General features: G+C 51.6%; 4 protein-coding genes and 1 long non-coding RNA gene across 8 annotated transcripts in view; 2 read left to right on the top strand and 3 right to left on the bottom strand.

The window, feature by feature from the left end:
* Positions 1–570: 570 nt before the first annotated feature.
* LOC116948162 (immunoglobulin superfamily member 11-like) lies at positions 571–72727 on the bottom strand. The gene is made up of 9 exons (XM_032964584.2): positions 70840–72727; positions 14468–14634; positions 12071–12281; positions 9350–9505; positions 9057–9179; positions 7578–7722; positions 5874–6255; positions 3268–3378; positions 571–2466 (listed from the first exon to the last, which is right to left on the bottom strand). The coding sequence occupies exons 1-9, from the start codon at positions 70898–70900 to the stop codon at positions 2329–2331; spliced, it is 1494 nt and encodes a 497-aa protein (XP_032820475.1). The 5' UTR covers positions 70901–72727; the 3' UTR covers positions 571–2328.
* A 2686-nt stretch (positions 72728–75413) lies between these two features.
* Positions 75414–96193, top strand: SPA17 (sperm autoantigenic protein 17). 2 transcript variants are annotated; one of them, XM_032964583.2, is made up of 5 exons: positions 75414–75456; positions 76681–76841; positions 90323–90393; positions 91769–91875; positions 93753–96193. In XM_032964583.2, the coding sequence occupies exons 2-5, from the start codon at positions 76688–76690 to the stop codon at positions 95392–95394; spliced, it is 1974 nt and encodes a 657-aa protein (XP_032820474.1). In that variant the 5' UTR covers positions 75414–75456; positions 76681–76687; the 3' UTR covers positions 95395–96193. The 2 variants fall into 2 exon arrangements, with proteins under 2 accessions (XP_032820474.1, XP_075927393.1); XM_076071278.1 differs by having other exon boundaries at positions 75428–76386.
* A 21-nt stretch (positions 96194–96214) lies between these two features.
* LOC142929633 (uncharacterized) lies at positions 96215–103782 on the bottom strand. Its single transcript, XR_012945823.1, has 3 exons — positions 103634–103782; positions 100270–100338; positions 96215–99128 (listed from the first exon to the last, which is right to left on the bottom strand). It is a non-coding gene; the product is annotated as an uncharacterized LOC142929633 (long non-coding RNA).
* Positions 103783–116900: 13118 nt separating this feature from the next.
* Positions 116901–125678, top strand: LOC116948160 (uncharacterized). Its single transcript, XM_032964582.2, has 3 exons — positions 116901–117131; positions 123532–124219; positions 125571–125678. The coding sequence occupies exons 1-3, from the start codon at positions 117102–117104 to the stop codon at positions 125636–125638; spliced, it is 786 nt and encodes a 261-aa protein (XP_032820473.1). The 5' UTR covers positions 116901–117101; the 3' UTR covers positions 125639–125678.
* A 24134-nt stretch (positions 125679–149812) lies between these two features.
* LOC116948158 (opioid-binding protein/cell adhesion molecule homolog) overlaps positions 149813–218748 on the bottom strand; it is a 370266-nt gene continuing 301330 nt past the window's right edge. For 2 of the 3 annotated variants that reach the window (XM_032964580.2, XM_032964578.2), the window contains exons 5-8: positions 177452–177583; positions 176832–176952; positions 174706–174857; positions 149813–162209 (exon numbers count right to left, since the gene is read on the bottom strand). In XM_032964580.2, coding sequence (XP_032820471.1) covers positions 162088–162209; positions 174706–174857; positions 176832–176952; positions 177452–177583 — 527 coding nt within the window. In that variant the 3' untranslated portion in view covers positions 149813–162087. The remainder of the gene's footprint in view (positions 162210–174705; positions 174858–176831; positions 176953–177451; positions 177584–218748) is intronic. The other variant, XM_032964579.2, reaches the window with a different exon arrangement.

The raw sequence follows: 218748 nt of genomic DNA, 5'->3' as shown, positions 1-218748 counted from the left end.
CGCCAGCTCGATTCAAAAGCTGCGCCGCGCCCCGAAATGTTTCTTGTGTGTCCGCAGGGGGTGAGTGGGGTTGTATCGGGGGGGGGGGTCCCCCGCCCCCCGTAGGCTGATGGTGACAACAGGAACGCCGTTCCGTTGTTGTTGTTGTTGTGTTGTTGTTTTTGTTGCTTTGTAATCGTCCCAGCGCGTGGAGCCAGGCGAGAAGGCGACGACGACGCTGCCATCTGCGGCGTGCCAGTTGGGGGTGCCGGCGGAGAGGCGGTGGTTGTCAGGGGTGGTGGGTGGTTGGGTGGGTTGGGGTGGGGTTGGGTAGGTTGGGTGGGTAAGGTGGGTTGGGTGGGGTGGGTGGGGTGGGGTGGGTGGGTGGGGTTGGGTAGGTTGGGTGGGGTGGGTGGGTGGGTTGGGTGGGGTGGGGTTGGTGGGGTGGGTGGGTTGAGTGGGGTATGGTGGGGGTGGGGTGGATAGGGTGGGTGGGGTGGGGTTGGGGTGGGTGGGTTGGGTGAGTGGGGTGATTTGGGTGGGGTGGGGTGGGTGGGGTAGGTTGGGTGGGGTTGGGGTTGGTGACGTGGGGTTGAAAGGGGTGGGGTGGGGTTGGGTAGGTGGTGGGGGTGGGTGGTGGAGGTGGGTGGTGTGGGTGGTTGACTCATCCCACCACCACCACCACCTTCGTCGTCATCATCATCCCGCTCGGGGTGTGTGGAGGGGTCGGTAAAACGAGTAAACGCTTCGTGGGCATTTGACAGCGGTTGATGTACGGGGGCAGAGTGCCCCCCCCCCCCCACGATAGAAATGTTGAATTTCCACCATCGGCTACGGGAGGAGGCGCCTCCCGCTTTGTCCTCAACGCGAGAGCCACTGGTAAACAAAAACACCGCCGTCCGTCCTTCTTCTTCTTATTGTTGTTGTTTCCGGCCGGTCCAACATTTAATCTGCTGCATTGCGTGCCTGTAAGCCTCTTACGCTGCTAAAAAAAAGAAACAACACGTATCTGGGAATGTCACGGGGCCATCTGACCACAGGTGCCCACCCACCCACCACCTCGCCCACCCCGGCGAAAGTTGCTCATTTTAAAGGAACACGCGTGGGCACGGTGCCACGTGGCCCCACGTGCATCACTATTCCGCGGGCGGGCGGGCGGGCGGGCGAGAGGCTTAGAGCGACATCAGGGCTACCAGGCACTCATCCACGCCGCCCAGATGGAAGCATGGGGCTTACCGAGAGCCGTGTGGTGAGCCGAATCATGGTGGTGGTTGGGGGGGGGGGAGAGCTGTAGAGGGTGGGGGGGGGGATGTTTGGGCTCAGCGAGTGACGCGGGAACACCGGCACGCACACCGGCACGCACTGCCCCTCTGCAGCACGCCTCGTGTTTCCACGCGGCGCTGGGAGCAAAACCGCAGTAACGGAGAGAGACGGCCGGAGCGGGCCGGAGCGGGCCGGAGCGGGACGGAGCGGGCCTACTCCTCGTCCGTTACCCAGTCTCCGGCGCGCGCACGATCGGCGGGCCCCCCATCGCCTGGCGTCCCACCAACCCCCGCCCGGCCGCTGCTCCCTTGCGGCACGTGGGCAAAGGAGGCTTCTGCCGGGACCGGCTCCGACGTCGCCCCTCGGTTGGCCCGCGCCACCGCCGGCCCCGTCGGTCGTGCCCGCCGGGCCTTCGTCGATGGGGCCAACCGACGGCAAGAGGGGCGCGCTGGTTCCCGGCGCGGTGCCGACGATTCCCCCCCCCCCCCCCAAACAAAAAATTACCCAGCGCTTCCCTTTTCGCGAGGCATCTTCGCGGTGGTCCTTTCGGCGAATGGCGCAAAATGCACCGGCGGTGTCCTTGTTGCCGCCGCCGTTCAGATCCGATCGGCGTGAACGTCACCTTGTCCTCGGGCGCCGCGGCGGCGATTCGGGGTCGCGGTCGCCAGCGGCCGATCGTCGTCGCGGCAAGAAACGGGGTGGTGGTGGTGGTGGTGGTGTTGGGGGGAGATTCTCAGCGACCGCATCCCTCCGCCGGCGTTTTGTCCGCGTCCCTTCACCGACGGCGGCCGTGTCGTCGACGGGCGGACCAGAAGAAATCTCCCCCGGCGAATCCTCGAGTTGCGCGCGGTGAAGGCGGCGGTTTTTGGGAGAGGGGATGGGGGTTGGCGGAACAGGAGGAGTAGGCCGACGGCAGGGACTAGTCGGCACGGGGGAGGGAGGGAGGGAGGGATGGAGTGGGGGGGGGGATCGGCGGGTGGAGGTCACGGGTGGAGGGGTCACGAAGGTGGTCAGCAGAAGATGCACAGCAGCCGGTGGCTAGGAGATGTCAGTGGCAGTGGTAGCCGGTGGCTGGCCGGGCCGGCTCTAGACCAGGGATCCCGCCCGGCTCTGCGCTGGCACCATGATGGGAACTCCTCCCATGCGGACGAGGTTGCCCGGTGACACCGCGCGGGCCGGCACGGGCGACACTCCCACGCCGAAGTCCATCGGCCCCGGCGAAGTCTGAGAAACCAATAAGACAAAGAATGTCGATGGGAGTCTTTTTTTTGCCGGCGTCAAAATTTTACGAGAGAGAGAGGAAAAATATTTGGAACCAGGATTTTTATTACCTCATTCTGGTAATAAAACAGGAGGTCTTGAAATGTTCCAAACACCAAATAGACAAACCTACTGCAAGGCATCGAGTCTGCATCAACCACACGAACTTGTGGCAAAAAAAAAACATGCAAGCAAACACGCTCTGATAATAATTCACGCATTGTCTTTGAAATCGATTGGCCTACAGCAGAGACAGCCTTCTTTATGGGCTCGTCTCACGAGTGCTTAGACCAGCGAGCGTCAAAAGGCGAACAGTACAAAGGCAATGCAATTATCAAAGTATTAATAGCTCGGGTTGAGCAGTTATATCTATGGAACCTTTATGACAGAAAGGGTAAAGCATCTTCTTATATTTTTTTATCTTAAAGACAGAGATCCCCCCCCCCATATATAGCCTTAATAGTCTGTCTGGGCAAGTGCTGTTCACGAGCGCCTATATAGGGTGTGGGTGGCCAGCACCACGCCTGTGCCACCTTTGTCTCTCCACAGTGGCGATGTTTTCACACCGCACCAGGTACTCATTTGAGGCCGAGCCGACCTAGGGGAGGCCCGGGACCGGTTCAGATAATCGTCACCGGCGATGGTGTGCCATGAGCGGGAATCGAACTCTGGTAGCCGGGGGCGAGTGGCGCGGCGCGCTAACCGCTGCGCCACCGCTCCCCCCAGCGCACATTGACACGCGAACCAAGGGCTGAGCCCCAGTACCATCGGGATTGGAGATGGGGTGGGTCCGTTGCTTGGCGACAGCGGAGACGTCTGATTGGCCAGGGGCTCGAACGGGACCCCCGCCTCGTCGCAGCGGCTTGGCTGTGGATTCTGCGGGGGGGACCACGTGGGGGGTTGGGTGGGTGGTGGCGTTGGGGGGGTGGTGGGGGGGTGGTGGGGGGGTTGGGTGGGTGGTGGCGGTGGGGGGGTGGTGGTGGTGGAGGGGTGGTGGGTGGTGGTGGTGGGGGGTGGTGGTGGTGGTGGGGGGGTGGTGGTGGTGGGGGGGTGGTGGGTGGTGTTGGTGGGGGGGTGGTGGGTGGTGGTGGTGGGGGGGGTGGTGGTGGTGGGGGGGTGGTGGTGGGGGGGGGTGAAGGGTGGTGGTGGTGGTGGGGGGGTGGTGGGGGGGGAACGACACCCGGCCACGTGAAAACCACGGCGACACGCGGGGCGAGGCGGAGACGAGACACGGAGACGAGACACGGAGACGAGACACGATGCAGGCCCTCGGCAAGCGCCCTGCACTTGCCGAGGCCCTGGGTTCGAGCCCTGGCTCGAGGCGTCGCGGGCTGTTGATTCAACACGGCCCTGAATGAGGCGCTGAGCTGGCACCAGCGAGAGGCCCGAGGTTCAAGCCCTGGGGTCTTGGGGTTTTCTCTCCCTGTGCGTCAGGTGCACACTGCCTGTCACGCTCATTGCGGCTTTTTTGGCAGTGTGCCAGTGTGTGCCGGTGTGTGCCACTGCCCGTGTGTGTGGAGAGCGGTAGAGTTGCGGTGAGAGCGCGCCGCGCTACGAGCCCGGCGACCCGAGTTCGATCCGCCGGTGACGATTAATCCGAACCGGTCCTGGGCCTCCCCGAGGTCGACTCAGCCACAAATTGAGTAGCTGGCGCGGTGTGTAAACATCACAACTGGGGAGACAAAGGCGGTCTTCATAGAGTGCTCGCTCACAGCACTTGCCCCGACAGTCTGTTAAGGCTACACGGGGGATCTTTGTCTTGCCGGTGCTTGCAACCATACGCCAGTGCACACCGACGTACGCCAGCGCGTGTGTCAGTGTGCGTGTGTCAGTGTGCGTGTGTCAGTGTGCGTGTGCGAGTGTGCGTGTGCCAGTGTGTGTGTGTCAGTGTGTGTGTGTCAGTGTGCGTGTGCCAGTGTGCGTGTGTCAGTGTGCGTGTGTCAGTGTGCGTGTGCCAGTGTGCGTGTGTCAGTGTGCGTGTGCCAGTGTGTGTGTGCCAGTGTGCGTGTGTCAGTGTGCGTGTGCCAGTGTGTGTGTGTGTCAGTGTGTGTGTGTCAGTGTGCGTGTGTCAGTGTGTGTGTGTCAGTGTGTGTGTGTCAGTGTGCGTGTGCCAGTGTGCGTGTGTCAGTGTGTGTGTGTCAGTGTGCGTGTGTCAGTGTGCGTGTGTCAGCGCGCGTGTCAGTGTGCGTGTGTCAGTGTGCGTGTGTCAGTGTGCGTGTGTCAGTGTGTGTGTGCCAGTGTGTGTGTGTGCCAGTGTGTGTGTGCCAGTGTGCGTGTGTCAGTGTGCGTGTGTCAGTGTGCGTGTGTCAGTGTGCGTGTGTCAGTGTGCGTGTGTCAGTGTGCGTGTGTCAGTGTGCGTGTGTCAGTGTGCGTGTGCCAGTGTGCGTGTGTCAGTGTGCGTGTGTCAGTGTGCGTGTGTCAGTGTGCGTGTGTCAGTGTGCGTGTGCCAGTGTGCGTGTGTCAGTGTGCGTGTGCCAGTGTGCGTGTGTCAGTGTGTGTGTGTCAGTGTGCGTGTGTCAGTGTGCGTGTGCCAGTGTGCGTGTGCCAGTGTGCGTGTGTCAGTGTGCGTGTGCCAGTGTGCGTGTGTCAGTGTGTGTGTGTCAGTGTGCGTGTGTCAGTGTGCGTGTGCCAGTGTGCGTGTGTCAGTGTGCGTGTGTCAGTGTGCGTGTGCCAGTGTGCGTGTGTCAGTGTGCGTGTGCCAGTGTGCGTGTGTCAGTGTGCGTGTGTCAGTGTGCGTGTGTCAGTGTGCGTGTGCCAGTGTGCGTGTGTCAGTGTGCGTGTGCCAGTGTGCGTGTGTCAGTGTGTGTGTGTCAGTGTGCGTGTGTCAGTGTGCGTGTGCCAGTGTGCGTGTGCCAGTGTGCGTGTGTCAGTGTGCGTGTGCCAGTGTGCGTGTGTCAGTGTGCGTGTGCCAGTGTGCGTGTGTCAGTGTGCGTGTGCCAGTGTGCGTGTGTCAGTGTGCGTGTGTCAGTGTGCGTGTGCCAGTGTGCGTGTGTCAGTGTGCGTGTGTCAGTGTGCGTGTGTCAGTGTGCGTGTGTCAGTGTGCGTGTGTCAGTGTGGTGGGGAGCGATAGTGTAGCGGTTAGCGCTACGCTGCGCTATGAACCTGGCGACCCGGGTTCGATTCCCGCTCACGGCCAACACCAGTGACGATTATCGGAACCGGTCCCGGGCCTCCCCTAGGTCGACTTAGCCTCAAATGAGTACCTGGTGCGGTGTGTGTAGTAAACATTGCCACTAGGGAGACAAAGGCGGTCGGGCGTGGTGCTGGCCACCCACCCCCTCGTGTACCGTTCCGGCCTTCATAGGTGCTCGCTATACGGGGGATCTTTGTGTGTCAGTGTGTGCGTGTGTGTCAGCGCGCGTGCCCGTCACCTGGCCGTACGCGTTCTGGCGACCGCTGCCCGGCGCCGGGTTGACGAGCGAGGCGGTCACCACGGAGGGGGCTCCGGCGTCCACCACGGCGAACGCCGGCGCGCGGCCGTGCCCGTTGGCGCCGGCGACGTGCGACGCATTGTGCTGGTGGTGCGCGTGGTGAGGTTGGTGAAGGTGGTGAGGGTGGTGGTGGTGAGGGTGGTGGTGTCTGTCGGAGCCGCCGGCCCTGTGCGTCGTGGGGCCGTGGGCGGCCGCCCCGTTGGCCGGGTGTTTGTACGGGGGCCCCGGCGCCGAGCTCAGACTGCTGAGGCCCGAGCCGGGCCTGGGGGTGCTGCCCGTTTTGCTGCCCGACGCGGCGTACTGCGGGGGAGGCGCGTCCATCCTGGGGGGGGGGGGGCAACAACGAGGTCGGCGACGATGATGATGATGATGATGGCAGAGGCAGCAGCGTCATTGTCACAGCACGTGGCGGTGGCGGTGATCATCGGCCGTTGGGCGCTCGTCGATGATGATTCTGATGATGATCACAACCAAAGCAACGATAATCACGTGACAATGATGCTGCTGATGATGATTGCACACTTGTCAACCCCTTATCAGTGCCCTACCTTATTACAGACCAATTCAGAGCTTATTGGTCACCCCATGCCCTTATAAATCTCAAAGTTTATCCTACAAAGTCCCATCACGATGGAGAAACACAAAAAAATATTTTTAAAAATGTGCTCGTATTGAAACGGCTGTATGCTGTATGGACATGAAAACAAACTCAATTTTCCTTTACAAGAATACCGAGTAAACCGTATTCTTGATTGTGCAGATGACGATGATGATTGTGCTTCCTTTTGCTGATGACAATGATGCTACTACTGCTGCTACTGCTACTTTGAGCGATGATGTATGTATGTTGAACTTCTTTCGAACTGTAGATAGCCAACCATGCTAATCGGAGGTGTGGGGTAAGGGCAACAAACTAAACACAAAAAGCAGTTCTGAAAAAAAATACTTAATTTAGATTTTAAAGTGCATAGCTCCATGGTGGTGGTAGCGGTGGTGGTGGCTATGGCAATGGTGGAGGTTGTGGCAGAATTGGCGGTAGTGGTGGTTAGTGGTGGTAGCGTTGGTCGCGGTGGCAGTAGCGGTGGTGGCGGTAGTGATGGCGGTAGCGGTGGTGGCGGTAGCAGTTGCTGTGACGGTGATGGCGGTAGCGGTGGTGGCGGTAGTGGTGGCGATGGCTGTGGCGGTGATGGCAGTAGCGGTGGCGATGGCTGTGGCAGTGGTGGCAGTAGCTGTGGCGGTGATGGCAGTAGCGGCGGCGATGGCTTTGGCGGTGATGGCAGTAGCTGTGGCGGTGATGGCAGTAGCGGTGGAGATGGCTTTGTCGGTGATGGCAGTAGCGGTGGCGATGGCTTTGTCGGTGATAGCAGTAGCGGTGGCGATGGCTTTGGCGGTGATGGCAGTAGCTGTGGCAGTGGTGGCAGTAGCGGTGGCGATGGCTGTGGCGGCGATGGCGGCAGTGGTGGCGATGGCTGTGGCGGTGGTGGCAGTAGCGGTGGCGATGGCTGTGGCGGTGACGGCAGTAACGGTGGCTTTGGCAGTGGTGGCAGTAGCGGTGGCGATGGCTGTGGTGGTGATGGCAGTAGCGGTGGCGATGGCTGTGGCGGCGATGGCGGCAGTGGTGGCGATAGCGACGACGTGACCGACCGGATGTCGTTGGGCAGCTCGTCCTCCTTGCCGGTCGCTTTACGTCTCCGCGCCCACGCGTAGCCCAGCAGCAGCAGCACGAGCGCCACTCCGAGCAGGGAGCCCACCAGCACCCCAGCCACGAGACCCACGTTCACGCTCGGCGCTGCAGGGGAAGGGTGGGCACGAGAGGAGGGGAGCGGATTGTCACGCCGCCATTGTTTGATTTATCTCGGAGGTTCGTCGTCACGGTCCGAGCGCTGCGACCCCCCCCCCCCCAGGCCCACGCCAACGTCAAAGCGCCGTGATCTCTCTCCCCGCTCCTCATGAGGACGCTGGTGGATTACGCGCGACCGTCCAGTTCGTTGAACTTCTGTCACAACCATAGGTGGTGCGGGGAAAGAACAGCACAGTGATGCAGCGGGAGAGTGAGGTCACACGGTAATGTGATTGGTGGTGTGCTGAGATGTTTGGTGGAGTGGTGTCGTGAGATCAGTGGCGTTGCGGTGAGATGCTTGATGGAGTGGAGTGGTGAGATTATTAATGGAGTGGAGTGGTGAGATGATTGAGGGAGTGGAGTGGTGAGATGATTGATGGAGTGGAGTGGTGAGATGATTGATGGAATGGAGTGGTGAGATGATTGATGGAGTGGAGTGGTGAGATGATTGATGGAGAGGAGTGGTGAGATGATTGATGGAGTGGAGTGGTGAGATGATTGATGGAGTGGAGGGGTGAGATGATTGATGGAGATGAGTGGTGAGATGATTGATGGAGGAGTGGTGAGATAATTGATGGAGGAGTGGTGAGATGATTGATAGAGTGGTGAGATAATTGATGGAGTGGAGTGGTCAGATGTTTGATGGAGATGAGTGGTGAGATGATTGATGGAGATGAGTGGTGAGATGATTGATAGAGTGGTGAGATGATTGATGGAGTGGAGTGGTGAGATGATTGATAGAGTGGAGTTGTGAGATGATTGAGGGAGTGGAGTGGTGAGATGATTGATGGAGTGGTGAGATGATTGATGGAGTGGTGAGATAATTGATGGAGGAGTGGTGAGATGATTAATGGAGAGGAGTGGTGAGGTGATTGATGGAGTGGTGAGATGATTGAGGGAGAGGAGTGGTGAGATAATTGATGGAGGAGTGGTGAGATGATTAATGGAGAGGAGTGGTGAGGTGATTGATGGAGTGGTGAGATGATTGATAGAGCGGTGAGATGATTGATGGAGAGGAGTGGTGAGATCATTGATGGAGTGGAGTATTGAGATGATTGGAGTGGTGAGATGATTGATGGAGTGGTGAGATGATTGATGGAGAGGAGTGGTGAGATGATTGATGGAGAGGAGTGGTGAGATGATTGATGGAGGAGTGGTGAGATGATTGATGGAGAGGAGTGGTGAGATGATTGATGGAGAGGAGTGGTGAGATGATTAATGGAGAGGAGTGATGGGAGGAGCGTTGGGATGACTGACGGTGCGGTGAGCATGCGGGCACGCACGGATCCTGAGTGCTAGCGTGATGGTGCAGTTGCTGCTGCCCACGGAGTTGCGCGCCGTGCACGAGTAGACGCCCTCTGAGTCGGCGCTCACGTTCGTCAGGGTGAGCGTGCCCTCCTTCCGGCCTGCACGCGTACAAGATGACAAAGGTCCCCAGCGTAGCCTTTTAACAGACCGTCGGGGCGAGCGCTGTTAGCGTCCAGCACCTGTGAAGGCCCAGAAGGGCGCACGATGGCAGTGACGCGGCCTCGTGCCGGTCCCAGAGAAGCCTGCGCGAGAGGCGGCGAGCTCCTACCCAGCGCGGCGTTCGCCGGCAGCTTCCTGGCGGCCTCGAGGCGGGTCCACAGGTAGGAGGGCGCGGGGTTGCCCTCGGAGGAGCTGCAGGTGAGCGTGATGTTGGTCCCCACCGTGGGGTCGCCCTCCATGATGCACCTGGGCGTCGCGGGAGGAACTGTGTGGGGCGGCAGGAGCGAGCGGAGGGAGGCTTTAGGGGCCACCTCGTTACAGTGATCCGTGATGACGTTTTTTTCGGGGAGGTTAGATCGCGTGAAGTATAACTGTGTCGTTAAACCCGCCGCCAGCCCGACGCAGGTAACCAGTAAGGTTTGGGCCCTTGAATAAAACGTGCCGATTAGTCACCGGTTGAGCACATGGCCTGTGTGTTGGAGAGTGAACTCACAATGTTCACATTTCGAGATCCGTGACGTTTTGCCGGCATTTAAGACAACCAGCCTCATCAGGCGGCAGCCAGAAACGTTATGGCGATCATCTCGCCGCTGAAACGCCGGCATTTATTTAACTTGGTGAGAACTCCCCCCCACCCGCTACACCTCCCCCCCCCCCGTTACTTTTGTTCATCTTCCCCCATCCCCGTACAATAAAACCTATGTTGCCGCTCGCAGTCATCTACCTGATTGGGAGCAGTGAGCCCAATTATTCTCGCCTTTCATAAAACCCAGGAGCACTGAATTAGGACCTCGCTCAGTCCGCAAAATTTCTGTATCCCCTCACTCTCACCCCAACTCCCTCCCTGGTTATGGTCCGTGCCTTGTACCGGACTCTTGTCGCATTGAACAAAAATAAGAAATTAAGCGAGAACTCAAGAAGCCGGGAGAGAAATCCATTGGCAACCGGTGACCTGCGTGGTGCGCCTGTGTGCGGGGAGCGGCGGCGCAGCGGTTAGCGCGCCCCGAGGTCGCCTTCTGCTCGTGAACCAACATCACAACTAGCCCTGCGCCTCGCCTAGGTCGACTCAGCCTAAAGTAATGTACCTGGTGCGTAAGAGGGGGAACTTTACGAGACAAAGGCGGGCGGGCGGGTGCGGTGTTGGCCAAAACCACCTCCTCGTGTGCCGTTCCGGCCTTCATAGCTGCCACTCGCTAGCAGCACTTGCCCCTACATTCTGTTAAATGCTAAACGGGGGATCGATGCCTTTTCCTGCTGTTACGGGCCTCAAGTGCTCGCTAACAGCACTCTCCCCAACAACAGCCCCGTTGAAGGCTACACGGGCGATCTTTGCATTCGTGCGTAAGAGTGACGTCGCCACTTGGGGCGCTAATAACGTCACATGGCACCGCCCACAAACATCAGCATGTGGCTTCCCAGAGGGCTCGTTTAAAGGGTTACAATAACGCACTTTGAAACCTACGTTGGAAACTCATTTCTTTAGAACTCTTTTTGTGTGCGTGTGTGTGTCTAGTTTGTCGTTCTTTTCCCCGCACCTCCGATTAGCACAGTTTGCTACGTGTGGTGTCAAGGTAGACTCCGACTTAGGAACCTTCCGACTTACGAACGTCCGCGCTAACGAACGCACTTCATGCTCTAACCGTCCGACTCGCGAACGCGATCTCGCAACTTGCGGTCCGAACCGCGGGACTGTTAACAGTGTCGCATGCAAATGTGCAACATTAAAAAAAAATATTTACGAGTTTAACAATGCATTTTATATAAACTGTAACACATTTTATAACACTGACCGGATGACCATTTAAACATAGTAGAATTACTGCGTTCCGACTTGCGAACCGGCCCCAGGAACTGAATACGTTCGTAAGTCGTGGACTGCCCTACATACGCACAACAATGGAGGGGGGTACGGGGCGGATCTTCTATCTTTGTGACGCAGCGTCACGTGTGGTGGGGGCGTGGCCCCGGCTGAACGTCTCTTTGGCTGACCCCCCTTAGCGGCTCTTTGGCTGCTGTGTATCCGTCTGTGTCTGTGTGTGTGCGTTCGTGTACAAGTAGCTTTGCGCGCGTGCGATGCGGCTCTTGAAGTATAAAAGAATAACAACCCATGGCTCTTCTTCTTTGGTGGCGAGCTGTGAACTGCCTCGCCTGGTATACAGGAGGTCGTGGGTTCCATCCCGACCCTGACGACGCCTGCTGTATACGCGAAGATTGTGTCTGTCTCTCTCTCTCTCTCCCTGATTTCCCCCCTCCACATTTATAATGAACATCAGGCGTGTCGAGAGTCTTCGTGCTGCTGCTGCTGTACACTTCCACGTGCTCAGCTGTTTGACGTGCTAAGCTGTTTCACGTGCTAAGCTGATGTTTGCGATAGCCAGTTCGCTTCTGTAAGAGCTGCACATCTCAAAGTGGGCCTTATGTGGTGAAATAGAAACAGTCGTCATTAATCAGTGGGGGGGGGGGGGGGGGGAGAGAAGTGGGGTTTGGGGGCGAGGTGGGGGGGGGAGAGATGTGGGGTTGGGGGAGAGAGATGGGGGGGGAGAGAAGTGGGGTTGGGGGCGAGGTGGGGGGGGAGAGATGTGGGGTTGGGGGTTGGGGGAGAGAGATGGGGGGGGAGAGAAGTGGGGTTGGGGGCGAGGTGGGGGGGGGGAAGAGGCGGGGTTGGGGGGGAGAGGTGGGAGGAGAGATGTGGGGCTGGGGGGAGAGAGGTGGGGGGGGAGAGGTGGGGGGGGAAGAGGTGGGGGGGGGGAAGAGGCGGGGTTGGGGGGCAGAGGCGGGGTTGGGGGGAGAGAGGTGGGGGCCAGTTTGGGTGCCGCGCGCCGCCCCGCACCCAGCACTGTGAGGGTGACGACGCCGACCCCCCCGGGGGGGTCTGCGATCAGGTTGACGGAGCAGGTGTAGGCGCCCGCGTCGCTCTCGCGCGCGCGCTCCACGCGCACCGACACCGCCGATCCGGGCATCGGCGAGGTGAAGTCGGCGCGACCCGCGAAGCTCGCAGAGCCGTTCACCACCTGGCCAGCCATGAAGCCCAGCACCTGCTCCTGTGTGGGGGGAGGTGGTGGGGAGGTGTTGGTAGGTGGGGGGGGGACGAACAAATGATTAATGTACTCGATGTTCGATGTTCTCGGAGTGGACGTCAGCCCACGTAGCCACATAGGCGTGCTACAGCCTCCTACAGGCTCCTCCTCCTACAGCCTCCTCCTCCTACAGCCTCCTACAGGCTCCTCCTCCTACAGCCTCCTCCTCCTACAGCCTCCTCCTCCTACAGCCTCCTACAGGCTCCTCCTCCTACAGCCTCCTCCTCCTACAGGCTCCTCCTCCTACAGCCTCCTACAGCCTTTTACAGGCCCCTCCTACTACAGCCTCCTCTTCCTCCTACAGCCTCCTACAGGCTCCTCCTCCTACAGCCTCCTCCTCCTACAGGCTCCTCCTCCTACAGCCTCCTCCTCCTACAGCCTCCTACAGGCTCCTCTTCCTACAGGCTCCTCCTCCTACAGCCTCCTCCTCCTGCAGCCTCCTAGAGGCTCCTCCTCCCACAGCCTCCTCCTCCTACAGGCTCCTACAGCCTCCTCCTCCTACAGCCTCCTAGAGGCTCCTCCTCCTACAGCATCCTCCTCCTACAGCCTCCTCCTCCTACAGCCTCCTAGAGGCTCCTCCTCCTACAGCCTCCTACAGGCTCCTCCTCCGCCAGCCTCCTCCTCCTACAGCCCATACAGGCTCCTCCTCCTACAGCCGGTGGAGCGGCATAGTATCCGTTAGCGCTACGCTGCGCTACGGACTCGGCTATCTCAGAGTTCGATTCCCCGCTCACGGCCAACACCAAGTGAACCGGTCCTGGGTCGACTCAGCCTCAAATGAGTACCTGGTGCGGTGTGTAAAAAACATCGCCACTAGGGAGACAAAGGCGGTCGGGCGTGGTGCTGACCACCCACCCTCTAGTGTGCCATTGCGGCCGTCATAGGTGTCGCTCGCTAACAGCACTTGCCCCAACAGTCTGTGCAGGCTATACGGGGGATCTTTGTCTTTGGGGTGGGTAGTGTCGACACGGGTCTTTGGCGGGGTTCGTTACGCAGTGTGCGTGTGTGGTGAGCGCGACGCGGCACTCACCACGTACACACGCACACACACGTACACACACACACGCGCACACCCACACACCCACACGTGCACACACACACACACACCCACACGCGCACACACACACACCCACACTTGCACACACACAAACCCACACACCCACACGCGCACACACACACACCCACACTTGCACACACACAAACCCACACCCCACACGTGCACACACACGTGCACACCCACACATCCACACGCGCACACACCCACACGTGCACAACACAGACACACACACCCACACGTGCACACCCACACGTGCACACGCGCACACACGTGCACACCCACACACCCACACTTGCACACACACAAACCCACACACCCACACGTGCACACACACGTGCACACCCACACGCGCACACACCCACACGTGCACACACACCCACACACACCCACACGTGCACACACGCATACCCACACGCACACACCCACACGTGCACACGCGCACACACGTGCACACCCACACACCCACACGTGCACACACACACACCCACACACGCACACACCCACACGCACACACCCACACGTGCACGCACACACACAAAGGCAACGATCCCCCGTTTAGCATTGAACAGACTGTAGGGGCAAGTGCTGTTAGCGAGTAGCAGCTATGAAGGCCGGAACGGCACACGAGGGGGTGGGTGGCCAGGACCACGCCCAGCCGCCTTTGTTTCCCCAGTGGCGATGTTTACTACAAACCGGACCAGGTACTCGTTTGAGGCTGAGTCGACCGAGGGGAATCCCAGGATCGGTTCAAATAATGGTCACTGGTGTTGGTCGCCAGGTTCATAGCGCAGCGCGCCAACCACTGCACTACCGCTCCGCACGCACACACCCACACGCACACACCCACACACACCCACACGTGCACACACGCACACACCCACCCACTCACACCCACACGCGCACACGTACACACACGCACACACATACACCCACACGTGCACACACACACCCACACGTGCACACCCACACGTGCACACACGCACACACCCACCCACTCACACCCACACGCGCACACGTACACACACGCACACACATACACCCACACGTGCACACACACACCCACACGTGCACACCCACACGTGCACAGACGCACCCCTGCCCCGCGCTCCGTGTTGGCGATCCACAGCACGACGAGGTTGTTGAGCGTGGGCGCGTTGGAGCTGACGGAGCACGGCAACTCGGCCGCCTGACCCCTCGCCACCGTCACCTCCGCCGGGTTCACGGTCACCACGACCCCGCGCGCTCCCCCGATGCACGCGCCTGAGAGTGGAGCACACAACGCATTCAGCATCGTCAGCTGCACCATAGTCTATCAATCAGTGATTATTAATGTTGTTTTCAGCAGCATCATCATCACCACCAGCATCATCACCACCAGCATCATCATCATCATCACCACTAGCATCATCATCTATCAATCGGTCATTATTTATCTTGTCATCAGCATCATCATCACCACGAGCATCTTCATCATCAATCCCGCAGTGAATGTATTTTGTGTAACCAGGGAAGTAAACTGCCACTCTTTAGACGCATGTAGGATGGCCAATAAGAGGTGACATTAAAAGTGTTGTTCGGAAAAATGTAAGGAACCAGAGAGCGAGGAGGACCTAACAGACAGTGGCTTGACGCCGACATAATAAGAGATCGGTGCCAGAAAGATGTTGGCCACTACTTGAAAATATTGGCACAATACAGAGGAAAGTGGAAACAAGTGATAAAACGTGCAGTGGACACCTATCTGCCCATGGATCGTGATGATGACGGCGAAGATGATCCAGGGTGAGAACTCTCAAGAGACCAGAATGAGTCTCAGTTGCGAGGGTGACCTGGGACATTAGCCTGCCAGAAGAGGGAGATTGCTGCTGCTGCGTACTGCTGCTACAAGCGAGTCGTTTTGCGCGGTCACAATTTGACAAATGTGGACCCTGACGGCAGGAAAGGAGCACCTCCACTCCTGCGAACGACGTGAAGAGATCGGTAACGTCTTGGCGCGCAATTTTTGTTACATTTTTCCACGGCTGTTAGAACGGCGGTATTAACCAGGGCGGCCGCTGGGTCGTGTCTGTGGCCAGTAGGTGGGCGATGGCTTCATGATGATGATGGTGGTGGTGTTTAATGATACTTATTAATGATGATCATCATGGTGATCAACATTTACGAACGTTTGTTGATAATGACGTTGTTGTTATTTCGATGATGATGATGATGGCGACAGTGGAGATGCGTTCATCCAGCAGTGGATAGGCAATGGAATGTCACAATTGACTCTTGCTATCAATATTGATTGATGGCGATCACGATGATGTGTAGATTAACGATTGATAATGATGGTGATCATGGATAATGATGATGATGGCCTTACGATTAGAATACCATCATCTTCGTGGTGTCGTAACGGTAATTTCTATATATTTTTAAAGCGATGTTTACATTTCAATATACTTTGCACTCGTATTCGTGTTTTTGTATTGTTTGTTGTTTTGTAACGTTCTGACCCCGTGGTCCCTACTGGACATCTGTGAAAAAGAGCTTGATGGCTCATCGGATTCCACCAGTCTAAATACATTTTATGATTCTGATGGAAGACGGTACAGGAAGACGTGTAATAAAATCTGCGTTTGTGTTATTGCCAACATTGGTGGGGTGGGGGGTGTGTGAGCATTTGAATGTGTTTGTTTTCATTGTGTTACGAAAGCTGAATATGGGCACAGATTTAGCCGAGTCTCGACAGTTAATCAGACACATCGCCTCCAAAATATTTAACGTAACCAACAAAAAATGTGGACTGCCCACACTTTGGTGGGGAGGTCATCAATTGTAATCTTTTTTTTAGACGTTTCTGAACCGAGGGCTACGGACGTAGCGTTTAAGGGCTTCTCAGTGCTGGTATAAACACGGATTTAAAAATTAAACTAAACAACAAATTAACGAATGTTTAGTTTCGGTTCCAGGAAAATATTCAGTAGCACGTTGTTAATGGTTTTGAGTGTTTAAATCGGGGTTATGAAGGTTTTGTCTCGGGAGACTTTCGAAGGTGGCTGAATCTGAATGCAACATCACATTTTAAACTAACTCAATATTTTTTTTTACCTTTAACCTTCACCTATATCTGTGCCCATATGTTATGTTGTAACCAAACGTTTGACTTTGCATTTTGGTAGCTAAACCAGGGGTCGGCAACCGAAACAACAAGAAGATATACATATCTATTTTAAGATATCGGTACACAAAATAAACCCTCAATACTTCAAGAGCCACAATGCCACCGCAGTGGTGAGTACGAGACGGTGGTGGCTCCTGAATAAAACAACGTGCACACGAAGCTGCGGTTCCTGAGAGAGCCGACCGCTGAGCTAGACGGACTAAAGTTTGTCTCTGGAGGTGTTGATGGGAGCAGGACCCAGATAAGAAAAATGTGAATTTACAAAAGTGTTATGTTGGCCTTTTTTTTGTTTTAACAAATGTGACTGTAGGGCGGCGTTCTTCGTCGCAAGGCCACGCGGGCCACAAAACACAAATGGTGACAACACCCCCCATCATCATCATCACCATCATCATCACCATCATCATCACCATCATCATCACCATCATTATCACCATCATCATCATCATCACCATCATCGTCACCATCATCGTCACCGTGCTGCTGCTGTCAAACTTAGCGATGGTTTAAAAATGTGTGGCGGCCTTAACGCCACATTGCTACCACCACAACCACCACCATCATCACCACCACCACCATCACCACCACCACCACCACCATCACCACCACCATCACCACCACCATCACCACCACCACCACCATCATCACCACCACCACCATCACCACCATCATTATCACCATCATCACCATCATCATCACCACCACCACCATCACCACCACCACCATCGTCCCCACCGCCGTCATCATCACCGTCCTGCTGCTGTCAATCCCAACGATGGTTTATGATGCCTTATTGGCCAAAGTGCCCCCCCCCCCACCACCCATCTGAAAATTGCTGATTACGGATCTAAAGTCGCCAGCTACGTGGCGCGCTGGAGATTGTTTTTGCACGATAGTACGGTCTTCGTTATCGTCTAATTGCTATTGTTGTTACTATTCAAGGATATAACACGGGCAGAGGCCATTACCGGCAACTTTTACATGAACTCACACGCATTAATAATCATAATAAAACACACACACACACAAACCAAATTACCGTACATGAATGCATACATAAATAAACACACATGCATGAATACACAGTATATTAAATGTATGTACAAAGTCAAGGACAAAGATGTCCCATATAGCTTTAAGGAAGGTTGGAGCAAGTGCTGTTCGCGAGCACCTATGAAGGCCGGCACGGTACACGAGGGGGTGGGTGGCCAACACCACGCCCGGCCGCTTTGTCTCCCTAGTGGCGATGTTTACACACCGTAGCATGTACTCATTTGGGGATGAGTCGACGTAGGGGAGGCCCAGAACCGGTTCAAATGATCGTCACCGGCGTTGGCCGTGAGTGGGACTTGAACTGTTCGCAGCGCAGCGCAGCTAACCGCTACACCACCGCTCCCCATTCACACACACACACAGGGGTGTTCGTGCGCACACACACACACACACTTTCACCCCGCGTGTCCGTGAGAGGTGATGACAGGATATTCCGCTAAGCCCCCTGTCTCGCTCATGGTTTAACTCGTTAATCCACGCTCCTCTCTCTCTCTCTCTGCGCTCGCCATTGTGCGCCCTTCTCTCTGAACGTAACCTCCGCTGTTTTTCGTTTTGCCGTTGTCACATTAATAACGTCACCGCGACGCGATCATTGTTCAGCAGACTGAAACAACGTCGTGCATAAGCGCATTCGCACGCGCGCGCACGAAGACAAAGACCCCCCGTATAGCCTTAACAGACTGTAGGGGCAAGTGTTGTTAGCGAGCACTCTATGAATGCCGGAACGGCACACGAGGGGGTGGGTGGCCAGCACCACTCCCGACCGCCTCTGTCTCCCCAGTGGCGATGTTTACAAACCGCACCAGGTACTCATTTTAGGCTGAGTCGACCTAGGGGAGGTCAGGAACCGGTTCAGATAATCGTCATTGGTGTTGGCCGTGAGCGGGAATCGAACCCGTGTCGTCAGAGTTGTAGCGCAGCGTAGCGTTAACGCACACGCGTGAGCACACGCACACGTCTCTGGCATGCAGACGGATGGTACACACGCACAAAGACAAAGCTTCCCCCGTATGGCCCACGAGGACTGTCGGGACAAGTGCTGTTAGCGTGCACCAATGTCCGCAAGGCACGCATGCGGGTAATGTGGTCGGAACCGCGCCCGAAGCCGTCCGTGTTTCCCCGGTGCCGATGTGCGTGCGTTCACGCGTTGTGTTGCCGTGGCTCTAACACCGAGTTACGAACCCCGAAAACCCAGAAAACCTGGGTTAGATTCCCCCAGACACAGACAACATCAGTGGCAAGTCTGAACCTATTCTGGGCTTCCACTAGGTCCATTCAGCCTTAAATGAGCACCGGTATGGTGCTCGCTACGATAATCTTTGGTGTGTGCGGTCAGCCTTAATAAGTGCTCGCTGACTTGCACTGACCCACACAACCTTCATGACTAAATGGTGGCCTCTGTCTTTGATTTGAAGTTTAATTGTTAGTGACCTCCTCTGGCAGCTTCTGTTTGGCCGGATTGAGGGGGCTAATCGGGCGCGGGTCACGGGCTAGAGAAGAGATAGATGGTCTGACGGGTGAGTTAGTGAGCGTGTGGGCGAGTGAGTGGGTGAGTGATGGGGAAGGTACGGGCTAGAGAAGAGATGGTATAATGGGTGAGTGAGTGAGTGGCCGATAAAGTGGCTGAGTGAGTGACATGGGCTAGAGAAGAGATGGGCTGATGGGTGAGTTAGTGAGTGAGTGAGTGGTACGGGTTAGAGAAGAGATGGGCTGATGGGTGAGTTAGTGAGTGAGTGGTACGGGCTGGATAGAGACATGGGCTGATGGGTGAGTTAGTGAGTGAGTGAGTGGTACGGGCTAGAGAAGAGATGGGCTGATGGGTGAGTTAGTGAGTGAGTGAGTGCGACGGGCTAGAGAGGAGATGGGCTGATGCGGCACGGGAGGATATGGAGCTGAGTGGACTTGCCGAAGATCGGCACCAGCAATGTAGACAGAGTGCGGCTTCTGTGGAGGAGGCTCGTGAAGGCCACCGCTGCTACTGGGCAGTTGGTGGCAGTCGCCCTCCAACAGCAGCGGGGAGGCCAGAGGGAGCGACGCTCAACAGCAACGTGCAGAGCGCCCGGCGGATACAATGCAGAGTGGTGACAGCACAGGCGACGCATCTGATCATCTCTTTCGTCTGCAAGTCCGTAACATGTACAGGCATGTCCCGTGACCGGCCTGCTGCTGCCAGTGGGTCTACTCCGTTCGAAGCGCACCTAGCCTGGCACACGCGCCGTGGTGGTGTTCTTGTTTTTTATGGTGGCGGTTGTTGTTGTGGTGCGTCGAGGTAGACGCCATCGGCAGTGGTCACGCTCATGATTATTGTGATGAATCAGAGTGCGAGTGGCTAATCGTGCTAATAGGCAACGGGCCCGAACGGGTTGGGATGTCCCTCATCGCTCGTGGCTCCCAGAGTCTCCGTGACCTCCCGAATCTATTTTGACCCCTCCGCTATCACCCCCCCCCCTCAACTCCATCATTCCCCCCCCCCCAAATCCATCACCCACCCCCCCCCAACCATCTCCATCACCCCCCAACTCCATCACCCCCAACTCCATCACCCCCCCCCCCCAAATCCATCACCCACCCCCCCAACCATCTCCATCACCCCCCAACTCCATCTCCATCACCCCCCCCCTCATCTCCATCACCCCCCCCAACTCCATCACCCCCCAACTCCATCACATCTCCATCGCCCTCCAACGCCATATAGAAACACACGAGTGTCTCTATATAAATAAATAGTTATATATTTATTTATATATTTATGTGTATATGCATCTTTCCCACTGTACGTAGCCAACCGTGCTGTGTGAGTGTGGGGGGAGTGAGAGCGACTCGAGTTCGATTCCCGCTCACGGCCAACACCCAGTGACGATTATCTGAACCGGTCCTGGGCCGCTCCTAGATCGACTCGGCCTCAAATGAGTACCTGGTGCGGTGTAGTAAACATCGCCACCGGTGAGACAAAGGCGTTCGGGCGTGGTGCTGCCCACCCTCCACCTCCTCGTGTGCCGTACGGCCCATCACAGGTGCTCCCTGAACCGCACCTGTCCCACAACATCCTGCTAAAGCCATACGGGAGATCTTTGTCCTTTCCACGTACGAGAGTGTTTCTCTTTCCCATAAATGCGTGTTGGGGAGTGGTAGCGGAGCGGTTATCGCGCTGCGCTACGAACCCGGCGATCCGAGTTCGATCCTCCGCCCAATGTCAGCGGCGAATATTTGAACCGGTTACCACCACCGGCTAACAACGAGGTCGACTAAGCCTTGATGTGAGTAGCTGTTGCGTTGTGTAAAATCAGCATCGGGGGGTGACACTACTACTATACACGACACTATACACTACTATACACTACACTATACACTACTCTATACACTACACTATACACTACTCTATACACTCCTTACACTACACTACTATAAACTACACTTTACACTACATTTTACACTACACTATACACTACTATGCACTACACTATACACTACCATACACTACACTATATACTACACTATACACTACACTTTACATTACCATACACGACACTACTATACACTACCATACACTACACTATATACTACACTATACAATACACTATATACTACACTATACACTACTATACACTACAATATACACGACTATACACGACACTTTACACTACCATACACTACACTATATACTACACTATACACTACACTATATACTACACTATACACTACCATACACTACACTATACACTACACTATACACTACACTATATACTACACTATACACTACTATACACGACACTATACACGACTATACATGACACTATACACTACCATATACTACACTATACACTACCATACACTACACTATACACCACACTATACACTACACTATACACTACACAATACACTACACTATACACTACACTATACACTACACTACTATACACTACACTATACACTACCATACACTACACTATACACTACACTACTATACACTACACTATACACTACACTATACACTACACTATACACTACACTATACACTACACTATACACTACCATACACTACACTATACACTACACTACCATACACTACACTACACTATACACTACCATACACTGCACTATACACTACACTATACACTACACTATACACTACACTATACACTACACTATACACTACACTATACACTACGCCAGTGGTTCTTCTTAACCTGGGGCGCACGCACACTCTGGGCGTGCGAGATGCCCCTATTTGGGGGTGCGAGACACGTCCAAATTTCTTTTTTAGAAGGTAAATCATCGAAACATCAAAGTACAACTACTTATATTGTTGGTTCTTTCGGTAAAGCCACGTTGAAGGGAACCAATAAAATAAAATTTAAATATATTTTATTATTTTATTGTTTCTCTTCAACGTGACTTTACCGAAAGAACCAAGAATATGAATCACTGCAGTCACGAAAGCTTTAAATCAAAATTTACAACTGCTTTGTTTCATGAAGTCCCACGTATTTATTAACATTATGAAAGTTTTTTTTTAAAAACACCCCACAACATTAACAATTGAAAACCAAACGGGTGCAATGCTGCGGGTGACGTTTAAGGAGCCGATAGCCGCAACGCCCCATCGCTGTGCCCATTTTAGGTGACTGGGCAACATTGCCCAATGCCCACCCACCCACCGTCTCCCCCCCCCCGTCTCCCCCTCCCCATTGCCACCTCCCCTCCACCCCCCACCCCTCCCACCTCTTCACCACCCTCCCCCTCTCCCAGGGCGTGGGAATTGAATCGTTCCACAATTCCCCCGAGCGGGGCCAAAGAGGTAGGGGGCTGGGGGGGGGGGAAATTTTTTGTTTTGTTTTTGTTTAAGTATTTTTTTTTACATTTCATTTTACGCTCTAAACTCGGTCTCCAATAGTTAATTATTAAACACATTATGTGGGGGAGGGGGGGGGGTTGCGTGGTGGCATTTAAAGTCAAATGAAATGCACGAATGTCAATGAGTGAGTGCATAAAAGGGCTTTTCATGAGTGCTTACCAACTCGTATACTGTACCTAGATTCACGAGTCTGTGTACATCCACACGCACCACCACCACCACCACCATCATAATCACGAGCCACGATCTATCCACTGTTGGACGAAGCCGTCCTCAAGCACTCCCCGTATCTCAAGGTCCCGCGATGCAACAATCCACGCATTCGCGTGCCAGACGTCTGACTTAATTCCTCATCCTCACGAAACACCACCGCTGTCAATCGCCAAGGTTCAGTCCGTCTGAGACCATCCCTCTCCCTGCCACAATGGCATCGCACCCGCCCTACCAGTCGACGTGGTCCGGGCACCCCGGTAGGGATGACCCCGACCCACCCAGGTAGACTGCCCCCTGCGACTCGACCGGGCAGCAACGTCCCAACTGGGGCAAAGGATCCGGGGCAGGCACAGGAGGGGACGCTGGGGGCGGCGGGGACTGCGTCGCTCGGCTGGCCTGGGTACACCTGGGAATTACCCAGGTAGCGCGAGAGGCTGTGTATAGTAGTGTAGTGTATAGTGTAGTGTGTAGTGTAATGTATAGTGTAGTGTGTAGTGTATAGTAGTGTAGTGTATAGTGTAGTGTATAGTAGTGTAGTGTATAGTAGTGTGTAGTGTAGTGTATAGTGTTGTGTAGTGTATAGTAGTGTATAGTGTAGTGTATAGTAGTGTAGTGTATAGTAGTGTTTAGTGTAGTGTATAGTGTTGTGTATAGTGTAGTGTATAGTAGTGTATAGTGACGTGTATAGTGTAATGTATAGTGTAGTGTATAGTAGTGTATAGTGTAGTGTATGGTAGTGTATAGTGTCGTGTATAGTAGTGTATAGTGTAGTGTATAGTGTAATGTATAGTGTAGTGTATAGTAGTGTATAGTGTAGTGTATAGTGTAGTGTATAGTAGTGTAGTGTATAGTAGTGTTTAGTGTAGTGTATAGTGTTGTGTATAGTGTAGTGTATAGTAGTGTATAGTGACGTGTATAGTGTAATGTATAGTGTAGTGTATAGTAGTGTATAGTGTAGTGTATAGTGTAGTGTATAGTGTAGTGTATAGTAGTGTAGTGTATAGTGAAGTGTATAGTGTAATGTATAGTGTAGTGTATAGTGTAGTGTACAGTGAAGTGTATAGTGTAATGTATAGTGTAGTGTATAGTAGTGTATAGTGTAGTGTATAGTGTAGTAGTATATAGTGTGTAGTAGTGTATAGTGTAGTGTATAGTAGTGGAGTAGTGTATAGTGTAGTGTATAGTAGTGTAGTAGTGTATAGTGTAGTGTATAGTAGTGGAGTAGTGTATAGTGTAGTGTGTAGTGCAGTGTATAGTGTTGTGTAGTGTATAGTAGTGTTTAGTGTAGTGTATAGTAGTGTAGTGTATAGTAGTGTATAGTGTAGTGTATAGTGTTGTGTAGTGTATAGTAGTGTATAGTGTAGTGTAGTATATAGTAGTGTATAGTGTAGTGTATAGTGTTGTGTAGTGTATAGTAGTGTATAGTAGTGTAGTGTATAGTAGTGTATAGTAGTGTATAGTGTAATGTATAGTGTTGTGTAGTGTTGTGTATAGTGTAGTGTAAAGTGTGTGTAGTGTATAGTAGTGTATAGTGTATAGTAGTGTATAATGTAGTGTATAGCAGTGTTTAGTGTATAGTGTAGTGTATAGTATAGTGTAGTGTATTTTAGTGTATAGTGTAGTGTATAGTATAGTGTATAGTAGTGTATAGTGTAGTGTATAGTAGTGTATAGTGTTGTGTAGTGTATAGTGTAGTATATAGTGTAGTGTATAGTGTAGTGTATAGTCGTGTATAGTGCAGTGTATAGTAGTGTATAGTGTAGTGTATAGTTTAGTGTATAGTTTAGTGTATAGTCGTGTATAGTGTAGTGTATAGTAGTGTATAGTGTAGTGTATAGTAGTGTATAGTATAGTGTATAGTAGTGTATAGTGTAGTGTATAATAGTGTATAGTGTAGTGTATAGTCGTGTATAGTGTAGTGTATAGTAGTGTATAGTGTAGTGCATAGTGGTGTATAGTGTAGTGTATAGTTTGGTGTATAGTAGTGTATAGTAGTGTATAGTTTAGTGTATAGTAGTGTATAGTGTAGTGTATAGTAGTGTATAGTGTAGTGCATAGTAGGGCATAGTGTAGTGTATAGTGTAGTGCAGTGGCTCTTAACCTTTAATGCAGCCCTGCATCCCTTGGTTCTCTATCGTAAAACAAATGTACAACGCTAATAAATACGTAGGGTTTAATGAAACAAAGTAGTTGTTGAACTTACGTGCATCTCGCATCTCGCATGCCCAAGGGGTGCGGGCACCTAAGTCTAAGAACCACTGATTTTCAGCATGTGTGCATTAGATTTGGTAATCTCACATGGAGACCATCGAGTTAGATAGAGACCCATAGAGTTACACAGAGAGCCCTAGAGTTACACAGAGACCCACATAAGTTACACAGAGACCCATAGAATTGCATAGAAAACCATAGAGTTACACAGAGAGCCATGTAATTACACAGAGACCCACAGAGTTACACAGAGACCCATATAATTACACAGAGACCCATAGACTGACATAGAGACCCACAGAGTTACACAGAGACCCACAGAGACCCATATAATTACACAGAGACCCATAGACTGACATAGAGACCCACAGAGTTACACAGAGACCCACAGAGACCCATATAATTACACAGAGACCCATAGACTGACATAGAGACCCATAGACCGCAGTCCAAGAGTGTCAGCCATGGTGGCAGCTACAGCAGGGACATTCCAAGGCTTGAGTGCATGGTGGGAATCAGATAAATGCTGAGTCTCAAGACTCATTGAGTCTCAGCCCTGCATCGCCATAGAATTTGTGACCCGGTCGCTTCTCTAAAAATAAAGCTAATAGCTCAGTGGGCTCCACCTGGTAAGATAAAAAAAAAATTATGTTATTGGTATATTAAATTTTTAAAGTGAATATTTTTTAGTTACCATTCCTGTACTTTGCACTCCTATCCCCGTGTGTTGGCATTGTTTTCTTGTTTTACCATTCTGACCCGCCCCTAACTGGACATCTGTAACCAAAAAAAAGAGCTTTATAGCTCATCGGATTCCTCCTCCAGTACGAATAAAGACCCCGAGTGTTGCGCATTTGTCTCTTCTTGGGCGGCGTATTAAGCCGCACACATTGCCAAGGCCAATGCGAACTTTAAACGCCTTCAATCACCGCCTCTCTCACCCCCACCCCGCAACGAGTCTCTCTCGTCTCGTTTGCGGTCCGTTCGATGTTGCGTTGTTTCACGTTTTACCACTGCGAGATGTCCTGAACGTATTTCGCGGTTTGTTATTTGTGGATCTTTGACACAGCCTCCGATTAGCGCGGTTGGCCACGCACCGTGCTAAAGAAGTTCAACATACACACTGCCTGTAGACTAACACTACTCATAGACTAACACTACTCATAGACTAACACTGCCTGTAGACTAACACTGCCTGTAGACTAACACTACTCATAGACTAACACTACTCATAGACTAACACTACTCACAGACTCAACACTACTCATAGACAATACTACCCATAGACTCAACACTGCCCACAGACTCAACACTGCCCATAGACTCAACACTGCCCATAGACTCAACACTGCCCATAGACTCAAAACTGCCCATAGACTCAACACTGCCCATAAACTCAACACTGCCCATAGACTCAACACTGCCCACAGACTCAACACTGCCCATAGACTCAGCACTGACCACAGACTCAACACTGCCCATAGCCTCAACACTGCCCATAGACTCAACACTGCCCATAGACAACACTGCCCATAGACTCAACACTACCCATAGACAACACTGCCCATAGACAACACTGCCCACAGACTCAACACTGCCCATAGACTCAACACTGCCCATAGACTCAACACTGCCCATAAACTCAACACTGCCCATAGACTCAAAATTGGCCATCGACTCAACACTGCCCACAGACTCAACACTGCTCATAGACTCAACACTGCCTGTATACTCAACACTACTCACAGACTCAACACTACTCATAGACAATACTACCCATAGACTCAACACTGCCCATAGACTCAACACTGCCCACAGACTCAACACTGCCCATAGACTCAACACTGCCCACAGACTCAACACTGCCCATAGACTCAACACTGCCCATAAACTCAACACTGCCCATATACTCAACACTGCCCATAGACTCAACACTGCCCATAGACTCAACACTACTCATAGACTCAACACTACCCATAGACTCAAAACTGCCCATAGACTCAACACTGCCCAGAGACTCAACACTGCCCATAGACTCAACACTGCCCATAGACTCAACACTGCCCATAGATTCAACACTGCACATCCGATTAGCACGGTTGGCTATGTACCGTGCGAAAGAAATTCAACATACTTAATGCAACAGTCGGGGCTATCTTTCGCTGCACTTTCGAACTATCTTGCAATCCAAGGACCTCCCTTGAAAAAAACGGACTTGATCCATAACGCCACCTGTTTTACGCGAGTCTACGTGTCTCTGTTTAAAAATCCACGGGTCTCTATCTGATTGTATGTGGGTCAGTGAAGCCCAATGGGTCTCCAAGTCCATGTATATCTCCGTGTAAGTTTATGGTGGCTCTGTGTGAGTCTCTGCGTGTCTACGTGTCTGTTCGACATACGTCTAAGTCTATGGGTCTCCGCACATTATCTGTGGCTCGATATGAGTCTGTGTAAGTCTATGGATCTCTGTAACCTATGATTATCTCTGTTAAGTTCTCATCTACTGTTAATCTCTAAGTCCGTGGGGCTCTATGCGAGTGTACGACTGTCAGTCTGTGAGTCTCAATACAAGTCCATGCATCTCTGTGTAAGTCTATGGGTCTCTATACCTTTCTGGTGCTCTATATGAGTCTGTGTAGGTCTATGGATCTCTGTAACCTATGGTTCTCTGTGTTAAGCCTTCATCTACTGAGGATCTCTAAGTCTGTGGGTCTCTATGCGTGTCTGTGTATTGGCCTGTGTAAGACTGTCATTCTGCGAATCTCAATACAAGTCCATGCATCTCTCTGTAAGTCTATGGGTCTCTATACGTTGCTGATGCTCTATATGAGTCTGTGCAGGCCTATGGCTCTCTCCGTAAGTCTATTAAGCTTATTTGTAACGTCAAGATCCTTGACAACCCCCCCCCCCCCCGCTATTTTAAACGTGGAAAACGATAACAATAATAACAACAACAACAATTAAGACGGGAATTAAAATTGAAGACTTCTCATTGCATGGCCAAACATCCCCATTTGCAATGGGTGGGCAGTGTGTGTGGGGGTGTAATCGTTTAAAGAGAGGCTATCGGTAGGAGAAACAAAGAATAATTATTCTAGTTTAATGCATTTTACGAAAACGATTGTAATCGTGATTCCCAAGCGCAGAGCGAACTCCGTTCCCTTTCCTTCCCCACTCCCTCCTGAGCGCACAATGGGCCGGACGACGGCGCAGCGGAGCGGAACCACACAGCGCTCCTGCGTGAGTTCACAGCGCTCCTGCGTGAGTTCACAGCGCTCCTGCGTGAGTTCACAGCGCTCCTGCGTGAGTTCACAGCGCTCCTGCGTGAGTTCACAGCGCTCCTGCGTGAGTTCATAGCGCTCCTGCGTGAGTTCACAGCGCTCCTGCGTGAGTTCACAGCGCTCCTGCGTGAGTTCATAGCGCTCCTGCGTGAGTTCACAGCGCTCCTGCGTGAGTTCACAGCGCTCCTGCGTGAGTTCACAGCGCGCCTGCGTGAGTTCACAGCGCTCCTGCGTGAGTTCATAGCGCTCCTGCGTGAGTTCACAGCGCGCCTGCGTGAGTTCACAGCGCTCCTGCGTGAGTTCAAATCCGACCCAGGGCTGATGATGATGATGATGGTTGATGCTCGTAATGATGATGACAACAAACCATCAACTCCGTCGCCATATTCACCGTACTTATGATGATGATCATCATCATACCCATCATCATCAGCATCATACCCATCATCATAATCATCATACCCATCATCATCATACCCATCATCATACCCATCATCATACCCATCATCATCATACCCATCATCATACCCATCATCATACCCATCATCATCATCATACCTCGCTGATCTCGCCAAGGAGTATAAGCCATCATCACGCGACATTCCGGTGTCATCCTCGCAGCGGCAGCTTTTGTCTCAGCCATCGAACAAAGACGGCAGTCACCGCATCGCGCGCCTCTCAGATGGCGCTTCTGTGGCCGTCCGGAACGCTCTCCCTTCCGATATTAGGGAGCCACTGGAGCTGTGCACTTTTAAATCACCATCGTCTAGATTGACAAACGCTTTTTTCACGTTTAGTTTGTTGGCGTTCCCCCCCGCGCACTTCCGATTAGCGCGTTTGGCTACGTACGGGGCGAAAGAAGTTTAATATGATACATACAAACATACCTACAAGGTTACTGGTAAAAGGTACGGATGCTAGGATGGAAGTCCACAAGACGGACAAGTGGAGGGGGGGGAGGGCACGGCTCAGTGGGGAGAGAGGAGGAGGAGCAGTAGCGCAGGAAGGGGTGGAGGAGGCGGTGGAGAAGGGATGACCGTGCCAAGATTTCGGGGATGAGGAGGGGGTTGTGGTGATGCTGAGATGGTGATGATGATGATGATTGGGTGATGATGATGATGAGAGGGTGATGATGATTATGATGAGCATGAGATGGTGATGATGATTATGAGAGGGTGATGATGATGATGATGAGAGGGTGATGATGATGATAGGATGATGATGATGATGATGATGATTGGGTGATGATGATGAGAGGGTGATGATGAAAGGGGGATGATAGTGAGAGGGCGATGATGATGATCATGAGAGGGTGGTGATGATGATGATGATAGGGTGATGATGATGCTGATTACGGAGAGGGGAGGAGTGAGGAGGTGTGAAGAGAGAGAGTTGCGCAGAGGAGCAGCGTCTGTTTCCACAGGGGGCGGGGAAAGTGGGGAGAGGGGGCGACACAGAAGTCACGTGATTTATGGGAGGCCTCAGCTGATTTAGATATGTATATGGGCACGAAGATGATGTAAATTGTTAGGATGTTCTAGACCAGGGGTCGGTCACCACAATAAACGAGCAGAGCGATTTCTTTTTTTGATTATTATTATTATTACAAAAACTCAATATTTCAAGATCCACAATGCACTGCATTGGTGAATACTGAGCACACGTGACGTTGCCAAATAGTCCATTAACAGCCACCACATGCGGATCCGACCCCTGATCTAGAAGGATTAAAGAGCTGCGCACATTTGGCACAAATACTGCCGAGGCTTTGCTGATATTACTAAAAAAACAAAACAAAAACATGAAAGTTCCGAGATTGATTGGTTCCACTCGGGGCAGGCTAACCATAAAGTTCTTCACCGGGTTCGTAGCGCAGCGCGTTAACCACCACACTACCGCTCCCCACAATCACGCAACGTCGTTCGCCACGGCGCCCGCGCCAGGCTAGGTGCACTTTGAGGCCACGTGAAGTGTCGAAGGCTCCCTGGCCGGAGGTCACGGAACAGATCCAGGTGCCATCGGTTGACTGACTGAGATGACTGGCAGATGGTCGAGCTGTGACCATCAAACGCATCGTCAGCAGCATGGCCATGGCCTCAACTCGACCTGTACCTCCCCGAGATCAAGTCAGCATAGAATTCCACGTGACAGTCACGTGTTTGGCTATTGTAATGGTAAAAATAAAAATCAGCAATTTCGAAATCGTTTGCATGACATAATCTGGCTGTCATTAGCGTTTAAGTCGCCTCATTCATTCATAGCAGCAGTACTCTCTGGTCTAACAATACATCCGTATTGGCCGATTATTATTATTTATATCATTATTGCATATATACCCTGCGATCATATTATGGAGAGCTCATTTATACATGTGTGCATATGAGCAGTGGCACGCGAGCAGTGAGAAGCGAGCAGTGGCACATGAACAGTGACGCGTGAACAGTGGCACGCGGGCAGTGACACGCGAGCAGTGACGCGTGAACAGTGGCACGTGAGCAGTGGCACATGAACAGTGACACGCGAGCAGTGGCACATGAACAGTGACACATGAACAGTGACACGTGAGTAGTGACACATGAACAGTGACACGTGAACAGTGGCACGTGAGCAGTGGCACATGAACAGTGGCACGTGAGCAGTGGCACATGAACAGTGGCACGTGAGCAGTGGCACATGAACAGTGGCACGTGAGCAGTGGCACATGAACAGTGGCACGTGAGTAGTGGCACATGAACAGTGGCACATGAGTAGTGGCACGTGAACAGTGACACGTGAGCAGTGACACATGAACAGTGGCACATGAACAGTGGCACGTGAGTAGTGGCACATGAACAGTGGCACATGAGTAGTGGCACGTGAACAGTGACACGTGAGCAGTGACACATGAACAGTGGCACATGAACAGTGACACGTGAGCAGTGGCACGCGAACAGTGACACGCGAACAGTGACACGTGAGCAGTGACACGTGAACAGTGACACGTGAGTAGTGACACGTGAGCAGTGACACGTGAGTAGTGGCACATGAACAGTGACACGTGAGTAGTGACACATGAACAGTGGCACATGAACAGTGACACGTGAGCAGTGACACGTGAGCAGTGGCACATGAACAGTGACACGTGAGCAGTGACACGTGAACAGTGACACGTGAGCAGTGACACGTGAACAGTGACACGTGAGCAGTGACACATGAACAGTGGCACGTGAGCAGTGACACGTGAGTAGTGACACGTGAACAGTGACACGTGAGCAGTGGCACATGAACAGTGACACGTGAGCAGTGACACGTGAGTAGTGACACATGAACAGTGACACGTGAGTAGTGACACGTGAGTAGTGACACGTGAACAGTGACACGTGAGCAGTGGCACATGAACAGTGACACGTGAGCAGTGACACGTGAGTAGTGACACATGAACAGTGACACGTGAGTAGTGACACATGAACAGTGGCACGTGAGCAGTGACACGTGAGCAGTGACACGTGAGCAGTGACACGTGAGTAGTGACACATGAACAGTGACACGTGAGTAGTGACACATGAACAGTGACACATGAACAGTGACACGTGAGTAGTGACACATGAACAGTGGCACGTGAGCAGTGACACGTGAGCAGTGACACGTGAGCAGTGGCACATGAACAGTGACACGTGAGTAGTGACACATGAACAGTGGCACATGAACAGTGACACGTGAGCAGTGACACATGAGTAGTGACACGTGAACAGCGGCACGTGAGCAGTGGCACGCATCGACCCTGCGCGCCATCCCACGCCACCTCCCCGACTTGCAAATCCCCCCTCCACCCCTCCACCCTCCCCTCCACCCCTCCACTCTCCCCTCCACCCTTCACCATCCCCCCCCTCCACCCTCACCCTCCACCCTCCCCCCTCCACCATCCCCACCCCCCCACAACGATGGGGGTGATATTAATTTGTCCGAGTTGCAATGCTTAGCCGCTCACGCATGCACGCACACATTTGCAGCCCGTGACTTGGGCAGACGCAAAGACAAAGATCCCCCGTATAGCCTCAAACAGCGTGTTTGGGGCAAGTGCTGTGAAGCGAGTTCACACACCGCACCAGTTACAGCGCATTACTCATGTGAGGCTGAGTCGACCTAGGGGAGGCCCGGGACGGGTTCAGATGACCGTCACCGTGGTGTTGTTGGTGGCCGTGAGCGGGAATCGAACTCGGCTCTTGCTGGGTCCATAGCGCAGTGCGCTAACCGCTGCACTACCGCTCTCCAGACACACACACACATAGCGTCCTTCATCTGCCACGTGTGGTTGAACGCGTCTCATTATATGTACGATATTATCTCTCGGATGTGTGTGTGTATAGCGTGTGCGTTTGTGTCTAACTTCTGTGTGAGCGTACTTGTTTTCTGACTTCACGTGTGCTTGTGCATATGCATGTTTTATGGCGAGCGGTAGTTTAGCGGTTAGCGCACTGCTGCTATGGACCCGCGACCCAGGTTCAATTCCCGCTCACGGCCAAAACTAGTGGGAATTTTCTAAACCGGTCCTGGGCCTCCCCTAGGTCGACTCGGCCTCAAAACGAGTACCTGGTGCGGTGTGTAAACATCGCCACTGGGGAGACAAAGGCGGTCGGGCGTGGTGCTGGCCACCCACCCCCTCGTGCGCCGTGCCGGCCTTCATAGGAGCTCGCAAACAGCACTTGCCCCAAAAGTCTGTTAAGGCTATACGGGAGATATTTGTCTTTGTGTGTGATCGTGTGCTTGTGTGTAAACCTGCAATATCTGTATATGTTTGTGTGTTTCTGCTTTTGTGTAATTGCGTGTCTTTGTGTGTCTATGTGTTTGTGTGCTAGCGTTCCTCGCTCTCTATGCTCACTAACAGCAGTTGCACCCTCAGCCTGTGCGGTTATCCATGGATCTTCGTCTGTTTTTCGCGTGCGTGTGTGTGACTGTGTGTGTGTATGGGTTATCTGTGTATGTCCGTGTCTATATATATCACAATCACTAAGCTCAGGCAGACATCCCACGCAGAACACAGGGCTTGGCTGTGTCGCTAACAAGATAAAAAAAGGCCTTTCGTGAGTTACTTGGGGAGAGTTTGTATTTGTGATAATTATGATTTTTACATCCCTCGATCGACTGCCGGATGAAAGGCCCTCTCCGTGGTGAGTCCGCACTAGAGCCTAGGGGGGTTCACGAAGGGGTATAGGGTCCCCTGGGGGTCCACGGAGGGGTTCAACGCTGCGCGTGCCAGGAACGTCAACCGCGCTTTGTGACGTCCACCGCGCACGCGCAGAGGTGACGGCCGAAATTCAAACACCGCGTGATCAACTGATGTCCGTAATTGTGCACCGAATGTAAATCAGCGAATAAAAACAGAATTAAATACAAATGCCATCAAATGAAGTTAATTAATAATTAACAGACCTCCTTTTATTTTTTTATCAAATATTTAGGTTTAAAAAAGGAGTATTATAACTATTTTTTTTAATGCTATGTATTGTCCAACAGCCTTCAGGCATTCCAGGGCCCTGCTACTCAACAGCGTGTGGTGGTACATGTATGTATAATAATAACTATTATTATTTAACAATAACATATCACACACGATGGTTGTGGGGGGGGAGGGGTGGTTATTTTCAACACAATGGTGGCTCATTTAGGATTTGTCTGATGGGTTGGGACGCACGAGAGGGCGCTCAAGGGCCTGCCCTGTGCCTTCTGTTCGAGACAAACAGCGGAGTGACAGCAAAAGGAGGGACATGTGCCCGAGAGGACATCCATTACCATTGATTATTCTTATTATTATTATAATTGACGGCCAACGAAGGGAAATGTGCATAAGAGGACATCCATTAGAGAGAGTTTATTATTATAATAATTATTTTTATAATTATTGACAGCCAAAAAAAAAGGGAAATGTGCCATAGAGGATATCCATTAGAGAGATTAGTATTATTTTAATAATTATTATTATTTTAATAATTATTCCACTTAACTTTAAGTTGTTGTTTATGCCTTTTGTTTTCACGCAATGTTTTTACGTAAAATTAACTTCTATTTTTAGAGGGGTTTGTCTTGATAGCTAATTGCTATGGGTTCATAATTTAGCTCTTAATGTAATTATCCACGTAGTTATTATACAGCGTTGTAAAATTACAACTTCCGTGAATGACGCAATATACAACTGAATTATTATTCTAAATTCTTAAAATGATGTATTATAATAATTGTAACAAAGGACAGCCTCAAGAATATTTTTTCAGGAGAATCCTGCCAAGTTTCCGCAGTATGGGAGAGATGTGAAACTCTAAACTAAAACTATTTGTAGTTTTTTGTTTGTTATACCAGGTCAGGCCCACTGCGCTACATAGCACTGCTTCAGTAAGCGACTTGGCCAAATGATAACTCAACGACGTGGCTCACCATCACGTGCACATTTATCGCAGCCAAATGCTCTAATCGCGTGATGTTGATTCTGAATGTGGAAGGAAAAACCCCGAGGACACGGAGAAAAATCCACGCGGCCACGGGGAGAGAGGCACACGCAAACTCCAAATATACAGCAGCAGCAGCAGGCGTCAGGGTCGGGATTGAACCCACGTCCTCCTATATACCAGGCGAAGGAGTTAACATATCCTGACCACCGTGGTGATGATGAGAGAGACACACGCAAACTCCAAATATACAGCAGCGGGTGTTGTGGTCGGGATCGAACCCACAACCTCCTGCATACCAGGCGAGGTAGTTAACACCTCGCCTGGTATGCAGGAGGTTGTGGTAGTTAACACCTCGCCACCGTGTTGATGCTGCTGCTGCTGCTCTGCCCCTGAGATATTCGGTCGAGGCTCATTGCCTGCACGGGTGATGGTGGCTTTTTCCGCTTGTGCAGCCATCCCAAAGCTTTGGAAACGCTTTGCCTTTGCGCGGACACGAATTACACCATGATGATTATTATTCATCTTCCATCATCATCATCATCGTCCTCGCCGTCGTCATCAGCTGCTGCCTCGTGTGCCACCTTTTTTTTGTGTTATCCCGTGGAACGCGGATGCCAGGGGCGGTATCGGGAGATAGATTCCGGTTTAGCTCGTGTCACCGATTTTTTTCTCTTCCTAACACCACAACCCCCCAAGCCTCCCCGTCCTCTCGTCCCTTCCCTACCCCCGGCTCGTTTCCTCTCATCGCCCTAACATGCGCTCGTTTATGAAATCGAATTCGCCGGCAAGTCGATGGGCACCGGCAGGGGGGTTTTGGGGTTTGGTGGATGAGTGGATGAGGTATTGGGTGTTTCGCTTTGTTCCAGAGGTCACGACCCATCATCAGAGACGATGACTCTAATGCAGTCGGAAATTAGGTGCGCCTCGCCGAATGTCTCTCCCCCCCCCCCCCCCCACACATTTTCTCCCAGTGCGGATGTGGATCATTAGAATCAGATAATTTATTTAGACCGGAGGAATCCGATGAGCTATGAAACTCTTTTTTACAGATGTCCAGTAGGGCGGGGGGGGGGGGGGAGTACGTTACAACATCAATCACTACAAACACACGATGGGAGTGTAAAGTACAGAAAATTCAACAAATAACCCACAAACATACAAATTAAACTAAACCTTCCCCATCCTACCATTCAAAGCCCACGGTTGGCCCGGTTGTTTACGAGTTTGTCACTGTGCTGTCAGAAATTGTACCAGAGCTTCACGTGCACAAGACAAAAAACTAAATTCGATAAAGGTGTGCAAAAAAAATAACCCTCTGTAGAGTCTTTACCAGACTCTTCGTGGGCAAGTGCTGTTAGTGAGGAGCACACCTGAAGGCCGGCACGGCTGCCTTTGTCTCCCCGCAGTGCTAAAGTTTACAGACCGCATCGAGGTACGGTACTGATTTAAGGCTGAGCCGACGTAGGCGAGGGAGGCACCAAAAAAACAGGTCCAGATATTCTGGCACCGATGGTGGCCGTGAGCGGGATTCGAACTCGTAGTGCAGCGCGCTAATCGCTACACTACCGCTCCCCACACATGCAAAAGATCCCCCCTATAGCCTGGACAGACTGTTGGGGAAAGGGCTGTTAGCGAGCACCTATTAAGGCCGGCACGGCACACGAGGGGGTGGGTGGCCAGCACCACGCCCGGCCGCCTTTGTCTCCCCAGTGGCGATGTTTACACACCGCACCAGGTACTCATTTGAGGCTGAGTCGACCTAGAGGAGGCCCAGGACCGGTTAAGATAATCGTCGCTGATGTTGGCCGTGAGCGGAAATCGAACCCGGGTCGCAAGGTTCGAAGTACAGCGCGCTAAACGCTACACTACCGCCCCCCACGCATGCATACACTGACACACACACGCATACACTGACACACACACGCATGCACTGACACACACACGCATACATTGACACACACACGCATGCACTGACACACACACACGCATACACTGACACACACACGCACACTGACACACACACGCATACACTGACACACATGCACACGCCTAAACACGGCGTCATACATGATCTCAGCTGGCCACCGAGAGCGCCCCGCACATGTGACACACACTACTACACACCCCACACTCTCTCACACTATATTTATACACACACACAACACGTACACACGCGCACACATGCACACGAAGTTCTCACGCTATATATACACACATACGACATGCATACACGCATATTTTTTTCTCATGCTATATATATAAAAAAGACACAGACAACGATCTCTCGTATAGCCTTAACAGACCGTTGGGGCAAGTGCAGTTAGCGAGCACTCTATGAAGGCCGTCACGGCACACGAGGGGGTGGGTGGCCAGCACCACGCCCGTCCGCCTTTGTCTCCCCAGTGGCGATGTTTACACACACCGCACCAGGTACTCATTCCGAGGCTGAGTCGACCTAAGGGAAGCCCAGGACCGGTTCAGATAATCGTAACCGATGTTGGCCGTGAGCGGGAATCGAACTCAGGTGGCCGGGTTCGTAAGCTCAGCGTGCTAACCGTTCCACCACCGCTCCCCACTATGCACAAACATAAACCCACCGCGGTGGCGAGTTGTGAACTAGCTTCCCCGGCGTGCAGAATGTCGTGGGTTTGATCCCCACCCTGACGCCTGATGTAAATTTGGAGTTTGCGGTGTCTCTCGCCCCGTGGCCGCGTGGATTTTTCTCCAGTGCCTCCGGTTTCTTTCCCCTCCACATTTCGAATCAACGTGACGCGTTTAGAGAGCACGTGGCTGCCGTGAATGTCCACTCCAATGGGCTGTCATTTGTGGCCAGGTCGCTTCTGAAAAACAGCGGTATTGCTTCGTGGGCCTTACCTGATGAAATAAAATAAAAGAGACATATATTGTTGAAACAGTATACAAGTCCCCTTACCGAACACACCCTACACACACACACACTACGCGTACTACACACACACATGTCCCATGGCCCTGGGCACGCGGCACCAGCTGGCATGATCGGGCACTCACGCCTGTCCGCACACATCCCCGTCACCGCACCAAATTGGCACCAGCTCATCAGAGTTAGCGAGCGCCTATTGAGGCCGATCACCGTCAAGGACTGCGATAGCAACGGCGATCGCTATAACGCCGTGAGCATCGGCCTGGGTTCAATTCCTATGGGCCATCGGCGTGAATTTTATTTGCAACTGGGTTTTGACTCTCCCCTAGGTCGACTCAGCCTAAAAATGAGTTCCTATTGAAGCGTCGGCCACACCAGCAGCCACCCCCCGGTCGGAATAGGCGCTCGCGCACGCGGTTGTGCGCACACGTGCACGACGAACAATAGCCTCTGGTTACTGTAACGAACAATTGTCGGAAATAACTTCCTCCAACTGACATCAGCATTCATTCAGCCGCACGGCAGCACACCCACCCACACTCCCATCCACCCACCCACTAACTGACCCAGCCACCCATCTACCCACCAACTCACCCTCCCATCTACCTACCCACCTACAAACTCACCCATCCTCCCATCCAACCGCCCACTAACTAACTATCCCATACACCCACCAACTGACCCACCCTCCCATCCACCCACAAACTCACCCACCCACCCACCCACCAACTCACCCACCCACCAACTCACCCACCCTCCCATCCACCCACCAACCCACCCACCCACCAACTCACCCACCCTCCCATCCACCCACGAACTCACCTACCCTCCTATTCACCCGCAGGCTTACTCTTCATCTCATCCATTCACCCATCCATCCATCCACTTTGCGCCTTCATCACATCCACCAGCCATTCAATCCACCCACTCACCATCTCATCAACTCACTAAATCACAATTCCACCCATCCACCACCCGATCTCTACCTTCACCACCATCACATCCACTCACGATTTCATCTCGACACTAACCCAGTCACCATCTCATCCATCAACCAACTCATGCCATCCACACATTCAACAAATCAGCCCATCCACAATCATGCAATCCATCACTCACCTTCTCACCCTCTCAGCTTCTCATTCATCTATCAACTTACCATATAATCCACCCACTATCGTACCCATCTGCCGTCCACCTACCACTGATTATCCAATCCACACATTCATCATCCAACAATCTCATCATGCCATCCACCCCATATATTCACATTGTCATCCACCGACCATTTATTTCACCTACTAACCCACCTGCATGCCTATCCACCTACCCACGCATCCATTAGCCATCATTTATCATCATTTAAGTCTCATCATTTAATCCACCCACCTATTCACCATCTCACAAAACTAACCATGATACCCGTCCACCTATTCACCATCTCACCATCACATCCACCCACCTATTCACCATCTCACCCACTAACCATAATACCCGTCCACCTATTCACCATCTCACCATCACATCCACCCACCTATTCACCATCTCACCCACTAACCATGATACCCGTCCACCTATTCACCATCTCACCATCACATCCACCCACCTATTCACCATCTCACCCACTAACCATGATACCCGTCCACCTATTCACCATCTCACCATCACATCCACCCACCTATTCACCATCTCACCCACTCATTCCCCCCCCCCACCCCTTGGCGTGCCCACCTCCTCATCCCCTCTTCTCTTTCACTGCCCAGCCCGGATGCGGCTGCTCGCTGAACAAACAAAACGGAAGGACCCCTCCCCCGGACCCCCTCCTCCCCCGGACACCCCCCTCCCCCGGACCCCCTCTCTCCATCGTTTCCTCTGGACGTGACGCTGGTTGACCGGCCACCACGCGCGCGAATCCCACGGTTCGATTCCCCACGTGGAGCGGCCCTGTGATAGAACTTGTCACAGCGGCTCATCAGGCTGCTGTCACCAGGGCCCGATTCACGCTACGAGCGGGGTCTCAAGCTAATCATCGGAGGGGAAGGGCCCCTGTGTGTATCACATTTTAGTCGTTCGTTTCTCAGGTCGCTTGTCCTGGTGGGGGTCGCGGAGGATGAATGTTGAGTAGCGGCGACCTGTATTTTGTATGTTGTACAAAATATATATGTGGACTCAAGGTTTACATTCATAAAACATAAGTCACTCACCACACGGCACATTCACGTCTTCAAACAAACACGCGTTTTGTTTTTAAATTTCTAGTTTTAGCTGCTATGGCAGAGTCACCAGTGCAGTAACCGTAATTCGAAGACAAAACGTTAACAACACTAAGTGGCGGTGACGTCACCGCGGCGCTTGTGCCAGGCTAGCTGCACTTCGAGGCCACGTGAAAGTGTTGAAGACTCGCTCGCTAGCAGGAGTCCACGGGGGCAGACCCAGGCCCCACGGAGTTGAGTGACTGAGTTGACTGGCAGACGCACCACCTGTGCCCCCCACTGTGCCAACTTGCTGTAATTTATCTGCCCGGCGCTCCGCTCGTTGTTGTGAGCGTCGCTCCTCCGCCCTCCGTTGTTGTTGGAGGGCGACTGCCTCCAACTGCCCAGTAGCGTCCTTCACGAGCCTCCTCCACAGAGGCCGATCTTGACACCGCTGGTACCGGTCTCTGGCAAGTCCACTCAGTCCCCATTTCCTCCTGTACCACATCAGTCCAGCTCTTATCTCGCCAGTGCAAATCCTAGCCTACAAAGACGAACATCTCCCGTATAGCTTGAAAAGACCGTAGGAGCAAGTGCTTGTTATCGAGCACCTATGAAGGCTGGCACGGCACACGAGGGGGTGGGTGGCCAGCCCCACGCCCGGCCGCCTTTGTCTCCCAAGTGGCGATGTTTACACACACCGCACCAGGTACTCATTCTGAGGCTGAGTCGACCTAAGGGAAGCCCAGGACCGGTTCAGATAATCGTCACCGATGTTGTCCGTGAGCGGGAATCGTGGTGCAGCGGTTAGCAGTGCGCTAACCGCTGCACCACCACTCGCCCGCAAGCACACAAATGCACACCGACACACAACACGACACACACACACGCGCGCGCACGCACGCGTAACAACATAGATTCCCGCGATCGTCTTGATTACACCCTTGGGACGACTGCTGTTAGCGAGCACCAATTGAGGCACAGGGAAAGAGACACAGATGCCCCCATAGAGCCGTGCGGAATTGCGGTAAGACGGGGGGACGCGATTCACCCTCGAGACCCACGGGTCGACGAACCTGCGGTTCCGGAAACGCACGCGGTGCGGCTGCTTTTTTAAGGAACCGCGGCGCTTGAAATATAGAGGGGATTTTTTTTTTGTTTTTACCGAGTTCGGAACAAAAAAAGTTGATCATCTTGTTATTTCGGTTGACGACCCCTGACCATGGGAGTCCAGTTTACCACGGGAGTCCAGTTTACCATGGGAGTCCAGTTGACCATGGGAGGCCAGTTTACCATGGGAGTCCAGTTTACCGTGGGAGTTCAGTTTACCGTGGTAGTTCAGTTTACCATGGGAGTTCAGTTTACCATTGGAGTCCAGTTTACCATGGGAGTCCAGTTTACCGTGGGAGTCCAGTTTACCATGGAAGTCCAGTTTACCGTGGTAGTCCAGTTTACCGTGGGAGTCCAGTTTACCACCGAAGTCCAGTTTACCGTGGGAGTCCAGTTTACCATGGGAGTCCAGTTTACCACGGAAGTCCAGTTTACCATGGGAGTCCAGTTTACCATGGGAGTCCAGTTTACCATGGAAGTCCAATTTACCGTGGGAGTCCAGTTTACCGTGGGAATCCAGTTTACCACGGAAGTCCAGTTTACCATGGAAGTCCAGTTTACCGTGTAAGTCCAGTTTACCATGGGAGTCCAGTTTACCATGGGAGTCCACATTTCTATGAGCAGGAGAGAAGGCCTCGATGTGTCGAGGGGCCACCGTCTCCTACTCGCCGCAGAGCGAATTGCGGCTTTCGAAATATTTAGATTTTGTTTTCCAAATTCGAAAACATTTTTGTTGTTGTTGTTGTTGTCTCTTCTGGTTGTTTTTGGTTGACGACCCCCGGGGATCGACGGCCAGACGGGGCCATGGGCTCGAGGTGCAAGCAGAGGCGATGGCGATTTCTCAATGGGAGTCAAAGAGCGGCGAGCGATTTGGTCCGCTTGCTGTCGTCTGCCTAATTACATCGGCACATAGCAGCAGCAGGAGCAGCAGCAGCAGAGCTGGATATAGCCCGAGCTTGGGGAGCATGTGTGAAGTGCGTGATGTGTGTGTGTGTGAGGAGTGGAGTGTGTGTGTGATGAGCATGTGTGTTGTGAGTGTGTGTGTGGTGTGTGTGATGAGTGTGTGTGAGGAGTGTATGTGTGGTGAGTGTGTGTGTATGTATGGTGAGTGTGTGTGTGTCTCTGTGTGTGTATGTGTATGTGGGGAGCGATAGTGTAGCGGTTAGCGCGCTGCGCTATGAACCTGGCGACCAGGTTTCGATTCCCGCTCACGGCCAACACCAGTGACGATTATCTGAACCGGTCCCGGGCCTCCCCTAGGTCGACTCAGCCTCAAATGAGTACCTGGTGCGGTGTGTAAACATTGCCACTAGGGAGACAAAGGCGGTCGGGCGTGGTGCTGGCCACCCACCCCCTCGTGTACCGTTCCGGCCTTCATAGGTGCTCGCTAACAGCACTTGCCCCTACAGTCTGTTAAGGCTATATGGGGGATATTTATCTTTGTGTGTGTGTGTGAGGAGAGTGTGTGTGTGTGGTAGCAGTGGTTATTAACAAGAGCATGTGTGTTTGCACGTTTTGCGACAAGTATGTGTGGTTAATACCGCCTTGATGCCTTGCAAGATGTAGCTAGTTGGTGTTTGGACGTATTAACACCTGTTTTATTGCTAGAAAACGCCTATTTTTATTTATTCATCATTTCGATGCCGACTTAGAGGGCCCATAGAGAGTGGTTAGGGGGCTGCACTGCGAACACGGCGACCCGAGTTTGATTCCTACAGCCTTAAATGGGTTTCTGGTTGCGCTGTGTAAACATCGCCGCTAGGGAGACAAAGACGGTCGGGCGTGGTGCTGGCCATCCACTCCCTCGTGCGCCGTGCCGGCCCCTCGTAGGGTGCTCGCTAACAGCACTTGCCTCAACAGCCTGTTAAAGGCTTTACGGGGAATCTTTGTCTTTGTGTGTGGGTGTATGGGTAGCGGTGGTCAGCGCGCCTCGCTACGAACCCAGCAAAACGCCAATTCGATGTCCGCTCACGGCCATCAACACCAGTGACGATTATCTGAACTGGACCTCCCCGAGGTCGACTCAGCCTCTCTGCGCCGATTTGAGTAATTCAGGCCGGCCTAATCACGACCAGATCGTGGGCTTAGCCAAAACTACGTTGAAAGATCTGGACACACGGCCCCATCGGTGAGACCTTCCCGACGGGCGAGGCTGCGTTTGCTCCAGCCCGCATGCCCAGCCACAGGCGCGCCCAAGCACATTCTAGGGGGCCGGATAGAGGGTGCTGAAACGAGCGTGGCACGGGCTAGAGAAGAGATGGAATGGAAGGGGACAGGAGTGCGTGGTGCTGAGTCGATTTCGCCGATGACCGGTAACCAGCGGTGCCAAGATCGGCCGCTGTGAGCGAGGCTCGTGATGGACGCTGCTGCTGGGCAGTTGGAGGCTGTCGCCCTCCCACAACAACGAGCGGAGCGCCGGGCCGCTAAAACGTGGCAGGTTGGCACAGTAGGGGGGCACAGGTGGTGCATCTGCCAGTCGTCTCAGTCAGTCAACCCACGGCACCCGGAGTCTTCACGTGACCACAATGCTGCACCTAGCCTGGCACAAGCGACGCGGTGACGTCATCGCCACTTGGTGGCGAACGGCGGCTTTTGTTGTTGTTGTTATTGTTGTTGTGTGGAGGGGGGGGGGGTGCACGTGTGGGGAGCGTTTGAGCAGTGATTAGCGCCCTCCGCATAAAATAAGAGTGGCGAATTTTTACATCACTCAGTCCCTCACTGCTCTCAAGCCCCTTCCAGGACATCAGTCGACTTTACAGCCAAAAAAAACTAAAGTTCACCCGTGTAGCCTTAACGGACTGTAGGGGCAAGTGCTGTTAGCGAGCACTCTGTTGAAGGCCGGCACGGCGGACGACGTGGTGGTGTGACCAGCAGCACCACGCTCGGCCGCCTTTGTCTCCCTCGTGGCGATCCTTCACACACTGCACCAGCTACTCATTTGAGGCTGAGTCGACCTAGGTGAGACCCAGGACCTGGTCGCCCGGGTTCGTAGCAGAGTGCGCTAAGGGGCCGTCCATAAATGACGTCACGCGATTTTGGACGGTTTTTTACCTCCCCCCCCCCGTCACACGGCGTCACAAAAAGTCAAACCCCCTCCCCCCTCGTCACACATCGTCACAAATGTCTGACCCCCTCACCCCCCCCCCCCCAGGTGCGTGACGTCATTTATGGACGACCCCTAACCGCGGCGCGCACCGCTCACCCAGTCTTGACGCCGGTCCCAAGCACCTAAATCTCTCTTTCATGGGCAGGAGACGGACACTGGGAAGGCGGCGTCTGGTCTCCTCATCCATTCTGCATGTACTCGACTGTAATTACAAGGACACATTTAGCTCACAAGCTCCCATAGCTTTGTTGACACTTGCATAGTGGCGCACGCGCGCGCCACTTTGCAAATGTGTTTGTTTGTTTATCTCTCTGTTGACATCCTCTCGCCGCTGCTGCTCGTGGTGGTGGTGGTGTGCGCTGATTGAGACGCAGTTCGTGGCGGAGAGGGGGGGATCGGATGAATGGGAAGGGTTGGGTGGGTGGCGGAGAGGAGGGTGAGTGGGGGGAGCAGGAGGATGAGAGAGTCTGTCACATCGTGTTGCGAGGCGGAGAGTTGGGGGGCGGGGGGTGGGAACGTTTGCGCACGATAAAGCTAAAAGCAAAGCTGAACCGTCTAGCCTTTAACGGACTGTTCGGTCAAGTGCTGTTAGCGAGCACCTATGAAGGTCAACACGGCGCACGAAGCGGTGGGTGGCCAAAAACCACGCCCGGCCGCCTTTGTCTCCCCAGTGGCGATGTTTACACACCGTACAAGGTATTCATTTGAGGCTGAGTCGACCTAGGGGAGGCCCATGACCGGTTCAGATAATCGTCACTGGGTGTTGGTCGTGAGCGGGAATCGAACTCGGCTCGCCGGGTTCGTAGCGTGGCGCTAACCGCTCCCCACACACGCATACAGACACACACGCATACAGACACACACACACACGCACACAGACACACACACGCACACGCCTAAGCACGGCGTCATACATGATCTCAGCTTGTAACACCACGACGCCAAATGGTATGCGCTCCTCGCTCTCGTAGAGAGACAGAGAGGACGACTCAGAGAGAGAGGACGACTCAGAGAGAGAGGACGACTCAGAGAGAGAGAGGACGACTCAGAGAGAGAGGACGACTCAGAAAGAGAGGACGACTCAGAGGTGCCAGGATGGGGGACCCACAGACGAGCGGAATGGCAGCCACGCAGCGAGCCGGGCGCCAAAATCTACCCCGAGCTCTGCGATCCTCTGTATATACGAAGGCGTTATCGGCCCAGTTAATAAGCGTGTACACGTGCCGGAGGAAACCCACGCATCCGAGGAGGGGGGCAGGCGGGGGCTGGCAATCCTCTATCCCACGCAGATGCAACAGATGGCGATGAGCGCACACCGAGCCCCGTGGTATCACGGCGACCACGACACCCACGGCGAAGGAGGAGCAGCTCCACCAACCCTTGCACTACTCCACAGCGCAACAAGACTGGCTGACGTGCGGCAGGGATGTCCTCTGGCCCCTTGCGCTCTTTGGCATATAGATTCTTTAGTATATAGATTTTTTTTAGCATGTATATGTTTTTGCATGTATATTTTTTAGCATGCATATTTTGACCACGTAGTCCGAGAAGCTGTCCACGGATTTGCCGGTGGCATTTACATCTGGTGAAGATTCAATGGGATACTAATCGGTACCCATGTGCAGATAAAAGGTACGGATTCCCGCCGGTCAACTATACTATTATATGTATGCTGATGGTCTGCTAATTGCTGCTCAACCGCAAGGAGTTGCAGGCCCTGTTGCTGAACCTGGAGCACTAACCGCTGCACCACCGCTCCCACCACACAAAGACAAATATTCACCGTATAGCCTGTTGGGGCAAGTGCTGTTAGCGAACACCTACGAAGGCCAGCACGGCGCACAAGGGGGTGGGTGGCCAGCACCACGCTCGACCACCTTTGCCTCCCTAGTGGCGATGTTTTTACATACCGCACCAGGTACTCATTTGAGGCTGAGTCGACCTAGGGGAGCCCCGGGACCGGTTCAGATAATCGTCAACGGTGTCGGCCGTGAGCGGGAATAGAACCCGGATCGCCAGGTTCATAGCGCAGCGCGCTAACCACTACACCACCGCTCCCCCATGTACATACACACACACCACCAGAGGTATACTCACTCAGTCTCAGGATCAACAACACAGCCTGTAAAGAAAACAAAGAGCTTCACGGCTTATCGGATTCCTCCGGTATAAATAAATATTCTGATTCAGTCAACAGTGGCTTACCCTCTCCCCCTCCCTTGCCACCGCGTGGAGGTGAATCTTGGGGACAGGGAGCAGAGAGGGGGGGAGGGGCCATTGGGAGGGAGGGGGCGTGGAGGGGGGGTAGATACGGGGGGGGTGGGGGGGTCTGTAGTTATTTTAGAGCCGTTGTCATAGTGACCATCTCTCCTTCTTCAATCGTACCATTCTTTTCATCTCCATCCCTGCCCCACTCTCTCCCTCCCTCCCTCTCTCCCCCTCCTGGTTTTTCTCCACGCCTGCCTCCCCCCCCTTTCTCTCTCTCTGCATCCGTCTCTCAACGTCTGCTTCTCTCCCTATCTCCGATTAGCACGGTTGGCTGCGTACGGTGCGAAAGAAGTCCAACGCACATGCGTACCTCGTGCGCCGTGCCGGCCTTCGTAGGTGCTACTCGCTAACAGCACTTGCCCCAACATGATATCAAGGCTACAAGGGGGGAATCTTTATCTTTATCTGTACCTCCTTCTCTCTTTGCCTCTTGTCTCTCGCGTACTTTCTGTCTCATTCTGTCCCTCTCCCTTTCTCCCCCCGCTCTGTCTTGCCTGCCCATCTCTCCCACTCTCTCTCTTCCTGCCCCTCTCTCCGCATCTCCCTCTCTCTCCTCGCCAGAGTTGCTCTTCTCCCTTGCCCGAGAGGATCCTCTCGCTATCCTACACACTCCGCACCGTTGTCAGCAGTCATTATCTATAGACTGCTAGACGAGAGACCACCCATGATGACACGTCGTTGGACGTGTGCCGGAGAGGCGCCACGTGTTTAAGCAAAACAATAAACAAATGTACTTGATTAATCAGCATTACTTTAATCGGTAGTGAGAATAATCCGTGCAATAATCATCATCGGCCATACTCTATCCACTGCTCGATAAAGGCTTCCCCATGTTGTTGCCATCAACATCATCTGAATGCCATCATCAGTAGTAAAATCATGGTAATGGTGGTGTTGTTAATGATGATGTTGGTGATGGCTGTGATGGTGTTGTTGGTGATGGTGGTGGCGATGGTGGTAGTTGGTGTTGGTAATGGTGCTGGTTGTGATGGTGATGATGGTAGGGGTGGTTGTGGGGATTGGTATTGTGATGGTGATGATGGTGATGATGATGGAAGTGGTGGTTGTAGGATTGGTAAGTGATGGTGACGATGGTGATGATGATGGTAGTGGTGGTGGTAGGATTGGTATTGTGATGGTGACGATGGTGATGATGATGGAAGTGGTGGTTGTAGGATTGGTATGTGATGGTGACGATGGTGATGATGATGGTAGTGGTGGTTGTAGGATTGGTATTGTGATGGTAACGATGTTGATAGTAATCGTGGTGTCGGAGTTGGTGATGGTGGTGATGAAAGTGGTGTTGTGGGTATTGGCATTGCAATGGTGATGGTAGCGGCGGTGTTGGAATTGGTGATGGTGGTGATGATGGTAGTGGGTGATGGAAACAGCATTCAGAATATTGCCGGCAGTGAATACAAATCCCTCGGCCCAGCGATTACGCTCATGGACGTTGTACCTCTCATGGCATACCGGAATAGTCTGTGCCGTGCCATGAACTGAGTGAACTCGGTGTGACATTGATGCCGCCTGTGTGTGACTGTGCATGCGTGCGTGAGTGGGCAGAGGAGCGGCGCTCACAACAACGAGTGGAGCATCCGGGGCAGATAAAACGCGGCGAGGTGGCGCAGTGGGGAGCACAGGTGGTGCATCTGCCAGTCATCTCAGTCAGTTGACCCACAACACCTGTGTCTGTCCCGTGACGTCCTGCACCTAGCCTGGCACATCAGTTGGCCAATAACACTATGGTCTGTCCCATGACCTTCTGTCAGCAAGCCTTCGACACTTCACGCGGCCTCAGTGCCCCTAGCTTGGCACAACAGTAAACCCATAGCACCTGGGTCTGTCCCGTGACCTGTCAGCGAGCCTTCGACACTTCACGTGGCCTCAAAGTGCACATAGCCTGACACAAACGTCGTGGTGATGTCACTATCACTTAGTGGTGAACGGCAGCTGCTGTTGTTGTTGTGTGCATGTGTTCGGAGGGAGTGGAGGCGCAGTGGTTAGCGCACTGCCCTATAGACCCGGCGACCTTGGTTCGCTTCCTAACCATGTCTAGCCCAACATTTCCAAGGTAAACTCAGCCTCAAACGAGTACCTTTGGTGTGGTGTGAAATAATCTCCACTGGGGAGACAAAGGCGGCCGGGTGCGGTGCTGGCCAGCTACAGTTCTAGCCTTTATAGGTGCTCGTTTAAAGCACTTGCCCCAAAAGTCGGTTAAGGCTATCCGAGGGATCTTTGCCTTCGTCGTGTGTATATGTATGGGGTGTATGCATATGGTTATGTGTTAGGGATGAGTATCATATTTTAAAGGCCAATTTCAGATATATATGTTTTAATATTTCTGGGATTGTAAATGTTATCATATTTAAATACATTTGCATGACATATGAATACAATTAATATTTTTTTCACTAAATCCAGTAATTTAAAATATGAATGATTGAATGTAACAATTTAAGTTCACGCTTTATAAGTTTGCATATTGTTGAATGTGCACAATTCTTTTGTATTTTACATACAATTTTAGCACACGTGACGAGATTTTGGTCAAAATCTCGTCACGTGACGGTAGCGTTTTTGGTGGGGGGTGAGGGTGCGACGGCTCTTCCTGTGACCTCACCCCCTGTGACGTCACTTTAACGACATCGCTTGTGACGTTATATTTTCGGATTGATCCGGACTCGGTGTCAAAGGTCTGAGTGGCAATTATTTTTGATAAATCCAAACAATTGGCGCACACGCTGAGTGTACGCGAGTACCTATACGTACAGTACTGTATATGTATAGCACAATAGCATAGCTCCAATTAGCATGGTTGGCTACGTACGGTGCGAAAGAAGTTCAACATACATACAGCCCTTGCCAAAAGCACTGCTTTAGTCCGCCCTATGTCGCCAATAAAAAGAACCAGGATTCCTCTCTCTGGTGTTTAATAATGCAACCCATTGCACAGAGGGCTTGTACGACAGCGTGTACACCAGTATCTGTCCATCACTACCGCTCTCACTGGCATTGTCTCTCCAATGGTCGGCAGACAACTGACGCTCACCGGATAGAGCCGCCATCCCATACCCCGCTTTAAATCTCATCTCACCTCGACACATTCGCCTGCATAACTCCCCCCCCCCACCACCACCCCCCCACACCTCCACCCGTCCAGTGGCAGCTGTCCTTGTGCGGTACAAAGGTGACTCAGCCATCTGTTTATTCTCTCTGTGCGGGGATAGAGCGTTGCACCGCCACACAAGGCGTGGGGTTTCTCCGGGTGCTCCGCTTTGCTCCCCACGTGAATGAAAAAAAGACCACGGCTCAATAATTGGGACTGAAATTGTTTTAAAACGCAAGAAAATACGCGAAGCAAATGTGACAGGACCCTGTTGCAAAAAGGCTCCTACGATTCAACGTGGCTTTCCTGGATATTCGATTTATAAAAGTAAAGACCGGCGAACTCACTGTTATTGGCTTCGCCAATTCCACTAGCGGGTGTCGTCGTCACAGAACGCGTGGCGAAAAGTTCAAACCCGCGCTGCTAATCATTGATGCCCTTAATGAATGGCAAACTGAATAAATAATCTGTGGTGGGTATGGTGGTGGTGGTGGTGGTGGGTGTGGATAACTTTTTGGTACGAACGAAATTAAATATTGCGGGCAGCTCTCCATGTGCCTCTTAGGGGTAAAATATGAATTAGTTTTGTGAGTCTGTCCGGGACTGTTGTTCCACTCAACCTTGAGTTGGAGGCAGTGGAGGAATGGACATTCGGAGCGGGTGGGGGGTTACAGGGCCCGGGGCAAACCAGAACCAAGTGTGCCCCCCGCACCTTCAAACTAAACAGGAATTGTTACATCTGACAAGCCCCCCCCCCAAATCGCGGGGCCCGTGTCACTCGCCCCTCGATTCGCCGTGTACCCGAGGTGACGGGCTCTGGTTGGAAGAACCCGCGCCGTTGCTGCAACCTGCCGAGGTTGGAACATGGCAACTGAGCCGGTGGATCGGTGGCATCGCAACAGGTAGCGGCGTGCGGCTCCTCCTTTAAAATGAGTCTCGAGGCTCGCCGAGTGTGACGCGTGCTTTGGGTCACGTTTCGTGAAGGTGGGAATCGAGCCAAAATGTGTGCGGGTGGCCCCCTTGAGCCCCTGGTGCGTGGAGTTTTCCACCTTTCCCCGTGGCGGGGATTCCTCTTTTTAAATATTGCGAAGACCGTGCAAATGAAGCGTGGAGAGATGAAAACTCCTGGGGTTACACCTGAGAGGCAGGGAGCGACGCACGTGGAGCAGAGGACAAACGTTAATCGGAGGGATCGTGCTGCACTCAAGGAAATAATCAGACATCGAATTAAATTGTGAGCGTGATTCGCAGCCACTCACGGAGGGAAATGGTCGAATCCCAAAGGATGATGATGATGACGACGATGTAAATCATGACGATAACACTCCAGCTACTGTTGATGATGATTCAGCTGCTGATGCTGAGGATGACGATGAGTAGAATTCTCAACATTCAAATACACCAAGCAGGAAGTGAAAGGGAGTGGTGGCGCAGTGGTTGGCTCACTGCACCATCACCCTGGCGCGACCTAGGTTAGATCCCCATGCTTACCTAAAACGTTATCTGATCCGGTGCTGGGGAGCCAACTTCACTAACCCACACTGACCAGCGTGGTGAAGTATGGTCAAACCAACTCCCGTGACTGACACGGCCTTCATCCAGCAGTGATGTTAATGGAGGGCTGTAAGCAATAGTTTATTATAAATATAAAAAACATGTTAATTATATTATTAATATTACAATGCAGGGTGTTTGCTAGTCACTATTGCTTTGCTTGTCTCTTGCATTTCATTATTGATACGAAACACTGCTGTTTATGTACACATTGTTGAAGGTACACGCGCGATGCAATTTTAAACTCTCTGCTTAATGTTTGATGCAAACTAAAATTATTTCGCTCCGATAGCCTCCGCCGCGCGCTCCTGAGACCTCACGCACGTGGACGCCACGGTGGCTATGAGATGTTAACTACCTCGTCTGGTATACAGGAGGGCGTGGGTTCGATCCCTACCCTGACGATGCCTGTATATTTGGAGTTTGCGTGTTTCTCTCCCCGTGGTCGTGTGGATTTTTTCTCCGACCACATTCGAAATCAACATCACGCGTTTAGGGTATTTGTCCGCTGTACATTTCCACTGTGATGATGATAAGCCACTTCGTAGAGCTATCGTTTTCGGCCAGGTCGCTTCTGAAAACGAGATGGAGAGGTCAGTGGGGCCTTGCCTGGTAAAATATAAAAAAATAGTTTTGTGTAGTTTATAGAAGCCTCGCTGAGTTTCTTACACGCAATCATCCCCCACCCTCCCTGCTCCTTTTTTTTGCTTCGCTCCGTAAATAATAATTTGGCGAAATTTCGATATTCTATGTATGACAGTGTTTTTCACTTATTTTATGAGGTGGTGGTGGGGGGTCACTTTGGCCGAATATATCGTTTATTGTTAAAGTTGAATCACAGTTCTCATGATCACTGTTGTTATATTGTTTTTTTATCGTTTCATTTTGGTGATTTCAAAAACGTATGGTTAAGCCATGTTTGTTCATTAAAGTACTGAGTTAGCCTGTTGTGGATTTACTCTCCAACACACCGGTGGGCTGAAGTAGTAACTATTTGGCGTTTTGTTTACGTGACAAATCCCTTACTAATTGGCCGTGTCGGGTGGTGGAGGGTGACGACACAACATTTATACTAACCCAAAACCCTTTATTATGGATAACATTGCTCGCGAAAGCCTACGTCTGTTTAATTTAGCCTCACGGAGCCAACAATCCCGATGTAGCAAAGGGGCTCCTCTTGAAAATCAGTCTCGAGACTACGGCGAAAGCATCGTCTTGGACGAACGAGTTGGGGAGGACAAACGATACGTGCGAGTGGATTGCGCGTACAGCATGCAAGAGCACGCGTCTGTCCTTGGATGTAACTGCACGCGATTAGCGACACGGAAGCCGGCCGGTCGGCCGGCAGCGATCAAAGGCCAAAAAAAAAATGCGTTTTTGGTTTTCGCAATATCTTCAGTTTTTTTTGTAATGTTTTATTTTCCTGCAACTGCGTAGCTCTTGTTCAGGAGTGACCTGGCTATCACACGTGATGAGCTTAAACGAAGTGGCTTCATCGTCACCGTCATCATCATCGTCGTCATCGTCACGTGGATTCATAGCAGCAGCAGCCAAAAAACACCCTCGCACGCGTGATGTTGATTCTAAATGTGTAGGGATGGGGGGGGGGCGTCCCAGATTTAGTGAGGCCGGTTTTGAACACAAAGTGAGTTCCCGAATCACACCAACAACGACCCAAACCTTAGCGCACAGATCCCTTCGCATGGGGTCACCTTAACGAGAGTTATAACAAGAACCACCACGGCCCGCTCTCATTGTAGAGCGATGGGCAGAGCGCGTGCATTCATCCGTGATAGGAACGCGCTAATACATGGCAATGACATCTCCTCTTTCTCTGGGGCTTCCTAATTTAATTTCCCTCCTCCTCTCTCCTCTCTCCTCATCTCACTCCCCACGATACTCTCTCTCCTCTCTCCTCATCTCACGCCCCACGATACTCTCTCTCCTCTCTCCCCCTCCATCCTCTCTCCTCTCCCCATCTCACTCCCCACGATACTCTCTCTCCCCTCTCTCTTTTTTTACGATCAGAGGAAACAAGAAGATGCTCGGTGTAGTCGGCACTTTGCTCCGTTCATCATTTAGGTTTTTTTTGGTCTTTTATGCTTTGCCCTATGTAAACCCCCCCCCTCCCCTTCAAATGAAAGACCCAACAATTTTTTTTCTTTTTTCTGCTCTCCTTTCCCCTTCCCTCTCTCTCTACCCCCCTCTCCGCCCCCCCCTCTCTCTCTACCCCCCTCTCCGCCTCTTCTCTCTCTCCCCCCCTCCGCCCACCCTCTCACTCTGCCCGCTCTCTTCCTACTCCATTTGGCTCTCTCTCGCCCACTCTCTTGCTCCCTTTTTTTATAACTACGACAAGTGCTGCATCTGCACGCAGCCCTTCCCACAGTCAAACGGCCTCCGACGGGTAGCTTAGATCTGCATGTAGAGCTCTCCGTCATCTGCCATCGAGCACACGGCCTCCTCCAGTGCCCACTGCTCCTTGAAGGCCGGCACGGCGTGGTTCATATGCGCATGGCGGAACTCCAGCCATACCCTGGCTCCGACCAGAGTGCGGAAGATACCCAGGCTGCTGGCTGGACGTTGCCCCTCCAGGGCCACCTTCCTCGCCCTGTACACGGCGAGCTTGGCGTAGCCGAAGAGCACGTTGACCAGCCCCTGAAGATGTTGGGATCCGTCGCCCTTCGGGTATCCAAAGATGAGGACCGTTGGGGAGAAGTGGAGGCTGAACCTTAGGAGGATGTTTCTCAGGACCTTGAACAGCGAGTCCAGGCTCTTGCACTCCACGTATTGTGCGCCACCGTCTCCACTTTACCGCAGAACCGACACTCCGGGGAAATGTCGGTGAAGCGCGCCAGGGAGACATTGGTGGTGACGGTGTCGTGGGCGATGCTCCAGCTGAGGTCGCCGATTCGCCTGTACGTCGGGCTGGAGAAGAGTTGCCTCCAGCGAGGCCTCTCCGGAGAGACGCAGGGCAGGGCTTTCCTCCAGGCATGGTCCTTGTGGCTCCTCAGGGTGTCCTGTTGGTGGAACCGGACCATGTAGGAGTAGAGCACCTTCCTCTTTACATTTGCGAAGGCCACCTACGGCAGGTCTTCCAGCCGGCACAGGTCGTGATCCGCCTTCATTTGTCGGCCTTGGCAATGCAGTGGCACGTCTGAGAGCTCCGGTGGAGGGGGACCAAGAGGGGCCTCGTCATCCCCAACACCGATGAGGGGCGTTCTCCCCGCTGCCGCTGAGAAGGCCCCCTTGGCTTCGGCCAGGATCCGGGCAGCCACCCAGAGCGACTGCAGCCCCCCTGTCTTTGCGGCCATGTCTACTGGTCCGAGCCACCGGCCCCGTGTTCCGGGCTCCACCAGATCTCCCATCCTGGTGAGCCGCGCGTTGGCGAGGCGCCTCTCCATGCCTGGGGTGGCGGTGGTGGTTGGCAGCTATGTCTGTGGGTTCCTGAGGATCGGTTCGAAGACCAGATCCTCGACCGATCGCGGTTGGTTCAGCCTCCTGACGGCGAGGAAGCTCCATGTCTGCAGGACGCTTCTGTAGAAGGGTGGCAGCTCTCCCAGTGGGAGGTCCTGCAGGTCCATGTAGAATAGTTGTTTGGAGCACTACAGACCCCCCAGCTGGTTCAGGAGGAAGGAGGCCGTGACGCTCCAGGCCGGTGCTGGGGCGGCGTGCAGGAACTTTTGCACAGCCTGCAGTCGAAAGGTGGTCAGCTGACTCCGCACACACACCAGCCCGTGACCGCCCTCGTCCAGTGGCAGGGCCAGGACCCCAGCCGCGACCCGGTGTCCTTCACCCGACCAGAAGAAGTCGAGGACTCGCTTCTGAAGTGCGTTGACGAGGCTCATGGGGGGGTGCAGGGAGAAAAGCCGGTGCCACAGCATGGACGTCACCAGCTGGTTCACCACCAACGTCTTTGTCCTGAAGGTGAGGAACTTGCACAGGCGACTCCAGGTGCCCAGCCGCTCCTTCACCTTCTCCTCCAGCTCGACCCAGTTCCTCGGCGGTGGTTCCTCCTCTGGTCCGAGGAACACCCCCAGGTGGTGCAGCGATGTTGTGCTCCAAATGATGGCTTTTGCCTTCTCGGGACACTCGGTCATGTCCCACGCTCCAACCAGCAGGCCGCTGCACTTTTGCCAGTTCATTTTTGATGAGGAGGCCCTCTCTCTCTCCTCTCCCCATCTCCCCATGCTGCTCTCTATCTCTCTACCCCCCCTCTCCCCTCTCCCCATCTCCCCACGCTATTCTCTCTCTCCCCTCTCTCCCTCTTCTTCTCATCTCACCCCCCATGCTACTCTCTCTCTCTCTCCCCCTCTACCCTCTATCTCTCCTCTCCCCATCTCACTCCCCATGCTACTCTCTCTCCATCTCACCCCCACCCAACCCCTGAACAACAGCGCCCTTCCCACGACCGCCCCTTCTGATGCCACGCGCGACTCCCCCACCCCACCCCAGAGCCGCCAGAGCCGCCGTCTCGCTCATGAATATTTCATGCGGGCGCGCGCCATGGACGGGCGGTGATTGGGGGGGGGGGGTGGCTAAGGGGTTGGGGGGCATGGGGGGGGGCGGAGGAGGTTGGGGGGACATTGGGGGAGGGGTGAGAGTGACTTGGGGGTAGATCACAGTCGTGTGACTGGACCGTTGTGAGTACACAGCATGGCATGTGCAATTCCACGCACGTGTTATAATTATCGCACGTGTGATTACAATGCATGCACCATGCACAGGTGACTCGCGATTGGTCATTTCTTTCTACAGCAGGGCCCTCCCAGCGACGTCTATCTGCGTGGCTTTCCCCGCTGGCTGTCCGCCTGTCTGTCTCTGTGTGTCGTTTGCAAGTCTTCATATTGGCTTAGGGGGCCGTCCATAAATGACGTCACGCGATTTTGGACGATTTTTGACCCCCCCCACCTCGTCACACAGCGTCACAAAAAATCAACCCCCCCCCCCTCAAATATGACGTCACAAAGCTTTGCCCCTCCCCAAATAAAACATGCTTCAAATCTCTTTAAACTATTGTCATTGTAGTGCATATTTAATGTGCCGCTGCACTCTGATGTAAGAGAAAACATTTATTTAAAAAAAGTCTATTTAATTTAGTAGAACGTGTTTGTCTATATTTATTTAAAGTTGCGCATTTGATGCGACGTCACATTTATCAAACCCCCCCTCGTCACACATCGTCAGAAATGTCTGACCCCCACCCCTATGTGCGTGACGTCATTTATGGACGGCCACTTAGTCGTCGCTCGCCCGTCGGCCTGTGTGTCGCTTCATCTGCGTGTCTGCCTCCGAGTGTGCAGATCTCCCTCGCTGTGAGCGGGTTCGGTTTGTGCGATTTCGCGAGCTGTAACAGGCGGCTATCCCCTTTCTCTGCCGATCTTCCGCTCTGACTATGCGGTTTGAATTCACTCTACACGCGGCTATGCGGTGGGACGTGGGACAACACTTTGTACTGTGTGTGTTCTGTGTGCTGTGTGTGTGTGCTGTGTGTGTACTGTGTGCACTGTGTGTGCTGTGTGTGTGTGTGCTGTGTGTGTGTACTGTGTGTGTACTCTGTGTGTGTACTGTGTGCGTACTGTGTGCACTGTGTGTGCTGTGTGTGTGCTGTGTGTGTGTTGTGTGTGTACTCTGTGTGTGTACTGTGTTGTGTGTGTGCTGTGTGTGTGTGCTGTGTGTGTGTACTGTGTGTGTGCTGTGTGTGTGTACTGTGTGCACTGTGTGTGCTGTGTGCTGTGTGTGTACTGTGTGTGTGTTGTGTGTGTACTCTGTGTGTGTACTGTGTGCGTACTGTGTGTGTGTACTGTGTGTGTACTGTGTGTTGTGTGTGTACTCTGTGTGTGTGTACTGTGTGCACTGTGTGTACTGTGTGTGTGTACTCTGTGTGTGTACTGTGTGCGTACTGTGTGTGTGTGTACTGTGTGTGTGTACTGTGTGTGTACTCTGTGTGTGTACTGTGTGTGTACTGTGTGCGTACTGTGTGCACTACTCGGCAGGCAGCTGTCTCCTCATGCGGTTTCGCTTTGTGCGCCCGTTTATTGAAACGCATCTACAACTACACCTACTACAACTACACCTACTACTACTACACCTACAACTACATCTACTACTACTACACCTACAACTACATCTACTACTACATCTACTACTACAACTACATCTACTACTACTACATCTATTACTACTACACCTACTACTACTACACCTACTACACCTACTACATCTACTACTACTACATCGACTACTACTACATCTATTACTACTACATCTATTACTACTACACCTACTACAACTACATCTACTACTACTACATCTACTACTACTACATCTATTACTGCTACACCTACTACTACTACACCTACTACTCCTACACCTACTACTACATCTACTACTACTACTACATCGACTACTACTACTACATCTACTACTACTACATCTATTACTACTACATCTATTACTACTACACCTACTACAACTACATCTACTACTACTACATCTACTACTACTACATCTATTACTACTACACCTACTACTACTACACCTACTACTCCTACACCTACTACTACATCTACTACTACTACTACATCGACTACTACTACTACATCTACTACTACATCTATTACTACTACATCTACTACTACTACTACATCTACTACTACATCTACTACTACTACATCTACTACTACTACATCTACTACTAAATCTACTACTACTACATCTACTACTACTACATCTACTACTACTACACCTACTACTACTACATCTACTACTACATCACCTACTACTACTACATCTACTACTACATCTACTACTACATCTACTACTACATCTACTACTACTACACCTACTACTACATCTACTACATCTACTACTACATCTACTACTACATCTACTACTACTACACCTACTACTACATCTACTACATCTACTACTACATCTACTACTACTACATCTACTACATCTACTACTACTATTACTACATCTACTACTACTACATCTACTACTACTACTACATCTACTACTACATCTACTACTACATCTACTACATCTACTACTACTACATCTACTACTACTACATCTACTACTACTACATCTACTACTACTACATCTACTATTACTACATCTACTACTACATCTACTACTACATCTACTACTACTACACCTACTACTCCTACACCTACTGCTACATCTACTACTACTACACCTACTACTCCTACACCTACTACTACATCTACTACTACTACACCTACTACTCCTACACCTACTACTACATCTACTACTACTACATCTACTACTACTACATCTACTATTACATCTACTACTACCACATCTACTACATCTACTACTACTACATCTACTACTACTACACCTACTACTACTACATCTACTACTACTGCTACATCTACCACTACTACTACATCTACTACTACGACATCTACTACTACTACATCTACTACTACATCTACTACAACATCTACTACTACTACTACATCTGCTACTACTACATCTACCACTACTACATCTACTACTACTACACCTACTACTACTACATCTACTACTACTACTACATCTACTACATCTACTACCACCACCGCATAGAGCGAGGGAGGAACCTGTATACGTGCAGCTGTCTATCTCTCTGGCTGTCAATAAACCAATCTCTCTCTCTCTGTCCATCAATGAATCGATATGCCAGTGTCTCCGTGGGTCGTCTCTGTGCACGCGCGCGTGTGCGTGTGTGGAGACACTCCACTGGGGGGGGGGGGGGGGGGTGGAGGAGGGGGGGAGGGGGGTTCTGAAAGCGGGAGACGTCGCGCATTGATAAAAATAGATTCTCCTTCGCCAAGGGAGGGGGGGGCGTGGGTGGAGCGTGGGGGGTGGTGGGCATGGAGGGTGGGGGGCATCGGGGAGGGGGAGCGTGGGGGGTTGGAGGCATGGTGGGAGGGGGAGCGTGGGGGGTGGTGGGCATGGAGGGTGGGGGGCATGGGGGGCGTGGGGGCGTGGGGGGAGGGGGGGGCGTGGGGGGAGGGGGGGAGTGGGGGAGGGGGGCATGCTAAGGGAAGGCGAAGAACGGGGAACAGGAGGAGGTGATGATGATGATGGTCATGGTGTTGGCTGCTTTGACGATGGTGATGATGATGTCCTAGGGGATGGTGGCTATTTGAAGACTCCTGCGCCAGAAATAAGACGGGCATGGGGAGAGAGAGCGGAGAGAGAGAGAGAGAAAGTGACTCTAAACTGCAAGCTAAGAGGCTCGTCGAGTTATTGTTATCCTTACCCCCCTCACCCCCGATTATCACGGCTGGCCTGCGCACGGTGCGAAAGAAGTTCAGCTTACATCCATACATGTACACAGAGTCGACACGCTACCGACACGCCCGCTGGGTTCCTGAAACTCCGCACGGAGGAGAATTTTTTCTCGAGTGCGACGATTCAAGGACAAATTTTAACAACAAAAATGCGTGCGAGATTGGTGGAGCGAAGTGATTCATAATAATTATCAACGTGAACTAACCGTTTAAAAATACATAACGGACACAAAACAAACAAACAGAACGTGGGCATAATACATTGGCGTCCTCGTGTTGAGAACACGCAATGATGACGACTTAGATAACGCAGGCCAACGTGGTCTAATTGACACAGCCGTCGCTCCGCGTCCATACATTCGGTTCGTATCGTGGAGTGCGTTTAAACAAAACCCAGCAGCCGCAACAGCCTTCTGGCACGGGAGTGCATCGTTTATAGCAGGCATCGATTTCAACTCTGCAACCGGCTTCGACATGGAGAGTTCTCATCAGCAGGGACGGGCGTGAGTTAATGAAATGCTGGTGAACGGCCAGATGGTGTTCTAGGTAAAGAGGCCCTCTCTTGCCTCAATGCGACTCTCTCACCTGGTGCGCTAAACAACTTGAACTTGGCCATTTCACAACAAAGACGAAGGGCAGATGCGAGTCGCAAAAAGACAAAGATCTCCCCTATAGTCTTAAACAGACTTTTGGGGCAAGTGCTGATAGCGAGCACCTATGATGACCGGCACTGTGGCACACGAGGGGGTGGGTGGCCAGCACTTTGCCCGACCGCCTTTGTCTCCCCAGTGACGATGTTTACACACCGCGCAGAAGGTACTCTTTTGATGCTGAGTCAAAATAAATCAAAGACCCCCCCGTGTAGCCTTAACAGACTTTTGGGGCAAGTGCTGTTAGCGAGTGACACCTATGCTGACCGGCACTGTGGCACACGAGGGGATGGGTGGCCAGCACCACGCCCGTACGGCCGCCGATGACAACGTGATATTGTTGAGTGCGTCAACAATCATCGGGCGCGTCCGGCGAGGACTAGAGTTTGGGAAATCCTGACACAGCAGGCGACGTTTCGGGCAACATTCCTTCCCGTCGCAGCACACAAAAACAACTTCCAATCGTACAATGTTTCGTATCGAAACGTCGTGATATATTTTTATATTTTATTATATTTTTCTACCTACGTGACTTTACCGAGAGAACCAAAGAGTATGGATTCCTGCAGCCACGAAAGCTTCAAATCAATAATTCTTTTCGCGCAGAGGTCTAATTATTTCGTACTAAAATAAATAAATATATACATCCGGAAATTGTGAACGCATCCCTGCAGTCTACATACGCGTGTGGAACGACGCCCCGTGTGTGTCCGCACGATTGGCGCGTGTGCACACGTGCCACGCGCTGCTCTTCACGCTCAGCTATGCGTGGCACGTGTGCAATGTAGTGAAAGTCAGGCACGCTAATGTCCTCCTCATCGCTCCTCCTCCACGTGCACGCGTGTGCACAAAGACAAAGGTAAAGACAAAGATTCCCCCGTGTGGCCTGTCAGACTGTAGGGGTAAGTGCTGTTAGCGAGGCCGGCACGGCACACGAGGGGGGGGGGGGGGGTGGGGGGGGTGGGTGGCCAACACCACGCCCGGCCGCCTTTGTCTCCCTAGTGGCGATGCTTACACATCGCACCAGGCACTCATTTGAGGCCGAGTCGACATAGGGGAGGCCCAGGACCGGTTCAGATAATCGTCACTGGGTGTTGGCCCTGCGCGGGAATCGCACCCGGGTGGCCAGGAACCGCTACACTACCGCTCCCCACTTACACACAATCACACACACATACACGCACGCGCGCATGCCCACACGCACACACACACGTTGCGCGCAAGCTCCCTCTTCAGTGGTGTTCTTTGCTCGCGACGGGTCCGCCAGCTGCCCCCGTATATGTCAGGATCAGAATATATATATGCACAGTGGAGGAATTCGATGAGCTATTAAGCTCTATCGCGCAGATGTCCAGCAGGGACGGGGGAAGAACAACAAACTAAACGCATGAAAGCAGTTCTAAAGAAATTCGTTTTCAAACTTGATCATTTAGAAGTTGCACTGCTCCAGCGGTTTCCTAATATATCGGAAATGAAGAACGTTCCAGACGGCCGCAGAAGCAGCGCATCTGAAAAGCGCCGCGCGACGCGGTGACCGCCGTCTTTGTTCGGCGGCTGAGCCAAAAGCCGCCGCCGCTGCTGCTGCTGCTGCTGCGTGGATGATGAGCACCGGGTGTCGTCTGATGATGGTTCACGGCTCCGTGACGAGATAAGCCTCCCCCTCTTCTCCGCCCTCCTCTTCATTTCCACAGACACCCCGCTCTTCCGTCAGCTCCTCCAGCAACCCGGCCCGCCTCTCATTGTTATCATCCCTTCCGCCCTTCCTGCTGCTGCGTCCTCATCCGTCAACCCGACGTCGACGAAGAACGCGCTCCCAACGCGCCCCCTTCTTCATCCTTCTGATCGTTCAAGATGTCTTCAATCAGACCTTCCTCTCCTCTGTCCGGCTGCTCACTGCAGGCATCCTCCTCCGTGCCCGCGTCTCCTCTGCGCCCACGTCTCCTAGCGTCGCCCCACTCCGTCCTCCCCCGGCGTCCCGCATTCCCGCTCCGCACCACCTTCTCGACTCTCTCTCGACTCTCTCTCTCTTCACCTTTAGCGTCTCACGACATCGTCCCTTTAACGCACGCGTGCGCGTTGCGACAGAATCCAAGCGAGTCCGACGTTGCGCGTCATCAGCATCTTTCTCATCTCTCATCTCATCTCCTCTAATCTCTCTCATCGCTCTCATCTCTCTCATCTCTCTCATCTCCCTCATCTCGCTCATCTCTCTCATCTCGCTCATCTCTCTCATCTCCACTCATCTCTCTCATCTCGCTCATCTCTCTCAACTCTCTCAACTCTCTCATCTCTCTTATCTCTCTCATCTCTCTCATCCCCTCTAATCTCTCTTATTTCTCTCATCTCCTCTCATTTCTCTCATCTCACTCATCTCTCTCATCTCCACACATCTCTCTCATCTCGCTCATCTCCTCTAATCTCTCTCATCTATCTCATCTCTCATCTCTCTAATCTCTCTCATCTCGCTCATCTCTCTCATCTCCTCTCATCTCTCTCATCTCTCTCATCTCTCTCATATCTCTCATCTCGCTCATCTCTCTCATATCTCTCATCTCTCTCATATCTCTCATCTCTCTCATCTCTCTCAACTCTCTCGTCTCTCATCTCTCTTATCTCGCTCATCTCTCTCATCTCTCTCATCTCGCTCATCTCTCTCATATCTCTGATCTCTCTCATCTCTCTCATCTCGCTCATCTCTCTCATCTCTCCCTCAACTCTCTCATCTCGCTCATCTCTCTCATCTCTCTCTCATCTCTCATCTCTCTCTCATCTCGCTCATCTCTCTCATCTCGCTCATCTCTCTCATCTCCCACATCTCTCTCATCTCTCCCTCAACTCTCTCATCTCTCTCTCATCTCTCATCTCGCTCATCTCTCTCATCTCTCTCTGATCTCTCTCAACTCTCTCATCTCTCTCTGAACTCTCTCATCTCTCTCTCATCTCTCTCATCTCTCATCTCGCTCATCTCTCTCATCTCTCTCATCTCTCATCTCGCTCATCTCTCTCATCTCTCTCTGATCTCTCTCAACTCTCTCATCTCTCTCTGAACGCTCTGATCTCTCTCTCATCTCTCTCATCTCGCTCATCTCTCTCATCTCTCTCATCTCTCATCTCTCTCTCATCTCTCTCATCTCTCTCAACTCTCTCATCTCTCTCATCTCTCTCATCTCGCTCATCTCCTCTCATCTCCTCTCATCTCTCTCATCTCGCTCATCTCTCCCATCTCTCTCATCTTTCATCTCCTCTCATCTCTCTCATCTCGCTCATCTCTCTCATCTCTCATCTCCTCTCATCTCTTTCATCTCTCTCAACTCTCTTATCTCGCTCATCTCTCTCATCTCTCTCATCTCTTTCTCTCATCTCGATCATCTCTCATCGCCTCTCATCTCTCTCATCTCTCTCAACTCTCTCATCTCTCTCACCATCTCTCTCATCTCTCTCATCGACCGTTGTTTGACGTCCGCGGTATGAGTTGGACGCGGGTGGCCTAGCAACGACATCGTCCGCCCAGCGGGTGCAGCGATCGGTCAGGTGGTGGGCTCCAGCGCTGTTGAGATGAAATCTCAGGGCTGGTTCTCAATAGGGTGGCCCACAACCCGTAGCTCTGGCGGGGTAGGGGGCAGGCACCCACTCCCCCCCCCTCCCCACGCTCGTCACGCGATAGGGCGGATGACATCAGACGTCATCGACGTGAATCGTCACGACTGATGTCACAATCGCTTCTTCGGATACAGATCCCTCCCCTCACCGCCCAAGTCCAGGTGGCTGCCTTGCTCCAGCTCTTGCGGTCTCAACTGGTTGAAGGAATGCACTCGACTTGACGTGCATATTGACAATCTCCCGCTAGGAGTGGTGGTGTGCGTGCCGACACCACCGCCAACACCAAACACAAAAGAGAAAAAAAGATCCCCCGTATAACCTCAACAGACTGTTGGGCAAGTGCTGTTCGCGAGCGCCTTATGAAGTCACCTCGAAGGGGCTGGCTGGCTGGCCAGCAAGACGCCCGGCCGTCTTTGTTTCCCTAGCGGCGATAATTCACACATTGCACCAGATATTCCTTTGAGGATGAGGCCCATGACTCGTTCAGATAATCGTCACTGGCGGTTGGTGCTGAGCAAGAATGGAACTCAAGGTTCTTGTATAGTCCTTGCTCACCTTGACACTACCGCTCTGCCCAGTCGACTGAGCCCCGAATGACTACCTGGTGCGGTGTGTAAAAAACATCGCCACTGGGGGAGACAAAGGCGGTCGGGCGTGGTGTCGGCCACCCACCCCCCTCGTGTGCCGTGCCGGCTTTCGTAGGTGCTCGCCAACAGCACTTGCCCCAACAGTCTGTTCAGGCTACGCGGGGGATCTTTGTCTTTTGTGTTGGGTGGTGGTGGAGAACACACACCTCCACTCATACTGGGAGATTTCCATACACAAACAAAGACAAAGATCCCCCGTGTAGCCTGAACAGGCTGTTGGGGCAAGTGCTGTTAGCGAGCACCTATAATGGCCGGAACGGCACACGCGCTGGGTGGGTGACCAGCACCACGCCCGACCGCCTTTGTCTCCCCAGTGGCGATGTTTTTCACACCGCACCAGGTACTCATTTGATGCTGAGTCGACCTAGGAGAGGCCCAGGACCGGTTCAGACAATCGCCACGGGTGTTGGCCGTGAGCGGGAATCGAACTCGGCTGGCCGGGTTCGTAGCGCAGCGTAGCGCTAACCGCTGCACCACCGCTCCATGCACACATCCACACGCACAGACAGACTCAGCTATACAAAGACACATCAGCAAAGCCAAGACACACACACTCTCAATGACATAGACACGCACACATGAGCTCACTTTAATGCTACCAGTCTAGGATGACCTTGGCTCAACAGAGCGGTTCTGCACGTAACCCCAAGGCCCTCGCAAGTATGGGTTCGAGTCCCATGCTCATTCACTGTCAGATGTTCGATCAAGAGCTGACGACTCCTGCGTCCTCGACACGGGCTCGCGGGTCAAAGATCAAACATCGCCTCGCGCCCGTGCACACGCGGACACGCCACAAAGACGAAGATGCCCCCGTGTAGCCTCAACAGACTGTTGGGGCAAGTGCTGTTAGCGAGTAGCACCTGTGAAGGCCGGGACGGCAAACGGGGGTGGCCAGCACCTCGTTGGCGATGTTTACACACCGCAACCGCGGACTCATTTGAGGCTGAGTCGACCTAGGGGAGGCCCAGGCCCGGTTCGGTTAATCGTCACTGGTGTTGGCTGTGAGTCGCCAAGTTCGTATCGCAGCGCGCTAACCACTACGCTACCGCTCCCCACACACATACACAGCACACACACACACGCACTCTCTCAACCACACTGTGGTCTATTTTTAGCCACGGATCGCGATGCGTCAGCAGAAAAAAAAGGGCTTCGATTGATAGAACGCTGCACAATCTGCAGGCATCGCACTCACCGGTGCACAGCAAGTGAAGCTCATCGCCAGACGCGACAGAGCCAACGACATTGTTATATCACAGGCTACCGGGTGGGAGGGCGTAGTGGTTAGCGCACTGCACAATGAATGAACCAGGCAAACCTGAGTTGGATTCCCGGCCACGGCTAACAGCGCTGGCGAGTGATGTATAGAAACATTATAAATAAACCGGCGCTCTCTCCCCCACCCCCCCGCTCTCTCTCTCTCTGTGTGCCACGTTTCACCACGGATACTCATGAAGGTGTAATCGTCGTAGAGGCAGCTGGAGCGGTGGGCGCAGCGGATCAGCGCGACACACGTTTGAAACCCGGCAAAGCCGCAATCGATTCCCAGCCAGGGCGGTTGCCATCAGTGGCGAGTTTGCTGCACGGAGCGGTTCCTGGACTCTCATGCACCGCGAACACTTTTTTGCCAAACCCGCATCGAGCAGCGTGAAGGTCGAGCTGCCCTCTCGACCGACTCGCCGTGCCGGTGGCCTTCATCCGGCAGTGGATTGACAGAGGGCTGTGCCTCGACTATCGCGCGATGTAGGATCTCGATAGGTCCGTTGTTGGTGTCAGCAGCGTGGGTTCTGTGGAGTTGTCGCGGGTGCCCATTCACGGATCTCCCGTGTGAAAGAGCCGGGCAACTGGCGAAACGGGATCATCATGAGCACACAAAGACAAAGATCCCCCGTATAGCCTTAACAGACTGTAGGGGCAAGTGCTGTAAGCGAGCACCTATGAAGGCCGGAACGGTACATGAGGGGGTGGGTGGCCAGCACCACGCCCGACCGCCTTTGTTTCCCCAGTGGCGATGTTTACACACCGCACCAGGTACTCATTTGAGGCTGAGTCGACCTAGGGGAGTCCCAGGAACGGTTCAGATAATCGTCACCGGTGTTGGCCGTGAGCGGGAATCGTACCTGGGTGGCCGGGTTCATAGCGCAGCGCGCTAACCACTACACCACCGCATATGAACAACAACAACCCCCATTCGCCACTAAGTGGCTGTGACGTCACCACGACGCTTGTGCCAGGTCATGTGCACCTTGAGGCCACGTGAAGTGTCGAACGCCCGCTGGCAGGAGGTCACGGGGCAGACCCAAGTGCCACGGGTCGACTGACTGAGATGACTGAGATGAGTGGCTGATGCACCACCTGTGCCCCCTACTGTGCCAACCTGCTGTGCTTTAGCCAACCCGGCGCTCCGCTCGTTGTTGTGAGCGTCGCTCCTCCACCCTCCGTTGTTGTTGGAGGGCGACTGCCTCCAACTGCCCAGTAGCATCCTTCATGAGCCTCCTCCACAGAGGCCGATCTTGACACCGCTGGTACCAGTCATCGGCAAGTCCACTCAGCTCCACGTCCTCCTGTACCACATCACTCCATCTCTTCTCTAGCCCGTGCCACGCCTGTTTAGCCCCCTAGATCCGGCCGAACAAAAGCTGTTTCGGCATGCGGTGGCTGGGCATGCGGGCTACATGACCCAGCCACCGGCTCATGCCTCCCGTAAATCACGTGACTTGTGCGTGGCCACTACCCCCTACAATTTCAGCCCCACCCTCTCCCCGCCCACTGTGAAAACAGACCCCGCTCTGCGCAGCAGCAGCATCGAGGCCCTCCCTGATGCAGCCTCTCCCCCTTGCTCCCTCTCATCTCACCTCACCCCCTTTGCTCCCGAATTTCCTTTCCTTTGCCATCCTTTTTTTTCCCTCCACGCTTTCTCATGACACTCTTTCCCACCGCCTATCTTCCCTCTCCCATTCTCCTGGCTCTTTACCCATCGCAGTAAGAACCCTCGGCTCGACTCCCAGCACCGGTGGTGTAGCCACGGGTACAGAGCCATTGCTGGTCAAAATGTGAACCTGCCGCGCGTGTAAGACACGCAGCCGCGTTAAGTTGCTGTACGTACAGACATCCTAGCACCCCAATCCAGCCAAGGTTGTACGTGAACACACGTACAAAGACAAAGATCCCCCGTATAGCCTTAACAGACTGTTGGTGCAAAGACAAAGATCCCCCGTATAGCCTGAACAGACTGTTGGTGCAAAGACAAAGATCCCCCGTATAGCCTTAACGGAGTGTTGGGGCAAGTGCTGTTAGCGAGTAGCACCCGCGAAGGCCGGCACGGCGCACGAGGGGGCGGTGGGTGGCCAGCAACCACGCCCGGCCGCCTTTGTCTCTCCAGTACACGTGAAAACGGCGCATTGCTTCACGGTGTCCACGCATCCGTTTCGACACTTGCCACGTAACGCGATCAGTTGTGTGTATACACACCTTGCACGTACACACAGTGCACGTATACACACATTGCACGTATACACACAGTGCACGTATACACACATTGCACGTATACACACATTGCCCGTATACACACCTTGCACGTATACACACAGTGCACGTATACACACAGTGCACGTACACACACCTTGCACGTATACACAGTGCACGTATACACATTGCACGTATACAGTGCACGTATACACACCTTGCACGTATACACAGTGCACGTATACACATTGCACGTATACAGTGCACGTATACACACCTTGCACGTATACACACATTGCACGTATATACAGTGCACGTACACACACCTTGCACGTATATACAGCGCACGTATACACAGTGCACGTATACACACATTGCACGATGCACTCGTTGATTTATCATTGTTATCATAGATGTACACCGTACGGTCTTCCTCGTAAGCACAACAATCCACGCACACACATCATCGTCTGAAGACGTTTAGCCAGCCACACGGACACATTCAGGCGCATTGTCTAACCACGCTCTGTTGACGCATCCGTGCACGTCGCCAATGGTGAAGTATGGTCAAACGTAACAACGAAGACCCGACACGGCAGGGCGAAGGCCATTATCCCAGCAGTTTGTGTTCTTGATAACAACACAAACTGTTTGTGTTGTTGATAACAACACATTTTGTGTTCTTGATAACAACACAAACAGTTGTTGACAACAACACAAACTGTAACGGGGAGTTCCGCGTGAACCCTCAAGGGACTCCGGTCGACTCAACCTCAAATGTGTACCTGGTGCGGTGTCTAAAACCATCGCCACTCGGGGAGACAAAGGCGGCCGGGCCGTGGCCTTCGTGGGTGTTTCTCGCTAACAGCACTCGTCCCAAAAACTCCGTTGAGGCTACACGGTGGGGGTCTTTGTCCCATGAGATTATGCACGCAGCCGTAAATACCCACAGCGTATAACTGCTGGGCAGACTTGGCTACATGTGGCACATTGTCTGTCAGTGTTAATGATCATTGTGATGGTGGTGGCGGTGATGATAATGATGTGTTTGGATTACGTTGTAAACTGCCGTCAACACAGTCACTCTCAAAGTTTTATGTGACTAAGACAAAGACAAAGATCCCCCGTATAGCCTGAGCATAATATTGGGGCAAGTGCTGTTAGCGAGCAGCAGCTATGAAGGCCGGAACGGCACACGAGGGGGTGGGTTGCCAGGACCGCGCCCGGCCGCCTTTGTCTCCCTAGTGGCGATGTTTACACACCGCACCAGGTACTTATTTGAGGCTGAGTCGACCTAGGTGTTGCCCAGGACTCGTTCAGATAATCGTCACTTGGTGTCGGTGGCCGTGAGCGGGAATCGAACTCGCCTCGCCGCACACAACGAACGCACACCAACACACACGTTCACGTACAGACACACGTACACTGTTACTCTCACAGCCACACACTCGCACGTACACATACTGACACACACACAAACACTTGTACAATCGGACACAAGCACCGGCAGAGACACAAGCAAACACACACACACGATCAGACGTCCACACGTTCACACAAGCAAGTACACTGGACACTAACGCATATATTCTCTATCACACGCACATACACACACACGCAGACACATGACGCACACACACACAAACGCACCGACACACACGCAATGACACACGCAAACGCAGTGACACACAACAACAACCGCCATTCGCCACTAAGTGGCGGTGACGTCACCACGACGCTTGTGCCAGGCCATGTGCACCTTGAGGCCACGTGAAGTGTCGAACGCCCGCTGGCAGGTCACGGGGCAGACCCAGGTGCCACGGGTCGACTGACTGAGATGACTGGCTGATGCACCACCTGTGCTCCCTACTGTGCCAACCTGCTGTGCTTTAGCCACCCGGTGCTCCGCTCGTTGTTGTGAGCGTCGCTCCTCCGCCCTCCGTTGTTGTTGGAGGGCGATTGTCTCCAACTGCCCAGAAGCGTCCTTCACGAGCCTCCTCCACAGAGGCCGATCTTGACACCGCTGGTACCAGTCATCGGCAAGTCCACTCAGCTCCACGTCCTCCTGTATCACATCACTCCATCTCTTCTCTAGCCCGTGCCGCGCCCGTTTAGCCCCCTCGATCCGGCCGAACAAAAGCTGTTTCGGCATGCGGTGGCTGGGCATGCGGGCTACATGACCCAGCCAACGCAGCCTTGCCTGCCGGAGGAGCTCACTGATGGGACCTTGCCCAGATCTTTCAAGGATTTGTGAGCTCCTCACACAATCCAGCCTGGTTAAACCCAGGATGGATCGTAGGAAGGCCAGCCTAAATGTTTCTAACCGGCGAAGATGTTCCATTAAGGGGGTCCACGTTTCGCAAGCGTAGAGAAGGGAGGGAATGACCGTGGCCGAGAACACCTGAAGCTTAGTGCGGAGCGACAGACCAGGTAGCTTCCACACAGCGTTACGCAACCGATTAAAAGATATTGCCGCTCGACTGATTCGGAGTGAGACCTCTGCTGTTAAACTGGAGCCGGTCATAAGCACACTGCCCAGGTATGGGAAACTCTCCACTCCCTCCACAACTGCCCCATCACCGATTGGGAGTTGTGGGGGTACAAAATACCCAGGCAGGTGCTTAGTTTTGGTGGGGCTGATGGTAAGGCCCCATCTCTTAGTGGCACGCTCCAGTCTCAGCAGCAGCGTCTCCAACTCCTCCTCTGAATGAGCAGCTATTACCAAATCATCAGCATACATAACGTGGTTGAGCAATAGGGAGGCATCCCTTGACCGCACCCGGGCATCGATCAGCCTCCCATTTTATCTGTACCGAATGAAGATTCCCCCGGTACAGCTATTGAAGGCTTCACGAACTACGTGGTCAAAATATATGTTAAATAATGTGGGAGCCAGAGGACATCCCTGTCGCACCCCAAGGTGTACAGGGAATGGCTCTGACTCCCGGCCACGTAGTTTTACCCGGCCCCGCTCACCATCATGAAGGTCCTTAATGATCGTGAGCAGGGGGTCAGGGACTCCAAAAGCACGAAGAACGACCCGGAGCCTAGGCCTACTGATGGTATCATAGGCCTTGACCTGGTCAATAAAGCAGAGATGTAGGTCTTGTTGGAATTCCCTACACCTCTGCTGTAGCAGTGACACCCACCCACTGACACACACACAGTGACACTTACAAATGCACTTACACCCACACATACTAAAACACACATGCACAAAAATGCACCAACACACAAATGCAATGACACATACAGACGCACTGATACACACAAATGCAATGACACACACAGACGCACTGACACACACAAATGCAATGACACACACACAGACGCACTGATACACACACACACGTACCTGCAATTGCAAGCAACAGCAGCAGCAGCTCCTCGCCAGACAGATGCATCTCTCTGTCCATCGCCTCTCGCAAAAAAAAATAAAGAAATCCACGGTTCGATCCCGGGCACCGGGTCACACCACCTGCGTCTCCTCCTCCTTGAACTTCCTCCGCCTCCGCCGCTTCACAACCTCCAGCAGCGTCAGCGCGTCGATCCGCTCCGACGTAACAGAAAAAAAATAATCCCCTCCTACAGCCCCGATCTGCTCGCGACCCTCACTACCCTCCACGACCTTCGAATCCTCGCGATTACGCGACAACCCACCGCCGCCACCACCACCACCAATAACGTATCAACTGCAGCGCAATCCCTCTCTCTCCTGCTGCTGCTGCATACGCGTGTCTCTGTACAACATGCTCTGTGTGTATTTGCTGTCACGTATAGGACAGGTCACGTGTGACAAATACGCAAAGGCTACTACGCACGTGCGCTGCTGCGTTCGAGCTGTCACACGGCCCGGCGTAGACGCTGCGTGTGTCGGTGTGTCGGTGCGTGTGTGTGTGTCTCTCGCTGTGTGTGTGTGTCTCTCGCTGTGTGTGTGTCTCTCTCCCTGTACGTGTATCTCTCCCGCTGTGCGTGTGTGTGTCTCTCTCCCTGTGCGTGTGTCTCTCTCGCTGTGCGTGTGTGTGTCTCTCGCTGTGCGTGTGTGTGTCTCTCGCTGAGCGTGTGTCTCGCTGTGCGTATGTGTCTCTCGCTGTGCGTGTGTGATGTCGTCCCGGGTACCCTCTGCGCTCTCTCTCTCTATCTCTCGTGTTACTGTGTGCGTGTGTGTGTTTGATTGCCTGCCGCTCTGCTGCGGCCGTCTAGCGAATTGAACTCGGAGGCAGCGGTGATGCTGATGAGAGGGAGAGAGGGGGAGAGAGAGAGCTGAGGAGGAGGGCGTGGAGAGGGAGGGAGGTGATGGGGGAGGGGAGGATGGATGTGTGTGTGTGCGGTGGTTGTGTGCGGTGTGTAAACATGGCCACTAGGGGAGACAAAGGCGGCCGGGCGTGGTGTTGGCCACCCCTCCCCCTTCGTGTGCCGTGCCGGCCTTTATAGGTGCTCGCTAACAGCACTTGTCCCTACAGTCTGTTAAGGCTATACGGGGGGTCTTTGGCCTTTGGTGGTTGTGTGCGGTGTGTAAACACGGCCACTAGGGGAGACAAAGGCGGCCGGGCGTGGTTGCTGGCCACCCCACCCCCTTCGTGTGCCGCTCTGGACTTCATAGGTGCTGCTCGCTACCAGCACTTTCCCCAAAGTATGTTGAGGCTATACGGGTGATCTTTGTCTTTGCGGTGGATGTGTGCAGTTGTGTAATCATCGCCACTGGGGAGACAAAGGCGGCCGGGCGTGGTGCTGGCCACCCTACTGCCTCCTGTGGCCTTGCGGACTTCATAGGTGCTACTCGCTAATAGCACTTGCCCCAAAACGTCTGTTTAGGCTAAAAGGGGGAATTTTCGTCTTGTTGTGCGTGTGTGTGAAGTTGGTTGTGAGTGTGTGTGTGTGCGTCGATGTGAGTGCACGTGTTTGTGGGGAGCGGTGGCGCAGTGGTGAGCGCGCTCGCGCTCCGAACCCGTTTCCACCCAAGTTCGATTCTCGCTCATGGTTCAACGCCAGTGACGCTCATCGAAGGTGCTCGCCGACAGAGCTTGCCTCAACAGTCCACCGCGGCTGTACGGGGCAGCTTTAGCTTTGTGCGCGCGTGCGGTCGCGCGCGTGGAGGAGATACCTGAGAATGACATCTGATACGCGAGCCCTGAGCATTTCCCACGAGGAATCTAGACGCACAATCTGCATGCGCGCGCGCGCGTGCGTGCACCCCATGCGCATATAACGTATAGGGGGGCAGGCCATAAATTACGTCACGCGATTTTGGACGATTTTTGACCTCCCCCTCCCACCTCGTCACACGGCGTCACAAAAAGTCAGACCCCCCCCCCCCAAAAAAAAATAAAACATACCTTCAAATCGCTTTAAACTATTGTCATTGTAGTGCGTATTTAATGTGGCGCTGCACTCTGATGTTGTAGGAGAAAACATTTATGATAAAGTCTATTTAATGAAGTTTGAACGTATTGTCTATATTTATTTAAAGTTGCGCATTTTGATGTGACGTCACATTTCTCAACCCCCCCCCCCCTCTCCCTCGTCACACATCGTCACAAATGTCTGACCCCCCCCCCTCCCCCCCAGGTGCGTGACGCCATTTATGGACGGCCCCTTAGTGTACGTACGTTGAACTTTTTCCGCACCGTACGTTGTCCAAACCGTGCCAACAATTCATAATGAAGGGTTTTTTTAGTGGGGGGGGGGGGGGGGGGGGTTGGATCACGTAAGTATAAATATTGTGTCGTGACGCTCCACCACCCGACACAAGCCAGTCAGGTCTGTCGCGTAAACGACGCGCCAATTGGTCGTTACTCTCTTGATCTGAAGCTTTCGTGACTGCACGAATCCATACTCTATGGTTCTACGTGCCTTTTTCTGAATGAACCAAACAGTATGGTAGTTACTACTTCAGCCCAACCGGTGTGTTGGACAGTAAAAAGCGGAACATTTACAATTTGAAAACGACGTCTCGCTGGTCATTACGTCCAGCATCATCGGGCCATTTGTCATAATTCACCGTGAAATTTGTCGCGAAATCCATGCGTGTTAAACGTGCTAACAGTATTAACATTAAGCAGCCCCCCCCCCCCCCCACCTCCTCCTCCTTAAACTCCTTCATTTTTACTCTCAAGGCCCTCCTCACCTCTGCTCCCTCGCCCATTCGCCTCTGCTCTTCCCTCCCCGGCACCCCCTCCACTCCATCCCGTCCCTCCCCTGTCGCCCTTTCGCGACCTCCACCCCCACCCCCCCCCCCCCCCCCACATAAAGCGCCCCGCCAATGGGATCCCGTTGTCACCGCTTCGTTTGGGCGACGTCGCAGTAAGAACGTGAACGCCAGATCGGTCGCTGGGGGCCGTGCGCAGGCCGGCCACCTCGTGGTCCCCGGTCGAATGCGTTGCGTCGAGCCCTCCACCACCCCGCCGGGCGCAGACGCAGAGCCTCGGCTGTACGACCGAGCCGCACGCGGTTGTGAGAATTGTTCTTCATCCGTTGAAGAAGAGCTTTATAGATCATCGGATTTCCGCCGGTATGAATGCGCTCTGATTACGCCGCGTGGCTATGCTGGGCGGTGGTGGGGGTGGGGGGGGTGGGGTGGTTACACGAGCGGTGGCGGAGTGGTTAGCGATGGGCGCTGCCCAAGCGATTCCCGCTCGCGGCCTAACAGCGGTGGCGATTATCTGAACCGGTCCTGGGCCTGCTCCCCTTGGCCGATTCAGCCTCGAATGAGTAAGTTAGCCCCGGTGCGGTGTGCAAACATTCCCAGATTGGGGAGACAAAGGCGGCCGGGCGTGGTTGTTGTCCACTCCCCCCCCCCCCCCACCCCCGTGTATGCCCTGCCGGCCTTCATAGAGCGCTACTAGCTATCAGCACTCGCCCGAAAAGTCTGCTCGGGCTATGTGGGGGAGCTTTAGCTTTGTCTTTGTGTCTGCGCTCCGACGCGGCTACAGCGCCCCCTCGCTGCCCCGTCGCTCGCATCGCGTCCCGCGTCTCTTCGCCGAGTTGAAGCTTTGCAAGTTTTCCAGTTTTGAAAAAAAAAAGTACACAAGTCCTATAGTCGTAGTAACAATAATAATACCAACAACAACGTACAAGGACTAACATGTTTAGAGCCATCAGAGACGCTGGGTATAATGTTATAGTGACGTCGGAGACGTTGGAGAGACGTTGAGGAGATATCAGAGACGGGGAGGGAGATAGAGATTTGGGGGAGATATCAGAGACGTGGGGGAGAGATCAGAGACTTGGGGGAGAGATCAGAGGCGTTGATGAGATATCAGAGACGGGGAGGGAGATATCAGATACTTGGGGGAGATATCAGAGACGTGGGGGAGATATCAGAGACGTGGGGGAGAGATCAGAGGCGTTGATGAGATATCAGAGACGGGGAGGGAGATATCAGAGACTTGGGGGAGAGATCAGAGACGGGGGAGGGAGATATCAGAGACGGGGAGGGAGATATCAGAGACGTGGGGAGAGATCGGAGACTTGGGGGAGATATCAGAGACGTGGGGGAGATATCAGAGACGTGGGGGAGAGATCAGAGGCGTTGATGAGATATCAGAGACGGGGAGGGAGATATCAGAGACTTGGGGGAGAGATCAGAGACGGGGGAGGGAGATATCAGAGACGGGGAGGGAGATATCACAGACGTGGGGAGAGATCGGAGACTTGGGGGAGATATCAGAGACGTGGGGGAGATATCAGAGACGTGGGGGAGAGATCAGAGACGGGGAGGGAGATATCAGAGACGTGGGGGAGATATCAGAGACGGGGAGGGAGATATCAGAGACGTGGGGGAGAGATCTGAGACTTGGGGGAGATATCAGAGACGTGGGGGAGATATCAGAGACGTGGGGGAGAGATCAGAAACTTGGGGGAGACGTGGGGGAGACGGGAGCGAGGGGGGGAGTCCGCTGTGCGGGTCGCGACCCCCGCGTTGCCATGGAGACGGAGACGCTAAACAACAGCGGCTCGGATAGCAGCAGCGGTAAGAGCAGCAGAGACACGGGGACACGGATACAGAGACACAGAGACAGAGACATAGAGACAGAGACACGGGGACACGGAGACAGAGACAAAGAGACAGAGACATAGAGACAGCGACACAGAGACAGAGACACAGAGACACAGGCACACGGAGACAGAGACATAGAGACAGAGACAGAGACACGGGGACACGGAGACAGAGACACAGAGACACAGGCACACGGAGACAGAGACATAGAGACAGACACACGGAGATATAGACAGCGACACGGGCACACGGAGACAGAGACACAGAGACAGAGACACAGGCACACAGAGACAGAGACACAGAGACAGAGTCACAGAGACACAGGCACACGGAGACAGAGACACAGGCACACGGAGACAGAGACATAGAGACAGAGACACGGAGACAGAGACACGGGGACACGGAGACAGAGACACGGAGACACAGGCACACGGAGACAGAGACATAGAGACAGCGACACGGGGACACGGAGACAGAGACATAGAGACAGAGACACGGAGACAGAAACATAGAGACAGAGACACGGGGACAGACACACAGAGACATAGAGACAGAGACACAGGCACACCGAGACAGAGACATAGAGACAGAGACACGGAGATAGAGACGGAGACACAGGCACACGGAGACAGAGACACGGAGACACGTAGACAGAGACACAGGCGCACGGAGACATAGAGACAGAGACACATAGACAGAGACACAGGCACACGGAGACAGAGACATAGAGACAGAGACACAGGCACACGGAGACAGAGACACAGGAAGACAGGAAACACAGAGACACAGGCACACGGAGACAGAGACATAGAGACACAGAGACACGGGGGCACAGGGAGACAGAGACAGCAGCAAGGACACGGGGACACGGAGAGACACAGAGACGCAGAGACAGGAGCAACGGTAAGAGCAGCAGAGACACGGGGAGACAAGGAGAGACACGTGTCTCCACGTGTCATCGCGTGCCTCCACGTGTCTCCCCGTGTCTCCGCGTGTCTCCCCATGTCTCCACGTGTCTTCCCGTGCCTCCACGTGTCTCCCCATGTCTCCTCATGTCTCCACGTGTCTCCCCATGTCTCCACGTGTCTTCCCGCGCCTCCACGTGTCTCCCCATGTCTCCTCATGTCTCCACGTGTCTCCCCATGTCTCCACGTGTCTCCCCGTGTCTCCCACGTGTCTCCTCCCCGCGTGCCGCAGGGCGACGATGGCGGCTCCCTTCTCCTCCACTCAGCTGCGCGTGCCGCGTGGCCTGGCGGGCCTCCTTGAGGGCCTCTGTACGGCGGTGTTGCGCGACCAGCCCCAGGACATCCTCCCGTACGCCGCTTCCTACTGCGACGCTCTCATAGCCACCCGCGAAGGTCTGTGGGGGGGGGGGGGGGGGGCTGCGGGGATAGGGAGTCGGGGGGGGGGGCAGTTGGAAATTGGTCTGGAGCAGAGGTCGACAACCACAATAAGAAGAGGAGCGATTTTTTTCTGGTTCGAATTCGCTCAAACAAAAACAACGCAACGTTCTTAGAGGCGCAATGCAACGTGTGGTATAATACGAGGCGGTGGTTACAATTTGTTTTTGTTACCTTTGCCTTTGTCGAGACACAAAAAGCGAGCCCGATACAGCGGGGCGGGGGGTGGGGGCTCCGGTGACCGACTATCGCAAAAATGATTGTACTTAGCATTGGCTGCATTTTGGGGCTGAGTCGACCTAGGGGAGGCCCAGGACCGATTCAGATAATCGCGGCTGGGTGTTGGCGGCCGTGAGCGGGAATCGAACTCGGGTCGTCGGATTTTGTAGCGCAGCGTAGCTCTAACCGCTGCGCCACCGCTCCTCACATCCAACTTTCCATCAGCTCCTTCTCGTTGCGGCGTTTCTCACGTGCTCTGACGTGGGAACCGCGTGACTGCCTACGTGTACGCAGACGGTCCTCGACTTACGAACATCCACACTTACGAACACCCGACTTACGAACATCGCCCACTTACGAAGACCCGACTTACGAACACCCGCACTTTACGAACCAGCTTGCATGAATTTTTTTTTTACATTGACTTGAAACGCGAACTCTCACTTGCAAATTGAATCGCGGCACTATTTTGTTCAGCTGAGCAATCCACCGCGAAATGTAAATGAGTCGGCCTCGTGCTGGGAGTTAGTGTTTATGTGTGGCCATTTAAATGCAGTCGATTACCGCGTACCGACTTATGAACCGTTCGATTTACGAACCGTTCGACTTAGAAACCGTTCGACTTACGAACGGATCTCAGGAACTAATTGCGTTCGTTATTCGAGGACTGCCTGTATGGGGAGGGAGGGGGCCAAAAGTATCGCCAATCTGCCCCCTGGCCAATCACGACCCGGCGTTGTTACCCACGCTGCTGTTACGCAATTCCAACACCATCGCCGCTGGGTGGCGCCAACAAGCGCACAAAGCCCCCTTGCCCTACAGCGCAGGGGCTCGGCAATCTGCGGCTCAGGAGCCGCACGCTGGCTCTTCGTCTGGCCACTAGTGGCTCCTTGGCTGCCGCATACCTGCGATGTTTGTGTGCGCGCGTATCGATTCGCGTGTGACGCGCCTCTCGCACTATTTTGGTGAAAGACAAAAAACGTAAAAAAAAACCACATAGCTCTACTTCATCTGCTTCATTGCCAAACGTTAAAGAACCCCTGCCCTGACGTTGCATAACCACAGCTGTTACAACCACGGCGATCTTACCACGCTCCAGCACTCGATCGTTCCCTCCCCACCTCCCCCCACTCCATTGTCACCACCCCCCCCCCACTTCCTCTCCACCCACCATGACGATCTTTACCACACTCCTGAACTAGATCGTTCCCTCCCCACCTTCCCCTGCCTCCTCTATCATCACCTCCCTCTTCCACCCACCATAGAACCTGCAAGTCAAGTGACGCAAGCACCTAGGGGGTGGAGGTTTAAGGGGGGGGGGGGTCTTCCTCTACCCTGGTGTCCCTACGGCAGTGTTCTTCACACCGATGAGACATCATCAGCGTGCGAGGGTCACCACACATTTGAAACCACTCGGGGGGGTGTGATAGCAGTAGCAGCACGACAATGAACCCGACAAGCTGACGTTTGATTCCCGGCCACCAGTGCCGGATGAAGCTAGTGCGGGGCCCGTAGCATATGTTATAAACGGGCCCAAAATAATAATAATAATAATAAAATATTAAAACACAAATTTTGTACTTGCATAGTAAAGTAATTGTATTTTTTTATTTGCTATACAGGCAGATGATACGACAAATCGCTAACCTTAAACACTCAGTCGTTCGCAAAAGTTGAAGGCGGTATAGTACTATAGTGATAGAGCAAGTGCAGAATCACTGAACCGGAATTGATAGCTTGAAAGCATTTACCGCGGGACCCTTGAAAGTGCGGGGCCCGTAGCTACATATGTAGTATAGTAGCTACTACATATGTAGTAGCTACTATACTACAATGTAGTAGCTACTACTACATATGTAGTAGCTACTACATATGTCGCTACTATATATGTAGTAGCTACTATATAAGTACACTACTAGTAGCTAGTAGCTACTACTACTACTTATATAGTAGTAGCTACTATATAAGTAGTATAAGTAGTAGCTACTAGTAGTAGCTACTAGTAGTAGCTACTACATATATACGACATACTACTACATATGTCGCTACTATATATGTAGTAGTAGCTACATGTGTAGCTACTTTTGCTACTAGGAGAATCCGGCCACGGTGAACAAGATTGAGCAAGGAGTGATGTCTACACCACTGCCCACCCTGGCCCGCACACCGATCAGCGTAGCGAAGGTCAAACAACCCGCCACGTCTCACGCGGCCTTCGTCAGAAGTGCCATTTATTTACTATTTAAGAATCTGTAGATATCACATTTGACACTTCCCAGTGTTTGTGAATTTTCCGTGGGTTCTGGCCTGGCTCAGACACTTAACCGAATGGCCTCGTGAATTATTTTTTAATGTTACCATGTAAGAGTCACTGAGCTATGTAGCTCTTTTTTCAAAAGCGACCTGGTCACAAACTGATTGCTCAACGAAGTGGCTTATGGCAAATCTGGCTGTCCGCCGGATGATGCTAGCTGTAATGACTGGCGAAACGTCGTACTCAGATTGTAAATGCTGTTGCTTGGCTCTCCAACGTACAGGTGTGCTGTACTAGTGACGAATTGGCCACGTTCCGTTTACGTGACAAACCTTACTAATTGGCTGTGTCGGGTGGTGGCGGGTTTAATGACACATTTATACATTTACGCTATTCTAACCCCAAAAAAACGATATTATGAAGTGGCTTGTCACGTGGAAATTTATGGCAGCAGCCACTAAACGCGTGATGTTGATTCAAAATGCGAAGGTAGAAACCGGTAGGATCCTGTGAAAAAAAAAAAACACCCGACCATGGCGAGAGAGACATCGCAAACTCCAAATATACAGGCATCAGCGTCTCGATCGAATCCACGATCGCCTGTACACCAGGCGAGATAGTTAACATCTCGACACCGTGGCACCTGCATTACATTTGGTCCGCAACTTCTAATGTCGCGTCTCCTCTGTGATTCGTTTTTGTTTTGCGCAGAGGCCACAAACATGAAACGCGCAATGACATCTGTAAAATAAAATTACATATATATTGTAATGCCTACATTAGCGACTCACGGCGGCCATGCTTGGACTTGTTATATGATGCTAATTTGACCCGTTTGAGATGAATCAACGCTTTAATGTGCGTTTTGACAAATCTCCGCTGGGATCCATGAGGTAAAGGGGCGATCGCCGGAAATTGTGAATTAACTTTTCCACGGATGTCCATCCCCCCACAGACCCCCCCCCCCACTCTCCCCCCACAGAGCCCCCCCCTCCCAGACTCCCCATTCTCATAGCGGGAGAGCGACGACGACTTAACAATGCGTAGTGACAGCGGAATGAACGGCCAGGTCTATCAGAATCAGAATCTATATTTACCTTGCTGCTGCAGGAGGAATCCGATGAGCTATGAAGCTCGTTGTTTTGTTTTAACAACACAGATGTCCAGTATGGGCGGGTCAGCGAGTTACGAACAACAAACAAATAGGAACATTAGTGGGACTCAGTCGAGGCATCCCTCGAATTACGAAAGTAATGGGTTCTTTAAAAAACACACACATACACTTCACAAAATCTATTAAATACAACTGAAACGACACGAACGGCCAAGTACCGGGCGCCACTTTAATCGAAGGCCCAATGACTATCTGGGTCGGGACTCGGTTCTTCATTGTGTTGCTCGACCCCTTCACTCGAAGGTCCAGTAACTCCCGGTGCTCTCCCCCTTTGATCCTCCTCAAGCGCCCTCTCTCCGACTTTCTCCTTTGGTCAAACATCATCATTCTTCCCTTACGGATCGACCATCTTCTTTCAAATCTCTTTAAAAGGCCTACATTGACGACCGATCCCCGTGGAGCCCTCTTTTGGGTCAATCGGAGAACCTCGTTCATTTTCAAACTCGACGTCGGGGTCATTTTCGGGTCACGACGCAACTAAATCATGGGGGGTGGGTGGGGGGGGGGTGTTTGGGACCGTCATTCCAACTCGACTCCCGACCTAAACAGATACACACCCGTATTCATTGTCACGACGCAAAAGCGATAGTTGAAAGGCGTAAACAATGAAACGATTGAAATGATCGTTCATTGCAAACAACAACAAAAGTCGCCGCAAGACGACTGGGGCGGCGGCGTGGAGGCGTTTCCCCGAGTGCGCTGCAGGGACACGGTGACGATGCCGCGAATGTGATGATGACTTCTCGCATGACGATCGATGGCGCGGCGCGCCTGGCCGTGGTTGAAGTTTGTTCGCATTCACGCGCGGATTCTCGATTTTGGTCGCGGCGAAAAGTGTCCAGGAGCGCGGCCTTTATACACACTACCGATGATGTCTTATCGGCCAAAGTGGACCCCCCCACCCTCTGGACAATGAGTGAAGAACATTGGCGTAGGGGGGGGGGGGGCACGGAGCTAGCGAGCTCTTTTTTCAAGGGCGACTCGTCCGGAAGGGAAGGGGGGCGGAGGGTGGTATTGGAGGGTGATATTGGAGGATGATATTGGAGGGTGATATTGGAGGATGATATTGGAGGGTGATATTGGAGGGTGATATTGGAGGGCGATATTGGAGGGCGATATTGGAGGATGATATTGGAGGGTGATATTGGAGGATGATATTGGAGGGTGATATTGGAGGGCGATATTGGAGGATGATATTGGAGGGCGATATTGGAGGGCGATATTGGAGGATGATATTGGAGGGTGATATTGGAGGATGATATTGGAGGGTGATATTGGAGGATGATATTGGAGGGTGATATTGGAGGGTGATATTGGAGGGTGATATTGGAGGGTGATATTGGAGGGTGATATTGGAGGGTGGTATTGGAGGGTGATATTGGAGGGTGATATTGGAGGGTGATATTGGAGGGTGGTATTGGAGGGTGGTATTGGAGGGTGGTATTGGAGGGTGATATTGGAGGGTGGTATTGGAGGGTGGTATTGGAGGGTGATATTGGAGGGTGATATTGGAGGGTGATATTGGAGGGTGATATTGGAGGGTGATATTGGAGGGTGATATTGGAGGGTGATATTGGAGGGTGGTATTGGAGGGTGATATTGGAGGGTGATATTGGAGGGTGATATTGGAGGGTGATATTGGAGGGTGATATTGGAGGGTGGTATTGGAGGGTGATATTGGAGGGTGATATTGGAGGGTGATATTGGAGGGTGGTATTGGAGGGTGATATTGGAGGGTGATATTGGAGGGTGATATTGGAGGGTGATATTGGAGGGTGATATTGGAGGGTGATATTGGAGGGTGGTATTGGAGGGTGATATTGGAGGGTGATATTGGAGGGTGATATTGGAGGGTGATATTGGAGGGTGATATTGGAGGGTGGTATTGGAGGGTGATATTGGAGGGTGATATTGGAGGGTGATATTGGAGGGTGATATTGGAGGGTGATATTGGAGGGTGATATTGGAGGGTGATATTGGAGGGTGATATTGGAGGGTGATATTGGAGGGTGATATTGGAGGGTGATATTGGAGGGTGATATTGGAGGGTGATATTGGAGGGTGATATTGGAGGGTGGTATTGGAGGGTGATATTGGAGGGTGATATTGGAGGGTGATATTGGAGGGTGGTATTGGAGGGTGATATTGGAGGATGATATTGGAGGGTGGTATTGGAGGGTGATATTGGAGGGTGATATTGGAGGGTGATATTGGAGGGTGATATTGGAGGGTGATATTGGAGGGTGGTATTGGAGGGTGATATTGGAGGGTGATATTGGAGGGTGATATTGGAGGGTGATATTGGAGGGTGATATTGGAGGGTGATATTGGAGGGTGATATTGGAGGGTGATATTGGAGGGTGATATTGGAGGGTGATATTGGAGGGTGATATTGGAGGGTGGTATTGGAGGGTGATATTGGAGGGTGATATTGGAGGGTGATATTGGAGGGTGGTATTGGAGGGTGGTATTGGAGGGTGATATTGGAGGGTGATATTGGAGGGTGATATTGGAGGGTGATATTGGAGGGTGATATTGGAGGGTGATATTGGAGCGTGATATTGGAGGGTGATATTGGAGGGTGATATTGGAGGGTGGTATTGGAGGGTGATATTGGAGGGTGATATTGGAGGGTGATATTGGAGGGTGATATTAGAGGGTGATATTGGAGGGTGATATTGGAGGGTGATATTGGAGGGTGATATTGGAGGGTGATATTGGAGGGTGATGTTGGAGGGTGGTATTGGAGGGTGATATTGGAGGGTGATATTAGAGGGTGATATTGGAGGGTGATATTGGAGGGTGATATTGGAGGGTGATATTGGAGGGTGATATTGGAGGGTGATGTTGGAGGGTGGTATTGGAGGGTGATATTGGAGGGTGATATTGGAGGGTGATATTGGAGGGTGATATTGGAGGGTGATATTGGAGGGTGGTATTGGAGGGTGATATTGGAGGGTGGTATTGGAGGGTGATATTGGTGGGTGGTATTGGAGGGTGATATTGGAGGGTGATATTGGAGGGTGATATTGGAGGGTGATATTGGAGGGTGATATTGGAGGGTGATATTGGAGGGTGATATTGGAGGGTGGTATTGGAGGGTGATATTGGAGGGTGGTATTGGAGGGTGATATTGGAGGGTGATATTGGAGGGTGATATTGGAGGGTGATATTGGAAGGTGATATTGGAGGGCGATATTGGAGGGCGATATTGGGGGGTGATATTGGAGGGTGATATTGGAGGGTGATATTGGAAGGTGATATTGGAGGGCGATATTGGAGGGCGATATTGGAGGGTGATATTGGAGGGTGATATTGGAGGGTGATATTGGAGGGTGACATTGGAGGGTGATATTGGAGGGTGATATTGGAGGGTGATATTGGAGGGTGATATTGGAGGGTGGTATTGGAGGGTGGTATTGGAGGGTGGTATTGGAGGGTGATATTGGAGGGTGATATTGGAGGGTGATATTGGAGGGTGATATTGGAGGGTGATATTGGAGGGTGATATTGGAGGGTGATATTGGAGTGTGATATTGGAGGGCGATATTGGAGGGTGATATTGGAGGGTGATATTGGAGGGTGATATTGGAGGGTGACATTGGAGGGTGATATTGGAGGGTGATATTGGAGGGTGGTATTGGAGGGTGATATTGGAGGGTGATATTGGAGGGTGATATTGGGGGGTGATTTTGGAGGGTGATATTGGAATGGGAGGGTCAAAAAAACACAAACCCAATCAATTCGGTGATTCAACAGAGTGGGGGGGGGGGGGGGGGGGTCGGTCTCTATTCTCACTTACGGAGAAGTAATTTGTAGAATTGCCACGTCACTCATTCAACAATATCATCTCATTAGCGTAAAGAAGCAGGAGCAGCGGCGGCGGCGGCGGAGACGCCCGATATATTTTTTTTCTCCCCTAACCCTCTCGTTGGGAAATTAGTATGCAAATTAGTATGCAAATGTATTACGAACTCCAGGTCCTAATGACATTATTGCGAAGCGATTTGTAGGATGGGGGGGGGGGTGGCGGGGGATCTGGAAAATCAATGCTCATTTCAGTGCGGGCAAATAATTAATAATTTTTTGGAGCACACGTTAATTAAGCCCAATTAGCGAGTGTCAATTCAACTTTAATGAGCGTGGTTCGAGCGCCCGACTTGCTCCTCCGTCCCGTCGCGAGAGGAGACGGCGGTTGCGGTGGTGGTGGCACCACGTTGCAGCGGGGAAGGAAAGGGGCGAACGCAGACGAATTCCTCGGGAAAGTGGCGATGTGGGTGGAGGGTTCATAGCACGGCTGGTATGATGGTAGCCAGCACGTGACGTGGGGAGGGAGAGATTGCTGGGGCTTCATAGCACGGCTGGTACGATGGTAGCCAGCACGTGACGTGGGGAGGGAGAGATTACAGGGGCGTCATAGCACGGTTGGTATGATGGTAGCCAGCACGTGACATGGGGAGGGAGAGATTACAGGGGCTTCATAGCACGGTTGGTATGATGGTAGCCAGCACGTGACGTGGGGAGGGAGAGATTACAGGGGCGTCATAGCACGGTTGGTATGATGGTAGCCAGCACGTGACATTGGGAGGGAGAGATTACAGGGGCTTCATACCACGGTTGGTATGATGGTAGCCAGCACCTGACATGGGGAGGGAGAGATACAGGGGCTTCATAGCATGGCTGGTATGATGGTAGCCAGCATGTTGCATGGGGAGGGAGAGATACAGGGGCTTCATAGCATGGCTGGTATGATGGTAGCCAGCACGTTGCATGGGGAGGGAGAGATACAGGGGCTTCATAGCACGGTTGGTATGATGGTAGCCAGCACGTGACGTGGGGAGGGAGAGATTACTGGGGCTTCATAGCACGGTTGGTATGATGGTAGCCAGCACGTGACGTGGGGAGGGAGAGATTACAGGGGCTTCATAGCACGGTTGGTATGATGGTAGCCAGCACGTGACATGGGGAGGGAGAGATTACTGGGGCTTCATTGCATGGCTGGTATGATGGTAGCCAGCACGTTGCATGGGGAGGGAGAGATTACTGGGGCTTCATAGCACGGTTGGTATGATGGTAGCCAGCACGTGACGTGGGGAGGGAGAGATTACAGGGGCTTCATAGCACGGCTGGTATGATGGTAGCCAGCACGTGACATGGGGAGGGAGAGATTACTGGGGCTTCATAGCACGGTTGGTATGATGGTAGCCAGCATGTTGCATGGGGAGGGAGAGATACAGGGGCTGCATAAACCAAAGCAGGGAAATGTAATGAACGTGACTAATAAACAACTAGAGCTATGTACAGTGAAAATCTAGCTGGAAAATGCAAAATAACCACATTATGCATGACACTCGCAATAGAAACTCCCGAAGGGCATTTAAAATGCAATTTCAAACATAGCATGAATTACAATTGCATTTCCTCTTTCAAATGAGCAATCTTTCAAAAAAATGGCAATTCTCAAACCTCCATGAACGGAATGGCTTTTTTTAATGGGCATTCACAAATGTGGGTGTAGCAGGCACAATGCAAGGAGTTGTGATGTTAGAGTTTATGTGAGAGTTGATTTTAGAGTTGATGTTGGAGTTGATGTCAGAGAAGATGTTAGATACAGTGAGAGAAAAAAGTATTTGATCCCCTGCTGATTTTGTACGTTTGCCCACTGACAAAGAAATGATCAGTCTATAATTTTAATGGTAGGTTTATTTGAACAGTGAGAGACAGAATAACAGCAAGAAAATCCAGAAAAAACGCATGCTAAAAATGCTATAAGTTGATTTGCATTTTAATGAGGGAAATTAGTATTTGACCCCCTCTCAATCAGAAAATTTCTGGCTCCCAGGTGTCTTTTATATAGGTAACGAGCTGAGATTAGGAGCACACGCTTAAAGGGAGTGCTCCTAATCTCAGCTTGTTACCTGTATAAAAGACACCTGTCCACAAAAGCAATCAATCAATCAATCAGATTCCAAACTCTCCACCATGGCCAAGACCAAAGAGCTCTCCAAGGATGTCAGGGACAAGATTGTAGACCTAGACAATGCTGGAATGGGCTACAAGACCATTGCCAAGCAGCTTGGTGAGAAGGTGACAAGTTAGTGCGATTATTCGCAAATGGAAAAAACACAAAAGAACTGTCAATCTCTGTCAATCTCCCTCGGCCTGGGGCTCCATGCAAGATCTCACCTCGTGGAGTTGCAATGATCATGAGAACGGTGAGGAATCAGCCCAGAACTACACGGGAGGATCTTGCCAATGATCTCAAGGCAGCTGGGACCATAGTCACCAAGAAAACAATTGGTAACACACTACGCCGTGAAGGACTGAAATCCTGCAGTGCCCGCAAGGTCCCCCTGCTCAAGAAAGCACATATACATGCCCGTCTGAAGTTTTCCAATGAACATCTGAATGATTCAGAGGACAACTGGGTGAAAGTGTTGTGGTCAGATGAGACCAAAATGGAGCTCTTTGGTATCAACTCAACTCGCCGTGTTTGGAGGAGGAGGAATACTGCCTATGACCCCGAGAACACCATCCTCACATGGAGGTGGAAACATTATGCTTTGGGGGTGTTTTTCTGCTAAGGGGACAGGACAACTTCACCGCATCAAAGGGACGATGGACAGAGCCATGTACCGTCAAATATTGGGTGAGAACCTCCTTCCCTCAGCCAGGGCATTGAAAATGGGTCGTGGATGGGTATTCCAGCATGACAATGACCCAAAACACATGGCCAAGGCAACAAAGGAGTGGCTCAAGAAGAAGCACATTAAGGTCCTGGAGTGGCCTAGCCAGTCTCCAGACCTTAATCCCATAGAAAATCTGTGGAGGAAGCTGAACGTTCGAGTTGCCAAACGTCAGCCTCGAAACCTTAATGACTTGGAGAAGATCTGCAAAGAGGAGTGGGACAAAATCCCTCCTGAGGTGTGTGCAAACCAGGTGGCCAACTACAAAAAACGTCTGACCTCTGTGATTGCCAACAAGGGTTTTGCCACTAAGTACTAAGTCATGTTTTGCAGAGGGGTCAAATACTTATTTCCCTCATTAAAATACAAATCAATTTATAACATTTTTGACATGCGTTTTTTCTGGATTTTGTTGTTATTCTGTCTCTCAGTGTTCAAATAAACCTATCATTAAAATTATAGACTGATCATTTCTTTGTCAGTGGGCAAACGTACAAAATCAGCAGGAGATCAAATACTTTTTTCCATCACTGTACGTCATGATAGCGGGTTACGTCTGCCTAGTGATTTCGCATGATGACAGGATTTGCTGAATGATTTCGACTCTCATTGTATCGGTCAGAGGGATAGACTTAATCATTCCAGAAATTAGATTGTTTCTTTTTAATCAGCTCCAGACATGCATTGGGGTGTCACGCGGAGGTCGTGGAAATCTCCTTCTTCTCTCCTCTCCAACCTTTAGAGTCTTTGCCCAATCTTCTGCACAGACCACCGCTTCTGCTGTCGCCATCGCCAAATCTTTCCGAGTGCATCGTGGGGTGCTGCAGGGCACCTCCGCAGGCAGAGGAGTGATCAGGAGGTTGACTGGCTGCGGTGGATCAGTGAGTGGCGGGGATTATCAATCAGCCCGGCAGAGCTACGGCGAATCCTGTGGAGTAGGGATTTGTTGTTGTTTGGTTTCCACCAAGGCAATCGCCCATTAATAAACCTCTCCCGTAAATGAAATGAGATCGATGGCCTCGGCCCGGTCACCAATAGGCGCACGCGCACAATGGGTATCAACACCCTCGGTTGGTGTGCAGGAGGTCGTGGCGTTCGATCCTGACGCCTGCTGCTGCTGTCTATTTGGAGTGTGGGTGTCTCTCTCTCTCTCTCTCCCCCCGTGGTCGCGTGGATTTTTCTCCGGGCCCTACCTGTTTCTACCTCCACATTTAGAATCAAATATTAAAGCGCGTTGAGAGTATTCTGCTGCTGTACATGTCCACGCGATGGTAAGCCTCTTACGTTGAGCTTTCAGTTGTGGCCAGGTCGCCTCTGAAAAATAGCTACGGAGCTCAGTGGGGAGGGGGGGGGGGTCTCACCTGGTAAATAATTTTTTTTTAAAAATGAAATCATGACAAAAACAAAACAAAATGCACTTAATGATCTCTCTTGAATAGCTCCGAGGGCTAGAGTTTGTGAAGGCAACGGGGTGTTGGAACCCGCGTCTTTCCGATTGCGGTCTGCTTGCTCCACGCACCCAGCCATCTGGCCTGGTTGATGGGAAATAACCAGCGTCTTTATTTAGACTGCAGGAGGCGTACTCAGGACGAGATATGAAGCTATTTTTTTTCACAGATGTCCAGCAGGAGCGGGCCAGCGAGTTACAACAACAAACAATGTGGAACAAATAAACAAAAACACGATTGGGTGCGCAACAAAAAGAGAAAATGTAAGCAAGTAATAAAAAAACAAGTTAAGATGTAGTACGTGCGAATTGCATGGGTACAAGCATTCCTGCAGATTTGTCAACACAAAATGCAAGCTTGGGGCAAGGCAGCAAAACAACAACAACAACAACAACAAAAACCCAGGGCCGTCCGTAGGTGGGGGTCTGAAAAAGCGTGGGGCCCAGGGCAGTCGCCTCGATTCGCCGTGTACCCTCGGGACGCCTCTACGGCCAGACGATATCAAGACAACGCAGAGTCACTCAATGAAATTGCGCATTCAAATCGAGAAAGGGTGGACGGATCCTATCGACAGTATCTGAATTACAGTCTGAGTTTGTACGTATGTGCGCTGGACTTCTTTTGGCACGGTACGTAGCTATTGGGTACGTAGCTATTGGGTTCGTAGCTATTGGGTACGTAGCTATTCGGGGGAGCGCGCTGGAAAGACATCAAATTAAACACAAGAAGCGCTTCTAAAGAAATGCGCCTTCAATCTAAGTTTAAAAGTCGACATACTGCGTCCAAGTGTAAACAAAAAATGTTTGTTCATGATTAATTACTGTAAGGAACCGCAGAGAGAGGAAGACCTCACAGAGAGTGGCTTGACGACATCGGAAGAGATTTGGTGCCAGAAAGATGTGGTCACTACGAGACCGTTGAAAGTGGAAACAAATGACGAAATGTGGCAGTGGACACCTACTGGCTATCTGCCCATGGAACGTCGTGGTGCTGATGGTGATGATGATGATGATTTTTACCAATGGTCATCCACGTATTTAACACATCTTGAAATGCGTTGTCTCAAACCACCGTGCAACTTGCCCTGAAGTGAACCCAGGCTGTATTCGCACGATTGTAATCCTTCTGGGGCCGTTCACTGCCACAGTGTCGAGACACAGCGGGCCGAGAGAGTTTCACAGCCAACATTTATTTCCCTTACGGCGTGGCTTCATTAACGAATGTTGGGTTGTAATTGATCACGTGAAACCCCCCCCGCCCCCACGAATAATTGACTTATTGATATTAATAATGAGCAAGCGAATGGATGGCTGTGTGGATGTGCGGGTGCGGAGAGTCGGTGAGTATTTAAGTGAGCTGGTGAGTGAGTGGATAAGTGAGTGAGCAGGTGAATGAGTGAGTGTGTGAGGAGGTAATTCAGTGGGTGAGTGATCTGGTGAGTGAGCGGGTGAGTGAGTAGGTAGGTGAGTCGGTGAGGGAGCGGGTGAGTAAGCGGGTGAGTGAGTAGGTAGGTGAGTCGGTGAGTGAGCGGGTGAGTGAGCAGGTGAGTGACTAGGTTAATGAATAGGTGCGTGAGCGAGTGAGTGAGCGGGTGAGTGAGTAGGTAGGTGAGTCGGTGAGTGAGCGGGTGAGTGAGCGGGTGAGCGTTTGTGCCACAGACACGGGCAGCGACCCCGTGGTGGTGAGTGCCCTGCTGGAGGATCGCTACTACAACAACCGCACCTTCGCGGTACGTACGCACAACAACAACACAACAGCAACGCGAGACGTAACAACACAACAATAGCACAACTTGAACACGACAACACAACAACATTATCACGGCCACCGCGTCGCGCGCTTTCAGATGCGCTGCTTCTGCGCCCGTCTGGAACGCTCTTCCTTTCCGATATTAGAAGCCACTGGAGCTGTGCACTTTGAAGTCGTCTCGATAAGGGGTCGCATGTGGCTCTTTAAGAACTGCTGCTTCGTGGCACGTTAGTTATCAAGGACCCACCACCATATCGCATTCATCACGCAGTGGCATTGCGGATCTTGAAGTATTGAGACGCTGTTGTTTATATATATTTTAAACCGAATTCGAAATAAAATGGCACTTAAATTTCGATTTAAAGCTTTCGTGACAGCAGGGATTCATCTTCTTGGTTCTTTCGGTAATAAAATAAAATGTATTTCAATTTTATTATGTTTATTTTTATTATTTTATTATTTCCCTTCTACGTGACTACCGAAATGGCGCTTCTTGTTATATCGGTTACCGACCCCTGATCTCGATTGAAAACTCATTTCGTTCGAGCTGCTTGTTGTTGTTGTTTACTTTGTTGTAGTCCCCCACTCCGCCCACACCTCTGATTAGCGCGGTTGGCTACGGACTTGTGCGAAAGATGTTCAACGCACGTATACACATACGATGATATAAAAAAAATAACACACACACAGAACGTGGCACCGTGACAAAACACAACGCGACAACACAATACAACGCGACAACACACCGCTTGCCGCTGACTCATTCGATCGGTTCGTAAGCCTAAAGCGGTCCACATGATGGGGATTGGAACCCCGAAAGGGATCCCGGCCGGGGTGGTACCTGCAGATGCCCTGGACTCGTATACAGTGCGCTGAGCCCACAAACCCCGCGCCGAGTTCAATTCCTGCTCACCCCCCCCCCCCCCAACACCAGCGACAGTTATCTCAACCGATCCTTGGGCATCCCCTAGGTAGACTCAGCATCAAATGAGTTCCCTGTTGCGGTGTGTGGCAAACATGGCCCCTTGGGAGACACAGGCGGCTGAGCGGGTGTGGTGGTGCTGGCCACCCACTCCCTCGCGTGCCACATGTGTATGTGTTACTGGCTAACAGCACTTGCCCCAGCAGTCTGTTAAGGCTACACGGGGGGGTCATTGATTTTTCGACTCAGCCTCAGAAGAGCACCTGCTGTGCGGTGCGTAAACACCGTCACTGGGGAGACAAAGGCGGTCGGGCGCGGTGCTGGCCACCCACCCCGCTCGTGTGCCGTGCAGGCCTTCATAGAGTGCTCGCTAACAGCACTTGCCCCAACAGTCTGTTTACGGGGAATCTTTTGCCTTTTGTCGTGTGCCCAGGCGGCTGAGAAGCGCTATGCAGGAGAGTTCTACACGAAGCGGTCTCCGCGGGGAGAGCCGCGAGTCGCCACACATTCGAGCGACGCGGACACGGCCGCCCGCAGCGAGTGAGTTGTCCCGTCCGGGGTTGGTTTGTGGTTCACCAGGGCGAGGACTCACCGTTGGGACTTCTTTGTGTGTCGGGAGACCCGTGTTTTTTTTTTCCCCCTCCACATTAAAATGAACATCACGCGTTCAGAGTAATCTGGCTGCTATGAATGTCCACGTGATGATCGGCCACTTGCTTAAGCTATCATTTTCGCTTCTGAAATATAAAAAGATTTGCACAGCTCAGCGAGTCTTACCTGGTAGAATGAACGAAAGCAAAGTTCAGTTTATAGTTTCAAAGAGCCGCATAGCTCATCGGATTTCTCCAATGGTGGCTGGTCCGAGGGGTGGGTGGTGGTGGCCGCAGGCAGGGCTGTAACGGTTGAATTTAAAGCAGATAGATCCGTGATGCCTGCACAGTCGATTTATGATAATAACACGCGGCGGCCGCGGCCACGGCTTGGGGGGATGATTGGTGGGGAAGGCGCAGGTTGCAAATAGCAACGCGAGGCGCACGGAAATTGAGCTCTGGGGCTTGTGGAACAATTCACTCGCGTGCCTTGTATTGCCTGTGCCGTGGGCTATATCGTTGTCCGTTCCCCGCACCTACGATTGGCACGGTTGGCTACGTACGGCGCGAAAGAAGTTTAACATGCACGCATGCACACTTCGATTAAAACGAATCTAAGCCTCGGGTTCCCGGGCTGACTACTGACTGGGCTCCTCCTCTCCGCCACCACCACCCCAACAATAACTCCGTTGTTTGTCGTGGCTGCTGCGGGGTTGTTACCACGGAAGCCAGCTGGGTAAGTGGCTACACGGGATTTCCCGTGCCGCAAATAAACACCGAGTTGAGTTGCAGCCGCGGAAGAAGACGCGCAATGGACATAGCGACACACCGAAGAGGTGGGAGCAACGAATCCAGAAGACTGACCACGGCTACGAGGAATTCGACCGTCAATGACAACGACGATGATGACGGAAGAGGACGACGATGACGACGCACGACGACGACAATGACGACACATGATGACGACGATGACGACGGACGATGACGACGATGACGACGGATGATGACGATGATGACGACGCACGATGACGACGATGACGACGATGACGACACACAATGATGACGATGACGCACAATGATGACGATGACGCACAATGATGACGATGACGACGGACGATGATGACGACGCATGATGACGACCATGACGACGGACAATGACGATGATGACGACACACAATGGTGACGATAACGACGCACAATGATGACGATGACAACGGACGATGATGACGGAAGATGACGACGATGACGACGCACGATGAAGACCATGACGACGATGACGACGGACAATGACGACGATGACGACTGACGATGACGACAATGACGACACACGATGATGACCATAACGACGGACGATGACGACGATGACGACGGACGATGACAGATGATGTCGACGATGACGACACACGATGATGATGACGACGTTGACGACGACGATGATGACGTCGCACGATGATGACGATGACGACGGACGATGACGACGACCCCCTCGATGTAAGACCGAAGCAGGAAGGGCATCTTCACAATTCAGGCTGTTGCCTGACGAAGCTGACTTGTTGTTGTAATCACGCAGTGAAACGTCACGGAACTCGAAATTCCAAACGTTTTTGGGTTTACTCTCCGACACACGGCTAGTGTGTGCTGAAAGCAATTAACTAATCTGTTCACGTGACAAACCTTACTGATTGGCTGCGTGCGTTCGAGCGGTGGCGGATTTAACGACGCATTCATATTTATCGAATCCCCTCCCCCCCCCCAAAAAAAAAAACGTTTGCCATGAACTCCTCCCGCGCGCGTCCGTCCGTCCGTCCGTCCGTTCTTCCGTTCCAGCTCTGACGACGACGTGAAGCTGGCGTCGTTGCCGTCGCCCCGCCCGCCGCCAGGCTGCGAGCCGCCCGACGCGCCGGGCGAGGCGACCACGGGGGAGGAGGGCGCAGACGACGGCGCCACCGTGGGCGGGCGAGCCGCCTCTCCGTGGGACGGCGCCGTCGCCACCGGCATCGCAGCGGCGGCTCGTGGCCTTGGGGAGCTGGAGCTGGAGGAGGAGGAGGAGGGGGAGGGGGAGAGGGAAGAGGAGTGCGGCGATGGAATCACGGCTTTTGACGAGATCATCGCTCAAAGCGTCCATGGTTACGCGGCTGCGATGGCGGACGGAGATTTGGGCGATGGTGGTGATGATGATGATGATGGTGGCGGTGGTAATGATGACGACGGCGGTGTCAGAGCGAAAGATGCTGGTGGCTTTGCGGAAGACGGGGGAGACTTCGAAGGATTCGTGGAGGAGGAGGAGGAGGAGGAGGGCGATGGAGGTCTGAGTTCACTTGAAGAGTCGAAGTTTCTGGCGGAGAGCGGGGGTGACGTGGCAAGCGGAGAGCGTGAGGGCGGCACCGGCGAGGGCATTGATGTTGAGAACAAGGGTGGCACCTTCATGCAGAGCATCGATGTTGCGGGAAGTATCGACGTGGATGAAGATGATGTCATCGCACGAAGCATCAATGTCGCGGCAAGCGTAGATGCGGGCGAAGATGATGTCATCGCACGAAGCGTCGATGTCGCGGCAAGCGTCGATGCGGGCGAAGATGATGTCATCGCACGAAGCGTCGATGTCGCGGCAAGCGTAGAAGCGGGCGAAGATGATGTCATCGCACGAAGCGTCGATGTCGCGGGAAGCGTCGACGTGGGCGAAGATGATGTCATCGCACGAAGCGTCGATGTCGCGGGAAGCGTCGACGTGGGCGAAGATGATGTCATCACACAAAGCATCGATGTCAGGAGAAGCATCAGTGCGCGTGAAGATGATGTCATCAAACAAAGTGTCGATGTCATGGGAAGCGCCGAAATGGATGAATACGATGTCATCACACAAAACATCGATGTCACGGGAAGCATCAGTGCACGTGAAGATGATGTCATCACACAAAGTGTCGATGTTCCGGAAAGCGTCAGCGTGGATGAAGGTGACGTCATCGCACGCAGCGTTGACGCTGCAGAAGAGCCGCGCGACATGGAGCGGGCAGCTGCGGATGGCGGCGGAGACGGAGACAGCGACGGAGACGCAGACGGAGACGCAGACGGCGGAGGAGACAAGGAAGAAGAGCGGCGACAGCGAACCCCCGTCGATGTCACCGCCGTGATTGCTTCGGCGCGGTCCGAGATCGGGGAGGCCCATGCCGCCGCCGCCCTTCCGGCGGAAGACATCGCGGCCACGTGGCGGGAGGCCGACGAAGGCCCCGTAAGCGGCGCGCGAGGCCACGGCGTCACCGGAGACGCCGGCGATGGTGACGACGACGACGACGACGCCGCCGCCGGAGCGAGCGATGGCATCGACGCCAGAGACGGGGGCGTGAGTCGCGAAGGCTCGCGGGAGTTTCACGAGGGTGGCGATGGCGGCCGTGGTGATGTTGACGGCGGTGTCGATGTTGCCGATCGTCAGGAGGCGGAAGAGCCCAGTGGCCACGTCTTTGAAGAATGAGGAGATTGGGAAGGATGGCAGGAAGAGCCGCAGATCGCGACCGGCAAGTTGAGGGCATTGCCTGACAGGGGATGGAGAGGTCGCTTTGAGTTTTCCTCTTTCCCGCGGCTCGCTAGTTCCGAGCGATACCTGAACTCTTCCCCAGGCCCTTTCCGGAGCCGGTGCACGTCCACAATTCAAGGAATGTCATGGAAAAACTTGATAATCCACACACATACGGTTATATATATTTAAAAGAATAACCCGAGTTCGTGTCATCGGAACACTTTGCAATCCACTTCAGCTCCTCGCTGAGGCTGAGGGTTATTCTGCTCTACAGGGTACCTTTCCATCGTATTGATCGTATCTTCTTCTCCACAGGTGATCCCATAATCAATATAACAATCCACCTCACATCCTTTGCTTTCTTCATGCGCTTAATCCGCCGAACTCTAAACCATCCTTGAAATACAACGCGATAATTGTTGGCAACTTCTCGACAATAGACACAATAATTGTTTGGCTAACTCTAAGAACACTTCTCAGTGACACGCCACTCACTGTGCAACGAGATTTCGTTCGATTATTGAGTTTTTCCCGAGACACACCCCCCACACTACCCCGCCCCTCAACTTTCAGAGGGAGCCTGTGACGTCACAAGTGGCCACGAGGGTAACCTTTTGAGGCGAGTCGGTTGATGGCCATTGTCACCAACAACGGTTGCAGTTTTCAATCGCGATGAATTAAAGACGCTCCCAGCGGGGCCGTCTGTAAATGACGTCACGCACCTAGGTGGTGGGGGGGTGGGGGGGTCAGACATTTGTGACGATGTGTGACGAGGGGTGGGGGGGGGGGTTGAGAAATGTGACGTCACATCAAAATGCGCAATTTTAAATAAATATAGACGACACGTTCTACTTAATTAAATAGACTTTTTAATGAATGTTTTCTCCTGCAACATCAGAGTGCAGCGCCACATTAAATACTACATTAACAAAAGTAGATAGCAATTTGAAGCACTTTTTAAGGGGGGGGGGGGTCAGAGCTCTGTGACGTCATGTTTGAAGGGGGGGTGTCTGACTTTTTGTGACGCTGTGTGACGATGGGGGGGAGGGGGGGCTCAAAAATCATCCAAAATCGCGTGACGTCATTTATGGACGGCCCCCCAAAAATATAATAAAAATAAAAAAAATCCGGGTGCAATCGTTGAATCTCCGCTTCTCCCGTCGGTAGATAAGCGGACCGACGAACTTCTAAACGAGTTCGCGAGACGGTGTGGTCACGTGCAGTGTGACGGACCGGGACCAAACAACAAAAAGCATCGGTCCTGGCGTTTGTAAGCACACACACCGCAGCCCAAAATTGCTGGGCTGTGGGAATGTTTTGTTTAGATCCTTTTGAATTGTCGTTGTGCGATGACCAACTGTGTGGCACTCGTAGCAGCTCGACGTTGCGACGTGACCACGTGTTCGCGTGATTCTTTTTGCCGTGCGGTCTCATCGGCCCAAAATTTGGGGCAGGGTCCAAAAAGCGAAAGGTTGAGGAAGGATCTTTGGGGCTGGCGAATATGGGGGGCTTAATGCCAACTGAGGGCGTGAATAAGCAATGCAGTGTACACATTAGAGGTAATAAAGTATTTTAATTAAAAATGTGTTTGAATATTTTTTACTCCGATTACGTTTGCAATTTCCCCACACAGACCAGCCCACCGGCCCTTGGAATGGACCGGCCTACCGGGGCATTTTCCCTATGGACTGCCGCCCTAAAGCTAGTGAGGGCCTAGTCACATGGCTAACACAAGGTCAGGTTCAATTTGGTTTTTTTGGTTATGTTTAACCAGGCGGCGAGAAGTCAAATGAGGCCAGGGTCCAGAGTCGAGATTTTGTTTGCAAGGGTGACCCTGGGGTGGTGGTGGGGGGGTCATCAAATACGACGCAAAATCAAAACAAAATATGAAAGCCGACGGCAAAGAAACGGGCAGCCAAATCCAGAGCAAAAAATAAAAACGACCGCCTCGCTTTTGACAAATTGTGAAATGTTGCACGGACATACATCAACATGAAAATAATAAAATTATAGATTCCGCGTCACGCACATCCCAGCGGTTGGTTGCCTTCCGGACCAATCGCCGTTCGTCGAACACACCTTTGCAACAAACTCTACTTTCTATAAGAATAGGTTTTACCCTTTCTGTCAATGAAACAGTTTGTGTTAAGATGTTAAAACACCAAACAGAAACCTTTAGCAAGGAATCGTGTCTGCATTAACCACATATACGTGTGGTGAACATGCAAACAAAACAACACCGTGCTCTGGTAGTATATGATGATGCATTGTCCTTGAAACTGATTGGGTCCATACCAGAGACAGCTTTCTTTAGAGCCTAGACTCACTAACAGTGTTAGACCAGAGGACAACGTCAAAAGGCGAACAGCACAAAGACAATGCCACTAAATTTCGATTTAAAGCTTTCGTGACTGCAAGGATTCATCTTCTTTGGTTCTTTCGGTAAAGTCACGTAGAATGAGAATAAAACAATAAATTAATAAAACACAATAAAATTCTCACGACGTTTCGGCCACAACACAAGTGGCCTTCTTCAAATGCCACTCTCAGCGCATTGAGAGTTCGAGGTGGTCCCATGCTGAAACTCCACTGTCGCCACCGTCGTGCCAAGTGGTCACGGTGGCTCTGCAGTGGCCAAGTTGCCGGCAACAGTTGCCCGTCGCACCGCCCTTGGCGCTCGCCCGTCGAGTCCGGCGCGATGCCGCGAAAACGAACGTTTGAGGCCTTGTTCGCGAGATTTTAAAACGAAATTCGAGAACTGCTAACTCTCTGGTGGTTCAGAAGTTCTACTGCTGAACCAGCGAGAGGACGGCCGCTTGCTTTGCGATCGAAACGTCGTGATTGATTTTATTTCTAACTACGTGACTTTACCGACAGAACCAAAGCGCATGGATTCCTGCAGTCACGAAAGCTTCAAATCAAGATTGAGATTCGAGAAGTCGCAATCGAAACGATGAATTATTGCGACCGTACGACGGAGAGAGCGAGGTGGCCTCTGCATTCGTTCGCGTGGACGGGACGACCTCGCCGAACGCTTTAATTGCGTTCCTGCAAAATGCCGTGTCGGGCAAAACCGCGTTCAACGAACAATAGACCTCGTGGGAAACATAGGGTTGCGTTCCTGGGGACAGAAATGATCACCCCCCCTCCTTCTTTGTCTAACGATGTCCCTCCCCTGTTGTCGTAATGAAGCAGCGTTCCTCATCGCAGGGCCCCGCGAGGCACTGGTGGCCTTTTGGTGCTGCCCCCCGACACAAAACACAAATGGTGACAGCCCCCCCCCCCCGCTACCATCATCGTGCTGCCGACAAACCCAACAATGGTTTCAAAATATGTGGCGGCATTCGCACTGAAGGACGTCTTATCTGCAAAAGCGGCTCGTACCCCTCCTCCCCGCACTCGGAAAAAAAGAGTGAAAACCACTGCAACAGTGTGTGTGTGAGTGTGCACCTACACTCTTCTTTTTTCAATTTCACCCCAACACCAGACCCACGTCTCCATCACTCTGCCCGCACCGCGGCACTCACGCCCAACGCTCGCCCCTGACACTGAATTCCCAGCGACGCCGTCGCTTGAGCGTCAATGTTTCGCCATCACGGCGTCCGTACGACGCTCACGTCCTCGACGAGTGGGCGGCTAAAGATGCGTGCGCGGACCCCGCTGTGCGTGAAGCGTGGTCGAGCCTGTGCCTTCACAAGACGTGCACGCAAAAGCAACGGGACACACGCGCACACACACACGCACACACACACGCACGCGCACACACACACACGCGCACACACACACACGCACACACACACGCACACACACACACACGCGCACACACACACGCGCGCACACACGCGGTAAAAGAGATCGTTCTCACATCTTCTTTGGTTATTTCGGTAAAGTCACGTAGAATGAGAATAAAATAATACATTGATAAAATAAAATAACACAATAATATTCTCACGACGTTTCGGCCACAACACAAGCGGCCTTCATCAGGTGAAGGGGACGAGATTGTCTGGAGGACTGTCGAGACTGTCTGGAGGACTGTCCTCCAGACAGTCTCGTCCCCTTCACCTGATGAAGGCCGCTTGTGTTGTGGCCGAAACGTCGTGAGAATATTATTGTGTTATTTTATTTTATCAATTTATTATTTTATTCTCATTCTACGTGACTTTACCGAAAGAACCAAAGAAGATGAATCCTTGCAGTCACGAAAGCTTTAAATCTAAATCGTTCTCACAGTCGAGCCGTTCACACCTTGCGACGTCATGCGGCACTCTGGCGACGTCACTTCTCGACGCGAATCTCAGCGGCGTCAATTCCGCGTGGAAAAGAGAACGCGTTAGGTAAATTGCGTGGAGCCTTAAAAACACGCGCTCGGTGAAAACCTCGTTTTGGAAAAGGGTTTTCCTGCATACAGATGCCCAATTGGACTCCGCGGTGGCTAGGAGATGTTAACTCCCTCGCCTGGTATACAGGAGGTCGTGGGCCCTGGCCATGACTACTGTATATTTGGCAGTTTGCGTATCCCTCTCTCTCTCTCTAATCATCATAACGATGGCTAGATGTTAACTCCCTCGCCTGGTATACAGGAGGTCGTGGGCCCTGGCCATGACTACTGTATATTTGGCAGTTTGCGTATCCCTCTCTCTAATCATCATAACGATGGCTAGATATTAACTCCCTCGCCTGGTATACAGGAGGTCGTGGGCCCTGGCCATGACTACTGTATATTTGGGAGTTTGCGTATCCCTCTCTCTCTCTTTCTAATCATCATAACGATGGCTAGATGTTAACTCCCTCGCCTGGTATACAGGAGGTCGTGAGTTCGATACCGACCTTGACGATGCCTGCTGTATATGGGGGAGTTTGCGTGTCTTTCGCTCTCCCCATGGTGGTCGCGTGGATCTGGTGACATACAAAAAAAGTAGTTTCACAGTTTAGTTTAGAGTCGCATATATAAATATGCGATCGAGTAACCCCTTCACTCTGTGCGACTCGACATCATCGATGCGCGCGCACGCACACAATGCACTTAGACGTGCGCCAACAGTCAGAAACACGTTGGTGACTCATGACGGATGATATCACCGAAAGCGGCCGAGGAAAGTGCTCCACTTTGCCCCTTCCCCCAGCCCTACCTCTAATACAGGGGATTAACATTCATCCCTGCGTTGTAGGCGGCCGTGGAGCGGTGGCGCAGTGGTTAGCGCAGTGGGTCGTATGTGCGTGTAATGCAATGGCTTCGGAGACACGAACTGTGGAGGGCTTCTTTATTATTTGTAGTTCACTGCACAGCCACGACTCGATGACACAGTCACAGTGCGAGAACAAGGTGCTGGCCGACTATATAGCGATGACGGCGGCGACGACTGACTATACAGCTGGCTGACTATACAGCTGGCTGACTATACAGCTGGCTGACTATACAGCTGGCTGACTATACAGCTGACTGACTATACAGCTGGCTGACTATACAGCTGGCTGACTATACAGCTGACTGACTACAGCTGGCTGACTATACAGCTGGCTGACTATACAGCTGACTCACTATACAGCTGGTTGACTATACAGCTGGTTGACTATACAGCTGACTGACTATACAGCTGGCTGACTATACAGCTGGCTGACTATACTGCTGGCGGACTATACAGCTGACTGACTATACAGCTGGCTGGCTATACAGCTATGAAGACGGCGGCGACGGCGGCGACGGCGATGACGATGGTGACGACGGTGACGACGGCGATGACCGTGACGGCAGCCAGGACCCCGGACCCCACGGCAGCAGCCCAGAACCCCGCTTCTCACTCCCTTTTAATCCTCCCAGCGTGGCTATGGCTCCGCCCCTGACCACGCCCCCTCTTCTCGAACTCTCTCACGGGTTCCTGAAGCTTCCAGATCGATGCCCTCTTTGACCCCTGGCCTGGTTATTCCTCCCCCTTGTGGTCGCTAGGCGTGTATATTGTTACTGTTGTTATCCTATACTGTTTACCGCTCATGGCCGCTAGTCGAAGCACTGTCTCTACATATGTACGCGTGTTGGACTTCTTTCGCACCATACGTAGCCGACCGCGCTCATCGGAAGTGGCGGGGGAAAGGGCGACAAAGCTGAAGACAACAAAATACCCGGCAAGCCGAGTTCGATTGCCGCTCACAGCCAGCGAACCAGGTGAGAACTCGTAGAGACCAGGGTGAGCCTCATTCTAAACTATTCAAAACTAGAAACATTTATTTTTATTTTACCACGTAAGACCCACCGAGCTATACAACGAAGTGGCTTATCGTCACGTGGAAATTCATAACAGCCGAATAGTCTAAACGCGTGATGTTGATTCTAAATATGGAAGGGGGAAAAAAACTGGAGGACTCGGAAAAAAATCTACACGACCACGGGGAGAGAGACATTCAAAACTCCAAATATACAGCAGGCGTCGTCAGGGTCGGGATGGAACCCACGACCTCTTGTATACCAGCCGAGGGAGTTAACATCTCACCAGGGAGAGAGAGAGAGAGACACGCAAACTCCAAATATACAGCAAGCGTCGTCAGGGTCGGGATCGAACCCACGACCTCCTGTATACTAGGCGAGGGAGTTAACATCTCACTGCGGAGAGAGAGAGACACGCAAACTCCAAATATACAGCGGGCGTCGTCAGGGTCGGGATCGAACCCACAACCTCCTGTATACCAGGCGAGGTAGTTAACATCTCACTACGGAGAGAGAGAGAGACACGCAAACTCCAAATATACAGCGGGCGTCGTCAGGGTCGGGATGGAACCCACAACCTCCTGTATACCAGGCGAGGTAGTTAACATCTCACTACGGAGAGAGAGCGACCACGGGGAGAGAGACATTCAAACTCCAAATATACAGCAGGCGTCGTCAGGGTCGGGATGGAACCCACGACCTCCTGTATACCAGCCGAGGGAGTTAACATCTCACCAGGGAGAGATGGAGAGAGACACGCAAACTCCAAATATACAGCAAGCGTCGTCAGGGTCGGGATCGAACCCACGACCTCCTGTATACTAGGCGAGGGAGTTAACATCTCACTGCGGAGAGAGAGAGACACGCAAACTCCAAATATACAGCGGGCGTCGTCAGGGTCGGGATCGAACCCACAACCTCCTGTATACCAGGCGAGGTAGTTAACATCTCACTACGGAGAGAGAGACACGCAAACTCCAAATATACAGCGGGCGTCGTCAGGGTCGGGATGGAACCCACGACCTCCTGTATACCAGGCGAGGTAGTCAACATCTCCTAGCCATTGCCGCGCGATCAACATCACCAAACCTAGGGGACGGCAGTTGAGAGGGAAAGATGACAGCAAAACGTGGAAATCGAAATTCTCGACATCGCAGGGGAAGAGAGGGAGGAGGAGGGGTAGGGGGGGGGCTTGGATGTGGGTGGACGGATCGTGCAGTGGTGTGAATCACGGCTCCTCGAGCTACGAGACACAGAGAGAGAGAGCAACGCAACTCAGCCACAAACTAGGGGAGACTAAAGGACATCCATCACGGACGGAAAATGAGGCAGCTATCCCCCCCCTCCACCGAGACGTCACCTCCATCACCTCTATAACCACCACCATCACACACCGCCACAATCAAACATCACGTTATCACACACCACAATTATCACACATCACCATCATCACACATCACCACCATCACCTTCGTCACATATCAACACCATCATCTCCATCACCACTATCAGATCACCACGGTGAAACATCACCAAAGCACATCACATACCACAATTATCACCCATCACCACCATCACACATTACAATCACGACCATCTCTATCACCATAATCACCATCACACATCACAACCATCACACAATATAATCACCACCACCCCCATCACCATAATCACCATTACACATCATCACCATCACCATAATCACCATTACACATCATCACCATCAAACATCATCACCATTACACATCACGTACCAAAAAATATATACTGCCGTCCACCCATCACCGCCACCATCACATCACCGCCACCATCACCACCCATCACCTCCACCATCACCACCCATCACCGCCACCACCGCCACCATCAGCCATCATCGCCACCATCACTACCCATCACCGCCACCATCAACCATCACCGCCACCATCACCCATCATCGCCACCATCACACCCATCACCGCCACCATCACCTACCACCGCCAAAATCACACCCACCATCGCCACCATCACCACCCATCACCGCCACCATCACCGCCACCATCGCCCGGCGGCGTCACTGAGCGCGCGAGCGGTGGAGGAGGAGGAGCCGCGGATTCGCCTCGCGGAGCGCGCGGCCGCCACTCCTCGTGCGCCGCGTCCGTGGGGAGCGGTGGCGCAGCGGTTAGCGCGCGCCGAGGATGTGATCCGTGCGACGACCCCCTCCACCCCCCTCACCCCCACCCCCTCGGGAGCGGTTCACCGACTGCACCGTGACACCGGGCCGCTCTCGGCTCGGCGACTGCCCCAGCGCAACCAGAATCGATGTCATCCGTAATAGAGGGAGGGGTTTATTTTTTTTTTTTGGGGGGGGGGAGGTGTTAGATCGCGTAATTATATGAATGTGTCGTTAAACCCGCCACCACACGACCGCAGCCGATTAGTGAGGGTTTGTCACGTAAACAGAACGTGGCCAATTCGTGACCGGAACAGCAGCACCGGTTGTGTGTTGGAGAGACAAGCCACAGCATTAACAATCTGAGTACGACGTTTCGCCAGTAATTACAACCGGCTTCATCAGGCGACGGCCAGATTTAACGACACATGTATATATTTACGCGATTTAACCCCCCCCCCCCCCCTCTATCATGGATGATATTGCTCGCGAAAGCCAACTGCGTGTTAAACATAATCGATTGACGCCGTCTGTCCCCTAGGTCAACTCGGCCTATAAACCAAACATGAGCGCTGTGGGAGATAACAAGGGAGCAGGCGTGGTGATGCTGCTGGCAACAGCACTCCCCTCGTGTGTCGATTCACCCATAATGCGTGCTCTCTAAGTCAATAAGCACTTGCCCTAACAATGTATGCGTCTGTACGGGGGACTTTTGTCTTATGTGCGTGTGTGGGGAGCGATAGTGTAGCGGTCAGCGCGCTGCGCTACAAACTTGGCGACCCGGGTTCGATTCCCGCTCACGGCCAACATCGGTGACGATTATCTGAACCGGTCCTGGGCCTCCCCCTAGGTCGATTCGGCCTCAAATGAGAACCTGGCGCCGTTATTGGGGAGACAAAGCCGGCCACACCACTCCCTCGAGCACTTATGAAGGCCGGCCAGCACCACTCCCGGCCGCCTTTGTCTCCCCACTGCCAAGGAACCGGTTCATAAAATCGTCACTGGTGTTGGTGGCCGTGAGCGTGAATCTAATTCGGGTCGCTGGGTTCGTAGCGCAGCTAAACGCTACGCCACAATTCATCACACAAAGACACACACGACGGCACTCATGCGTGCACAGACTCCTCTCCTCTGCCATTTCGGTAGATTACCACCACCGGCTATAGCACTTTACACACATACACACACAGTGACGGTGACGTCCCCACACACAGCCTGGCGCTATGTGCACGTTGAGGCCACGTGAAGTGTCGAACGCCCGCTGGCAGGAGGTCACGGGGCAGACCCAAGTGCCACGGGTCGACTGACTGAGATGACCGGCTGATGCACCACCTGTGCGCCCTACTTTGCCAACACAGGACACACACACAGGACACACACACACGGGACACACACACCGGAAACACACAGGACACACACACACGGGACACACACACACAGGACACACACACACGGGACACACACACACACCGGAAACACACAGGACACACAAACACCGGAAACACACAGGACACACACACACGGGACACACACACACACCGGAAACACACAGGACACACAAACACCGGAAACACACAGGACACACACACGGGACACACACACACGGGACACACACGCCGGAAACACACACAGTACACACACACCATAGGAAAGATAGACAAACACGCACACATAGACAGACACGCGACAGAAACGATAGACACGTACTAAAAAGACAGACATATACGCAGACGACACACGTGGCGAAGACGTCACCATGGGGCTTGTGCCAGGCTAAGTGCACTTTGACACCACGCGTCGCTCCTCTGCCCTCCGCTGTTGGATGGCAGAGAAGCGACCGCCCAGGAGCAGCGTCCTTCACGAGCCTCCTCCACAGAGGCCGATCTTGACACCGCTGGTGCCGGCCATCGGCAAGTCCACTCAGCTCCACATCCTCCTGTACCACATCACTCCATCTCTTCTCTAGTCCGTGCCACGCCCGTCTTAGCCCCCCTCTATCCGGCCAAATAGAAGCTTCTTGGACATGCGGTGGCTGGGGAATACAAAGACAAAAATCCCCCGTGTAGCCTTAACAGACTTTGAGGGCAAGTGCTGTTAGCGGGGGTGGGTGGCAAAGACAACGCGCGGACGCCTTTATCTCCCCAGTGGCGATGTTTACACATCGCACCAGGTACTCATTTGAGGACCGGTTCAGATAAACGTCACTGGGTGTTGGCCGTGAGCGGGAATCGAATCCGGGTCGCTAGGTTCGTAGCGCATCGCGCTAACCCCTACACTACCGCTCCCCCCTACAACAAAGATAAAAAAAATCCCCCATATAGCCTTAACAGACTGTAGGGGCAAGTGCTGTTAGCGAGCACCTATGAAGGCCGGAACGGTACACGAGGGGGTGGGTGGCCAGCACCACGCCCGACCGCCTTTGTCTCCCTAGTGGCGATGTTTACACACCGCATTTGAGGCTGAGTCGACCTAGGGGAGGCCCACGACCGGTTCAGATAATCATCACTGGTGTTGGCCGTGAGCGGGAATCTAACCCGTGTCGCCAGGTTCATAGCGCAGCGCGCTAACCGCCACACTACCGCTCCCCCAAACACACACTCACACACACAAAGACAAAGATCCCCCATATAGCCTGTAACAGACTGTAAGGGCAAGTGCTGTTAGCGAGCACCTATGAAGGCCGGAACGGTACACGAGGGGGTGGGTGGCCAGCACCACGCCCGACCGCCTTTGTCTCCCTAGTGGCGATGTTTACACACCGCACCAGGTACTCATTTGAGGCTGAGTCGACCTAGGGGAGGCCCGGGACCGGTTCAGATAATCGTCACTGGTCTTGGCCGTGAGCGGGAATCGAACCCGGGTCGCCAGGTTCATAGCGCAGCACGCTAACCGCTACACTACCGCTCCCCCAAACACACACTCACACACTCACACACACTCACACACTCACACACACACTCACACACACACTCACACACACACACTCACACACTCACACACACTTCGCTGTAAATTTCATTGCCTTTGATTCCCACGGGTGCAGCACTTAGCACACACGCATGCACACTACAAATTTACCCAGGCCCTTCCTGTTAGCGAGCACCTATTAAGGTTGGCTCAGCACAGGGGGTTTGTGTGTAGGACAGCGCCATGCCCGGCCACCTTTGTCTCCGCGGTGCCGACATTTCACACAAAGCGCACATTTTAGGCTGGGGTTGATCCAGGTTGAGGAGGCGCAGGGCTGGGTCGAATCTTTGGCGCTGACGTTGACCCCGAATTGAACTCGCCCGATTACGGTAACCACGACACCGCCGCTCCCCATACACACACACACAAAACCATATCCACTACAGTGACACTCACACAATATCCCCCGTCTAGCCTTGACAAGCTGTTGGGGCAAGTGCTGTTAGCGAGCACCTATGAAGGTAGGAGCGGTATAGGACAGGGTGGGTGGCCAGCACCACGCCCGACCGCCTTTGTCTCCTGCGTGGCGATGTTTATACTCCACACCCGGTAGCCATTTGAGGCTGAGTCGACCTAGGGGATGCCCAGGACTGGTTTACATCATCGTCACTGGGTGTTGGCCGTGAGTGGGAATCGAACTCGGGTCGCCAGCTTTGTAGCGCAGCGCGCAAACCGCTACACCACCGCTCCCCACACTGACACACACACCCACTGACACACACACCCACTGACACACACACTGACACACACACCCACTGACACACACACCCACTAACACACACCCACTGACACACACACTGACACACACACCCACTGACACACACACACCCACTGACACACACACACCCACTGACACACCCACTGACACACACACCCACTAACACACACACCCACTGACACACACACCCACTGACACACACACCCACTGACATACACACCCACTAACACACACACCCACTGACACACACCCACTAACACACACCCACTGACACACACACCCACTAACACACACCCACTGACACACACACCCACTAACACACACCCACTAACACACACCCACTGACACACACACCCACTAACACACACACCCACTGACACACACACCCACTAACACACACACCCACTGACACACATACGCACACACCCACTGACACAATTTACTAGCCCCGGGACGCGCGCTCAGCACTTTGCGATGCAATATAACCCCCCACTCCTCCCCCACTCCCCCCCCACTCCCCCCCCCACTCCTCTCCCCACTTCCATCCACACTTCCCCCCCCACACTCCCCACCCGTTGGCTCGCGACTCCCCGCGGCGCGTCTCAATCGCACCCGACAATTAGCGGCCGCGTCTCCCGCGGCGAGGGTCAGTGGCTGAGAGAGGAAGCACCACGCTACCCTCCACGGGGGGCGGGGGCGGGGGAAGGGGGGGGCGGGGGAGGGGTGGGGCCAGGGGGGGGGGGTCGGGAGGATCTGGGGGGCGGGGTGGGAGAGGGATCGATAGCGACCGCGCCCCAGACCCCCACGCTGGGCGACGCGCCCTTGTCGCTCGGCAATCGTGCACGTTGGTCAACGTGCAATGCAATGCGCATTGAACGTTGTTCAAATGTGCGACGTACATTGTACACGGGGCATGGTTGTGCGTTTGTGCATTGGCCATCGTATGCTGTGCGCTGCATTGTGCGTGTTGTGCAATGTGCAACACGTGGTTTACAATGCGCCCCGCGTTATGTACATTGTGCAGTGGACATTGTATATTGTACTAGGCGATGATGTACAAAGCACCCTGCGTTATGTACATTGTGCAGTGGATATTTGACATCGTCAAATCCATGATGTGCGATGCACCTCTGCCCCGTGTACAATGTACACCAGACGTTGCACAATGCCAAACCCACGCCGTAAAATGACCCCCTGCACGATGCACATCGCACAACGGACATGATCCTTATCCGATCATCGCCATTCCGCAGGATCTCAAACCGTTCACAACTCTGCTCGGGTGAGTGTCTGTTGTTGTTGTGTTTAGCTTACAAACCGATTTACGGAATATCTGCTTCTTCTTGTTGTTCCGACAATTGCAAATCCTTCTCAGTTGAAAGCATCCCATTCCTAAATGGGCGAGACCCCCCCCCCCCACCAACCCCTACACACAGAGAAAGGCCCAATAACGGAACAGCACATACACTCTAAATCTGCTGTGGCTCTTCTTTCAGCCTTCCATCACTCACGCGCTGCTGCATGAAACTCTCCTCACATCGTCATCATCGTCAACATCATCAAAGCATCATTGTCGACATCATACATCAATAGCCATCGTCAACAATGATCATCCATCAATAAATATATCATCACGATCATCGTTATCCATTCACCGATATGCATAATAATCAACACCGTAATCATAATAATCCATTCATCAACTCGATCACGAAACAGCGTTATAAGAGACAGCGCTATAAGAGGTCTGCCTGTATGTATAATTATCATTATTATCCATGCATAAATATCCATAAATAATACAAATAATCGTCATCCATTCAACATTTACTGTAATCAACTTCATTATACAACAATATCCGAATTTATGTCATTATCAGCAGCAGCAGCCATGGTCTGTCCACTGCTAGATGCAACCTCCCCACGCCGTCGCCATCCCTTCGCGATCAATTTCAGATGACCTCATCGCTCCATTTCCGGAGAATTTTCCATCAGCATCGTTCCTATAATTAGTCATCGTTGATTTCACTGCTTGCTGCTTATGCTGATGTCCAGCCTGCGGGAAGGAGTAGGGACTATTCGTCTAACCGCGGCTGAAATGAAAAGTAATCATCTAATGCCCACCACGCTGACATCATAATGACATCAGCCACGAGATGAGTTTCAAATCTATTCGAGGCATTTTCTCTCCGTGTGTGTGCGCGCGTCTCTCTCCGTCTCTCTCTGTCGATGTCTCTCTCGTCTCTCTCGTACGTTGTCTGTTCAAAGGCAGGTCCATGCGGCACGAGTTCTCTCTCAACGGCACGCGAATCCCATTCACCCTCTCTTCCATAGCCTCCGATGAGCGCGGTTGTGTACGTGCGGTCCGAATGAAGTTCAACATGCGTACGTACAGCACAGCAGCACGCTGGCACATCAGTGAGTGAATGCATAAATATATTTCCTTCCCTGCGTTTCACCCTCCGCATGCAACTCAACAACATATTGCACTTTACAGAACCCACGTTTTAATCTGGCAAGCGTCCGGACTGGTTGCCCAATTTTTAAGTTCTCTCTGAACGGATGCTGTTTGATATCAACGAGACCCCCTTTTTTGCCGGTGTCAAAAAAAAAAGATCGATGGAAACGTAATAGGCCTGTAAGCCTTTGTCGGCACTAACAGCACGGGAGGGCGTTCGGATGTTCAAACACCGAACAGACGCACAGCACCGTCAAGTCTATACGATCCGCGTGGTAAAACGTGCGCACGAAACGTGATTTGATAGCAATGTGCATGCGGTCTTTGAGAACTGATCGAAGCTACAGCAGAGACAAGCCTCCTCCTCCATCGCCTTGTCTCACCGCCAGTGTTAGACCAGGAGAACGGCGACAAAAAGTAAGCCTTTTGGCGTCTTCTGGTCCAACGCCAATGGAGACTAGGCTCTAAGAAAAGCCGTCTCGGGTGTGGACCAATCAAATTCAAGAAGAGTGCATATCATTATCAGAGTTATCTTTTTTGTTTGCATTTTGACTGCTTGTGTTGTGTTTATTGCAAACATGATGCCTTGAATAAAGGTGTCAGTTTTTGTGCCAGTTAAAAGGGTAAAACCTATTCCTGATGGTTTGATATTTGCATTTCCTATGCACTGTTCGCCTTTTGGTTTTGTTCGTTGGTCTAACACGGGAGGCGAGACGAATCCATGCAGGAGGATGTAGCTCTGCTTTAAATCCCAATAACTTGGGAGGAATTGATTTCTTCGACTATTTAAAAAAATAATTCACCAGGCAAGGTCCACTGAGCCGAAATGTAGCTCTTTTTCGGAAGCGATCTGGCCACAAATTATATGCTTAACAAAGTGGCTTATCACGTGGACATTTATACCAGCTGTCAAATACTCTAAACCCGTAATGTTGATTCTAAATGTGTGTGTGGGGGGGGGGGGGGGAACCAGAGAACCCGGAAAAAATCCACGAGGCTACGGGGAGAGAGAGACACTGCAAACTCCAAATATACAGCAGGCGTCTGGATCGGTATCGAACTCACGACCTCCTGTATACCAGTGGCTAATAATCAAGAAACACCGAAAGGGTGAACTTTGAAAAACGTAAATACAGACAAGAGCCCTTCGAGGAAAACAAAGATCATGTATCTGCATGGGATATTTGTGGCAAAGCTACAGGTGGGCAAGATTAAATGCAGTTTTGATTTAAAGCTTTCGTGACTGCAGTAATTCATATTCTTAGCTCTTTCGGTAAAGTCACGTTGAAGGGAAACAATAAAATAATAAAATATATATAAAACAATAAAAATTCTCACGACGTTTCGACCATAACACAAACGGTCGTCATCAGGTGTGTCGGTTTGCATTAATTTATTTATTTTCAAACGGTGTATTCATTTATTTATAAAAAAAACGTCAGCGCCACGCGCAGCGATTTGGCAGTTTATTTAGAAGGACTAGTCCATCTATGTTCTGAAAAGAGGAGGGGGGAGACGAAAAATTAATGTATGCTGTCTGAAAGCCACCGTAAGCGTGAACAATCAATTAAGACCTGAAATGGTTTATCAAATCCTTCCAATGATTGCTAATCCAGAATCCATCTTCTCGGTTGAAATTGTCTCTGTGCTTGTATATGTGGATAGCCTCATGAACGAATCTCTCATGGTAGCCAGATGGCTTACAAAGAACCTCTGTCTTAGAAAAGTCAATGTCATGTGAGCCTACTGAATTATAACAATGATCTGCCACGGCCGAGGTGTTGGTCCTACCGTGTTTAAGGTCTGCTTTGTGTTCACGAATGCGGTCCGAGACATGGCGTTTGGTTTCTCCAATGTAACTACTACCACAGAGGCAACTTAGTTTGTAGACACCAGGGTACTGTATGTCCGGAATCACATCCTTTACAGACCGAACCAGATCACGGATTTTATGTAATGTTTTGAAACGGACCTGGATCTTGTGTTTATTCAAGATTTTGGAGATCTTTTTTGTGATCCCCGCAATGTAGGGTAAAGTGATGGTTTTGAAAGGCTCCTCAAGAGGGTCCTTCTTCATGGTTTGAGTGATAGCTTTGCGGATTGTATAGTCAGAGTAACCATTAGCCTTAAGAGCTTGGTGTACGTGCTTGAGTTCACTGCCTATGTGTTCCTGGTCGGATATGCATTGGGCTCTATGGTACAGAGTCTTGACTAAACACTGAGGTACCCCCCCTGGTGAGACACTGTTTAACCAATACATACTTCACTTGGAATGGAACTTTCTACAAACAAACTGAGGGCACCCCAATGGGCTCCCCCCTATCTCCGGTTATAGCTAACATTTTCATGGAGAAATTTGAGACTGACGCCATCCAGACTGCCACTCTGCGCCCAACCTTATGGAAGAGGTACGTGGATGACACTTTTGTCATCTGGCCACATGGCCTGCCTGCTCTAGACCAATTTTTCGACCACATCAATTCCATACACCCAGCCATCAGATTTACCATGGAAGTCGAAATATATGGCAAGCTACCTTTTTTGGATGTCCTAATAAAAAAGAGACCTGATGGTTCAATGAGCCACTCTGTCTACAGGAAAGATACCCATACGGATGCTTATCTGAAACCGGATTCCCACCACCATCCATCACAAAAGAATTATCTCATCAAGACTCTGTACCATAGAGCCCAATGCATATCCGATCAGGAACACATAGGCAGTGAACTCAAGCACGTACACCAAGCTCTTAAGGCTAATGGTTACTCCGACTATACAATCCGCAAAGTTATCACTCAAACCATGAAGAAGGACCCTCTTGAGGAGCCTTTCAAAACCATCACTTTACCCTACATTGCGGGGATCACAAAAAAGATCTCCAAAATCTTGAATAAACACAAGATCCAGGTCCGTTTCAACACATTACATAAAATCCGTGATCTGGTTCCGTCTGCAAAAGATGTGATTCCGGACATACAGTACCCTGGTGTCTACAAACTAAGTTGCCTCTGTGGTAGTAGTTACATTGGAGAAACCAAACGCCATGTCTCGGACCGCTTTCGTGAACACAAAGCAGACCTTAAACACGGTAGGACCAACACCTCGGCCGTGGTAGATCACTGTTATAATTCAGTAGGCTCACATGACATTGACTTTTCCAAGACAGAGGTTCTTTGTAAGCCATCTGGCTACCATGAGAGATTCGTTCATGAGGCTATCCACATATACAAGCACAGAGACAATTTCAATCGAGAAGATGGATTCTGGCTTAGCAATCATTGGAAGGATTTGATAAACCATTTCAGGTCTTAATTGATTGTTCACGCTTACGGTGGCTTTCAGACAGCATACATTAATTTTCGTCTCCCCCCCTCCTCTTTTCAGAACATATATGGACTAGTCCTTCTCAATAAACTGTCAAATCGCTGCGCGTGGTGCTGACGTTTTTATAAATAAATAAATACACCGTTTGAAAATAAATAAATTAATGCAAACCGACACACCTGATGACGACCGCTTGTGTTTTGGTCGAAACGTCGTGAGAATTTTTATTGTTTTATATATACATTTTATTATTTTATTGTTTCACTTCAACGTGACTTTACCGAAAGAGCTAAGAATATTAAATGTAGTCTTTGTTTTTTTTCGGTAGGTGACTTGCAGTCACGAAAGCTTCAAATCTAGAATTAAGATTAAATATGTTAAATCATTGATCAACGTACGGTTTTTCATGACTGAGGATTCATAAATTTAGGTTTTTTTTGGGTGATAAAAGTGTCACGAAATGGGCTGCGTCGGTTGGAGGAGGGTTCACGACACACAGATTACGTTTCACGCGACCTAAGCCGAAGGAAACCGATTGTGAATTATGGAAAATAATGTTTACGCAATTTCCAGTTGGTTCCTTTTGGGTTCATGATCTGTCGTAAACCATCCTCGACCCGACCCAGGCATTGAATACACGTGACACGCGAATCAATGTCAACCGGTTGGTGGTCACAGCATTCATATAAAAAGACAAGGACAAAGATCCCCGTATAGCCTTAACATACTATTGGTGCAAGTGCTGTTAGCGAGTATCACCTATGACCAATGAAGGCCGGCACGGCACACGAGGCGGTGGTTGGCCAGCACCACTCCCGGCCGCAGTTGTCTCCCCAGTGGCGATGTTTACACACCGTACCAGGTACTCATTTGAGGCTGAGTCAACCTAGGGGAGGCCCAGGACCAGTTCAGATAATCGTCACCGGTGTTGGTGGCCGTGAACGGGAATCGAACCCGGGTTACCAGGTTAGTAGCGCAGCGCGCTAACCGCTACACTACCGCTCCCCAGACAACTGCACACACACACGCGTAAAAAAACAAAACATCATTTTTTGAAGTTGTTCACTTCATTTGGCTAATTCCAGCTTGGCTGACTTAAGATTCGTACCTGGGGGGGGGGGGGGGGGGGGGCTATACGAGGGGGGTAAGGTGGCGCCGTGGATGTGGCTACCGGGGTAGTTCTGCAACCACAGCTTATGAGGGGCCACGTCGTCTGACACAGTGTGATGCACCGCTCGCTCGCAGGCACGTCTTCATCTGATGTATGTGCGGTGTGTTGAACTTCTTTCGCACCGTACAAGGCCAACCGTGCTTATCTGAGGTGCGGGGGGAGTCCATCCTCCTGCCTCCTCCATCCTCCCATTACCACCCTCCTCCATCCTCCCGTCACCATCCTCCTCCCTCCTCCATCCTCCCATCACCATCCTATTCCCTCCTCCATCCTCCCATCACCACCCTCCTTCATCCTCCGTCAACCCATCACCACCATCCTCCATCCTCCATCTTCCCATCACCACCCTCCTCCATCCTCCATCCCCCATCACCATCCTCCTCCATCCACCCATCACCACCCTCCTTTCTCCTCCGTCCTCCCATCACCACCCTCCTCCCTCCTCCATCCACCCATCACAACCCTCCTCCATCCACCCATCACAAGCCTCCTTTCTCCTCCATTCTCCCATCACCATCCTCCTCCATCCACCCATCACCACCCCCCTCCATCCTCCATCCTCCCATCACCACCCTCCTCCATCCTCCACCCATCACCATCCTCCTCCCTCCTCTCTCCTCCATCCTCCCATCACCACCCTCCTCCCTCCATCCTCCCATCACCACGCTCCTCCATTCCCTCTGCACCATCCTCTTCCACCCTCCTCTTCCCCCCCCCGTCTCCCCAGCCCACCATCACGCACGCGCGTGCGTGGCGGCGCGCCGGGCGCATGCGCGCCGAGCGAGGAGCGTGGGGGCGGAGGTGGCTGTGGCTGGGATCGGGCTGGCGTCGTCTTTTATGACTGCTGCTACTGCCGCAAATTCTGTATTCACCAGGGCCTGCTGCTCCCCCAACCCCTTCCTCCTCCTCTCGACCTCCCCTCAACCTCTCGACCCCCCTCCCCTTCTCGAGCCTCTCCTCCTCTCGATCCCCCTCCCCGTCTCGATCCCCCTCCCCCTCTCGACCCCCTCCCCCTCTCGATCCCCCCTCCCCTTTTCGATCCCCCCTCCCCCTCTCGACCCCCTCCCCCTCTCGATCTCCTCCTCCTCTCGATCCCCCTCCCCCTCTCGATCCCCCTCCCCCTCTCGATCCCCTCCTCCTCTCGATCCCCTCCCCCTCTCGATCCCCCTCCCCCTCTCGATCCCCTCCTCCTCTCGATCCCCTCCCCCTCTCGATCCCCCTCCCCCTCTCGATCCCCCTCCCCCTCTCGACCCCCCTCTCGATCCCCTTCCCCCTTTCGACCCCCCTCCTCCTCTCGACCCCTCTCCCCCTCTCGATCCCCCCCCCTCTCGATCCCCTTCCCCCTCTCGATCCCCTCCCCCTCTCGATCCCCCTCCCCCTCTCGATCCCCCTCCCCCTCTCGACCCCCCTCCCCCTCTCGATCCCCCTCCCCCTCTCGATCCCCTCCCCCTCTCGATCCCCCTCCCCCTCTCGATCCCCCTCCCCCTCTCGACCCCCCTCTCGATCCCCTTCCCCCTTTCGACCCCCCTCCTCCTCTCGACCCCTCTCCCCCTCTCGATCCCCCCCCCCTCTCGATCCCCTCCCCCTCTCGATCCCCCTCCCCCTCTCGATCCCCCTCCCCCTCTCGACCCCCCTCCCCCTCTCGATCCCCCTCCCCCTCTAGATCCCCCTCCCCCTCTCGACCCCCCTCCCCCTCTCGATCCCCCTCCCCCTCTCGATCCCCCTCTAGATCCCCCTCCCCCTCTCGACCCCCCTCCCCCTCTCGATCCCCCCTCCTCCGCTTGATCCCTCCCCTCCCCTTCCTCTGCTCCCTTCTTTCGCTGTCCCCCGCCCCCTGCGCGCCTGTCTCTCTGTGTGCGTGTCGGTGGGGGAGCGGTGGCGCTATGGTTAACGCACAGCCCTACCACCATCGTCACCACCAGTGGCGATAATCTGAACCGGTCCCGTTCCTCCCCCCTAGGTTGACTCAGCCTCGAATGAGTGTGGAGTAAACGTCGCTGCTTAGGGAGACAAAGGCGGCCGGGCGCGGTGCTGGCCACCCACCCTTTTGCGTGCCGTGCCGGCCCTCTAATGCATGCGTGCGTGCATGTTGGCCTTCTTTCGCACCGTACGTGGCCAACGGCGCTAATCGGAGGTGCCTTCGTAGGCGCTCGCTTACGGCTTTTGCCCCAGCAGTCTGTTAAGGCTACGCGGGGTGGTGGTGGTGGAGTGGAGGATCTTTATCGGAGTAAGGTGGGCGGATTGAGTGGGGGCTATAGGCTCGACGGGGGGGGGGGGGGGGGCTGCGGGTTGGGGGTATCTTAATTTGATTTATTGATTTGCTTAACGTGTTCACCGCCAGTCCCCACCCCCCTTAACCCCACCCTCGTCCCACACCCCCACCCACCCTCCTCCACCACCACCCAATCCACGACCCCCAGCCCCACCACGGCCCCCCTTCCACCCCCCGCAAGATAAGAAAACCCAGGGCGTGGTGGCGGCAGAGAAATTAGTGAGCCAGAGAGAGAGAGGAGGAGGAGGAGGAGCAGGAGGAAGGACTGGGCCGACTGACCGACTGACTGGGCTGGATCATCCGAAGATAGAATATTTAACATTACAAGCACAATAAAATACGTTGCTGCTTTGCCATTGTAGAACAGACGACGAAAAACGCGCAACGACCGTGCAGTCGCGATGCTGTGTTGCATGAAACGAAACAAGCAGGTACCGTGCTGCTGATGCTTCTGCTACAGCTGCTGCTGCTGCTTCTGCTGCTGCTACAGCTGCTGCTACTGCTGCACTCATCATCACAGCGCGTCCTTCTCCATCGCTGTATTCCCGCACGCCGAGCGTACAGCGTTATGATCATCATCTGTGTTGCTGTTGTTGTGGAATATATATATAAACATACGTACAATAATTAACAAGCGTTTATATGACGGATGTATGATGATGATGATGGTGTTGATGTTGGTGCCGGTGGTGATGCTGGGAATGATGATGAAAGGTGCAACGCAATTATATCTTGACGGTATGAATAATGAATCATTATTAATATTCCGCCGGGATTTATATTTTGGCTGGAGTGGGGGCAAGAGAAAAAAAATTTGTTCGGCGATGTCGTTGGGATTGAAAAATATTATTATTTATACAAATATTAAAGACGTGTTCCGCGTGTTTCAATGCGAATCGTTAACAAACGATTGGCATTTGATGAGAAGAGCAACAAGAGAATAAAAAGAACACGACGAGAGACTGGCGATGTACGCGCCAATTACATTGCACGGTCACGCGCCGTGGAGCCGGGCATTGTGTGCCATCATCAGCGGGGGTCGTCCCCCTGGGTTCAACTGAACGGTGACCGCACACGTTGAATGTCGGGTTCGACTTGAGCCACGGGTGTATAGTGCAGGCAGACGGACAGCTTTTCCTGCTGCTGCTGCTGCTGTTGCTGATGATAGAGATGCTGATGCTGGTGATATTGCTACTGATGATGATCGTAATGATGCTGCGAATGTTGACAATGATGCTGCTGCTGATGATAATAATGATGATGCTAATGATGCTGCTGATGATGATAATGCTTCTGATGATGCTGCTGTTGCTGCTCAGGATAGAGATGCAGATGCTGGTGATATTGCTGCTGATGATGATCATCATGATGCTGCGAACGATGACAATGATGGTGCTGCTGATGATTATCAGGATACTGCTACTAATTATGATGCTGCTGCTAATGATGATAATGATTCTGATGATGCTGCTGTTGCTGTGGAAGCTTGGAGGAGTGGCGCGCGTGTGTGTGCGAGTTGAATTTCAAATCAATTGTCGGAATTTTTTCTCCCCCTCTCTCTCTCTTATCGTACGGCGAGCCTGGGTTGGTCAAATGACGGTTTGGGGGAAAGGATTGTAGGTGTGTCTGTGAGTGTCTGTACGTGTCTGTGTTTGTATGTCAGGTGTAGCGATATTGCAGAAGCAGGCGACCCGAGTGACGATTATCTGAACCGGTCCTGGGCCTCCCCTAGGTCGACTGAGACTCAAATGAGTAGTGTACGTGATGCAGTGTGTAAAAAAAAACATCAGCACAAAGGCAGCTGGGCGTGGTGCTGGCCACCCACCACCTCGTATGCCGTGCCGGCCCTCGTAGGTGCTCGCTAACAGCACTTGCCCCAACAGTCTGTTAAGGCTATACGGGGGACCTTTATCTTTGCCTTTGTTTAATTGGGTGTGTATGGGTGTATGTTTGTGGGTAACACTATGATATGTCTACGTATATTTCTGCGTGTGTCTGTGGGAGTGTGTGTACGTCTCTGTGAGTGTGTGCGCGCGTGGGGAGCGGTGTATCAGTGATTGGCGCATTGCGCCGTGAACACGGCCCAGCATAAGTTCGATTCCCGCCGACGGCCACCGTCAGCCGCGGGTGATATCTGAACCGGTCCCCTAGGTCGACTCAGCCTTAAACGCACACCCCTTGCAGGCGATGCGAGACTAAAGGCGGCCACACCAACCACGCCAAAGTGTGCCGCGCAGACGCTCCACAGTTGCTCGTTAACAACGGAAGGGCGGGCTACGGGAGAGGATTCGTGCGGTGGTGGTGGTGGTGGGCACCACGGTAGATTTCCACGCGAGAGGGGAGGGGCGCGGGGTGGGGGGCGGCGGGGGGAGGGGGTTCAGGGCGTGGCGCTTCGCCGGGCAGACGAGGATCAGCGCTCGGGCTGCCTCGGGGTTAGGTCTGGGTCTCCTCTGAATTAGGTCCGTGTCTGGGTTAGGTCTGGGTATGGGTTAGGTCTGGGATCGTTCTGGGCGAGGTGTGGGTCTGGGTCTGAGCTCGGTCTGGGTCAGAGTCCCGGTCTAGGTTGGGTCTCGGTCTGTGTTGGGGACTGGGTTAGGTCCGTGTCTAAGTTAGGGCCGTGTCTGGGTTAGGTATGTGTCTGAGTTAGGTCTGTGTCTGGGTTAGGTCTGTGTCTGGGTTAGGTCTGTGTCTGGGTTAGGTCTGTGTCTGGGTTAGGTCTGTGTCTGGGTTAGGTCTGTGTCTGGGTTAGGTCTGTGTCTGGGTTAGGTATGTGTCTGGGTTAGGAATGGGCTGGTCTGAGTCTGGGTTAGGTCTGTGTCTGGGTTAGGTATGTGTCTGGGTTAGGAATGGGCTGGTCTGTGTCTGGGTTAGGTCTGTGTCTGGGTTAGGTCTGTGTCTGGGTTAGGTATGTGTCTGGGTTAGGAATGGGCTGGTCTGTGTCTGGGTTAGGTCTGTGTCTGGGTTAGGTCTGTGTCTGGGTTAGGTCTGTGTCTGGGTTAGGTATGTGTCTGGGTTAGGTATGTGTCTGGGTTAGATATGGGATAGGTCTGCGTCTGGGTCTGGGCTCCGTCTGGGTTCGAATCTGGGTCTGGCTGTGTCTGGGTCTAGGCTTGGTCTGTGTTAGGGTCTGGGTTTTGTCAGGGTTTTGTTTAGGTTAGGATCTAGGTTATGTCTGTGTCTCGGTTAGGTAGGGGTCTTGGCTATGTCAGAGTCTGTGTTAGGTCTAGGTATAGATTATGTCTGGGTATGGGTTATGTCTGGATATGGGCGATGGCTGTGTCTGGGTCTAGGGTATGGATTCGTCAGGGTGTGTCTGCCACTAGCTCTAATCCGAGCTGTGTCGGGACGGGGCTCAATCAGAATGCAACGATCCGCCAGCTCCCTGGTGCCTTGATGATTTGGCACGACTCTCGTGAGAGTCGAATTTCCATTTGAGAATCAACATTTTTATATATTTTTTTTGGGGGGGGGGGGGGGTGGGGGGTCCTGATTTCACCGTGACGTTTGAGATGCGTGTCGTGTCTTTTTTTGTCATTCCTACAGTTTTATTTCTGTCATCCTTGAAAATGTAACATCATCATCATTACAATTGCATAACCATCATTATCAACCATTGTCAATCTACTGCTGTATGGAAGCCCTCCCATAAGGCAAGCATAAAAAACACACAAATAAAATACGCATTTCGTTTACAATGTAATATTCTATTCTCACGCACGTGACTCGATTATGTTGCATACCATGAGCATAATGATCGATTTTTAATCGATCTATCGATGAACGGGCACGTCGTAATGTCCTTCCTCACAGTCACAGCCCACGGTGCCCGATCCACACTAATCAGATCCCGTTCACAGTTGGTATTCTCTTTCGGGTTCAATATTGGTATGTCGTGTATAATGTAAAACAGATTATAACCATCCGCTACTCGACAGAGCCAATCAGGTTGTCACGCGATGGGCAAATACGCCGATTGATTCGGTTTATCAGCACACCTGGGGGAGGGAGGGAGGGAGGAGGGGAGGGGGAGGAGGAGGATGGAGGAGGTAGGGGGAGGGGGGAGGAGTCGATTTTGACAAATTTTGCTTCGCTTTTTAACTTGATTCGATTGGCTCAGTCGGGTGGTGGCGGGGTTATAGGAAGATTTTAAAAAAATACATATAATTACACCTCCACGTTTATTGGAACCCACAAAAAAACTAATTGCGAATCACATTGACCGTGAAAGCCTAACCCATGCAACTCATAAGATCGATGATACCGAACAGGTGAGCCTGAACAGGTGAGCCTGAACAGGCGAGATCCACGCCTGAACAGGCGAGCCTGAACAGGCGAGCCTGAACAGGCGAGCCTGAACAGGCGAGCCTGAACAGGCGAGCCTGAACAGGCGAGCCTGAACAGGCGAGCCTGAACAGGCGAGCCTGAACAGGCGAGCCTGAACAGGCGAGCCTGAACAGGCGAGCCTGAACAGGCGAGCCTGAACAGGCGAGCCTGAACAGGCGAGCCTGAACAGGCGAGCCTGAACAGGCGAGCCTGAACAGGCGAGCCTGAACAGCGAGCCTGAACAGGCGAGCCTGAACAGGCGAGCCTGAACAGGCGAGCCTGAACAGGTGAGCCTGAACAGGTGAGCCTGAACAGGTGAGCCTGAACAGGTGAGCCTGAACAGGCGAGCCTGAACAGGCGAGCCTGAACAGGCGAGCCTGAACAGGTGAGCCTGAACAGGTGAGCCTGAACAGGTGAGCCTGAACAGGTGAGCCTGAACAGGCGAGCCTGAACAGGTGAGCCTGAACAGGCGAGCCTGAACAGGCGAGCCTGAACAGGCGAGCCTGAACAGGTGAGCCTGAACAGGTGAGCCTGAACAGGTGAGCGAAGCTCGGGCGCTCGTCGTTAGTGAGAGGTCGGCTCTCCCCCACCCCCCCCCCCCCCCCGTTATATATCAGCTGTTCTGGCGCACCTGTTTAATATCAGCTGTTCAATGCAACCTGTTCAATATTATCTGTTCAGGTTCACCTGTTCAATATCACTCGTTCAACATAATTTGTTCTGGCTCACCTCTTCAGGCTACCGAGCAAGGGACACTGAACTCTGGCTCCACGCCTCTGATTTCTCGATCGAACAACTGCATCTAATTTGCGAAATATGCTCCCGATGGTCATCGTGTTATTCATCGTCATATTCATTATCACAGCATTATTATCATCATTATTATCACCATCATCTTCATTATAATCGCTTAACAGGGCCAGCTAGCGACAAAGACGTACCACTATAAATCCCAGCGTGGTGACATCCCTGGAAAACTGGACATTAGGACCCCACCCCCACCCCACCGCTATGAGCGCTGTCCATGGTACCTACAATACACAGAGCACGCTGACGGCATGGGGTGCATTCAGCACGTATTTGCGTACGAGATTGTTATCACCCGAGCGCTGGTGGTGGTTATGTTGCACGTGGCCTGTACTCCAGCGTTGTGAGAGCAGCAGAAAGGGTTGGTGGATCTCACGCACACACACACACAACAGCATGCGTTTATCTTCTTTGGTTCTTTCGGTAAAGTCACGAAGAATGAGAATAAAGTAATAAAATAAAACAATAAAATTCTCACGACGTTTCGGCCACAACACAAGCAGCCTTCTTCAGGTGAAAGTTTTGTTCTTTCACCTGAAGAAGGCTGCTTGTGTTGTGGCCGAAACGTCGTGAGAATAAAATTCTCACGACGTTTCGGCCACAACGTCGTGAGAATAAAATTCTCACGACGTTTCGGCCACAACACAAGCAGCCTTCTTCAGGTGAAAGTTTTGTTCTTTCACCTGAAGAAGGCTGCTTGTGTTGTGGCCGAAACGTCGTGAGAATTTGATTGTAATTTTATTTTATTATTTTATTCTCATTCTACGTGACTTTACCGAAAGAACCAAAGAAGATTAATGCTTGCAGTCACGAAAGCTTTAAATCGAAACATGCGTTTAGATTATTTTTGCTACTATCAATTTCCCCGTGCCACGCTTTCATTTTGTGGGCAGTTCCCTTCTGAAAATGAAGCTAATAGCCCAGTGGGACTTACCTGGTAAGAAAAAAAGAGTAGTTTAGTTGTATTTGTACATTTTGTTAAAGTGACTTGTTTACCTTTCCTACAATTTGCACTCCTATCGTGTCTGTTGTACTGTCTGTTGTTGTAACGTTCTGACCCCCGTGCCCCCTACTGTACATCGGTGAAAAAAGAGCTTCTTAGCTCATCGGATTCCTCCAGTATAAATATTCTGCTTCAAATGCCTGTGAGACTCCCTTCTCGTGGTGCGTTGAGGAGATGCCGTACCATGGGCTCACCAGGAGATGGTGGTACAGCAAAACAAATGTGGAGTACGACACAAGTTCCCATCTCTATGGGATCGCGTGTTTCCACCTCGCACGCGCGGGCTTTTTTTCCTCAATCTCCTCCCACGTGCGAGCGCATCACTTGGCCAACAAACTCCTTAATATGTAGAGGACCGCTAGAGCTTGGACAAATAGGGCAAGTGCCGGCCACGGTGGCGAGATGTTGACTCCCTCTCCGGGCCCTCCGTTGTTTTTTTTTTCCCCTCCACATTTAGAAACGTGTGTTTTCGAGTAATTTTGGCTGCTATAAATTTCCACGTGATGACGATAAGCCACCTCGTTGAGCCATCATCTTCGGCCAGGTCGCGTCTGAAAACAAAAAGAGCCTCTAGACCTCAGTGGTCCTTAACCCGGTGAAATACAACGCATGTCAACTTTCAATTGTCGGCGTTGACTCGCCGACGAAACGCCGACGTCGTCCGCCCATGCTCCCGACTCGGTCGCTGTGCGTCGCAGGCGGAGCCGGAAGACGGCGGCTCCAAGCCGGAGGAGGAGCAGACAGTGGCCAACGATGTCGCGGCGGCCATCTCCAACAAAGAGGTGAACTGCTCGGAGAAACCCGCGGTGGAGCGGCAGGGCGACGAGGAGGAGGAGGGCGACGAGGGGGAGACGACGACAGGAGAAGACGAGGAGAAGAAGAAGAAGGAAGAGGAGGAGGAGGAGCAGGTGGCGTCCGTCGAGAATGGGGTGGGCGACGGCGAGGATGAAGGCCACGCCGAGCCGGCGACGGCGCAGCGCGGGGGAGAGGCGCCGACGGGCGACGCGGGGACGCCGGGCGGGAAACACGGCGGCGGCGGCGGCGACGGAGAAACCGACGGAGACGGAGAAACGGCGTCCGAGGCGACGGAGAAACCAAGCGGTGGCGGTGGCAGCGGTGGGCAGGAGGCGGTGACGGAAACGAGGGGGGCGGGGTCCGGGGCGGCGTCGGAGGCGGAGCCGCGTGATGAGCCGGCCAATGGGGAGGCGGCGGTGGCCGAGGAGGCGGAGGCGTCCCCCTTAGGCGGGAAGGAAGCGAGCACCGAGGGGGAGGAAGGTGGCGCGGCGACCAATCAGGAGGAGGCGAAGGCGGGGGGGGAGGAGTCTTCCGCCAAAGCGAAGCAAGGCAATGATCACGTGGGGATCACTGCGGAGGATTCTGGGAAAGGTAGGGCCGCGAGTGGAGGTTTTGGTGGATCACCCGCAGATTGCAGAGCGCTTTGATGCCATTCAGGATGAATTGTCACGATTCCAGTCAATAATCGCCGATACGTTTGATTCGATGCTACCAAAAGGCACCGTCTCGATTATAGGGGTCCCACTGTGGGGAGATGTTAACTACCTCACTTGGTGTGCAGGAGGTTGTGGGTTCAATCCCGACCCTGGTGCCTGCTGTATATTTGGAGTTTGCGTGTCTCTCCCCGTTGTCGCGTGGATTTTTCTTCGGGTCCTCCAGTTTTTCCCTCAACGCATCGAATTAACATCACGTGTTTAGAGTAGTTGGCTGCTATACATTTGATGATAAGCCACTTCGTTGAGCTAACACTTGTGGCCAGGTCGTTTCTAACAAAGCGCTACATAGCTCAGTGGGCCTTACAATAACAAGAAAAAGTTTAGTTTGGTTTGAAGCACATTATTACATCAATCTCCTCTCAAGCACCGTGCCATAGCCCCTGCTTGCAGTATGGCCTAGGGGGACCCCCAGTGGAAAGCACCCCTGCGTAGCACGAGCCTGGCCAGTGGTCACGCAGCCTCCCAAAAGTAATCTGCGATGTGCACCCCCTCCCTCCTTACTTCCTACCTCAACCTCCCCTACCAACCCATCCCCCAACACCCCACCCCATCACCCCTTCCGCATCACCCCCATTAACCCGGCCCCATCACCCCTATCACCCCTCCTCCCCTATCGCCCCCTCTCCCATCACCCCTCCTCTTCCGTCATCCCTCCTCCCCCATCACCCCCCTCCCCCATCACCCTCCTCCCCCATCACCCCCTTCCCCATCACCCCCATCACCCCCCTCCCCCATCACCCCCTCCCTCATCACCCCCTTCCCCATCACCCCCCTCCCCCATCACCCCCTCCCTCATCACCCCCTTCCCCATCACCCCCTCCCCCATCACCCCCCTCCCCCATCACCCCCCTCCCCCATCACCCCCTCCCTCATCACCCCCTTCCCCATCACCCCCTCCCTCATCACCCCCCCTCATCACCCCCTCCCTCATCACCCCCTCCCCCATCACCCCCCTCCCCCATCACCCCCTCCCTCATCACCCCCCTCCCCCATCACCCCCTCCCCCATCACCCCCTCCCCCATCACCCCCTCCCTCATCACCCCCTCCCCATCACCCCCCTCCCCCATCACCCCCTCCCCCATCACCCCCTCCCTCATCACCCCCTCCCCCATCACCCCCTCCCCCATCACCCCCCTCCCCCGTCACCCCGTCACCCCCTCCCCCATCACCCCCCTCCCCCATCACCCCCTCCCTCATCACCCCCCTCCCCACATGTTCACAACAGGCGAAGTGAAGTCCGCACAAGGAGCCGCGTCAGCCAACGGGGAGTCACGTGTCGTCGAGGCGGTGTGAAGAGACCGGTGCCCGGTGCGGGGTTGGAGGGAGGGGATGGGGGGGGATAGGGGGGGGCCCTAGGGGGAGGGTTGAGCGATGGGCAGGGAGGCTGGGAAGTTGGGGAGTGTGGGGAGGGGATGGGGGATAACTCAAGCGAAACACCGATTGAGCTCACTTGAGCTCACCATTTTACAAACGTGAATTATTCGTCAGTCCAACAAAGGGTGGCTTTCACGCGGTTAAAATGCCGGATCATTTGGAGGTGTGTTGTTGTTGTTGTTTGTCTCTGTTCTCTTCGGTCCATTTCATCGGTCGTATGGGGTGGGGGGACGGATGCGGTGGGTTGAGACAGTGACCGGTGCAGCGATCGGCAACCAAAATAACAAGAAGGGAGAGATTATTTTTTTGGTTTTATTCCGCAAAACACTCACCATTTAAACAGCCGCGATGGTCGTGGTGACTACGAGACGGCCGTGGCCCTTAATACACAACGTGTCACGGAGCAGTTCCTTATAGAGCCGGCGCATGCGTGTTTGCCGACTCTTGCTCATAGAAAATTGGACTTCCAATGGTCAACTTGACTCCAAGGTTGCCAAAACCCTGGGCTCGGAGTATGTGTGAGCGAGGGAGTCAGGTCCGTCCGTAACCTGCAGGGAGATGTCTGACCCCAGCTCGGCCGTGACAAGAGCCCCCCCCCCCCCCCCCCCGGGGTCATTGACAAAAAAATGTTGTGCTGAACACACCTGATTATGGTTGCACAAAGACAAACAGACAACAGACAAAGATCCCCCGTGTAGCCTTTAACAGACCGTCCGCACAAGCGCTGTTGGCGAGTAGCAGCGCCTGTGAAGGTCAGCACGGCACACGAGTGAGGCGGGGTGGCCAGGGCCGACCGCCTTTGTCTCCCCAGTGGCGATGTTTACTACTACACACCGCACCGGGTACACATTTGAGTCTGAGTCGACCTGGGGGAGGCCCCAAGCAACGGTTCAGATAATTGTCGCTGGCGTTGGTTGGCCGTGAGCGGGAATCGAACTGGGGTCTCTGCCGGGTGCTGACCGCTGCACCGCCACTCACGACTAAATGGGCACACTCGCATTTACATCATCAGTCAATGAAGCTACTGAACATGAAACAAATACAATTAAAGAGTTCCACCAAGGAACAACGAAATTAATTAACTAAAATAACGCTGGCTGATGCTGCGAAACAGAAGTGAACCCACACCAGTTCCTGTGAGTCCTCTCACACAAAACAAAACAAAGATCCCCCGTATAGCCTTAACAGACTGTAGGGGCAAGTGCTGTTAGCGAGCACCTATAAAGGCCGGCACGGTACACGAGGGGGTGGGTTGCCAACACCACGCCCGACCGCCTTTGTCTCCCCAGTGGCGGTCTTTACGCACCAGGTATTCATTTTTAGGTTGAGCTGACCTAGGGGAGGCCCAGGACCGGGGCCGGTTCAGATAATCGTCATTGGTGTTGGCCGTGAGTGGGAATGGAACGCGGGTCACCAGGCTCGTAGCGCAGCGCGCTAACCACTACACTACCGCTCCTCACACACACCTACAAAGACAAAGATCCCTCGTATAGCCTTAACAGACTGTAGGGGCAAGTGTTGTTAGCGAGCACCTATGAAGGCCGACACACATATACACACCACACCCTCGCAGTATGTATTCACGCACTAAGCGGATCATGTTCAATTACCACGTAAGCCGTCGTCTCTGCACATTAAAAACAATAATAATGAAAAGAGTTAGTCTGACACAACTCGCTAGCCGACACGGCCTTCCTTCTGGAAGTGAACAAAGGCATCAGCATTGACTCAAGACAAAGCAAACCTCGGCATTGGCCGGTTTCGCCACGTGGCGTCTCATCGGCGGGTCGGGCTAAGCTTGGGTCAATGCTGATGAGCTGCCAGGGCTTTGTTCGTAAGCCGGGGCCATCTCTCTTTACGATTGGGGGGTGGGGGGGGGATGTGCAATTCGCCCCGAAATTCTAAGTGACTCACAGCTCACAATACAAACCATGAGCGTCGTTGTTCTAGACCAGAGGTGGGGAACCTTTTTTTCCGCCAAGGGACATTTGGATATTTATAACATCATTCGCGGGCCATACAAAATTATCAACTTAAAAATTAGCCTGTTATATTTGGTCAAACATTTTATTAACTCACCCCTAATTCGATGGGCCGGAACTGCTTCTCTTTGGTGAGGCGTGTGATGATGTTAGCTGGTATTGACGATGTTGCTACTCGCAATTGCTTTTCCAGGTTTGCTCCTAGATTTATTGAATTTCGAGTCCCGCCTGCGGATGACTTGGCAGGTCCACACCAAATGATTTCGCGGGCCTCATACGGCCCGCGGGCCGGACATTCCCCATCCCTGTAATGTAAAGGTTCTAAATAACACAAACAAAGGAGCAGGCGGAATGTCCCGGTCGATATTTATATTTGAAATCGACTCCCCTCCGTGCACGTGTGCAGAATCGCGTACGAGCACTGCGTGACCTTGTTAGCATGGGATGGTCGACTCGGCTTTGACTCGGGTCGAGTCGGGTCGAGTCGGGTCAGCTCGCGTCAAAGTTCTTCTGATGATGATGATGTTCTCATCATCGATACACGCGATAGGGTCAGGGAATTCCAGGCCGAGCCCCGGGAGAGCACGCGAGGTCATCGCCGGAGCAATTTAACCGCTCTCGCACAAACCCCGCGACTCGAAGTGGAAAAATAAAAACACCGAAAGAAGACGGGCTGGACGAATCTGGACGAATCTGGCTTCACGCGAGACGTCGCGCGCGCACGGATCGACGTTGCCGTCGATCCGTGCGTCCACGTTGCACGTCAACCGGCGTTCGTGTCACCCACCCCTCCCTCCCCGGCCCCTCCCCCAACCCCCCTCCACTGCAGCCACTAGTGGCCGCTACGGTAGGACGGCGTTTGTTTGAAATGGAATCCTCGCGGCGGCAAGGAGGAGGAGTTGGCGGAGGGCGTGAATTCGTGACACCGCCTTCCTCCTTGGGTCGCGATCGCGTTTTTTGTTTGTTTTACAACGTCATCGGAACGGGGATGGGGTATTGATGGTTTTGATGACGACGCTGAGTGGATTAGAATTTTAACGTTGCTTAAGAATTCCTAATTCTCGAGGGATTCTATCGAGACTTTACTCGGCGAGGTACTCAGTAGCACTGCTACGGTTTTGAGTAGTTTAATTTTTTTGGGAGGGATTGGGGAATGCGTTTATTGGTGCATGCTCGGGCCGCGGTAATGATTTGAGTGTTGGTCCAGGTGGGGGGGGTGGGTGGATGGGTGGGTGGGTGGATGGGTGGGTGGGTGAGTGGGTGGGTGGATGGGTGGGTGAATGGGTGGGTGGGTGGACGGGTGGGTGGGTGATCTGCATGTCCAGAGAAGTTGGAATTCACTGTCCAGAGAGGTTTAAACATGATAATTATTATTTTGGTCCGTACGGATCAGATGGGGGTGGGGGTGGGGGGCAGACAACACGCGTCTGTCTGTAGCTGCGGACAACGAAGGAAGAAAAGTGGCTCACGGTGATATAACGACACTGGTGGTGCAGAGATAACGAAGTTGGTGGTAATGAGATAACGAAGTTGGTGGTAATGAGATAACGCCACTGGTGGTAATAAGATAACGACACTGGTGGTAATGAGATAACGAAGTTGGTGGTGATGAGATCGCGAGTTGATTGGAATGGTTTAACGTGGCTAATGGTAATGAGATAACGAGATGGTATTGGGATAACGAGCATACAAAATATGAACTCAAACATTCCTGATCGCGTGACAGTTTGTAGCAAGTGTACGTTTTTAAACTGAGCAACCACCCACACACGCAAACACAAAGACAAAGATCCCCCGTATAGCCTTCAACAGACTCGGGGCAAGTGCTGTGAGCGAGTAGCACCTATGAAGGCCGGCACGGCACACCAGGGAGTGGGTGGCAAAAATCCGCCTTTGATCTCCCTCGTGGTGATATTTTTACACGGCGAACCATTTGAGGTTGAGTCGACCTAGGGGAGTCCCAGGATCGGTTCAGATAATCGTCACTGGGTGTTGGCCGTGAGCGGGAATCGACCTAGGGCCGCTGGGTTGGTAGCGCAGCGCGCTAATCGCTACACCACCGCTCCCTCGCACACGCTGACACACACACACTGCTAACAACACTGCATTACCGATAACAAGATTAAGACGAATAAATAGAACAACAGTAACCGTCGTTCGCCACTAAGTGGCGGTGACGTCGCCATGGCGCGTGTGCCAGGCTAGGTGCACCTTTCTGGCAGGAGGAGGTCACAGGACAGGCCCAGGTGCCATGGGTTCACTGCCGTGCCAGGCTGGGTGCAGGAGGAGGAGGTCACGGGACAGACCCAGGTGCCATGGGTTGACTGATATGGTTGGCAGATGCACCAACTGAGCTCCCTACTGTGCCAACTACAACGCAACATATCTCTGTGTTCAGTCCGAGTGCTTCATATGTTGTGAAGGACAGGATTGCCAACTCGCAGTATTTACCACAGTATCTAATTCTGTTTGTACAACAACAACAACAGAAAACACCACACACGGGGCTTAACTTCTTATCGCTGAATATTTCCCCTCGGGGTCGCTTTGGTAGAACTTGCAGAAAGTTGCAGGTGACTAGCAGCTCCAGTCGCCACGGCTCAAGCGAGATGTAATACTGTATGTGGTATGCCGGGTGGAGAATTTTTATTTTGTTTTCCAGATCGTTGACTCAAAATGTTTTCGGCAGCGGTGTGTTAAATGCAGACGTTTGAGATTCGATTTTCGTGTCCGCGCTGTCCGTTCATAACTTATTGCGTCCGTTCATTCGGCGGAGTGTCCATTTCTGGATTTCTGGAACACGTAGTGAAAATGCCAGTTCTGTTTTTATTGCTTACATAATCACTATCATCATCACAGTAATCACCATCATAACCATGATCACTAATCATGGTCAGCATCAGCAGCATCATCGTAATTATCATCATCAGTAACATGATCTTCGTCCTCAATACCAGCATCACCAGCATCGTCATCATCGTCACCAACATCATCAAGATCAATATCATCTTCTTTGGGTCGTTCGGTAAAGTCACGTAGATAGCTTCAAGTAAAATAACAAAAAAACTACGAAGCTTCGATGCCAACACAAGCGTTCTTCCTGATGACGACCGCTTGTGTTGCGATCGAACCGTCGTAGTTTTTTGTTTGTTATTTTCTTTGAATCTATCAACGTGACTTTACCGAAAGACCCAAAGAATATGAATTCCTGCAGTCACGAAAGCTTTAAGTCAAGATCAATATCATCAACACCATCATTATCGATGTAAAGCTTTCGTGACTGCAGGGATTCATATTCTTGGTTCTTTCGGTAAAGTCACCTCGTAGAAGGGAAACAATATTTTTATTATTTTATTGTTTCCCTTCTACGTGACTTTACCGGAAGAACCAAGAATACCATCATTATCATCATCAAAACCATCACCACCAGCATCACGATCATCATCACCATCATCCTTGCCATGATAATAGATCGTCACCAGAGGTACTTAGTCTGCTGCAGTGCGGGAAAGACAGCCAAAGTCAAATAACCAGTCCGGTAAATTGTGTCAACCCATCATTCCTGCGTGGCAGATAAAACGTTTACCACCGTGTGATTATCCAACGATGGCTGTCCCTGTGGAATGACATGCCACTGCCATAGGAATGTAGAATTTCCATCCACCGGCTGAGGGCTTCAGTGGAATCCCGAGAAAGTTTGAACGAAAGTGACTTCAGCCTTTTGTTTTTACGCAACCAAAATATCGCACGGTCATCTCTCGATTATCTGGGGGGTGATGGGGGGACAGGGGTGGGAGGGGGGGTCGGGTTGGGGAGGGGAGCGGGCGGGGGGGGGTGTCGCGAATAAAATAAATTAAACAAGCACACGGATAATGACAAAATATATGCAAATGAGACCATACACCAATTAACGTGGAACAAGAGTCACTCATCGTCTGCGGGTGAGGAGCAGATTATCGATGAGTCCGAATCCTCCCCACCCACCCCGCTATAATATTACCCCACGGGTAATCGATTCCATTGCATAACCTGATTTTTATTCACTCGTGACGTTGTTTATATGAACATAAAAACCGGCGCGTCCACGCATTGCGACATTCAGCGGCCCATTTCGGGGGTTGTTGGCGTCATTTGTTCGTGGCCAATGACGCAACCGTCCCGCGGTGGCCAGATGTTAACTCCCTCGCCTGGTATGCAGGATATCGTGCGTTCGATTACGACCCTGACGCCTGCTGCTGCTGTATATTTGGCGGTTCGCGTGTCTCTCTCCACGTGGTCGAGTGGATTTTATGCCCGGGTCCTCCGGTTTCTCGCCCCCCCCCCCCTCCACATTTAGAATCAACGTCACACGCGTTTAGGGGACTTGGCTGCTATAAATGTCCACACGACGACAAGCCACTTTGCTGAGCTATCATTTGTGGTGGCCAGGTCGCTTCTGAAACAGAGCTACACAGCTCAGTGGGGCCTTACCTGGTAAAATAAATAAAACATCGCTTCGTCTCGTGTCCATGGATGTTGTACAATCCGACATGTTATCACGTGCTCCTCGTTCCATTGTATTTACGCGCGCGCAAACACACACAGCACAGGTGTCTGCTGCTTTTGTATCGTCTCCTTCACAGGTTTTGCCAATGATCACAAACGCAGCGTGTATTTGCGTAGCGTCACGTGTGTGCCATCATCAATCCCGGGAGTTGTTGACAGTTTTTTTTTGGGGGGGGGGATTTTGGCGTGGTGCGTTCCCGGGGTTGTGCGCGCCGATTTGATAACGCAGCGCTGCGTGTCTTCACGACGCCAGTTTCGATACTACAACGCGATCGAGTGGACGGAGCGACGTGCGCGCGAGTAGGAATAAGAGCTCGCACGGCCTGCCTCGGCGTGGCATCGTCGCACAGCGCATCGGGATGCTGCTGGATGCTGCTTCTCGACGCTACCCACGGCACCTCTCTGTCTTTGCTCGGCCTGCGTTCGGCATCTCGCTTGTTATCGCCGACTGTGCTTCACCCCATAACGCCGTGTTCTCCAGGAACGCAGCAACCACCGCCGCTGCGGGAGAACAACCTGTATGACCGAAGCTAACGACAAAAGATAGATATACAATATTCTCTTCTCTTGTAGTGACCTATAAAGACACGGCCGGCGAGCGTGTGTTTATTTTTCACTTACCCGAGGGTCAAACTACGACTTCCAAATGTATTTGGCTGGCGACTACACGTGAACACAAACAGGCACACACACACGCGCGTATAGAGAATAAACGAGTCGACAAACATTGTATCTTATTCTTGGTTCTTTCGGTAAAGTCACGTAGAAGGGAAATAATAAAATAATACAAATAAAACAATTAAATTCTCACGACGTTTCGATTGCAACACAATAATTTCATTGTTTAATTTGTATTATTTTATTATTGCCCTTCTACGTGACTTTACTGAAAGAACCAAGAATATGAATCCCTGCAGTCACGAAAGCTTTAAATCGAGACATTGTATCGTTAACATATCCGTCTCTCTTCGCAACCCATCAAACCGCGCGGCCTTCTGGGAGCCGGGTACAATTCGGCAGCAAATTGATTCGGCACAAGCACAACTCCGGACCCGGTTTCGACTTTTCAGCGTCTCATCAGCAGAGTCAGGCTCTGATTGAATCGATTGCTGGTGAACTGCCCACGTGTTGCATAGGCAACGGGCAGGTGTCGGCATTCAGTGTTTCGTCCCCAGGCGATGACATTCTCGTCACGATACCTGGCGTCCCGTTAAACCCACAACCAAGGCCACTTGCGGTCACTGAGTGATGAAATCATGAAGAGGCATTAAACACATTTCTAGATTTGAAGTTTTCGTGACTGTAATGATCCACACTCTTTGGTTCTTTCGGTAAAGTCACGTAGGTAAAAATAAAAAAAATTAAAGTTAATAAAATCTCGACGTTTCGGGCGCAACACAAGCGTCCGTCATCAGGTGTGTACAACCACAGCAAGAAACAACTGCCGAAGTAGGCAAAAGAGCTGTTAATCAACTGCCGAAGTAGGCAAAAGAGTTGTTAATCAGCTCTTTTGCCTTCTTCGGCAGTTGATGAACAACTCTTTTGCCTACTTCGGCAGTTGATTAACAGCTCTTTTGCCTACTTCTGCAGTTGATTAACAACTCTTTTGCCTACTTCGGCAGTTGATTAGCAGCTCTTTTGCCTACTTCGGCAGTTGATTAACAACTCTTTTGCCTACTTCGGCAGTTGATTAGCAGCTCTTTTGCCTACTTCGGCAGTTGATTAACAACTCTTTTTGCCTACTTCGGCAGTTGATGAACAACTCTTTTGCCTACTTCGGCAGTTGATTAACAACTCTTTTGCCTACTTCGGCAGTTGATTAACAACTCTTTTGCCTACTTCGGCAGTTGATGAACAACTCTTTTGCCTACTTCGGCAGTTGATGAACAACTCTTTTGCCTACTTCGGCAGTTGATTAACATCTCTTTTGCCTACTTCTGCAGTTGATTAACAACTCTTTTGCCTACTTCGGTAGTTGATTAGCAGCTCTTTTGCCTACTTCGGCAGTTGATTAACAACTCTTTTTGCCTACTTCGGCAGTTGGTGAACAACTCTTTTGCTTACTTCGGCAGTTGATTAACAACTCTTTTGCCTACTTCGGCAGTTGATTAACAACTCTTTTGCCTATTTCGGCAGTTGATGAACAACTCTTTTGCCTACTTCGGCAGTTGATTAACAGCTCTTTTGCCTACTTCTGCAGTTGATTAACAACTCTTTTGCCTTCTTCGGCAGTTGATGAACAACTCTTTTGCCTACTTCGGCAGTTGATGAACAACTCTTTTGCCTACTTCGACAGTTGATTAACAGCTCTTTTGCCTACTTCGGCAGTTGATTAACAACTCTTTTGCCTACTTCGGCAGTTGATTAGCAGCTCTTTTGCCTACTTCGGCAGTTGATTAACAACTCTTTTGCCTACTTCGGCAGTTGATTAGCAGCTCTTTTGCCTACTTCGGCAGTTGATTAACAACTCTTTTTGCCTACTTCGGCAGTTGATTAACAACTCTTTTGCCTACTTCGGCAGTTGATTAACAACTCTTTTGCCTACTTCGGCAGTTGATTAACAACTCTTTTGCCTACTTCGGCAGTTGATTAACAACTCTTTTGCCTACTTCAGCAGTTGATTAGCAGCTCTTTTGCCTACTTCGGCAGTTGATTAACAACTCTTTTGTCTACTTCGGCAGTTGATTACCAACTCTTTTGCCTACTTCGGCAGTTGTTTCTTGCTGTGGTTGTACACACCTGATGACGGACGCTTGTGTTGCGCCCGAAACGTCGAGATTTGATTTACTTAATTTTATTTTTACCTACGTGACTTTGCCAAAAGTACCAAAGATGTAAGGGTATAAACAACAGTTCATCGTCGATTTATTTTCGGTATAGGTCGGAGAGGCTGTAAGCAAGCCTCCTCGTGTGCAATGAAGCCTCGGAGTTACAGAGAGACTCATACAGATCCATTGTTATATCCATAGAGTTAACGAGACCCATAGAGATTCATCGAGTTACATAGATGACCGTAGAGTTACAGATAGACTCATGAAGTTACGTAGAGACTCATAGACACTCAAAGAGTTACATAGAGAACCACAGTTACAGATAGACCCATATAGTTGCACAGAGACCCATAGAGTTACACAGAGACCCATAGGCCACACCCCAAGACCGTCGGCAGTGACGTCAACTGTCGTGACATCGCACGGTGGAGAGAACGTGCAAACTGACGAGGAGCGGCACCAACAACAAACCACACGAGACAACACGCCAGAACGTTCCTACAAGTGCACAGGCTGAACGCATCGCGTGGACATCCCAGCCTATAGACGGCGACGAGAGGAAATCAAAGGGAGCCATTTTACAATTTTAAATCGTTCTCCTAGGGTGGGGGACAGACGGAGGCACAGATAGCGATAGCTCGCACCGTCGTCTATAGATGATGATGGTGGTGGTGGGGATGATGATGGCGGTGGTGGTGATGATGATGATGGTGATGATGTTCGTGTGATTTCTAAAAAAAATAAGTTCGATTGCATGCAATGGTCGGTGATGTGATTTGCTTGATGTTTAACGAGCGCGCGAGTTTTGTTTATTTGAATGTTCGAATTCTCGAGTTCAAGGTGTATACTTCAGTATATATATAAAAAATCATACGTATATATAACATTTTTACGTTTTATTCACCGGTATAATTTTTATTTCGTTAACGCAACTATACGCATATATACACGAGTGCGTTTTGCCTGAAATTCCTGCAAGTGCTCTGTCCGTGAAACGTCGAGCGTTTGGTCGCGATTGTTGCGTGGCCGTGGCGATCGTCGTTCAGTGGTTTCAACATTGGGGCGATTTTAAGGGCGAATCGTTTCCAGCAACTGTCGCCAGCAACGCCTTTGGCCACGAGCGACTGCCGGCAACTCTGCAGTGGGAACTTGGCGCGGTGTCTCTCCGGTTCACGTTCTCCGGTTCAGCCCGCTGGCTCTCGGCACCGATTCACCCACGGGTGGTGGATTAATGGGTGAATGAATGGATGGGAGCCGCGGTGGCTAGGAGATGTTAATCTCGCCTGGTATACAGGAGGTCGCGGGCTCGATCCTGACCCTGACGATGCCTGTACATTTGGAGTTTGCGTCTCTCTCATCATCATCACGGTGGCTAGGAAATGTTAACAACCTGCCCTGGTATACAAGGAGGTCGTGGGTTCGATCCTGACCCAGATGGTTCCTGCTGTACATTTGAAGTTTGCGTCTCTCTCTCTCTCCCCGTTGTCGCGTGGATTTTTCTCCGGATCCTCTCCGGCTTTTACGTCCAAATTTAGAATCGTGCATTAAGAGTGATTGGCTGCTATACATTCCCACGCGATAAGCAACTTCGTTGAGCTATCATTTGTAGCTGGGTTGCTTCTGAAAAAGAGCTACGTCGCTCAGTGGGGCTTACCTGGTAAAATAAAAAAATGCAATACTTGAGAATATAATCTGTTGATGGTGATGCCAATCATCTGTTGACAGGGCCCGTGATGGCCCATCGTAGCACAACGTCACGTCACATTACACTACCGTATAACGCCACTCCATCACATTACATCACGTCCACACCACACCATCACGTAATCACGCAATCACACCACCCCATCAGGTCACAGCACACCACACCACGCACCATCACACCATTATCCACGCCATCGCACCGCATACTGCACATCACACCACCTTCACACCGTCACACCATCACACCACCACACCGTCACACCATCACACCACCACACCATCACATCACACCGTTACACCACCACACCACCACACCGTCACACCACCACACCGTCACACCACCACACCGTCACACCACACCATCACACCACACCGTCACACCACCACACCGTAACACCATCACACCGTCACACCACCACACCGTCACACCACACCATCACATCACACCACCACACCGTCACACTATCACACCATCACATCACACCGTCACACCGTCACACCACCATACCGTCACACCACCACACCGTCACACCACACCATCACACCACACCGTCACACCACCACACCGTCACACCACACCGTCACACAGTCACACCACCACACCGTCACACCACCACACCATCACACCACACCGTCACACCACCACACCGTCACACAGTCACACCACCACACCGTCACACCACCACACCATCACACCACACCGTCACACCACCACACCGTCACACAGTCACACCACCACACCACCACACCATCACATCACACCGTCACACCACCACACCGTCACACCATCACACCGTCACACCATCACGTCACACCGTCACACCGTCACACCACCACACCGTCACACCATCACACCGTCACACCATCACATCACACCGTCACACCACCACACCGTCACACCATCACACCGTCACACCATCACACCATCACACAGTCACACCACCACACCATCACATCACACCGTCACACCACCACACCGTCACACAGTCACACCACCACACCACCACACCATCACATCACACCGTCACACCACCACACCGTCACACCATCACACAGTCACACCAACACACCATAACACCATCACACCGTCACACCACCACACCATCACATCACACCATCACACCACACCATCACATCACACCCGTCACACCACCACACCGACACACCACCACGTCCATGTACGTGTGTCCCACTTACGCACGGCACATTCACCCCGACGACGCATCACGCGGACATCCCGACTACTACAACCGCGACATGCATCATCTCTTGAAACCATCGCCGCCTCTGCTGGCAGGACCCTCCTGGGAAGCGGCCACGAGACTCGGTGAGACTTTCTTTTTTGTTTTACCCCCCCCCCCCCAGTGAGTGGAAGTCGCCGTCCCACGCTTGCCCGCTAGGGGGCGATTCAATCGGATTTGTGCCCACAATTGAGCCAACCCGAGAGAGAGAGACAGAGATATATATATCCGTGGTACCTGTCATCAAGACGATGACGAAAAAAATGAGTAGACGTTTTAGCCTGCCCGGCAAATAAAACAGGCGGCGTTCAGATGTTCAAACACCAAAAAGACGCCCGTTGCAAGCAGGGGCGGAGCCAGGATTTTCAGATCGGGGTGACATTCAACAAATTTTAATTTCAAGAATGATTAGAGAGTCAGGCTGTTGAACTAGACGCCATCGGTTGGCGACACACTCTGACAATGCAGTTGCACGGAGTCCGCCAGACCGAGTGTCGTACACTGACACGCAGAATGTCACCCCTGTCACCCCCACCTGGCTCCGCGCCTGATTGCGAGGCATCGAGTCTGCATTGACCACGCGTGCTGAGGGTGCAGAACGTGCAAACACTTTGTGGCTCTGAACACCGGCGTTGAGACAGGGCTCTGTATAAAGAAGGCTGCTTGTCTCTCGTGCGGGACAATCGGTTTCAAAGACAATGCCACTCTTTCTTATCGGAGCGCGTCTGTTTGCATGTTTTTACCACGAGCTACACGCGCTGCGTACAGACATTTGATGCCTTGCGAATAGGCGCTTCTGTTTGGTGTTCGAACATCTTTGCACAACTCCTGCATTATTATTATTATTGTTGCCAGAAAGGGTATACACGCCTATTCCTATTGATGTTGGTTCATCAGAGAGAGAGACGTTCTTCACAGCGATGGCAAACCTACGGTAACATCCCAGCAACTATTGCCACGGTGACAGACTGTCAGCAACCGTAGCCATGGAACTGCCGCGGGTGGATCACGATGGCTAGAGGAGGGTCCTCCAAATTTAATTGAACGTACTGGCGGTACACCGGTGTAAAAAAAAAAAGGCTAAATGTTCGCAATGATGCTTTACTTTCTCGAGATTCGCAAACCCCGGTTCCGAAAATCTCACGGGGTGGTGGTGGGTTGGTGGTGGCCGGTGGTGATTGGCGGTGGGTTGTGGCGGTGGTAGGTGGTGGTGGTGGGTTGTGGTGGTGGCCGGTGGTAGGTGGTGGTGGTGGTGGGTTGTGGTAGTGGCGGTGGTTGGTGCTGGTGGTGCATCAAAATCAGTTTCTCGTGATGTCGAAGCAGTCGGATAACGGAATGTTGACGAGCGACTGAACAAGACGCATTCGCGGCCTGTCGCCGCACAGAGCAGCACCCAGCCCCCGATGTCGACGACTGGGCTGGCTCCGTGTTCCACCGGCAAAGAGTTGACTCCCTCGTGCCTTCCGCGCCGGGCGTGCTCAGCGACGTCGTCCCGGGAGTCATTTCTCGGCGGACGGGTTGGCATTGCAAAGACGACGACTCGTGGCGAGCGGTGTCACCACCACCACCACCGACACCACCACCACCACCGACACCACTACCACCACCACCGACACCGACACCACCACCACCACCGACACCACCACCGACACCACCACCACCACCACCACCGACACCACCACCGACACCACCACCACCGACACCACCACCACCGACACCACCACCACCGACACCGACACCACCACCACCACCGACACCGACACCACCACCACCGACACCACCACCACCACCACCGACACCACCACCACCGACACCACCACCACCGACACCACCACCACCACCACGCGTGCGTGCGTTCGTTCGGGGGAAAGCGGCCGCTGCCGAATTCCGGGTTGTCCCTTGGGGGCCGTCCATAAATGACGCCACGCACCTGTGGGGGGGGGGGGGGGGGGGTTTGAGAAATGTGACGTCACATCAAAATGCGCAACTTTATAAATAAATATAGACAACACGTTCTACTTAATTAAATAGACTTTTTTTTAATAAATGTTTTCTCCTACAACATCAGAGTGCAGCGCCACATTAAATACGCACTACAATGACAATAGTTTAAAGCGATTTGAAGCATGTTTTATTTTCAAAATGGAAATATGTTTTTTTTGGGGGGGGGGCAGAACTTTGTGACGTCATATTTGAGGGGGGGGGGTCTGACTTTTTGTGACGTCGTGTGACGAGGGGGGGGGGGGTTAAAAATCGTCCAAAATCGCGTGACGTCATTTATGGACGGCCCCTTGTGACGGAGAGAGCTTCGCATCTCACTGCAGGGGGCAACGGCGACATCGTGAGGCTGCTTGACGAGAGGATCACCGCGGTGCTGATTTGCCGCTGCACTGGTGGTGGGTACCGCCGATACGTCCATTAGGCGCTGCTGCTGCTGCTTACTGCAGCGTTAGCGGGGCTGCACAATAACAGATGACGAACACATCTCACACCACTGTCCTCACCCATACTGACCTTTAAAAGGAGCAAACACAAACATATATATAAATTGGAGGCGTTTCGAGGCAAATGGCCCTATGCCATAGCATGTAAATACATGCCTGTCAACCCCTCATTAGTGCCTACCTCATTACAAACCAATTCACAACTTATGAATCTCAACGTGCATCCTACAAAGTCCCATCACAAGGGAGAAACACAAACAAATAGATAAAAACACAAATATAAAATGTGCCCGTATTGAAAGGGCTGTAAGCCGTATGGACCTGAAAACTCAATTTCCCTGTACAAGAATACGGGCTAAAGCGTATGGATTGACAGGTACGTAGTAAATACAGGTCAGAGAGTGTCTCCAAATGTGTTATGTAGTGGACTATGAAGACGGCCCGCATCGCCTGCACTCTCTGGCGCCTCGAAGTTACGTGCCGTGAAGGTGGCCCATTGCCCGAAACGTCGTCTTTTTTGCGTACCTTTGGCTTTTTTTGGGCCGCTGTGTTCTCTCTCACTCATTCGCAAGTGGGTATCGCATAACTTCACCGTTATTGGCCACGCAAAGAAAATAAATCACACATCGCTGAATTAAATCAGCAGCCCTCGGCTGCGTGAGGTGCGAAGTTAGTTCACCACGCCGTACGTACAAAGCCACGTGGCCACATCACGTGGCGCAGACACGTGAGGCAGATCTGGCCTTGGCTCGTGGACTAAAGAAGGGCTTCCCAAACGACAGTCCCCGAAACTTCTCCACCACCAACTACCAACACGCTCCGGCTCTACGCCTTTACCAATTCACTCCTCCCCCATTAAAAAATAAACAAATAAACTCGTGCCCACACTGCACGCGCCCGATCATTGTTAAGCACGTTCCACGTGACGCGCTAAGCAACTAACGCGTCACGTGGAACACCTGTAAACACACGCACGTGTGCAACACGTGGACAAAGATAAAAGATCCCCCATATAGCTTTAACAGACTGTAGGGGCAAGTGCTGTTAGCGAGCACCTATGAAGGCCTGCACGGCACACGAGCGGGGTGGATGGCCGGCACCACGCCCGACCGCCTTAGTCTCCCCAGTGGCAATGTTTTTATCCACCGCACCAGGTACTCATTTGAGGCTGAGTCGACCTAGGGGAGGCCCAGGACCGGTTCAGATAATCGTCACTGGTTTTGGCCGTGAGCGGGAATCGAACCCGCGTCGCCAGGTTCATAGCGCAGCGCACTAACCGCTACACTACCGCTCCCCACGAGCAAAACGTGGACACACACACACGTACACTGAGATCTCAATCTCAATGGGAATCGGCTCTCTATTCACGCAGAAGTCTTCGTTGGTTGCTCGGCGCACCACGCGGAACTTGATTAACAATCATCGGGCGCGCGCAGTGTGGGGGGGGGGGGGGGGGACTGGAGTTTTGGAAGCTTACCGGATAGGTCTGCAACGATTCACCCAGTCGACTCATGGTGACGATTCAATTCAGGAATAATTTCTGTTCTGAAACATAGAATCGTATAATCTAACATAGACTGATGTTGTGTCTTTATATGTGCCATATACTAATTCGACGGCAAGGAACATGTTAACCCCCTTCGTGCCAATCCACTGCTGGATCAGGGCCTCCCCACGCCATACGGGTCGCTGGAGTTATATGACCATACTTCACCACGCTGGTCAGTGCGGGTGGATGAAGGCGGGGAGCCACAGACGCGGGACAATCGATTTTTTGTTGTTGTATCGATTGATCATCACCACGCCTGCACACGGTTGCCCGATAGCAGTGTTCTTCACTCATTTTCATAGTGGGGAGGGGGGGGGGTGGCACTTTGGCCAATAAGACATCGTCAGTAGTGTAAGGGCTGCCACACATTTTGAAACCATTGTTGAGTTTGACAGCAGCAGCCTGGTGGCCTTCAGTGTGGCACCACACCAGGGGCTTCCAGTGGCCCGCGGGCCTTGCGATGAGGAATACCGCCCTCTAGGGCGACAAAGGGGGCCAGGTGGGAATCTTAGAGCCTTTAAACAATGATATGCAATGCGATGAACAAGACGGACAACGCAAACGAGACGGACAATTAAAGCAATGGTAGGAAAGACGGGACTAGCGGAACAATCGAGCCGGGCAACACATCCCAGTGAACATGGAACGTCGGGGTCAACGTTGGGCAAATGTTGGATCGACGTTGGGCTAACGTTGCTCCAACGTTGCTCCAACGTTGGACTGACGTTGCTCCAACATTGCTCCAACGTTGGACCAACGTCGGGTCGTTTGTTGGGGAAGACAGATCTAGACAGACGGCATGAACGAGACGAGAACCAGCGAGAAATTACAAATGATACGAACAATTATTGATAATTATTTGTGTTGTGTGATTGAATTAAAGTCATGGCCATATAATTGTGGGCAAGGGTGAATCGTTACGTGAGACGAGCTATTGTTGCAATGGTTTGGAACATCGCCTTGCTTGCAATGCAATTCCTGGTGACTAAATATATATGTGTGTTCAGAGCAGCGTTACGTTCGAACAACGAATGGTTAAACTTAATTCATTTATGTTCGCGTCTTGTTTTAACGCCTTATTCGTCTGTTATGTTTCGTGGTGCGTATTCGTGCTGTGAAATGCTCTCGATGAGGCTGAGAATACAAACAAAACAGAATCAAATCTCACTCCACCGTGTCAAGGTCTCCAGTCTTTGCTGCACGTGTCCACATCCATGCCCTCATTTATTCTGAACCGCTTTTTTGTGTTTAGTCTGTCGTCTTTCCCCACCCCACCCCGCCCCTGTACCTCCGATTAGCACGGTTGGCTACGTACGGTGCGAAAGAAGTTCGACAAGGTTTACATACATATCGCATTTCTGGGAGGCTGGTGGAGCTGAGCAGCTCCTGGCCTGCCCTCTGCCCAGCACCGCCTACTTTTGTATAGCCACGCCCACTCCTTAACCAGCACTACTCATACATTTGTATAGCCACGCCCACTCCACAACCAGCACCGCCCACACGTTCACGTACCCCCCTTAACGATCACCCCTGCTAACAACTAATTGCTTAACGATGGGCATCCATAGAGCCCAAAGTGTAGTGTATAGTGCAGTGTATAGTAGTGTATAGTGTAGTGTATAGTAGTGTAATGTATAGTAGTATACAGTAGAAACCCCCTTAACAACCACCCCTGTTACGCCTTTTGGCGTCCTCTGGTCTAACAGCGTTTGAGACTAGGCTCAAAGAAAGCTGTCTCAGGTTCAAAGACAATACCATATATTTATCAGAGTATGTTTTTTGTTTGCATTCTGACCACAAGTATTGTGGTTAATGCAGTAACATGATTCCTTGTAAAAGGTTTCAGTTTGGTGTTTTAACATCTTGACGCCTATTTTGTTGCCAGACTAAATGGGAAAACTTATTCTCATATTTTGTTACTGGCAAAGGAGGTCCCATGATGTAACTAATTGCTTAATGACCGGCCTCCATAGAGCCTAAAGTATAGTGTATAGTGTAGTGTATAGTAGTGTATAGTAGTGTAAAGAAGAACACCTCTTAACGACCACACCTGTTTACAACTAATCGCTTTCCGATGGGCCTCCATAGAGCCTAACATATAGTGTAGTGTATAGTAGTACAGAGTAGTGTACAGTAATAACAACCGCCATTCGCCACTAAGTGGCGCCCCCCGGCAGGAGGTCAAGGGGCAGACCCAGTTGCTGGCCGATGCACCCCTACTGTGCCAACTTGCTCTGTTTTAGCCGCCTCTGTGGCAACTTGCTGTGTTTTAGCCGTCCAGTCTTCTGTTCGATGTTGTGAGCGTTGCTCCTCTGCCCTCCGTTGTTGCTGGAGGGCGACTGCCTCCAACTGCCCAGTAGCGTTCTTCATGAGCCTCCTCCACAGAGGCTGCTCTTGACACCGCTGGTACCAGTCATCGGCAAGTCCACTCAGCATCACTCCATCTCTTTTCTAGCCCGTGTCGCGCCCGTTTAGCCCCCTCTATCAGGCCAAATCAAAGCAGTTTAGTCATGCGGTGGCTGGGCATGCGGGCTACATGACCCAGCCTTGCCTGCTGGAGGAGCTCACCAATGGGACTTTGTCCAGATCTTTCAAGGATTTGTGAGCTCCTCACACAATTCAGCCTGGTTAAACCCAGGATGAATCGTAGACAAGCCAGCCTAAATGTTTCTAACCGGCGAAGATGCTCCATTAGGGAGGTCCACGTAGAGAAGGGAGGGCATGACTGTGGCCGAGCAGACCTGATGCTTTGTGTGGAGCGACAGACCAGGTCGCTTTCACACAGCGCTACGCAGCCAATGAAAAGATAATGCCGCTTGACTTATTCGGAGTGAGACCTCTGCTGTCAAACAGGAGCCGGTCATTAGCACACTGCCCAGGTATGGGAAACTCTCTACTCTCTCCTCAACTGCCCCATCACCAATTGACAATTGAAGCAATTGGCGGGACCCCGGGGTCCCATCACTGCCCCGGGGTGGGAAAAACCGCGTAGCGACACGAGTCTTGCCTTACCGACAACAAAACTAGCGTCAATCGATTGGCCTCTTCGAGAGCTACTCGGTGCACTAAGTTTCGTAAAAAGTTGAAAAATTACATAAACACGTTGAAGTCACTGCGGGGGCGGGCTTGCCTTGGCAAAGAAGCTGAGGATTGACGGCTGACCGGAGGGCGTTGTCGCCGCGCGTGACTGCGGCGGACGCCCCCCGGGGCTTGCGTTTGGCCGGTGGGGTGGTGCCCATCGTGTTGATCGCCGCCTGCTGCTGCTGCTGGCGCTTGTTGGGGCGAGTCTGGGCGGGCGGCGCATTGCTGTCGGGATCACGAGTGGGCGGACTGAAAAATAATAATTATTGACCTGATTTTTGCGGGACCCCGGGGTCCCGCCAAATGATTTAATTGTGGGGGTGGGGTGTCTGATGGTATAAAATACCCAGGCAGGTGCTTAGTTTTGGTGGGGCTGATGGTGAGGCCCCACTTCTTAGTGGCGCTCTTCAGATTCAGCAGCAGCGCCTCCAACTCCTCTGAGTGAGCAGCAATCACCAGATCATCGGCATACATATCATGGTTGACCAATAGGGAGCCATCCCTTGACTGCTCAGCCTCCCATTGTATCTGTACCAGATGGAAATTCTTCTGGTACAGCCATCGAAGGCTTCACGAACTACATGGTCGAAATAGATGTTCAATAATGTGGGAGCCAGAGGACATCCCTGTCGCACTGTATACAGTAGAACCCCTCTTAACGACCACCCCCTGTTAATGACGAATCGCTTAACGATGGACCTCCAAAGGGCCCAACGTGTTCGCTTACCAACCATTCCCTTGTTATTGACCGGCTTACAAAGAGCACGCGACCCCCAATTTTGGCCAGTCGGCGAGCTCCAAAGTGGTCTGACCAGGCCTCGTCCAATCGGCGATGTCCATTTGTGAGCATTGAGGCATTGTTTACTTAGGTGTCTGGTGCCTTTTGAAGTCGAAACATCTACTCGCTTAACGACCTAATCACTTAACAACCTGTTTCATGGAACCAATTACCGTCGTTAACAGGAGTTCTACTGTTAAAATGTTTTTTTTATTGCGCTTGTATTACGCTTACGAAGAAGTCTTCCTGTTTCACAATTCTGGCAAAAATCCTGATGAAGCTGGTTGTTGTAATCACCAGCGAAAAGTTGTACTCGAGTTGTAAATGTTGTGGCTTTACTCTCCAACACACACACACTCGTGTGCTGAAGTAGTAACTAATTCGCTGTGTGTCAAGTGATGGCGGGTTTAACGACACATTTCTATTCACGTGATCTAACCCTGTAACGGCAGTTCACAATGACATGCTCTTACGCCTGATGTCACGGGGTCTTTAATATTCACTGTGAAGCAGAGAGCGTGTATTTTGTTTATGGTTACTACACCCACAGCATGACATAGTGATCTAAGGAAGAGATCGGGATCTTTCAGATTTAACTGTTCGACCCGAACTATTAATGCTTCGATGTTTGCATTGTCCTTGTGCTGTTCGCACTTTGGCGTTGTTATCGGGTTTAACACCGATGGTGAGAATGCCGTACAGGAGGCTGCAGCTCTGGAGTAGGCCAATACGTTTGGAAAAGAAAGACAACATAATGAAAGCATTTTTGTTTAAATGTGTTATCACAGACATGTATGGCTAATACAGACTCAATGCGCTGTCTATTTTGTGTTTGAAGATCTCAACACCTTCTGTATTCTTGCTGGAAACGTTACAGCCTATTTTAAATGTATCATCAATAGGGATCTTTGTTAATCTTTGTTTTTTTCGGTAAAGTCACGTATAAATAAGAAATAATAAAATAACATAATAGCTTACGACGTTTCGGTTGCAACACAAGCAGCCATCATCAGGTACAGAAGAGCTAAATTTAAGAGAGAGGGGAAACACATAACTCCAGATGTATACACAGACACACAAGTAGGGGGAACACCGACACAATAGGGGACACAGAGAGAGAAGCATACCATGTGCTTGAATTTGTTTCTCTGTGCTGTCTCTGCCTGTGTGTAGGTCTTGGTGCTTCCGAATGTTTGCTGCCGTGCTCCACTTTGCTCTATGCATACCTCATGCTAATATGTCCCTTTGTCTCTCAGCCTTGCCTTCTCATGCTAATATGTCCCATTGTCTCTCAGCCTTGCCTTCTCTGCCTATTAAAGGCGACTTCACTGTGTGCTTGTACCTGTGCTGGTCCGCTCTACTTGAATGTCTATGTGTGTGTGTGTGCCGTCTGTATCTTAAATTTCATACTTAACTTGCAATTTAGCAATCTTTGAAATAACGTAATCAACCAGGCTATGCGTTAATTGTGCTTTGACCGACCGTCTGTGTTGCTTTATATGGTTTCCAAATTCTGCTAAACTCTGTTTGGCGTGCTTCTCTCTCTGTGCCCCCTATTGTGCCGGTGTTAGTTCCCCCTACTTGGGTGTCTGTGTATACATCTGAGGTTATGTGTTTCCTCTCTCTCGTAAATTTAGCTCTTCTGTACCTGATGATGGCTGCTTGTGTTGCAACCGAAACGTCGTACGCTATTATGTTATTTTATTATTTCTTATTTATACATGACTTTACCGAAAAAAACAAAGATTAATTCCTGCAGTCACGAAAGCTTCGAACCAAGTTTAGGGATATTTGTGTGTGTGTGTGTTTGTACCCCACATTACATAGACAGGAACGGCACAACGTTCTGTTAATCAGCCTTTGGGAGGAAACCGGAGAACCCGCCAAAAAATACAAACCAACTTGGCATACAAGGGGATAGCGCACAAAATTCTACACGGATGGATTCACGAAAGCGAGGACGGAAAATGTTCGCAACTGCTCGTAAAATCATTCGGCAGGCTGAAATTGTATTAAGATCATAAATGTCGGAAGAGAAAAGGTGTAAAACCTCCAATGAAATATGCGAGTGCAAGTGACATCACAATGCTCTGGGCATGGTCCTGGTTGCTATGGTGACGTCATGACAACAACCCCCACACAAAATGGCCGCCATGCAGTCATCATCATCATGGCATAGACCAGTCTATTTGTTTTTAATCTTAAGTTTGTTACTTGTATTAATATTCATGTTAGTTATAGTATTAGTGCTACTGATATAGGTATGCAATGTTATTAATTGTTGGTTGTCTTTTTTTTACACCGACTTACGAGTGGTTCTGCCCACCCATAAGTTATCTCTTAACTTCAAGAGCAATCGTCTGAACTACTGAGCGGAGTTGCTATTAGTCTTATCTTACTCAAATGCGTAATATAATATTGGTGAAGGCGTTGATTTATGATGACACTGTCGTGGTAGAGGCTCTGATTCATAATGTCGGTACTACTACTCGTCTCTTGCAATCTAACCTAAAACTAATTTGTATTTTATTTTACCAGATAAGGCCCACTGAGCTATATAGCTCTTTTTCAGAAGCGACCTGGCTATCACAAATGATAGCTCAACGAAGTGGCTTTCATTACGCGGACACGTATAGAAGCCAAATTACTCTAAACGCGTAATGTCGATTTTAAATGTGGAGGAGAAAGCCGGAGGACCCGGAGAAAAAATCCACGCGACAACGGGGAGAGAGAGACACACCGCGAACTCCAAATATACAGCAGCAGGCGTCAGGGTCGGGATCGAACCCACGACATCCAGTGTACCAGGCGAAGTCGTGCTGCCAGCTATGGCTGCAGTTTTTTGTCGTACGTGTTTGTATATCGTTTATTGTTAAATTTAAAATCACAGTTCCTATGATTACTGTTGTTGCATTGTTTTTATAGCTTTATTTTGGTGATTCGAAAACATATGGTTAATCTAAATTGTCTTATGGTTGTTGTTGTCGTTGGCTTGCACCACATTGTGATTTTTGCACACAGCGTTTTAATACGTTTTTTTGTGTGGAATATTTGCTGGTTTATTCCAAGATGTTTCTGTTGCGCGTTGTCGCTTTAAGATGTTCTGTGTTCAAATTTTGTTTGTTGCGGTTGCACCCGACTTAAGAGCCGCATGGCTCACAGGGCTATACCTAGTAAATGAAACTTGAAAAAAAACTTGAAAAAAAAGTAGTTAACATCTCCTAGCCACCGTGGCGGGCAGCGGTGGCTCAGCACGTGGCTGCTGTCCGTGATCCAGCGCTGTGCAGGATGAAGCAGCAGCGACGGTTGGTGGATCACCGCAACGAATGTTGTTGTGAAACTCCCTTCGTCACGTGGGTGGGCGTCGAGGAGGTGCCGCGCCACTGGTCAGTAGAACAAGTTGACGAATCGCCATCGACAAAGATCTCCCGTGCAGCCTTTCGCAGGAAGTGCTGTTAAATTTTGACTTAAAACTTTCGTGACTGCAGGAATTCATATTCTATGGTTCTTTCGGTAAAGTCACGTAGATAATTTTTTTTTAAAGTGATAAAAATATCACGACGTTTCGATCGCAACACAACCGCTTGTGTTAATAATAATAAAAAAACAAAGTGATTAAAATATTACGACGTTTCGATCGGGATATTTTTAAGCACTTTATTATTATTATTTTTTCTATCTCCAAGCGGTTGCGTTGCGATCGAAACGTCGTGATATTTTTAGTCACCTTATTTTTATTATAATTTTTTTCTATCTACGTGACTTTACCGAAAGAACCATAGAATAGTAAGTGGCTGTTAGCGAGCACTTGCGAAGGCCGGTAGAGCACACGAGCACCACGCCCGCACGCCTTTCTTCTCACCACTGGGTGTTGATATGCACCGCCACATGTACTCACTTAAGGCTGAGCCGACCTAGGGGGACCATTCACAACACGCACACACTCACACGTTCCACATCAGCAACGCGGAGTCACAAATGGGTCGCGATGGCTGTCCTTATGTCTGGTTGGTCACTGTATTATTTTTTCATTAATTTTATTGTTATTTTTTTTTACACACATGTACGAAATAACTACATCGACTTATCCGTCACACACGCCGGGATCCGTGCTCACACCACGCGGAGTTTATTTTTTCTCTTCTTTTAATTCCGCGAAAACCGAAAAAAAACCGGAAAAAACCCAAAACAAAACCGAAAAAAACCGAAGCCCCCACCCCGCCCCTCCCTCCTCCCGCCACCCAAACCCTTTTTTCCAAAAAGAAAACCCCGAAAAATTAAACACATTTAAAAAGATAACAAAATAAAAGTGTTTCTAGAATATAACCCAAACTCTGCGCATGCGTGTCTACCACATCAACAAGTCTACCAATACATGGACAGGTAAAGTGTATAGAGCAATAGGAATGGAGGAAGGGGGTGGAGGAGGAAGGAGGGGGAAGCTGGGGCGAAGTGGTGGGTGAATATAGTTGGGGGTGTCTTGTGACAGGTTCGGGTAGATGAGTTCCGCAATCGATTATTCGAGAAGGGGGGTTAAATGGGAATTAATGGGTCTGCCAGTGCATGCTTTACAATATCCGTATAGTGATTGTGTGTGTGTGTCTGTGTGAGAAGAGTACGTGTGTTCTGCGTGTATGTGTGTGTTTGTCGGGCATCTTAAACAATCCTGTGTCTCCACTAGGTCGACTCAGCCACAAATTTGGTACCTGGCGCGGGGTGTAAACATCGCCACTGTGGAGACAAAGGCGGTCGGGCGTGGTGCTGGCCACCCACCCCCTCGTGTGCCGTGCCGACATTCACAGGTGCTCGCTTACAGCGCTTGCCCCAACAGTCTTTTAAGGCTACACGGGGAAGATCTATGTCTTTGTGTATATGTATGCACGTGTGCAAGTGTGTTCATGTATTTGCGAGTGAATATATGTGTGTGCATGCGTGCGATAGATGTGTGCGCATGTGCACGCATGTGTTGGAGCGGTGGTGCAGCGAATATCACAGTGACCCCACAATCCCAGCAAGCTGGCTACGAATCCCAGCCACAATGCACAACATCAGTGGCGAGTGATATTTGAACCTGTCCTGGACCTCCCCTAGGTCGACTCAGCCTACATATTGTGCTACCTACTGCGCTGTATGTACATCAGCATTTGGCGAGACGAATACGGCCGTGCGTGGCTCTGGCGTGCGATTGGAGCGTATTGTTCGGGTTTGGCCTAATTGGCAAAGTAATAATTTCATAATAAAATATCTGTCATGTCTTTCACGATATTATACGGACACATTGTTGTATTACGTTTTGTCATAGTTTAAGTGAAATCTCAATACTAGTCCACCACGTGTTGCTCAGAGGTGCAGCAATCCACCCAGTGGCTATTCGATTATTATTTAGCCACACTTTTGTCAAACGCTCGATAATTTTTTTCAACATTGTCATGAATATAGCTGCCACCTGTGGCTGTTTTAGAGAGGTGTTCACGTTCTCTCCTTTGAATACTCCGTTCCCGAATCGTTGCTTCTCCCCTGCTTGGTATTGACACGTGCGCGCTTCACGTATTGAGAGACGCTTAATAATCGATATACGAACCGATATTTAATCGGCGCATCATTATGCGCCTATTATTCCCAACGGACTGCATCAAAGCATCCCTCCTGAAAATTGCATCGATTGCAAAACGATAGCATTGATCGCTCAATGAATAATTTGATTAATCGCCTAGGCTCGATTTAACCGTATGCCGTGACGCGGTTCTGTCTGGAAGGACGTGGGGTTTAGTCCACGGGAAGCTGCCAGAACCTTGTGGGGTAGCGCAGTCAAATGAATTGTTGTACCGTACGCCCTATGGCTCCCACGTTCCTGCTGTCTCCTCCTTGGCCCTGTTGGTCACTCGAGTGACCAAGTCCGCGGTAGGCCCTCGTACCCCCAAGCGTTATCGTTGGACAGGGATTCACAGCTACTACATGTACGCTACGGAGTTAAAATGCAAACAGACGTCCGTGACGTAACCCACAACGATGGTGGGGTCAATGCCTTTATTGCGTGTGGCAGGAAAACTAGAGTGCCTGGAGAATGTCCCCACATATAGCGGGGAAACATATAACATCCGCTATATATAAAGGAGAAAGGGCAAGTAGATAATCTGCCTTCTTTCTGTACTGTCTGCAACTCGAACCCCATGCTGGAAAGGTCACGTAGGTGATCGCCCCCTGCTAAACTGGAAGTTTCAACCGTAGCACTTCACGTGCAGCAAGGAGCCACGTTAAGTTAACAACCACAGTAACATAAAACGAACATTGATAACCACTTCCCGGTGTTTGATCGATAGCAATATGAAGGGGCGTGGGTTAAAGCTACCACACTTCTGGGAGGCTCAGCCGGAACACGTGGGTGAAGCTGGGCAACCCCTCCCTAAGCCCCGCCCACTTTTACAAAGTCACGCCTGCTCTGCCACTAGCATCGCATGCGCACAGAGCGCATTTGGTCTTTCGGACGTTGGCTCCGCCCACTACTCCGGTCGCCCCGCCCACTGTTTAAACAACCACGCCCACAACTCGGACATCCCGCCCACTACGCGGGTTGCCCTGCCCACTACGTGGCTAGCTCCGCCCTTTGCCTGGATCACGAGTCAAGAATGAGTCAGAGCGTCTTAAACCTGGGACTAAAATGCAGATATTCGCAAAGAAGTTTTGGGGCACAGGAACGGACATTCTGAAACCACTTGTACTGTCGCGGCCAGAGCAGGAATAGGAATGATTGGGGTGTTGGGTCGGGTGGGAAGAGATGATTTGTCCAATGAATGAAACATGTGGTTAGGTGGGTGGGTGGATGGATGGTGGATGTTGGTGGGGATTTTCTCAGTAATATATATCGTACTGTAGTTCAGTGTCTCTATATAACAATAACGGTATTAATATACACGCGCGGACACACATCACCCACAAGTAATGTCCGTCTCCATATACACACACACATATATTGTGTTCATATGTACTGTGGACAGACCTTCTTCAATATATATACACATGGTAACATAACCTTGGAGACCAAAACCAATATCATATATTGAAATAGCATGTTTTTCTTTAAATGTATGTTAGTCGAGCGCAATTCCTGAGAATTGCAATGAAAAGGGTGCAGACGTTAATAGCACAAAATATTATATAGAGGCTAAGGAAAAAAAATACTCTCCTGGATTGAGAAAGGTGATGTTAGCGATATTGTGCACGCATGTTTGTCCGTGTGTGTCCCTACATGGTGAGGGGGAGCGGTAGTGTAGCGGTTAGCACGCTGCGATACCCGAGTTAGATTCCCACTCACGGCCACCAACACCTGTGACCGTTATCTGAACCGGTCCTGGGCCTCCCCTAGGACGACTCAGCCTCAAATGAATATCTGAGGCGGTGTGGCATCATCGCCACTCGGGAGACAAAGTTGGCCGGGCGCATGGCGCTGGCCGTCCACCTCCTCATGTGACCTTCCGGCCTTCATCGGTCGTGCCGTGGACTTTTAAAATGAATATCCGAACGATGGTGGTGACTAAGAACAAGCCTTGCCGCTCAGGCGCATGGCAACTGCAGGGAAACGAATCTGAACTGGCGAAAGGAAGGTGGTGGTGGTGGCTAACGTAATAGGTGCTCGCTAATAATGGTGATGCTTTATACGTTTGAGTGAGTCGCAGGTGATGCAAGTTGCAGATCGCAGTCGCTGAGGAGTCTCAGGCCACGCTGGAAGGCATCAGCAGCAGCAGAAACAGCCGGGTGGCGAGCAGGGACGACTAAAAAATTATCAAAGCTCTGGAGTTCTCTCTATAGTAAGTTGTTTTTTGCCCAATTTATTATGCATGCTCGAGCTCTTTACAGACAACGGCGAATCGTGGCCAACTGCATCTCCGTTCAATTTTGATTTAAAGCTTTCGTGACTGCAGGGATGCATATATTACTTTACCGAAAGAACCAAGAATATGCATCGCCGTTGTTGTTGTTGTTGCTGCGATTCGATAAGACATTGACGATCGATTGACGGTTTGTTTGTCATGGTTCTGGTAAAGTAAAAAAAACAGCAACTCGTCGTCCCTCACGGTCCACGTTTCCCCCGAAGGATTCGAGGCCCCGGGGTTCACCACAAGACTGCACCTACCATGAGGTCTACGGCGGCTATCCAAATCGCGGAAGCTCGGAGCGGTACAATGATAAGATTGACAAAAAGAGAGCAAGAACGCTCGATGGGGAAAATAAACCAACGTACAAACAAATCAATATCCTCGCGGCACTCTTTTCTTGCATCTACACAACTCGCTATACGAGCTATTTAATAAGCTATTTGAAGCAATTCTTTTTGTTTGTATTGTATAGGCATAGAGCCGCTACATAGGGATTTTTTGTTGTTGTTTCAGAAGCAACCTGGCCACAAATGATAGGTCAACGAAGTGGCTTGACACCACCCGGACATTTATAGGAGCCCGATACTCTAAACGCGTGATGTTCATTCTAAATGTGGAGGGGAAAACCGGAGGGGAAAACACGTAAGTGCTATGAAGAAGGGGCCCTTGCCCGAAACGTCGCCTATTGTGTATGTGTATATATTTGTTTGTGTACGGCAAGAATACTGACCAATGTTTTGAGTTTGAATTGTTAATTGTGATTGTGTGGCACTGCCAACGCAGCAGCGTAGCAATTTGAAAGTGAACTGGAACGCTCCCTTAAAGTCACTTTGATGGTGGTGAGTTTTTTTTAAAATATAATTTATTTTGTTGGCAATTGTTGAAGGCGAATCGGGATCAAATGTCCCCAATTATATATTTTTAGTTCTCATTACTTTGCCCATACTCTTTTTTTAAATGGAATTGGTATCGAGCCGCTATTAAACTCCAGATTGCTTCATTGTAATTGTCGATCATAGTTTTAGACATCCCCGGAACTCAGAGCCTGCCTAAATGTGTGTAGTTACAAGATAAGATCGGGTGTTTTTAAAAACGTATTTTAAAGACTCATTCTTTGCTCTATTAGAGGCACCCGATTAGTGACAGAAAGTACTACAGAATTTACTTTCTATGAGCTGAATATAGTTTTAAAACCGCACGCACACATACACACAGACACACCCCGGTATGCATCAGTGTTATCCATATCGGCATTATTAATAATATCATGAACTTCACCAACTTCAACACTGCTGAATATTAGAGCTCGTATCGATTGATTCATCGATTCTTTACGCTCGCGACGCATGCACCAATTCGCGCGGGAGATAATCGATGAGATCTTGATTAATAGGCACGTGATTGTATCTGGATTAGTCGCCATTCGAATCTACTCCACAAGAGAGGGTGGTGCAGGGAGGGGGGAAGTGAGAAGCGAAATCTGCGGAAGCAGGAGCGAAAACCCCGGGGAAGGGGCCACTCGGAGCTAGACGCGAATACTCTCGTGCCGCTCCCGCGGAATGTCTAAAATTCCAAACTGCTCAGCAATACATGGTGCTCAAAACAAAATGTTACCACACTTACACGGGACTATCGTTTGAAACGGAAACATAACGGATGATAATACACTGTAACATGATAACAAACGTAATGTCAATAGCTTCAAAAAGTCAAAGAGTCTCCCCACGTGTTTCGCCATCGTTGTCAACGCGTGGCCTGGAATCTTCTCCAGGTGATCTCCAGAGCCCGGAGGAAACAAACATTTCTCTTCGGTGTTGTTGCAAATTCTCAGAAGTGTTAAAACACTGTTTTGAAGCACCCTTTAGTTGAGCGTTAACCAGCCCGGCCATCTGAACGGGGAGATGATGACGATGGTGATGATGTTTATGCGGATCGTAGGGTTAACCAAGTCTGTCCACCACCACCACCACTCCCGCCACGGTCTATAGTTTCCACACCGCTCTAGATCACATCGCAGTCGCGGTAGCGAGCGTTGGGGCAGGCAGGGGGTGCCTCCCCCCCCTCCCCCACTGTTGGCCAAAGCTACGAGTTGGGGGGCCCCCCTTGACAACAAACATGAGATTTGTTTTCAACAACAATACACTTATTTAAACACGCGGTTTACATGTATATTTTGTTTTGATATAAATGCTGTCATTCACGCTCCACGTTATATTTGAATTTCATTCAATTCGAGCAGTAACGTTTGGCGACTGTGCGAGAAAAATAAAATATTTTTTTTGGGGGGGGGGCACCTCTACCGATTGCCGCAACCCCCCTGATAATGTATTCACTACAACCACTGATAGACCGACACACAGATGCGATACATAAGATAGGTGTTGAGATTTTCCGTGGGCGAAAAACATCAAATTCGCGACCGGTTTCACAACAGCTCGGGATCTCTTGCCGGGAGCTTCTAACACGCGGGGATAATTGATCGCAGCGCGCTGCAATGCCAACACAATCTCCACACCCCTCCCCGACCACCACGTGTACACAACAGGTCGAAGACATCAAACGTGGGAGTGATTAAACAAATTAAAACACGTGCAAATCAAAGTACAAATCGTCGTATGTACATTTTGTTGTTGTTGTTGTTGTTGCCTTTTGCATACTCATCGTCACTGACAATGAATGGACAACCGTTCAGGGAAGCATCAGAAGCTAAAAGCCGTTTGTTGACGGATCCACTGCGCCTGCTCATGTTTGTTGTTGATGTTGTTGTTCCACTTCGCCTTTACGAGCCGCGCAGTGAACACGCCAACGTTGGCCCAACGTTCAGCTGAACGTTGGGACAACGTTTCAATGCTTACATTTTCAACGTCTCCAGAAGCATCGTTTCCAACGGCAGCTGAGTCCCGTTACGCGCTGCACTTGCCCGATGATCTGTAAACGCGTCTCGAGCCGCGTCACGTGGTACACACGCGTGCAAAGGCAAAGATTCCCCGTTCAGCCTCACGGGAGTGTTTGGGACAAGTGTTGTTAGCGAGCACCTATGAAGGCCGGCACGGCCCGCGAGGGACTCGGTGGTCAACACAACGCCCGGCCGCCTTTGTCTCCCCAGTGCTGACGTTTGCATACCGCACAAAGCTTCTCGTCTAAGGCTGAGTCGACCTAGGGGATGCCGAGGACCGGTTCAGACATTCGGCACTGAATATCGGTCGTGACGTGAGAATCGCGCTCGGATCTTCGGATTCATAGCGAAGTGGGCTAACCACGACACGACCGCTTCCCATGCCAAACAAAGACAAAGATCCCTCCCCTCCGTATAGCCTCCGATAGACTGTTGAGGCAAGTGCTGTGAGCGAGTCGCACCTATGAAGGCCAAACACGGCACACGAGGGGGTGGGTGGCCAGCACCACGCCCCGCCGCTTTTGTCTCCCTAGTGGCGATGTTTACACACCGCAGCAGGTATTAATTTGAGGCTGAGTAGACCTAGGGAAGGCCCAGGACCGGTTCAGGTAATCGTCACCGGCGTTGATGGCCGCGAGCGGGAATCGATCTCGGGTCGCGGGGTTCGTAGCGCAGTGGAGCGCTAACCGCTGCACCACCGCTCCCCACGTCACAGGGACTCGCCTGTCTTCGACACGGCGCTCTGTTCGCCGCCGCCGCGTGAAGGCGCGTTTACCAATCATCAGGCTAGTGTGGCGGGCGTGCAACGAATAGTTTCGTGTTTGAACTCAGAATGAGGCATGTGTTGTATAGAGGAAGGTGAATACCACCCCGGTACGTTCGTCAAGACACAGTGTGTGGCTTTGAAATTAAAATAAATAGTAGACGTTTCGGGCAATGACACTTCGTCATAGCACATAAAGAGGGCCATTGCCCGTAACTTCGCCATGAGACATGTTATTTTAATAAGCCACAGCGTTATTATTGACGAATGCGTTGGAATGTTGTTGTTTGTGCACCACGGACAACTCAGCAGCCGCATCAACACCACCACCACCACCACCGAAGGTAACGTTGTTATTCGTAACATTTCTGCGGTCATCCGACTTTGGACTCGCTTCTACAACCTTCACCCACTGGCGTTAAACGTCTCAACCTCGTGCCGTCATCATCCCCCCCCCCCTTCGCTGTGGCATCTAAGGAGGTAGCACCCCGCAGTCCCACCACGCTGTTACTCCCTCTGTGCGAATTCTCAATCGTGCCCCCCCCCACCCCCAAAAATATATAAACACTCGTTCAGTCTTCCTTCCCATCGAGTCCCTTGATACGATATTTGACTTCCTGGGTACCACCCGAGGTGGCATGGCTCTTTGGCCGCTGTCAAAGTCGTCACTTGGCCCAAGATCAGCGAATTGTCAGACTCGTCATCTTTAGCTATTCTGGAGGAATTGCGTGACAATCGCTTGCAATGAGTGTGGATTGTCAGGTTATTCACTCTCAATGGGACGCGGCGGCGGTGGCGAGATGGGTTCGATTCCGGACCCTGGCGATGCCTGTTTTTATATATGGGAGTCCGCGTGGTCTCTCGCTCTCTCTCTCTCTTCTCGTGGTGGTCGCGTGGATTTGTCTCCGGGTCCCTTGTGTGTTGCCCTCCTTCTCCATGGTTAGAGTCAACACGCGTTGTTTAGATTAAATGGCTGCGACTCAAGATTCCCACACGTGATGGTGGTGATGATGATGATGATAGCAGCCACTACGATGATGAGACATCATCACGTGAGGGCCAGGTCGCCTCTGAACAAGAGCCAATGGCGGAGTGGGCTTTACCTGGTTAATAACGCCTTTTATTATCGTTCTTGTAAATAAATCGGTACCATACATTTGTTTACCGCCTTTAGGTGGTACCGATTCCTGCTCGCGAATCATTGACTAGTTGAAGAAAAAAAGACAAAGATCCCCCACCGCCCCCCGTATTGCCTCAACAGACTGTTGGGGCAATTGCTGTTAGCGTGCAGCATCTATGAAGAACGCCGCGAGTGGTGTGGCTAGCACAGAACTCGGGTGGGCGGATTCGCGTGGCGCAGTGCGGCGCTAACCACTGCGCCACCGCTCCCCATGGACTAAACATACCACTTTTAAACACACAAGGTGGAGACAGTGGGTTGTTCTTCTGACACCGTCAACTGTCATATTTGTTCTCTGAATCCTGAACGAAGCTGTAATGATATATTATCAGTTTTTTGGGGGGAAGGACAGGGTGGACGTGTGGGCAGGGGGGGGGGGATTTTGGGCTGTGTATTTATTCTCGGAAAGACCAGTGGGTCACGTGATGTCTGACCCAACATTACACACGCGCACAGACACTTACGCCTAGCACTGCCGTGTCCAGTGAAATTACTTCACCATTTCAAATATGACGCGAGCACAACGATGGTGACGATAAATCGTGCCGCATGATGAGAGACAAGGAACTACTGTGGTTGGCCAATTCGAACGAATTTCGAGTTCGCATTTCTGATGGGGGAACTGCAGACGGTGGGGAAAGCCATCCACTCGGACCGTGGATATGTCTCTCTCTCTATCTCCTTCTCTTCAACATGGACGGGTTCACGATCCCCCCCCCAACTTGCTGCAATGCCATCTCCTTGGCCAGCACTCCGACTCCTCGCAGCGCCGTGAGACGCTGCGAGGTGCGGCAGATCCCTACGATTCCCAGCCGCGGCTCACATCAGTGGCGAGCGGCATTCTGGCACGCGGTCGTGGACCCTTGTGACATTGCCGCTTCAGCTTCCCGCACCGACCGGCGTGGCGAAGTATGGTCAAACAACCCCCCCCCCCACCCTCCCCCCCACCAGGCGACGGGCGCTCAGGGACGTGGGGAGAGGGGGGTGGAACGACTTCCACTTAGCGGTGGACTGATAAAATAATGTTATTATTGTTATAATGAACAAAAAAATACGTGATTTTACTTCCTCATTGCACGAATGCAAACTTTATAAAAGGTTACGTGGGGGTTGAAAGGGGTGACTGCGTTTTAGTGAGCACGTGTTGCGGTTGAAATTAAAACGCAGCTGAACCCCCCCCCCCCGCCCCCCAAAAGGCTTTAAGGTTACTTAAAAAAAAGACTTCGGTAACAACAACAATAAGCGGACATTACACGCCTTCTCCACGCATCTGATATGTCCATTCACACGAACGCTAAAAACAATCAATTATACGCATCCCATCAGCCGCAAGGTTCGGGGCCTACCTGGGAGTGCTCTACTTCGGTAGCGTGTTGATTGCAAAATAATCGGTTTTCAACATTCAGTGTCTCATCAGCGGTAGTCAGCCTCGCACGAATCAACGCCGCTTGATCTCCCCGATGTTTGTAATGGGAAAAAGACGACTTCCCCCCTCTCTCTCTCTTCGATATCGGGGTCCCAGTTCGATTCGCAACCCGGGCGCAGGTTTCCCTCGCTCTCTGCGGGGTATTCGGATTGTGGGATTTCACGTCTATACGGCTCGCCTGTTTCTACCCAAAATTCGCTATATGCGGGTTGAATTAATTCACAGTGCGGCTATGCGGTTGAACGTGGGTCAATATTTATTGTGCGTCCAGCGTGTGCACTACTCGGCAGGCAGCGGACTCACAAAGACAAATATACCCCCTATGGCCTTAACAGACTTTTGGGACTGCTGTTGTGCGAAACTGCACCTATGAAGACCGGTACGTTGCATAACCATGCCCGACCGACTTTACACACGGCTTCAGGTACTAATTTGAGGCTGAGTAAACCTAGTTGAGGCCCATGACCCGGTTCAGATAATAATCACTGGTGGTGGCCGTGAACTTGAATCAATCTCGGGCCTCCGGGTTAATAGCGCAGCGCGCTAACCGCTACACTACCGCTCCCCACTGTCCCACACACACACACACAGATACCCACAGAGAAATACGTATACACAGATACAAACCGAGATACGACACTGTGTGTGTACGGTATGTGCACTCGGCAGGCAGCTGTCTCATCGTGCGGTTTCGCTTTGTGCGTCCTTTGTTTAATCACATATCCTACTATCGTGTAAAGCGAGGGAAACCTGCAGTATAATACAAAACACGTAAGAATAATGCGCATCGTTGTGTAGAACATACGTACCAACATTATTTAAGTAACTTTGAAGTCTTTCCACCCCCTCTACCCCTCCCCCAATCACGATTGGCAAAGTCTCAACGTCATAATGGGCAGCCCGGAAACACGTGGCCTGAACAATAGGCAGTTGTGACGTGAACAGATGTGACGTGTACAGCTGTGACCTCTAAAACTGACATGTACAGCTGCACGTGTTAATCGGCCCTTGCGTTGATTTCATGACCGTTCAGACTCTCATTCCTGCTAAATAATAATCTTCACATTATTATTACTACTGCTACTACTGTAATTATTAATTGTCAGTATTACTACTACTACTAATACAATATTACTTATGTAATTATTATTGTGTTGATTATTGTTGAAGAATGCGAAAAAAAACCCTAATCGTGAAACTGCAACATTAAAAACGTGCTATCCGTCTCTTGTTGTCATTGTTCTGCGAAAGCGTAGCCTTAAAGATTATTTCAACAAAAGAAAACAAGTATTAAATCAACCGCAATGCAATCGGAATAATTGGTAGGTCTCCTGTAATTGAAAACAAAAATCTACCCACTACAAAGTATTTTAAGCTACAGGGAACAGAACTCCATATTGCTCCAAGTACTCTACACATCACATCACCTGCAGCCGTTTACATCACGGCTGTTGTTGCTGCTGCTGCTGATGATGGGCTAGCGATGGTGGTGATGGCATCAGCATGATGTACGTTGTCGCCGAGTATCTGATGAATATCCCGAACATTCGTCAAACGTTGAGAATCACGGTGTGATAAACAAAACGAACAAAAAAAATTGATAAATCAGTGGGGGAAATTTTACAGAGATTGCGTTTTGATGTCGGCCAATGCATCTCAAGCGATGACTGCGGGCAAAAGGGGGCTTCCTTTTTCAACCCCAGGTGGGCGAACAGGGCAAACACATTTTTCTTGCCACACATTCCCGGCACACCACAGCCAGTATACATGCACCTGCCACCATCGGCTGGTTAGCACTGGTTAGTAGGAGCAGTGGTAGTCCACACGCGCTTACAAGAGGGACAACCTGGGAAACTCTTCCGTGAGCAAATTAAGCCCTGGATAATAGATGAGGTCTTACGATCAACGATGTATAATCATTCATATGAATAGGCTACATTATGATGTGATGTTTTTGTTACCATTGCATTATTGATATTCTTTATTGTTGTCATTATTCTTATCGTTGTGAATATTGTCATCGTAGTCGTTGCTGTTGTAGTAGTTGCCAAATGCGTTGTTGAAGTTTGTTGTTTGATGTTTGTTGTCGATGGTGATGACATTATCCCCGTTTGATTGGTGGAGCCGTTTCATTTTAGTTGCAGGAGATCGTCTGGGCGAGGATGAGCAGGAGGAACGTCGCGTGGAGGAGAAGCCACGGGCTCGCCACGGCCTTCGCACTGCCACCATTGTTGTCATCACGCACTGATCCCGGGCCTAGGGAGACACACACACAAGCGGTCAACTAACTCACTATTGAACTTACTTTTTTTTAAATCAGGGTTTTGTACAAAGGTGAGGTACCAGTCACGGGTGGCTCCCTCTTCCGCAAGCCGTAGTGACCAGCAAGGTGAAGTATGGTCAAACACCCCCCCCCCCGCTCCCTCCCTCCCCCCCACCCTCTCCCCCACTTGACCGGCAGTGTGAGAAGGCCTTCATCCAGCGATCGAATGACAAAGGGCAGTAGTCAATCACAATTATTATTATTATTGTTTTATTATCTCTCTTGCTTCTTGAAAAAGTTTAAAAAACTTAAATATATATATTTTTTATTCACCAGGTGAGGTCCACTGAGCTTTACAGCTCTTTTTCAGAACCGACCTGGCCACAAATGATAGCTCAACGAAGTTGGTTTATGTGTAAGTTCATAACAGGCAAATTCTCTAAACACATGTTTCTGAATGTGGAGGAAAAAAAAACCGGAGGATTCGGAGAAAAATTCACGCGATCACGGGGAGAGAGAGAGACGCCAACTCCAAATGTACAGGCATCGTCAGGGTCAGGATCGAACCCACGCCCTCATGTACACCAGGCGAGGTTGTTAATATCTCGTCACCGTTTAGCCTTCAACAGACGTTTGGGGAAAGTGCTGTTAGCCTGTATCAGCATCTATGAAGTCTGGAATGGCACACGAGGGGGTGATGTAGCTAGCACACCACGCCCGACCGCCTTTGTATCCCCAGTGGCGATATTTACACACACCGCACCAGGTACTCATTTTGAGGCTGAGTCGACCACGGGGAAGCCCACGACCGGTTCAGATAACTGTCCCACTCTAGACTGAGTCTGAATCCCACTCTAGACTGAGTCTGAATCCCACTAGATACTCGTGTAACATTAAAATGACTCTGTATTCAAATCCCCTCCCTGCCGTATTGTAACCATACCAGCCTCATCAATTACCTACAGAGACTCATACATTAATTATCCATATAGGAACATTCATGAATTGGTTGTACAAGCCCAGTAATTGCTCATACGGTAATTGAGCTCAATTCCCCGAACTGCAAACACACCAGCGGCAGCGTCATGTCACTTTCCCTCACTCTGTTTTCTCCCGTCTAGGACAGTGTCCTTCACTAATTTTCAGAGGGGGGGGGGGGGGGGGAGAGGGGACGACTACCTTCGCCGATAAGACATCATTGGTAGCGTGAGGGCCGCCAAACATTCCCCCCCCCCATTCCAATACCACCACCTTCCCCCTCCATTGAAACAGAGCTCGCTATCTCAGTGCCCCCCCCCCCTCTACACCAAAGTTCTTTACTTATTTCCCAGGGCTGGTGGAGAGGGGAGGGAGGGGCACTTTGGGCGATAAGACATCATCAATAGTGGTGTGAAGGCCGCTACACATTTTTAAACCATGGCTAGGTTTGACAGCAGCAACACGGTGACGATGATGGTGATGATGATGGTGACGATGATGATGATGATGGTGATGATGATGGTGACGATGATGGTGATGATGATGGTGATGATGGTGATGATGGTGATGATGATGGTGATGATGGTGACGATGATGGTGATGATGAGGGTGATGATGATGGTGACGATGATGGTGATGATGATGGTGATGATGGTGATGATGGTGATGATGATGGTGACGATGATGGTGATGATGGTGACGATGATGGTGATGATGATGGTGATGATGGTGATGATGATGGTGATAATGATGGTGATGATGGTGATGATGATGATGGTGATGATGATGGTGACGATGATGGTGATGATGATGGTGATGATGATGATGGTGACGATGATGGTGATGATGATGGTGACGATGATGGTGATGATGATGGTGACGATGATGGTGATGATGATGGTGATGATGGTGATGATGGTGATGATGGTGATGATGATGGGGGGTGTCACCATTTGTGTTTTGTGTCGGGTTGGCCACACGTCATGGGGCCGCACTAAAGGCCACCGGGGGGGGGGCAGTGGCCCCCGTGGCCTTGCAATGAAGAACGCCGCTCTGAGACGTTCAACATCGCTGCACAATTTCGCCTGAGCCAGGAGTCCACTCGTGATGTTTCAATTTGTCATGGGCTCGTGTATAATGAGAACGATCGATGCCATCATCGTTATCATCATCGTCATCATCGTCATCATCGTCATCATCGTCAGCTCTGATGTATCCACTGCTGGATGGAAGAAGGTCGTGACACTGATGATGTGTGTAGGGTTTTCCGAACTCCAGTCCTCACGGCCCCCTCACCACCACTACCACCAATTTACTCCTTCCCCCCCCCCCCCCCATTTAAATACCAATTAACTCGTCCCACGCTGCTCGCGCCCGATGATTGTTAACCGCATCCCACCGTGACGCGCGAAGCAATTGACTGTATGCGTGAATGGAGAGCCGAATCGCGTTTAGATTCGAGATCTGTGTGCCCGTGCTTGTGTACAACGTGTTCCACGCGGGCGTGTTGTGCACGTGGAAAATGTGGCCGTGTGTGTGCGCACGTGGGACACACGTGGGACACACGTGCGCGTGCACACGTGAGACACACGTGCGTGTTGTACACGTAGAACACGTGTGTGCGTGTGCACGTGCAGCGCGTGACGCAGACTGCGTCAGTTGCTTAGAGCGTCACGTGGGACGCGTAAGTCAGTCATCGGGCGCGGGCAGTGTGCAACGGGTGGGGGGAGCAAATTGTTAACCGGGGAAAGACGGAGCGTGGTGGTGGTTGGTGGTGGTGGTTGGTGGTGGTGGTTGGTGGTGGTGGTTGGTGGTGGTGGTTGGTGGTGGTGGTTGGTGGTGGTGGTTGGTGGTGGTGGTTGGTGGTTGGTGGTGGTGGTTGGTGGTGGTGGTTGGTGGTGGTGGTTGGTGGTGGTGGTTGGTGGTGGTGGTTGGTGGTGGTGGTTGGTGGTGGTGGTTGGTGGTGGTGGTTGGTGGTGGTGGTTGGTGGTGGTGGTTGGTGGTGGTGGTTGGTGGTGGTGGTTGGTGGTGGTGGTTGGTGGTGGTGGTTGGTGGTGGTGGTTGGTGGTGGTGGTTGGTGGTGGTTGGTGGTGGTGGTTGGTGGTGGTGGTTGGTGGTGGTGGTTGGTGGTGGTGGTTGGTGGTGGTGGTGGTGGTTGGTGGTGGTGGTTGGTGGTGGTGGTTGGTGGTGGTGGTTGGTGGTGGTGGTTGGTGGTGGTGGTTGGTGGTGGTGGTGGTTGGTGGTGGTGGTTGGTGGTGGTGGTTGGTGGTGGTGGTTGGTGGTGGTGGTTGGTGGTGGTGGTTGGTGGTGGTGGTTGGTGGTGGTGGTTGGTGGTGGTGGTTGGTGGTGGTGGTTGGTGGTGGTGGTTGGTGGTGGTGGTTGGTGGTGGTGGTTGGTGGTGGTGGTTGGTGGTGGTGGTTGGTGGTGGTGGTTGGTGGTGGTGGTTGGTGGTGGTGGTTGGTGGTGGTGGTTGGTGGTGGTGGTTGGTGGTGGTGGTTGGTGGTGGTTGGTGGTGGTTGGTGGTGGTGGTTGGTGGTGGTGGTTGGTGGTGGTGGTTGGTGGTGGTGGTTGGTGGTGGTGGTTGGTGGTGGTGGTGGTGGTTGGTGGTGGTGGTTGGTGGTGGTGGTTGGTGGTGGTGGTTGGTGGTGGTGGTTGGTGGTGGTGGTTGGTGGTGGTGGTTGGTGGTGGTGGTTGGTGGTGGTGGTTGGTGGTGGTGGTTGGTGGTGGTGGTTGGTGGTGGTGGTTGGTGGTGGTGGTTGGTGGTGGTGGTTGGTGGTGGTGGTTGGTGGTGGTGGTTGGTGGTGGTGGTTGGTGGTGGTGGTTGGTGGTGGTGGTTGGTGGTGGTGGTTGGTGGTGGTGGTTGGTGGTGGTGGTTGGTGGTGGTGGTTGGTGGTGGTGGTTGGTGGTGGTGGTTGGTGGTGGTGGTTGGTGGTGGTGGTTGGTGGTGGTGGTTGGTGGTGGTGGTTGGTGGTGGTGGTGTGGTGGTGGTGGTTGGTGGTGGTGGGGTGGCGGCGAGGATTTGAGTTTGGAAAACCCTGGACACGGTCTGTGGAGTCGGTCCATTGTCTGCTTATTCATTTTTGAGCACGAGAGGGCGCTAGAGGCGTGTCTACGGGGTGGCCCAAAAGTCAGGACACATAGGGTTGTTATACAGGGTGGCCCAAAAGTCAGGACACATAGGGTTGTTATACAGGGTGTCCCAAAAGTCAGGACACATAGGGTTGTTATACAGGGTGGCCCAAAAGTCAGGACACATAGGGTTGTTATACAGGGTGTCCCAAAAGTCAGGACACATAGGGTTGTTATACAGGGTGGCCCAAAAGTCAGGACACATAGGGTTGTTATACAGGGTGTCCCAAAAGTCAGGACATATAGGGTTGTTATACAGGGTGTCCCAAAAGTCAGGACATATAGGGTTGTTATTACACAGGGTGGCCCAAAAGTCCGGACATATAGGGTCGCTTTGCAGGGTGGCCCAAAAGTCAGGACACATGTAGGGTTATTATTCAGGGTGGCCCAAAAGTGAGGACACATAGGTGTTATTTAATTTACTTTCATACTGTTATTAAAACATAAAAATGTTGTATTCGTTGAGCTTCATATGTTATCTATTGTCATTAATATATTTATCCTTCTTGCTTGTCCGATGACATTTAAGAATGGAGAGAAAATGCACTGAATGTGAACGTTTTCAATTAGATGTGTGTACGTTAAAAAAGAAGCAATCTGCAATCTTTAAAGCGTCCTGAATTCATTGCAAAAGAGATTCCATGCATCATGCATGATGTTCATGGAAGTCCATCTATGGGATCATTTACTTTTTTTGACGGCATGAAAATTATGAAGAAGAAAAAAAAAGAGAATCGGCTTTACCCTGTCCGGCAATAACACAAGAGGTGCTAAGATGTTCAAACACCAAACAGACACAGACACATATTGCAAGGCATCATCTAGTCTGCATTAACAACACATCATGCTTGTGATTAAAAAAAAAACAACGCTAACAAATGTGCTTTGATAATAGTGTGAACATTGTCTTTGAAACCGATTTGGCCAAACCGATTTGGCCAAATGAATACATTATCACATGACATCTATTTAAACATTTGTTAAAATAAGCGAAGCACGCCTGTGTTAATTGTTCAACAAAAATGTCATCACCCTAATGTGTCCTGACTTTTAGGCCACCCTGGACATCTGTAAAACTACTTGACATCTGTCCAAAAGAGCTCCGTGGCTCATCGGATTTGTTCAGGATAAATACAAAAAAGCAATACGAGAAGATGTGGGCCACGTGGTTGCCCTTGCCATCCGCACTGTCACGCGTGGGCCCTGGATGGAACCATTGACGTTTTGTTTTTAATTCTACGAGGAAATGCCCCACTGAGCTATGCAGCTCTTTTTGAGAAGTGACCTGGCCACAAATGATCGCTCGACAAAGTGGCTTGTCGTCATCATGTGGAAATGTGTAGCAGCCAAATACTCGAAACGCGTCATGTTGATTCTAAACGCGGATGGAAAAACCTGGAGGATCCGGAGAAAAATCTACACGAACACGGGGAGTGAGACGTACAAACTCAAAATATACAGCAGCAGGCGGTCGGGGTCGAGATCGAACCCACGACCTCCTGCACACCAGGCGAGGTAGTTAACATCTCCTAGCCACCGTGATGATGATGAGAGAGAGAGACATGCACACTCCAAACATACAGCAGGTGTCAGGGTCGGGATCGAACTCACGACCTCCTGCACACCAGGCGAGCTAGTTAACATCTCATAGCCACCGTGATGATGATGAGAGAGAGACACACACTACAAACATACAGCACGTATCAGGGTCGGGATCGAACCCACGACCTCCTGCACACCAGGCGAGGTAGTTAACATCTCCTAGCCACCGTGATGATGATGAGAGAGACACGCACACTCCAAACATACAGCAGGTGTCAGGGTCGGGATCGAACCCACGACCTCCTGCATACCAGGCGAGGTAGTTAACATCTCATAGCCACTGTGATGATGATGAGATAGACACGCACACTCCAAACATACAGCAGGTGTCAGGGTCGGGATCGAATCCATGACCTCCTGCACACCAGGCGAGGTAGTCAACATCTCGCCACCGTGGCTCCCAAAAAGAGTGTCCAGTTAGTGACGCTACCCTAGACGAGTCAAGGCAAACATTCGCCCGCTGGCAATTCTCGATTATCGGCCGGCCAATATATCCGGTATTCGGATCAATATCTCCACGCGCCAGTGTCGCTGCTGCCGCTGCATGAACACTGCTCCTCACGCGTTGAGGTCTCGTGGCGCACGTGGGCCCGAGACCCATCTGCACGCAAACGATCATGAACAAAGAGCACGTGATACGTCTTCGTTAACTTCGACTCATTCGTCAATATTCTACAACACGGATACACAATACGTTTGTTACTACTGGATTATTGTCATTACAGTAGCCTGATCTGCACGTGTGTTGGGATTGTACAGGTACCGTATGTTATGCTAGCCACTCGCCCGCACCCCCTACCCCCCCACCTCTCCCCCCCCACCCCTCTCCCCTTCCACAATTACTCCAGATAACCGAGGGGTGACGATCCAGTAGTTATGGTTTATAATCAGGCAGTTTCAACGATACATATGCATTTATCGTGCTGTATAATTGCACAAAAAATATATTGCATGGAATAAGGTGACAGATTTTGAAATTATTTGACTGTTTTGGGGGGGGGGGATTTTGAATCTATTAGGATGGATTCAGGAAGAAACAAATAATAGAGACGTATGGTCAGAACCACCGCCCTCCATGAGATGGATATTATTCCGGACTCTCATTGGCCGATTCTTGCATAGACGCCAAAAAGCCCCCCCCCCCCCCCCCGAATAATTCCTGCCGCTGGCCAATACGAAGCCGCCGTTTCCGAGTTCATTTGCATAGAGACAGCCCTACGAACCCCCCCACCACCACCCGCTACCCCTCCACCTCCCCTCCAGCCTCCCCCCACTAAAAAGGGATCCCAGAATTCAAGGATTGGCAACCAAAATAACAAGAAGTGCCATTTTTTCAAAGTCGGTAAAAAAGGACTCAATGTCAAGAACCGCAACGCTTGCATGTATGTTGAACTTCTTTCGCACCGTACGTAGCCAACCATGCTAATCCGAGGTGCAGTGTTGAGTCTATGGGCAGTGTTGAGTCTATGGGCAGTGTTGAGTCTATGGGTAGTGTTGAGTCTATGGGTAGTGTTGAGTCTATGGGTAGTGTTGAGTTTATGGTGCAGTGTTGAGTCTATGGGCAGTGTTGAGTCTATGGGTAGTGTTGAGTCTATGGGCGGTGTTGAGTCTATGGGTAGTGCTGAGTCTATGGGTAGTGTTGAGTCTATGGGTAGTGTTGAGTCTATGGGTAGTGTTGAGTCTATGGGCAGTGTTGAGTCTATGGGCAGTGTTGAGTCTATGGGCAGTGTTGAGTCTATGGGTAGTGTTGAGTCTATGGGTAGTGTTGAGTCTATGGGTAGTGTTGAGTCTATGGGTAGTCTTTTGAGTATGCTATTGCGAGACAGCGGTGGGTCCGTAATAAACGACGTCACAAAGCAGTCCTTTAGAGAGAGCCGCAGGTTGCCGGACCAGAATCAGAATGAGGAATATTCACACTGGAGGAATCCGATGAGCTACAAAGCTCTTTGTCCTCACCTCCCCCCCCCACCCCGTTTCCCAGTCACGACTGTGAGCCGGCTGAGTGGTGCGATGGCTGGGCATTGTTTTACTCACGTGGAATGGGCATCGACACGATGGCGCAGGCGGTGAGGTGGTGGGCGGGCGGGAGTGGGGGGGTAATGGGCGTGGCCATGTGGGGGTTACGGGAGGGGGGGTAATGGGCGTGGCCATGTGGGGGTTACGGGAGGGGGGGTAATGGGCGTGGCCATGTGCGGGGTTACGGGGGGGGGTAATGGGCATGGCCATGTGGGGGGTTACGGGAGGGGGGGTTAATGGGCATGGCCATGTGGGGGGTTACGGGGGGGGTAATGGGGGTGGCCATTGTGGGGGTTACGGGAGGGGGGGGTAATGGGCGTGGCCATGTGCGGGGTTACGGGGGGGGTAATGGGGGTGGCCATTGTGGGGGTTACGGGAGGGGGGGGTAATGGGCGTGGCCATGTGGGGGTTACGGGGGGGGTAATGGGGGTGGCCATGTGGGGGTTACGGGGGGGGGGGTAATGGGGGTGGCCATTGTGGGGGTTACGGGAGGGGGGGTTAATGGGCATGGCCATGTGGGGGGTTACGGGGGGGGTAATGGGGGTGGCCATTGTGGGGGTTACGGGAGGGGGGGGGTAATGGGCGTGGCCATGTGCGGGGTTACGGGGGGGGGTAATGGGGGTGGCCATTGTGGGGGTTACGGGAGGGGGGGGTAATGGGCGTGGCCATGTGGGGGTTACGGGGGGGGTAATGGGGGTGGCCATGTGGGGGTTACGGGAGGGGGGTAATGGGCGTGGCCATGTGGGGGTTACGGGGGGGGGTAATGGGGGTGGCCATTGTGGGCGTTACGGGAGGGGGGGTAATGGGCGTGGCCATGTGCGGGGTTACGGGGGGGGGGGGGTAATGGGCGTGGCCATGTGGGGGGTTACGGGGGGGGTAATGGGGGTGGCCATGTGGGGGTTACGGGGGGGGGTGGTAGGGGTGGTGGTGGTTGTTGTTTTGGGGGTATGGGAGGGGGGTCCGCAGCGGATGGTCGAGTAGAAGTTGGTGTTGGAGGCAGCACGCGGCGGTGGTGTTTGTGACATTTCCGCAATGGATGAAGGAAAAAAGAAAACAACAAATAAAAACGACACAGACACAGGACACACACGACACCACACGACACACACACCACACGGCACACACCACACGGCACACACACACCACATACACCACACGACACACACACCATACACACCACACGACACACACACCACACGACACACACACACCACATACACCACACGACACACACACCACACACATCACACGACACACACACCATACGAAACACACACCACACACACTCCACACGACACCACATATACACACACGACACACACACCACACGACACACACATACCACTCGATGCACACAACACACACCACACAACACACACCACACACAAGACACACACACCACACACGACACACACACCACACGACACACACACACCACACGACACACACACACCACACGACACATACACACCACACGACACACACACCACACACACACCACACACGGCACACACACGACACACAGACAACATACACACAACACACCACACGACACGCGATTACCAAAGGAAATTAGTCAAACAACGTGGTCAGCGCGTTGGGGGATGATGCCAGCACAGCCATGCAATTGCCGTAAGTGGATTCATTAAATGGGTGAACAAATACGCTTCGTGCATTTTGTGTCTCTGGATATATTTTTTCAACGGGGGAGCGGTGGTGCAACGGTTAGCGCTACGAACCCGCCTTACCCGAGTTCGATTCCCACTCAGGGCCACCGACACCACGGTGACGATTATCTGAACCGGTTTCGGGCCTCCCCTTAAGCTCAACTCAGCCTCAAATGAGTAACTGGTGCCTCGCCACTCGGAAGACAAAGGCGGCCGGGCGTGGTGCTGGCGACCCACCCCTTCTCGTGTGCCGTCCGGGCCTTCATAGGTGCCCCTGAATGGCACTTTCCCCAATGCTCTGTTAAGGCTATACGGGGGACCTTTGTGTGTGTAGGGTTAAGGGGAGCGGTGGTGCAGTGGTTAGAGCACCGCGCTATGAATCCGGCCACCTGACTTCGACACTCGACCACGGCTTACATCAGAGGCGAGTGACCACGTGAACCGCCCCGTGGCCTTTAAAAACTCGATGGACGCAGCATGATAATGGTGCACCTCGTGTCGCTTGTTCAAAATAAAAAATATATATATAATAAGCTGGGGGGGGAGACAAAGGCGGCCGGGCGTGGGTTCTCGCAAAACACCAGCCGACCTCGTGCACCCGTTGCTGGCCTCCTGTCCTTTGGTGCTCGCTTGCCCTGGCAGTCTGCGTGGGCTACACGGGGGATCTTTGTCTGCGTTTTCAATTAAAATTGTCTACTTTTAGGAGCTTAAGCAGCCAGCGGAGATGATTGAAATCGATTGTTAACTGTTGAGGATCAATGTCGACACCTGCCCACGGAGAGTCATTTATAATCAGCAGGGGAATGAATGTGTGAATTATTAAGTTAGTGGCGTACAGGCGCCTCGAGGAAAGGCTTCATCCAGCAGTGGATTGATCGTGGCTCATTGTGAAGATGATAAAACTAAATTATTATTTTTTCTTTTACCAGGTAAGGGCCCACTGAGCTAATATATTTATTTTCGAGAAGCGACCTGGCTATCACGAATGATAGCTCATCAAAGTGGCGTAACACGTGGACATCGATTGCAGCGAAATATTCTAAACGCGTGATGTTGATTCTTAATGTGGAGGGAAAACCCAGAGGCTCCGGAGACAAATACACGGATCCACGGGGAGAGTGACAAGCAAACTCCAAATATACAGCAGGCATCGGAGTCGGGATTGAAACCCACGACCTCCTGCATACCAGGCGAGGTAGTTAACATCTCGCCATGGCACCCGATGACGATCATAACGGGCTGTGGAATGTCTCGTTAGTTTGTTTGTGTATATTTTTTTTGTGTTGGGTAGAGCGGTGGTGCCGAAGTTGTTATAGCAACGCTGCGGTACGAACGCACTCACCAATGCGCACTGACCAGCGTGGTGAAGTATGGTCAAATAACCCTCACGATGGGGTTGGTAGTGGCAGGACCTCATCCAGCAGTGGATGAATATTTGCTAAAATAAATTAAATATCCGTTTGTGAGTTAAAAAAATAAATATGACAATCCTGTGTCCTGACTTTTGGGCCAACCTGCATATCCTCAGTGCCCTGATCCAGGATATCAGCGATGATCGCTGCATTGTCTGACACAGCCATTGTGAACCTCATTAAAGAGATAGAGGGATAGAGAGAGAGAGAGTGGCTGACCCAGGCGTCCCATTAACGTTCCCTGACTTGGCCGTTATGAACCTCATTATAGAAGTCGAACCAGCCTGTTGGGCTGCGTGGCTCAGGGCGGTTTCACGGTGGCTCTGTCAGAGGCACTGAGCTGGCACGGCTCAGATTCCGGGGGTTCGAATCCGGGTTTCTGAATTAGAATCTGTATTTAGGAGGAGGCAGGATGGAAGGAGGGAGGGAGGGAGGGAGGGATGGAGGGAGGGAGGGAGGGAGGGAGGGAGGGAGGGAGGGAGGGAGGGAGGGAGGGAGGGAGGGAGGGAGGGAGGGAGGGAGGGAGGGAGGGAGGGAGGGAGGGAGGGAGGAGAAGGAATCGGATGAACCTCTTTTTCACAGATGACAATTAAAGGGGCGGTGGTTTAGCAATTTGAATCAACAAAAAGGTGCAAGAAAGGATAGAAGAGTAAGATAAAGGTCAAGCAAGTCAATAAATAAACATAGAGATAGCAAAACAAGACAAAAATCCCCTACAAAGCTTTGACAGACTGTTAGGGCAAGTTCTGTGAGCGAACACCTATGAAGGCCGGCACGGCACACGAGGGGGTGGGTGGCCAGCACCACACCCAAGCCGCCTTTGTCTCCCGAGTGGCGATGATGACACCCCGCACCGGGTACTCATTTGAGGCTGAGTCGACCTAGGGGAGGCCCAGGACCGGATTCAGAAAATCGTGACCGCTGTTGTTGGTCCGTGCAGCGGGAATCGAAGTGCAGCGTAGCGAACGGCGGCCACACCGCCGCTCCCAATTGCAGCCGTGAGCCACACGAGGTTCCGCGGGTCGGGGCGAGTCGATGGGCTCAGCCGGGGTGTTCGCTGAAATCGCAACTTTCGACTTGAACGACACCGATTGGACGGCCACTATCTCGGCGCTCGCCACTTGCGCGTCAGGGCGTGCGCCTCGTCTTGATGCGCTGCCCGGAACCGTCAACGCTACGAGGGTCTCGAAGCCGCGTTCCTTATCTGAGTCGCGCCTTCTCCCTCTTACTCCCCCCCGCCCCCCGGGTCTCAACACCTCTCGTCACCTGACCAAGGCGTCTCGTCTGGCGTTGGTGGATCGGTGCAAAGTCATTTCGCGCGTCGGTGGACAAGCGCGCCGTGATGTACGTCGATGGATCGTTGTGTTCGTTGCGCCCATCAATGAATCGATTGATCTTTACGCGCAACGATGAATCGATTATGAATTAGTACGCGGCAGAAATCGATCAATGTAGCAATTATCGACGCCGACGGATGACTGCGTCATTTGCGCGCAGCGATGCATCGATGCGCCTTTACGCGCGTAAATCAATCGAGGTGTCGTTGTTTACGTTTACGGGGCGACTAGCGTTCGCAATGCGCGCGACGACGAGCCGATGAGATTTCGACGCGCGGCCTGTTCCGCCGCCGGGTCGTCGTCGCGCGCCGATGACGATGACTCGACGAGGTAGTCGAGCTCACTCACTGTAGAGCAGCATGCTGGCGTTGCTGGCGCCCAGCACGTTGGCGGCGACGCACGTGTAGTTGCCGTACGTCTCCTCCGTGACGTTCACGAACGTGAGCAGCGAGTGGCGCCCGCTGCTCTGGATGTGCAGCCCGGCCAGGCCGTTCAGCAGCCTGTGGGGGGTGGGGGGGGGTGGTGACACGCGCGTGTGGCAGCGTGCGCTCGTGTGTGTGTGTGTGTGAGCGTGTGTGAGCGTAAGAGAGTATTCGTGTGTGTGAGAGTGTGCGTGTGTGAGCGTAAGAGAGTATTCGTGTGTGTGTGAGCGTGTGTGAGCGTAAGAGAGTATTCGTGTGTGTGTGTGAGAGTGTGCGTGCGTGTGTGTGCGAGTACGTGTGTGAGAATGCGTGCGCGTGTACGTGTGTGAGTGCGCGTGCGTGTGTGTGTGAGAGGTCCCCAGGACCGATTCAGATAATTGTCACTGGCGTTGGGGGGCCGCGAGCGTGGACTCGAACTCGGTTCTCTGTCGGGTTGGCAGCGCAGCGCGCTAACCGCTGCGCCACCGCTCCCCGCCATCATCAACATCAGGCGAGAGGGGAGCGGGCAACGGTGGCCGTCAAAAGACTGCAGGCGAGTAACCGGTCGTGCTTTTCCTATAGACCACTGACGACGATGACAATGACGACGACGACGACGATGACATCGATCGTTCTCATTCTTCACGAGCCCATGACATTGAGAAGATCACGAGTGGACTCCTGGCTTAGGCTGACGTGAGTAGCGACGGTGACCTTATTACAGTTCTTCATAGCAAGGCCACGCGGGCCACTGGCCGGGCCCTCTTGGTGGCCTTTAGATAGATAGATCCTTTATTGTCATTGTCACCAGTACAACGAAATTTAAAGTGCTCACCAGTCAGTACATCATTCATAAATTTAAATAAAACAAGAAATAAAAGTAAAATAAAAGATAATCAATACATTTTACATATAAAAACTACCCAAGTATACCCACATACCCACATAAAAGTACATTTTATCATTGCACATCCTTATTTTACAGTCAATTGTATACAATATTACTTAGTAATTAATTAGCAGTTTTGAGTGTGGAAATTGCTGTAGGATAAAAGCTGTGTTTGAATCTGTTTGTCCTTGTTTTGACTGATCTGAATCGTCTGCCTGATGGCAACGGCTCAAACAGAGAGTGTCCAGTGCGCCCTCCTGGCGTGGGGCCACCCCGACACAAAACACAAATGGTGACAACACCCCCCCCATCATCATCATCACCATCATCATCGTCAAAGTGCCGCTGCCAAACCCAACGATGGTTTCAAAATGTGTGGCGGCCCTCACCACTACTGATGATGTCTTATCGGACAAAATGTCCCCACCCCTTCTAGAAAAGTAGTGAAAGACACAACCGTAGACGTACCCCGAGACAGCGTGGCAGTGAGGCCTGTTAGCGAGCACCTATTGAAGGCCAGCGAAGGTACACAGGTGCGGTAGGGCAGCGACGAGTTGACTACCTCTCCCACACTCGCCGACGCTTCGTAACTAATTTTTAAAATTATTTTTCTTTACTTTACCAGGTAAAGGCCCCACTGAGCTTCGTAGCTCTTTTTCAGAAGCAACCAGAGCACAAGCGATGGCCCAACGAAGCGGCTTATCACGTGGGAGTTTATAGCAGCGGTCAAATACTGTGAACGCGTGCTTCTAAATGTGGAGGGAAAAACGGGAGGACCCGGAGAAAAATCCACGCGAGCGTGGGGAGAGAGACACCGCAAACTCAAAATATAGAGCAGGCGTCAGGCTCGGCATCAAACCCCACGACCTCCTGCGTACTAGGCGAGGTAGTTAACATATCCTAGCCACCGTGATGATGATGATGAGAGAGAAAAAGTGCCACGCAAACTCCAAATATACAGCAGCAGGCGTCAGGGTCGAGATCAAACCCCACGACCTCCTGCATACCAGGCGAGGTAGTTAACATCTCCTAGCCACCGTGATGATGATGAGAGAGAGACACGCAAACTCAAAATATACAGCAGGCGTCAGGGTCGGGATCAAACCCCACGACCTCCTGCATACCAGGGGAGGTAGTTAACATCTCCTCGCCACCGTGGCACCCAGACTACCTCCGGCACCGACCTGCGATCCTCCTTGAACCACGTAAAGCTTGCGGAGGGATCGGCCTGCGCCTCGCAGCGCAACATCACGGAGCGGCCCACGGGGACTCCGACACTGCGAGCCTCGGTGATGGTGGGGGCGTCTGTGGGTTGGGGGGCGCAGTGGGGGGGGGGGGGAGAGGGTTGGGGAAGACCCGGTGGGTAAGAAGGTCGTGGGCAGAGATGGGTCCACGGCAGTGGTTCTCAATCCCTTTGCTTGGCGACTGCGAATTTTGTTTCAACCGAGCAAACCATCACCCCTCTCGCTCCCACCACCAACAACAACAACAGCAACAACAGCGGCGGCTGTTCGACCACTCAGCGGCGGTGACGTCGCCACGGCCGCCTGTGCCAGGCTGGGTGCACCCCGAGGCTGTTCACGTGGAGCGCCGAAGGCTCGCAGCTGACCTGGGGGGAGCTCACGTGACAGACCCACCAGGTGCCATACAGCCGACTGAATGAGATGCCCGACAGATGCATCACCGCCGTCACCTGCAGCAGGAGCAGCAGCGGCGGCCAGGGGGTTCGCGTCGCGACCGACTCGCAGTGACGAGCCCTACCGACTCGCCGCCGCAGCGACGGCCCGAGGCGAGCGAGACTCACACTTGACGGAGACGCGAACGCGGCGCACATCGGGAGCGGACACCTCGTTGGCTGCACTGCACTCGTACTCGCCCGCCTGGTCCCTGCGGATCGACTCGATGTCCAGGAACTCCCCCTCCTCAAACTCCAGCGCTGTAGTGGGGCCGGGAGGAGGGGGCGAGTGGCGAGGTGGGGGAACACACACACACACGCGCGCGCATGGGTACGCAAGTACAGAGTTGTGTGTGTGTGTGTATACTGATGTTCGTTCGTGTGTGCTCAGATGCGTGTGTGTGTGGGAGCGGTGGTGTAGTGGTTAGTGCTACGCTGCGCTACGAACCTGGCGACCCGGGTTTGATTTCCGCTCACGAGCGAAACCAGTGACGATTATCTGAACCGGTTCTGGGCCTCTCCTAGGTCGACTCAGCCTGAAATGTGTACCTGGTGCTGTGTGTAGGGAGGCAAAGGCGGCCGGGCGTGGTGCTGGCCACCCACCCCTTCGTGTGCCGTGCCGGCCTTCATAGGTGATCGCTAACAACACTTACTCCTACATTCTGTTCAGGCTTTACAGGGGATCTTTTGCATGGTTACACGTGTGTGCACAGGTGTGTGTGCGGATGGATGTGTATACTGGTGTGTATGTGTGTGTATATACACAGGTGTGTGCGTGCGTGTGTGTATACACTGGTGTGGGTGTGTTGTGCGGAGCGGTTAGCACTCTACGCTACGAACCCGGCGAGCCGAGTTCGATTCCCGCTCACGGCTAAGAGCCGCGCCGTGGCAGTGGCTACGCTGCTGCTGCTGCTGCTCGTGGCTGCTGCTGCTGCTGTTGCCTGTAATCCAGCACTGTCGAGGCAGCAGTAGCAGCAGCGAGGGTTGTTGGATCACCGCACCGATGTGGGCGTCGAGGGAGGAGGGAGTGCCGTACCCTGCACGAATAGATATCTGTCCCATATGTACGGGGATAGAGTGTTTCTCCCACGCACGGGTGCGTGTTATCCGGGTGTTCCAGTCTCCTCCCAAACGAATAAACAACTCATTAGTCATCTTAATATGTAAAGAGCCGCGTGGGTGGTTCCTTGGCGATGCTGAGAGGCAATGTGGATGAACGACAACGCCACTTTATGTGATGAATACTACGAATGATAATCATGCTAAGCATTATTATAGTAATGATAATTATTTACGTAATTATAATCTGAACCATTCCTGGTCCGTGGCTGATACAAATGAATGATCGATGATGACGATATAGTCCTCTAATTAAGCTGCGAAACTCGCCGCAACAATGTGGAATTTCCACCACTTGGGCTCTCTGGTGCGTTATTTAAAGATAAACGAGTAGCGGCCCCCCGCGTCACGGATGGACAGGGAAGACGGCGGGAGAGAACAGCCGAGCTTCGGCAGGGAGTGATGGATTACATACAGGGTGCATTTACATAATCTCGCGATACGATCACAAGTGCATTAGAGTTGGCGAATTCAAATGCTCTCGTATATCAAATACTCCTTCTCCCCCCATCTCTCTCTCTCTGTCCCCCAGCCCATCCATCGCTCCAGATTATAAATAGATGCTGGGAAATTGTGGGGTGGTGGTGGTCGTGGGGGGTTGTAACTTACCTCCTCTCCTCCTGCTGCCCGGCCTCTCCCAATTAACGTCCCAGTTGCTCTGATTTATCCCTTAAAAGTCAACACAATTCTGTCGATAATATCACCGCTGGCTGCTACGCGTGGCCTTAACAATATACAAACATCTAATATACATTATATTTATAACCGCCGAAGTCTCGGACCAATAGGGTTCTTCTTTTACAGCGCATAGAGAAGAGGCCAGAGAGGGAAAGGTAGAGATAAAGTTGGTGGTTGCATAAACCATCAGCACGCGACACTCCGGGCGGTCATCATCCTCGCAGAAGCAGCAGCAGCGACAGCGGATTTTGGAATCGGTCATCGAACAAAGGCGGCGGTCACTTGCGTCGTCGCGCGGCGCTTTCAGATGCGCTGCTTCTGCGGCCGTCTGGAACGCTCTTCCCTTCCGATATCGGGAAGCCGCCGGGAGCTGTGCACTTGTAAATCACCATCGATTGACAACCTCGTTTCTTTAGAACCGTTTGTTGTCCTTCCACCGCACCTCCGATTAGCACGGCCGGATACGTACGAGTGCGAAATAAGTTCAACATACATACTTGCCTTCTCCATGTGCTGTGAAAAAGGGTCATTGCCCGTAACGTCGTCTATTACATGATTGAAGCAAATCCTTGCTTGTTCTTTTTCATATTTGCTCTGATTTAAAGTTGCTTCAATGCTGCACTCAGTTCGTATATTCGTGCTTTAGCCATGTTTGGTGACTCGGGTAACTCACTCACTCGACTGGACATCCGTAAAAAAAAGGAGCTTCATTGCTCATCGTATTCTTCCTGGAAAAGGTAAAATTAAAATAAATTCCCATTGAGAGAGATTCATCCTGGCCACTAGATGTCTCCCACGTGGCTGCGTCCCAAAACCCACAGCAGCTGTGCCACCCATCACGTCCGCGTGGCCACGGGACGGAGAGGCATTTTAGATCGGGGCCCTCGCAGCGAGAAGAATCGGAGAACGGCCCGTGGATGTTGATATCACAGAACTGCTGCCGAGGTTACATGCCCACGCCTGGGGGAGGGGGGGGGGGTGCGCTGGAGGTGTTCCTTCACACGGCGACTGAAGCCACGTTGTTGATGTTTTTAGAGCAGGTGCATCTGATCCAAATCATTGCCCCCCAGCAGTCTGTGTCCCGCTCGTCTCCTAGGTCGACTCCAGCCTTTCAACGAGTTCCCGGCTCCGGTGCGTAAACATCGCCACTCGGGGGGGGGGGGGGGAGACAAAGGCGGCCGTGCGTGGTTTGCGGCCTTCACAGGTGATACTCGCTTACAGCACACAAGTCTGTGAAGGCTATGCGGGGGGGCGGGGGGGGGCAATCCGTGTATTTGTCGGTGAGTGTAGGGGAACGCGGTACGTCCTCCACTCATCCATCTTCTCCCCATCCCATTTCCCTCTCAATCCCACCGCCTTTCAGCCCCGGTCGTGCCAATGCGATGGGAAACGACCCCCCCCCCCATCTGTTCTCCATTAAACACGTTGTTCGGCTGACTGCCACCGCCGCTGCTGCTGCTGCTGCCGATGCGGTAGCGGTGGCGACAAAAAAAAAGGCGCGGACATCAAAGACGATTACTCAACACACTCGTATGTGTAAACTGCTCACAAATCCGGGCTATTCACGCCTTGATGCGCTGGAGTTAACCCCCCCCCCAAACCCCCTGGTGCTGCCGCCTGAGACGAGGCCATGCAGGAGGAGGCTGCAGCTCTGCTCTCGACCAAACAGTTTCGAGGGACAATGTTGTCGTACATCGTCGTTCACCCGCGTGTGTGTGCATGCTGCTGTTTCGTTTTTTTTTCATCACAAGCTCTACGATGCGCGGTTAATGCAGACTCGGTGATACCTTGCAACAGGTGTGTCTGTGTTTGGCGTTTGGACATGTTAACACGCCCCATGTGCTATTGCCGGAAACGATGAAGCCCATTGTTATTGTGATCCCCCCCCCCCCATATCACACTCGCCAAGAGCACTGCTGCCTTGAAGCGAAAACAATATAGAATCGACGACGTTTCGGGCGATGGCCCTTAATGCATAGCGCACACGTAGCCAAAAGCAAGATACGCAGAGACAGTCCGTCTCTAACACATCGAATACGCTAAGTATTTTTTTAATCTCCACACAATCAGTCTGCCACGCGGCCTTCTGGGAATGAATCATTAAATTTAAGGAGTATTCATTCCAGCGAGCTCGTTACTGTGAAATCAACGGAGCTGAAGGTATGCACGCGCCCGTGATGACTTTAGAAATGATTTAAAGCTTTCGTGACTGCAGGGATTCATATTCTTGGTTTTTTCGGTAAAGTCACGTAGAAGGGAAACAATAAAATAATAAAAATATAAAATAATAAAATTCTCACGACGTTTAGACTGCAACACAAGCAATCATCATCAGGTGTGAAAACCACAGCAAGGAAATTGTTTATATATTTAGTGCGATGAATAAGAATCATTGACTGAAACGTCGAATATTATAAATTGTATATCTGTACATTTGTTTAGCCGTTTCGGGCCACGTAGTGTTATTGACACATGTGCTGGGCTGGAATTGTCTCGCGAAGGGGCATCACGGTGGCTAGGAGATGTTAACTACCTCGCCTGGTATACAGGAGGTCGTGGGTTCGATCACGACCCTGACGCCTGCTGCTGCTGCTGTATATTTTTAGTTTCAATGTCTCTCTCACCACGTCTAGAAACACGCGTTTAGAGTATTTGGCTGCGATACATTTCCCGGTGCTGATGATTAGCCACTTCGTTGAACTATCATTTGTCACAGGGAGGTCGCTTATGAAAAATATCTATATAGCCCAATGGGGCCTTACCTGGTAAAAGTTTAGTTGAGTTTTAATGCATGAGCCATAATCATACTCTTTATTATCCTAGACGAGAAGCAGGAATCTGGTGGAGCTTTGAAACTATTTAACACGAAACTAAGGGGCCGTCCATAAATGACGTCACGCGATTTTTTTTATCCCCCTCGTCACACGGCATCACAAAAAGTCACACCCCCACTCAAATATGACGTCACAAAGTTCTGCCCCCCCCCCCCCAAAAATAAAATAAAACATACCTTCAAAACGCTTTAAACTATTGTCATTGTAGTGCGTATTTAATGTGGCGCTGCACTCTGATGTTGTAGGAGAAACATTTATTAAAAAGTCTATTTAATTAAGTAGAACGTGTTGTCTATATATATTTAAAGTTACGCATTTTGATGTGACGTCACAATTTGTCAAACCCCCCCCCCCCTTGTCACACATCGTCACAAATGTCTGACCCCCCCCCCCCCCAGGTGCGTGACGTCATTTATGTACGACCCCTTAACTATTTTATATGACCAGATAAGGCCAACTGAGCGCTGTAGCTCATTTTCAGCAGCGACCTGGCCACAAATGATGGCCCAACGAGGTGGCTCATCATCATCATCGCGTGGACATTTCTAGCAGCCAAAGACTCTAAACGCGTGGACGTTGATTCTAAATGTGGAGGGAAAACCCAGGGGACCCGGAGGAAAAATCCCACGCGACAACGGGGAGAGGGAGACACTGCAACCTCCAAAAATACTGGCGTACGGGGTCGGGATCGAACCCATGAACTCCTGTATAACCAAGCAAGGGAGTTCACATCTCAGCACTGCGGCGCCCCTTCGGCATCAGCAAGTCAAATCAACACGAAAGTTTCACGAAGGATACAGGCGTAAGATAGAGAACAATTGAGCAAGGCAATATATAAATAGATGCGCGTATAAATAATGAATGTAAGCAAACCGTGCAAGTAAACGTTGCGCCCGTACGTACATTGCCGCAGATGTTGTCAACAGCAAATACATGCGTGTGCAAGGTAGCAAAACAACATTCCAAGATCACACAAAGATAACAACAACACACAGCCCCCTCGATCACATTGCAAGATACCATCGGTTGAGGACCGTGGGTTTAAAATTTCAGTTGCAAATGTGGCCGTTATCCGGCACTGATCGTGTGTTAGGAGGATATTATTTGAAGGGAAGATTTACGAGGTTCAGGGAGGAAACGAGGTTGTTCCAAAGCGTTATCCACGAAGTGGCCGTGACGTCACCACGGCGCTTGTGCCAGCCTAGGTGCACCTTGAGGCCACGTGAACGGTGCTAGCAGATCACGGGAGAGACCCAGGTGCCATGTGTTGACTGACTGAGATCACTGGCAGTTCACAGACTGACACAGAGGCAAAGACAAGGACAAAGATCCCCCATATCGCCTTAACAGACTTTTGGGGCAAGTGCTATTAGCGAGTGCCTATGAAGGCCGGCAATGCTTACGAGGGGGTGGGTGGGCAACACCACGCCCGGCCGCCTTTGTCTCCCGAGTGGCGATGTTACACACACACGCGTAACCACACAAAACAGCTAAACACACATAGATCCCCCGTATAGCCTAAGCAGACTGCTGGGGCAAGTGCTCTCAGCACACATACGTAAGACAAAAACAAGACAAAGATCCCCCGTATAGCCTTAACAGGCGTTTGGGACAAGTGCTGTTCGCGAGCACCTTCATAGGTGCTCGCGAACAGCACTTGTCCCAATAGCCTGAGGTCACCGCGCCGCGCGCCTTCAAGCGCGCTTCTGCGGCCGTCTGGAACGCTCTTCTTTCCGATAGTAGGAAGCCACTGGAGCTATGCGCCTTTAAATCGTCTAGATTGACGAACTCATTTCTTTAGAACTGCTTTTTTGTGTTTAGTTTGTTGTCCTTCCCCCGCACCTCCGGTTATCACGGTTGGCTACGTACGGTGCGAAAGAAGTTCACCGCACATGGCACCACGTTCGCGGGAAGAAGGGAGTTTCACAACAACATCTGCCCGGTGACCCATCAACCCTCCGCTGCTGCCTCCACAGTGCTGGATCGCAGGTAGCCACGTGCGGCAGCGTAGCCGCCCGGCTCAATGCGTGGAGGCTACTTGGGGGAGATTTGTCTTTGTGTGTGAGTGCGTTTGTGGGGAGCGGTGGTTTGCTCTCGACGCTACGAATCTGCCGATTGGAGTTCGGTAGTTAGGTGCTGGAAATTGTACGTCTGACAGGTGTCTCCCAGTCAGGACAAATGGGCTTTGGGTCAGAAGAACGTGGCAGCTGGCTGAGTGGGTGGGTGATTGGTCGGTCGTGTGGGTGGGTGATTGGGTCGGTGGGTGGGCGAGTGAGTGGGCGAGTGGCAGGATGAGTGGGTGTGTGAGTGCGTGCGTGCGTGCGTGAATCAGTGACCGGGTGGGTGAGTGAGTGAGTGAGTCGGTGACCGGGTTGGTGAGCGAATGACTGGATGGGTGGATGAGTGTGTGGGTGCGTTGGTGAGTGACTAGTTGGGTGGGTGGGTTAGTGAATGAGTGGGTGAGTCGGTCCGTGGGTGAGTGGTAGGGTGAGTGGGTGTGTGGGTGCGTTGGTGAGTGACTAGGTGGGTGGATGGGTTAGTGAATGAGTGGGTGAGTCGGTCCGTGGGTGAGTGGTAGGGTGAGTGGGTGTGTGGGTGCGTGCGTGAATGAGTGCTGGGTGGGTGAGTGGCCGGGAGAGGGAGTGAGTGTGTCGGTGACTGGGTTTGTGAGTGAATAACTGAATGACTGACTATGTGGGTGGTTAAGTGAATGAGCGGGTGGGACGGTCTGTGTGTGAGTGACTGGGTGGATGGGTGGGTGAGCGGATGGGTGGGTGAGCGGATGGGTGTGGATGCCAGCACGAAAATTGTCTAAAATTCTACACTAAAGTGGATTATTTATAGATAGAAACATCTCGAATAATCTCTGTCTCTCCGCCTTCTCATCACGCTGTGCCTGTCTGTCTCCCGCTCTCTTAAGATTCTGCAGCGCAGCTCATTTTTGTTTTAAGAATCAGTATTGTGTTTGGTTCTTCGGGGGGAATCTCAAAAGCAAAAAAAGGAAAATCGGCATCCCACATTTCTAAACTCTCGGTGAACTCTCCTTCACTGCTCTCCAGCCCCTCTCCACCCCGTCTCCACCCCCTCTCCACCCCCACTCCACCCCCTTTCGACCCCCTCTCCACCCCCTCTCCACCCCCTCTCCACCTCCTCTCGACCCCCACTCAACCCCCTCTCGACCCCCTCTCCACCCCCACTCCACCCCCTCTCCACCCCCACTCGACCCCCTCTCCACCCCCTCGCCACCGCCACTCCACCCCCTCTCCACCCCATCTCCACCCCCTCTCCACCCCCACTCCACCCCCTCTCCACCCCATCTCCACCCCCTTTCCACCCCCACTCCACCCCCTCTCCACCCCATCTCCACCCCCTCTCCACCCCCACTCCACCCCCTCTCCACCCCCTCTCCACCACCTCTCCACCCCCACTCCACCCCCTCTCCACCCCATCTCCACCCCCTCTCTACCCCCACTCCACCCCCTCTCCACCCCATCTCCAGCCCCTCTCCACCCCCACTCCACCCCCTCTCCACCCCCTCTCCACCACCTCTCCACCCCCACTCCACCCCCTCTCCACCCCATCTCCACCCCCACTCCACCCCCTCTCCACCCCATCTCCACCCCATCTCCACCCCCACTCCACCCCCTCTCCACCCCAACTCGACCCCCTCTCCACCCCCTCTCCACCCCCACTCCACCCCCTCTCCACCAGATCTCCAGCCCCTCTCCACCCCCACTCCACCCCCTCTCCACCCCCACTCCACCCCCTCTCCACCCCCTCTCCACCCCCACTCCACCCCCTCTCCAGCCCATCTCCACCCCCTCTCCACCCCCACTCCACCCACTCTCCACCCCCACTCCACCGCCACTCCACCCCCTCTCCACCCCCTCCCCACCCCCTCTCCACCCCCACTCCACCACCTCTCCACCCCCACTCCACCCCCTCTCCACCCCCTCCCCACCCCCTCTCCACCCCCACTCCACCCCCACTCCACCCCCTCTCCACCCCCTCTCCACCCCCACTCCACCCCCACTCCACTCCCACTCCACCCCCACTCCACCCCCACGCCACCCCTTCTCCACCCCATCTCCACCCCCGCTCCACCCCCTCTCCACCTCCTCTCCACCCCCACTCGACCCCCTCTCGACCCCCTCTCCACCCCCGCTCCACCCCCACTCCACCCCATCTCCACCCCCTCTCGACCTCCTCTCCACCCCCTCTCCACCCCCTCTCCACCCCCACTCCACCCCCTCTCCACCCTCTCTCCACCCCCTCTCGACCCCCACTCGACCCCTTCTTCACCCTCTCCACCCCCTCTCCACCCTCTCTCCACCCCCTCTCCACCCCCACTCCACCCCCACTCCATCCCCTCTCGACCCCCACTCGACCCCCTCTCCACCCCCTCTCCACCCCCACTCCACCCCCACTACACCCCCACTCCACCCCCTCTCCACCCCCTCTCGACCCCCACTCGACCCCCTCTCCACCCCCACTCGACCCCCACTCGACCCCCTCTCCATCCCCTCTCCACCCCTCTCTATCCCCTCTCCACCCTCACTCCACCCCCACTCCACCCCCTCTCGACCCCCACTCGACCCCCTCTCATCCCCTCTCCAGGGTTAGTGAATGAGTGGGTGAGTCGGTCCGTGGGAGAGTGGTAGGGTGAGTGCGTGTGTGAATGAGTAACTGGGTGGGTGAGTGGCCGGGAGAGTGAGTGAGTGTGTCGGTGACTGGGTTTGTGAGTGAATAACTGAATGACTGACTATGTGGGTGGTTAAGTAAAGGAGTGGGTGGGACAGTCTGTGTGTGAGTGACTGGGTGGATGGGTGGGTGAGCTGATGGGTGTGGATGCCAGCACGAAAAGTGTCCAAAATTCTACAATAAAGTGGATTATTTATAGATGGAAACATCTCGAAGAATCTCTGTGTCTTTCCGCCTTCTCATCACGCTGTGCCTATCTGCCTCCCGCTCTCTTAAGATTCTGCAGCGCAGCTCTTTTTTGTTTTAAGAATCAGTATTGTGTTTGGTTCTTCGGGGGGAATTCTTTGTAATCTCAAAAGCAAAAAAAGGAACATCGGCATCCCCACATTTCTAAACTTACGGTGAACTCTCCTTCACTGCTATCCACCCCCTCTCCACCCCCTCTCCACCCCTTCTCCACACCGACTCGACCCCCTCTCCACCCCCTCTCCACCACCGCTCCACGCCCACTCCACCCCATCTCCACCCCCTCTCGACGTCCTCTCCACTCCCTCTCCACCCACTCTCCACCCCCTCTCAACCCCCACTGCACCCCCACTCCACCCCCTCTCCACCTCCTTTAGACCTCCTCTCCACCCCCACTCCACCCCCTCTCCACCCCCACTCCACCCAACTCCACGCCCTTCTCCACCCCCTCTCGACCCCCTCTCCACCCCCTCTCCACCGCCACTCCACCCCTTCTCCACCCCCTCTCCACCCCCTCTCAACCCCCTCTCAACCCCCTCTCCACCCTCACTCCACCCCCACTCCACCCCCTCTCCACCCCCTCACCACCCCCTCTCAACCCCCTCTCCACCCCCTCTCAACGCCCACTCCACCCCCACTCCACCCTCTCACCACCCCCTCTCTACACCCACTCCACCCCCTCTCCACACCCTCTCCACCCCCTCTCTACGCCCACTCGACCCCGTCTCCACCCCCTCTCCACCCTCAGTCCACCCACACTCCACCCCCTCTCCACCCCCACTTCACCCCCTCTCCACCCCCTCTCCACCCCCACTTCACCCCCTATCCACCCCCACTCGACCCCCTCTCTACCCAAACTCCACCTCCGCTCCACTCCCTCTCTACCCCCCCCCCCCCCCGGCACGGCATACAAGGCGGTGGGTGCCAAAGCACCACTGCCCGGCCGCCTTTGTCTCCCTATCCAGCAGTGGATTGGCATGCACGACCCGTATAATATTAATCGAAGGAGGCAATGAACATCTTGTGCTCGTGGGCGAAGTGCCCACTGCTGGTTCGGTGGAAACTTTTAATGAAATGTGTGATTAATAATGCATGCTGCGCTGTTGAACAGTGCCCATTGTGATGGTTGCATGTATCAGCATGTAGCCCAGAGCGGCCTACGGTCAATAACCCTACCACTAACCCTACCACTAACCCTTTCACTAACTATACAGCTAACCCTACCACTAATCCTACCACTAACTTTACAGCTAACCCTACCACTAACCCTACCACTAGCCCTACCAATAACTATACAACTAACCCGACCACTAATCATACCACTAGGCCTACCAATAACCCTACCACTAACCCTACCACTAGCCCTACCACTAACTATACAGCTAACCATACCCATAATCCTACCACTAACCCTACCACTAAAACTACAACTAGCCCTACAACTAACCCTACCATTTGCCCTACCACTAACCCTACCACTAACCCTACCACTAACTATACAACTAACCCTACCACTAATCCTACCACTAATCTTACCACTAGCCCTACCACTAACTATACAACTAACGCTACCACTAATCCTACCACTAGCTCAAACACTAACAATACAACTAACCCTTCCACTAATCAAACCACTAGCCCTACCAATAACCCTACCACTAATCCTGCCACTAGCCCTACCACTAACTATACAGCTAACCCTAACATAACCCCTACCACTAATCCTACCACTAGACCAACCACTAACTATACTACTAACCCTACCACTAATCATACCACTAGCCCAACCAATAACCCTACCACTAACCCTACCACTAACCCTACTACTAACTATACAGCTAACCCTACCACTAATCCTACCACTAACTCTACCACTAAAACTACAACTAGCCCTACAACTAACCCTACCATTAGCCCTACCACTAACACTACCACTAACCCTACCACTAACTATACAACTAACCCTACCACTAATCATAGCACTAGCCCTACCAATAACCCTACCACTAACCTTACCACTAACCCTACCATTAACTGTACAGCTAACCCTACCACATCCTACCACTAGCCCTACCACTAACTATACAGCTAACCCTACCACTAATCCTACCACTAACCCTACCACTAACCATACAACTAACCCTACCACTAATCCTACCACTAGCCCTACCACTAACTATACAACTAACACTACCACTAACCTTACCACTAGCCCTACCACTAACTACAAAATTAACCCTACCAGAAATCCTACCACTAGCCCTACCACTAACCCTTAAACTAACCCTACCACTAGCCCTACCACTAATCCTACCAATAGCCATACCACCAAGCCTACCACTAACCCTACCACTAGCCCTACCACTAACTATCCAACTAACCCTACCACTAATCCTACCACTAGCCCTACCAATAACTATACAGCCGAACCTAGCACTAATCTTACCACGAGATCTACCACTAACCCTACCACTAACCCTACCAATAGCCATATCAATAACCGTACCACTGACCCTACCACTAGCCCTACCACTAACTATCCAACTAACCCTACCACTAACCCTACCACTAGCCCTACAAAAAACTATAGAGCTAACCCTACCACTAATGCAACCACGAGCCCTTCCACTAACGATACAGCTAACCCTACCACTAATCATACCACTAGCTCTAACAATAACTATACAGCTAACTCCGCCACTAACCCTACGACTAGCCCTACCACCAACTATACAACTAACCTACCACTAATCCTAACACTAGCCCTACCACTAACTATACAGCTAACTCTACCACTAACCCTACTACTAGCCCTACCACTAACTATTCCACTAACCCTACCACTGACACTATCACTAGCCCTACCACTAGCCCTACCAATAACGCTACCACTAACCCTATGACTATCCCTACCACTAGCTCTACCACTAGCCCTACCACTAACCCTACCACTAACCCTTCCACTACCCCTACCACTAGCCCTATCACTAGCCCTGCCATTAGCCCTACCACTAGCCCTATCACTAGCCCTACCACTAACCCTACCACTAGCCCTATCACTTGCCCTACCACTAGCCCTATCACTAGCCCTACCACTAGCCCTACCACTAACTATACAGCTAACCCTACTTTAGCCCTATCAGTAGCCCTACCACTAACTATACAGCTAACCCTACCACTAATCATACCACTAGCCCTAACACTAACTATACAGCTAACCCTACCACTAATCCTACCACTAGCCCTACCACTAACTATACAACTAACCCTACCACTAATCATACCACTAACCCTACCAATAACACTACCACTAACCCTACCACTAGCCCTACCACTAAACCACTAACTATAAAGTTAACCCTACCACAAGCCCTACCACTAATCCTACCACTAGCCCTACCACTAACCCTACCACTAACCCTAACACTAACCCCACAACTAGCCCTACCACTAACCCTACCACTAACCCTACCACGAGCCCTACCACTAACTGTACAGCTAACCCTACCACTAACCCTACAACTAGCCTTACCACTAACCATACCACTAGTTATACCACTAGCCCTACCACTAAACCACTAACTATAAAGTTAACCCTACCACAAGCCCTACCACTAATCCTACCACTAGCCCTACCACTAACCCTACCACTAATCCTACCACTAGCCCTACCACTAACAATACAACTAACCCTACCACTAAACATACCACTAGCCCTACCAATAACACTACCACTAACCCTACCACTAGCCCTACCACTAAACCAAAAACTATAAAGTTAACCCTACCACAAGCGCTACCACTAATCCTACCACTAGCCCTACCACTAACCCTACCACTAACCCTACCACTAACCCCACAACTAGCCCTACCACTAGCCCTATCACTAGCCCTATTACTAACCCTACCACTAACCCTACCACTAGCCCTACCACTAACCATACCACTAGCCCTACCGCTCGCCCTATCACTAGCCCTACCACTAGCCCTATCACTAGCCCTACCACTAACCCTACCACTAGCCCTACCACTAATTTTACAGCTAACCCTACCACTAATCATACCACTAGCCCTAACACTAACTATACAGCTAACTCTACCACTAACCCTACCACTAGCCCTACCACTAACTATAAAACTAACCCTACCACTAGCCCTACCACTAACCCTACCACGAGCTCTACCACTAACTGTACAGCTAACCCTACCACTAGCCCTATCACTAACCCTACCACTAACCCTACCACTAGCCCTACCACTAACCCTACCACTAGCCCTACCGCTAGCCCTATCACTAGCCCTACCACTAGCCCTATCACTAGCCCTATTACTAACCCTACCACTAGCCCTACCACTAATTATACAGCTAACCCTACCACTAATCATACCACTAGCCCTAACACTAACTATACAGCTAACTCTACCACTAACCCTACCACTAGCCCTACCATTAACTACACATCTAACCCTACCACTAGCCCTACCACTAGCCCTACCACAAACGCTACCACTATCCCTACCACTAACTATACAGCTAACCCTACCACTAACCCTACCATTAGCCCTACCACTAACCCTACGACTAACCCTACCACTAGCCCTATGACTAGCCCTAGCACTAACCCTACCACTAGCCCTACCATTAACTATACAGCTAACTCTACCACTAACCCTACCACTAGCCCTACCACTAACCCTACCACTAGCTCTACCACTAGCCCTACCACTAACCTTACCACTAGCCCTATGATTAGCCCTAGCACTAACCCTACCACTAGCCCTACCACTAACTATACAGCTAACTCTACCACTAACCCTACCACTAGCCCTACACTAACTATACAGCTAACCCTACCACTAACCCTACCACTAGCCCTACCACTAACCCTACCACTAGCTCTACCACTAGCCCCACCACTAGCCCTACCACTAACCCTACCACTATCCATACCACTAGCCTTATCACTAGCCCTATCACTAGCCCTATCACTAACCCTACCACTGGCCCTATCACTAGCCCTACCACTAACCCTACCACTAGCCCTACCACTAACCCTACCACTAGCCCTACCACTAGCCCTATCACTAGCCCTACCACTAACCCTACCACTAACCCTACCACTAGCACTACTACTAACCCTACCACTAGCCCTACCACTAGCCCTACCACTAACCCTACCACTATCCCTACCACTAACCCTACCACTAGCCCTATCACTAGCCCTATCGCTAGCCCTACCGCTAGCCCTACCACTAGCCCTATCACTAGCCCTACCACTAGCCCTACCACTAGCCCTACCACTAGCTCTTCCTCTAACCCTACCACTAACCCTACCACTAGCGCTATCACTAGCCCTACCACTAGCCCTATCACTAGCCCTATCACTAACCCTACCACTAACCCTACCACTAGCTCTTCCTCTAACCCTACCACTAACCCTACCACTAGCTCTTCCTCTAACCATACCACTATCCCTACCACTAACCCTACCGCTAGCCCTACCACTAGCCCTATCACTAGCCCTACCACTAGCCCTACCACTAGCCCTACCACTAGCTCTTCCTCTAACCCTACCACTAACCCTACCACTAGCCCTACCACTAGCGCTATCACTAACCCTACCACTAGCCCTATCACTAGCCCTACCACTAACCCTACCACTAGCCCTACCACTAACCCTACCACTAGCTCTACCACTAACCCTACCACTAACCCTACCACTAGCCCTACCACTAACCCTACCACTAGCCCTATCACTAGCCCTACCACTAACCCTACCACTAGCTCTACCACTAACCCTACCACTAACCCTACCACTAGCCCTACCACTAACCCTACCACTAGCCCTATCACTAGCCATACCACTAGCCCTACCACTAGCCTTACCACTAACCCTGCACCAATAACGCTAACCCAGGGGTCGGCGACCTGCGGTTCTGTGAGGACCGCTCAGAGGCGTCATTAATTTATGTATTCATTAAGCTGACTGCCCTATCGTACTCACCACGTGGCCATTGCGGCCTCTTGAAATATTCGGGTAGGGGCTGATGTTCTATTTTTACCGAATAAAAAACACAAAATGCTTCTTCCCGTTTCATTTTAGGTAGCACAACTCACCCCGCCCCCACTAGCCCACCAGCACCCTGGCTCGAACCGAGGCGGCGATTTTTTTGCGCGAGGTGGGAGCCGCACTTCGTCTGAGGCTGGGTCGTGCTGGGTGGGGGAGGGATTGATGACTTCTCTCCTCCGGCGAGGTCGTTCCCGGAAGCGGGGGGGGGAAATCATTTTCATTTTTTATTCTCCTGCTTTTTAATTCTCATTTTGGTTAATGGCTCCGGCTATCACGGGCCGAGGCCACGCATCTGGCCCTTTTGACTTTGATTAAACATCGCCCACAGCGCCCTTTCTGTCTCAGAGAAGGGGGGCTGAAGAAGGGGGATCAAGTGGGGGGCGGGGGGGCAGCAGTGGGGGGCAGGAATGTTGGGGGATGGGGGTGGGGCGGGGAAGGTAGGAGCAGGTGGGTGGAGAGGCAGGGAAGGATTCCAATATTTTTCACTCAGGGGTGAGTTTGGCAGAGATTGGCTCCACGAGCCCCATGGGCAAGGTACGGGTGTGTGCGTGTATGTGTGTGTGTATGTATTAGTGTGTCTGTGTGCATGTACGTGTGTGTCTGTGTATGTGTCTGTATATGTGTGTGTGTCTGTGTGTATGTATGTGTGTGTCTGTGTGTGCGTGTATGTGTGTGTATGTATGAGTGTGTATGCGTGCATGTATGTGTGTGTCTGTGTATGTGTCTGTATATGTGTGTGTGTCTATGTATGTGTGTGTCTGTGTGTGCGTGTATGTGTGTGTATGTATGAGTGTGTATGCGTGCATGTATGTGTGTCTGTGTATGTAAGTGTCTGTATATATGTGTGTGTCTGTGTGTATGTATGTGACGATTATCTCAACCGGTCCCGGGCCTCCCCTAGGTCGACTCAGCCTCAAATGAGTACCTGGTGCGGTGTGTAAACATTGCCACTAGGGAGACAAAGGCGGTCGGGCGTGGTGCTGGCCACCCACCCCCTCGTGTACCGTTCCGGCCTTCATAGGTGCTCGCTAACAGCACTTGCCCCTACAGTCTGTTAAGGCTATATGGGGGATCTTTGTGCGTGCAAGTATATGTGTGTATGCATCTGTGTATGTATGTGTGTGTCTGTATGTGCGTGTATGTATGTGTGTGTCTGTGTGAGCGTGTATGTTTGTATGTATGTTTATATATGCGTGCATGTGTATGCGTATCTTTGTGTGTGTGTCTGTGTGTATGCGTGCATGTCTGTGTGTGTGCGTGCAGCGGTAGTGTAGCGGTTAGCGCTACGCTGCGCTACGAACCTGGCGACCCGGGTTCAATTCCCGCTCACGGCCAACACCGGTGACGATTATCTGAACCGGTCCTGGGCCTCGCCTAGGTCGACTAAGCCTCAATTGGGCACCTGGTGCGCTGTGTAAACATTGCCACTAGGGAGACAAAGGCGGCCGGGCGTGGTGTTGGCCACCCACCCCCTCTTGTGCTGTGCCGACCTTCATAGGCGCTCGCTAACAGCACTTGCCCCTACAGTCTGTTAAGGTTACACGGTGCATCTTTGTCTTGTGTGTGTATATATACGTGATCTTTGTCTTTGTGCACGCGTGTGTGTGCGTGTGTGCGTGTGCCCCCCTGTGTGTGCGTGTGTGTATATGCGTGTGTGCGTGTGCGCGCGTGTGTGTGTGTGCGTGCGTGTGTGTGCGTGCGTGTGTGTGTGTGTATGCGTGTGTGTGTGTGTGTGCGCCTGTGTTGTCACAGCACTGGATGGGTGCACTGGGCTGGAAACCCCTCCACCTTAAATTCCATTACCAAAGAATCACAGAGAGAGAGATTTTTTTTTAAATTAGGGAATAGGTGTCTATAACGGCTCCTGGCAAAATCAGGGGACTGAACCCCAACACACCACCCCATCACCCCCGTCCCACCTTCTCACCCTCGGGGTTCCTCCAGAAACAGCAATCACTGCAGCCGGCCCCGGCGCAACGGGGAAGGAGAGGCTGCGATGTCTCTGTCGGGAGTTGGGACCGGTACGACCTGAACGCGTGCTCCATATTCCAGTCACCACGATACGGGCAGGAGAGGGCGGAATGCCATCGCGCGTCGTGCTCACATTTATGTTTACGCGATCTAATTCCCCCAAAAAACCGCCTATTTTATGGAGGTGTCTGATGTTTAACCACGTGAGCTGTATAGCTCTTTTTCAGAAGCGACCTGACTCTCACAAATGATAGCTCAACGAAAGTGGCTTGTCATCGTGTGGGCATTTATAGCAGCCAATTTACTCTGAACGCGTGATATTGATTCTTATACGTGGAGGGAAAAAAACCGGATGATCCGGAGAAAAATCCACGCGACCACGGGGAGAACACGCAAATATCCAAATACGCAGACGTTATGGTCGGGATCGAACCCATGACCTCTTGCATACCAGGCGAGGTAGTTAACATCAAGCGATCGTGGCGTTCCTTTGGATCATCGCTTGCAACTGGGGCTGCCATCTCCTCCCACCTCGCCTCCTCCGGATGACGACGGGACATGGGGTGAAGTTCATTGCTCTGGGGCTCATGCAGTTGGCTGTGGATGCATTTGGGTTTACCGTTCAGGCCACACCTCTCCAAAAATCCTGGCTGATAGAACAACAACGGAGAGCGGAGGAGGAGGTGACGCTCGCAACGATGGGCAGAGAGCAGGGGGTGGATGAAATACAGCAAGTTGACACGATGGGAACACAGGTGGTGTACCTGCCGGTCGTGTCACCAAGTCCACCCATAACACCTGGGTGCATCCCCTAATGCTGATGATGGTACTGCTGATGATGCTGATTGCTGATAAAGATGCTGCTGCTGCTGATGATGATGTAGCTGCTGCCATTCATGACGCTGTTAATGATGTAGCTGCCACTGCTGCTGTTGATGCTGCTGTTGATGCCGCTGCTGATGATGGAGCCGTTCTTGATGCTAATCATACTATTGCTGCTGAGTGTGGTGATGATGATGTTGCTGCTGCTGCTGCTGTTGCTGCTGTAGTTGTCACTCCTGCCGTGGATGATGCTGCTGCTGCCAATAGTGATGATTGCACTGCTGCTGATGATGATACCATTGCTGATGATGGTGACACTGCTGACGTTGATGGTGACACTGACGCTGCTGCTGATTATGACACTGCTGATGATTATTATGACACTGATGACGCTGACGCCCCTGATGATGATGACACTGCTGATTATGACACTGACGCTGCTGCTGATGATGACATTGCTGCTGATGACACTGACGCTGCTGCAGATGATTATTATGACACTGATGACGCTGACGCCCCTGATGATGATGACACTGCTGATGATGACACTGACGCTGCTGCTGATGACACTGACGCTGCTGCTGATGATGATACTGACACTGCCGATGCTACTGGTGCTATTGCTGATGACACTGACACTGCTGATGATGACACTGACACTGCTGATGATGACACTGCTGATGATTATTATGACACTGATGACGCTTACGCCCCTGATGATGATGACACTGCTGCTGATGATGATGACACTGACACTGCTGATGATGATGACACTGCTGCTGATGATGATGACCCTGACACTGCTGATGATGATGATGATGACCCTGACACTGCTGATGATGATGACACTGCTGCTGATGATGATGATGACACTGCTGATGATGACACTGACACTGCTGATGATGATGATACTGACACTGCTGATGATGATGATGACACTGCTGATGATGATGATGACCCTGACACTGCTGATGATGACACTGCCGATGCTGCTCTTGCTGATGACATTGGCGCCTCTGCCACCGCCTCCTTGGCCACCTTCACGGGTGAAGACGCCGCAGTCATTAAGGGGTAGGGGCGGAAGGGTGGGGGGTGGGTGGGGGGCAGGCGTGCGCCGTGAATCCATTCAATTAGCAGCGGGGGTAGGAGGAGGGGGGAGGGGGGGTTGGGTACGGTGTTGGGGGCTCTAACCCAGAGACGGGGGCGGCTGAGCGCGTGCCCCCCACTGCCGACTACAACCCCCCCCCCCCAGACGGGGGATGGGGAGGAGGGGGCGGCGGGGGGGGGGGTAAGCAGGTGACGTCACGTCTTTGGCGAGAACGAATTGACTGAGAGGAATTCATTTTGTTTGGGTCTTTCGGTAAAGTCACGTGGATGGGTTCAAAATTAATTAAAAAAAACAATCACGACGTTTCGATCGCAACACAAGCAGCCGTCTTCAGGTGGAAAAAAAGGGTGCACCTGAAGGCGGTTGCTTGTGTTGCGATCGAAACGTTTTTTTGTTTATTTTTTTCTAAATTAATGTTGAACCCATCAACGTGACTTCATCGAAAGACCCAAACAAAATGAATTCCTCTCAGTCACGAAAGCTCGAAGTCAGGACTGAGAGAAAGTAAAGAGGGAAGGGCGACTGCGCAGTTGGTGAGAGATGGAATCTGTGAGCGGCGAGGAATTGCACGAGGTGGCCAGCACCACGCCCGTCCGCCTTTGTCTCCCCAGTGGCGATGTTTTTAACATAAAAACCACACACGCTGCACCATCCTCATTTAAGGCTGAGTTGACCTAGTTCAAGGTCAATGACAGGATTAGACATCATTCACCGCTGGTGTTATCCGCGGCTGCGAATCGAACTCAGGTCGCCGAGGTTCATGAGTGCGTGAGCCCTAACGCTCACCAACAAAGACAAAGATCCTCCGTATAGCCTTTGACAGACTGTTGGAGTAAGTGCTGTTCACGAGCTAATATTGAAGACCGGCACGGCACACGAGGGGGTCGGTTGCCAGCACCACGCCCGACCGCCTTTGTCTCCCCAGTGGCGATGTTTACACACCGCACCAGGTACTAATAGATTGTTTAGGCTGAGTCGACCTAGGGGAGGCCCAGGATTCGGTAAACATTATCATCACTGGTGTTGGCCGTGCGCGGGAAATGGACCTCGGGTAGCCGGGTTCGTAGCGCAGCACGCTCTAACCGCTACACTACCGCTCCCCGCACGTATACACACACACACCCACACACCCAACCAGACATACACACACACACACACCCAACCAGACATACACACACACACACTCAAACAGACATACACACACACACCCACACACCCCACCAGACATACATACACACACCCAACCAGACATACACACACACACCCACACACCCAACCAGACATACACACACACACCCACACACCCCACCAGACATACACACACACCCAACCAGACATACACACACACACCCACACACCCAACCAGACATACACACACACCCACACACCCAACCAGACATACACACACACACACACACCCAACCAGACATACACACACCCACACACCCAACCAGACATACACACACACACCCACACACCCAACCAGACATACACACACACACACCTACACACCCAACCAGACATACACACACACACCCACACACCCAAACAGACACCCACCCATACACCCACACACCCAACCAGACACCCACCCACACACCCAACCAGACATACACACACACACCCACACACCCAACCAGACACCCACCCACACACCCACACACCCAACCAGACACCCACCCACCCACACATCCACCCACCCACACACCCAACCACACACCCACTCACACACCCACCCAGACACTCACCCACACACCCACCCAGACACCCACCCACACACCCACCCACACACCCACTCACGCACACCCACACACCCACACACACACATCCACACATCCACCCAACCACACACACACCAACACACCCACACACACACATCCACACATCCACCCAACCACACACACACCAACACACCCACCCACACACCACACCCACCCACACACCCACCCAAACACCCACACACACACATACCCACCCACACACCCACACACCCACCCACACACCCACCCACACACCTACCCACACACCCACCCACACACCCACCCACACACCCACACACTCACACGCACGTGCACGCGCATCGCGTTCTCGAGTGATCAATCGAATGGGAATTACATTTTCTTCCGAGATCACTCGCTTGGTTATATTATCAGAGACTGCAGATGTTCTGTGGATATTGTTCGGGGGGTGGGGGAGGTTGCGGCTTGCATTGGACGCCGCAAAAGCCCAAAGTGTGAATTACCCCCCCAGTGCTTAAATTGAAACGGTAGGAAACAAATAAAAACGTTCCCGTCTCCTTGTTTTCCCTCTCGAGTCGTCAACACGTGATAGAGTTGATTGTTTGGAGCGGTGGCGCAGTGCTTAGCAACGCAACGCGCTACTACAGCAACAACAACAATAACATCCGGTCACACAAGTTCGACTCAGGGCTCCGTTGGACGACCCCAGTGCCAAGCGGAGCCATCAAGTCTCTTCCTCGACTGTTTCCCGAGAGGGGTCGAATCAGCCTTCAACATGAGTAGTAATGTATCCTGTAAAATCATCAGCACTAGGGGGGAGGGAGACAAAGGCGGCTGGAAGTGGTCTTAGCTACCCCCAGCCACACCCTCGTGCGCCGTGCCTGCCTAAATAGGCGCTCGCTAATATCCCGTGACCCACGTCGTCTTTAAATCGCTCCACGGGCTTGCTCCACCCCACCCCTCATCTCGCCTCTCTTTTGTGTCTTTCCATGTCCCCTCCCCTGGTGCCTCTTCCTTCACAGGCGTCTCTCTCTCTCGGTCTCTGTCCCTCCTGCTCCCTGTGCCCAATCCCATGTATTGACCCTTCTCCCTCATTGCACCTTAACACTGGAATCAACTTCCCGTGTACATTGAGCAGCACTTACCAGAGACTCAACACTGACCAGAGACTCAATACTACCCATAGACTCAACATTACCCATAGACTCAACACTGCCCATTGACTCAACACTGCCCATAGACTAAACACTGCCCATAGACTCAACACTGCCCATAGACTCAACACTGCCCATAGACTCAACACTGCCCATAGACTCAACACTACCCATAGACTCAACACTACCCATAGACTCAACACTGCCCATAGACTCAACACTGCCTATAGACTCAACACCGCCCATAGACTCAACACTGCCCATAGACTCAACACCGCCCATAGCCTCAACACTGCCCATAGACTCAACACTGCCCATAGACTCAACACTACCCATAGACTCAACACTACCCATAGACTCAACACTGCCCATAGACTCAACACTGCCCATAGACTCAACACTGCCCATAGACTCAACACTGCCCATAGACTCAACACTACCCATAGACTCAACACTGCCCATAGACTCAACACTGCCCATAGACTCAACACTACCCATAGACTCAACACTGCCCATAGACTCAACACTGCCCATAGACTCGGCACTGCCCATAGACTCAGCACTACCCATAGACTTAACACCGCCCATAGACTCAACACTGCCCATAGACTCAACACTACCCATAGACTCAACACTGCACATAGCCTCAACACTGCCCATAGACTCAACACTACCCATAGACTCAACACTGCCCATAGACTCAACACTGCCCATAGACTCAACACCGCCCATAGACTCAACACTACCCATAGACTCAACACCGCCCATAGACTCAACACTGCCCATAGACTCAACACTGCCCATAGACTCAACACTGCCCATAGACTCAACACTGCCCATAGACTCAACACTGCCCATAGACTCAACACTGCCCATAGACTCAACACTGCCCATAGACTCAACACTACCCATAGACTCAACACCGCCCATAGACTCAACACCGCCTATAGACTCAACACCGCCCATAGACTCAACACTGCCCATAGACTCAACACCGCCCATAGCCTCAACACTGCCCATAGACTCAACACTGCCGATAGACTCAACACTGCCCATAGACTCAACACTGCCCATAGACTCAACACAGCCCATAGACTCAACACTGCCCATAGACTTAACACCGCCCATAGACTCAACACTGCCCATAGACTCAACACTACCCATAGACTCAACACTGCCCATAGACTCAACACTGCCCATTGACTCAACACTGCCCATAGACTCAACACTGCCCATAGACTCAACACTACCCATAGACTCAACACTGCCCATAGACTCAACATTACCCATAGACTCAACACCGCCCATAGACTCAACACTGCCCATAGACTCAACACTGCCCATAGACTCAACACTACCCATAGACTCAACACTGCCCATTGACTCAACACTGCCCATAGACTCAACACTGCCCATAGACTCAACACTACCCATAGACTCAACACTGCCCATAGACTCAACACTACCCATAGACTCAACACCGCCCATAGACTCAACACTGCCCATAGACTCAACACTGCCCATAGACTCAACACTGCCCATAGACTCAACACTGCCCATAGACTCAACACTGCCCATAGACTCAACACTGCCCATAGACTCAACACTGCCCATAGACTCAACACTGCCCATAGACTCAACACTACCCATAGACTCAACACTGCCCATAGACTCAACACTGCCCATAAACTCAGCACTGCCCATAGACTTAACACCGCCCATAGACTCAACACTGCCCATAGACTCAACACTACCCATAGACTCAACACTGCCCATAGCCTCAACACTGCCCATAGACTCAACACTACCCATAGACTCAACACTGCCCATAGACTCAACACTGCCCATAGACTCAACACTGCCCATAGACTCAACACTGCCCATAGACTCAACACTGCCCATAGACTCAACACTGCCCATAGACTCAACAATGCCCATAGACTCAACACTGCCCATAGACTCAACACTGCCCATAGACTCAACACTGCCCATAGACTCAACACTGCCCATAGACTCAACACTACCCATAGACTCAACACCGCCCATAGACTCAACACCGCCTATAGACTCAACACCGCCCATAGACTCAACACTGCCCATAGACTCAACACCGCCCATAGCCTCAACACTGCCCATAGACTCAACACTGCCGATAGACTGAACACTGCCCATAGACTCAACACTGCCCATAGACTCAACACAGCCCATAGACTCAACACTGCCCATAGACTTAACACCGCCCATAGACTCAACACTGCCCATAGACTCAACACTACCCATAGACTTAACACTGCCCATAGCCTCAACACTACCCATAGACTCAACACTGCCCATTGACTCAACACTGCCCATAGACTCAACACTGCCCATAGACTCAACACTACCCATAGACTCAACACTGCCCATAGACTCAACACTACCCATAGACTCAACACCGCCCATAGACTCAACACTGCCCATAGACTCAACACTGCCCATAGACTCAACACTACCCATAGACTCAACACTGCCCATTGACTCAACACTGCCCATAGACTCAACACTGCCCATAGACTCAACACTACCCATAGACTCAACACTGCCCATAGACTCAACACTACCCATAGACTCAACACCGCCCATAGACTCAACACTGCCCATAGACTCAACACTGCCCATAGACTCAACACTGCCCATAGACTTAACACTGCCCATAGACTCAACACTGCCCATAGACTGAACACTGCCCATAGACTCAACACTGCCCATAGACTCAACACTGCCCATAGACTCAACACTACCCATAGACTCAACACTGCCCATAGACTCAACACTGCCCATAAACTCAGCACTGCCCATAGACTTAACACCGCCCATAGACTCAACACTGCCCATAGACTCAACACTACCCATAGACTCAACACTGCCCATAGCCTCAAGACTGCCCATAGACTCAACACTACCCATAGACTCAACACTGCCCATAGACTCAACACTGCCCATAGACTCAACACTGCCCATAGACTCAACACTGCCCATAGACTCAACACTGCCCATAGACTCAACACTGCCCATAGACTCAACACTACCCATAGACTCAACACTACCCATAGACTCAACACCGCCCATAGACTCAACACTGCCTATAGACTCAACACCGCCCATAGACTCAACACTGCCCATAGACTCAACACCGCCCATAGCCTCAACACTGCCCATAGACTCAACACTGCCGATAGACTCAACACTGCCCATAGACTCAACACTGCCCATAGACTCAACACAGCCCATAGACTCAACACTGCCCATAGACTTAACACCGCCCATAGACTCAACACTGCCCATAGACTCAACACTGCCTATAGACTCAACACCGCCCATAGACTCAACACTGCCCATAGACTCAACACCGCCCATAGCCTCAACACTGCCCATAGACTCAACACTGCCCATAGACTCAGCACTGCCCATAGACTCAACACTACCCATAGACTCAACACCGCCCATAGACTCAACACTGCCCATAGACTCAACACTGCCCATAGACTCAACACTACCCATAGAGAAACAACAAAATAACAAAATATATATAAAACAATAAAAAATTCTCACGACGTTTCGACCATAACTCAAACGGTCATCATCAGGTGTGTCGGTTTGCATAAATGTATTTTGAAAACGGCATATTTATTTATTTATATATTTTAAAAAAACGTTTGCGTCACGCGCAGCGATTGGCAGTTTGCCCAGGACTAGTCCATCTATTTTTTGAAAAGAGGAGGGGGGAGACGAAATTTGTTTTTATGTATGCTGTCTGAAAGCCACTGTAAGCGTGAACAATCAATCAAGAACTGAAATGATTTATCAAATCTTTCCAATGATTGCTAAGATAGAATCCATCTTCTTGGTTGAAATTGTCTCTGTGCTTGTATATGTGGATAGCCTCATGAACGAATCTCTCATGGAAGCCAGATGGCTTACAAAGAACCTCCGTCTTGGAAAAGTCAATGGCATGTGAGCCTACTGAATTAGAACAATGATCTGCTACGGCCGAGGTGTTGGTCCTACCGTGTTTAAGGTCTGCTTTATGTTCACGAATGCGGTCCGAGATATGGCGTTTGGTTTCTCCAATGTAACTACTACCACAGAGGCAACTTAGTTTGTAGACACCAGGGTATTGTATGTCCGGAATCACATCTTTTACAGACGGAACCAGATCACGGATTTTATGTAATGTGTTGAAACGGACCTGGATCTTGTGTTTATTCAAGATTTTGGAGATCTTTTTTGTGATCCCAGCAATGTAGGGTAAAGTGATGGTTTTGAAAGGCTCCTCAAGAGGGTTCTTCTTCATGGTTTGAGTGATAGCTTTGCGGATTGTATAGTCGGAGTAACCATTAGCCCTAAGAGCTTGGTGTACGTGCTTGAGTTCACTGCTTATGTGTTCCTGGTCGGATATGCATTGGGCTCTATGATACAGAGTCTTGATGAGAGAATTCTTCTGTGATGGATGGTGGTGGGAATCCGGTTTCAGATAAGCATCCGTATGGGTAGCTTTCCTGTAGACAGAGTGGCTCATTGAACCATCAGGTCTCTTTTTAATTAGGACATCCAAAAAAGGTATCTTGCCATCTATTTCGACTTCCATGGTAAATCTGATGGCTGTGTGTATAGAATTGATGTGGTCGAAGAATTGGTCTAGAGCAGGCCGGCCATGTGGCCAGATGACAAAAGTGTCATCCACGTACCTCTTCCATAAGGTTGGGCGCAGAGTGGCAGTCTGGATGGCGTCAGTCTCAACACTGAGGTACCCCCCCTGGTGAGACACTGTTTAACCAATACATACTTCACTTGGAATGGAACTTTCTACAAACAAACTGAGGGCACCCCAATGGGCTCCCCCCTTTCTCCAGTTATAGCTAACATTTTCATGGAGAAATTTGAGACTGACGCCATCCAGACTGCCACTCTGCGCCCAACCTTATGGAAGAGGTACGTGGATGACACTTTTGTCATCTGGCCACATGGCCGGCCTGCTCTAGACCAATTCTTCGACCACTTCAATTCCATACACCCAGCCATCAGATTTACCATGGAAGTCGAAATAGATGGCAAGATACCTTTTTTGGATGTCCTAATTAAAAAGAGACCTGATGGTTCAATGAGCCACTCTGTCTACAGGAAAGCTACCCATACGGATGCTTATCTGAAACCGGATTCCCACCACCATCCATCACAGAAGAATTCTCTCATCAAGACTCTGTATCATAGAGCCCAATGCATATCCGACCAGGAACACATAAGCAGTGAACTCAAGCACGTACACCAAGCTCTTAGGGCTAATGGTTACTCCGACTATACAATCCGCAAAGCTATCACTCAAACCATGAAGAAGTACCCTCTTGAGGAGCCTTTCAAAACCATCACTTTACCCTACATTGCTGGGATCACAAAAAAGATCTCCAAAATCTTGAATAAACACAAGATCCAGGTCCGTTTCAACACATTACATAAAATCCGTGATCTGGTTCCGTCTGTAAAAGATGTGATTCCGGACATACAATACCCTGGTGTCTACAAACTAAGTTGCCTCTGTGGTAGTAGTTACATTGGAGAAACCAAACGCCATATCTCGGACCGCATTCGTGAACATAAAGCAGACCTTAAACACGGTAGGACCAACACCTCGGCCGTAGCAGATCATTGTTCTAATTCAGTAGGCTCACATGCCATTGACTTTTCCAAGACGGAGGTTCTTTGTAAGCCATCTGGCTTCCATGAGAGATTCGTTCATGAGGCTATCCACATATACAAGCACAGAGACAATTTCAACCGAGAAGATGGATTCTATCTTAGCAATCATTGGAAAGATTTGATAAATCATTTCAGTTCTTGATTGATTGTTCACGCTTACAGTGGCTTTCAGACAGCATACATAAAAACAAATTTCGTCTCCCCCCTCCTCTTTTCAAAAAATAGATGGACTAGTCCTGGGCAAACTGCCAATCGCTGCGCGTGACGCAAACGTTTTTTTATATATAAATAAATAAATATGCCGTTTTCAAAATACATTTATGCAAACCGACACACCTGATGATGACCGTTTGAGTTATGGTCGAAACGTCGTGAGAATTTTTTATTGTTTTATATATATTTTGTTATTTTGTTGTTTCTCTTCAACGTGACTTTACCGAAAAAACTAAGAATATGAATTACTGCAGTCACGAAAGCTTTAAATCAAAATTTAAAACTACCCATAGACTCAACACTGCCCATTGACTCAACACTGCCCATAGACTCAACACTGCCCATTGACTCAACACTGCCCATAGACTCAACACTGCCCATAGACTCAACACTGCCCATTGACTCAACACTGCCCATAGACTCAACACTGCCCATAGACTCAACACTGCCCATAGACTCAACACTGCCCATAGACTCAACACTACCCTTAGACTCAACACTACCCATAGACTCAACACTGCCCATAGACTCAACACTGCCTATATACTCAACACAGCCCATAGACTCAACACTGCCCATAGACTCAACACCGCCCATAGCCTCAACACTGCCCATAGACTCAACACTGCCCATAGACTCAACACTGCCTATAGACTCAACACCGCCCATAGACTCAACACTGCCCATAGACTCAACACCGCCCATAGCCTCAACACTGCCCATAGACTCAACACTGCCCATAGACTCAGCACTGCCCATAGACTCAGCACTACCCATAGACTTAACACCGCCCATAGACACAACACCGCCCATAGACACAACACTGCCCATAGACTCAACACTGCCCATAGACTCAACACTGCCCATAGACTCAACACTGCCCATAGACTCAACACTGCCCATAGACTCAACACTGCCCATAGACTCAACACTGCCCATAGACTGAACACTGCCCTTAGACTCAACACTACCCATAGACTCAACACTACCCATAAACTCAACACTGCCTATAGACTCTACACCGCCCATAGACTCAACACTCCCCATAGACTCAACACCGCCCATAGCCTGAACACTGCCCATAGACTCAACACTGCCCATAGACTCAGCACTGCCCATAGACTCAGCACTACCCATAGACTTAACACCGCCCATAGACACAACACTGCCCATAGACTCAACACTGCCCATAGACTCAACACCGCCCATAGCCTCAACACTGCCCTTAGACTCAACACTACCCATAGACTCAACACTGCCCATTGACTCAACACTGCCCATAGACTCAACACCGCCCATAGACTCAACACTGCCCATAGACTCAACACCGCCCATAGCCTCAACACTGCCCATAGACTCAACACTGCCCATAGACTCAGCACTGCCCATAGATTCAACACTACCCATAGACTCAACACCGCCCATAGACTCAACACTGCCCATAGACTCAACACTGCGCATAGACTCAACACTGCCCATAGACTCAACACTGCCCATAGACTCAACACTACCCTTAGACTCAACACTACCCATAGACTCAACACTGCCCATAGACTCAACACTGCCTATATACTCAACACCGCCCATAGACTCAACACCGCCCATAGACTCAACACCGCCCATAGCCTCAACACTGCCCATAGACTCAACACTGCCCATAGACTCAACACTGCCTATAGACTCAACACCGCCCATAGACTCAACACTGCCCATAGACTCAACACTACCCATATACTCAACACCGCCCATAGACTCAGCACTGCCCATAGACTCAACACTACCCATATACTCAACACTGCCCATAGACTCAACACTGCCCATAGACTCAACACCGCCCATAGCCTCAACACTGCCCATAGACTCAACACTGCCCATAGACTCAACACTGCCTATAGACTCAACACCGCCCATAGACTCAACACTGCCCATAGACTCAACACCGCCCACAGCCTCAACACTGCCCATAGACTCAACACTGCCCATAGACTCAGCACTGCCCATAGACTCAGCACTACCCATAGACTTAACACCGCCCATAGACACAACACTGCCCATAGACTCAACACTGCCCATAGACTCAGCACTGCCCATAGACTCAGCACTACCCATAGACTTAACACCGCCCATAGACACAACACTGCCCATAGACGCAACACTGCCCATAGACTCAACACTGCCCATAGACTCAACACTGCCCATAGACTCAACACTGCCCATAGACTCAACACTGCCCATAGACTCAACACTGTCCATAGACTCAACACTGCCCATAGACTCAAAACTGCCCTTAGACTCAACACTACCCATAGACTCAACACTACCCATAAACTCAACACTGCCTATAGACTCAACACCGCCCATAGACTCAACACTGCCCATAGACTCAACACCGCCCATAGCCTCAACACTGCCCATAGACTCAACACTGCCCATAGACTCAGCACTGCCCATAGACTCAGCACTACCCATAGACTTAACACCGCCCATAGACACAACACTGCCCATAGACTCAACACTGCCCATAGACTCAACACTGCCCATAGACTCAACACTGCCCATAGACTCAACACTGCCCATAGACTCAACACTGCCCATAGACTCAACACTGCCCATAGACTCAGCACTGCCCATAGACTCAGCACTACCCATAGACTTAACACCGCCCATAGACACAACACTACCCATAGACTCAACACTGCCCATAGACTCAACACTGCGCATAGACTCAACACTGCCCATTGACTCAACACTGCCCATAGACTCAACACTACCCTTAGACTCAACACTACCCATAGACTCAACACTGCCCATAGACTCAACACTGCCTATATACTCAACACTACCCATAGACTCAACACTGCCCATAGACTCAACACTGCCCATAGACTCAACACTGCCCATAGACTCAACACTGCCCATAGACTCAACACTGCCCATAGACTCAACACTGCCCATAGACTCAACACTGCCCATAGACTCAACACTACCCTTAGACTCAACACTACCCATAGACTCAACACTGCCCATAGACTCAACACTGCCTATATACTCAACACAGCCCATAGACTCAACACTGCCCATAGACTCAACACCGCCCATAGCCTCAACACTGCCCATAGACTCAACACTGCCCATAGACTCAACACTGCCTATAGACTCAACACCGCCCATAGACTCAACACTGCCCATAGACTCAACACCGCCCATAGCCTCAACACTGCCCATAGACTCAACACTGCCCATAGACTCAGCACTGCCCATAGACTCAGCACTACCCATAGACTTAACACCGCCCATAGACACAACACTGCCCATAGACTCAACACTGCCCATAGACTCAACACTGCCCATAGACTCAACACTGCCCATAGACTCAACACTGCCCATAGACTCAACACTGCCCATAGACTCAACACTGCCCATAGACTCAACACTGCCCATAGACTGAACACTGCCCTTAGACTCAACACTACCCATAGACTCAACACTACCCATAAACTCAACACTGCCTATAGACTCTACACCGCCCATAGACTCAACACTCCCCATAGACTCAACACCGCCCATAGCCTCAACACTGCCCATAGACTCAACACTGCCCATAGACTCAGCACTGCCCATATACTCAGCACTACCCATAGACTTAACACCGCCCATAGACACAACACTGCCCATAGACTCAACACTGCCCATAGACTCAACACTGCCCATAGACTCAACACTGCCCATAGACTCAACACTGCCCATAGACTCAACACTGCCCATAGACTCAACACTGCCCATAGACTCAACACCGCCCATAGCCCCAACACTGCCCTTAGACTCAACACTACCCATAGACTCAACACTGCCCATTGACTCAACACTGCCCATAGACTCAACACCGCCCATAGACTCAACACTGCCCATAGACTCAACACCGCCCATAGCCTCAACACTGCCCATTGACTCAACACTGCCCATAGACTCAGCACTGCCCATAGATTCAACACTACCCATAGACTCAACACCGCCCATAGACTCAACACTGCCCATAGACTCAACACTGCGCATAGACTCAACACTGCCCATAGACTCAACACTGCCCATAGACTCAACACTACCCTTAGACTCAACACTACCCATAGACTCAACACTGCCCATAGACTCAACACTGCCTATATACTCAACACCGCCCATAGACTCAACACCGCCCATAGACTCAACACCGCCCATAGCCTCAACACTGCCCATAGACTCAACACTGCCCATAGACTCAACACTGCCTATAGACTCAACACCGCCCATAGACTCAACACTGCCCATAGACTCAACACTACCCATATACTCAACACCGCCCATAGACTCAGCACTGCCCATAGACTCAACACTACCCATATACTCAACACTGCCCATAGACTCAACACTGCCCATAGACTCAACACCGCCCATAGCCTCAACACTGCCCATAGACTCAACACTGCCCATAGACTCAACACTGCCTATAGACTCAACACCGCCCATAGACTCAACACTGCCCATAGACTCAACACCGCCCACAGCCTCAACACTGCCCATAGACTCAACACTGCCCATAGACTCAGCACTGCCCATAGACTCAGCACTACCCATAGACTTAACACCGCCCATAGACACAACACTGCCCATAGACTCAACACTGCCCATAGACTCAACACTGCCCATAGACTCAACACTGCCCATAGACTCAACACTGCCCATAGACTCAACACTGCCCATAGACTCAACACTGCCCATAGACTCAACACTACCCTTTGACTCAACACTACCCATAGACTCAACACTGCCCATAGACTCAACACTGCCTATATACTCAACACCGCCCATAGACTCAACACTGCCCATAGACTCAACACCGCCCATAGCCTCAACACTGCCTATAGACTCAACACCGCCCATAGACTCAACACTGCCCATAGACTCAACACCGCCCATAGCCTCAACACTGCCCATAGACTCAACACTGCCCATAGACTCAGCACTGCCCATAGACTCAGCACTACCCATAGACTTAACACCGCCCATAGACACAACACTGTCCATAGACGCAACACTGCCCATAGACTCAACACTGCCCATAGACTCAACACTGCCCATAGACTCAACACTGCCCATAGACTCAACACTGCCCATAGACTCAACACTGCCCATAGACTCAAAACTGCCCTTAGACTCAACACTACCCATAGACTCAACACTACCCATAAACTCAACACTGCCTATAGACTCAACACCGCCCATAGACTCAACACTGCCCATAGACTCAACACCGCCCATAGCCTCAACACTGCCCATAGACTCAACACTGCCCATAGACTCAGCACTGCCCATAGACTCAGCACTACCCATAGACTTAACACCGCCCATAGACACAACACTGCCCATAGACTCAACACTGCCCATAGACTCAACACTGCCCATAGACTCAACACTGCCCATAGACTCAACACTGCCCATAGACTCAACACTGCCCATAGACTCAACACTGCCCATAGACTCAGCACTGCCCATAGACTCAGCACTACCCATAGACTTAACACCGCCCATAGACTCAACACTGCCCATAGACTCAACACTGCCCATAGACTCAACACTGCCCATAGACTCAACACTGCCCATAGACTCAACACTGCCCATAGACTCAACACTACCCATAGACTCAACACTGCCCATAGACTCAACACTGCCCATAGACTCAACACTGCCCATAGACTCAACACTGCCCATAGACTCAACACTGCCCATAGACTCAACACTGCCCATAGACTCAACACTGCCCATAGACTCAACACTGCCCATAGACTCAACACTGCCCATAGACTCAACACTACCCATAGACTCAACACTGCCCATAGACTCAACACTGCCCATGGACTCAACACTACCCATAGACTCAACACTACCCATAGACTCAACACTGCCCATAGACTCAACACTGCCCATAGACTCAACACTACCCATAGACTCAATACTACCCATAGACTCAACACTGCCCATAGACTCAACACTACCCATAGACTCAACACTACCCATAGACTCAACACTGCCCATAGACTCAACACTACCCATAGACTCAACACTGCCCATAGACTCAATACTACCCATAGACTCAACACTACCCATAGACTCAACACTACCCATAGACTCAACACTACCCATAGACTCAACACTACCCATAGACTCAACACTGCCCATAGACTCAACACTGCCTATAGACTCAACACTACCCATAGACTCAACACTACCCATAGACTCAACACTGCCCATAGACTCAACACTACCCATAGACTCAACACTACCCATAGACTCAACACTGCCCATAGACTCAACACTGCCTATAGACTCAACACTACCCATAGACTCAACACTGCCCATAGACTCAACACTACCCATAGACTCAACACTACCCATAGACTCAACACTGCCCATAGACTCAACACTACCCATAGACTCAACACTACCCATAGACTCAACACCGCCCATAGACTCAACACTACCCATAGACTCAACACCGCCCATAGACTCAACACTACCCATAGACTCAACACTACCCATAGACTCAACACTACCCATAGACTCAACACTGCCCATAGACTCAACACTGCCCATAGACTCAACACTACCCATAGACTCAACACTACCCATAGACTCAACACTACCCATAGACTCAACACTACCCATAGACTCAGCACTGCCCCCGTACATGAAGCAGTCCCCCTCCTTAACCTCCTTCAATTCCTCTCTCAAGGCCTCACCTCTGCTCCCTCGCCCATTTCTTTCCTCTTCCCTCCCCTCGCCCCATCCACTCCTTCCCGTCCCTCCCCTGTAGCCCTTTCGTGATCCCCTAATCGCCCGTCCATCGCTGCTGCCACGCGTTCCTCGACACCTCTGTAACACCCCCCCTGTCAACGACGACATCGTTACATTCTGTCACCATTCTGTAAGTTATGTCACAGAGAGCATTGAGTGAAGGCACTGGGTACGAATATAACATTAGATTCAAGTATTGCAATCATAATTCCCTCTGTTTATCCAGCAACAGGCGTTATCAGTGCCACAGTGACTTCGTGCACTGGACTGTGAAGTCAGAAAACATCAGTTCGGTCCCCAGCCACGGCTGACATCAGTGGCGAGTGATCCCTGGATCCCAGTTCGTGGCGCCACGCACCACCCACCATAGCCAAACCCGAAATGACCAGCGTGGTGAAGTATGGTCAAAGCAAACCCCGCGGTCGCCACAAGGGGTAGAAGTGGAAATGATGATTGCTTGAAGTTTCCAACATCATCATCATCAACATCATCATCACGACTACGCGAATAACTAATTAATGGATTGTGCCAGACATCACAATGATGCAAGCTAACTGCTAAACTAGTGATGATTTCATGGATAAATTAAATTTGTTTTAAATATTTTACCAGGCAAGGCCCACTGAGCAGTATTTTTCAGAAGCGACCTGGCCATCAAAGATGATAGCTCAACGAAGTGGCTTATCACCACGTGGACATTTACAGCAGCCAGTTACTCTAAACGCGTGATGCTGATTCTGAATGTGGAGGGGAAAACCGGAAGACCCAGAGAAAAATCCACGCGACCACGAAGGGAGAGAGACACGCAAACTCCAAATATACAGCAGCAGCAGGCGTCATGGTCGGGATCGAGCCCACGACCTCCTGTACACCAGGCGAGGTAGTTAACATCTCCTAGCCACCGTGATGATGATGAGAGAGAGACACGCAAACTCCAAATATACAGCAGCAGCAGGCGTCAGGGTCGGGATCGAGCCCACGACCTCCTGTATACCAGGCGAAACAGTGAACATCTCCTAGCCACCACGGCGCGCGTAAATAAATTACACACACACACACGCGTATATACACGCGTGTGTGTGTGTATATATACACGTTTCTACCGGTAAGTTATTTAAATTTAAAGCTTTCGTGACTGCAGGAACCCATACTCTTTGGTTCTGTCGGTAAAGTCACGTTGGTAGAAAAAGCAAAATAACATAATAATATAATAAAATAAACACCCATCATTTTTTGAATTTTATTTTTCTACCTACGTGACTTGACGGAAAGAACCAAAGCGTATGATATTTAGAGCGGGCCAATCCGGCTGTGAGACGTGTCACGTGAGTCGACGAGAGCTATCGCGATCCCGCTGAGCGCCGCAGTGCAGGGGCCGGAGTGGAGGTGGGGGGAGAGGGAATTTCGGCTTCGCCATTGCGCCCGCGTCTCCTCGGAGCACGATCAGGCGATGGCGCGTTGATATTAAGCGGTGGGGGGAAGTGGGGGGTGGTGGGGGGGGGTGGGTGGATGGTGGGGGGCCTTGTCAGCGGTTGGGCCCCTTTGCGTTAATTAACTTATTTTTCTTCTTTGGTTCTGTCGGTAAAGTCACGTAGAATGAGAATAAAATAATAAATTGATAAAATAAAATAACACAATAATTTTATTTTATCAATTTATTATTTTATTCTCATTCTACGTGACTTTACCGAAAGAACCAAAGAAGATGAATCATTGCAGTCACGAAAGCTTTAAATCGAAATTTAACTTATTTTTGTGCATAGTGCCCGTCTCGTGTAATCAGCAGTGCTCATCGGCAGAAGAACTTCACACTGCCAGTGAACTCTGGACCTGGGCACCCCTCACCCCCGCCTTTTTGTTTTAATCAGAGATGCGAGAGTTTGACTTCTACATTTAGCGGAGGAGGAGGATGGGTGTGGTGGGGGGGGTTTCACTTTGTCCCTCACATTAGACATCGCGGATGCATATAATTAATTAATCGCTTTATTTGTACATCTTTTATTGTAAAGTACAGACATTTTTTTTTAAATAAAGGTGTCCAGTCTGGGTGGGGCGTTGAGCCCCCCCCCCCCCTACATATGTAGTAATAGTAGCTAATAGTAGCTACTACTACATATACTACATGTATGTAGTAGTAGCTATTATAAATGTAGTAGTAGTAGCTACTATATATAAATAGCTACTACTACATATGTAGCGACATATGTAGTAGCTACTACTACATATGTCGTAGCTACTACACTACTACTACATATGTAGTAGCTACTACATATGTAGTAGCTACTACATATGTAGCAGCTACTACATATGTAGTAGCTACTACATATATAGTAGCTACTACATATATAGTAGCGACATATGTAGTAGCTACTACTACATATGTAGCTACGGGCCCCGCACTTTCAAGGGTCCCGCGCTAAATGCTTTCGAGCTATCAATTCCGGTTCAATGATTCTGCACTTGCTCTATTACTATAGTACTATACTGCCTTCAACTTTTACGAACGACCTGGTTGTTTAAGGTTAGCGATTTGTCGCATTTTCATGGCTGCACAGCCAATGAACAAATACAATTATTTTACGATGCAAATAAAAAAAATTCGTGTTTAATATTTGTGGTTTTTTTAATTTAGGGCCCCTTTATAACATCATATGCTACAGGCCACGAGCTTAATCAGGCACCGGGCGCGCGGGGCGGTGGGCAACTTGGGGGGAGGGAAATGTAATTATTTAGTTTAACACAGAGCAGACTATCGCGACCAATATTATCCACAATAACGTCCGTGTTTGTTGTGTGTCTGTGTGTCGGGTTTGATCGCGTAAATATAAACGTGTCGTCACACCCGCCAACACCCGACACGCGGCCAATTAGTTCAAGGTAAAAAACAACAAAAAAAACCGTGCAAATTAATTACCACTTCGGCACACCGGACACTGTTCACGCGCGACGTTGACAACTCGAGTGGCGTTAAGTCGAGGGAAGCGGGAGGAACTCCTTCACGATTTCAGGGCCATCGACGCCAAGTGAAGCCGCTGGTTGGAACGGTCCAGCGCCTGTGGTCGACCTCTCAATGTTTTTTTTGTTGTTGCGGGGTTTAGTCCCCAGCACACACAGAGCCGGTGCGTGATGGGGTAGTCACCAAATCGGCGCGTTTCGTTGACGCGATAAACCTTCCTAATTGGCCGTGTCGGGTGGTGGCGGCGGGTTTAACGAGACCATGCGTTCATTGTGCTTTGACCGACCGTCTGTGTTGCTTCATATGGTTTCCAAATTTTGCTAAACCCTGTTTGTTTGGTGTGCTTCTCTCTCTGTGTCCCCTGTTGTATCTGTGTTAGTTCCCCCCTACTTGGGTGTCTGAGGTTATGTGTTTCCCCTCTCTCGTAAATTTAGCTCTTCTGTACCTGATGATGGCTGCTTGTGTTGCAACCGAAACGTCGTACGCTATTATGTCATTTTATTATTTCTTATTTATACGTGACTTTACCGAAAGAAAAAAACAAAGAGTAATTCCTGCAGTCACGAAAGCTTCGAATCAAGTCTTTAACGACACACTTATACTACTATTCGGTCCTTACGGTAAAGTCACGTAGGTTGAAAAATAATAGATCACAACGTTTCGATCGCAACACAAGCAATCGTGATCTCACCCCCCCCCCCCCCCCAACAAACCCCGCCTATGTTGTGGAGGTGTGTGATGTTTTACCAGGTAAGACCCCGCTGAGCTCCATAGCTCTATCTCAGATGATAGCTCAACCGAGTGGGCTCATCATCTTGTGGAGATTCATAGCAGCCAACTACTCTAAATAACACAAACCCGTGATTCACTCTGCCTCACCTGAATAAAAAAAAAAACTTTCTTACCGGTGTGATTCTCGTTAATAAGGCCTAATGCGATGCTAATTTACGCATTGATTAAGGTGAGCCACCACTCAGTTACGGGGCTCGATTGTCAGGAGTGTTGGGTTCCTCGCCGCTGCTACTTTGGGGGGGGAGGGGTGGGATTGCTCCTTTTTTCGCGACGTTTTCAGCCCCAAAATTAGCGATGAGGCTTGGTGGACCGGGCGCAGAGACGGTGCGAAACTCCCCTTCCTGTGGCAGCAACAGCAGCATGTTGACTCATGAATAACCACTCTCAGTCACACACGCAGCAGGCTGTCGCGAACAATGTTATTCGTAATAAAGTTGTTGTTGTTTGTTTGTTTTGTGTGGGTTAGATCGCGTCCGTATAAATGTTGCGTCGTACACCTCCACCACCCGACACAACCAGTAAGGGTTGTCAGGTAAACGACGCGCCAATTAGTTGTTACTACTTCAGCCCAACCGGTGAGTTGGAGAGTAAATCCTACAACATTAATAATTTCAATACGACGTTTCGCTCGAAATTACATCCAGCATCATCGGGCAATTTGCCCGATGATGCTGGATGCAATTACCAGCGAAATTACCAGCAAAACGTCGTATTCGAATTGTAAATGTTGTGGATTTACTCTCCAACGCATCGGTGGGCTTAAGTAGTAACTAATTTGCGCGTTGTTTACGTAACAAACCTTACTGCTTGTGTCGGGTGGTGGAGGTGTAAGACACAACATTCATACTGACGCGATCTAACCCAAACACCTTACTTATGAACAACCATTCTGCTTCCCATCTGTACGGGGGAGGGTGTGGGAAGGTAGAGCGTTGCTCCCTCGCGCAAGGCGTGGGGTTCTCTCCGCGAATGCACAAACTCATTCATCATCTTAATATGTGGAGGGCTGCAGAGCTTGGGCAACTGTTGCCACCGGCTCACCGCACGGGCGGTGAGAGGCAATGCCTATTAACGACGCAGCCACTTTATATCGTTCGCAATTATATACAGTACATGACCATGAACACAACTCGTCATTAATAGGGCAGAAAATATCTTCAGAAATAATACAGATTTACAAAAATCTAGCGGAAGGACCTTAGTGGAAAAATAGTCGGACCCTTCAGTATGACTCTCCTCGATGAACACATACAGTAAGTTACTATTATTGTTATAAGTCATTAATTATCGAGCGTGGGCTATATTTACGTTCATTCCCGCTGCGTCACAGGTAATCGGGGGATAGAGCGTTGCCCCCTCGCTCGCGAATTGGCGTGGTATTTTCTGCGGGCGTCTCACGGTGTCCTCAAATCGAAAAATAAAAACCCAACACAGTCCACGGTAACCCTCCTGAAAAAAAAACACACAAAAGAGTCTTAGAACTCGGTGAGACTTTGCTGGATGAACAAGTTGTTGTTATAATTTAGATTTGTTATCGAGCGTGGGACTCTATGATGTATAGAGGTCTGTTGTTACCCCCCCCCCCCCCCCCCCGAGACGGGGGTTGCTGCGGCATTTGCACGGCGCTGGTGGAAGTGACTCCTCTGCCCAAAGGCCACGGAAACACCCCAGCCTCGGCGAAACGCTGAAATATCCAGCAGAGCTGCCAGAGACGGCGAGGCGTCGTTACAGTCTATTGGCTGCTTTCTTGCTCTTTTATTTTAATCGATAATTAATTAAGCCGGCCCTGGCTAACGGCGTGTCGCGTGTGTGTGTGTGTGTCCGCATGCGCGTGTGTGTCTGTATACGTGTGTGTCTGCATGCGTGTGTGGGGAGCGGTGGTGTAGCGGTTAGCGCTACGCTGCGCTACGAACCTGGCGACCCGGGTTCGATTCCTGCTCACTGCTAGCACCCAGTGACGATTGTCTGAACCTGTTCTGTGGCCTCCCCTAGGTCGACTCAGACTCAAATGAGTACCTGGTGCGGTGTGTAAACATCGCCACTGGGGAGACAAAGGCGGTCGAGCGTGGTGCTGGCCACCCACCCCCTTGTGTGCCGTTCTGGCCTTCATAGATGCTCGCTAACAGCACTTGCCCCAACAGTCTGTTAAGGCTATACGGAGGGAGGGGGGGGGGGGTATAGCACGATTCCTGCCGTAGCGTACAAGGAGAGCCGATGGGGATAATTCCGGAGAGTGTGCTCGGGTTTTAAACATAAAAAATATATAAGCGTAGCTTTAACCCTTTCTGGTAGACTTTATTCCTCGCAAAGGGTATGCATTTGGTGTTTAAACATCTTAACACCTGATTTGAAGCTTTCGTGACTGCAGGAATCCATACTCTGTGGTTCTTTCGGTAAAGTCACGAAGGTAGAAACATAAAATAAAATAAATCACGACGTTTCGATTTGTTATTTTTGTTTT

Source organism: Petromyzon marinus, chromosome 32 (assembly GCF_048934315.1).
Source record: "Petromyzon marinus isolate PM22_M1 ecotype Great Lakes invasive population chromosome 32, UKy_Petmar_22M1.pri1.0, whole genome shotgun sequence".
Lineage (NCBI taxonomy): Eukaryota > Metazoa > Chordata > Hyperoartia > Petromyzontiformes > Petromyzontidae > Petromyzon > Petromyzon marinus.
The sequence above is the reverse complement of the archived record's forward strand: the minus strand, read 5'-3'. Positions and strand labels throughout refer to the sequence as shown.

Bases quoted from the DNA above. Each gene is read 5' to 3' on its own strand.
- LOC116948162 (XM_032964584.2), bottom strand. From the start codon at position 70,900: ATGGACAGAGAGATGCATCTGTCTGGCGAGGAGCTGCTGCTGCTGTTG. The intron at 14,635-70,839 runs GTACGTGTGTGT...CTCCACTCTCAG, and splicing joins GCTGTTGCTTGCAATTGCAG to GCGCGTGCATCGGGGGAGCG. The intron at 12,282-14,467 runs GTGCGTCTGTGC...CCCCCCACACAG, and splicing joins ACACGGAGCGCGGGGCAGGG to GAGCAGGTGCTGGGCTTCAT.
- SPA17 (XM_032964583.2), top strand. From the start codon at position 76,688: ATGGCGGCTCCCTTCTCCTCCACTCAGCTGCGCGTGCCGCGTGGCCTG. The intron at 90,394-91,768 runs GTACGTACGCAC...TCGTGTGCCCAG, and splicing joins ACAACAACCGCACCTTCGCG to GCGGCTGAGAAGCGCTATGC. The intron at 91,876-93,752 runs GTGAGTTGTCCC...CTTCCGTTCCAG, and splicing joins GACACGGCCGCCCGCAGCGA to CTCTGACGACGACGTGAAGC.
- LOC116948160 (XM_032964582.2), top strand. From the start codon at position 117,102: ATGCTGTGTTGCATGAAACGAAACAAGCAG. The intron at 117,132-123,531 runs GTACCGTGCTGC...TGTGCGTCGCAG, and splicing joins GCATGAAACGAAACAAGCAG to GCGGAGCCGGAAGACGGCGG. The intron at 124,220-125,570 runs GTAGGGCCGCGA...TGTTCACAACAG, and splicing joins TGCGGAGGATTCTGGGAAAG to GCGAAGTGAAGTCCGCACAA.